The 217,500-nt window shown below is 42.7% G+C and overlaps 12 protein-coding genes across 17 annotated transcripts in view; 10 read left to right on the forward strand and 2 right to left on the reverse strand.

Moving 5' to 3' along the window:
- The window catches only part of nup133 (nucleoporin 133), a gene marked incomplete at its 3' end in the record, with an annotated part of 11,974 nt that extends 2,514 nt beyond the window's left edge, over positions 1 to 9,460 (reverse strand). The window contains exons 1-20 of one of the 2 annotated variants that reach the window (XM_083906341.1): positions 9,238 to 9,460; positions 7,925 to 8,040; positions 7,731 to 7,834; positions 7,177 to 7,413; positions 6,919 to 7,089; positions 6,165 to 6,320; positions 5,960 to 6,030; positions 5,196 to 5,343; positions 4,930 to 5,080; positions 4,682 to 4,836; positions 4,492 to 4,583; positions 3,567 to 3,730; positions 3,379 to 3,473; positions 2,925 to 3,149; positions 2,703 to 2,825; positions 2,507 to 2,606; positions 1,425 to 1,700; positions 1,200 to 1,333; positions 183 to 341; positions 1 to 95 (exon numbers count right to left, since the gene is read on the reverse strand). The exon at positions 1 to 95 is cut by the window's left edge and continues 41 nt beyond it. In XM_083906341.1, the coding sequence (XP_083762467.1) occupies positions 1 to 95; positions 183 to 341; positions 1,200 to 1,333; positions 1,425 to 1,700; positions 2,507 to 2,606; positions 2,703 to 2,825; positions 2,925 to 3,149; positions 3,379 to 3,473; positions 3,567 to 3,730; positions 4,492 to 4,583; positions 4,682 to 4,836; positions 4,930 to 5,080; positions 5,196 to 5,343; positions 5,960 to 6,030; positions 6,165 to 6,320; positions 6,919 to 7,089; positions 7,177 to 7,413; positions 7,731 to 7,834; positions 7,925 to 8,040; positions 9,238 to 9,383 (2,918 nt within the window). In that variant the 5' untranslated portion in view covers positions 9,384 to 9,460. Of the gene's footprint in view, positions 342 to 1,199; positions 1,334 to 1,424; positions 1,701 to 2,506; positions 2,607 to 2,702; positions 2,826 to 2,924; positions 3,150 to 3,378; positions 3,474 to 3,566; positions 3,731 to 4,491; positions 4,584 to 4,681; positions 4,837 to 4,929; positions 5,081 to 5,195; positions 5,344 to 5,959; positions 6,031 to 6,164; positions 6,321 to 6,918; positions 7,090 to 7,176; positions 7,414 to 7,730; positions 7,835 to 7,924; positions 8,041 to 9,237 lie in introns of both variants that reach the window. The other variant, XM_083906340.1, reaches the window with a different exon arrangement.
- Positions 9,461 to 10,073: 613 nt separating this feature from the next.
- On the forward strand, positions 10,074 to 15,249 carry taf5l (TAF5-like RNA polymerase II, p300/CBP-associated factor (PCAF)-associated factor). Of its 2 annotated transcripts, none has more exons than XM_083906406.1 (5): positions 10,074 to 10,184; positions 11,392 to 11,533; positions 11,636 to 11,740; positions 12,403 to 13,172; positions 14,161 to 15,249. In XM_083906406.1, exons 2-5 carry the CDS (start codon positions 11,395 to 11,397, stop codon positions 14,956 to 14,958), a joined length of 1,812 nt encoding a protein of 603 aa, XP_083762532.1. In that variant the 5' UTR covers positions 10,074 to 10,184; positions 11,392 to 11,394; the 3' UTR covers positions 14,959 to 15,249. The 2 variants fall into 2 exon arrangements, with proteins under 2 accessions (XP_083762532.1, XP_083762531.1); XM_083906405.1 differs by having other exon boundaries at positions 10,087 to 10,184; positions 11,379 to 11,533.
- A 2,015-nt stretch (positions 15,250 to 17,264) lies between these two features.
- Positions 17,265 to 27,938, forward strand: capn9 (calpain 9; the record flags this gene model as incomplete). The annotated part of the gene is made up of 20 exons (XM_083905729.1): positions 17,265 to 17,471; positions 19,392 to 19,461; positions 20,162 to 20,280; positions 20,912 to 21,045; positions 21,948 to 22,116; positions 22,214 to 22,297; positions 22,698 to 22,783; positions 22,894 to 22,971; positions 23,790 to 23,950; positions 24,051 to 24,208; positions 25,078 to 25,286; positions 25,924 to 25,960; positions 26,181 to 26,261; positions 26,357 to 26,414; positions 26,525 to 26,589; positions 26,671 to 26,739; positions 26,834 to 26,912; positions 27,057 to 27,173; positions 27,262 to 27,320; positions 27,565 to 27,938. The coding sequence occupies 20 exons, from the start codon at positions 17,265 to 17,267 to the stop codon at positions 27,589 to 27,591; spliced, it is 2,067 nt and encodes a 688-aa protein (XP_083761855.1). The 3' UTR covers positions 27,592 to 27,938.
- Positions 27,939 to 28,758: 820 nt separating this feature from the next.
- On the forward strand, positions 28,759 to 35,175 carry ltv1 (LTV1 ribosome biogenesis factor). 2 transcript variants are annotated; one of them, XM_083905820.1, is made up of 10 exons: positions 28,759 to 28,939; positions 29,871 to 30,002; positions 30,083 to 30,365; positions 30,474 to 30,606; positions 31,341 to 31,557; positions 32,046 to 32,173; positions 32,260 to 32,396; positions 32,626 to 32,678; positions 33,750 to 33,944; positions 34,637 to 35,175. In XM_083905820.1, the coding sequence occupies exons 1-10, from the start codon at positions 28,937 to 28,939 to the stop codon at positions 34,745 to 34,747; spliced, it is 1,392 nt and encodes a 463-aa protein (XP_083761946.1). In that variant the 5' UTR covers positions 28,759 to 28,936; the 3' UTR covers positions 34,748 to 35,175. The 2 variants fall into 2 exon arrangements, with proteins under 2 accessions (XP_083761946.1, XP_083761945.1); XM_083905819.1 differs by having other exon boundaries at positions 33,747 to 33,944; positions 34,637 to 35,173.
- Positions 35,176 to 56,609: 21,434 nt separating this feature from the next.
- akt3b (v-akt murine thymoma viral oncogene homolog 3b) lies at positions 56,610 to 67,902 on the forward strand. The gene is made up of 14 exons (XM_083906333.1): positions 56,610 to 56,652; positions 59,298 to 59,640; positions 60,559 to 60,684; positions 60,772 to 60,883; positions 61,876 to 62,020; positions 62,145 to 62,276; positions 63,111 to 63,176; positions 63,265 to 63,333; positions 64,218 to 64,340; positions 64,459 to 64,587; positions 65,379 to 65,593; positions 66,479 to 66,566; positions 66,846 to 66,948; positions 67,798 to 67,902. Exons 2-14 carry the CDS (start codon positions 59,595 to 59,597, stop codon positions 67,881 to 67,883), a joined length of 1,440 nt encoding a protein of 479 aa, XP_083762459.1. The 5' UTR covers positions 56,610 to 56,652; positions 59,298 to 59,594; the 3' UTR covers positions 67,884 to 67,902.
- Positions 67,903 to 71,406: 3,504 nt separating this feature from the next.
- On the reverse strand, positions 71,407 to 78,016 carry pus10 (pseudouridine synthase 10). The gene is made up of 17 exons (XM_083905509.1): positions 77,923 to 78,016; positions 77,191 to 77,321; positions 76,874 to 77,098; positions 76,696 to 76,782; positions 76,482 to 76,516; positions 76,289 to 76,403; positions 76,148 to 76,209; positions 75,983 to 76,028; positions 75,835 to 75,899; positions 74,639 to 74,850; positions 74,492 to 74,548; positions 74,333 to 74,409; positions 73,678 to 73,733; positions 73,421 to 73,538; positions 73,191 to 73,333; positions 72,250 to 72,349; positions 71,407 to 71,907 (listed from the first exon to the last, which is right to left on the reverse strand). The coding sequence occupies exons 2-17, from the start codon at positions 77,314 to 77,316 to the stop codon at positions 71,869 to 71,871; spliced, it is 1,563 nt and encodes a 520-aa protein (XP_083761635.1). The 5' UTR covers positions 77,317 to 77,321; positions 77,923 to 78,016; the 3' UTR covers positions 71,407 to 71,868.
- A 258-nt stretch (positions 78,017 to 78,274) lies between these two features.
- cct4 (chaperonin containing TCP1, subunit 4 (delta)) lies at positions 78,275 to 86,493 on the forward strand. The gene is made up of 13 exons (XM_083905601.1): positions 78,275 to 78,571; positions 80,188 to 80,240; positions 80,324 to 80,413; positions 80,899 to 81,007; positions 81,216 to 81,480; positions 82,319 to 82,448; positions 82,540 to 82,679; positions 82,766 to 82,862; positions 83,812 to 83,922; positions 84,028 to 84,158; positions 85,237 to 85,471; positions 86,163 to 86,276; positions 86,361 to 86,493. The coding sequence occupies exons 1-13, from the start codon at positions 78,460 to 78,462 to the stop codon at positions 86,373 to 86,375; spliced, it is 1,602 nt and encodes a 533-aa protein (XP_083761727.1). The 5' UTR covers positions 78,275 to 78,459; the 3' UTR covers positions 86,376 to 86,493.
- A 958-nt stretch (positions 86,494 to 87,451) lies between these two features.
- fam161a (FAM161 centrosomal protein A) lies at positions 87,452 to 95,831 on the forward strand (the record flags this gene model as incomplete). Its single annotated transcript, XM_083905557.1, has 8 exons — positions 87,452 to 87,607; positions 89,893 to 90,179; positions 90,425 to 91,561; positions 91,666 to 91,833; positions 92,661 to 92,760; positions 92,879 to 92,994; positions 94,300 to 94,542; positions 95,660 to 95,831. The coding sequence occupies 8 exons, from the start codon at positions 87,452 to 87,454 to the stop codon at positions 95,829 to 95,831; spliced, it is 2,379 nt and encodes a 792-aa protein (XP_083761683.1).
- Positions 95,832 to 97,526: 1,695 nt separating this feature from the next.
- On the forward strand, positions 97,527 to 107,349 carry xpo1a (exportin 1 a; the record flags this gene model as incomplete). 2 transcript variants are annotated; one of them, XM_083906402.1, is made up of 24 exons in its annotated part: positions 97,527 to 97,646; positions 97,781 to 97,882; positions 97,971 to 98,043; positions 98,463 to 98,524; positions 98,602 to 98,646; positions 98,728 to 98,909; positions 99,654 to 99,702; positions 99,798 to 99,917; positions 100,053 to 100,181; positions 101,313 to 101,471; positions 101,576 to 101,752; positions 102,473 to 102,611; positions 102,725 to 102,906; positions 103,564 to 103,720; positions 103,821 to 103,984; positions 104,077 to 104,211; positions 104,290 to 104,473; positions 104,558 to 104,664; positions 104,981 to 105,175; positions 105,268 to 105,436; positions 105,537 to 105,671; positions 105,944 to 106,106; positions 106,204 to 106,300; positions 107,151 to 107,349. In XM_083906402.1, 24 exons carry the CDS (start codon positions 97,527 to 97,529, stop codon positions 107,295 to 107,297), a joined length of 3,192 nt encoding a protein of 1,063 aa, XP_083762528.1. In that variant the 3' UTR covers positions 107,298 to 107,349. The 2 variants fall into 2 exon arrangements, with proteins under 2 accessions (XP_083762528.1, XP_083762529.1); XM_083906403.1 differs by lacking the exon at positions 104,077 to 104,211.
- A 2,089-nt stretch (positions 107,350 to 109,438) lies between these two features.
- Positions 109,439 to 162,902, forward strand: usp34 (ubiquitin specific peptidase 34; the record flags this gene model as incomplete). Its single annotated transcript, XM_083905558.1, has 78 exons — positions 109,439 to 109,481; positions 112,680 to 112,770; positions 113,600 to 114,143; positions 114,236 to 114,286; positions 115,807 to 115,956; positions 116,048 to 116,115; positions 117,753 to 117,945; positions 118,057 to 118,118; positions 118,683 to 118,764; positions 118,932 to 119,024; positions 119,119 to 119,244; positions 119,382 to 119,511; positions 119,660 to 119,790; positions 120,670 to 121,430; positions 122,580 to 122,794; positions 122,892 to 123,010; positions 124,082 to 124,209; positions 124,298 to 124,387; positions 125,854 to 125,949; positions 126,037 to 126,119; positions 126,211 to 126,365; positions 127,553 to 127,666; positions 127,776 to 127,875; positions 128,847 to 129,009; positions 129,770 to 129,896; positions 130,024 to 130,174; positions 130,807 to 130,907; positions 131,048 to 131,263; positions 131,353 to 131,478; positions 131,565 to 131,687; positions 132,356 to 132,439; positions 132,546 to 132,632; positions 132,736 to 132,936; positions 133,034 to 133,116; positions 133,527 to 133,567; positions 133,657 to 133,781; positions 133,879 to 134,031; positions 134,812 to 134,916; positions 135,021 to 135,115; positions 135,836 to 136,140; positions 136,230 to 136,393; positions 136,477 to 136,542; positions 137,295 to 137,441; positions 138,328 to 138,384; positions 138,528 to 138,605; positions 138,716 to 138,810; positions 138,919 to 139,091; positions 140,288 to 140,438; positions 140,519 to 140,597; positions 141,807 to 141,860; positions 141,956 to 142,051; positions 142,164 to 142,228; positions 143,055 to 143,130; positions 143,271 to 143,318; positions 143,406 to 143,471; positions 143,708 to 143,788; positions 144,538 to 144,623; positions 144,956 to 145,124; positions 145,247 to 145,321; positions 146,442 to 146,593; positions 148,485 to 148,638; positions 148,756 to 148,800; positions 149,511 to 149,615; positions 149,710 to 149,857; positions 150,671 to 150,975; positions 151,589 to 151,918; positions 152,699 to 152,856; positions 152,952 to 153,030; positions 153,939 to 154,065; positions 155,670 to 155,777; positions 155,875 to 155,979; positions 156,106 to 156,230; positions 157,391 to 157,514; positions 157,984 to 158,063; positions 158,144 to 158,284; positions 159,613 to 159,753; positions 160,662 to 160,821; positions 161,275 to 162,902. 78 exons carry the CDS (start codon positions 109,439 to 109,441, stop codon positions 162,018 to 162,020), a joined length of 11,070 nt encoding a protein of 3,689 aa, XP_083761684.1. The 3' UTR covers positions 162,021 to 162,902.
- A 10,844-nt stretch (positions 162,903 to 173,746) lies between these two features.
- Positions 173,747 to 189,541, forward strand: commd1 (copper metabolism (Murr1) domain containing 1). Of its 2 annotated transcripts, XR_014593074.1 has the most exons (4): positions 173,747 to 173,926; positions 174,940 to 175,230; positions 176,791 to 176,965; positions 189,439 to 189,541. XR_014593074.1 is itself a non-coding variant. In XM_083905689.1 (3 exons), exons 1-3 carry the CDS (start codon positions 173,753 to 173,755, stop codon positions 176,896 to 176,898), a joined length of 573 nt encoding a protein of 190 aa, XP_083761815.1. In that variant the 5' UTR covers positions 173,747 to 173,752; the 3' UTR covers positions 176,899 to 177,037. The 2 variants fall into 2 exon arrangements, 1 of the variants encoding a protein (XP_083761815.1); XM_083905689.1 differs by lacking the exon at positions 189,439 to 189,541 and having other exon boundaries at positions 176,791 to 177,037.
- Positions 189,542 to 213,203: 23,662 nt separating this feature from the next.
- LOC310941114 (homeobox protein OTX1 B-like) lies at positions 213,204 to 215,960 on the forward strand (the record flags this gene model as incomplete). The annotated part of the gene is made up of 3 exons (XM_083906207.1): positions 213,204 to 213,300; positions 213,979 to 214,130; positions 215,169 to 215,960. 3 exons carry the CDS (start codon positions 213,204 to 213,206, stop codon positions 215,958 to 215,960), a joined length of 1,041 nt encoding a protein of 346 aa, XP_083762333.1.
- Between the last annotated feature and the right edge of the window lie 1,540 nt (positions 215,961 to 217,500).

Below are 217,500 nucleotides of genomic sequence, written 5' to 3' on the forward strand. Positions count from 1 at the left end.
GCCAGTGCCGTCAGTTTACTCAGAGCCAGCAGCGTCTTCTTCTTCACAAAGTAACGCGTCTCTGCGTTGGCCTGAGTGTAGAGCGTCCTGTGAGCCTGCACACACACACACAATGGGAGGGTTAACAGAGTGTGTGTGTGTGAGCGTGTGTGTACGTGTGTGTGTGTGTGCGCGTGTCGTACGCTGTGGAAGTCGTGCACGTGGATGTGGTGCAGCCAGCTCAGGTGCTGGTGAGCCTGTAGAAAACTGGCCAGCTGCTGATGCTGAGCAGCAGGCTGAGACAGAAGCTTCCCTCTCTTTCCTTTCTCCATGTACCAACGAAACAGGAAGTCAGCAAAGTTCTGTAGACCACAAGGGAGGGGGGGGGGGTTTGTTACAGGTATGACATGGACCAGACTGGACTGGACTGGACTAAACTGGACTGAACTGCACTAAACTGGACTGGAATGGACAGTACTGGACCTAAGTCCAGGACTCCCTTGAAAAAGAGGTTCTTAATCTCAATGGTACCTTCCTGGTTAAATAAAAAAAATTGAACCGGACTGGATGGGACTAAATTGGACTAGACTGGACTAAAAAGGACTGGACTAAGCTAAACTGGACTGGACTAAATTGGACTGGACTGAACTGCACTAAACTGGATTGGAATGGACGGGACTGAATTGAACCGGACTGGTCTGGACTGAACTGGCCAGGAATGGACTAAATTCGCCTGGACTGGACTAAGAAGGACTGGACAGGACTAAACGGGACAGGACTAAACTGGAATGAACTGGACTAAGCTAAACTGGACTGGAATGGACAGTACTGGACTAAATTGAACCGGACTGGACTGGACTGGATTAAATTTGACTGGACAGGACTAAACGGAACTAAACTGGAATGGAATGGACTGGACTAAAAAGGACTGGACAATACTAAACTGGACTAGACGTGACTAGACTGGACTAAATAACCTAACCTGAACTGGACTGGACGGGACTAAACTTCACTAAACTGGACTGGACTGGACTAAACTTCCCTAAACTGGACTGGACTAAAAAGAACTAAACTGGACTGAACTAAACTAAACTAAACTGGACTAAATTGGACTGGACGGGACTAAACTTGACTAAACTGGACTGGACTAAATTGGACTCAACTTGACTAAACTGAACTGGACTGAATGTGTCTAAATCTGAACCTCAGATCTTTGGTACCTGGTCTGCGAACTTGGCCATGTAGTGCTGCAGACGGCTCTGGTTGTCGGTCTGCTCACACATCTGCACCAGGATGTCAAAGTCGCAGTATTTCTCGGCCAGTGCTGCCACCCACTGGTACTGACCCAGCTCCACTGCAACACACACGCACACACACAGCAGATTGAAAACGTGGAGTAAAACTCTTCAAAATGTCTTTAGATCACGCCTCAGTCGTCCACTCACGCAGCGGCTGCAGCAGCTCCGAGCGCCGCTGTCCGTACTCCAGCTCCAGGCTGTTGTAGCGCTCTTGTTGTGCCACCGGGGGGCGCTGCTGCTGCTGCTGCTGCTGCAGGGAGGTCAGCTGGGCCACGTAGCCGCCCAGGAAGATGTCCAACAGCGCCACCAGCTGCTCGCACAGGGCGCTGCGCAGCGACGAGTCGGCGTGCGGGTACACGGAGCGCAGGATGATGTCGTGCTGGCGGGAAATCACGGCGCGGACTCCGCCCACTCCGCCCGACGCTGGAGGAGGGAAGACAAACGCACACGTGAAGGTTCGAAAACTTCAGATTTACGATTCTTTTTCCTCAATGAAGCAAGTTTGTTACACATGGACACACTGGACTGGACTGGACTGGACTGGACTAAACTGGACTAAACTGGAGTGGATTGGACTATCCTGGACTGGATTGGACTACACTGGACTGGATTGAACTAAACTGGATTGGACTGTACTAAACTGGACTGGATTGGACTAAAATGGACCGGACTGGATGAGACTAAACTAGACTAGACGGGACTAAATTGGACTAAACTAAACTAGACTAAATGGGACTAAACTGCACTGGACTGGACTAAACTGGTCTGGATGAGTAAACTGAACTGGACGAGACTAAACCGGACTGAACTGGTCTGGACTGGACGAGACTAAACCAGACTGGACTAAACTAGACCGGAATGGATAGGACTAAAACCAGACTGGACTAAACTGGACCGGTTTGGATGAGACGAAACCAGACTGCACTAAACTAGACCGGACTGGATGAGACTAAACTGGACCGGACTGGATGAGATTAAAACTGGACTGGACTAAATGGGACTACACTGGACTGGACGGGACATAACTGGTCTGGACGGGACTAAATTGGACTGGATTAAACTGGACTGGACTAAAATGGGCTGGACTACACCGGACTGGACTGCACGGGGCTAAACTGGATTGGACTGTGACATTTGAAATGGATTTAAAGTGAACTATTATATATACATATATATATATATTTTTTTTCATATTTGAAGTAAATGAAGTGAGTCAAATCGACGTTTACCTGTCCATGGGACGTACTCAGGCTCAGCTGCAGCATTTTCAGGAGCTCTGTACATGCAGGCCTTCGTCTCCCTGTACTGACCTGCAGCCTGAAGCATGTCCTGCACACACGCACGCACACACACACACACACACACGTTAAATAAGGACATAATCCAAACACTTAGTCGAGACGAGTTAAATCGCCGTAGATTTACTTTGACGATGTTGTTGACGGCGAGGACGACCTCGGCCCACTGCACCGAGTCCACCGGGTTCTCCTTCAGGCTCCGCTCCTCCTCTTCCAGCAGACAGTCGAACACCGAGGAGATCTGGGACACCTGAGAGAGACAGAGGGTCAGAGTGAAGACTCCATCAGTCGTACTAACTCCTCCTCCTCCTCCTCCTCCTCCTCTTCCTCGACAGGACTCGTCTCAAACCTCTCTGAAGAAGACGTCGGCGGCGGTGAGACTGGGCGGCACGGCGGCGTTGCTCCTCTGCAGCGCGGCCACCACGGCCCGGTTGACCAGCTCGCCGTGCTTGGCGTGGTGGCTTTTCAGCACCATGGCCGCCTGCAGCTTCTCGGCGTGCTCGCACAGCAGCAGACGCGTCGCCATGGGAGACGAGCGCACCGCGACGCGACCGAGACGCTCCAGCAGACCCACCTGAGGACGGAAAAGTGACGTTAGCCACTTAGCTAACAGACTCTGCGATGTCTACGTCACATGTTCACGTCTTTATCTCACTGTTAGACAGACTTTAACAACTGAAACTGAAGTTTCTCTCCCACACCAAACCCCATAGAGAAAATCTATGCTAAAATCAGTGGTTTTCTCTATGGGCTTTGGTGTGGGAGAGTGAGTGGTTTACAAACTTCTTTTGTGACTTACTTACCTGGAGCAGGAAGTCCATGAAGCAGCCGTGCGCCTTCATCTTGTCCTCCAGTTGGTGGAGGATGATGAGCGACGTGAGAGGAAAGCCAACGCTCTCTGGACGAACAGAGACACGAGACCGCGTCAGTCTGACTCTAATGACACTTGTTTATTTATGTGTTGTTGTTGTTGTTGTTTGGCTGGACTCACCGTCAGGGACAGACTCCGCCCAGCGGGGGTCAGACGCCGGGTAATCGTCCACCAGGTCCAGGTTGATCTGAACGACCACGGCGTCCAGCTCCGCCCCCTCCTCTGCGTCGTCGTCGGCGGGGAAGAGGTCGTCTGTGAGCGTCTGAGCTCCGACCAGGTCGTTACTGACAGACGAGAGACTGACTTTGGTTTGTGTTCACAACACAACAATAACACAACAGTAACACAACAGTAACACAACAGTGTGTTTTCAAAGGAGTCAGCTGTTACAGGTACGACATGGACTAGACTGGACTGGACTGGACTAAACGGGAATAAACAGGACTGGACTGGACTAAATAAACTAACCTGGACTGGACGACACTGGACTGGACTAAACTGGAGTGGACTAAGCTAAACTGGGCAGGACTAAACTGGACTGGACAGGATTAAACTGGACTGGACTGGACTAAATAAACTAACCTGGACTGGACTATACTTGACTGGACTGGACTGAAATAAGATAAACTGGACTGGACGGGACTAATCTAAACTGGACTGGATGGGACTAAACTGGACTGGACTAAACTTGACTGGACTGGACTAAGCTAAACTGGACTGGACGGGACTAAACTGGAATGGACTAGACTGGACTGGACGGGACTAAACTTGACTGGAGTGGACTAAACTAAACTGGACTGGACGGGATTAAACTGGACTGGATTAGACTGGACTGGACTAAGCTAAACTGGACTGGACGAGACTAAACTGGACTAAGCTAAACTGGACTGGACTGGACAAGACTAAACTGGACTGGACTAAGCTAAACTGGAAGGGACTAAACTGGACTGGACTTTGATGTGTTTTTGTTCACACACAACAATAAAGAACAGTGTGTTTTTAAAGGAGTCAGCTGTTGCTGTTGTTGTTGTTGTTGTTGTTTTACCGACAGAACTGGAGAAAAGCTGCTTTCAACAGTTTGGCCTTGTCCTCCTGAGCCACAGGCTCGGCTCTGCTCGGAGTCTCCATCACTGAAACCTTCAGAAAACACCAGATAGATAGATTAAAAAAGGCGTCATAAAACATTTAAATATAGATATAATATAGTGATGTGTTTCTATGTGAAAAGAATGAACCTCTGGAGCTGCTGCCAGAGACGAGCACAGAGAGTCCTCCATGGTCTCTGGGAGGATGGACGCTCTCTCACGAGCAACGACGGCCACCAGACCACTGTTCTGAGAGAAGAAGACGGGGAGGTCAGCGCAGAGGCCTCCTCCACACACACCGTCACCTGAGAGAGACACACACACACACACAGACAGACTGTATAAAAATGGTGTTACAGACAAACAAACCCCCGAGGATCCACGCTCGACTTCCTCACCGGGATAATTGAAGAGGATCTTCTCGTCGGGTGGCGCCGCCCTGCTGGTCCCCGTGGAGCAGGCGAACACCAGCTCGTCGGTGTAGATGTAGGCGGTGGAGCCGGGCGACGGCGGCAGCAGCAGCCGCGTGGCCTGCAGGGCGTCCTCGCTCTGAGGGAACACAGGGGGGCGCTAACGTTAGCTCGGAGTCACCACTGAATCGTCATGACGGTTACATGGTTACAGAGTTACAGAGTTACACAGTTAGAGAGTTACACGTCTTCACCTGGAACGGAGGGTTGTATTTGGTGACCTCCACAGTGAAGTGGTCAGCGATGGAGGCTCCGTTGTCCTGAAGAGTCACCAGACAGAAGTAAGACAGACAGGGAGAGTCTGAGGGATGCCAGGCTGCAGCCAGGACCACCACACCTGATCTATAGATACACAGATATATAGATATATTTATATAAAATCCACATTTAGTGCTTAAATTGTGTAGATTTTTACGATTCTTTTGTTTTACTTTAAGTGTAAAACACACACACACACACACACACAGAGAGAGAGACACACACACACACACACACAGAGAGCGAGACACACACACACACACACACACACACACATAGAGAGAGAGACACAGAGACACACACACACACACACACACACAGAGAGCTAGACACACACACACACAGAGAGAGAGAGAGACACAGAGACACACACACACACACACAGAGAGAGAGAGAGAGAGAGACATACACACAGAGACACACAAAGAGAGAGAGACACACACACACACACACAGAGAAACACACACAGACACACACACAGAGAGAGAGAGACACACACACACACACACACAAAGAGAGAGAAACACACACAGAGACACACAAACACACACAGACACACACACACACACACACACACAGAGAGACAGACAGAGACAACACACACACAGAGAGAAACACACACACACAGAGAGAGAGACACACACACTCACACACAGAGACAGACACACTCACACACTCACAAACACACACACACACTCACTGGCTGAGCTTCATATCCAGATACACCACGTTTGCTCCCTCCTTCATCTCCTCGTAGTTGCTCTCTGACCCCTGGTGGTGGAGGTGGGGAAAGACATCCTGTTTCATGATCTCAATCTAACACACGTCAAGACGTGACGTAGATATTTGAAACATGAAACACTTAGCTGTGTGTGTGTGTGTGTGTGTGTGTGTCTGGTACTGACCCAGATGGCGTCGGCGATGCTCTCGGTCAGAGCTCTGCGGACGTCCCAGCTGAGCAGCTGGTGCTCCCAGCCGTCGTCCACCTCCCATTTGCTCAGACTGGAGCTGGTCAGCGTGTACAGGCAGCTGGCTCCGCCCTCCCACAGCACGCCGTGGAGCTGCAGAGACGAGAGAACAGAAGCGGGACGGCCAGACGACGGGTCACAGTTACTTCATGACAATATCCAGAGTCTAAGAGCATGTTATCCAATATTTGACAAAAAAGTCATAAGCATGTCAACCAAAATGTGGCAGAAAAATTAGCATTCGCATTAACATGTTTTGGCTGTGCACATTTTTTTCAAAAACGTTTTTTTTCCAGAAAAATTATTTTTGTTAAAAAAAAATGTTTTCCCAAGAAATTATTTTTTTTCAAAAAAATTATTTTTTCAAAAAAACTTTTTCGAAAATACTTTTTTTCGAAAAAGAAATTTGATTTAAAAAAAACTGAAAAAATTGAAAATAATTTTTTTGAAAAAAATAAAATGGCGCCCTCTGTGGCTGACTTTGCCAGGTTTTTCCCCCAAAATTTTATTTTTTCAAAAAAAGTTTTTCGAAAATACTTTTGTTCTTGAAAAAACCTTTTTTATTAAAAAAAAACAGAAAAAAACTGTCATCCTAAATTTGATAAAAAAGTTGAATGTTGTCCTATATTTGACAAAACTGACAGATTAAATAATCCTTCATCGTGCAGCAGAATGTTAGATTGAGACTCACCGTGTCGTTGGCCGGCGGCGACAGCATCCCGAACAGGCTGGAGACGCGACGTCCGATGCCCGACAGCACGCCCTGACCCTGCTGCAGCGCTCGGCACTGAAGCTTCCCCGAAGAGTCGCCGCTCGCCCTCAGCAGGCGATTCCTCACCGAGGTCAAGACGAAGCTGCCGCCCTGAGAAGAAGAAGAAGAAGAAGAGTCAGGGATGTAGACAACGCACAGACACTGGAATAAAACATTCAGGACAGCAGAGTGACTCACTCTGACGGCCACGACAAAGTTACAGAGGTCTCCCAGGTCCACGTCCGCCTCCGTGTATTTGCCCTCCTGAGCCAGACTGGGCCAGAAGCGAGCGGTTCCCTCTGTGGACACGGCCAGGACGGAGATGGACTGAACGCTGGCCGTCTCAAGAGAGGCAGAGGCGGCGTTGACGGCCACGAGGTCGGCGGTGTGGCTGTACTCGCTTACGGGCAGCTGGAGCTCTTTACACACCGACAGCTGCGGGAGAGAAGGCAAGTTTATGTCATTTTCAGCTTCTTAAATGTGAATGTGATGTTTTTCCACAAAAAAAATATTATTTTCACCTTTTTTTTTTCAAAATGATTTTTTATTTTTCAAAAAAAAAAATTCAAAAACTTTTTTTTTTTTCAAAAAGTATTTTTTTCCCCACAAAAAAATTGTTGCCAAAAGGTCTTTTTTTGAGAAAAAGTTTTTCGAAAAAAATAAAATAAACAGAAAAACCTTGGAAAAAATACTTTTTTTTTTTTTATCTACGTCAGGTTAAGTCTGCGATGAGAAGTTTTGCTGAACTGTACCTTGGCCACCGCAGTCTGGCAGATCTTCCAGATGATCAGCTTCTCTCCACAGACCATCCAGGCCCAGCCGCTGTCGTGCACCTTCACAGAGATCTGGTCATCTGCTATACACACACACACACACACACAGTAGTTTTAACAGTTTTAACACAGCAGGACAATGATGAAGATGATGACTTCTTCCTCCTCTTTACCATCAGCCATGGTCAGAGCCTCCATCACTTTGACGGGCAGCGAGGATCCAAAGGTCTGGACATCGTAGTGCACGGACTCTGTAGCGGCGAGGTTCTGGGCTCGGGTCGGCGTTGACCTGGCAACCAGAGAGTTAGCGTAGTCAAAGCGCTGTTGTACTGCTGTGTACTGGACCACCACAGGACCTGGTCTACTGTGGTCTAAAATGTAAACATCTATCTTTCAGTATTATTTCAAATATAATCAATGTTAAACAAAAATTTGACGGTGCGTTTAAAACGTTCTTAGTCTCACTGGTTATGATCCAGTCCGAGTCTAAATGAGGTTTTAACCTGGACCTTGTCTAATGTGGTCTACGTGTGAAAAAAAAAAACGAATGTAACATAATATACTTCTAATACAATTGAATTAAGACAAATCATAACATCTGTGTTTAATTGCATTTCGCTTTGCTCTGATAATCTAGATTTGTCAAGTCTAGAAGTACTGGTTTTAATCTGGACCTGGTCTACATGTGAAAAAACTGTGGTCTACAACAGTTATTGTGAAAACAAACCAGAAAGTGTGTTAGAAATTCACTTTAGCTTTAAGCTAACCCACATTGGACTATGTCTAATGTGGTCTTCATGTGGAAAAAAACTAATGTGGTCTAATAGAATTTTTGTGAAAACAAACCAGAAAGCGTGTTAAAAATTACATTTAGCTTTAAGCTAACCCACATTGGAGTATGTCTAATGTGGTCTAACGTGTGGTCTACATGTGGTCTATTGTGGTCTAAATGTGAAAAAAACTAATGTAATAAATAAAACTAATGTGGCCTAATAGAATTTTTGTGAAAACAAACCAGAAAGCGTGTTAGAAATTCAACTTATCTTTAAACTAACCCACATTGGACTAGGTCTAATGTGGTCTACATGTGGAAAAAAATAATGCAATAAAAAAAAAACTAGTGTGGTCTAAGAGAATTATTATGAAAACAAACCAGGAAGCGTGTTATAAATTGAATTTAGCTTTAAGCTAACCCACATTGGAGTAGGTCTAATGTGGTCTACGTGTGGTCTACATGTGAAAAAAACTAATGTAATAAATACAACTAATGTGGTCAAATACTATTATTTTGAAAACAAACCAGAAAGTATATTAGAACTTGCATTTAGCTTTAAGCTAACCCACATTGGACCTGGTCTAATGTGTGGTCTAATGTGGTCTAAGGTGGTCTAATGTGGAATATGTGTTTTTAAACAGTCTAGTAAGTAAACTAATCCAGATGTGAGTGTCACGGTGGTGTAAATACAGCGGTGTTCGTCTCGCTCACCTCGCCGACAGAGTCGACCTCCTCGGGGAGAAGAGCAGACTGTTCGCGGCTCCGGAGACACTTTTCCGGGCGGCGGAGCGGCTCAGTTGCTGTTGCTGCTGCTGCTGCCGGCGGCCCGAGCCCGCGGCGGAGCGGGGGCTGAACATGCTGAGACACCGGGTACCGACTCACAACGGCCCGGTGAAGTTTGAACCGACGACGGGAGCGAGATTGACGCGACACAACAAACACAAACACACTCCGGTCTCCGAATAACGCGCGGTGTCGTCGCGAGACAGTGACGTCATCGCCAGTCGCCCGCCCGTTCAAAAAAAAATCTTTATTAACAAAGAGAACAATTACAAAAACACATTATATCCAAGTGGACCTGTCACCCACAACTTAACCACTTAAAACATTAAGTTAACATCAGATAAATATTAATATTATATATTATTTGGTTGTCATTGTACAGTTTAAAACATGCCGAATTTAGATGGTTATTGATTGATCAATAATTTTTCATATATATTTTTTTATTAATCCCCCCCCCCAAAAAAAAAAAATGTTCCCCCCCCCAAAAAAAAAAAAAATGTTTCCCGAAATTTTTTTTTTTTTTTCGAACATACTTTTTGTTCTTGAAACAAACACAAATACTTTTTTGGGGAACATTTTTTTTTTTTCACAATTTTTCCCAATTTTTTTTCAAAATGCTGTAAAATTGTATGGTTTTTGAATGCAGTGTGGTGTATAAGACATAATGAGTAGATGGACGCGAAGCCAGGCATGGGTAGAAGATCGCGGAGATGGTGGATGACGAGCGGGAGGGGGGCGGGGCGAGCCACCGAGCGATTCACGAGCGGAGGCAGCGGCCTAGCTTCAGCTGGACCCCGGGGGACCGTGAAAAGCCAGTCGCCGCGTCACTCGCACCGCAACCGGGGACGGGGAGAAGCTCGGCACGATATGCAGTGAGTAAAAGGGCGTCCGCTGGGACCCGGTTGCGGCCGCGGAACCCGAACCGGAGCCGCTGACAGTGCGGAAAGTGCGCCAGGCCGCTGCTAATGCTAAGTTAGCCGGTTAGCTCCGGCGGAGGCTAGTAACGCTCAGCTAACGTGGGAACCTGGCAACTCTGAGTCCGGGTTAAGGTTTGACTCGGGTTAGGCTTTAACAGACTACCGTACACCCACATGCTCAGCGTCATATATGTCCACAGTGGTTTTATTTATTAATTTATTGTTTTTAACCCAGTTATAAATGCGAAAACTTGTTGCTTGGCTAACTAGTTAGCAGCCGGGGAGATGCTCTGTGTGAAAGTTTGACGTGGAGAGGATGGAGGCTCATTTACACTTGACCGACTGCACATTTATAAACGTTTTAAACACATTATTCAGTGCAGTAACTAACTTTTCCACCTCTTGAACATGTGTAAGTTAAATATTAAAAACAATAATGTTAGGTTTTATAGTAGAAATGGCAGTGAAAGTGACAGAAACACTGTTATTGTGATTTTCCTCAGTTGTTGATAATAAACGTTCCCGTTGTTATTATGAAAAGATTTTTGAATGTAGTTTTCTTTTTTTACTTTGGACTCTGAATTTTTTTTTACTAATTGAATTAAAAGAGTTTAAATTTTTTTTAAATATTGGCAAGTGTCAAAACGCAATTCAAAGGAAGAAAGACGACGCTTAAATTGTTTATTACGTGACGTATTAATAATTTTCCTTGTTCATGGATAATGACGATGATAAAATCATGTAGTAGCTCTTTATTGCAATAGTTAATTAATAAATAAATAATTATTTTTTAAATTATTAATTAATTATTAATTAATAAATACGTATTTCTTAAATAATTAATTAATAATAAATAAATAATTAGAATATTTTTTTAATTATTTATTATTTAATAATTAATTAATAAATAATTATTTGTTAAAATATTAATTAATAATTAATTAATAAATAATTGTTTTTTATTAATTTATGACAGAAACTTAAATAATAATGAAAAAACTTTTTCTGCTCTCCCTAAAACTTTTATTTGACTAGTTAAAAAATGTTTTGCTGACATTTTCCATGTATGTATTTGAAAACTACTTTATCTTGTTATATTTGTTATGTTATGTTATATTTGACCAGTCGGCGTGAACAATAAATGAAAAGTGGTCTTCTCCAGGTCATGAAGCGGGGTCGCACTGAGCAGATCCAGTACGCCGTGGCTCAGTACCTGAAGAGGAGGCAGTATGTGGACACTGACGGCTCCCTGAAGGGAGCCAAACTCTTCCAGTCAGCGGAGGAAATGGCTGCCAGCCTCACGGGTAACATCTCGCTCTCCCTAACCCTGAGGGCAACGTTTCACCACGAAGAACATTGCACTCGAATTAACACGACGCTTTGTCTCCCTGTGGTTGTGTGAGCAGTGCAGACGGAGTCGGGTTGTGTCGACGTGGTCTCTGCTGCCCCCTGTCAGTCAGATCCACAGCAGTACGAGACTCAGTTCTCCAGACTGCGCTCCTTCCTCTCAGGTACGACTTCCACATTCCTGCAGCAGAGCATTCGCTGGATTCCTCACATAGCTGCTGTGTGTGTCTTGTGTGTGTCTGTGTGTGTGTGTGTGTGTGTGTGTGTGTGTGTTGAACAATGACAACAATTGTCGTAAAATGTCTGCTGTTGTTTCAGCAGGAATTAACCACCAAATTATTTACACAGGTCTTTTCATTCAAGTTTTCCTGCACCGATAAAAAAGTCATGTACCAGTTAGCTCTGTTAGCTCGTTTAGCGCCGTTAGCGTACAGTGGAACTGGAGGAAAGAGCAGCGTTACAAATAACTTCGTATGTTTGCCTCTGTTTTTAAAGTTTAGCGTTAACTTTGGAGACTCATTTTAACAAATGGGTAGTCACGTAAACATGACGTCACACATATTTTTTTTCGGTCAGTTGTCATTAATTAATTAATTAATTAATTAGTTTATTAAAAAGACAACTTTAATTAATATACGTATTTATTTATTAATTTATTTATTAATTCATTCATTCATTTATTAATTAATTTGTTAATTTATTCAAAAGAAAACATTAAGTAGTTCATTAAAAAGACAACTTTAATTAATTAATTTATTTATTTATTAATGAATTAATAAGTTAGTTAATTAATTTTTGTCGCTGTCCTTTATTTCCTCTAAATCAGAGACGGAGATCCCGTGGGCGAAGGAGGTGAGCAGCGTCCTCTACCCGCTCTTCGTCTACCTTCACCTGGACATGGTGCGCTGCGGCCTGAAGGGGGCGGTAGACGGTTTCTACAGCCGCTTCCACGGCGCCTTCCTCCAGGACGGCGAGCAGCGGGCCACCGTGGAGCAGCTCCGCCACGTCCTCACCGCTCAGGACGCCGCCGCCAACCCCAAGCTGAGCGCCTTCCTGGAGCACAAGTACGTGGTTCACCTGACGGAGCCGGCCTACGCCTACCTGCTGCGCTACCTGCAGAGCGAGGACAACGCCGCCCTCTGCAGGGCCCTCAGCGCGCACCTGCAGCTGGAGGTCACCGCGTCCAGGCGGACCGACTACCAGCTGTACGGAGCCGCCGGCGGCGGCGGCAGCGCCACCGTCACGCCAAACTCCGCCTCCTCCTGGGCGGGCGTTGACGGTGCAGAGGGCGGCGACGGCGTGGAGGTCCCCGCCGGGATCCCGCAGAGCGAGACGGCGCTGGAGGCGCTGCAGGACTGCATCAAGAAGGTGCGCGACGGCCCGCCCTCGCTCACCACCGTGTGTTTCTACGCCTTCCACCACACGGAGCACATGCTGAACACCGCCGAGGTGTCGGCCGACAGCCGGCTGCTCGCCGCGGGCTTCGACAGCTCCACTGTCAAGCTGTGGAGTCTGCTCGCCAGGAAACTGAAGGCCACGCCTCATCAGGCCGACGTGTCGCGCATCCACCTGGCCTGCGACGTCCTGGAGGACGAGGTGAGGCGGCGAGAAGTGTTGCTATTACGGTTAAAATAAGATTCCTGAGCAATTCTTATAAATACATAATAAAATGAATAAGCAAATAAAACACAGAAATATAGATAAATGATTAAATAAAACACAGAAATAAAGTTAAATAATAAAACACAGACGTATAGTTAAATAATTCAATAAAACACAGAAATACAGTTAAATAAATCAATAAAACAAAAATACAGTTAAATAATAAAACACAGACAGTTAAATAATTCAATAAAAAACTGAAATATAGTTAAATAATAAAACAGGAATATAGTTAAATAATTAATAAAACACAGAAATACAGTTAAATAATTCAATAAAACACAGAAATATAGTTGATTAATAAAATAAAAATATAGTTAAATAATAAAACGCAGACATATAGTTAAATAATTCAATAAAACAGACATATAGTTAAATAATTAATACAATATAGAAATATAGTTAAATAATAAAACACAGATATATCATTAAATAATTCAATAAAATGCAGAAATATAGTTAAATAATTAATAAAACAGAAATATAGTTAAATAATAAAACACAAACATAGTTAAATAATAAAACACAAACATAGTTAAATAATTAATTAAACAGAAATATTGTCAAATAATTAATAAAACAGAAATATAGTTAAATAATAAAACACAGACAAAGTTAAATAATTCAATAAAACAGAAATATAGTGAAATAATAAAACACAGATATATAATTAAATAATTCAATAAAACACAGAAATATTGTCAAATAATTAATAAAACAGAAATATAGTTAAATAATTGAATAAAACACAGAAATATAGTTCAATAATTCAATAAAATACAAAAATATAGTTAAATAATTAAATAAAACATGGATGTATATTTAAATGAGTAAATAAAAAACATGAATATAATAAATTAATTAATTAATTAATTAATTAATTATTTATTATGTCCTCCTTCTGTCCCCCGTGTGTCCTCAGGTGGGCGAGGAGGACGTGTGCGGCAGTGAGACAAAGACCCTGCGAGGACACAGCGGCCCCGTCTTCCGTACCTGTTTCCTGACGGACAGCTCGGGGCTGCTGTCGTGCTCCGAGGACGCCACGGTGCGTTACTGGGACCTGAGCAGCTACACCAACACGGCGCTGTACCGAGGCCACGCCTACCCGGTGTGGGACGTGGACGTCAGCCCGTGCAGCCTCTACTTCGCCAGCGGCTCGCACGACCGCACCGCGCGCCTCTGGACCTTCTCGCGCACCTACGCGCTGCGCACGTACGCCGGACACCTCGCCGACGTCGACTGCGTCAAGTTCCACCCCAACTCCAGCTACCTGGCCACGGGCTCCGCCGACAAAACCGTGCGTCTGTGGAGCACCCAGCAGGGGGCGTCGGTGCGCCTCTTCACCGGACACCGCGGCCCCGTGCTCGCGCTGGCCTTCTCGCCCAACGGTAAGTACTTGGCGTCGGCCGGCGAGGACCAGCGCGTGAAGCTGTGGGACCTGGCGTCCGGGACGCTGTTCAAAGACCTGCGAGGACACACGGACAGCGTCTCCGGTCTGTCCTTCAGCCCCGACAGCAGCCTGGTGGCGTCGTCCTCCATGGACAACTCGGTGCGAGTGTGGGACGTCCGCAACTCGCACTGCGGGACGCCGGCCGACGGCTCGTCCGGCGAGCTGGTGGGGCTGTACACGGGCAACGTTAGCAGCGTCCTCAAAGTCCAGTTCATGGCCTGTAACCTGCTGCTGGTGACGGGGACGGCTCAGGAAAAGGCGGAGCCATAACTTGTTGACGGGGACAGCTCAGGAGGAGGCGGAGCCTTAACCTGCTGCTGGTGACGGCTCAGGATAAGACGGAGCCATAACCTGTTGACGGGGACGGCTCAGGGGAAGGCGGAGCCATAGATTTAACCACCGAACTTTGGTTTCCTCAGGAGTTTATGGCAGTGTTTCCCAACTCAGGGAACACTGCCCCTGCCATGTTTTACATGTTGCCCTGCTCCCAAAAAAACACCGGATTCAGATGAAACATTACATTTAAAAAAAAAAAAATCTCAATTATTTTTTTTGGGAAAAAATGACAAACGTTGAAACATTACATATTTTTAAAAAGAATTTTTTTTTAACAAAAGTTGAAACATTACATTTAAAAAATATATATTTTATATATTATATTTCAACTTTTGTCAATGTAAAAAAAAAAAAATTATTGTTTCAACTTTTGTAATTTTTTTATTTTTTATTTTTTTTATCTGAATCAGTTTTTTGGAGCAGGGCAACATGTAAAACATGGTAGGGCAGTGTTTCCCAACTCACGGAACATTGCTCTGCCATGTTTTACATGTTGCCCTGCTCCAAAAAAACACCGGATTCAGATGAAACATTACGTTTTTGGATTTTTTTTTTGAAAAAAAGCTCAAATGTTGAAGCATTAATTTTTTGGAAAAAATGACAAACATAATATATTTTTAAAAAAAATTTTTTTTAACAAAAGTTGAAAAATAAATTTTATATATTATATTTCAAAATCTAATATTTCAATATTAAAACTTTATTTTTTTTCTTTTGTGAGTTTTAAATTTTTTTTTCAAATATGTAACGTTTCATCTGAATGCGGTGTTTTTTGGAGCAGGGTAACATGTAAAACACGGCAGGGCAGCGTTTCCCTGAGGACCAGGGTTTTGGAAACACTGGTTTATGTTGAAAAGAAGAGACGTTTGTTTTTTATATATATCTATCTTTTTCAGTTCGTCAGAAGCAGCTTCAGATTCTCAGTTTAATGATCTCCTGTTCTTTCACCTCCATGTCAGTATTAAAGAGGAACTACGACCATTAACACGTCTTCACTGCTCCTGAGAAACACAACAAAAACACAGACACACAAACAAATATAGTTAAATAATTCAATAATACACATAAATATAGTTAAATAGATATGTAAATATAGTTAGATAAGTAAATAACACAAGTAAATATAGTTAATTAAATAAATCAAAAACTTGTTAAATCATTAAATAAAACATAGTTAAATAATTAAATAAATATAGTTGAATAATTAAATAAATAAATATAGTTAAATAATTAAATAACATAAATATATTTAAATAATTAAATAACAAATATATTTAAATAAATAAAAAATATTGTAAATATTTAAACAAAATGTATATATGGCTCAATAAGTAAATCACACAAATATTGTAAATAATTAAAACATAAATATGGTTAAATAAGTAAATAAAACGCAAATATAGTTAAATTGTTAAATAAATCACAAATATGGTTAAATAATTAAATAAATCACAAATATGGTTAAATAAGTAAATAAAATATACATTTTGTAAAATAAGTAAATAAAACGCAAATACAGTTAAATAAATAAATCACAAATATGGTTAAATAAGTAAATAAAACACAAATGTGGTTAAATAATTAAATAAAATATAAATATAGTTAAATAAGTTAATAAAACACAAATACAGTTAAATAAGTAAATAAAACGCAAATACAATTAAATTATTAAATAAAACACATATAGTTCAATTTCAAGGTTTTTTTTTTTTTTTTTTTTTTAGTTAAATAAGTAAATAAAACTTATTGATCCAGTGACTAAAACTCAAACATGTGCTCTTATTATATCCCGTTAAATCTAATGTTACTACTTACAGTAATATATATTTGTATATATATATATATATATATATATATATATATATATATATATATATATATACATACATATGTATGTATAATGACATGAACTCCTTATCTGAACTGTGTGAAACTTCAGGAATGAATTCTTCTCATTTCTGTCAAAGGCCAAGCCCATAGAGAGAGAGAGAGAGAGAGAGAGAGAGAGAGAGAGAGAGAGAGAGAGAGAGAGAGATAAGAAACAAGTGAGAGAGAGAGAGCAGGGGCGAGGTTCACCAGGACTAACCTGTTTGTGTAGAGAGAGAGAGAGAGAGAGAGAGTGGGCGTGGACCTGGAGCAGCAGGTGAGTCCATGCTCCATCATCACACCTCCTCACACCTCCTCACTGCTCCTCACTGCTGCGTCTCCTCCACAGTCTTCAGAAGAAGAAGAAGACGAAGATGCCTCTCCAGTCCACTCTGTCCGGTCGCGGCTCCTCCGGCTCCAAGGCGGTCGACACTCAGAACGACGGCAAGTCCTTTGAGCAGCTGAGGCAGGAGTGTCTGCAGAGAGGAGTTCTCTTTGACGACCCAGACTTTCCTGCCCAGGGCTCCTCGCTCTTCTTCAGCCAGAGCGTCCCCGTCAACATCGAGTGGAAGAGGCCAAAGGTAAAGAGAAAACCTCCTCTTCCTCCTCTTCTTCCTCCTCTTCCTCCTCTTTACTGCTTTACTCTGTGTTTGTCTAAACTTAAACTAAGTCCAGAAATACGTCACTTAAGTTGCATCGACTCTAAACTATCAGCTAACGTTGACAAGTCATGAATAATGATGATTAATAAGTATTAAGTCACCTAAACCTTCAGCTCACTCTCCCACACCAAAGTCCATAGAGAAAACCAGTGATTTTAACATCAACAACAACACAGGAGTTGACAGGAGTTGTTGATCCACTGCTGCCTCCATCACTAACTTACAATGGGTCATTCTGTAAAATTCGGCTTTAAAAATATTAAATTTAGACTTAATTTAGTGACACAAAGTGACCACACGAGGCAGCAGAGGACCAGTGTCCCCGTGAGCTAAAATCACTGGTTTTCTCTATGGGCTTTGGTGTGGGAGAGTGAGTGGTTTACAGATATTAATTTTGATAAATAATTCACATGCAGGAATGGAAATATATATATATATTTAAAACAAACAAACAAAAAAAACACTTAAATCGCTGCTTTAAATGAACATATTTAACCCTTTGTTTTCAAACCTCTCAGTGTTTATGGAGCTGTTTTCTCTGCTTTCTCTGAAGCCTTCGGTGCTTTTAAATAATGTGTGTGTGTGTGTGTGTGTGTGTGTGTGTGTGTGTGTGTGTGTGTGTTTTATAGCACTTTAATGCACAGACAGGAACAGTCAGTGTTTATTCGTCTGTAGCTGCAGAACCAGTTTGTGTGAGAGTGGAGAGTAAACAGAGCAGAAGCTGTGAAACCAGACTTTATCCCCTCACACGCCTACGCCGTAAAACACGTCTTATCTCAGCTTTAACTCACACTTTAGTCCCATTATTATAATTACTATTTTATTATTCTTATTACTATTTTATTATAATTATATTATTATTATTATTACTATTTTATTATTATATTATTATTATTATTACTATTTTATTATTATATTATTATAACTAATATTACTAGTTTTTTTTATTAGTATAACTAGTTGTATTATTATATTATTATAATTATTATATTATGTATTATTATTATTATATAATTATTATTATTATTCTCTATTTATTATTATATAATTATTATTAAGTTTAATCTTATATTATAATTATTATATTATGTTATTATTATATTATTATAATTATTATATTATTTATTTTATTATTATTATATTATAATCGTATTATTATAATTATTATTTTATTATTATTTATTTATTTATTATTATATTATTTTTATATTATTATTATTATATTATGTTATTATTATATTATTATAAGTATTATATTATTTATTTTATTATTATTATATTATAATCTTATTATTATAATAATTATTATATTATTATTATTTATTTATTCATTTATTTATTATTAAATTACTATTATATTTTTATTATTATATTATAATATTATTATTATTACTTCGTTTATTTATTATTATATTATAATATTATTATTATTATTATTATTATTATTATATTATAGTATTATTATTATATTTTATTATTATTATTATATTATAGTGTATTATTATTATATTATAATATTATTATAATTGTTATTATTACTATTATATTATTATTATTATAATATTATTTCATGATATGGGTGTCTGCAGCGCCCCCTGCTGTCAAACCTGTCCAGGTGACAAAGTTGCCGGTCACGTTTGTCTGACAGTTACTACGACATTTCAGTGCAGGGCGTTTCCCACATGCTTCAGCTGCCTGTGTGTGGCGTGTTGTGTTGTTTATGGGATGTCTATGGGCTGATTAATATGCGTGGAATGTGAACGCACCTCTCTGACCTGTTGTCGTAGGGTTTTAAAAAATGCCGTTTTTTCTCTCTTTCTTTCCGTCCTCGTTCTACAGGAAATCTGTCAAAACCCAAAGTTCATCGTGGGCGATGCTAACAGGACGGACATTTGTCAAGGACAGCTGGGTTTGTACAGGAGTTATAAACTACATCTGATATGTTTATGTGCTTTTAAAGTCTTTAAGAACGTCTTTATCTCAGTGTTAAACTGAACTAAAGTTTGTAAACCACTCACTCTCCCACACCAAAGCCCATAGAGAAAACCAGTGATTGAGCTGCTGCTCCTCTGCTGCCTCATGTGGTCACTTTGTGTCACTGAGTTACGTCTAAAGTCAATATTTTTAAAGCTGAATTCACTAAAATCAGTCATTGTAAGTTAGTGATGGAGGCAGCAGTGGATCAACAACTCCTGTGAACTGTGATGTTAAAATCACTGGTTTACTCTATGGACTTTGGTGTGGGAGAGTGAGTGACTTTGGTGTGAGAGAGTGAGTGACTTTGGTGTGAGAGAGTGAGTGACTTTGGTGTGGGAGAGTGAGTGAATTTGGTGTGAGAGAGTGAGTGACTTTGGTGTGGGAGAGTGAGTGACTTTGGTGTGTGAGAGTGAGGGACTTTGGTGTGGGAGAGTGAGTGACTTTGGTGTGTGGGAGAGTGAGTGACTTTGGTGTGAGAGAGTGAGTGACTTTGGTGTGAGAGAGTGAGTGACTTTGGTGTGAGAGTGTGAGTGACTTTGGTGTGGAAGGGAAACGTCTTTTGTGAGTGATAAATGACGTCAGTTTAAGTCTACGTTGTCTCTAAGAAGGTGTTTTCATGGTCTCTATCTCAGGTGATTGTTGGCTCTTGGCCGCCATCGCGTCTCTGACCATGAAGAAAGACGCTCTGGTCCGAGTCGTCCCTCACGACCAGGACTTTGACCGCAGATACGCCGGCATCTTCCACTTTCAGGTACAAGTCTATACGTCTGTCTGTTTTCTCGATGTTTTCGTGTGTTTGCAGAAGTGCAGGAACAGGTCAGACACAGTCGTCCACCTGAGGCCTCACACTCCCTGAGGCCAAACACAGAGAACTCCCTTAAAGTCATAATTCAGGTTTTTGCTGTATTTGTCAGCAACTGAGACGAAGGAAAAACAGCTTTTACTCTCCTGATCTAATAAAAACTAACTCTATGTCACTAACTCTATGTCACTGTGAGACAGAACAGGAAACTGAAGTGTGTAAACCACTCACTCTCCCACACCAAAGCCCAGCCCACACGAAAACCAGTGATTTTAGCTCGCGGGGACACAGGAGCTGCTGGTCCTCTGCTGCCTCGTGTGGTCACTTTGTGTCACTGAGTTAAGTCTAAAGTCAATATTTTAAAAGCTGAATTCACTAAAATCAGTCATTGTAAGTTAGTGATGGAGGCAGCAGTGGATCAACAACTCCTGTGAACTCCTGTGTGCTGTGATGTTAAAATCACTGGTCTACTCTATGGACTTTGGTGTGGGAGAGTGAGTGGTTTACAAAAGTGATAGAAACATCATGTTTTATCAGCTTTACGTGACTCTCTCTCTCTCTCTCTTTGTCTCTCTCTCAGTTCTGGAAACATAACCAGTGGTTGGACGTGGTCGTGGACGACAAACTCCCCGCGGTGAGGAACAAGCTGATCATGCTTCACTCGGCCTCCAACGACGAGTTCTGGAGCGCTCTCCTGGAGAAAGCCTACGCCAAGTAAAACTGCGATGAACACACACACACACACACAAACAATTATTTTTAAATAAAAAAACAACTTTTTTTTTAGATAAAATAATTTTAATTTAAAAAAAAAAAAAAAAAAAGTTTAAAAACTTTTTTAAGTAAAAAAAATGTTTTTGTAAAAAAAAATGTTTTTGTAAAAAAGACAAAATTTGTAAAAAAAAATTAAAAACATTTTTTTGTAAAAAAAATATATTTTTTTAAAAACCACATCTTTTTTGTAACTTGAAAAAAAACAAAAATTTTTGTAAAAAATAATTTTTGTTAAGTCATATTTTGTAATGCTACAAGAATTTAGCAACATTTTTTATGATAACTGATTGTGTTAATGTTCGTAAAAAAAAGAAAAACATCTAATTAGCAGCATTTTTGAAAAAAAAATTCTTGAAAAATGTTAAAAAAAAGCCATGTTTTTGTAACATCTGTTTTTGCATTTTTTTGTAAAGTTACATTTCAGATGTTTCAGTAAAATCAGTTTTTTTGTTCAGTAACATTTTGTATAAAAAAATCTTCGTTGATCGTAATTCTTGAAAAAAACATTTTGTAAAAAAAAATTTTTAATCTGTAAAAAAAAAAGGTAAATAACATTTTATGATAACGTAGGTCGTGTTTTTTATCAGTGTAACAGTTTTTTTAACGTCACATTTGTAAGATTTATGGTGACTTTATTTTACCATATTTTTGTAAAAAAACAAAAAAAAAAAACAAAAAAAAATTCAAATAAATTTTTTAGTGACATCATTAGTAAAAATTGATCTTTGTTGATCACAGAGAATTTTTTCAGACCATAATATTTTGCAAAAAAAGGTTAAAAAATTCAGTTTTGTCACATTTGTTTTCTACATTAAGTTGTTTTTTTTCCCCGTTTCTCGCAGGATGCACGGCAGCTACGAGTCGCTGAAGGGCGGCAGCACCATGGAGGCCATGGAGGACTTCACCGGCGGCGTCGGCGAAGTCTACGAAACCAAGAAGTCTCCGGGAAACCTGTTTGCGACCATGAAGAAGGCTCTGGACAGAGGCTCCATGATGGGATGCTCCATCGATGTAAAGCTCCGATCCACGCAGCCGACCGATCCCCTCCGCCTTTTATATACGTCGATGTTGATTTTCTACCTTTTTGTTTCAAATCCGTTTCCCGCAGATCAGCAGTTCTGCCGAGTCTGAGGCCAAGACGACCACCGGCCTGGTGAAAGGACACGCCTACTCCATCACCGGCGTGGAGGAGGTAACGTTTATCGGTTTTAAAATGGTCGAAATTCGCCTAAATTCCGATATATGCCTGTGGCCACGCCCCTTTTGAATCTGCGAGACCTTTTGGTAACTTTTCATCTCTGATGCGTCGAATACAAATTGACACTTTTTTTTTTTCAACTTTGCTACGATTATTGCGCTCAGTTCATTTACGAAATGTGCGAATTAGCAAGATGGACGCCAAATTTGAAAATGGCTGACTTCCTGTTCCTGTGGAGTTGAGGTCATGGTCTCAATAGACTTTTTTGTTCGTCTTGGTCTGCGACATCTTTCCACCAAATTTCGTGGAATTTGGAGCAACTTGGTTTCAGGTTTCACCTTAGGGGGGCGCTAACCTTATTTTATAAAACATTATGTGTTTGTTTGTTGGTCAGGTGACCATCAGAGGTCAGAAGGTCAAGCTCATCCGGGTCAGAAACCCCTGGGGTCAAGTAGAGTGGAACGGTCCGTGGAGCGACAAGTAAGACTTTAGCTAACGAAGGAATTCTCTCTTCTCTCTTTACGTCTTCATCTACTTCCTGTCTGCAGTTTCGCAGTTTCACACTTCCTTTGTTCTTTCTTCTCCTTCAGCTCCAGAGAGTGGAATTACGTGGACGCGAATGAGAAAAAACGAATTCTGCAGAATTCAACGGAGGACGGTGAATTCTGGTGAGTCGAAAAAAATATATAAATATATAAATTTTATATAATTTTTTCTTATTTATTTAAGATATACATGTTCTAGCTTGGTGAAGCTTATTTGTCGTATTTTATCCAAATCGGATAACGTCCCTTTTATCCGAGTGAGGACAGAGAAATTTGGATAGCTAGCTAGTACAGTACAAAATCATATTACGATATTTTTTTTCGAGGTCTGTTTTTACGAGATTTTTTTTTTCCGACGTTTGTTTATACGAGATTTTTTCGGGGTTTGTTTTGACAAGAAGGTTTTTTCAAGGTCTGTTTTTTACAAGGTTTTTTTTCGAGGTTTGTTTGTACGAGATTTTTTTTTCGAGGTTTGTTTGTACGACTTTTTTTTCGAGGTTTGTTTTTACGAGATTTTTTTTCCGGGGTTTGTTTTTACAATAATGTTTTTTTCGAGGTTTGTTTGTACGACTTTTTTTTGAATAACAGGGTTTGTTTTTACGAGATTTTTTTCGAGGTCTGTTTTTCGGAGAGATTTTTCAAGGTTTGTTTGTACGACATTTTTTCAAGGTTCCTTTTTTACGAGAGATTTTTCCGAGGTTTGCATGTACGACATTTTTTTTTTCGAGGTTTGTTTTTTACGAGATTTTTTTCCAAGATCTGTTTTAGGAAATTTTTTTGGGTGTGTTTTTACGAGATTTTTTTTCCAGGGGCTGTTTTTACAAGACCTTGTTCAATCATTACATATATGCGTTTTTAAAATATAACATATTTCATCTTTCGTGGAGTTAAATCGCAGATTCTCTAAAATCTGGTCACGTTTGTGCTTTGTGTGAGTCCAGGATGGAGTTTGAGGATTTTAAAGCCAACTACGACAAAGTGGAGATCTGCAACATGACCCCAGACTCCCTGACCGACGACACTAAACGCCACTGGGAGGTTAGCATGTTCGAGGGGAACTGGATCCGCGGCTCCACCGCTGGAGGCTGCAGGAACTTCATCGGTGAGGCGGCAGAAAAAACTCCACCTTTCTTTTTAATTCCTTTAAGTCTTTTGTTTTTTTCCCTTCCGTCTAAAAACTGTTGTCGTTCTCGGACCCGCAGACACGTTCTGGACGAACCCTCAGTTCAAGCTGCAGCTGCAGGACGCCGACGACGAGGACGACGTTTGCAGCGTGGTCATCGCTCTGATGCAGAAGAACCGGAGGCAGCTGAGGAAGGAGGGGCTGGACCTGGAGACCATCGGGTTCGCCGTTTACGAGGTCTCCAAAGATTTGGATTTCACTGTCAAATGTTCCTCGGAGTTCACTTTTGAAGCAATTTTACACATTTGAGCTTGAATGTTAAACATTCTCAGAGGAAACTAATGTCAATAATAACATTCAAGAGATGACACATAAACCATGGTGTCATCGGCAAATGTTCCATAGGTTCTGTTCTGATGATAGAATCTTTCTGGAAAAAAATCTCGTAAAAACAAACCTCGTTAAAAAAATCTTGTACAAACAGAACTCGAAATAAAAAATTATGTAAAAACAGATCTCGAAAAAAAAAATCTTGTACAAACAGACCTAGAAAAAAAAAACTGACCTCGGTTAAAAAAAATCTTGTAAAGAAAGACCCTGAAAACAAAAATCTTGTAAAGAAAGACCCTGAAAAAAAAAATCTTGTAAAGAAAGACCCTGAAAAAAAAAATCTTGTAAAAGCAAAACCCGAAAAAAAACCTACAAACAGGACCCCAAAATAAATCTCGTACAGACACCGGAAAAAAATTCGTAAAAACAGCCCCCGAAAAAAGAATCGTGTAAAAAAAAATACCCTGAAAAAAAAATCTCCGAAAAACAAAACTCGGAAAAAATATGCGTAAAAATGGACCTCGAAAAAATCTCGTAAAAACAGAACCCGAAAAAAAATCTTGTAAAAACAGATCCCGAAAAAATTATTTTGTACAAACAGACCTTGAAAGTATCAACGTTAAACTTTAAAGACTTTTCGTAAAGTCACGTTAGTTTTTTAGTTTACGTCGGCGTAAACGTGGACTTTATTCCAGATTTCACTCACACATGAATGACTCACTCACTCACACATGAATGAATGACTCACTCACTCACTGGTTAACCTGGTTCCTCAGGCTCCGAACGGCGAGGACCAACAGGATAAGGACTTCTTCCGTTACAATCCGTCCAAAGCTCGCAGCAAGACGTACGTCAACATGCGCGAAGTGTCCGAGAGATTCACGCTGCCGCCCGGGAACTACCTGCTCGTCCCCACCACCTTCCAGCCCCATCATGAGGCCGACTTCATCATCAGGATCTTCTCAGAGAAGGCGGCGCCCGCGCTGTGAGTGTTCACGCGTTCACACGTTCATTCGTCCACACATTCACACGTTCATTCGTTCACACGTTCGTTCATTCGCACGTTCATTCGTCACACGTTTATTCGTTCACACGTTCTTTCGTTCACACGTTCTTTCATTCACGCGTTCATTCGCTCACACGTTCATTCATATACAAGTTCATTCGTTCACACGTTCATTCATTCACACGTTCACACGTTCATTCATTCACACGTTCATTCGTTCACACGTTCATTCATTCACACGTTCATTCGTTCACACGTTCACTCGTTCACACGTTCATTTGTTCACACGTTCATTTGTTCACATTTTCATTCGTTCACATGTTCACACGTTCATTCGTTCACACGTTCATTCGTTCACACGTTCGTTCACGCGTTCGTTCATTCATATGTTCGTTCATTCACACGTTCATTCGTTCACACCATTCGTTCACACCTTCATTCATTCACACGTTCATTCGTTCACACGTTCATTTTTTCACACATTCATTCATTCACACGTTCATTCACACGTTCGTTCATTCACACGTTCGTTCATTCACATGTTCGTTCATTCACACGTTCTTTCACACGTTTATTCGTTCACACGTTCATTATTCTGACTGACTCTTCTGCACAGAGAGATGGGAACCAAGGTGGACGCTGACCTACCAGACGTAAGTTAGTGAGTGAATGTGAGTGAATGAATGTAAATAAGTGAGTGAGTGAATATAAATGAGTGAGTGTTAATGAGTGAGTGAATGTAAATGTAAATGAGTGAATGTAAATGTAAATGTAAATGTACATGTAAATGAGTGAGTGAGTGAATGTAAATGAGTGAGTGAATGTAAATGTAAATGAGTGAGTGCTCACACTAACCCAGTGTATCCTCCTCAGCCTCCCATGCCCAGTGCTCCAGAGGATGAGACAGACGAGGAGAAAGGTCTGAGGAGGTTGTTTGAACAGTTGGCCGGAGACGTAAGAATGAAATGACCTCAGTGCATACAAATACACACAAATACACACAAAAATACACACAAATACACATGTGTTTGGTGTGTGTGTGTGTGCAGGACGAGGCCATTTGTGTGAGGGAGCTCCAGCAGATGCTCAACGGTGTTCTGAGCAGACGTGAGTTCAACTTCTCTCTCTGATTATTATTATAATTATTATTATTATTATTATTTACACACACACATGTTTATTTCACTGATATCTGACTGTTTTCTCTCACTCCTCAGGTAAAGAGATCAAGTTTGACGGCCTGAGCCTCAGCACCTGCCACAGCATCATCAACCTGATGGACGTATCCTCCTCACACACACAGTGATAGAGGCTTTTATTTTGAAATGCTTCCTGTCTTGTTTGCTCCTTGACTGTGAATCAGGTGGACGACACGGGGAAGCTGGAGTTCCAAGAGTTCAAGGTCTTCTGGGAAAAGATGAAGAAGTGGATCGTACGTGTTTGATCTTTGACAGATTGACAGGTGTCGTTAGCTTGGTTAGCTTGGTTAGCATGTTGAGGTTTAACTGCTGTCGTCATGGTTACAGATGCTCTTCCTGTCCTTTGACACCGACCGCTCAGGAAAGATGTCGTCGTACGAGCTTCGCATCGCACTCAAAGCTGCAGGTGAGTCTGAGAAACAAAGACTATTAAAGTATAGTAGAGTATAATAAAGAATATTTAACTATATTAAAGAATATTAAAGTATAATAAAGAATATTTAACTGCAGTAGAGTCAAATAAAGAACATTAACCTTTCTCTAAACACAGGGATGCACCTGGACAACAAACTGCTGCAGATGGTCGGCCTCAGATTTGCTGATGAAAACTACGACATCGACTTTGACGATTATCTGACGTGCATCGTCCGTCTGGAGAACATGTTCAGTACGTATGAAAACATGGTCAGGATCCGGATCAGGATCAGGATCAGGAGTGTTCACTGACTCTTTATAAACTCTCTCTGTTAAACCAGGAGTTTTCCAGGCTGTGGACCAGTCCAAGAGGGGGCGTGTCAGGATGAACATGATGCAGGTAAAACCACGTTCATAATAATCTCTGCAGATTATCTGAGAGTGTGGGAGAGTGAGTGACTTTGGTGTGGGAGAGTGAGTGACTTTGGTGTGGGAGAGTGAGTGACTTTGGTGTGGGAGAGTGAGTGACTTTGGTGTGGGAGAGTGAGTGACTTTGGTGTGTGAGAGTGAGTGACTTTGGTGTGGGAGAGTGAGACATGAACATTTAGTGAGTTTTTTTAAACTCTCCACTTTGTCTTTCACAGTTCCTGAAGTTGTCGATGAACGTCTGAGGATCAAACAGAAACAAACAGAAGAACAAAACATATTCAGGCCGTAAAAACACAAACACGCAAACTCACGTCTTCTTTCTTTTCCTTCATCGATCACGTTGTTTCCACGTCACACACTTGAAATGCCATTAAAATGAAATACTTCCTGTGTGAGATCCCGTGTGACTTCTGAGATCCCGTGTGACTTCCTGTGTGAGATCCCGTGTGACTTCCTGTGTGAGATCCCGTGTGACTTCCTGTGTGAGATCCCGTGTGACTTCCTGTGTGAGATCCCGCGGGAGCTAACGTCGTGGGTTTGCAGGGAACTGACTTCGATTTCCATTTTATTTTTGTTTGTTTTTTTTCTCCCTGCATGAGTGGAAATACATTTTGAATAAAACTGATGTTGACAAAGATGTTTTTGTTTAATGATGACGTTATTTATTATTCTCATGAGATTACGCTTTATTCTCGTAAAAATTACAACTTTATTGTCATTAGATTACGACTTTATTCTCATAGGATAACGATTTTATTCTCACAATATTAGAACTTTATTCTCCTAAAATTACAACTTTGTCATTAGATTATGATTTTATTCTTGTAATATTACGACTCTATTCACCTGAAATTATGACTTTATTTTTAGGAGATTACGACTTTATTCTGGTAAGATTACGACTTTATTCTCATATTATTACTTATCAATAATCGGAATAACCTCTAGTTTGAGCAGCTACAACAGTAAAACACGTTATTTACGTTGATATTTTGATCACTTTATTGTTAAAAACATGTAACCTATATTTACTCCCAAAATAATGAGCATATAATATAATATAACAATATAATTTCGACATTTAAAAGAGAATATCTATCATTTATTATGTTGTAGATTTCCCTGCTCCTGGCGTTTAATGTCTATGTTCACCAAGGGCCTTGTTAATAAAGTTATTTGAAGAACAGAAATCCAGATTTGGACGATACCAACAGGTCCGCAGTATATAGTTGAATAAAGTTCTTATACGGAATAATATAATAAAAACAAAAAACACACAGTGAGATCATTCGTTAATCTATTAACATATTTAAGTGTCACAAACGTCCAGGATTATGATTGGTGGCATGTTGACGTGGTTCTTAACCCCCCTGTTGTTCGCAGTAATGGTTCCTTCCAGCGACGGTCACAGCACGAAGAGCAGCGCGTGGCGAAGAGGCAGAGAAACAAACACCGTGGATGAAGATTAACCGCACTTTCTGGGCTGGATTAACCGTCTCTGACCGTAACATCTGTCCGTAGATTAACGTCAGATTATCTTTGAACCGGAGCAGACGGCGGAAACCCGGCAAAAATCCACCAAACGAGATGGTATGTTGACGTTTCGACGGGAAGCTAACGTTTGCTAGCTAGCGAGCTCACGTCACTCCTGTGTTTCTATTTAAAAACAACGGAAAAATGTACAAAAGTGCATTTAATCCCAGTTAATGTGTGGTTTTTGTGACCAAAACAGTGACATTAAAACAGACGGAGTGGAAAAGTTATATATATATGAGTCACGGACACGTTTTACAAACTAATGTGTATTAAACCAACATTACTAACATTATTAGCACAACAAAGGTTTTAAAGCGGTAGAAGATGAGTGAGATAATGTTGTATTATAATATTAATAATAATAAAACTGAAATATTCTACTCAAGTTCTACTGTGTTGATAAGATTTTACTAAAGTACAAGTACTGGTCTTAAAATGTTCAAAAGTCAAACTAAAGTGCTGACAAAACGAATATGTAAATACTTAATGTATCATAATGTCAACATGGGTCAAAGGTCACAAATGTTCAGGGGCATTTTTTCAGCTTCTTAAATGTGAATATTTTCTAGTTTCCGGAATTTGTTTTCCCATATTTATGATATTATTCTCATAGTATGGTGACGTCATTCTTATAATATTAAGATTTTATTCTGTCGTTTTGTAATATTACAACTGTATTCTCAAAATATTACATTTCTTTCTCCTCAGTTTGTTTCTTGTATGTTCACAAAATCTACTTATCGTTCCAAAATCTACTTAAAGTCCCAAAATCTACTTAGTTCCAAAATCTACTTAAAAGTCCAAAATCTACGCAAAGTCCCAAAATCTACGCAAAGTCCCAAAATCTACTTATAATTCCAAAATCTACTTAAAGTTCCAAAATCTACCTATGGTTCCAAAATGTCTTCCTCCTCACTTTGTCTCTGATCCTCCTGGTAAAGCTTGTATTTGAAGGTCGTTTCCCGTCTCGTTTTCTCGTCCACAGCCTCATCGGAAGAAGAAGTCGTTCATCGAGAAGAAGAAGGCGGTGACCTTTCACCTGGTGCACAGGAGTCAGAGAGATCCTCTGGCTGCAGATGAGACGGCGCCGCAGCACGTCCTCCTGCCCGCCGCCAAGGTACACGGCGGCCATGTTGTCTTCTTCTTCTATTATTCCATGATGTGGGTGAGCAGTGTTTGTGTTGCTCTCCTCTCCAGGTGGAGGTGGAGAAGAGGCGCAAGGAGCAGAGGGACTTTGGCGTCTTCTTCGACGACGACTACGACTACCTGCAGCACCTGAAGGAGGCGGAGCCCGCCACTGAGCTGGTGGCGTCCGGCGTTCCAAACGCAAGCAGACTTCCTGTTCACGTCGTCCACGAAGATGATGAGGAGGAGGAGAAGAAGGAGAAGGAGGTGCTGAACATCCAGCTGCCGTCGTCTGTGTTCGCCTCAGAGTTTGAGGAGGAGGTGGGGCTTCTGAACAAAGCCGCGCCCATCTCAGGTAAAAGATTCACCTTTGAGAAGCTGAGAAATGACAGGAAGTGGTTTGAATCCTTTAAAATGGTGACATCATCGTGTTGTTGTTGTTGTTGTTGTTGTTATTCTTCAGGTCCACGTCTGGACATGGATCCCGACATCGTAGCCGCTCTGGACGAAGACTTCGACTACGACGACCCCGACAACGTCCTGGACGACGACTTCATCGTCAAAGCTAACAGCGCTAGCTCGGCTGTGGTCGTCAGGTGAGAAACCATCAGTGTGGAAATGTCTTCATGTCATCGCTGGGTTACACTGCCCCCCTGTGGCTGCTGGTGGTCACGACGGTTTGATCTCTTTGGTCTGTTTCCGGGAGCTTTGAGATTATCGGTTACAGATTATTAACGTAATCTGCAACTGTTTTGATAATTAAATCAAGTTTCTGTCATTGTTCACTTTCTTAAATGTGAATATTTTCTGCTTTCTTTGCTTTTAATAACTGATTATCAGTTTAAGTCGACAATATCTCAACAATTATGTTCTACTACTAATTAAATCTACTTATAATCCCACAATCTACATAAAGTTCCATAATCTATTTATAATCTACTTATAATTCCAAAATCTATTTATAATTCCAAAATCGCCATATGATCCCAAAAACTACTTACAATTCCAAAATCTACTTAAAATCCCAAAATCTATTTATAATCCCAAAATTTACTTATATTCCCAAAAACTTCTTGTAGCCCCAAAATGTATGTATAATTCCAAAAACACCTTATAATTCCAAAATCTACATATATTCTCAAAATCTACTTATGATCCCATAAACTACTTACAATTCCAAAATCTACTAAAATTCCCAAAATCTATTTATAATCCCAAAATGTACTTATAATCCCAAAAACTACATATAATTCCAAAATCTATTTATAATCCCAAAATTTACTTATAATCCCAAAAACTACTCTAAATTCTCTTGTGTGTCTGTGGACAGAGAGAACCACGGTGAAGATGATGATGATGATGATGATGAGTGGGAGGAAACAGACGAAGAGGACGACACAGACTCTGAAGGAGGATTTTCAGACGGAGGACGAGAATTTCTCTTCACTGACGAGGAAACGAAGAGTCGATTCACAGATTATTCCATGACGTCGTCAGTGATGAGGAGGAACGAACAACTGACGCTGCTGGACGACCGCTTTGAGAAGGTAAACAAACAAACGTCTGACTTTAATCATGTAAACAAACAAACGTCTGACTTTAATCATGTAAACAAACAAACGTCTGACTTTATTCACGTAAACAAACAAACGTCTGACTTTAATCGTGTTCACTTTATAAAATACATGTTATTTTACTGTGGCACAATCATGTATTGACACCACTCACTCTCCCACACCAAAGCCCATAGAGAAAAGCAGTGATTTTAACACCGGGATTATAAATAGATTTTGGGATTTTAGGCAGATTTTGGGATTATAAGTAAATTTTGGGATTATAAATAAATAATAAGACTTAATTTAGTGACACAAAGTGACCACACGAGGCAGCAGAGGACCAGCAGCTCCTGTGTCCCTGTGAGCTAAAATCACTGGTTTTCTCTATGGGCTTTGGTGCAGGGAGAGTGAGTGAGTTTACACACTTCAGTTTAACACTGAGATAAAGACGAACATCTGAGTTTGTTTTGTATTTGTAGTTTTTCGAACAGTTTGACGACGATGAGATCGGCGCTCTGGACAACGCAGAGCTGGAGGGCTTCATCAACCCGGACAGCGCTCGCCTGGAGGAGGTCATTCAGGATTACTTCAGGCAGAAGGCCAAAGAGTGAGTGACCAAAGGCAGGTTATAAAGAGCACCGAGATTTGAACCAGGACAATCGAACCATCTGTGTGTCTCTGCTGCTGCTGCAGGCGTCTCAGACCTGAAGACCTGGGTCCTAAAGAACTTCCTGTTGTGATGGAGGAGGAGGACGAGGACGAGGAGGAGATGGAAACTGTGGTGATTATCCAGGCTCCAGAGGAGAAGTGGGACTGTGAGACCATCATCAGTGAGTTATCTTCTGAAGAACATGTTCACTCACTCTGCCACACCAAAGTCCTTAGAGAAAACCAGTGATTTTAGCTCACAGGGACACAGGAGCTGCTGGTCTACTGCTGCTGTGATGTTAAAATCACTGGTTTTCTCTATGGACTTTGGTGTGGGAGAGTGAGTGACTTTGGTGTGGCAGAGTGAGTGAGTGCTGTCGTCTCATTATAACTGTTCCTCTGTGTGTGCAGGCACATACTCCAACATCTATAACAGACCCAAAGTTATTGAAGAACCTTCGAAGGTAAAGTTGTGTGTGTATTTTTTTTATAGTTCCAAAATCTGTTAATTTATAATCCCAAAATCTATTTATAATCACAAAATCTATTTATAATCTCAAAATCTATTTATAATCTCAAAATCTATTTATAATCCCAAAATCTATGTATAATCCCAAAATCTACTTATAATCCCAAAATCTATTTATAATCTCAAAATCTATGTATAATCCCAAAATCTATTTATAATCTCAAAATCTATTTATAATCTCAAAATCTATGTATATTCCCAAAATCTATTTATAATCTCAAAATCTATGTATAATCCCAAAATCTACTTATAATCCCAAAATCTACTTATAATCCCAAAATCTATTTATAATCTCAAAATCATTGTATAATCTCAAAATCTATTTATAATCCCAAAATCTATGTACAATCCCATGGCCTGACTTGGTCCGCTCTCTTGTCCAATCCCAATCTTGTCCCTGACTCCTCCCTCCTGTTGTCCCTGACGCCTCCCCCCTGTTGTCCCTGACCCCTCCCCACTGTTGTCCCTGACTCCTCCCCCCTGTTGTCCCTGACTCCTCCCCACTGTTGTCCCTGACGCCTCCCCACTGTTGTCCCTGACTCCTCCCCCCTGTTGTCCCTGACTCCTCCCCACTGTTGTCCCTGACTCCTCCCCACTGTTGTCCCTGACGCCTCCCCACTGTTGTCCCTGACTCCTCCCCCCTGTTGTCCCTGACTCCTCCCCCCTGTTGTCCCTGACTCCTCCCCCCTGTTGTCCCTGACTCCTCCCCACTGTTGTCCCTGACGCCTCCCCACTGTTGTCCCTGACTCCTCCCCCCTGTTGTCCCTGACTCCTCCCCCCTGTTGTCCCTGACTCCTCCCCACTGTTGTCCCTGACGCCTCCCCACTGTTGTCCCTGACTCCTCCCCCCTGTTGTCCCTGACTCCTCCCCACTGTTGTCCCTGACCCCTCCCCCCTGTTGTCCCTGACCCCTCCCCCCTGTTGTCCCTGACTCCTCCCTCCTGTTGTCCCTGACTCCTCCCCCCTGTTGTCCCTGACCCCTCCCCCTCTGTGGCGTCCATCAGAAGCAGATCCGTGTGTCCTGTAGGACAGGTGTCCCTCTGGACGTCCTCCCCTCCAGAGGACTGACGTCCAAACAGACTGAGAGAATGACCAGGATTAACGACAGTGATCTGCAGAGAGTCTGTACACAACCACGCTGTAAAGATGAGAGTGGTGAGGAGAGGAGGAGCAGGAAGCAGGTGATCAGAGAGGAACGCAAGGTAAGTCTACTCTGAGTCAGGGCGTGACTCCGCCCCCTCTGAGTCAGGGCGTGACTCCGCCCCCTCTGAGTCAGGGCGTGACTCCGCCCCCTAGGAAACTACAGATTATGTTGTTTTAGAAGAATAGTGTGTCTTTAAAGGCTGTTATGGTGCTGGATAAGGGTGTGTGTGTGAGAGTGTGAGTGTGTGTTAATGTACTTGTGTGTGATTGCGTATGTGTTAATGTGTGTGTGTGTGTTAATGTATGTGTTGTGTGTCTGTGTGTGTTAATGTATGTGCGTCTGCGTGTGTGTTAATGTGTGTGTCTGTGTTAATGTATGTGTGTGTGTTAATGGGTTTATGTATGCGTGTGTGTTGTGTTAATGTGTGCGTATGTCTGTGTTGTGTGTGTGTATGTGTCTGTGTTGTGTGTGTGTGTTAATTTGTGTGTGTTAATGTGTGTGTGCGTGCGTCTGTGTTGTGTGTGTGTGTGTGTGTTAATGCATGTGTGTGTGTGTGTGTGCGTCTGTGTTGTGTGTGTGTTAATGCATGTTTGTGTGTGTGTGTGTGTGTGTCTCTGGGTTTTTTGTGTTAATGATTGTGTGTCTGTGTGCGTGTTTGTGTGTCTGTTGATGTGTTTGTGTGTGTGTGTGTGTCTGTTTGTTTGTGAAATATGTGTGTTTATGCGTGTGTGTGTGTGTGTGTGTGTGCAGGAGCGTAGACTGGAGAAGAAAGCCAACAAGGTTGCGTTCAAGGACGAGAAACTGCGTCAGGAGAAACAGATGCTGAGTCTGAGAACAAACGTCCAGGGCCTGAAGCTGTAGCCCCGCCCACTCTGCCCCACAGGTGGCACTCTCTGCCCACACACACACACTGACAGACTTCACCTGTGAGTAAAGACTCCGCCTCACAGGCCACGCCCCCCTCATATCAACTGTGAGTAAAGACTCTGCCTCACAGGCCACGCCCCCCTCATGTCAACTGTGAGTAAAGACTCCACCTCACAGGCCACGCCCCCCTCCTGTCACCATGGAGACGACGTACATTTTCCTTCTGGTTAAAGGAGCAAAGGTGAGCTTTTATCAGCAGTAAAGAGGCTCCGCCCCCCTGTCATGTGACTCTGAAACACAGCAGTAATAAAAAAAAAAAAAAAGGTTGTTATTGAACATGAACAGTTTGTTTTTGGTTTTACTTTCCTTTAACTTTACCGTCATTTGTTTCTTTTTTTTAGAAAAGGCAAAAACAACCACTCACTCTCCCTGCACCAAAGCCCATGGAGTAAACCAGTGATTTTAACATCACAGCAGCTCCTGTGTCCCTGTGAGCTAAAATCACTGGTTTTCTCTATGAGGTTTGGTGCAGGAAAAACTTTGGCTAAAATTTATTCAAACATTTTTTATTAAATATTACAAATATTACTGAGGAAAGTATTTTTGTGTCTATGAACATTTTTTTTTAATTGTATATGACTATATACTGTGGTCGGCTCCCCCTTGTGGCTGGTTTTAGTTAACGTGTTTGTGAGAAGAAACAACTAACGCTAAAATATAAAGTACCGATGGTAAAAAATTGCTTTATTTTGATTTTTACAACTGTATTAAAATGAGCAGCGTTCACATCGATAAAGACACGCCCCCTGTAGGTGATTGACAGGTTGTGAATCACCTGCCAGATTTAAATATAAAGTGCTTACATTTGCAGCTTTAAAAAAAAAGAAATCCGTTAATCTGAGAGATTAATCACCAGATTAAAGCAAGCAACAGTTAACCCCCGCCCGTTTAAAGTGGACTGTCCCTTTAAGAGAAAAAGGATTAAAACGACATGAAAACACTTCCTGATTTAAACTTTTCCCTGAGAGTCGGTGCGAGAAAACGCCGCCAAAAAAACGTACGATAAAAACGACAACAAAAACAAACAAACCCGTAAACGTGTTCCTTTAAAGGCACATTCTGTAGAAAAAGACGTAAAAACCTCAGGATAAATCCTCTGCTAACCCGCCCCCAATCTCCCGCCCCGCCCTTGTCCCCGCCCACTCGCTCGCTGTCGAGTCATAATCCCGAGAAAGTCTTGGGTTAAAAACTTTGGGAGTCCACGTCTCCGCTCCGCCTACGAAATGTGCGGTCGGTCGTAGTGATTTCGGCTCTCGTCGGGTAGGCGGTCGGTGTTTGGCTCCTCCCCCTGGTCATCTGGCTCCTCCCCCTCCTCCGGCTCCTCCCCCTCCTCCATAACAAAGCACTCTGTCCTCACAGAGTCGTCCGCAGAGTCCTCGTCCGTCCCGTGTCCCGTGGACATCAGTCCCAGCGTCTCCAGGTCCTGACCGCTGTCCTCTAAAAATTTACCGTCCGTGTAAAACGACCCAAATCCACGCGGCTGCAAATCCACGCCGCTGCCGCCGCTCACATTAGCACTTCCTCCTCCGGCAGCACCGCCGCCGCCGCCGCCGCCGTCCTCCACGTCCTCCCCGTCCGCGGCGCACACTGAAGGACTCCTGCTGACCGGGACGACCACAGTCACGGGGTGGATTTCTTCTCCGGTCGCCTGGAAAAAGAGTCGCCCTCTGGTGGAATTTGGCAGGACCTGCAGGACAAGAGGACAACAGGGGCGTCACAAGAGGACGTGGAGCGATGACATCACTCCACCTCCACCAACCACGTTTGTCCACGGACATCAACAAAAGGTTTGGATGAGATTTTTCCAGACATGATGACGCTAAGCTAGGCTAAGCTAGGCTAAGCTAGGCTAAGCGTATTACCAGATGAGGGACGGTGGGTTTGGGGACGGGCTTCAGCGTCCACGCCTTCACCGCACAGATGCTGATGGTCACCGCGGCGACTGCGGCGACCGCGAGGACGACGACGGTCACCAAAACTGCGATCATCGCTACGTGAGAATCTGCGGAAGGGGAAAAAAAAAAAAAACGCAGAAAAACATCGTGAGCTCAGATTTTAGAAAAATGGAAAATTTAATTTCTACAATATTCTGACGTGTTTATATATATGTGAGTGTGTGTATATATGTATGTATGTATATATATATGTGAGTGTGTGTATATATGTATGTATGTATATATATATATGCGAGTGTATATATATATATATACACACACACGTATATATATGCGAGTGTGTATATATGCGGGTATATATATGCAAGTGTGTATATGTATGTATAAATATATGCATGTATATATAAATGTGAGTGTGTATATATGTATATATAAATATATGCATGTATATATATATTCAAGTGTGTATATATGTGTGTATAAATATATGCATGTATATATATGCGAGTGTGTATATATATGGGAGTGTGTGTATATATGCATGTATATATATGTGAGTGTGTACATATGCATGTATATGTATGCAAGTGTGTATATGTATATATATGCGAGTGTGTATATATGCATGTATATGTATGCAAGTGTGTATATGTATATATATGCGAGTGTGTATATATGCATGTATATGTATGCAAGTGTGTATATGTATATATATGCGAGTGTGTATGTATGCATGTATATGTATTCGAGTGTGTATATATGCATGTATATATATGCAAGTGTGTATATATGCGAGTGTGTATAAATGCGTGTGTAATATATATGCATGTATATATATGCGAGTGTGTATATATGTGTGTGTATATATGCGAGTGTGTATATATGCATGTATATATATGCGAGTGTGTATGTATATATGTGTGAATGTGTATATATACACGTGTATATATATGAGTGTGTACGTGTGTGTGTATATATATACACAATTGTGAGTGTGTGTATATATGTATGTGTGTATATATATATATATATATATATATATATACGTGGGTATATATGTATGTACATGTGTATACATATGTGAGTGTGTGTATATGTATGTGTATGTATATGTACACACACACACGAATATATATATATATATATATATATACACATATGTGTGTATACATGTGTATATATATTTATAAACATATTCACACACATATGTATATATTTTATATATACAGAGTCAGAGCTGGCGTTGTTAGCGCCCCCCTCAGGCCTCAGCAGGTAACTACAGGTGACGCTAACCTGGCTCAGCACAGATTAGCTCGGTCTCTTTAAACGTCACGTGTTCCACGTTGTTGCCGTAATCCAAGCGTCCTCTGAGCGTCACGCACGTCTTCACCGCGTCCGCCGTCTCCAGGTCGTATCTGCAGATTCTCTGAGTGGACGGACACTCGGACTCGCCCTGAACCTCGCCCTGAAAGACAGACGGACAGCGTCACCGACCTCTGACCTCTGACCCGTGACCTTGTGTCAAAGCAGACGTCAAAAGGCTGAACCTGCTCAGAGAAGACGGTGAACTTGAAGAAGGCGTCTCTGCGTCGCTCAGAACTCTCCAGCTCTCTGTAGAAGTGGAAAGGGTTGAGGAAGGTGATGGAGGTGATGGACGTCTGCTCTGAGTCCTTCACATCCACAGGAGGGAAGTCTAAGGAACCTGAGGAGAACATGGAGAACATGAAGAACGTGAAGAACGTCTGCGTGGCAGAACCCAGTGTGACGCTCGTGTCACTCACAGGTGACGTGAGCCTTCTTCAGGGCGTTGAAGGTGAAAGAGGGCGTGGCCACCGGGTGGGAGTGGCTTCCTCCCTGCACCGCCGTGACCGTCACGTCCATGAAGTCCAGGTAATGATGATCACTCTGCCACACATAGTGAGTCAGGTCGTACTCGTGAGCTCTGGTTACACTGTCGTACATGCTGGAAGAAAAACATGGGAGTGAGTGAGTGTAAGAGTGAATGAGTGAGTGAGTGTGATAGAGAGAGTGAGTGTGAATGAGTGAGTGAGTGAATGTCAGTGAGTGTGATAGAGTGAGTGAGAGTGTGATAGAGTGAGTGTGAATGAGTGAGTGAGTGAGTGAGTGAATGTCAGTGAGTGTGAGTGAGTGATAGTGAGTGTGATAGTGAGTGAGTGAGTGAGTGTGATAGATTGAGTGAGTTTGAGTGAGTGTGTGTGAGTGACTGTGAATGTTAGAGTGAGAGAGTGTGAATAAGTGAGAGTGAGTGGGTGTGAGAGAGTGTGAATAAGTGAGTGAGAAAGTGAATAAGTGAGAGGGTGTGAGAGAGTGAGTGAGTGAGAGAGTGAATAAGTGAGTGAGAGTGAATAAGTGAGAGTGAATAAGTGAGTGAGAGAGTGTGAATAAGTGAGTGAGTGTGAATAAGTGAGTGAGAGAGTGAATAAGTGAGTGTAAGAGTGAATAAGTGAGTGAGTGTGAATAAGTAAGTGTGAATTAGTGAGTGTGAGTGAGAGAGTGAATAAGTGAGTGAGAGAGTGAATAAGTGAGTGTAAGAGTGAATAAATGAGTGAGTGTGAATAAGTGAGTGAGAGTGAGTAAGTGAGTGAGAGAGTGAATAAGTGAGTGAGAGTGAATAAGTGAGAGAGTGAATAAGTGAGTGAGAGAGTGAATAAGTAAGTGTGAATTAGTGAGTGAGAGAGTGAATGAGTGAGTGTAAGAGTGAATAAATTAGTGAGTGAGAGAGTGAATAAGTGAGTGTAAGAGTGAATAAGTGAGTGAGTGTGAATAAGTAAGTGTGAATTAGTGAGTGTGAATAAGTGAGTGAGAGAGTGAATAAGTGAGTGAGAGAGTGAATAAGTGAGAGTGAATAAGTGAGAGAGTGAATAAGTGAGTGAGAGAGTGAATAAGTGAGAGTGAATAAGTGAGAGAGTGAATAAGTGAGTGTCACCCCTCAGATCCTTGGATCGTAACATTAAAGTCAGTCTGTTTGTCGTCGTACGTCCAGTTGACTTTGATCTGAAGGTTTGAGCAGAAAACACTGACGTTTGCAGGAGCTGGAACTGAAGGAGAGAGAGAGAGAGTGAGAGAGAGACACTGAGACACAAGGACTGTGGAGTCGCCCCCTGGTGGCCAACTGAAAAGAACTCATCCAAACAGCTTCTCTCATTCAAATAAAATCAGTAAAAAGTAGAATAATTTTGCTAAAAGTTTTTCAACATTTCTGACGTTTATGAACAAACGAGAGACGTGTGTGTGTGTGTGTGTGTGTGTGTGTGTGTGTGTGTGTGTGTGTGTGTGTGTGTGTGTGTGTGTGTGTGTGTGTGTGTGTGTGTGTGTGTGTGTGTGTGTGTGTGTGTGTGTGTGTGTGTGTGAATGTGTGTGTAACAGGGCACGGCTCTGCAGTCACTCCACCAGTTGGACTTCATTGTTTTTTCACCTCGCACTAAAACAAGTCATTACAAAAGAATGTCGTAAACAACCAGAGATTAAAGTTCATCATCCACTGATTTATACTCTCGTAAAATCTACGTCAGGTTAAGTCGACGACGTCTTTAAGAACGTGTTCACGTCTTTATTTCACTGTTAGATAGACTTTAACAACAGGAAACTGAAGTTTGTGAAAAACACTCACTCTCCCACACCAAAGTCCATAGAGAAAACCAGTGATTTTAGCTCACAGGGACACAGGAGCTGCTGGTCCTCTGCTGCCTCGTGTGGTCACTTTGTGTCACTGATTTAAGTCTAAAGTCAATATTTTAAAAGCTGAATTCAGTAAAATCAGTCAAAGAGTGCCTTTGGTGTGGGAGAGTGAGTGACTTTGGTGTGGGAGAGTGAGTGACTTTGGTGTGAGAGAGTGAGTGACTTTGGTGTGGGAGAGTGAGTGACTTTGGTGTGGGAGAGTGAGTGACTTTGGTGTGAGAGAGTGAGTGACTTTGGTGTGAGAGAGTGAGTGGTTTATTCTGACTTTAATCTAAGAATTCGGCCTTTAATCACAAAATTTGATCTTAAATCACTGGTTTTCTCGATGGACTTTGGTGTGGGAGTGAGTGACCTTGGTGTGGGAGAGTGAGTGGTTACCAAACTTCAGTTTCCTGTTGTTAAAGTCTGTCTAACATAAAGACGTGAACGTGTTCTTAAAGACGTCGTAGACTTAAACTGACGTAGATTTTATGACCTAAGTCTTTTGTTTAGAGGCTGAAATCTTGTTTCTTCCTCGTCGTCTCTGCTGCTGGCAGCCATTTTGTTTTCACCGAGAGCGAGTTTTACGTGTCTCAGGCTGCAAAGTAGATGATTTACATGCTAACATGCTAATATGGCGTTAAAAACAATAACGCCGAATGATAGTATAAGTTGTAGGGCATGTATGCTAACGTTAGCAGCTAGCACAGCTAGAGGTGACACAGCAGCTCCTGTGTCCCTGTGATGCTAAAATCACTGGTTTTCTCTATGGACTTTGGTGCGGGGAGAGTGAGTGGTTTTACAGACTTCAGTTTAACGCTGAAATGAAGACGTTATCGTGTTCTTAAAGACATTTTTAAACATTAAATAAACATAGCTGACAGCTGACAGCACATGGAGCCTAAAAAAAACCTGGAACTATCCCTTTAAATGTGTCTCAAAAGAAAAGGTCACCTGTGTGTGTGTGTGTGTGTGTGTGTGTGTGTGTGTGTGTGTGTGTGTCCTCATGAAGTCTTTCTACCCGACAAACTCAGGTAAACGTTCAAATAATGTTAAATAACGTTAAAGTCACTCACTCTCCCACACCAAATCTTACAATGAATTATTCTGTAAAATTCGGCTTTTAAAATATTTAATTTCGACTTAATTTAGTGACACAAATTGACCACGTGAGGCAGCAGAGGACCAGCAGCTCCTGTGTAACAGCGAGCTAAAAATCAATGGTTTTCTCTATGAGGTTTGGTGCGTGAGAGTGAGTGGTTTAGCGACATTATTATTCCTAATATTACGTAGTTTTAAGCTAATGTTGATCTTTATCAAGTGCCTGATTTCATTACGCGTCTGTAAAAACTTGTGTTTCACTTTTGTTTCAACGATTTAAAACCTATTTAAAGGGTTAAAACGTCTAAATCTTCGGAACATTATCGAGTAAACGACAGTTAAAAGTGTTTAAAGTGTGAACGACTCACCAATCACAGCAGAGGCGGCGCTGAGGAGGAGGAGGAGCAGGTCCGTGAACGCACCACCCGGCCTCATCTTTCCCTCTCTAAACTCTTTCAAATCCGCGATTTAACGCACAAAAACCGGCTCTAACCGGCACCTGAACGCGTCATCACACGGGAGAAGAAAAAAAGGTTAGTTTAGCGACCAAACCGGAAGTAAAAATCAGTCCACTTCCTGCTTCATTATTTTCTGCTTCTCGCTCGCGGCCAGCGCGTGCACAGCCGTCTCCGCGTGAGTTATCTCACCTTTGGATTTCATCCGCGCCCACACCTGGATGACGTCACCGGAAACACTTCAAAATAAGAGCCCGGAAAGTGTCATATTCTCTTCAGAAGCGGGTAAAATAAAGTACTTTAAAGACCAGAAAAAGTCCCTTTTTTATGATATCACTTAAGTAAAAGTCTTAAAGTTGATGACATTTACTGTATTTGAGTATTTTCTGATATAGAAAGTACTAAAGCTTTTAAAGTATTTAAGTGGTCCGGCCAGTTGTGGGTTCAATTCCATGTGTGTCCTTGAGCAAAGACGCTTAAACCACTAAAACACAGAAACATAATGAAATTAAATTAAATGACCACCGTTAAAAACTTGACATTTTATTGTGAAGGGCCACATCATTTTAACTCCACAGGTAAAAACAAACTCCTTCTCCAGGAAAAACTGGTCACTGTCGCCACCTACTGTCCACACCGTGACACGACAGCGTTGACTGAATTGAATGTGTTTATTTAGAAATGATGCTTTTATTTTGTAAGTTTGTTTTAAAGCATTTTTATGACCTGAATTTATCTTTGTGACGTGGAAATGTATCCGTGAGAAGTGCAACTTAGTTTCGGGTGACACCGACTCTTACCCATGATCCTCCTCTCCACTGAACTCAGAGAAAAGTGAAATCAGACACAAAGTTCAACATGCTTGACTTTATTATGGCCGTGAACGGCAGAGAGCTCGCGTGAGACGGGATTATATGCTGCAGTGGCTCCTGGAGCAGATTGAGATTATGAGCAATTATAATCTTGTTCTGTCTTTCCTTGGCACTGAATTGGGAAGAGAGCTTTACCCCTGAAAGACAAACACAACCACAGTGACCACGTGTCGCTCTGACAAAGTCAGTTCAACGCAGACGAACATGCAGAGACTTACACTTCAAATAATTCGTGGAGGTGGTTTGTGTCATTCCAGTTGATTCCTTCTTCCCTGTGGGAATATTAGAGCAGCAGATTGAGTTACAGACCAGGTCAGAGTCGTCCTCTTCTTTTTGTGGCGTGACCTTCTCCTTCCTGTGCTTTTTGTTCGTCAGTGTAATCAAATCAGGGAGTGGACATTTTCCCTCCAGTCAACAGGAATAAAGAAGCATTTTTCTCCGTCATAAAAACTAAATATGAGCTCGAACCTCACAACTGTGACATGAAAAGTCAAAATGTGAGGTTAAACTTCATATTTATGACATAAAAAGTCTAAAATATGAGGTAAAATTTCATAATTATGACATAAAAAGTCTAAAATATGAGGTAAAACTTCAAAATTATGACATAAAAAGTCAAAATGTGAGGTAAAACTTCATAATTATGACATAAAAAGTCAAAATATGAGGTAAAACTTCATAATTGTGACATAAAAAGTCAAAATGTGAGGTTAAACTTCATAATTGTGACATAAAAAGTCAAAATGTGAGGTTAAACTTCATAATTATGACATAAAAAGTCTAAAATATGAGGTAAAACTTAAAAATTATGACATAAAAAGTCAAAATATGAGGTAAAACTTCAAAATTATGACATAAAAAGTCAAAATATGAGGTTAAACTTCATAATTATGACATAAAAAGTCTCAAATACCAGTTAAAATGTAATAATGATGATAACAATGATCTAATAGATTAAGTATGAAATATATAATAAAAATATAAAAAAATAGTCAAAGTCATTTTTAGTTTTTAAATCAATAATAATAATAATCCACACACACATATTTCTAAAGTCTACATCAGTTAAGTTAAAAACAAAGAACTTACAGAAGCTCGTACATGGTCTTCACAACACACTCCAACGCAGTGTTTAGGTCAAGCAATTCTGTGAAGACGAGCAGAAAACACGGGATGAACGTGATGAACGTGATGAATGTGATGAACACGATGAACGTGATGAACGCGATTGACGTGATGAAGTGGTGAACGCGATGAACACGATGAATGTGATGAATGTGATGAACGTTATAAACCGATGAATGTGATGAATGTGATGAATGTGATGAATGTGATGAACGTGATGAACGTGATGAACGCGATGAATGTGATGAATGTGATGAACTTGATGAACGTGATGAACGTGATGAACGTTATAAACCGATGAACGCGATGAATGCGATGAATGTGATGAACTTGATGAACGTGGTGAACATGATGAACGCGATGAATGTGATGAACTTGATGAACGTGATGAACGTGATGAACGTGATGAACGTGATGAACGTGATGAATGTGATGAACTTGATGAACGTGATGAACGTGATGAACGCGATGAATGTGATGAACGCGATGAACTTGATGAACATGGTGAACGTTATAAACCGATGAACGTGATGAACGTGATGAACGCGATGAATGTGATGAACTTGATGAACGTGATGAACGTGATGAACGCGATGAATGTGATGAACGCGATGAACTTGATGAACATGGTGAACGTTATAAACCGATGAACGTGATGAACGTGATGAACGTGGTGAACGTGATGAACACGATGAATGTGATGAACTTGATGAACGTGGTGAACGTTATAAACCGATGAACGTGATGAACGTGATGAACGTGATGAACGTGATTGACGCGATGAACGTTCATCACTTTGGTGCACTCTCCTGCACCAAAGTGATGAACGTTCATCACTCTCCTGCACCAAAGTGCCTGCTGAACTCACCGCTGCAAGGTTTGTTACAGTAGTTCAGCGTCTTCATGCCGTTGTCACAGAACAGTTTGTTACTGAGGTGGAACGGACCGAATAACCCGTTTTCGTTGGTTCCCATGTCAGGGTCCTGCACAAACTTACACAGCACTGAACAGGGTCAAATGTATTAATATATAATATAGCACAACAACAACAACAACAACAACAACAACAACAACAACAACAACAACAACAACAAAACAACAGTGGAAACGACTCCTAAAATAATAATATAATATAATAAGAATAATCATTTAAAAAATGTCCTGAGTGTCTTCACTGTCCTGAGTGTCTTCACTGTCCTGAGTGTCTTCACTGTCCTGAGTGTCCTCACTGTCCTGAGTGTCCTCACTGTCCTGAATGTCTTCACTGTCCTGAGTGTCCTCACTGTCCTGAGTGTCTTCACTGTCCTGAGTGTCCTCACTGTCCTGAGTGTCCTCACTGTCCTGAATGTCTTCACTGTCCTGAGTGTCCTCACTGTCCTGAGTGTCTTCACTGTCCTGAGTGTCCTCACTGTCCTGAGTGTCCTCACTGTCCTGAGTGTCCTCACTGTCCTGAGTGTCCTCACTGTCCTGAGTGTCTTCACTGTCCTGAGTGTCCTCACTGTCCTGAGTGTCCTCACTGTCCTGAGTGTCCTCACTGTCCTGAGTGTCCTCACTGTCCTGAATGTCTTCACTGTCCTGAATGTCTTCACTGTCCTGAATGTCTTCACTGTCCTGAGTGTCTTCACTGTCCTGAATGTCTTCACTGTCCTGAATGTCTTCACTGTCCTGAGTGTCTTCACTGTCCTGAATGTCTTCACTGTCCTGAGTGTCTTCACTGTCCTGAATGTCTTCACTGTCCTGAATGTCCTCACTGTCCTGAATGTCTTCACTGTCCTGAGTGTCTTCACTGTCCTGAATGTCTTCACTGTCCTGAGTGTCCTCACTGTCCTGAGTGTCCTCACTGTCCTGAGTGTCCTCACTGTCCTGAATGTCTTCACTGTCCTGAATGTCTTCACTGTCCTGAATGTCTTCACTGTCCTGAGTGTCTTCACTGTCCTGAATGTCTTCACTGTCCTGAATGTCTTCACTGTCCTGAGTGTCTTCACTGTCCTGAATGTCTTCACTGTCCTGAGTGTCCTCACTGTCCTGAATGTCTTCACTGTCCTGAGTGTCTTCACTGTCCTGAGTGTCCTCACTGTCCTGAGTGTCTTCACTGTCCTGAGTGTCTTCACTGTCCTGAGTGTCCTCACTGTCATGAGTGTCCTCACTGTCCTGAGTGTCCTCACTGTCATGAGTGTCCTCACTGTCCTGAGTGTCCTCACTGTCCTGAGTGTCCTCACTGTCATGAGTGTCCTCACTGTCATGAGTGTCCTCACTGTCCTGAGTGTCCTCACTGTCCTGAGTGTCCTCACTGTCTAAAGTAGACACACACATACTCACCTTTGGCTTTGAGGTTCTTGTGCTTGTATTCAGTGCAGATAGAACTGAATGGTTCTGAGTCTAATTTCTCACAGACTTCACCATAATCACAGTGAACCAGAGCAAAGATCAGAGCGGAGAGAACCAACACAACCACTGTCTTCATCTTCATCTTCAGTCTGTGTGTGTGTGTGTGTGTGTGTGTGTCTGTGTGTGTGTGCGTATATATGATGTGGCTGCCGCTGACCAATCACAGCTCAGCTTTTGTTCTGGCTCAGATAAAGAAGTGTTTGCTCGTTCACACAGGTGTAAGGAGGTCAGTGTGTGTGTGTGTGTGTGTGTGTGTGTGTGTGTGTGTGTGTGTGTGTGTGTGTGTGTGTGTCAGAAAGATGATCCATGTCGTCTCATTTCCAAGTCACACCTTCAAACTGATGAAAACAACGACACCAAAAGCCACATGAGGTCAGACACTTAGTCTTCTCACCTAAGACTATCTAAGCTAGCTAGTTAGCTAACTAACTAACTAACTAACTAACTAACTGTTATCTATCTATCTATCTATCTATCTATCTATCTATCTATCTATCTATCTATCTATCTATCTATCTATCTATCTATCTATCTATCTATCTATCTATCTATCTATCTATCTATCAAAGAAGAAATGTATCTTTCTAAGATAGCTAGCTAACTAACTTATCTTAAAGTCACAATCGAGCATTGCTAACAGCATCTTTATATAGGTTAGCTTAAAATGGTAGGTCAAATATGACATCTCTAAGATAGCTAGTTAGCTAACTAACTAGCTAAGAAGCTATTAATCATTCTAAGATAGCTAGCTAGCTAGCTAACTAACTAACCAACCAACTAACTGTTAGTTTGAAGTCAACTCAAACTTAGCCACAATCTAGCATTGCTAACAGCATCTTTATATAGGTTAGCTTAAAATGGTAGTTAAAATATGACATCTCTGACATCGCTAAGATAGCTAGTTAGCTAACTAATTAACTAAGAAGCGATTTATCTTTCTAGGATAGCTAACTAACTAAGCAACTGTTATCTATCTATCTATCTATCTATCTATCTATCTATCTATCTATCTATCTATCTATCTATCTATCTATCTATCTATCTATCTATCTATCTATCTATCTATCTATCTATCTCAGAAGCTATTTATCTTTCTAAGATAGCTAGCTAGCCAAGTTACTAACTAACTGTTAGCTTAAAGTCACAATCTAGCATTGCTAACATCATCTTTATGAAGGTTAGCTTAAACTAGTAGTTTAAATATCATCACCAGTTCATATGTTGCTGTGGAAACAAACAAACACTTGAGTTAAAACACGTTTATTGAAAGAGAAAAGAAAAATCATCATGTTTGTCTTTATCGTTAAGATTCTGTTCATTATTGTTGTCAGTGATGAAGTGATGAAGAAGGAGGAGGAGGAGGAGGAGGAGGACGGGTCACATGACGATCACATGACGATGATCCTCATGAACAGTTGAAGGCAGGAACACGACGACATGTTCTAGCTCTCCTGAACAAAAAGCTGAAAAACAAAGAAAAGCTGTTGTTTTTGTCACATAGAAACAATATTTATAACTGTTTACACTGTTTAAACCACACACAATCTGAGGAACTGAACATGTTTGGCCACCAGGTGGCGTAATGACGCAATTAAAATGGTGCATTTATGACCGAACTAGAGATTTAAAAAGATGTTGTTCTGGGTGAAAGTGAATTTGGAATTATAAGTAGATTTTGGAACTTCAAGTAGATTCTGGATCTCAGCCCTGTTCTTGCAAGGCTGGTTTTCCTCTATCAGACAGTAGGGGGCAGTGGAGACCACCCCCCCATCTCCCCACAACAGCACAGTTAACCATCACGAAGATGTAGAAATGGATCAGAACTTACTACCAGCCGTGGGTCTTCACGAAGCAGTCGATGTCATCGCTGATGTCATCGTCGGTGAAGGCTGTGGGCGGAGAACCAGAGTCGCTGTTATTTTGATTTATTTCACAGACAGAACACACAGTAAACCTGGACCGTGTCAGTCAGATACTCACCCTGACAGTCTGTGTGGCACCGGTTCCTGGTTCTACGGTGACCCGAGTCACAGAAGACGCTGTCGGGCAGCTGGAACAGGCCGTAGAACCCCAGGGACGTGGGGCGGGGCCTCCTCTTCCTGGGCCTCCAGCGGAGATACGAGCGCTTAGAACGGGTCCCTTTGCCCTGGTCTGAGTCCTCGCTGTCCTGGTCTGAGTCCTCGCTGTCCTGGTCCTCGTCTGAGAACTCGCTGTCCTGGTCCTGGTCTGAGTCCTCGCTGTCCTGGTCCTGGTCTGAGTCCTCGCTGTCCTGGTCCTCGTCCGAGAACTCGCTGTCCTGGTCCTGGTCTGAGTCCTCCACGCTGCTGGTCATCTCCCACGAGTCGGACTCGCTGCTGACGGAATGGGCGTGACGCTTTTGTCTGAGGCCACGAGTGGACTCCACGGTCGTGGGTTCTCTGGTGGACTCCAAGGTCGACGGTTCTGACTCCACGGTTGTTGGTTCTGTGGTTGACTCGAAGGTCAACGGTTCTGACTCCACGGTCGTCGGTTCCGTCGTCGACTCCGCGGCCGTCGGCTCCGTCGTCGACCGCTCGGTCGTCGGTTCCGTCGTCGACTCCTCGGTCGTCGGTTCCGTCGTCGACTCCGCAGTCATCTGTTCTGTTGTCGACTCCAAGGTCGTCGGTTCCGTGGTCGACTCGAAGGTCGACGGTTCTGACTCCACGGTCGTCGGTACCGTCGTCGACTCCGCGGTCGTCGGCTCCGTCGTCGGCTCCGCGGCCGTCGGTTCCGTCGTCGGCTCCGCGGTCGTCGGTTCCGTCGTCGGCTCCGTGGTCGTCGTCGGTTCTGTGGTCGTCGTCGGTTCCGTGGTCGTCGGCATGGCTGTTGTTGTTCTGCGTTTACCCAAGATTCGGACCAGGTCGGTGTTCAGTCGGGATCTTCTGTTCACTTCACAGATGACTTCATGGAGAACCGATCAAGAACCCGAGAAAGAACACAAGAACATGAAGGTTGAGAGGTGAGTTTTTCGCTCCTCGAACATCTGCCTCAGTCCTTTGAGCAGTGACACACGCTGTTGTTGTTATTACTATTTACGGTTCTCTCACCTATTTCCAGGATTCTGTCCTTGTATCTTTGAAGTCTTCTGGGCAGAACGATGGCCTCCCCCAGTTCTCTCTTCAGCTCACATTTAGAGACCACACGGGCCTCAGACGGGCCGGGAACCACGGTTACTGCCACGACCACCAGCAGCAGCAGCAGTGCTAGCTTCATGTTGCTCCTCCTGAGGCGGGAATGTTTCAGGTTAGAGTTTGGAATTCTAAGTACATTTTGGAACTTAAAGTAGAATTTTGGAACTTAAAGTAGAATTTTGGAACTTTAAGTAGATTTTGGAATTATAAGTAGAATTCAGAATTATAAGTACATTTTGTAATTATAAGTAGATTTTGGATCTTAAAGTAGAATTTTAGAATTATACGTAGTTTTTAGAATTATAAGTACATTTTGGAACTATAAATAGATTTTGGAACTTTAAGTAGATTTTGGAACTTTAAGTAGATTTTGGAATTATAAGTAGAATTTAAAATTATAAGTAGAATTTAAAATTATAAGTAGAATTTAAAATTATAAGTAAAATGTAGAATTATAAGTAAAATTTTGGAATTATAAGTAGAATTTAGAATTATAAGTACATTTTATAATTATAAGTAGATTTTGGATCTTAAAGTAGAATTTTAGAATTATACGTAGTTTTTAGAATTACAAGTAGATTTTGGAACTTTTGTAGATTTTGGATTATAAGTAAATGTTGGAAGTATAAATAGAATTTTGGAACAATAAGTAGAATTTAGAATTATAAGTAGAATTGTGAATTACAGTAGAAATAAGCAGAATTTTCAGAGAAGATTTAACTGATTCCACAAAACGACCAAAAACATGAACCAGTTTCAAGGTTTTTGTCGATGAATTGTTAATGATTTATTTAATTTAAATCGACAGCTTCAGATTATCTTTGGTTAATCTTAAATCTTAAAAATACAGAATTGTCTCACCTGGTGCGTGTCTGTCTGTGTGTGTCTGTGTGTGTCTGTGTGTGTGTGTGTGCGTCTGTCTGTGTGTGTCTGTGTGTGTGTGTCTGTGTGTGTCTGTGTGCGTCTGTGTGTGTGTCTGTGTGTAGTGTTGTCGTCCGATGGTGGTCAGGTGTTCTCACAGTGAGTTTATATAAGATGAGCTGCTCCAGTGGAACAACCTGTTCTACTGTACTTCCTCCATGGAACAGGAAACTGGACAAAACACAAAGGAACGTTGAATTTTGGTTTGTTTAGTTGGTTGATGGTTGTTTATTCAGTTGAATTTGGTTTGTTTAGTTGGTTGATGGTTGTTTATTCGGTTGAATTTGGTTTATTTAGTTGGTTGATGGTTGTTTAGTTGGTTGATGGTTGTTTTGTTGGTTGAATTTGGTTTATTTAGTTGGTTGATGGTTGTTTAGTTGGTTGATGGTTGTTTATTCGGTTGAATTTGGTTTGTTTAGTCGGTTGATGGTTGTTTCGTCAGTTGAATTTGGTTTATTTAGTTGGTTGATGGTTGTTTAGTTGATTGATGGTTGTTTTGTTGGTTGATGGTTGTTTAGTTGGTTGATGGTTGTTTTGTTGGTTGAATTTGGTTTGTTTAGTTGGTTGATGGTTGTTTTGTTTGTTGATGGTTGTTTAGTTGGTTGATGGTTGTTTAGTTGACTGATGGTTGTTTAGTTGGTTGAATTTGGTTTATTTAGTTGGTTGATGTTTGTTTTGTTTGTTGATGGTTGTTTAGTTGGTTGATGGTTGTTTAGTTGATTGATGGTTGTTTAGTTGGTTGATGGTTGTTTAGTTGGTTGAATTTGGTTTGTTTAGTTGGTTGAATTTGGTTTATTTAGTTGGTTGATGGTTATTTAGTTGGTTGATGGTTGTTTAGTTGGTTGAATTTGGTTTGTTTAGTTGGTTGAATTTGGTTTGTTTAGTTGGTTGATGGTTGTTTAGTTGATTGAATTTGGTTAAATTTCATATTTTCTTTTTCAAATCAAAACAAGCAAAGTTTAAGGCCTTTACTGTGACTTTACTGTTTACGTTAGCTGTTAGCTAGCGTAACACACGTGATCACATGTTATGTTAGCTAACAGCTGATCACGTGTGTTACATTAGCTCATTCACGTGAACTGTACGTCAGCTTTGACATTCTGGGATTACGTGTCCTCCGTGTCTGTCCATCACTGTCCCTGTCGAGAGCTTCGGGGGGTGAGGCTAACGAGGCTAACGAGGCTAACGAGGCTAACAGGTTATTTTTGTTGTTGCGTCACGTTCACACACACACACACACACACACACACACACACACACACACACACACACACACACAGGGAACAATGGTGACAGATAATCTGTTGTAAAGGTGACACAAACCTGTTTGATGATGTAACTCTGGGACAAAGTGAAGTTTGACGACTTTTTTTTACGTAAGACGTCGGAAACAAAAACATGGTAGAGATGAATTAATGTGTGTGTGTTTCATTGTTCAAAGACACTGAGTCACTGTTACAGAGAAGTGAGGGGATTTTTCATCATGACTCAACTTTAAAAAATAAATATTCCTAAAGATCATTGAAGAGAAGCTGGTTCTAACATTTATACAAACAGTATTTAAAGGATTCTGACTTTAATTTGACTCTAATCTCAGGATTCTGTTTTAAGAATTTTGACTGTAATCTCAGGATTCTGACTTAAATCTCAGGATTCTACTCGAAGAATTCTGACTTTAATCTCATTATTCTGACTTTAATCTCAGGATTCTGATTTCAAATTCAGAATTCTGACTTTAATCTCAGGATTCTGACTTAAATCTCAGGATTCTACTCGAAGAATTCTGACTTTAATCTCATTATTCTGACTTTAATCTCAGGATTCTGATTTCAAATTCAGAATTCTGACTTTAATCTCATTATTCTGACTTTAATCTCAGGATTCTGACTTCAAATTCAGAATTCAGCTTTAATCTCAGGATTTTGCTCAAAGAATTCTGACTTTAATCTCAGTATTCTGAATTTCTCAGTTTTCAGGTTGTTTTAATATAAAAATATAAAAACATTTTTTTTTTAATTTGGAAACAAAATAAACAAAAACGATTCAGATTTATATTCATGTTTATTTATTTATTTATGTAAATAGTTTAAGTCTAAAAAACCTTCACCCGTGGCTCTAACTATAATCCTCTTCTGTTGTGAGAGTAACTGACCATGAGCTCCCCCCTGTGGCCACACCAGGCTGCTGCAGCCTGTGAGTGTCTTCACTGACGACAGAAGTCCACCTGGTACGTGGTCTGCAGGGGGCGCTGGTGAGCGACCGCAGCGCTGCCACGCAGGACCTGGTCTCTCAGGGTCTGGACGTCAAAACTGGACCGGTCCTGGTCCTGGTTCTGGTTCAGAGACGGCTGACATGGTCCACTGAGACCACTGAACCTGGGGAGGAACAGGAAACTCACTCACTCTGCTGCACCAAAGAGAATCCACTCTACGTTTCACTGTTAGCTTCACTTGAGTCTCATTCGTCTCGCTGTAAATCAGTCGTACACATGCTCATTACCCACAATCCTTTGAGGGCACCGTGTGGACTCTTGCCAGCTGTCCTGGGTATAATCCCTGTGCGTCTCTGCCTGGACGAGATGTTCTGTCCAGAAGAAAAAAGGGGATTCTTGGATTTGGTCTTCTTGTTCTTCTTCTTGTTCTTGGTCTTCTTGGTCTTCTTGGTCCTGTTGTTCTTGGTCTTCTTCTTCTACTTCTTGTTCCTCCACAGTCGCTGCCTCCACGTTTACTCACCTTGCCGTGGACCTGGACCTGCTCGGTTCCTCCAGGTCTCTGGACTCTCTGAACTCATGCAGCCTCACAGCAACACCAGAACCAGCCATCACTGAGGGGCTCAGGTCCAAGTCACAACAAGACCAGGTCCAAACCAGCTCCAGACCAGGTCCAGTATCCAGTGCAAATAACTCTCTGCTGACAGACACAGAGACACTGGACTCTTGTGCGTCCACACACACACACACACACACACACACACACACTCAGAAAACTGACACCAGTGACGTCGAGGCCACGAAATGCAAAATTAATGTGATGATTTCTTGTGTGAGGTTAGATTTAAAGACTTCAAGTGTTTCCACATATTACAGCGTAGTATTACTGCAAAATTACTCTGATACATATATATATATATATATATGTGTCGTGTGAATATGCAAGTTTTCCCTCTGTGGACTTTTAAGAACAAGTTCACGTCTTTATTTCACTGTTAGACAGACTTTTACCACTCACTCTCTCACACCAAAGTCACTCACTCTCCCACACCAAAGCCACTCACTCTCCCACACACCAAAGTCACTCACTCTCTCACACCAAAGTCACTCACTCTCCCACACCAAAGCCACTCACTCTCCCACACACCAAAGTCACTCACTCTCCCACACCAAAGCCACTCACTCTCCCACACACCAAAGTCACTCACTCTCCCACACCAAAGTCACTCACTCTCCCTGCACCAAAGTCACTCACTCTCTCACACCAAAGTCACTCACTCTCCCACACCAAAGTCACTCACTCTCCCTGCACCAAAGTCACTCACTCTCTCACACCAAAGTCACTCACTCTCCCACACCAAAGCCACTCACTCTCCCACACACCAAAGTCACTCACTCTCCCACACACCAAAGTCACTCACTCTCCCTGCACCAAAGTCACTCACTCTCCCACACCAAAGTCACTCACTCTCTCACACCAAAGTCACTCACTCTCCCACACCAAAGTCACTCACTCTCTCACAACAAAGTCACTCACTCTCCCACACCAAAGTCACTCACTCTCTTACACCAAAGTCACTCACTCTCTCACGCCAAAGTCACTCACTCTCTCACACCAAAGTCACTCACTCTCCCACACCAAAGTCACTCACTCTCTCACACCAAAGTCACTCACTCTCCCACACCAAAGTCACTCACTCTCCCACACCAAAGTCACTCACTCTCCCACACCAAAGTCCATAGAGTAAACCAGTGATTTTAACATCACAGCACACAGGAGTTCACAGGAGTTGTTGATCCACTTCTGCCTCCATCACTAACTTACAATGACTGATTTTAGTGAATTCAGCTTTTAAAATATTTACTTTAGACTTAACTCAGTGACACAAAGTGACCACACGAGGCAGCAGAGGACCAGCAGCTCCTGTGTCCCCGTTTTCTCTATGGACTTTGGTGTGGGAGAGTTCTCACAGTGAAATAAAGACTTGAACATATTTTTTTTTTATCTTTAAAACATTTATGTTTTTACATCATTTGTCATTTTCTTAATTTAAAATTGTTTTATGCTCAATAACTAAATTGATATGAAACTGTTTATTGAACAGATTTTTTTTTTCCCCCAACTAATTAATGCAAAAGAGCATCAGTCGAGCTGTGTGTGTGTGTGTGTGTGTGTGTGTGTGTGTGTGTGTGTGTGTGTGTGTGTGTGTGTGTGTGTGTGTGTGTGTGTGTGTGTGTGCAGCCAGACTGGGACCAGGATCCTCAAACAAAGCATCCATTCACAGGAAGCCTGAGGAAGGAGGGGGAGGGAGGGGTATATATTATTTTGGAAAGCCAAAATAAATGAATAGCAAAAATATAAAGTGTGAAATAAAGGATTGTTTATTAGTGTGTGTGTGTAAATGTCCATGTTTTGCTGTTTGGAGACTGGTGTGTGTGTGTGTGTGTGTGTGTGTGTGTGTGTCTGTGTGTGTGTGTGTGTGTGTGTGTGTGTGTGTGTGTGTGTGTGTCAGGAGGAAAACATCAGCTGTGATGAGAGGAGGAAGAGGAGGAAGAGGAAGAGAGAGAATGATATTTAATAATATGAAGAGAGAGAGACAACAAAAGCCCTGGATGCCATGAGGAGAGAGATGATGCGTTCAGGTGCTTCCTGAAAACTCCTGCTTTTTTATTATCATTTTTATTATTCAGTTGAAACAGAATGTAAGTATTATAATTATGTATATGTACATATATATGCGTATTTATACACGTGTGTGTGTGTATATATATATATGCGTGTATATGTACTAGATTAAACTAATTCGATTTTTCTCCTCACAATTCTATAATTCTAAGACATTTTACTTCTGACTTCAAGCTTTCATAATTTCGACTTTTTTCTTATAGTTCTGACTTCAAATTCAAGAATGCTGCTGAAATCTCTCAGAATTCTGAGTCAAAAGTCGAAATTATAAGAAAAATGTCAGAATTTAATCTTAGAGACTGATTTCTTCTCAGAATTCTGACTTTAATCCCAGAGTTCTGATTTTAATCCCACACAATTCTGACTTTTTACTTATAATTCTTGAAATCAAAGTCAGAATTATAAGAAAAGGGTCAGGATTAAATCTTAGATACTGACTTTTTCCTCAGAATTCTTTTTCTTCTCAGTCCGACTTTATTTCCTCATAATTCTGGCTTTTTAATTTAATTTAATTTAATTTAATTTAATTTAATTTAATTTAATTTAATTTAATTTAATTTAATTTTATTTATCGATATTCTACTGCAGTGTTTCCTAACCCTGGTCCTCAGGGAACACTGCCCTGCCTTGTTTTAGATGTTGCCCTGTTTTTTTTTTTTTTACATTTGTCATAAAAAAAAAAATTATATTTCAATTTTGGTCAAAATTATCTTAAAAAAATTTATGTTTCAAATTTTTTTCAATTTTTTTTTTTTTCAAATTTCATCTGACCCATGTGTTTTTGGAGCAGGGAAACATCTAAAACATGGCAGGGCAGAGTTCCCTGAGGACCAGGGTTGGGAAACACTGTTCCACTGTAACATTATTGTCTTGTTAATAGTTCCTTTTGACACTTTTGCACTGTTTTGTTGAAACCTGAAAGCGTCTCCAGAGCGCTGAGATTTCCGGGCCGCCCCTGAACGCCTCCTCCCGGTCGGATCCGGCTGAACGTGACGCGTCGAGTCGAAGCCGCGCGAGCGACAGAGAGAGAGGGAGCGACGGAGCGAGGTTTCCTGGCGGAGCTGCGGAGGAAGCAGAGCGGGAGCTGCGTGACTGTCTGCCGCCGCAGTCCCTGTCCCCCTGTCCGCCCGTCTGAGGCCGGTGGGAGACGCGCTCTCGACGGTGTCTTTTTTTTTTCCAGCTGCCGCGGGCTCCGGGCTACAGCGATGGACGCGTCGCTGTCCTCCTCCCGTTTTCGCCGCTGACTGAGACCGACGGATGCTTCAGTGCCCGTAGAGGAGGAGGAGGAGGAAGAGGAGGAGGAGGAGGGCAGGAGGAGGAGGAGGAGAAGAGGGCATCCCTGTCATTCTCCCACTGCCAGGTAGAATAATAATAATGTGTTTGCTGTGTATGTGTGGGGGGGAGAAGGGAGTGCACCGCGGCCGAAGGGGGTCGTCTGTTTTTGGGGTGGGAGCGGAGGTTAGCACGCTAGGTAGTTTGCTAGTTAGCTAGCTAGCTAGCCGCGGTTAGCTGCCGCCGCCGCCGCCGCTGTTTCGTCATCCGCCTGTGAGGGGTGTGATGCCGGGGTGATGCTGCCGCCGAAGGGAGGGTGAGGAGAGAGGGGGGGAGAAGGGCACAAGGAAGGGACCGGTCACGGTGAACGGTAACCGTGTGCTTGGCCTCTCGGCCCCCGTCTCTTTGATGAACGACACCCCCATCCTCCCCCGTTTGTCCCCCACCACCACCACCACCATCTCCCTCCTCCTCCTCCTTCAAAAACACAGCAGTGTCGCGTTTACACGGGGAGTGTGGAATAAATAAAAAAACCACCGCGGGACGTAAACAACCTCCGCCGTACAGCCTGTGATGCTAACCCGCCTCCGGGCCGGACTTCCATCCATGTCTCCATCCGTCCATCTAGCCGGCTAACATTAGCCCTAGCATCATCAGCAGCAGCAGCACCACCCTCCTCCTCTGCTAGCATCCCCGGCCTGGCTGCAGCACACAGCGGTCTCCCTGACCCTCACGCACCCGCCGCCCGTGTCCCGGTTCTCGTCGGTATCGTTATTTATTACGTTTTACGCGAACGATAAGCAACGACGCGACGGAGCCGCCGCCGCTGAGCGGATATGTTGTTATGTAACACAAAATGACACCAACACGCCCTTGAAACAAAAGCTGTTGTCTCGGCGCGCGCGTGTGTGTTTGTTTGTGTGCGGGGCCGGAGCCACATCTCTGCCGGGCGGTCACTCGCGGTGTCCGGCTGCCGGTGTTAGCCTGTCGGGGACGGGACGATACACAGCGTGATCGCGATAAATAATAATAATAATAATAATAATAAAAAAACAATAACAAAACAAACAAACACAAACTGTTTCACTGTTGTCAACAACACACAGTCTGTGTGGTTTATCTCCCAATTAGCCACTAGGGGGAGCCTCTAATGTTATGCTAGGATGTCATCATTTATCCCGGTCTTTTATTTACGATTCTTATTTTTTTTCACTTTAAAGTTCTTCATTATTATTATTATTATTATTATGGAGCAAAGACACCAGAGAATATTCATATAACAGAATTGTTCGGTGAACGTTAGCGTGTTTCGGTTTGGAATGGTCCTGGTTCAGGTCACGTTGTACTGATGTGACAACAACAACAACAACAACAATAAATTACCATTCTTGTGTAAAAGTACCTTAAAGTGATACTTTCAGCGTAAATGTTACACGCGTATTTTTCGTAAAAAAATTACCAATATTTTCTTTTTTTTTACAAAATATTTACAAAAACACGCACAATCATTTAAAAATATTATGAGAACGTTACAGAAATCACATCAACAAATATTACAAAGTTACCAACATATTTTTTATAAAACGGTTCTTAAAAATTGTGTTTATTTTGTAGCAGAAGTTTGTTACCAGAATTTTTTTTCTTTTTTTTACAAAATATTTATGCAAAATCATTTAAAAATATTACGAGAACAAATTTTCTGATGCAACGTTGACAAAATGTTACTCGAAAAAATATTTTTGGTAACAAAACCCAAAAAAAAATGTTAGCAACATATTTTTCTCCGAACACATTTTGTCTTATAGCAACTGGTTTTTATAACATGAAAAAAACCAGACGTTTGTTACCAGAATTACCCATCAGCCTTTGCTGCATGCTCATCGTGTCTAAACTTGCGTTGGATTCCGAATGCGTACGTAGACGTTGAAGTCGCTTTATTTTATAATATTACTGAAATAAAAGTATATAATGGAAACAATTGTTTTTAAAGATAAATCTAAAGCTAATATTGAATATTGAATATGAATATTGTTAAATACATCTGAAACTGTGACGAATGACGTCATTTTAAAATCACACACTTTTTTTCCTGGCATCTGTGCGCGATGACATCACTACGGAGTCGGACCAATCAGGCGCCAGACACCTGACGGAGGTCGGCCAATCGTTTTTTTAGTCGAGCGTCAACGTGAAACTAATAAAACAATAAAGTTATCGGAGTTTTGTCAGAGAGAAGGAAAGAGGCACAGAGGTGAGGAAGGGAAGGAAGGAAGGAAGAAGTGAAAGGAGGGAGGAGAAAACAAGGTGAAGGAGGAAGAGAAAAAGGAGGTAAAGGAAAGATGGAGTGAGGAGGAGAAGAGTGTGAGGAGGCAAGGAAAGGCACCAAGGAATGGTACTCGGCCGCTTTTCTTTTTTATTTATACGGCAAACTGGAAAAAATCAATGACTTTGATCAGTGATCTGAGTTTGAGAGACTGCCCTCTGCTGGTGGCGATCGGTCATGACGCGGAGAGATAGAAGGAAGGTGAGGGAGGGAGGGAAGGATGGAAGGAGTTAAGGAGGCAGGAAGTGCTGCTGAGGCGGTGAAAACAATGAGTGTTTGTTTGAGTGTGTGTGTGTGTGTGTGTGTGTGAGAGGAGGGAAAGTATCCACTGACCTGTGTGTGTGTGTGTGTGTGTGTGTGTGTGTGTGTGTGTGTGTGTGTGTGTGTGTGTGTGTGTGGTTTCCTTCCAGGCTCACTCACTGACGACCGTAGCGCCCGATCACAGAAGAAGAAGAAGATTGAAAGGAACGAGGGAGTGAGGAGAAACCTGTGAAAGAGAGAGAGACGAGGAAGGAGGGAGAGAGAGAGAGAAGAGTCAAGTTTGGGATGAGAGGAGGGAAGAGAACGTGAAGAGAGAGAGAACAGATCTGAGGTCAGGACAGACGGAGAGAGAGAGGGAGGGAGGTCAAAGGTCAGAGGTCAGACGGACGCGCTGCTCCACGGCGCCGTCAGCGGCCGTCGCTTCGCCGTCACCACGAGACGTCACCATGAGCGACCAGAGCGTCGTCAAGGAAGGATGGGTCCAGAAAAGAGGTGAGGACGTCTGTGTCTGACCTGTCTGTGTCTGACCTGTCTGTGTCTGTGTCTGACCCGTCTGTCTGTGTCTGACCTGTCTGTGTCTGTGTCTGACCCGTCTGTGTCTGACCCGTCTGTATCTGACCCTTCTGTGTCCGACCCATCTGTGTCTGTGTCTGACCTGTCTGTATCAGACAGATACAGACGGGTCAGTTTTCTCTGTGTGTCTGTCTGACCCGTCTGTATCTATCTGACACGCCCGTGTCTGACCCGTCTGTGTCTGACCCGTCTGTCTGACCCGTCTGTGGCTGAACTGTCTGTATTTGACCCGTCTGTATTTGACCCGTCTGTGTCTGACCTGTCTGTGTCTGACCTGTCTGTATCTGTCTGACCCGTCTCAGTGTCTCAGTGTGGACGTGGTGTCCAACGTCTCCTTTAAATTCAAACAATGGTTGTTTACCTGCGAGTGTAGAAGGACGACTGTGCCACACACACACACACACACACACCCACACACACTTGGCTGCTGTGTTGTTTCCCACACTGCTTTACTGTGTGTGTGTGTGTGTGTGTGTGTGTGTGTGTGTGTGTGTGTCATTGGCTGGCACACGGGGAAGTTTTCTCTGTGGCACTATGAACACACACACACACACACACACACACACACACACACACACACACACACACACACACACACACACAGAGGATGACCTAACACTCTGGTTCCTTCCTCTTCAGCCTCCCTGAATTGTTTATGCACGTCCATGTGCTGTTAGAATAAAAACACCTCATTCACGTTCACTCTGTTTGATTTGGAGTTTTTAGTGTGTTTGATAATCTGTTAGACAGACTTTAACAACAGGAAACTGACGTTTGTAAAAACCACTCACTCTCCCGCACCAAAGTCACGGTGATGATCTTTGTCGCCCCCCGCAGGCGAGTACATCAAGAACTGGCGGCCGCGTTACTTCCTGCTGAAATCAGACGGCTCCTTCATCGGATACAAGGACAAGCCGCAGGACTCGGACCTGGCGTACCCGCTCAACAACTTCTCTGTAGCAAGTAAGACGCCGCCGCGCACGCGCTAAAACAAACAAACAAACAAACAAACAAACAAACAAACGTCATCCGCCGCTCTGTGACTTCCAGAATGTCAGCTGATGAAGACGGAGCGACCCAAACCCAACACCTTCATCATCCGCTGTCTGCAGTGGACGACCGTCATCGAGAGGACGTTTCACGTGGACACGCCCGATGAGAGGTGAGCTCCGCCTCCTGCTCCGCCTCCTTCTCCTCCTGCTCCTCCTCTTCCTGATCCTTTTGACATTCTGTGGCCCTAGCTAATCGATTAATGAAGAAAATAGCCAACAGATGGATCCATAATGAAAATAATAGTTCGTCACAGCCCGAGCATGGACGAGGGGTTGACCGATATACGTTTTTCAAAGCCGATATTGAAACCAATTATTACTAGGGATTATTAAAAGGGATGAACCCATACGATACTCTGTATGTGTAATCTGATAAAATGGCGATACAGACGATTGGCATCATGCCTAATATCGTCTCTCAATAATTAGAGATGGCTTGATACCGCTACCGATATCACAACCGTTAGCATCCACTGTCTCCGATATAAATTATTTGACGTTTTTCTCTTATCCAATCCAAGTTAAAAAAAAAAATCTGTATCAATATCGGCCTTGAGAAATTGACATCGGTCGAAGAGACGATACCACTTTTTTGTGTCCGATACGATATTTATATCATAAAATTGAGTATCTACCGATACTGATGTTAGTCCAGTGCAGAGTGAAGCATGCGTGTTATCGGATTTTAGGACGTACAATCCAGCGATTTTGACCAATACCGGGCCGATACTGACTGATACCGGTTCTGAAAGCACGACATGTTAAACCTTGAACAGATGGCAACAGGAACTTAAAGTAGATTTTGGAACTTTCAGTAGATTTTGGAATTATAAGTAGATTTTGGTATCGGTGTCGATATCTGCCTCGAGAAACTGACATCGGTCGCCTCCATCCTCCTATGGAACAGGGAAGTGATGATACCCGATTTTGTGTCCGATACGATATTTATATCATAAACTTCAGTATCTACCGATACTGATGTTAGTCCAGTGCAGAGTGAAGCATGATATCGGATATCGTGATATCGGAACCAAGGACGTACAGTCCTATGCACGACGCGTTAAACCGTGAACTTTGACCTATGTCGTCATGTGACCTGCAGGGACGAGTGGGCGGAGGCCATCCAGACGGTCGCAGAGTCTCTGGCCAAACAGGAAGAGGAGGGAATCCTGTGTAGCCCCACCTCCCAGATCGAGAACGTCAACGAGGAGGAGATGGACACGTCCATCGGCCACTACAAACGCAAGGTGATCCACCAACAAACAAACTGCTCTGAGAACTAGAACTAGCCATGGGACAATGTGCGATATTATGGCGATAAAAACGCACTTACGATAAGTTAACGGTTGTATTTGTTGTCTCTGTGTGCAGACTATGAATGACTTTGACTACCTGAAGCTTTTGGGCAAAGGCACTTTTGGGAAAGTGATTCTGGTGAGGGAGAAGGCGAGCGGCACCTACTACGCCATGAAGATCCTGAAGAAGGAAGTCATCATCGCTAAGGTCCTTTCATCGCGTTTTCATCGTTTGTTTGTTTCCTTCTTAGCAGAATACTTTTAGTTTTTATGGAAGCGTATTGCTGCCACACATGGGAAAAAAAATTGGGGTGCTCAGTATTACGTTATAACGAGAAACTGTCACGTTATTTCGAGATAATATCACGTTATTTCGAGACAAGATTGTTGTCTCGTTATAACGAGAAACTATTATGTAGGTTAGGGTTATTTTTTCCGTATCACAAGAAAACATCTCATCTTGAAATAACGTGATATTTCCTCGTTATAAAGAGAAAACGTCTCATCTCGAAATAACGCGATAGTTTCTCGATATAACGAGAAAATGTCTCATCTCGAAATAACGCGATAGTTTCTCGATATAACGAGAAAACGTCTCATCTCGAAAAATCGCGATAGTTTCTCGATATAACGAGAAAACGTCTCATCTCAAAATAACGCGATAGTTTCTCGATATAATGAGAGAGTATTTGCTCGGGTGATGGGTAATTCTGGAAACGATTGTATGTTTTTGATAACGTTACAAAAACCAGTAGCAGTTTTGTTACTAAAAATATTTTTATGATACATATGCGAGTAACATTTTGTCAACATTTGGTCAGAAAAGTATGATTTCCGATGAGTGTTTTTCGTAAAAAAATTCTGATAATAAAGTTCATGTTCATGTTTAAAGTCAGATTTTAGTGTCAGACGAAGACAATAATTCAGTATTTTGAATGTAAACGCGCTCAAATCGACTAACATACCTGGATAATGTGATTCGTCGTGCGATTGCTCCTGCCTGTATACGCTAAAGTTGCTGCGGGTTGTGTTGTCTCCGCAGGATGAAGTCGCTCACACGCTCACAGAAAGTCGGGTATTAAAAAACACACGGCATCCGTTTTTGACGGTGAGTATGGCCGTGACCGCTCAGACTCAACCAGTCGATCACTGACTCAGACTCAGCCAGTCGATGTGACCGTTTGTTGTCTTTTCAGTCTCTGAAGTACTCGTTCCAGACGAAGGATCGGCTGTGTTTTGTCATGGAGTACGTGAACGGAGGAGAGGTGAGAGGTCACTGTGTTTCTCTTTTAAAGGGAGAGTTCGTCTTGTTACGTATTTAAACGACTAATGCCTCAAATCAAACAATCTCGCCATTCTGGTGACGTTTATTTATCGGCATTGGGATTATAAAAATATTTTGGAATTTGGGATTATAAATAGAATATGGGATTATACATAGAATATGAGATTATAATAGATTTTGGAGTTATAAATAGAATATGTGATTAAACATAGAATTTGGGATTATAATAGATTTTGGGATTATACATAGAATTTGGATTATAAATAGATTTTGGAAGTATAACTGGAATTTGGGATTATAAATAGAATATGTGATTACGCGTAGAATTTGGGATTATGAATAGATTTTGGAATTTTAAATGGAATTTGGGATTATAAATAGAATATGGGATTATACATAGAATTTGGAATTGTAAGTAGATTTTGGGATTATAAATGGAATTTGGGGTTATAAATAGAATATGAGATTATACTAGATTTTGGGATTATACATAGAATGTGGGATTATAAATAGATTTTGGAATTATTAGTAGATATTGGGATTATAAGTCAAATTTGAGTTTATAAATAGATTTTGGGATTAAAAGAAGATTTTGGAATTATAAGTAGATATTGGGATTATATGTAGATTTTGGGATTATAAATATAATTTGGTATTATAAATACTAGTTTCAGGTATCTCACCATTCTGTTGTTTATTTATGAATGAAGTGGATTTAAATAAAGAAAAAGGCACCAAATCAACAACAACTATCCCTTTAAGGCCAGTTTAAACCAGGTTTAAACCTGGTTTAAACCATGTTTAAACCAGGTTTGTCTTTACTGGTGACTTGATGTGTGTTACATGTGTGTGTTTTTGTGGCAGCTGTTTTTCCACTTGTCAAGAGAAAGAGTTTTCTCTGAGGACCGAACACGTTTCTACGGCGCTGAGATCGTCTCTGCTCTCGACTACCTACATTCAGCCAAGATCGTCTACCGTGATCTGAAGGTAGAAAAAACAACAACAACAACAACAACGACAACGACGTGTGAGAATGTAGGAAAAGTGTGTTGACGTTTGTTTGTTTGTTTGTTTGTTTGTTTGTGTGTTTGCGTCCTGTGGTCAGCTGGAGAACCTCATGTTGGACAAAGACGGTCACATCAAGATCACAGACTTTGGTCTGTGCAAAGAAGGCATCACTGACACTGCCACCATGAAGACCTTCTGTGGAACACCTGAGTACCTGGCTCCTGAGGTCAGAGGTCACACACACACAACAACACAGACTCAACAACAACACAGACACAACAACACAAACACAACAACAACACACACACAACAACACAAACACAACAACAACACACACACAACAACAACACAGACTCAACAACAACACAGACACAACAACACAAACACAACAACAACACACACACAACAACACAAACACAACAACAACACACACACAACAACACAGACACAACAACACACACACAACAACAACAGATGCAATAACGACACAGACACACAACAATACAGACACAATAACAACACAGACACAACAACACAGACACGACAACAACACAGACACAACAACACACACACAACAACAACAGACACAATAACAACACAGACACAATAACAACACAGACACAATAACAACACACACAACAACAACAGACACACAACAATACAGACACAATAACAACACAGACACAGAGACACAACAACAACAACACAGACACAACAACAACACAGAGGAAAAAGCAAGGTTTGTCCATCGTTCGAGATTTAAGAAACTTTAAGTAGATTTCTTAAACGTACAGTCCATATTTCCTTGTTGACACACACACACACACAAACACACACACACACACACACACACACACACACACACACACACACACACACACACACACACACACACACACACACACACACACATAAATAACAGCAGTAAATGACAGTATTATAAGGACCTTAAACATATTTCCTGTAAATCCTGAACAAAGGGATGTTTTTAACAGTCTTTTTTCCGCACGTCCTCAGGTGTTGGAGGACAACGATTACGGTCGCGCGGTGGACTGGTGGGGTTTGGGCGTGGTCACGTACGAGATGATGTGCGGTCGTCTGCCGTTCTACAACCAGGACCACGAGAAGCTGTTTGAGCTCATCCTCATGGAGGAGATCAAGTTCCCCAGAACGCTGTCGTCAGACGCCAAGTCGCTGCTGTCAGGACTGCTCATCAAAGACCCTAACAAACGGTGTGTATACACACACACACACACACACACCCACGCATGCACACGCATGCACACACACACACACACACACACTCCTCTGTTAAATACGGACATTTGACACATTTGCTTTGCTAAATGTTGCAGATTAACACATTTTAACTTTAACCACATTTGGACATCGTTGACTTTGATTCTTGTGTCGGAGGAGACTCTCTGATCAATCAGTGGGATTATAAATAGATTTTGGGATTATAAATAGAATTTGGGATTATAAATGCATTTTGAGATTATAAATAAATTTTGGAAGTATAAGTACATTTTGGGATTATAAACACATTTTGGGATTATAAATAGATTTTGGAATTGTAAGTAGATTTTGGAATTATAAATAGATTTTGGGATTATAAATAGATTTTGGGATTATAAATGGATTTTGGATTATAAATAGATTTTGGGATTATAAATGGATTTTGGATTATAAATAGATTTTGGAAGTATAAGTACATTTTGGAAGTATAAGTACATTTTGGAAGAATAAGTACATTTTGGGATTATAAATCGAATTTGGGATTATAAATAGATTTTGAGATTATAAATACATTTTGGAATTATAAAGAGATTTTGGGATTATGATGATGGTGGTGCTGATGATGGTGATGATGATGAAGATGATGATGAAGATGATGATGGTGGTTCATGTGTGAGGCGTTCAGTGTCTCGTTAAAACAGACGCTGAACCCTCTGAACCTGCAGAGTTATTTCAGGATCAGTGATTTCAGACGGATATTCTGGTCTCATTGATGGAGACTTTGTTTGATGTCTGGATTCTTCTTCTTCTTCATGTCTCTGTGTGTGTGTGTGTGTCTGTGTGTGTGTGTGTGTGTGTGTGTGTGTGTGCGTCGGCAGACTCGGCGGCGGACCAGATGACGCCAAGGAGATCATGCGACACAGTTACTTCAACGCGGTGGACTGGCAGGACGTCTACGATAAGAAGGTGAGCGCAGACGCCGCTGAGGTATTCTGGTACCGGGGTTACGTCGTTCTCCTGAAGACGTCGTCTCACTGAAGCGTCCGAAAATACCCTCCAGTCAAAGACGCCTGAACACAACGCTTCACACGACGCCGAATCCTGTTATTGTTTGTCTGTCGAAATGTCTTCAACGTCTTTGTCCGCTGATAAAATAAGTCTTTACACGAGACGTCTTACAGTGTGACGTAGACATCGTAGCCTTTTGTCGTAGATTATCACTCACGCACTTCCTGTCCGTTGCAGCTGGTCCCGCCCTTCCAGCCTCAGGTGAGCTCAGAGACGGACACGCGCTACTTTGACGAAGAGTTCACAGCACAGACCATCACCATCACGCCGCCAGAGAAATGTACGTACGCTCCGGAAGCCACGCCAAGTTTAGCGTGCGTTAGCAACGCAGCAAAGGCTGATGGGTAATTCTGGTAACAAACGTGTGTTTTTTTTTTTATAACGTCACAAAACCTGTTGCTATATGACAAAATGTGTTTGTTTGTGACCAAAAATATTTTTACGAGTAACATTTTGTCAACGTTGGGTTAGAAAAGAGTGATTTCTGTATCGTTCTCGTAATATTAGAAAAATTATGTTGCATATTTTTCGTAAATATTTTGTAAAAAAAAAGTCTAATAACAAAATTCTGTTTTTATAACGTTACAAAATAAACACTTTTTTTTTTTTTTTTACAAAATTTGTTACATAAAATTTGTGCTAACATTAAAAATACGTTGCTAACATTAAAATATGTTCCAACCATTAAAAATACTTTGCTAACATTAAAAATACCTGCTAACATTAAAAATACTTTGCTAACTTTAAAAATATGTTCCAACCAATAAAAATATGTTCCAACCAATAAAAATACGTTGCTAACATTAAAAATACATGTTAGCATGTATTTCTGCTAACAAAAAAATACATGTTAGCATGTATTTCTGACATTAAAAATACGTGCTAACATAAAAAATATGTGCTAACATTAAAAATATGTGCTAACATTAAAAATACGTTGCTAACATTAAAAATACGCTGCTAACATTTAAAATACATGTTAGCATGTATTTCTGACATTAAAAATACGTGCTAACATTAAAAATACATTGCTAACATTAAAAATACGTTGCTAACTTTAAAAATACATGCGGGGGCGGGGGTGGGATGTTTGGACGTCTTAACGTCTTCTGTGTCTCTGTCTCCGCAGACGACGAGGACGGCATGGACGCGGCGGACAACGAGCGACGGCCTCATTTCCCGCAGTTCTCGTACTCGGCCAGCGGGCGGGAGTGAGCCAGCGATCGAGCGAGCTAGCCGGCTAGCCAGCTAGCCAGCTAGCTAGCTAGCGCTCGGGCTCGTCCCCCGTTCGGGGGGGGGCCACTTTGAGGAAAACACGTAGCCATTTTAGGAAGAAAAAAAGAAAAGAAACGCAGTCTCCCCTCTTCGTCCCTGAGTCTCTGGACGTTAAAGAGGTTTTTGCACAGTGGGAGCGACTCAGCGTCGACCCACGCTAAAAAAAAACAGATAAAAAAAAAAAACAAGTCTCCGACATTTTCAGCGCAATTTCCTGCAGAAGGCAATGTTTTTGTTATTTATTCTTTTCTCTGTCAGTATTACGTTGTCGACCCAGGTTTCTTCACCTCTCTTTTCTTTCTCCCCCTCGTTCTTTCTTTCTTTCTTCTTCTTCTTCTTCATTTGACTTTTTTGCACTTGGTTTGTAACGAGCCGTTTTAGGGAACAAAAGAACCAAAAATGTTGCCTTACGTGTGCAGACGCTTCGTATCATAGTGACAGGGTGATTATTCTGGGATGTCTGTGACGGTGTCTTCTTCTTCTTCTTCTTCTTCTTCTTCTTCTTCTTCTCTGTGGACGATAAAGTTCGCGGCTCATGGTTCACGCAAAAGAAAAAACGACAACAAAACAAAAACTGAAAAAAAACAACAACAAAAAACTCATACATTCGCCATGGCAACGCAAACCCTAAACCCCGCCCCCCTTCCTCCTCCCGTCACCACGGCGATGAAAATCAAAAAATCACTTTGTATCACTTTCATTTCATTTTCTTTTATTTTGAAACAGGAAACACTAAACTGCCACAAACTGCACAGGTCACTCAGGCGACACACACACACACACACACACACACACACACACACACACGCACACGCACACACAAACACACAGAAAAGTCGGCCATTAATTTTTGTCCGTAAGAAACAAAGAGGCGTGTCCAGACGAGACCGCTGTTTCTGTGCATTTAAAGGTACAGTACGTAAAATATGCTTTTTTACGCATTAGACCTTTAATCTGCGTCCACGCGAGAACGGCCCGAAAACGCGTGTGTGTACATGTACGCGCGTATGTGTACACGTGCGTACATCGCATCGTAAAACACTCGGGCGTTTGCGTCGTCCGATTAGTTTCGTAAAAAAAGTTGTGACGAGGAAACGATTGAACCGTGAAATTAAAAAAAGAAAACCACGTCATTTTTCCGCCTCTCAAACTTCGCGACAAAAACGCTAGCATTATATATTTTTCGTTCTAAATGTTGGATTTTGACAAAAAAAAAAAAAAATCTTTCCCGTGTCTGGAAATTTCGCAATCTCACTCACGCAAAGATGGCGCGTTTCATCGCAAAGACGTAAAATCTGCGGCAGATTAACGCTAAGTGTTAGCCGCAAACCGCGTCGTCGCTAGCGCGTCGGTGAAGTCCGAGCGGTACGTTCGTTAGCCGTCGGTCGTGTTTGCTCGCACGCACGCCTAAGTACAAATTATCGCATTTTATCCAGCAGTACGACAAATTGCGTAGGTCGTAAAACTTCGTAGATCAGAAACGAAATTAAAAAAACTTGACTTCGTAAAAAATGGCCGACTTTTTCCCAATCTCTGATTACGATTGATTTGACGCCTCGGGTTTCCGATTTTTTTTTTTTTAGCGTTGAATTCACAAGGTTTATTTTTTATTGTTGTTGTTGTTGATTGCCGATTAAAAAAATTTTTTTTACGTTGTGAGTGTGGAAAACATCGCAATGTGAGAACGTGTCGGAACCCTGAGGCGTCACACACACACACACACACACACACACACACGAGTACGGAGTCACGGGAGTGTCAAAATAAAAGGCCAAACAAAAAGAGAAGAAAAAATGTGTAAACGAGATTTAAATAAAAAATAATGGAAGATAAATTTAAGATCAAATCATTTCTGTATTAATTTAAGAATCAACAGGAAAAAAAGAATATTGTATAAAATCACAGATATATTTATACATTTACACTTCTATAGAAACATTTATTATCCTTTTTATTTCATTTATCGACCACTTTTTTATTTATTTCTCTTCACGGACACATTTTAAAAATAAAAAGAAAATTCTCTTTATTTTTCCACGTATATTTTACCGATCTTTGTACACTTTTGTTTTTGGCCCTCGCGTGACTCCGTAGATTCTTATTTTACCGGAAACTAAGCTTCGGACGTTAATTCTGTCATTATATATATAAATATATATAAATATATATATAAGTATATATAGATTTAAAACATGTAAACCCTCATACACGTACGTCATATTTTTATTTATTTTGAAATAAATGGTGTATCATGTTACGAAAACAGTTGACGACAAAGTGGCCCCGCGCAAACTTCTCACATTGTAAATACGCAAAAAAAAAAATTGTCCGATCGTTCCTTTTTTTTTATCGTGGGTGAACTTTGAACTCGCGACGAAAAAAAAAAAAAAAAAGACAACGGAGAAAAGACGTCGTCAAAGAGCGCAGCTTCCAGCTACTACGCATTCATGTTTCCATGAAGACAGGCCACGCCCCCCCCCTCGGTTGCCCCGCCCCTTTGCATTGTTGTTTGTTTTCCTTCACTTTATTTAAAACAAAACAAAAAAGTTTCAACTTTGAACTCACGACGAGAAACGACGTCGTCGTTTTTTTGGGAAAAGTTTTTTTTTTTTTTACGACACCGGCTACTACTCATTCACGTTTTCGTGTCGACAGACCACGCCCCCCCTCTCGGTTGCCCCGCCCCCTTCCTTCCTCCCTCTCAAAGACGTGAACCTGCGCCGTCGTTTGTTTTCCTTCACTTTCTTTGGGGGGAAAAAATCGGGATTATTTTAGTTTTTTCTTTTCATCGGGTTGTTGAACTCCCATCATGCCTTGCTCCCCCTCCCCCCTCCCCCCTCCTCGCTGTTTTTGTACCACAGTATTTTGTGTTTTCCTTGTACGTCGTTTAAAAAAAGGCACCTGTTGAAAGTCTGATGATGATGATGATGATGATGCATTAACTGAAGTCTTTTTCTTTTTTTATCGTTATTCTTGTTTTTCTTTTCTTTATTTTCGGGTCGTTTGCTTGTTTGTTTTCTTACCAAAACATTAGGGCAAAGAACTCAGTAGTGGACTTCGCGTTTTTGCCGCCGTGGTAGTTATTTATTTTGAATTAAATTAAAAGAAATACATTTCAGGGTTTCTGCTGTCCAGACTCTTTATTTATTTAATTAATTAATTAATTAATTATTTCATGTATTTATTTAATTAATTAATTAATTGATTAATTATTTATTTAATTAAGTTATATTTAAGTAATTAATTATTAAATGTTTTTATTTAATTAATTATTTAATGTTTTTATGTAATTAATTATTTATTTATTTATTTATTAATTAAGAAACATTTCAATTTAAATCGTGAACCTCTGATGATTCCGTCTCAAATGACAGTGAAATTGTCGCATTTTAATATTTTCAGTTTAAAAAAAAATAGACCAAACAGAATTTTTACAATTTTATTTTATTAAATGTTCTCTCGATATCGCGATGATACAAAAACAAACAAAAAAACTCCTTCAGTCGTAACAGCCCCCGACTATCACTGCGAACTTCCGATTGACTTCCTGTTTCACTTCCTGTCGGACAAAATCACTGATGGCAGCTTTTAAATTTTTTAAACTTAACTTAAGGGAAAAACTCTGTGGTCCGTTATCGATCGATCGGCTCGTTTCACCCAAAAAAAAAAGTCTGTTTTCTTACGTTAGCAAAAAAACGCAAACATTCACAATTTCACAGTGTCAACATTTGAAACTGAAACTTCCATTCAGACCAGTGCAGTCGCCCCCTGGTGGCTCACTGCAGAACTGCGACACTTTCCCTCTTCACGTTTCCAAAACTGCGCGTTTCCGTTTCGCGCTGGACGTCATGACGGAAGCGTCTCCGTCGGCTCTGAACCCGCGACCTTTGGGGTCCAGGACGAGGTCAGGATCGGGGGGCGGAGCTTACTCTGGAATCGCAGGAGGCCAATCCACGTCCACGGACTGAGACAGAGACAGAGAGGACATCATCAACTAATGCTGCTGCTGCCTCGTGTGGTAAGTTTGTGTCACTGCTCACAAAACAAACACTGTTTCTATTGTTGAACATCGAGACAAAAAACTGGCTAACTTTCCGAAACCCGTGCTAGCATGTGTGTACCCTGACAAAAGAAAACATCGCACAATTTTGCATCATATGCTCAAATTTGTAAAAATCCATGTGCGATTATTATTATTATTGCGATTAACTGCCGTTCTGTTTGCGATCAATTTCACACAGCGAGTCATGCGCGTCAAAATATCGCAAGTCAGCGCTAACGTTCTTCTTCTGCGGCGGCGTCTCACCTCCACGTCCAGCTCCAGGATGTCGGTGTCCGTCTTCAGAAGCTCGCACAGGTTTGGTTTAGTCCGGCCGAAGTCTCCGTGTACGAACTCTTTGATGTAGCTGAGGACTCGGGTTAAGACGCCACAACTTTTACAGTGTATTATATACAAACTGTGACATTTTTACAGTGTATTATATACGAACTGTGATGTTTTTACAGTGTATAATATACGAACTGTGATGTTTTTACAGTGTATAATATACGAACTGTGACGTTTTTACAGTGTATTATATACGAACTGACGTTTACAGCTGAACTGTGACATTTTTACAGTGTATCATACACTAGCTGTGACAGTGTTATATATACACTGACGTTTTTTACAGTGTAATACAGCTGAACAGAAGTTCTTGCAGTGTATTATATACAAAATGTGACATTTTTTACAGTGTATTATATACAAACTGACGTTTTTACAGTGTATTATATACGAAATGTGACGTTTTTTACAGTGTATTATAAACGAACTGTGACGTTTTTACAGTGTATTATATACGAACTGTGAGGTTTTTACAGTGTATTATATACAAACTGTGACTATTTACAGTGCATTATATACAAACTGAAGTTTTTACAGTGTATTACAGCTGAAGTTAGTGCATTATATATGAACTGAAGTTTTTACAGTGTATTACAGCTGAACTGTAGTTTTTACAGTGCATATTATATGAACTAAAGTTTTTACAGTGTAGTATTATATATGAACTGAAGTTTTTACAGTGTAGTATTATATATGAACTGACGTTTTTACAGTGTATTATATATGAACTGACGTTTTTACAGTGTATTATATATGAACTGACGTTTTTACAGTGTATTATATAGAACTATAGTTTTTACAGTGTATTCCAGCTGACCTGACTGTTTTAACCCTGTTGTTTTTTACAGTGTAGAGGATACGTCCCCGCCTGAGTCTTCAGCTCCAGGTGAAAGTGATGATCGTCCATGAAGCGAACGCTCATGTTGTGGACGACGCGCTGTCGCACGGCCAGCGCTCGACGGTGCAAAACCCTCAGAGGAGTTTTCTGATCCAGGGTCAGCTCCTGACGACGACAACAACAACAACAAGTTTAGTCACGACCCTAAACATGTGACGTGTGTGTGTGTGTGTGTGTGTGTGTGATAGTGACCTTGATGTCACTGATGAATGCGATGTCTTCACTCTTGATCGGTTTCCTGGTCCAGATCAGAGCCGTGTACGACTTTGTTTTCTCCTCCTCGCCCTCCTTCATCCGACCCATGGCCTCTCTACACACACACACACACACACACACACACACACACACACACACACACACACACACACACACACACACACACACTGTAGTTTCCCTCTCAGATGCAGCAGAACACACACACACACACAGTGTTGTGTTGTGTTTCTTACCTGGAGACGATCTGCAGGTCTCTCACTCTGATTTTGTCTGACGACGCGTTAATGCTCTAAAAACATCAAAGATAAGATTAGAATAAAGTGTGTGTGTGTGTGTGTGTTGTCTGCAGCTGAAACTTAATGATTAAAACGCCAGGAAAAACCTATTTTAGCCACTGAAATAAAGACTTAGCTGATAAAATCTACGTCAGTTTAACCACTCACTCTCCCACACCAAAGTCCATAGAGAAAACCAGTGATTTTAGCTCACAGGGACACAGGAGCTGCTGGTCCTCTGCTGCCTCGTGTGGTCACTTTGTGTCACTGAGGTTAATCTGAGTGAAGGTTTTTAAAAGCCGAATTAACAAAATCAGTCATTGTAAGTTAGTGATGGAGGCAGCAGTGGATCAACAACTCCTGTGAACTCCTGTGTGCTGTGATGTTAAAATCACTGGTTTACTCTATGGACTTTGGTGTGGGAGAGTGAGTGGTTTACTAACTTCAGTTTCCTGTTGTTAAAGTCTGTCTAACAGTGAAAGAAAGACGTGAACGCGTTCTTAAGACGTCGTAGACTTGAACTGACGTAGATTTTACGAGACTTTTAATGAGTTCATCTTCTTTTTCCGCTTTATTACAGACTCTGAGTCAGTGAGTGACGGAGCTGCAGCACCTGTTGCAGCTGCTTCATCTCCTCCCGACTCAGTCTGGATCTGTGAGGATTCAGCAGCTCCATCGCAAACGGACGACCTGGAAAACAACAACAACAACAGTGAGTCACAAAGAGGCGACAACGTCCAACGAGGACAAAAAACAGAAACACGAGTCTCACCGTTCCCAAGAGTTCTGACGTCCACGTCCTCTCTGCCAGAGGACGAGAAATTAAAGCCTGAGACGGAGGAAGAAGAAGAAGAAATCAGGACCAAATCAGTGATTTTAATCAGACGTAGATCATGTCGTCGTCGTCTCGTCCGCTCACCGTCGGCTCTGAAGGCGGAGAGGACGGGGGCGGCGATCAGCTCCTCCACCGACGACTCCATCCTCCGCTCGCCGTCGATCACCCACGGCGTCTGAGGCAGAGTGCGGCAGAACTTGTTGTAACGGCCGGCGATGAAGACGGACATGTGGAGACAGTGGACGCCCTGAGGGACGCAGCAGCTGGACGTCTGCGGTGGAGGACAGGTGTAGAGTCTGCAGAGACGGTGATCAGAATAATGACAAAAAAAATTTGGGTCCAAAATTTCTGTTTTTTTTTGTTTTCTTTTTAATTTGTCCAAACTGAAAAATTTTTGTGAAAAACATTTTTGGTCCAAAATTTGGTTAAAAAAAATGTTTTTATTAATTTTGGTCCAAAACTGGGGGGAAAAATTAAGTCTAAAATTTGACAATTTTTTCCGAAAAATATTTTTGGTCTAAACTTTTGACTTTTTTTTTTTTTTTTCTTGGTCCAAAATTGGCGGGGGAAATTTGGTGCAACATTTGACTATTTTCTGTGAAAAAAATATTTTGGTCCAAAATTTGACTTTTTTGTGAAAATAATTTTGCTCCAAAATTTGAACTTTTTTTTTTTTTGGTCCGAAATTGGGGGGGAAAAAATTTGGTCCAAAATTTGACAATTTTTTGTGAAAAAAAAATTTGGTCCAAAATGTTAAAAAAAAAAAAAAAATTTGGTCCAAAATTGGGGAAAAAAATTTGGTCCAAACTTAGACAATTTTTTGTGAAAATATTTTTGGTCTAAACTTTTGACTTTTTTTTTTTTTTTCTTGGTCCAAAATTGGCGGGGGAAATTTGGTGCAACATTTGACTATTTTCTGTGAAAAAAAATATTTTGGTCCAAAATTTGACTTTTTTGTGAAAATAATTTTGCTCCAAAATTTGAACTTTTTTTTTTTTTGGTCCGAAATTGGGGGAAAAAAGATTTGGTCCAAAATTTGACTATTTTTTGTGAAAAAAAAATTTGGTCCAAAATGTGCCTTTTAAAAAAAAAAAAAAAAAAAATATGGTCCAAAATTGGGGAAAAAAATTTGGTCCAAACTTAGACAATTTTTTGTGAAAATATTTTTTGGTCCAAAATTGGGGGAAAAAATTGGTCCAAAATTTGACAAATATGTCATCTTATAGTTTCATTAAAAATAAATCAAATCACGTGAGAAGAAACGTGAAGACGACGCTGACCTCAGGAACTTGACGTCAGAGATCTTCTCCAGAGCTTTGACCACAGCCATCCTGGTGAACACCGACTACAGGGGGAGGAGACAAAACGTCAGAGGCGGAGTCAGAGGCGGAGTCACTGAGGTTTGACGGACAGCTCGCTGTGTTTCACCTGTTTGTTCTTGGTGGGTTTGAAGCAGTCGGGACACGCTGATGCACTGAGGGGGGGAGGGGGGAGACTTTGATTTAAACAACTGTTTTATTTTGTTAAGATGATTCGCTCAAGGATACGAAGGAAGGAAGGAAGGAAGGAAGGAAAGGTTATACTGATACTGACAGGAAGTGACAGTCGGCGTCTGTTGGTTGGTGAGTGAACTCCACAGCGACCTCTAGTGCACTCTGGAGGAAACACACACACACACACACATTAATCAAATCTCACGTATCATCAAAGATTGACCGTGGTGACCACACCCACCTTGGTAACCACGGAAACGCCGCCCAGCTCCCTGGCGATTGGTCCCTGCACGATCCACTTGAAGGCCTCCTTCAGCGGGATGATGTCGTCTTTATCCAGCAGCAGGCCTTTCTCTCTGAGGGTCAAAGGTCACCAGGGTGAGAGCGAACACACACACACACACAAATAATAACAATAATAATAATAATGTTACCTGAATTCCTTCTTGACGTGCAGCCAGCAGGAGTGCTGTGAGACACACACCATCATCAAGATTAAGACAGGTGGACGGATAGAGGGACAGACAGACAGACAGGTGGACAGACAGATGGACAGATAGAGGGACAGACAGAGAGACAGGTGGACAGATAGAGGGACAGACAGAGAGACAGGTGGACAGACAGACAGACAGGTGGACAGACGCTGACCTCGCGGACACACAGCTGAGCAGGCAGAGACACAGACAGCACCAGCGAGTCAAACTCGTACTTCTCCGTCTTCACCGCCTCGGCGATCTGCAAACAACACAAAGACCACGACGGTGACGACAACAGCGCCCCCTAGTTTCCATCAACCTCCATTATTATCACACACACACACACACACCTTGAGCGCCTCAGTGGTGTCACAGAGTTCCTGCAGGATCCCCAAACACAGCACACACACACTGCTGCTGCTCTCCGCCTCAGCAGCGCCCCCCTCTGGCTCCACTTTGACTCGTTTGCCCGGCGGCTCCGCGGACTCCTCCGGCACAGGTGCATCATGGGACTCGACGTCCTCTGCCGTGGACTCTTGGGGTTTGACGAAGGCCTGGAGCTCCCTGAGTGTCTCCTGAGACAGAGACGGAGACACTGAGACTGACTGGAGGACACACACACACACAGACAGAGAGACAGAGGACATTTGGACAAAAGCTGTCTCACCTGTGGAGGCTGACGATAAAGAGCCTGAAGACGGACGCCACAGAATCTGAGGACGCAGCGAGCGCAGCAGCCGCACGACAGCAGCTTCTGGACGATGGGTTTGTCCTTGTCCTTCAGAGGCAGCATCGTCCCTGCAGGACAGGAGGACATCACTTATTCATTCATAAAATCTTTACCTAGTCTGGTTAAATAAGTCAGTCAAAGTAATATATAGTAATATATACACATTTAAGAAGCTGAAAAATGGCAGAAACTAGACATTATTCACATTTAAGAAGCTGAAAAAATCACAAAAACTGGTTTAAAATATTATTATTATTTAAAAACACTAAAACTGATGAATTGATTATGAAAATAATTGACAGTAACATCACAATAACAATAACATTCATGTCAGGGCTAGTGCTAATACTGATTATTTGGTCCATTTAATGTCAGAAAAGTATGAAAAATGTTGAATAAACCTGAAAATTATGTCTTGTTTTTGTCCACAAACACAACATGATTAAATTCTAATGATTTCTTTGTTCATATGAAGCACACGATCACATTTAAAGAGCTCTAATGAGTCATTTTTGAACATCATAATACTCTGAAGCTACAGCATGATGAGACTGTGGGTGGTTGCTAAGCTAACTGAGCTAACAGCTAGTTGCTTCCGCTTCTCACGGCGAAAGTTGTGCGAGAAGAAAAGAGTGAGAGTGACGAACGCGTGCGTGTTTATAAACTCACCTGCTGTAAATAAAGATTAAATCACACAAACACGGAGCGAAAGGAGAAAATCACTGTTGACGCTCGTCAGTTCCCTGTTAGCATGTTCGCCAGAGAGAGCACACAGACAGAACTAATCGAGCCTCATCGGTTTACGCCACATTCGCGCTTCATTTGAAAGTAGAGCAAATCAATTCACTCACTTTTATTTACATTTCACCCTTTCATTATAGTCTTTTTTTGTCACGTTTCCTCCTCTTTGAGCACCATTTTAACTGTGTGACGTGACTTTATAACACATTATTAGGACAATTTCCTTTCATCGGCTATCGACACATACTGTCTGCAGACGTCATCGACAATCGCCGGAAACGCCGACATCCGGGTCCTTCTCGTTTCCGCCGCAGCCCGTGGCTCTGGAACATTCTGACCGGCACCGGCAGCATCCACCGCAATCTGTGTCCATCCGCAGCCGAACCGCGGTCTTTGAGCGCCGTGGTCCATCAGTACCGGACCTGAACACCCTGCCCGACATTTGTGACCGTTCATAGCGCCGCGATGCCCGAAGCGATGGCGGTACCGAGAAGCGGAGGCAGACACAAAGGAGGGGCGTATGTGGACCGCGACAAGCCGGCCCAGATTCGGTTCAGTAACATCTCCGCCGCTAAAGGTGGGTAAAAAAAAAAAAATGCTAACCAGTGATTTCTGTGTTAAATCTAAGTTATTAACGTCACTCTCCAGTCCAGAATTCATATTCCCGGGCTGCACAGAGCACACTCCGCGGAACCTCATCCTCAAAAGTGCCAATTTAGCATCTTTACCCCTGGTTTAATATACTCGACGTGGTTTATGTGAAAAATTATCTTCTTACAATAATTCACACCCAGTCGAGATCTATTCGGCGACACAAAAACGTCACTTTCTTTTAAAGAAATTGATGTAAAAGGTAGTTTTGCTGCCTCTTTAAGCCGCTGTACCTAGCTTAAAATAGCAAGGCAGCATGAGACGACAGTTTTCCGTTTTTTTGTAATTTTTTAAATCATACATCTCCCTGGAAGTAAAACACTGATAAAACATATTTTCTATGTTAAATCAAAGTTATTAACGGCTCGTTAATGTCACTCTCCAGTCCATAATTCATATTCCCGGGCTGCACAGGGCACACTCTGCACGCCCTGCGCGAAACCTCATCCTCAAAAGTGCCAATTTAGCATCCTCACCCCTGGTTTAATATACTCGACGTGGTTTTTTAAAGAAAATAACCTTCTTACAGTATTTCACACACAGTCGAGATCTATTCGGCGAAACAAAAACGTAACTTTCTTTTAAAGAATTTGATGTGAAAGGTAGTTTTGCTTCCTCTTAAGCCGCTGTACCTAGCTTAAATTAGCAAGGCAGCATGAGACGACAGTTTTGCAGATTTTGGACTGGGTTTTTGGTCATTTATAAAATCATACCTCTCCCTGGAAGTAAAACACTGTAAAATATAAATTATCTAAGTTATTAACGGCTCGCTAATGTCACTCTACAGTCCAGAATTCATATTCCCGGGCTGCACAGGGCACACACTGCACGCCCTGCGCGGGACCTCACCCAGAAAAATGCTAATTTAGCATCCTCACCCCTGGTTAAATATCGTCAACATAGTTTATGTCAAAAAATATCTTCTTACAAGAATGAACCAGAAGTCTACATCAGTTCGGCAAAACAAAAAATCCACTCGCTTTCCAGAAAATCCAGTCAATAATGGATTATCTTCACCTTAATCCTCTGAACCTAGTTTACATTCACAGGCAGCACGAGACGACGATTGAGCAGATTATCTCTTTTATCCATTTTTATGTGCAGTTTAAATGATGTTGATTCATTAATGAGTCGTTTGGTCCATAAAATGTTGACAAAGTAAGAGTTTGAAATATGAATTTTCTGTTTTTTTTGCTCCGTGTAACAAAAATCATTAAAACTGAATCCTTTTGCTAATGGTCAGTGACAGTGATTGATGTGTTGTTGACAGTGATTGACAGGTTCCCCTCTGACAAAGGCGCTCTCTTTGTGTTTGGTCATGTGACAGCGTAACAAGCAGAGGAACACTAACGTGGAACGCTCCCCTTCATACGTTCACTCCTGCTGCTGCGTTCAGGGTCGTGATCGGGGAGCGTTCGCACAAACACACGATAATCAATAATAAACATTAATAATCAATAATAATGAAGTTCTTGAGCTGTTTATACCAGTTTTCTTTTGTCCCGTCTGTCACTAATCCCTGTGTTGTTTTGGTTCCGACAGCTGTTGCAGACGCCATCAGAACCAGTCTGGGACCCAAAGGAATGGACAAGATGGTGAGTGAACGACCTTTGACCCTCTTACCTCCGCTCCTCGCTCCGGTGTCTGATCAGAAGCCGCCGTGTCGTTTGTTTTTTAGATCCAGGACGAGAAAGGCGACGTGACCATCACCAACGACGGCGCCACCATCCTGAAGCAGATGCAGGTTCTCCACCCTGCTGCCAAAATGGTACGTTCCGCAGTCGTGTCATACTCGCAGATTATTTGAGGGAATTGGTCCAGGAAAGTCCGAAAAGTTCTAGCATTTGAGGGAATTGGTCCTAGAAAGTTCTCAAATTTGAGGAAATTGGTCCTGGAAAGTCCCCAAAGTCCTTGAATTTGAGGGAATTGGGCCTGGAAACTCCCCAGGGTCCTTGAATTTGAGGAAAGTGGGCCTGGAATGTCCTCAGGGTCCTTGAATTTGAGGAAATTGGTCCTAGAAAGTTCTCAAATTTGAGGGTATTGGGCCTGAAAAGTCCTCAAAGTCCTTGAATTTGAGGGAATTGGTCCTGGAAAGTCCTCAAAGTCCTTGAATTTGAGGGAATTGGTCCTGGAAAGTCCTTGAATTTGAGGGAATTGGTCCTAGAAAGTTCTAAAATTTGAGGGAGTTGGTCCTGGAAAGTGATAACAGATTAAACCTCAATGATGTTATTAATCTAAATGTGTGTGTTTCAGCTGGTGGAACTTTCCAAAGCCCAGGACATCGAGGCGGGTGACGGCACCACGTCTGTGGTGGTGATCGCTGGAGCTCTGCTGGACGGCTGCTACAAACTGCTGCTCAAAGGTCAGAGGTCAATTCTTCTGAAACCGAAATAATATCAAATAAAATAATAATACAATATTGTAATTTATTCTTGAAATATTTCACTGATAATTGAAGTGAATATGGTGGAGGCACGCTGGATAATTTAATGTTGTGTAGCGTTTACAAACGTCAGTTTTAACACAGAGATAAAGACGTGAACGTGTTCTTTTGTCGTGTCGTGTCTCAGGAATCCACCCCACCACCATCTCCGAGTCCTTCCAGAAGGCGGTGGACAAAGGCGTGGAGGTGCTGACGGCCATGAGTCGCCCGGTGCAGCTCAGCGACCGCGAGACGCTGCTCAACAGCGCCACCACGTCGCTGTGCTCCAAGGTGGTATCGCAGTACTCCAGCCTGCTGGCGCCCATGAGCGTGGACGCCGTCATGAGGGTCATCGACCCGGCCACCGCCACCCGCGTCGACCTGCAGGACATCAAGATCATCAAGAAGCTTGGGTGAGTGTCTGTGCTTTCAGGGAATTGGTCCTGGAAAGTCCTTGAATTTGAAGGAATTGGTCCTGGAAAGTCCTTGAATTGAGTGAATTGGTCCTGGAAAGTCCTTGAATTTGAGGGAACTGGTCCTGGAAAGTCCTCAAAGTTATTGTATTTTAGCGAATGGGTCCTTGAAAGTCCTCAAAATCATTGAATTTGAGGGAATTGGTCCTGAAAAGTCCTTAGGATCCTTGAATTTGAGAGAATTAGTCCTAAAAAGTCCTTAGGGTCCTTGAATTTGAGGGAGTTGGTCCTGGAAAAACCTTGAATTTGAGGGAATTGGTCCTGGAAAGTCCTCAGGGTCCTTGAATTGATCCTGGAAAGTCCTCAGTCATTGAATTTGAGGGAATTGATCCAGGAAATTTCTCAAGGTCGTTAAATTGATCCTGGAAAGTCCTCAAAGTCATTGAATTTGAGGGAATTGGTCCTGGATAGTCCTTAGGGTCCTTGAATTGATCCTGGAAAGTCCTCAAAGTCTTTGAATTTGAGGGAACTGTTCTAAAAAGCCCTTGAAAAGTCAACCATGGTGTTTCTTAGCTTAAATTCCCCTCTGACCAAGGCGCTCTCTCTGTTCTCCGTCATGTGAGAGCGTAACAATCAAGAGGAACAGGAACGTGGAACGTTTTCCTCAGACGTTCACTCCTGATGCTGCGTTCAGGCTCGTGATCGAGGAGCGTTCGCACAAACTCAACTTTAACGTGAATTGACCCGATTGCTTTAAACGTGAATATTTCCTGTTGTCTCATTTTTCCAGTTAAATTAGTTAAGAACGCCCTAAATGTCTAAAATGTCTTCTCTGCAGTGGAACCATCGATGACTGTGAGATGGTGGACGGTCTGGTTCTGACCCAGAGAGTCTCCACCAGTGTGACCCGCGTGGAGAAGGCCAAGATCGGCCTGATCCAGTTCTGCCTTTCCCCGCCCAAAACTGACGTGAGTCACATGACCTGTGTTTCCTGAGAGTCGTCCTCAGATCACTGAGTCATTAACACTGAGTCATTAACGCTGAGTCATTGACCCACAGATGGACAACCAGATCGTGGTGTCAGACTACGCTCAGATGGACCGCGTCCTCCGTGAAGAACGAGCCTACATCCTCAACCTGGTGAAGCAGATTAAGAAGTCCGGCTGTAATCTGCTGCTAATCCAGAAGTCCATCCTCAGGTACGTCTTTGTCTTCGTCCTCGTCTTCGTCCTCAGTGGACGTGAGTTTGACTCTAACGATGGTCAAACCCTCTCCTGTGACACAGAGACGCTCTGAGTGACCTCGCCCTGCACTTCCTCAACAAGATGAAGATCATGGTGGTGAAGGAGATCGAGAGAGAGGACATCGAGTTCATCTGCAAGGTGAGTCGGCGTCTGACACGTGACTCTGCACTTTCTCACTGTCACCGCGTCTTCAAGGAAGAGGACAAGCTCTTACAGGTCGTCCTCCTGTCTTAAACTGTGTCAGCACATTCTGGTCCTTGAATTTCAGGGAATTGGTCCTGGAAAATCCTCAGGGTCCTTGACTGTGAGGGAATTAGTCCTGAAAAGTCGTCAGGGTCCTTGAATTGGTCCTGGAAAGTCCTCAGGGTCCTTGACTTTGAGAGAATTAGTCCTGGAAAGTCTTCAGGGTCCTTGACTTTCAGAGAATTAGTCCTGGAAAGTCCTCAGGGTCCTTGAATTGGTCCTGGAAAGTCCACAGGATCCTTGAATTTGAGAGAATTGTTCCTGGAAAGTCCTCAAAATCATTGAATTGGTCCTGGAAAGTCCTCAAGATCATTGAATTTGAGGGAATTGGTCCTGGAAAGTCCTCAGGGTCCTTGAATTAATCCTTGAAAGTCCTTAAAGTATTTGACTTTGAGGGAATAGGTCCTGGAAAGTTCTCAAGGTCATTGAATTTGAGGAAATCGGTCTGGAAAAGTCCTAATGGTCCTTGAATTCAAGTGAATTGATCCTGTAAAGTCTTCAAAGTCATTGAATTTGAGGGAATTGGTCCTTGAAAGTCCTTGAATATGAGGGAACTGGTTCTAAAAAGCCCTTGAAAAGTCAACCATGGTGTTTCTTAGCTCAAATTCCCCTCTGACCAAGGCGCTCTCTCTGTTCTCCGTCATGTGAGAGCGTAACAATCAAGAGGAACAGGAACGTGGAACGTTCTCCTCAGACGTTCACTCCTGATGCTGCGTTCAGGCTCGTGATCGAGGAGCGTTCGCACAAACTCTACTTTAACATGAATTGAGGGTTCTTAAATTGGTCCTGGAAAACTAAAATGGCGTCTCTTCTGCGTCTCTTCTTCTTCTTCTTCTTCTTTCAGACCATCGGCACCAAACCCATCGCCCACATCGACCACTTCACCCCGGAGATGCTCGGATCAGCAGAGCTGGCGGAGGAGGTCAACCTGGACGGATCTGGGAAACTGATCAAGGTAAACGTTCACTCCTCTCTCTCTCTCTCTCTGTGCGTGGAGATTATAATCCACGCTGGTGTCAGTGAACGCATCGTTGAAAAGTGTCGCTGTGCTCGTCCACAGATCACCGGCTGCTCCAGTCCTGGGAAGACGGTGAGCATCGTGGTCCGAGGCTCCAACAAGCTGGTGATCGAGGAGGCGGAGCGTTCCATTCACGACGCCCTGTGCGTCATCCGCTGTCTCGTCAAGAAGAGGTGAGGACGGTTCTGCGAGGGACGGGTTCCCCCTCTGGCCAAGGCGCTCTCTCTGTTCTCCGTCATGTGAGAGCGTAACAATCAAGAGGAACAGAGACGTGGAACGTTCTCCTCAGACGTTCACGCCTGATGCTGCGTTCAGGGTCGTGATCGAGGAGCGTTCGCACAAACACTTTAATACATGTGATCAGTGCTTTGTCAGATCCTCAAAGTACTTGAATTTGAGGGAATTGGTCCTGGAAAGTAATCAGGGTCCTTGAATAGGAGAGAATTTGTCCTTAAATGGTCCTGGAAAGTCCTCAGGGTCATTGAATTGGTCCTGGAAAGGCCGCAAGGTCCTTGAATTTGAGGGAATTGGTCCTAAAAAAAAGTCCTTGAATTCAAGAGAATTGGTCCTAAAAAAAGTCCTTGAATTCAAGGGAATTGGTCCTGGAGAGTCCTTGAATTCAAGGGAATTGGTCCTGGAAAGTCCTTGGGGTCCTTGAATTCTAAGGAATTTGTCCTGGAAAGTCCTCAGGGTCCTTCAATTGGTCCTACAAAGTCCCCAGGTACCTTGAATTGGTCCTGGAAATTCCTGAGTCCTTGAATTTGAGGGAATTGGCCCTGGAAAGTCATCAAGGTTCTTGGAAGTCGTTGAATTGGTCCTTAAAATTTACCCAGAGTCCTTGAATGTCCTCAAGGTCCTTGAATTGGTCCTAAAATGTCCTCAGGGTCCTAGAACTGGTCCTAAAAAGTCCACAGAGTCCTTGAATTGGTCAGGAAAAGGTCCCTTGAGTCCTTGAATGTCCTCAAGGTCCTTGAATTGGTCCTTGAATGTCCTCAAGGTCCTTGAATGTCCTCAAGGTCCTTGAATTGGTCCTGAAATGTCCCCAGGGTCCTTGAATTGGTCTTAAATAAATCCTCAGGCTCCTTGAATTGGTCCTGGAAAGTCCTGAAGGTCCTTGAATTTGAGGGAATTGAGTTTCAGTTTAATAGTTGCCAACTATTTTGATAATAGCTTTGTCAGATCAGAATGAATTGACTTCTTTTTCTTGTGTGTTTTTGTGTCTTTAACATTATCATCATGTCTCTCCATCAGAGCTCTGATCGCCGGCGGCGGCGCCGCAGAGATCGAGCTGGCCGTGCGTCTGGCCGAGTACTCTCGCACGCTGGGCGGCATGGAGGCGTACTGCGTCAGGGCGTACGCCGACGCCCTGGAGGTGATTCCCTCCACGCTGGCCGAGAACGCCGGCCTGAGCCCCATCTCCACGGTGACGGAGCTACGCAACAGGCACGCGCAGGGAGACAAGATGGCCGGCATCAACGTCCGCAAGGTGAGTCTGCGACGACTCTGACGCACAAGAACTGAGAAGAAATGACTGAGGAGAGAAGATTTAGACGATTTAATTTGAGTTAAAGTCATCTATTATTAAGCAGTTGTTTAAAGGGGCCACCTCTCACTCTCCCACACCAAAGTCACTCACTCTCCCACACCAAAGTCACTCACTCTCCCACACCAAAGTCCATAGAGTAAACCGGTGATTTTAACATCACAGCACACAGGAGTTCACAGGAGTTGTTGATCCACTGCTGCCTCCATCACTAACTTACAGTGACTGATTTTGTAAAATTCGGCTTTTAAAATATTTCATTTCGACTTAACTCAGTGACACAAAGTGACCACACGAGGCAGCAGAGGACCAGCAGCTCTTGTGTCCCTGTGAGCTAAAATCACTGGTTTTCTCTATGAGGTTTGGTGTGGGAGAGATTTTCCAAAGTCCCTGAATTTTCTGGAAAGTCATCAGGGTCCTTGAATATGAAGGAATTGGTCCTGGAAAGTTTCCAAGGTCCTGGAAAGTCCTTGAATTCAAGGGAATTGGTCCTGGAAAGTCCCCAGGGTCCTTGAATTGGTCCTGGAACGTCCTCAGAGTCCTTGAAGTTTCTTCTCCAGAGTAATGTGGGGGTTATTGAGTGACAGGGTGGTGACTTGTGGTGTTGTGTGTGTGTGTGTGTGTGTGTTGTCAGGGTGGGATCTCTAACATCCTGGAGGAGCTGGTGGTTCAGCCTCTGCTGGTGTCCATCAGCGCTCTGACTCTGGCCACAGAGACGGTCCGCAGCATCCTGAAGATCGACGACTTGGTAAGAAATCCACGTCGACTCGGAGGTTTAGTTTTTTATTATTTGATTTAATAAAAAAAACATTAACCGTTTGTTTTGTTGCAGGTTAACACCCGATAAAGTGACGTGATGAAGCCTGTCCTCACTGATGCAGAGGATTCTGTCCACTGTAGTTTGTTACGTTGCTTAATTTAATAATAAAACAAAAGGCTTGTTCTCTTTTTTCTGTTCACACTCAGCTGCTGCCTGTGTTTATTTTTTTAACACAATCACACACACAACTTTATCCTAAGATTTTCTCATCCAAACGCTCAAAAATAATCATCATTAATACCATCATTTTACGGAGCCCTGAAGTGACATGAGGAAAAAAAAAAAATAACGGGAAAATTTTTTTTTTAAATCTGGAGTTTCAAAGTCGAGATCTCGGTTTTCCCAAAAACATTTGGAAAGAAAACATTTTTTTTTCATTTTTTTTGGGAAGCTCAAGATCTCGACTGTCCAAAAAAAATGAATTAATTAATTTTAAAATTAAAAAAAAAAAATTTCGCCGTCATTTTTTTTTCTCATGTCGGGGCCTCCATATAATTTACCCTGAAAAATTTTAATCTTATTTTTAAAAAATCCTTCATTATGTTTAGTATTATTTTCTTGTTTTTATTCAATTCAGTGAGTGAAAACCCTTACTTTTTTTTCAATATTGTGTATCCCAAATATTAATATTTGTGTTAATTCTTCATAAAAATGTCATTTATGTCCTAATCTCTCACTAAATTTGATTAGTTTGTCATTTTATTTCAAAATAAAACCCATGCCCTTTCTCTCTCGTCACCTACAGTGTATTTTAAAACTTTATTATGACAGCACCTTTATTTAAATTAATAAAAATAAATTTAAAGTTAGGTAAATTAAGTGAACTTAAAATATGAGCTGAAAATCGCTCATGTCGGTGATTTGCGTGCTTTTACTTTGAAAAGAGCCCACGCTCCCGGTATCCTCTCGCCCCGCCCCCTGCACCTGTTGCCTGGTTACGGACAGACTGACTCCAGCGCGAGGACGGAACCAACTCGTTTCTACTTTTTTTGTTTGTTTGTCTCGCGCTCACTTCAACTTTTTTTTCAAACAAAGAAGAAGAAACAAACCCGGAAGTGTGTTCATATTATTATTATTATTATTATTGTGGTGACGGAGCCAAAATGGAGGATCGTCACCGGACGAACGTGCTGGTGACGTCGTGTCTGAAGACGCCGGTGAACCCGCGCACAAGGGCGCCGTCAGCTTCCTACGAGCGCGAGACACTCGTGGCCCTCGCGGCACCGGGTCACGTGGACAACCGGGAGCACGAGGACGAGGTGAGAATAAAAGCGACCTTTAACGGCGCGAGGAGAACTTTTACGTCACTGACTGTTCTTTATTTCACCTGCGCACGGATTAACACGCAGATTATTCATCCAACAATTACACAACATACGTAAATGTATATATACACGTTACTTTAAATGCTAATATATTAAATACGTCATGTTTATGTTGTTTTCACGATAAATCGGTCAGTTGTTTGTCCGTAAAGTGTCGTTAAATGTTGGGAAATTACGTTTTTCAACTATTTTTCCGAGTTTAACTTAATTCTTTTGTTTTTTTGTTGACCAAAAAACAACACAAACGCATAAATTGACCAAAAAAAGTGAACATAAGTAGTTTTAAATGGAAATTAATGATTTACTCTCAAAACCAATAGAATGAGCAGGATGTTTTTGTACAGTATAAAATATAAATATATACTTTCACGTGTTATAAAATGTTCTAATGTGTCAAAAACAGGACTTGTATTAGTTAATGTTTAAAATATATATATATATAAAAAAATGTACTAATGGAAAAGAAAATACTTCAAATTTAAAATCAACAACAAGTTACAAAATAATCATAAAATAATATTATAAAATATTATGATGTTAAAAAAAAGAAATAAACAGGATGATTTTTGTAATGTTAAATATAATCACTTTAAGTTTTCATAAAACTGTGTTAATGTTCCAAAAAATACCACAATACCAAATATATTTATTTATGTATTAATTAATTAATTAATTCATTCATTCATTCATTAAGTTATCTATTTGTTTATTTATTTAATTAATTAATTAATTAATTAATTAATTGGTCTGGTGTTGGTGTAAAAACTTTTTTTTTCCAAAATGTTGTTTTTAATTAATTAATTAATTAATTAATTAATTAATTAAATAAACGAATAATTAATGATTTAATTCATTCATGTATTTATTTATTATTTTATTAACTAATTATTTAATTAATTAATTAGACCTGTTTTGGTGTAAAAATAGTTTTTTGACAAAAACCTGAAATGACAGTGAAACCATTTGACAGATGACTGATTGATCGATGATGTCACTGATCGATGATGTCACTGATCATGTGATCAGTCCTGACTCAGTTGTCTATGATCTGTCTTCGAGGACACAGGACCTGTCCTTCAGTTCTGACCAGATTAACTTAACGTCTCAGACACTGAATTAATCTGTGAACACCTGAGCTGTGTGTGTGTGTGTGTGTGTGTGTGTGTGTATGTGTGTGTGTGTGTGTGTGTGTGTGTGTGTGTGTGTGTGTGTGTGTGTGTGTGTGTGTGTGTGTGTGTGTGTGTGTGTGTGTGTGTGTGTGTGTGTGTGTGTGTGTGTATGTGTGTGTGTGTGTGTGTGTGTGTGTGTGTGTGTGTGTGTGTGTGTGTGTGTGTGATGCTAAGCTGCTCTTTGTGCTCCACCATCTGCTCCTCTTCCTCCTCTTCCTCCTCTTCCTCACGATAAAACGGATTACTGCAGAAGGATCTGCGCAAAACTGTTACCTTCAAAGTAAAAGTCTTTAAAGAAACAGTTCAGAATGTTTTAAAGCAGAATGTTCTAAATGCTTTATCTCAGTGTTAAACTGAGAGTTTATAAACTCACTCACTCTCACACACCAAAGTCACTCACTCTCACACACCAAAGTCACTCACTCACTCTCACACACCAAAGTAACTCACTCTCTCACACCAAAGTCACTCACTGTCTCACACCGAAGTCACTCACTCTCCCACACCAAAGTCACTCACTCTCCCAAACCAAAGTCACTCACTCTCCCACACCAAAGTCACTCACTCTCCCACACCAAAGTCACTCACTCTCCCACACCAAAGTCACTCACCCTCTCACACCAAAGTCACTCACTCTCCCACACCAAAGTCACTCACTCTCACACACCAAAGTCCATAGCGAAAACCCTGAAGTCCCTGAATTTGAAGGAATTAGTTCTCAAGTCCCCAGGGTCCTTGAATTGGTCCTGGAACGTCCTCAAAGTCCTTGAATACAAGGGAATTGGTCCTGAAAAGTCCCCAGGGTCATTGACTTTGGTGTGGGAGAGTGAGTGGTTTACAAACTTCAGTTTCCCGTCGTTAAAGTCTGTCTCTCAGTGAAGATAAAGACGTGAACGTGTTCTTAAAGACGTCGTAGACTTTATTTTGTTCGGTCCGTCTTTAGTGGTTAGCAAACACAGTGTGTATGTGTGTGTGTGTGTGTGTGTGTGTGTTGTTGTTAGGGTTCTGTGTTCTTCAGTCCTCATAGAACCACACCACGTTCTCTTTCAGCTGGAGGACGAGGACTCGGGCTCTGATTTCTGCGACGACGCCCGTTATGTCGGAGACCACGCCCATCACGCCAGAGGCCACGCCCATCAGGTCGGAGGCCACGCCCCCGCCCTGGACGTGAGCGGCGTCTTCTTCTCTAACGAGGAGTACTACAGTAAACTGGAGGAGCTGAAGAAGGCTCACGTCCTCACTATGGCAGAGCTGGAGAACATGTATCGCCAAAAACTGCACCTCAAGCTGCTGGAGCCTGTGGAGGCGGGGCTTAGGTGGGCGGAGCCTGCTCAAAGGTGAGTGTGATGAAAAAAAAAAAAAAAAAAAATTGTAATGTTAAAAAAATCACATTTTTTAAAGCTAAGAAAAAATAAAACTTTAAATAAAAAAATTTAAATTTAAAAATAAAAATAAAAAGATGACTTGTGTTTTATAGAATGTTTTTAATGCGACAAAAACATAAGGGAAAGAAAAACCAGGTCGGCTGATTTGAAAAAGCTTTTATTGTGAAAATCACAGTGTGTTTCCTGTCTGTGATCAGGTCAAACACGGCGTCCTCACGGCGTCTCAGGAAGTCTTTGTCAGCTCTGGAGCTCAGGAGGAGGTCATCATCAGACTCTGAGGGCGTGGCCTGTGAGGGCGTGGCCAAAGCTCAGTTCTTCTCTCCCAAAGAACACATCAGGAACATGTGGAGGAACTTCAGCTCGTCCCCAAACGCCCGTCCCTCGTCCGCGTCCTCGCTCCACGGTCTGACAGACGGCGACAGGAAGAGGCGGAGCCTGAAAGACGGCGAGCAGCAGACGCGGAAACACCGCGTCACCGTCCCGACGCCGTTCCGCATGACGCTGCGCGAGGCCGAGCGGCGGCGGCGCGGCGTCAAGACGCGCTCGGAGGTGGAGCTGGAGAACGCGGCGCTGCGGCGGCAGCTGGACGAGCTCGCCGAGGGTCGCGGGACGTTCCGCGCCAGTCCCGTCCCCGCCCACGCTCAAGAGGAGCGTCGGCGGCGGCGTAGCCGGAGCGTCGGAACCGTCAGCAAACCCTTCAGCTTCCTGGAGAGGGAGCGCCTGAAGAAGGAGCAGAGGCAGCGGCGCCCCCCAGAGGACGAGGACGAGGACGCGCTCAAACCCTTCAAGGCCAAACCCGTGCCGCGGTCCGTGTACGCCGCGGCGTCCGGTGAGGAGCAACAGAAGGAGGCGGAGCTCTACCGCTCCATCAAGATCCAGATGAGAGCCCGGGAGCTGCTCCACAGCGCCGCCCTGCCGCGCAGCATGCTCACGCCGCCGCGGCCGCGACGACAACGACAACGCCGCGAGGGCGAGGGCGACGAGAGCGGCGTCTTCAGCCACCGACCGCGCATCAACGCGCGCGTCCCCGACTTTGACGCCACCTACAGGCGCTTCCGGGAACGCCTGCAGAAGACGAAGGCGGTGAAGGCGAGCACGGCGTGCGAACCCTTCCACCTCAGGACGGCTCACGTCGCCTCGCACCGCCAACGCGTCCTGGACGACATCGAGAAGGAGCGCGGCGGTCCGAGGACGCCGCCGCCACGCTGGCCGCGCGTCCGCGCCGCCGCCGCCGCCACGCCAACCTCCAGCCTGTGCTCGTCTCTGTCCGGCAGCCTGGAGCTCCTCCCCCTCAGAGTCACCGACGCTACCAAAAAACGCCACGACGCCGTGAGGTACCCGGCAGGAGCTAGCTCCCAACCTGTAGCCACACCCACTTCCTCCTCCTCTCCCTTCCAAGCCCCGCCTCCGTTTGTGACCCCATTGTCTCCCTGAGCAGAAAAGTGCTGCAGCGGAGGAAGGAGGCGGAGCAGGAGGCGGAGCTATGGAGGGAGCGTCAACAACAGAAGGAGAAGACGCTGCAGAGGGAGGTGCTAAAGCGAGCGCAAGCTAACGACCCTCACATCGCTCTGTCACAGACACAACAACACAAACTCAGAGAGTTCAGGTTCTGAACTGTGATATAATACATATATATATATATTAAGCAGTACTTTTACTAGTAGTTTAGTACTTGTGATTTTAGTAGTAGTTTAGTAGTACTTAAGGAGTCAGTTTAGTAGTAGTTTAGTATTAGTAGTAGTTTAGCAGTACTTAAGGAATCATTTTAGTAGTAGTTTAGCAGTACTTAAGGAGTAATTTTAGTAGTAGTTTAGTAGTACTTAAGGAGTAATTTTAGTAGTAGTTTAGTAGTACTTAAGGAGTAATTTTAGTAGTACTTAATGAGTCATTTTAGTAGTAGTTTAGTAATACTTTTAGTAGTACTAAAGCGGTACTTTTACTAGTAGTTTAGAAGTTCTTAAGAGGTTCTTTTAGTAGTACTTAAGGAGTAGTTTTAGTAGTAGTTTAGTAGTTGTTTAGTAGTACTTAAGGAGTCATTTTAGTAGTAGTTTAGTATTAGTAGTAGTTTAGTAGTACTTAAGGAATCATTTTAGTAGTAGTTTAGTAGTACTTAAGGAGTAATTTTAGTAGTAGTTTAGTAGTACTTTTAGTAGTACTTAAGCAGTACTTTTAGTAGTTCTTAAGGAGTACTTTTAGTAGTACTTAAGGAGTCATTTTAGTAGTAGTTTAGTAGTAGTTTAGTAGTACTTAAGGAGTAATTTTAATAGTAGTTTAGTAGTAATTTAACTAGTGAGTGGTTTACAAAAGTCCAGTTTTTTTTGCCACACTGCATGTATGTGTGTATGTTTGTGTGTGTGTGTGTGTGTGCGTGTGTGTGTGTGTGCGTGTGTGTGTGTGTACCATGTGACGTGTGTGATGTCACTTCCTGCACAGGAAACAGGATGTGCAGCGTCACAGAGAACACCAGCAGGAGATGAAGGAGATGGAGCAGAGGGTGAAGCAGAGGCCTCTGCTGCTGGAGCAGGTCACACAGGTGATCATCAACACTCTGTGCCTTCATTTATGTCTTTATTTATATTTTTATATATGTATTATGGAGGATCGCTGCAGCCACAGACTGCTGTTGCACAGACGTTGTGCTGTGATTCCAGATTAACGCCAAACAAGCGGCAGAAAGACGATACGCTGGCGCTCTGCGTGGATGTGACGTGACCGAAGAGTTCGTCAGTGGCAAAGCAGCCGAGGCGAGAAGCTCCTCCCACTCCAGGTACATGTCAATCACACACTTTACTGAAGTTAAACAAGACTTTGGTGTGGGAGAGTGAGTGACTTTGGTGTGGGAGAGTGAGTGACTTTAGTGCAGGGAGAGTGAGTGACTTTGGTGTGGGAGAGTGAGTGACTTTGGTGTGAGAGAGTGAGTGACTTTGGTGTGGGAGAGTGAGTGACTTTGGTGCAGGGAGAGTGAGTGACTTTGGTGCGGGAGAGTGAGTGACTTTGGTGCGGGAGAGTGAGTGACTTTGGTGCGGGAGAGTGAGTGACTTTGGTGCAGGGAGAGTGAGTGACTTTGGTGCGGGAGAGTGAGTGACTTTGGTGTGGGAAAGTGAGTGACTTTGGTGCAGGGAAAGTGAGTGACTTTGGTGCAGGGAGAGTGAGTGACTTTGGTGTGGGAGAGTGAGTGACTTTGGTGTGGGAGAGTGAGGGACTTTGGTGCAGGGAGAGTGAGTGACTTTGGTGCGGGAGAGTGAGTGACTTTGGTGTGGGAGAGTGAGTGACTTTGGTGTGGGAGAGTGAGTGACTTTGGTGCAGGGAGAGTGAGTGACTTTGGTGTGGGAGAGTGAGTGACTTTGGTGTGGGAGAGTGAGTGACTTTGGTGCAGGGAGAGTGAGTGACTTTGGTGCGGGAGAGTGAGTGACTTTGGTGTGGGAGAGTGAGTGACTTTGGTGTGGGAGAGTGAGAGACTTTGGTGCGGGAGAGCGAGGGACTTTGGTGTGGGAGAGTGAGTGACTTTGGTATCTCAGTGTTTTTTAAACAGGAAACTGAAGTTTACTACTATTTACTAAAAGTACTCCTTAAGTACTACTAAACTACTACTAAAAGTACTACTAAAAGTACTACTAAAAGTACTCCTTAAGTACTCCTTAAGTACTACTAAACTACTACTAAAAGTACTACTTAACTACTACTAAAAGTACTCCTTAAGTACTCCTTAAGTACTACTAAACTACTACTAAAAGTACTACTAAACTACTACTAAAAGTACTCCTTAAGTACTCCTTAAGTACTACTAAACTACTACTAAAAGTACTACTAAACTACTACTAAAAGTACTACTAAAACTACTACTAAACTACTACTAAAATTACTCCTTAAGTACTACTAAAAGTACTGCTAAACTACTACGAAAATTACTACATAAGTACTACTAAAACTACTACTAGTTTTTTAAACAGAAAACTGAAGTTTGTAAACCACTCACTCTCCCACACCAAAGCCCATAGAGTAAACCAGATAAAGACGTGATCATACAAATCTTCCACACAAAGATGATTATCGGTCGACTCTGTTCTCACAGTGACCGCGACGATGACAACGACGCAGAAGTGACAGGATATCAGAGCGTCCACTTCAGGAAAGTCTTCCTCGATGACGAAGACGTGGACGTTGATGGCGGCGGCGACAACGAGGAACGCGGAGGCCGTCGTTTACAGGCGGACGAGCGCAGCGACGACGGCAGCTACCGCTACTCTGACGATCACGAGAGTTACTCGGACGAGAGCGAGCGCGACGCCGACACCGGACAGCAGGAGGCGGCAGAGTGATTTCACGTTGTTATTATTTTGAAGAAGATGTCAAACGTTTATATCACAGTATTTTTAAAAATGTAACTGGTTATTAGTTACTGAGCTGTACTCACCTGTGTGTGTGTGTGTGTGTGTGTTAAATATTCAGTACTTTAATAGAATAAAACTTTATTTCTTTATAAATATTTGTGTGTGTTTTTTTGTGACAATAACTTTGTCAAACTGAAGCATCGACAGTCATTTTTAAAATGTATTTATTATTGATTTATTCTAAATGTACTTTATTTAACATTGTACTGATGTGCATTTATCTTATTTATTGTTGTTTTATTCTAAATGTACTTTATTTATTGTTGTTTTATTCTAAATTAATGGATATTTATTAGTATTTTGATGTGAATGTATCTTATTTATTGTTGTTTTATTCTTAATGTACTTTTATTTACTGTTGTTTTGATATCAATTTATCTTATTTATTATTGTTTTATTCTAGATTAATATTATTTATTTTGATGTGAATTTATCTTATTTATGATCGTTTTATTCTAAATGTACTTGTATTTATTGTTGTTTTATTGTGAATTTATCTTATTTATTGTTGTTTTGATGTGAATGTATCTTATTTCTTATTGTTTTATTCTAAATGTACTTTATTTATTGTTATTTTGATGTGAATTTATTGTTATTTTGATGTGTATTTATCTTATTTATTGTTATTTTGATGTGAATTTACTTTATTTATTGTTATTTTGATGTGTATTTATCTTATTTATTGTTGTTGTATTTCTAAATGTACTTTTATTTATTGTTGTTTTATTCTAAAAGTACTTTTATATATTATTGTTTTATTCTAAATATACTTTATTTACTGTTATTCTTATGTGTATTTATCTTATTTATTGTTATTTTGATGTGAATTCACTTTATTTATTGTTATTTTGATGTGTATTTATCATAGTTATTGTTAATTGGATGTGTATTTATCTTATTTATTGTTTTCTTGATGTGTAGTTATGTTATTTTTTGTTATTTTGATGTGTATTTATCTTATTTATTGTTATTCTTATGTGTATTTATCTTATTTATTGTTATTTTGATGTGTATTTATCTTATTTATTGTTTGCGGCTCAGAGGTCAAACTGGAGCCAAGTCAGGGGGCGGGACCTGGCGTGTGATTGACAGCGTCGCCGAGCCAATGACGACGCCTGACGACAGCGCCGGCGTCGTCCAATCAGACGCCGTGTGGGCTGGTACACAGTCCAAATTTTACGCGGCGCGCTACGGGCCGAAACACCGAGAATGAATATCCCGGTCTCAACCGGTTCCAACCGGTCCGTGGTTGTAAGCATGAGCCGAGAGGAAGAGCAGACACGCTTTAAAACACCTCCGCTGCTCCACGGTGTTCGCGAACAGAGGCAGAAATAAACGGCAGACGTTTCCACGGCGTGATTGTTAAACCGGGACAAGAGTCCAAGAGTGACTGCTGTGAATATGTGCCGTTAGCTTTAGCCAGAGCCGAAACAACACTGACTTTTCCATTAGCACGCTAGGTTGCTAATTAGCCTTGTGGGAGTTGGCTGTGGTCACTGGGAACGGTGTGGAGTCAAAAGTGTCCGGAGGCGGAAAAACAAACAACGCCGTGCTTTAAACCACAACAACGTTTTGTTTTATTGTTTTGTTTTGGGCTCGACACAGACTCGACAAATAGGAACATTTTAATATCAACTGGTGTCACCTCGGGAAAGCTAGCATTAGCTTTCGGCTAGCGTCGGAGTGAACGCGTGCCATGAGATAAAAGTGTTCCGTGTTGAAGAAGGAGAAGAAGAGGATCTTTTGTTTTTAAACGTCCCCGTTTCTGCGACACCTTCAACCGCTAAGAGACTGCTGTTTCCCACGAGCGCCCCGAACATAGCAGGTAAGCTAAGCTAACGCGTTAGCCTAGCACACGGACGAGTAAGCGTCGGTTCCGTCCCAGATTGGCGCGGTGTATTCTGGGATGGCAGCGGGGCAGTGAGGGTGCTGACAGATCCACGATCCGCGAAACTTAACTTAACTTTGATTTGAGCTAAACTGCTGCGATGAGTCGGGCTTTTTCGTTCCTTTTCTTGCGGTGATTGTAGCTCCACGCTTACACGGGCCGCCAGGTGGGGGCGCACTTTCACCTTGAGTTGAGCCACTTTTGTCATTTATTTCAATGTGTCATGATTGGACCACGAGGGTTGACACATTAGGACTAAACGGAAAGAATCTCACCAGAATGTGACTGTAGTAGAACTTTTTATAGTCTTATTATGTTATTTTAACATTAAATACAATACCGAAGTGTATATCAGTCATTTTATTTTGATTATAAAGGGTTTTTGTGTTATAAATCACACACTGACTGTTTCAGCCGGCCTTTCTTTTGTGCCGAAAGATAATATTTAATTTATAACAAAGCCAAAATTATATTAATGATTTCTTTGTTGTGCAGCATGGAAAAGTATGGAATTTAATTTGAGTAATTTCCAGGTCTGGATAAGTATGGAAAAATATCCAGACTATTATCTCACTTTCTAAAATGAAATATATTAACATATAAAAATCAAAACAAGTTACTTACGCAACATAGCCGACCTGCAGATGATATGAAACCATTCAAGAATGGTGTGGCGTTACCATGGTTACTGCTTACTAACTGCTATTAGTGAAGGGTTTTAAAACCATTTATTTACATAATAATCATCTAACAAACTGGTATTCAGATGTTTGATATCGACTAAAAAGTCCTCATAGAAGTCTGGAAATGTGTAGGTACCAGACGGATTCATTGAACACGGAAATAATCTTCAGTTGCAACCCCTAAACCTCAACCAAAAGTTCTTTGTGGAGGAAAAAAAAGTTGCAGCCAGAGATGTGTGTACTTTACTGTGTACTTACCTGTGTGAATGTGTATAACATACGCAGTATATGTGTGTATTTTAGTCACTTCCTGTCCCCGTCTCCTCTCAGAAACTCTATGCCAGCAGAGATGTTGTCCGACCATCCAGCCAGACAACTGCTGGACTTCAGCCAGAAACTGGACATCAACCTGTTGGACAATGTCGTCAACTCCATGCACCACGACATTGGCTCCCAGGTGAAACTACTACTCTATCTATCTATCTATCTATCTGTAGATCTATCTAACTATCTATCTATCTATATGATCAGTGTAGACTTCTGAGGGAAAAGGTCTTGTAAAGTGCTCTCCTGTGACGATGTCTCTTTTAGCAGCGGATGGCCCAGGAAGTGCTGACCACCTTGAAGGACCACCCGGACGCATGGACCAGGGTGGACACCATCCTGGAGTTCTCTCAGAACATGAAAACCAAGGTATGAACCCAACCCGCGAACGGACGTTTTCGACGTAGACGCTGCTCTCTGTGTTTTTAACAAACCTCTGTTCTGTTCTCTCTCTCAGTATTATGCCCTGCAGATTCTGGAGACGGTCATTAAAACACGCTGGAAGATTCTCCCGAGGAATCAGTGCGAAGGTAAACTCGCTGACCTGAAACACAGGCAAATTTGCAAATTTTGTATGACATACTATACTATGACTTTTTTTTGTCAAATTTTTGTAAGTTTCACGTTTTGAATGACATACTATACTATGACTTTTTTGTCACATTTTGGACAAAAATTGGCAAATTTGAGATGACATACTAAAGCTTTTTTTGGTCAAATTTGACAATTTTTTTGTAAAATTCGACAATTTTTTTGTAAAATTTGACAGTTTTTTCGTGAAATTTGGGATGACATACAAAAACTTTTTTGTAAAATTTGACAATTTTTTGTAAAACTTGATTTTTTTTTGTGAAATTTGACAATTTTTTGTAAAATTTGACAAAAATTGGCAAATTTGGGATGACATACAAAAAAATGATCTCATGGAACCACATTCATGTGTTTTCAGGAATCAAGAAATACGTGGTTGGCTTGATAATCAAGACTTCCTCGGATCCTTCAAACATGGAGGTGAGTTGACGTGAACGAAGCTGCTGCTTTAACTGTGAGGAGTTTGATGCTAAGGTTGTTTTTCCGTTTGTCCGCAGAAGGAAGGAGTTTACATTTCAAAACTCAACATGATCCTCGTACAGGTAATTCTTCAAACCAACAGTCTGTTCTGTTTTGACGATAATGATATGGGTTCTAACCAAACGACCTCCTCGCCGACTCAGATCCTGAAGCAGGAGTGGCCCAAACACTGGCCCACGTTCATCAGCGACATCGTGGGCGCCAGTCGCACCAGCGAGAGCCTCTGTCAGAACAACATGATCATCCTCAAGCTGCTCAGCGAGGAGGTCTTTGACTTCTCCAGTGGTCAGATGACGCAGGTGAAAGCCAAGCATCTCAAAGACAGGTGAGTCAACAACACCAACAAACAGCAGCAGCAGCCATGTTTGTGTGGAGCTGCGACTAACCATTGTTTTGTAATCGACTAATCTGATATTTCCATGTCCTGATGAGAGAGGACTCGGCATTATTATTATTTATAACTATCTCTTGTGATGGCAGAAAAACTTTATGAAAAAAGCATTTTTCTTGTGATGACTCGGCAGAAAAACTTTTGGTAAAAAGCATTTTTCTTGTGATGACCCGGCAGAAAAAACATAATAAAGACACATTTTATGATGACTCGGCAGAAAAACACCAAGAAGCATTTTTCTTGTGATGACGAGGCAGAAATGCATCAAGAAGCATTTTTCATGCGATGACTCAGCAGAAAAACATCAAGAAGCATTTTCTTGCAATGGCTCAGCAGAAAAGACATAATTTAGAAGTCATTTTATGATGACTCAGCAGAAAACATAATTTAAAAAGCATTACTTATGATGACTCGGCAGAAAAGCATAAAGAAGCATCTCTTTGTGATGACTCGGCAGAAAAACATAATTAAAGAAGCATCTCAAACATGTCTTGTTTTGTCCACAAACCAAAATGATTCAGTTTTAATGATTTCCTTGTTTTTCTGCTGAGTCAGTTGCAAAGAAACACAACGATATGAAATAATCAGATCAAAATAGTTGACGATTGATTGATAAATCGATGAATTGTTTCAGCTCTAACGTTTTCTAACTCCCGATCATGTTTCTGTCTTTTCCAGCATGTGCAACGAGTTCTCTCAGATATTCCAGCTGTGTCAGTTCGTCATGGTGAGACTTCACTTCTTCTTCTTCGTCTGCCTCTAAAGCTTTAATCGTCATACAAAACAAACCTCTCCACGTTATCGTATCTTCTTCTTCTGTAGGAGAACTCCCAGAATGCACCACTGGTCCACGCCACACTGGAGACTCTGCTCCGCTTCCTGAATTGGATTCCTCTCGGTTACATCTTTGAGACCAAACTCATCAGCACGTTGGTCTACAAGGTAAAAAACACAAAAAAAATTGGGCTGCTGTTCGTTCCAAGATGGCCGACTTCCTGTTGGGTTTAGAGCACAGGGTTGGCCCCTCCCTCTTTCCCCGATAACTCACGACTCTTGTCTGTCGCGTTTGTTTCGCAGTTCTTGAACGTGCCCATGTTTCGCAACGTGACGCTCAAGTGTTTGACGGAGATCGCCGGCGTGACCGTCAACCAGTACGAGGAGCAGTTTATCAACCTGTTCACGCTCACCATGGGCCAGCTCAAACAGGTGAGCACACACACGTAATCATAAGGTTTGGCTTGAGATCCAGCCTCAAACACAAAGTTTGTGTCACTTTGTAATCCACTCACTCTCCCACACCAAACCCTATAGAGAAAAACAACGATTTTTAACATCACAGCACACAGGAGTTCACAGGAGTTGTTGATCCACTGCTGCCTCCATCACTAACTTACAATGACTGATTTTGTCAATTCGGCTTTTAAAATAATTAATTTAGACTTAAATCGGTGACACAAAGTGACCACACGAGGCAGCAGAGGAGCAGCAGCTCCTGTGTCCCTGTGAGCTAAAATCACTGGTTTTCTCTATGGGCTTTGGTGTGGGAGAGTGAGTGGTTTACGAACTTTAAACTTTTCCTGTTTAAAAAACTAGTAGTACTTTTAGTAGTAGTTTAGCAGTACTTTTAGTAGTAGTTAAGTAGTTCTTAAGGAGTACTTTTAGTAATAGTTTAGTAGTACTTAAGGAGTACTTTTATCAGTACTTAAGCAGTCATTTTAGTAGTAGTATAGTAGTACTTTTAGTAGTACTTAAGGAGTAATTTTAGTAGTACTTTTAGTAGTAGTTTAGCAGTACTTTTAGTAGTGATTTAGTAGTTCTTAAGGAGTACTTTTAGTAATAGTTTAGTAGTACTTAAGTAGTACTTTTAGTAGTACTTACGAAGACATTGTAGTAGTACTTTTAGTAGTAGTTTAGCAGTACTTTTAGAAGTTAAGGAGTACTTTTAGTAATAGTTTAGTAGTAGTTTAGCAGTACTTTTAGTAGTAGCTCTTAAGGAGTACTTTTAGTAATAGTTTAGTGGTACTTAAGGAGTACTTTTAGTAGTACTTAAAGAGTAATTCTAGTAGTACTTAAGGAGTAATTTTAGTAGTAGTTAAGTAGTACTTAAGGAGTAATTTTAGTAGTAGTTAAGTAGTACTTAAGGAGTAATGTTAGTAATAGTTTAGTAGTACTTAAGGAGTAATTCTAGTAGTCCTTAAGGAGTAATTTAAGTATTAGTTTAGTACTACTAAAGGAGTAATGTTAGTAGTAGTTTAGTAGTACTTGAGGAGTAATGTTAGTAGTCGTACTGTTGTTAAAGTCTGAGATGAAGCGCTGTTTGTTGTTTTCTTTGCTCAGATGCTGCCTCTGAACACAAACATCCGCGTGGCCTACGCCAACGGGAAGGACGACGAGCAGAACTTCATCCAGAACCTCAGCCTGTTCCTCTGCACCTTCCTCAAAGAACACGGGCAGCTCATCGAGAAGAGGGCCAACATGCGTGAGGCGCTCATGGAGGTGAGAAACCACTTTACCCGACTTTCTTCTTCTGTCCTCTGATACCAGTGAAAACCTTTGTCATGTGACCCGCGCTCTACTGCTGCTTCCTCCTCTCCGTCCAGGCGCTGCACTTCATGCTGCTGGTGTCCGAGGTGGAGGAGACGGAGATCTTCAAGATCTGCCTGGAGTACTGGAACCACCTGGCGGCCGAGCTCTACAGGGAGAGTCCCTTCTCCAGCACGCCCATCCTGTCCGACGTGCCACCACGAAGACACTTCTTCCTGCCTGTGCTGTCACAGGTATGTCTGTCACATGACACACGGTCACATCACACACGGTCACATGACCAGTAAAGGGTTAGGGCTGTGACAATACACAAACTCACCATTCCATTTGTATCATGATTTTTGACCCACGGTTCGATACGTTCCACGATTTTTTTAAAATTTAAATACTTTACTTACTTAAGTACTACTTAAAGTACTCCTTAAGTACTACTAAACTATTACTAAAAGTACTTCTTAAGAAGTACGGCTAAACTACTACTAAACTATTACTAAAAATACTGATTAACGCGATAATTTGACATCCCTAATAAAAATAATAGTATTTTGAAAAGTTTGGTAGCACTAACGGCTCATATCATGTGGCTGACTGGAAAAATAACTGGGAGTTATAAAGAAATATTCACGTTTAAGAAGCTGAAAAATGACAGAAACGCGAAAATATTCACATTTAAGAAGCTAAAAAATGACAGAAACGTGAAAATATTCATATTTAAGAAGCTGAAAAATGACAAATATTAAAATATTCACATTTAAGAAGCTGAAAAAAGACAGAAACGTGAGAATATTCACATTTAAGAAGCTGAAAAATTACAGAAACGTGAAAATATTCACATTTAAGAAGCTGAAAAATGACAGAAACGTGAAAATATTCACATTTAAGAAGCTGAAAAATGACAGAAATGGATCAGAGCCACAGATACAAACCTGGAAGAAACCTCCTCCTTCTCGTAGGTCCGTTTGCTGATGGTGAGCCGCATGGCCAAACCAGAGGAGGTGCTGGTGGTGGAGAACGACCAGGGCGAGGTGGTCAGGGAGTTCATGAAGGACACGGACGCCATCAACCTCTACAAGAACATGAGGGAGACTCTGGGTTAGTTACTCCGACGATGGCCTCATTTGTGGCAGAGGAAGTCATTGACATTTGCAATGTTCCTTGAATGCATCTTGAAGTTGCTTCTATCATCTCTCTCTCTGCCTCTGTAGTGTACCTGACTCACCTAGACTACGCCGACACTGACCGCATCATGACGGAGAAGCTCCACAGTCAGGTGAACGGCACCGAGTGGTCGTGGAGGAACCTGAACATGCTGTGCTGGGCCATCGGCTCCATCAGCGGGGCCATGCATGAGGAGGACGAGAAGAGGTTCCTGGTCACGGTCATCAAGGTGTGACGCGCTTCATTTTTTTTATCGTCTTTATCTCACTTTAAGACAAAGACTCTGGTGTGGGAGAGTGAGTGACTTTGGTGTGGGAGAGTGAGGGACTTTGGTGTGGGAGAGTGAGTGACTTTGGTGTGGGAGAGTGAGTGACTTTGGTGTGGTGGGAGAAACTTCAGTTGTAAGTGACAAAACTAGAAAAACCGACGTCAGAATAAGTCAACGATGTCTACGTCGCATGTTCACGTCTTTATCTCACTCTAAGACAGACTTTTCCTTGTGTTAAACTGAAGTTTGTAAACCACTCACTCTCCCACACCAAAGTCCATAGAGTAAACCAGTGATTTTAACATCACAGCACACAGGAGTTCACAGGAGTTGTTGATCCACTGCTGCCTCCATCACTAACTTACAATGTCTGATTTTGTGAAATTCGGCTTTCAAAATAATTAATTTAGACTTAGCTCAGTGACACAAAGTGACCACACGAGGCAGCAGAGGACCAGCAGCTCCTGTGTCCCTGTGAGCTAAAATCACTGGTTTTCTCTATGGACTTTGGTGTGGGAGAGTGAGTGGTTTACAAAAGTGACACCAACGTTGTTTGAGACTGGATCTCAATCCAAACCTGATTTTGTGTGTGTGTGTGTGTGTGTGTCACACCCTCAGGACCTGCTCGGCCTGTGTGAACAGAAGCGAGGTAAAGACAACAAAGCCATCATCGCCTCCAACATCATGTACATCGTGGGACAGTATCCTCGCTTCCTGCGCGCTCACTGGAAGTTCCTGAAGACCGTCGTCAACAAGCTGTTTGAGTTCATGCACGGTGAGTAAAAAGTCGCCCCGGCGTCCTCGGCGTCTGCCCGTCGATGGTGACGCGCGGGTTGTCGCTAAACTCTGGATACTCTCTCGTTGTCTCCGATCAGAAACCCACGACGGCGTCCAGGACATGGCGTGCGACACCTTCATCAAAATCGCTCAGAAGTGCCGGCGTCATTTCGTCCAGGTGCAGGTGGGCGAGGTGATGCCCTTCATCGACGAGATCCTCAACAACATCAACACCATCATCTGCGACCTGCAGCCGCAGCAGGTACAGTTGCTTTGAGACGTTCGCGGTCGGGAGAGGGGGCTGCGCTTTTATTCTGAAGGATCGTCGGTGACTTCCTTCCTTCCTTCCTTCAGGTCCACACGTTCTACGAGGCGGTGGGCTACATGATCGGCGCTCAGACGGACCAGGCCGTCCAGGAGCTCCTCATAGAGAAGTACATGATGCTGCCGAACCAGGTGTGGGACAGCATCATCCAGCAGGCCACCAAGGTGAGTGGACGTATATAACGTCTTCCCTCTCCACGTCCTCGCCCCGCCGCCAAACTGACCGTGTGGTCTCTGTTGCAGAACGTGGACATTCTGAAGGACGCGGAGACGGTGCGTCAGCTGGGCAGCATCCTGAAGACCAACGTCAGAGCCTGTAAAGCCGTGGGACATCCCTTTGTCGTCCAGCTGGGACGGATCTACCTGGACATGCTCAACGTCTACAAGTGCCTGAGTGAAAACATTTCCTCAGCCGTGCAGACCAACGGTCAGAACTCGTCTCCTCTGTTTCTGTGCGTCTGTAAGTTCTGAGGTTTCTCATCGTTTCCTTCTTCTTCATCGTCTTCTTCAGGCGAGATGGTGACCAAGCAGCCTCTTATCCGGAGCATGAGGACGGTGAAGAGAGAGACGCTGAAGCTGATCTCAGGCTGGGTCAGTCGCTCCAACGACCCTCAGATGGTGAGAGATCAGTTTTCATTCATGCTTCATACTGAGAAGTGCTGAAAAATGACAGAAACGTGAAAATATTCACATTTAAGAAGCTGAAAAATGACAGAAACATGAAAATATTCACATTTACGAAGCTGAAAAATGACAAAAACTTGAAAATATTCACATTTAAGAAGCTGAAAAATGACAAAAACTTGAAAATGTTCACATTTAAGAAGCTGAAAAATGACAAAAACGTGAAAATATTCACATTTAAGAAGCTGAAAAATGACAGAAACGTGAAAATATTCCCCTGTAAGAAGCTGAACACTTGCTTGTTCCTCAGGTTGCAGAGAACTTTGTGCCCCCCCTGCTGGAGGCCGTGCTCATCGACTACCAGAGGAACGTCCCGGCCGCTCGGGACCCCGAGGTTCTCAGCACCATGGCGACCATCGTCAACAAGCTGGGCGTCCACATCACGGCAGAGATCCCCAAGATCTTCGACGCCGTCTTTGAGTGCACGCTGAACATGATTAACAAGGTCAGTCGTAGTCGCCCCGGTCCTCCGCGGCCACCAGAGGGAGCCGAGCGTTGAACGACGCTAACGGCGTCTTTTCTCTCTCTGCTCGTCAGGACTTTGAAGAGTTCCCCGAGCACAGGACGCATTTCTTCTACCTGCTTCAAGCCGCCACCTCCCAGTGCTTCCCGGCGTTCCTGTCCATCGCTCCGGCCCAGTTCAAACTCATCCTGGACTCCATCATCTGGGCCTTCAAGCACACCATGAGGAACGTGGCCGACACAGGTGTGTGTGTGTGTGTGAGCGCACTTTCTGCTCGTACCGCGGTCAAACGTGGAGTCGTCGTTTTTAAATCATTGTGTGTGTGTGTGTGTGTGTGTGTCAGGTCTCCAGATCCTCTACACTCTGCTGCAGAACGTGTCTGCAGAGGAGTCTGCAGCACAGAGCTTCTACCAGACGTACTTCTGCGACATCCTGCAGCACATCTTCTCTGTGGTCACCGACACCTCGCACACTGCAGGTCAACTCATTATTTACATAAAACTAAAACCCTGTTCGTGTGTTTTGAATATGAAAATATTCACATTTAAGAAGCTGAAAAATGACAGAAACGTGAAAATATTCACATTTAAGCTGAAAAATCCTCCTGTGAACTCCTGTGTCTGTGATGTTAAAATCACTGGTCCTTCTATGGACTTTGGTGCAGATTTCTTGTTTTGTTTTCATGTCTTTGGAGACGCAAATCGATTAGATTTAAACCACAAGCTCCGCCCCCCTGTGCTGCGCCTGCAGGTCTGACCATGCACGCCACCATCCTGGCCTACATGTTCAACCTGGTGGAGGAAGGGAAGGTGAGCGTGGCGCTGAACGCCGCCGTGGGCTCCACCAACAACCAGGTGCACGTGCAGGAGTACATCGCTAACCTGCTGAAGACGGCCTTCCCTCACCTGCAGGAGTGAGTAGACCTGTGTCACGGTGTGAATGCTCTGGAGAAGCTTCTCTGGAGAAGAAGCTCTGAAGTCGTCTGACTGTGGTTTCTCTGTTGTGTTCAGTGCTCAGGTGAAGGTGTTCGTCACAGGTCTCTTCAGCCTCAACCAGGACATCCCAGCCTTCAAGGAGCACCTGAGGGACTTCCTGGTGCAGATCAAGGTGAGTGAATGTGTGGAGGAGGTTTGCTGAGGAACAGTGCTCTGCTTGTTCTCCTGCTGATCTTCTGCTTGTTTCTCTGCTTGTATTTTTGTTCTTCTGCTGGATCTTCTTCTTGTTCCTCTGCTTGTTCTTCTGATCTTCTGCTTGTTCCTCTGCTGATCTTCTGTTTGTTTTTCTGTTCTTCTGCTTGTTCTTCTGCTGGATCTTTTGCTTGTTCCTCTGCTTGTTCTTCTGATCTTCTGCTTGTTCTTCTGCTTGTTCCTCTGCTTGTTCTTCTGATCTTCTGCTTGTTCCTCTGCTGATCTTCTGTTTGTTTTTCTGTTCTTCTGCTTGTTCTTCTGCTGGATCTTTTGCTTGTTCCTCTGCTTGTTCTTCTGATCTTTTGCTTGTTCTTCTGCTTGTTCCTCTGCTTGTTCTTCTGATCTTCTGCTGGTTCCACTGATGATCTTATGCTTGTTCCTCTGCTTGTTGTTCTACTGATGTTCCTCTGCTTGTTCTACTGATGTTCCTCTGCTTGTTCCTCTACTTGTTCCTCTGCTGATCTTCTGCTTGTTCCTCTACTTGTTCTACTGATGATCTTCTACTTGTTCCTCTGCTTGTTCTTCTGCTGATCTTCTGCTGATCTGCTTGTTCCTCTACTTGTTCCTCTGCTGATCTTCTGCTTGTTCCTCTACTTGTTCTTCTGCTGATCTTCTGCTTGTTCTTCTGCTGATCTGCTTGTTCCTCTACTTGTTCCTCTGCTGATCCTATGGTTGTTTCTCTGCTTGTTCCTCTACTTGTTCTACTGATGATCTTCTATTTGTTCCTCTGCTTGTTCCTCTGCTGATCCTCTGCTGGTTCTTCCTTGCAGGAGTTTGCCGGCGAGGACACGACAGACCTGTTCCTGGAGGAGAGGGAGTCGTCTCTGCGTCAGGCCCAGGAGGAGAAACACAAGATCCAGTTGTCGGTGCCTGGAATCCTCAACCCTCACGAGCTGCCTGAGGAGATGGCCGACTGAAGCTGAAGCTGAAGCAGCGTTGAGCGTCAAGTGTCCACAGAACAAATGTGAAGGAAGGAAAAGTCATGAGTTGGACACTTCCTGTCCGTGTGTTTCTGTTTTTTTTGTTTGTGTGCGTTTTGAAAAAGAAGGAGGGGCCAGATCAAAGGAGCCCAGCACTCGGTTGTCGGTCGACCAAATCAATGTCAATATGTAAATGAGAACAGCGCCCCCCTCCCTCACTTCCTGTCACACACACTCTTCTTTTATAAATGCAGGTTTTTGTTTGCCGTGTCGTCTTTTGGTTTGTTCTTTGATACTTTGTTTGCTCCTGTGCTTCTGTTACTCCCGTGTGAAGTTGAAAGAATTAAAGGTTATTTTTTAAAATCACAGTTAGCTCCAACCCACCCCCCCCCCCCCCTCCCTCCTGGCCCCGCCAACCCCCTTGTTAATATGTAAGATATGTTGAAAGTGTTGCAGTGGTTAGTTGATGATTGCTGTGGTTTGTGAAGAACCGCGAACGCAGTGAAGATGAATGTGACGTAATGAACATGTTACTTTGTTTCTGGTGTTTTTTCTTCTTCTTTTCTTTTTTCCCTGATTGTTTTTGCAAAGTTTTTTTTCTTTTTATGACTTTTTTTTTCCCTTGTGCTCGGAGCTTCAGTGAGAGGGCTCTGTGTTTGGATGTTGAGGAAGCCTGTGTGCGTATTCACCCTGTTTGTAAAGCCGTCGTAGTACGACTTTACTCTGAGAATATAAAGTTGGCTATTTTTACAAACGTCACGGTGTCACTTTGCTCTTTCTTAATCAAAGGAAAGACACGAACTGCTGATCTCCTGCGAATACAAACGTATACGTATAACGCGCGTTAGCCGTTATTCCCAGTGCCGATGAAAATGAATACCGTCGTAACTATGTACGTTGTTAAAAATAATACTCATATACATAGTCACAATTGAATGTAAATGTGTAATTTTACACCTTTATATTGCTAGTTACATATTCATATGAAATAGATTTTATTATGTTTTGTGTCGTATTATGGCAACTGCGTCACACATCATTTAATGTAAATGGTTAATTATATACTGTAATATTGTACAGCGTCATCATGGGTTAATATATATATATATATAAATGAAGCGAATGGACATGATCACATTATATGAACATAAACATGGATGTACATAATATTGTAGCCTATAATGTACATAATATATATACGTGTCATACGTATACATACATAAATATACATAGATATACATACATATATCTATATGTGTATTTGTGTATATATGTATGTACATGTGTATATATTTATGTATGTATACATGTGTATATATATATACACACGTATATGTATATATAAATATATATAGTGAATGTTGTGCATAAATATTATTATCATAAATATATTATATTATATATAGATTATTTACATTATAGGCCACAATATGATTTGAATTCATGTTTATTTTCATATAATGTTGATTATTAAGTACATGTTATGTCAATTCACTTTATTTATATATATGTATATATATGTATATGTATATGTATATATATAGAAAAATTGGAAATTAAAATATTTTAACACATTTAAAGTTCAACTTTACATTCGTTTACGACCTTTAATCGCGTGTTTTTCTTTTTTTTCCAATTTATCGCCCTTGAAAGTTCATAGGAAGACCGTAAGATACCGCTTCGCCGGCGAGATCTCGCGGGATCGGCGGAGAAAGCCGAACGGACCTGGAGGAGACGACGGAAATTGCCGAGCGCCGCGCACGCTGCTGTGTGTGTGTGTGTGTGTGTGTGGTGTCGCCCTCCCCTCCTTTTTCAACATGGCCGCCGTGTCTACTCTCTCCAGTGACGCTCAGATCCGAGGCTGACTCGGTTCCCTCTCGACTCTGCCTCGTAACTCCAGCGGGCGTCCACTCCACTCCAGGCGGATGCGAATCGCGTTGTCCACGCGGCTCGTTTGGCGCGCTTTGTTTCAGTGGAATAACCTTCAGCAGCCTCCTCCTCCTCCTCCTCCACCTCCTCCTCCACCGGGCCCTGTGTGTGTTTTTTAACCCCCAAAACAAGCAGCAGTCACGGCTAACAACAGCTCCGGCGGCTGCCATGGTCTGAGGAGCCGCACTCCCGCTTCCGCTTCATGAACAATGTGTGAAAACTGCGCCGAGCTGGTGGAGGTGCTCAACGAAAGTAAGCGACATTTTTGTTTTAGCTCCTCATTCAAAGCCTCGCTCGTTGTTAGCATCCGTTAGCGCCGCTAGCTTCGGCGGCTAGCTCGGTGCAACTTTGGTGCTGATGATTGTTGTCGTTGTCCGCTTGACGCGCGCGTCCGCCGGGCGCTGCCGCGGCACAGCGGCGGCGGGCGGCCTCCGGCTTCGTGCTCGCGCGTTTGCCGCTGCGTGACAGTGACGTGTCCGGTGTCGCGGCGCGTGGGTTATTCGTACGAATGTGAGCTAGCTAGTTTTCATCCCTTGCCCAGACTGGCAGCCACAGCTTTGGGGCCTGTCTGTCTGTCAAAGGCCCCGGGACACACCGCTAACCCAGCGGTCGGTCGGTCAGTCGGTGACCGGATCGTAACCCCGGTCGACAGTCGGCCGTTGTCGGTACACGCAACGGCCGATTTAGTTGATTGAATTAGCCGTCAAGTTTGTCTGTGAGACGCTGTGATTGGTTGATTGGTTGATTAGCTCCAGCCAATCAGAACGCGAGCATTGACAAAGCTAACAAACTGAGGCCCCGTCCACACAAAAACTAGCTTTTACGTAAACACAGCATCCCTTCGGTTAACGTTGTAGTACATATGCTAGGCCTGCATGAGGCGCTGCTACGAAACCACAGAAGAAGTAGAGAATGCATTTTCTCAAAGTAACGTAAAGTGGTTGTTTACGTTTTCAAAAATTAGCATTTTCGTGGTCAAACTGAGGCCCCGTCCACACGAAAACTAGCTTTTACGTAAACGCAGCATCGTTTCGGTTAACGTTGTAGTACATATGCTAGGCCTGCATGAGGCGCTGCTACGAAACCACAGAAGAAGTAGAGAATGCATTTTCTCAAAGTAACGTAAAGTGGTTGTTTACGTTTTCAAAAATTAGCATTTTCGTGGTCAAACTGAGGCCCCGTCCGCACGAAAACTAGCTTTTACGTAAACGCAGCATCGTTTCGGTAAACGTGTAGTACATGTGCCAGGCCTGTATGTGGTGCTGCTACGAATCCGCAGAAGACGCTGAGAATGTGTTTTCCCAAAGTAACGTAAAGTGATTGTTTACGTTTTCAAAAATGAGCATTTTCGTGAACAAACTGAGGCCCCGTCCGCACGAAAACTAGCTTTTACGTAAACGCAGCATCGCTTTGGTTAACGTTGTAGTACATGTGCTAGGCCTGCGTGAGGCGCTGCTACAAAACCGCATAATACGCTAAGAATGTGTTTTCCCAAAGTAACGTAAAGTGATTGTTTACGTTTTCAAAAATTAGCATTTTCACTAACAAACGAGGCCCCGCCTGCACGAAAACTAGCTTTTACGTAAACGCAGCATCGCTTCGGTTAACGTTGTAGTACATGTGCTAGGCCTGCATGAGGCGCTGGCCTAGCATATGTACTAGTTACGTAAAGTGATTGATTACGTTTTTCAAAAATTAACATTTTCGCGAACAAACCGAGTCCCTGTCCGCACGAAAATGATCTTTTTCTCCGTCAAAGTTTTTCGTAAACACAGGCTCGTCTTAGGACAAGTCTTCGTCCACACGAAAACGAAGAAGACGTCGAGAATGTGTTTTCCAGAAGTAACGTATAGTGATTGTTTACGCTAAAAAACACACCGGTAGCGTTTTGACCCGCTCTCAAAAAGTAGCATTTCCTGATTTTTCAATAACGAATAAAAACTACTTTAACGTCTTTTTTTCTTCATCAAAGTTTTAAACGTTGTAGTTTAGATTACCGCCACCTGCTGGTGAAATGTGGGACACGGCTCCTCAATAAACAACCGACTGTGACGGCTCTGTGTGAGCGACTGGCAGCTCTGTGTGTGACCTCTGACCTTTGACCTCTGACCTCAGGTTTGCTGAGGCAGCAGGTGTTTGTGTGTGAATCCTCTTTTATGCCACAGAGCAGTTTTTCTGCTGCTGTTTCCTGAGCCTTTTCTGTTTTTAACAAAAATAAGAGGAATTAAAACCAGTTTGTGTGATTTTTCAGCTTCTTAAATGTTGAATATTTTCTGGAATCGTTGTGTGGTTTGGACGAAAAACCGAGACGTTTGAGAACGTCGTCATTTCCACGTTTGACAAAAAACTGATTCTGACTTTTTACGAACGAAACATCAAATCAATTATTCGAGGAAAATAATCAACATATTACTAGTTAATTAAATGTTTAAATCCAGGGTCACATGACTGATGAATAAGGTCACATGACTGATGAATAAGGTCACATGACTGATGCTACAAACACGTCGTAAGCGCTAGTTTAGACGACGCTTTAGAGACAGTTTGGATTTTAAGGGACGCCTTTGCTCCAGATAAAGACGAGAAGAGTTGTCGTCGTGGTTACGTCTGCCTACGTCTATGTAGTTTACCCACCGTAGTTTACACCCCGTAGTTTACGCACTGTACTTTACACCCAATGGTTTACACACCATACTTGACTCACCGTAGTTTACTCTCCGTAGTTTACGCCTCGTAGTTTATACCCTGTAGTTTACACACCGTAATTTACAACCCGTAGTTTACACACAGTGCTTTACACCTTGAGATTACACACCGTACTTTACGCCTCGCAGTTTATACCCTGTAGTTTACACACCATATTTTACACCCCATACTTTACACCCCATACTTTACACATCGTACTTTACACCCCATGATTTACACACTGTAGTTTACACCCCGTAGTTTACGCACCGTATTTACACACCGTACTTTACACCCGGTAGTTTACACACCTTAGTTTACGCTCTGTACTTTACACACCTTAGTTTACGCACCGTAGTTTACATGCTGTAGTTTACACCCTGTGGTGTTCTTGTGTTGACAAAACTCACGGCGAATGAAAAAAAAATCTCCTCACCGGCAGAAGTGCCGTCCAAATCAGCAGTTGCTGTGGTTACCGATGGTTGTCGTGCTCATCCGCGCACGACAACATGATTCAGTTTGAATGATTTTTTGTTGTTGTTGTTGTTGTTGTTGTTTTTTTATGGAGCAAAGAAAGCATAAAATATTCGACGTTTAAGAAGCTGCAAAAATCGCACAAACTGGTTTTGAATGTCTGACGTTTTATAGACTAAACAGTGACTCAGTTGATCAAGTTTTTTTTGACCAGCACTCGTCTTTGTCTTTGTATCCATGACAACTGGCAATGAAAGAGTGAAAATACTGAGTGTGTTTTCTTCTCCTCAGTATCAGATGCAGACGGCAGTGAAGGCGGTTTCCAGCTGAAGAAGGAACATGCTCTGAGAGTGCTGGGCTACATCAGCTCATGGACCCAGAGGTGAGCGCCACCAAGAAGAGTTACAAACCACTCACTCTCCCACACCAAAGCCCATAGAGAAAACCAGTGATTTTAGCTCACGCTGGTCCTCTGCTGCCTCAGGTGGTCACTTTGTGTCACTGAGGTTAATCTGAGTGAAGGATTTTTAAAGCCGATTTTTACAAAATAAGACGTTGTAAGTTAGTGATGGAGGCAGCAGTGGATCAACAACTCCTGTGAACTCCTGTGTGCTGTGATGTTAAAAATTGTTGTTTTTCTCTATGGGCTTTGGTTTGGGAGAGTGACTTCAGCTGTAAGTGACAAAAAAAAAGTCTACGATGTCTCCGTCACATGTTCACGTCTTTATCTCACTCTTCGACGGACATTTTCAACAGGAAACTGAAGTTTCTCTCCCACACCAAAGTCACTCACTCTCTCACACCAAAGTCACTCACTCTCCCACACCAAAGTCCATAGAGAAAACCAGTGATTTTAACATCACAGCAACACAGGAGTTCACAGGAGTTGTTGATCCACTGCTGCCTCCATCACTAACTTACAATGACTGATTTTTTTGAATTCGGCATTTAAAATATTTCATTTAGACTTAACTCAGTGACAAAAAGTGACCACACGAGGCAGCAGTAGACCAGCAGCTCCTGTGTCCCTGTGAGCTAAAATCACTGGTTTTCTCTATGAGGTTTGGTGTGAGAGAGTCTTCAGATGCCGTAGACTTAAGTGGATGTAGATTTTATTCAGCAAAATTAAAACTCTTTTTATTTTTATTTATTTTTTTTAAATGTGTTCCACAATTTGTGTTTAAAAATTATTTTCTCTTTTTTGTCTCCAGACAATGTCTCTGCTGCTTCAAGGAGTACAAGCACCTGGAGGTTTTCAACCAGCTGGTTTACGCTCTCATCAACCTGGTCATCACCCAGATCAGCAGCCTGAGAGACCGCCTCTGCTGCGTCCAGGACCACGCCCACAACAAAGGAGGGGCGTCGGGGCCGGAGGGGCGGGGCTCCGAATGGAGCGGCGGCGAATCGGGGCCCGAGCCCCTCGCGCAGGCGTCCTCGTCCGGCGAGGACGAGCCCGTGAACGTGGAGCGAGACTCGGCGGAAGAGGACGCCGACGCTCCAGACCTCAACCAGGTCAAGACCCAGGGTCCGGGTCCGGGTCAGGGGGTCAACCCACAGGGTGAAGCCCACGTGGGAGCACACGGGGCCGGGGAGGGCAGCAGCGGGTGCGGGGTGGGCGCGGACGGCGACGTGGACGCGTTGAGCTCGTGGAGCACAGAGGACAGGGAGAAGCTGCTGCTGTGCGCCGCCAAGATCTTCCAGATCCACTTCCCCCTGTACACCGCCTACAAACACAACACACACCCCACCATCGAGGTGAGCGCCAATCACGGCCGACGAGAGGCGGAGTCACGCGAGAGGCGGAGTCACGCGCGTGCTAACGTTTTTCCGTCTTTGTTTGTTTTCAGGACATCTCCGCACACGAGAGCAACATCCTCGGCTCCTTCTGCGACATGAACGTAAGAAATCTGCCTCGTCTTGTGTTTTGATGTCGTATCGTGATTTAATCGGGGTTTAAATATCGTGATAATATTGTATCGTGACTTGAATATTGTATTGTGACATAAATATCGTGATAATATTGTATCATGACTTAAATATCGTGATAATGTGATTTAATTATCGTGATGATATCATGTCGTGACTTGAATATCTTATTGTGACGTAAAATATCGTGATAATATTGTATCATGACTTAAATATCGTGATAATATTGTGACTTAATTATCGTGATAATATCATTTCGTGACTTGAATATCGTATTGTGGCGTAAATATCGTGTTAACATCGTATCGTGACGTAAATATTGTGATATCGTATCATGACTTAAATGTTGTGATAATATTGTGACTTAATTATCGTGATAATATCATGTCGGGACTTGAATATCGTATTGTGACGTAAATATCGTGATATCATATCGCGACATAGATACCGTGATAATATCGTATTGTGACTTAAATATCGTGATTATATTGTGACTTAATTATCGTGATAATATCATGTCGTGACTTGAATATCGTATTGTGACGTAAATATCGTGATATCGTATCATGACTTAAATATCGCGATAATATATCTTGACCTAAATATTGTGATAATGTATTGTGACTTGAATATTGTATTGTGACGTAAAAATTATGATAATATCGTATCATGACGTAAATATCAGGATAATATTGTATCATGACTTAAATATCATGATAATATTGTGACTTAATTATCGTGATATCATGTCGTGACTTGAATATCGTATTGTGACGTAAATATCGTGATAATATCGTATCGTGACGTAAATATCGTGATATTGTATCGTGACTTAAATATCATGATAATATTGTATCATGACTTAAATATCGTGATAATATTGGGACTTAATTATCGTGATATTATGTCGTGACTTGAATATCGTGTTGTGACGTAAATATCGTGTTAACATCGTATTGTGACGTAAATATCGTGATAATATCGTATCGTGACGTAAATATCGTGATATTGTATCGTGACTTAAATATCGTGATTATATTGTATCATGACTTAAATATCGTGATAATATTGTGACTTAATTATCGTGATATTATGTCGTGACTTGAATATCGTGTTGTGACGTAAATATCGTGATAATGTATTGTGACATAGATATCGTGATAATATTGTATCATGACTTTAATATCGTGATAGTATCGTGACATAGATATCGTAATAATACCGTATCATGACTCAAATATCGTGATAATATTCTGACTTAAATATCGTGATATCATGTCTGACTTGAATTTTGTATTGTGACGTAAATACCCTGATAATATCGTATCGTGATGTAAATATCGTGGTCATGTCGTAATAGTATCATGTCTGACTTGAATATCGGATTGTGACGTAAATATCGTGATATCGGATTGTGACTTAAATTGTAAAATCGTTGAGTATTTTAACGCGACGTATATTCCTTTGCCCCGCCCCCTTTTCCGCTGACCAGGATGTGGAAGTGCCGCTGCACCTGCTGCGTTACGTGTGTCTGTTCTGCGGGAAGCACGGACTCTCGCTGATGAAGGAATGCTTCGAGTCGGGAACGCCGGAGAGCCTGCCCTTCCCCATCGCCCACGCCTTCATCACCATCGTCTCTAACGTGAGTCCAACAAACAAGAAACTGTCACCGTGACGACGGTCAACAGAAGCCTTTAACCCCTCCCTCTGATGACCTTTGTCTCCGCCCACAGATCCGAATATGGCTGCACATCCCCGCGGTCATGCAGCACATCATACCGTTCCGCACCTACGTGATCCGGTGAGTTTACCCTCCACGTTTTCACTCAGACTCAGGATTTAAATGCTACAATTCAACGTGAATCAAGCCCCAAACCCAAGAAACATAGTGATTATTTATTACCATGGGGGTTTTTCAAAGTAAAAGTCTTAATTTATGTTGTCCAGATAAAAACACGACTGTAGTATTTTCACAATAAAAGTCTGTTCTTGTCCACACTAAAACACGACCCCAGGGTTTTCACAATAAAAGTCTTAATTTATGTTCTCCACAATAAAACACAACTGTAGAATTTTCACAATAAAAGTCTCTTCTTGTCCACACTAAAACACAACCCTGGAATTTTCAAAATAAAAGTCTTAATTTGTTTGTCCACACTAAAACACAACCCCGGGGTTTTCACAATAAAAGTCTTAATTTATGTTCTCCACAATAAAACACAACTGTAGAATTTTCAAAATAAAAGTCTCTTCTTGTCGACACTAAAACTCCACCCCGGAGATTTCAAAATAAAAGTGTTAGTTTATGTTTATCCACGCTAAAACACAAACACCACTGTTTTTTTGTTGCTTTTTTTTCAAAATAAAAGTCTGAACTGATGTCCGTCCACATAAAAATACACAACCCTGCAGTTTTCACAATAAAGTTAAAATAAACTTTACTGTTTTCAAAATAAAAGAGCATGGTTTTATCATGAACATCTCTCTGTACCTCACTAGTTCACTCTCTCTCTCTCACTCCATGTGAGTTGCTAGGTAGAGGTTCTGTTGCCGTGGCAACAGTTGCCAGGCCTCATGATCAGCCTCTCCTCACATGACCCTCGGAGGAGGCGTGATGGTCATGTGACACAGTGAAGTCAGAAAGATTATTCAAGGAACATTTCCTGAAAACTCAACCCCAGGGATTTCAAAATAAAATCTCTGGGGTTGTTCATCCAAAATGAAAGAAGACCCTGGCGTTTTTCAAAATAAAAGTGCCACATTATGTTTGTCCACATTAAAACGCAATCCTGTAGTTTTTCAAAATAAGTGCCAAATTGCGTTTGTCCACATGAAAACGCAATTCTGTAGTTTTTAAAAATAAAAGCCCATTTTTGTCCACACAATGCAATCGTGTACTTTTTCAAAATAGAAGTGCCAAATTGTTTGTCCACAGGAAAACACAATCCTGTAGTTTTTCAAAATAAGTGTCAAATGTTGGTTTGTCCACACTGAAACGCAATCCTGTAGTTTTTCAAAATAAAAGTGACAAATTACGTTTGTCCACAGGAAAATGCAATGCTGTGGTTTTTCAAAATAAGTGTCAGATTATGCTACACTGCAACACAATCCTGTAGTTTTTCAAAATAAAAGCCTGTGTTTGTCCACACTGAAATGCAATCCTGTAGTTTTCAAAATAAGAGTGCCAAATTAGGTTTGTCCACACTAAAACGCACTCCTGTACTTTTTCAAAATAAAAGCCTGTTTATGTTTGTCCACACTAAAACCGAACCCCACTGTTTTTTCAAAATAAAAGTTTCAACTTATGTTTGTCCACACTAAAACCCAACCCCACTGTTTTTCAAAATAAAAGTCTCAACTTGCAACTGCACCAGCAGCACTTCCAAAGGTGTTTTGCAGCCTGATCAGACTGTGGACGCCGCCTCTCTCTCTCCTCAGATATCTGTGTAAGCTGTCGGACCAGGAGCTGCGTCAGAGCGCGGCGAGGAACATGGCCGACCTGATGTGGAGCACCGTGAAGGAGCCGCTGGACAGCGCGCTGTGCTTCGACAAGGAGAGCCTGGACCTCGCCTTCAAATACTTCATGTCGCCCACGCTCACCATGAGGCTGGCCGGTCTCAGCCAGATCACGGTGAGGCCGAGGGGGCGGAGCTTCGGGCTCCTCACAGATAACGTTCGGTCGTTTATCGATTATCGCGAGTATTTTCTCACCGTGTGTGTGTGTGTGTGTGTGTTTTTTCAGAATCAGCTCCACACGTTCAATGACGTCTGTAACAACGAGTCCCTGGTGTCTGACACAGAAACGTAAGTGGGATCACATCAGTGCAAAGATAAACATCTGTAAAAAAACATCAGTTTACTGTCCCTGAACGCCTCGCTGTCCCTGAACCTCCCTGAACGCCTCGCTGTCCCTGAACCTCCCTGAACGCCTCACTGTCCCTGAACTCCTCGCTGTCCCTGAACCTCCCTGAACGCCTCGCTGTCCCTGAACGCCTCGCTGTCCCTGAACGCCTCGCTGTCCCTGAACCTCCCTGAACGCCTCACTGTCCCTGAACGTCTCACTGTCCCTGAACGTTTCGCTGTCCCTGAACGCCTCGCTGTTCCTGAACCTCCCTGAACGCCTCACTGTCCCTGAACGTCTCACTGTCCCTGAACGCCTCACTGACCCTGAACGCCTCGCTGTCCCTGAACACCTCGCTGTCCCTGAACGCCTCGCTGTCCCTGAACGCCTCGCTGTCCCTGAATGCCTCACTGTCCCTCAACGTCCCTGAACACCTCGCTGTCCCTGAACGCCTCGCTGTCCCTGAACGTCCCTGAACGTCTCACTGTCCCTGAACGTCCCTGAACGCCTCGCTCTCCTGTTTCCAGGTCCATAGCAAAGGAACTCGCTGATTGGCTGATCCACAACAACGTGGTCGAGCACATTTTTGGACCTAATTTGCACATCGAGGTGAGACCAAGACGACTCTAACGGGCATTTGATTTGACTTTATCTGATCTGAGTGTAGCTAACCTGACGTCTGTGTCTGTGTCTGTGTGTGTGTGTGTGTGTGTGTGTGTGTGTGTGTGTGTGTGTGTGTGTGTGTGTGTGTGTGTGTGTGTTTGTGTGTGTCTCAGATCATTAAACAGTGTCAGGTGATCCTGAACTTCCTGGCTGCAGAAGGCCGACTCAGCACGCAGCATGTGGACTGTATCTGGGCGGCAGCTCAGGTAACACAACACACACACTTTTATGTCGCGTTTTTCCCACAACACACACACTTCCAGCACGTTTAAATACGTTTGTTTCCTCTCTTTGTTTTAGCTGAAACACTGTAGCCGCTACATCCACGACCTTTTCCCTTCGCTCATCAAAAACCTGGACCCGGTGCCTCTGAGACACGTCCTGAACCTGGTGTCAGGTCTGCACCCCAGTGCCCACACAGAGCAGGTAACACACACACAGAGCAGGTAACACAACACACCACACTGTGTGTGAGGTGTTCTCCTCTCATGTCCTCATGTCCTCAGACTCTGTACCTGTCCTCATGTCCTCTGTCCTCATGTCCTCTCTCTGTCTGTCCTCAGACTCTGTACCTGGCGTCCCTGCTCATCAAAGCTCTGTGGAACAACGCTCTCGCAGCCAAAGCTCAACACTCCAAACAAAGCTCCTTTGCTTCACTGCTCAACACCAACATCCCCATGGGCAACAAGAAAGGTCAGTGTGTGTGTCCAACACGAGGCTCACGGCCCACATCCTGCCCGCTATACAACCGTATTTACCCCCGTTGTTGCTGTTGTTTGAAGCCTTTTTAGATTTATTATAACATACTGTGAAGATATGACGGATGTCCGTGTGTCCTCAGGTTCTCCAGCAGCCAGTCCAGACAGCAGCGACAACAGCGACACGCAGCACAGCGGAGGCAGCGACATGGAGATGGACGAGCAGATGATGAGCGGCAACAAGAGGAGCCAGCAGAGGCTGTCAGACACAGAGGTACGGACACACAAACACACAAACACACAAACACACAGCTGCAGCTACAGATAAGGGAAGAATGAGTCAAATATATCACAAAATGTTAAAATGACAACATTTTGTGATGTTTTTGGTTTATTCTACAATTATTTTTAGTAAAATTGCAACCAAAAATATTATAGAATTGCCCAAAAAATATCACAAAATTATGTAATTTTACTAAATATAATTATAGATGTTGTAATTTTTCTAAAATAATATTATAGAATTGCCAAAAAATATCAAAAAATGTTGTAATTCTACAAAAAATATTTGTAGAATAAACCAAATATATCACAAAATGTTGTAATTTTCCAAATAAATATTATAGAATCGCTCAAAAAATCACAAAATGTGGTTTTAGTAAATAGTAATTGTAGAATAAACAAAAATATCACAATGTTGTAATTTCACTAAAAAAATAATTGTAGAATAAACAAACATATCACAAAATGTAATTTTACTTAAATATATTATAAAATTGCCAAAAAAATAACAACATTTTGTAATTTTGTAAATAATAAATGTAGAATAAACAAAAATATCACAATGTTGTAATTTGACAAAAAAAATAGTTGTAGAATAAACAGAAAATATCACAAAATGTTGTAATTTTTACTAAAAAGTATAATAGAATTGCCAACAAAATATCACAAAATGTTGTAATTTCACTCTAAATAATTGTAGTATAAACAAAACATCACAAAATGTTGTATAATTACTTAAAATGGTAGAATAAACAAAAATTTTGTAATTTTAGCAAAAATTGTGGCATAAACAAAAAAAATCCCAAAAATGTTGTGATGTTACTAAAGTGTGTTTTCGTGTGTGTGTGTGTGTGTGTGTGTGTGTGTGCAGGAGTCGATGCAGGGCAGCTCTGATGAGACGGCGAACAGCGTGGAGGAAGGCAGCAGCGGTCCAGGCAGCAGCAGCGGCCGCAGCGAAGCCTCCAGCAACGAGGCGGCGTCCAGCCGGGCCAGCCAGTCGGCCGGGAGCCCCGGCAGCGAGATGCACTCGGACGACATGGCCGACAGCGAGGCCCTGAAGGAGGAGGAGGAGGACGACGACGACGAGGAAGACGACGACGAGGACGACGAAGACGACGACGACGAGGACGACAGGAACCGCTCGGCCGTCGAGGGCGGGCACCAGAAAGAGCCCCGCGAGCACACGGAGTCCAGGAAACGGAAGGCCGGAGAGGCGCTCGGCGAGGGGTCCGGTCAGGGGGCGGGGCCCAGTGGCACAGGGGGCGGGACTAAACCCCAAAAGGCTCTACCCTTCAACCCGGACACTTCCGCCGCCATGGTGACGGCCGCGTCAACGTCTTTAGAGGGTCGCATGAGGATGTTGGACGCGTGTTCGGCGTCGGCGTCCGCTCGGCCCGAGGGGGCGGAGCCACAGCAGGCACAGCAGCAGCAGCAGCAGCAGGTGACCACGGACGTGGGCCCCCAGCAGATGGTGCAGGGGCCTCAGGAGCCGCCCTGTCTGCCGCGGCCCGCGGACTTCCTGGGAGACGCCATGGGCGGCGAGCTCTTCAACTGCAGACGCTTCATTGGTCCTCAGCACCACCATCATCATCATCATCACCACCACCATCATCATCATCATCATCACGACGGGTGAGGCCACTTGCTCCGCCCACTTTCTCAAAGTATACATTTTTTTGTGTTACAAGAAAAGCCTAAACTTAAAATCAGTTGACGTTTCAGTCCACTAGATGGCGCCAAGAGCTCACACTGATCAATGGTTCATGGACCAAACCAGAGCTCGGGTTCATTTAATCACTACAAATTAATAATGACAATAATCCTTAGTTACAACACAAACATGTTGTTATGATACACAGAAATGGTAACATTTACAAAATAACAAAAATTGTGATTTTATGAAAACATTTCTACTGCTGTAACAAAACTGAGCAAGAAAACATCACAAAATGTTGTATTTTTTATCAAAAAAAATTCTAGAATAAACCGAAAATATCACAATTTTGTAATTTTGCCAATTTTTTTATAAAATTGGCAAAAAAAATATCCAAAATATTGTAATTTTACCAAAAATCAGTGTAGAATAGCCAACAATATCACAGAATGTTGTAACATTACCAAATAATTATAGAATGACCAGAAAATATCACACAATGCTGTAATTTTACAAAAAATTATTATAGAATTGCCAAAAAATATACAAAATGTAATTTTACCAAAAGATTATTTGTAGAATAAACAGAAAATATCACATTTCTTTTAATTTTACCAAAATTATTATAGAATCAACAAAAATATCACAAAATGTTGTAATTGTACCAAAAATAATTTGTAGAATAAACAGAAAATATCGCAAACTATTGTAATTTTACCAAACATCAGTGTAGAATAACCAAAAATATCACAGAATGTTGTAATATTACCTACAATTATTATAGAATTGCCAAAAATGATCACACAATGCTGTAATTTTTCCAAACATTATCATAGAATTGCCAAAAAATATCAAAAATGTTGTGATTTTACCAAAAATAATTTGTAGAATGAACAGAAAATATCAAAAAAATGTTTTTCGTAATTTTACCAAAATCTATGTAGAATAAATAATATCACAGAATGTTGTCATATTACCTAAAATTATTATAGAATTGCCAAAAAAAATATATAAAAAAGTTGGAATTTTTACAAAAATAATTTTGTTGAATTACCAGAAATCACAAAAGTTGCTCATGTTACCTGTAGACACTGTAAACATTAAATTCCCCTCTGTCTGTCTGTCAGTGCGATGGTGGAGGACATGCTGAGCGCAGACGACGTTAGCTGCAGCAGCTCGCAGGTCAGCGCTAAGTCGGAGAAGAACATGGCCGACTTTGACGGGGAGGAGTCGGGCTGCGAGGAGGAGCTGGTCCAGATCAACTCCCACGCCGAGCTCAGCTCCCACCTGCAGCAGCACCTCCCCAACCTGGCCTCCATCTACCACGAGCACCTAGTGCAAGGTAAGCCGCCCACATTTGTGTCGAATATCACCGTATACGGGCCTTAAGTTAGCTTCATGCTAACGTCGTGCTGTGTGTGTGTGTTCACGTGTTGCAGGTCCAGCTGTGCATAAGCACCAGTACTCCAGCGGCCACGCAGTGACCGACATCAACCTGGACAACGTTTGTAAGAAGGGCAACACTCTGCTGTGGGACCTGGTGCAGGACGAGGACGCGGTACGTGTCTCCGTCTCCTCTGTGAAGGTTCTCAGTCCTGGTCCTGGTCAAGGTCCTGGTCCTGGTCCTGGTCCAGGTCCAGGTACTGGTCCTGGTCCTGGTCCTCTTCTGTTGTTCTGTATCATAACACTTTATCCTCCACACGAGGGTCGCGAAAGTGCTATTTAGTCCATAAAATGTTAGGAAATGTTGATCTGGAACTGACGATCTTCTCAAACCAAAACAAAAGCTAAGACTTTTATTTTGAAAACACTAGGATTGCGTTTTAGTGTGACGGAATAGCCAAGACTTTTATTTTGAAAACTCAAGGGTTGTGTTTTAGTGTGGACGAATAGCTAAGACTTTTATTTTGAAAACACTAGGGTTGTGTTTTAGTGTGAAGGAATAGCCAAGACTTTTATTTTGAAAACTCTAGGGTTATGTTTTAGTGTGGAGGAATAGCTAAGACTTTTATTTTGAAAACTCTAGGGTTGCGTTTTGGTGTGGAGGAATAGCCAAGACTTTTATTTTGAAAACCTTAGGGTTGTGTTTTGCTGTGGAGGAATAGCTGAGACTTTTATTTTGAAAACTCCAGGGTTATCTTTCAGCGTGGAGGTATAGCTAAGACTTTTATTTTGAAGACTCTAGTGTTACGTTTTAGTGTGGGGGAATAGCCAAGACTTTTATTTTGAAAACTCCCAGGGTCTCATTTAGTGTGGAGGAATAGCTAAGACTTTTATTTTGAAAACTCCCAGGGTCTCATTTAGTGTGGAGGAATAGCCAAAACTTTTATTTTGAAAACTCCCAGGGTCTCATTTAGTGTGGAGGAATAGCCAAGACTTTTATTTTGAAAACTCCCAGGTTCTTATTTAGTGTGGAGGAATAGCCAAGACTTTTATTTTGAAAACTCCCAGGGTCTCATTTAGTGTGGAGGAATAGCCAAGACTTTTATTTTGAAAACTCCCAGGGTCTCATTTAGTGTGGAGGAATAGCTAAGACTAATTTTGAAGACTCTAGTGTTCCTTTTTTTATTCTGAAGGAATAGAAACAGAGACTTTTATTTTGAAAAACATGCTCATCTGGTGTCTTCAGATCCATCTGTCTGAGGGTTTGATAAACGAGGCGGAGAAGCTCCTGTGTTCACTCGTCTGCTGGTTCACTGACAGACAGATACGAATGCGCTTCATCGAGGGTTGCCTCGACAACCTGGCTCACCACAGGTAACACTCGTCTTTTATCATCATTCTTCTTCTTCTTCTTTCTTTCTTTTTCTTTCTTTAAACCACGTTTTTTCTCGTCCGCCCTCAGGTCCGTCGTGGTCTCTCTACGACTGCTCCCAAAACTTTTCGGCACTTTTCAGCAGTTTGGATCCAGTTACGACACTCACTGGATCACCATGTGAGTCACGTCTCTGATTTGGCGTTTAACGCAGTTTTGTCCACTTTCTCTTGCGTCAAAAACACCATATTTCGCCCCGATGGAACCTGACTTCTGGGGGCGCTATAGAGCCCATTCCAATATCGCTATATTTTTCACCGACCCGACCTCTGTGCCAAATGTCACGTGTTTTTATTCACGTTAGCCTCCTCAAAAAAGAGCGCAATGTCGGAGAAAAATAATAATATCAACAGAATTACCTTTTAGTGTGTAGGAATAGAAACCAAGACTTTTATTTTGAAAACTCTAGGGTTGCGTTTTAGTGTGAAGGAATAAGTTGAGACTTTATTTTGAAAACTAGAAGGTTATCTTTTAGTGTGGAGGAATAGCTAAGACTTTTATTTTGAAAACTCTAGGGTTGCGTTTGAGTGTGAAGGAATAGCCAAGACTTTTATTTTGAAAACTCTGGTGTTATGTTTTAGTGTGGAGGAATAGCTAAGACTTTTATTTTGAAAACGCTGGCGTTATGTTTTAGTGTGGAGGAATATCTAAGATTTATTTTAAAAATTCTAGTGTTACATTTTATTCTGGACGGATAGAAACTAGGACTTTTATTTTGAAAACTCTTGGGGTTATCTTTTAGTGTGGAGAAATAGAGACTTAGACTTTTATTCTGAAAACCTAGGGTTATCTTTTAGTGTGGATAAAAGCAAAGGCTTTTATTATGAAAAATGTGGGGTTACGTTTTAGTGTGGACTAATAGTTACTAGGACTTTTATTTTGAAAACTCCAGGGTTATCTTTTAGTGTGGAGAAAAGCAAAGGCTTATTTTATGAAAAATGTAGGGTTACGTTTTAGTGTGGACGAATAGAAACTGGGACTTTTATTTTGAAAACTCTAGTTTTACATTTTAGTGTGGACGAATAGAAACTGGGACTTTTATTTTGAAAACTCTAGTTTTACATTTTAGTGTGGATGAATAGAAACTGGGACTTTTATTTTGAAAACTCTAGGGTTATATTTTAGTGTGGAGGAATAGAAACTGGGACTTTTATTTTGAAAACTCTAGGGTTATATTTTAGTGTGGAGGAATACAAACCAAGACTTTTATTTTGAAAACCCTAGGGTTATGTTTTAGTGTGGGGGAATAGAAACTGGGACTTTTATTTTGAAAACTCTAGTTTTACATTTTAGTGTGGAGGATTAGCTTAGAGAGTTTTATTTTGAAAACTCTAGGGTTATATTTTAGTGTGGAGGAATACAAACCAAGACTTTTATTTTGAAAACTCTAGGGTTATGTTCTAGTGTGGGGGAATAGAAACCAAGACTTTTATTTTGAAAACTCTAATGTTACGTTTTAGTGTGGAGGATTAGCTTAGAGAGTTTTATTCACCTTAGCCTCCTCAAAAATTAGCGCAAGGTTCGTCACACATTTGATCAAATTTGGTCAAAATTCCCTGAACTTGACTCGTGTGTGTGTGTGTCAGGTGGGCGGAGAAAGAGCTGCACATGATGAAACTGTTCTTCGACAACCTGCAGCACTACATCCACCAGGTCCGCGAGCAGCAGCACAAGTTTGCACTGTGAGTGTTTCTGCTTCCACATGCAGCTTCCTCTGTTTGTCTGTTAGCTTAATGCTAACAGTGTAAATGTTGTTGTTGTTGCTGCAGGTACAGTCACAGCGCCGAGGTCCAGGTGCGGCTGCAGTTCCTCACCTGCGTCTTCTCCACGCTGGGATCTCCAGATCATTTCAGTGAGATCCAAATTCAACCTGGACGATTTATTTTGTAGTTTTAAGGGAACCCTGATTTTTTTTTTTAACTTCCTGTGTCCCCGTCTGTCAGGACTGAGTCTGGAGCAGGTGGACATCCTGTGGCACTGTCTGGTGGAGGACGCCGAGTGCTACGACGACGCGCTGCACTGGTTCCTCAACCAGGTCCGCAGTAAGGACCAGCACGCCATGGGCATGGAGACCTACAAACACCTGTTCCTGGAGAAGGTGAGGACCAGGACATACGTTTGAGACTTTTATTGTGAAAACACTATTGTTACGTTTCAGTGTGGAGGAAAAGCAAAGGCTTTTATTTTGAAAACGCTAGGGTTATCTTTTAGTGTGGAGGTGTAGAAACTAAGACCTTTATTTTGAAAACTGTAGGGTTATCTTTAAGTGTGGAGGAACATAGAGTAGGACTTTTATTTTGAAAACTCTTGGGTTATGATTTAGCGTGGAGGAATAGCTAAGACTTTTATTTTGAAAATAGGTTAAATAAATGAGTGTGGCGGAATAGCTTAGACTTTTATTTTGAAAATAGGGTTGTGTTTTTGTGTGAAGGAATAGCTAAGACTTTTATTTTGAAAATAGGTTAAAAAAAATGTGTGTGGCGGAATAGCTAAGTCTTTTATTTTGAAAACTCTGGGGTTATGTTTTAGTGTGGAGGAATAGCAAAGACTTATTTTGAAAACTCTAGGGTTGCGTTTTAGTGTGAAGGAATAGCTATGACTTTTATTTTGAAAATAGGTAATTTTTTAGTTTGAAGGAATAGCTAAGACTTTTATTTTGAAAACTCTTGGTTGTGTTTTAGTGTGAAGGAAAAGCTATGACTTATTTTGAAAATAGGTAAAAAATAATTAGTGTGGAGGAATAGCTAAGACTTTTATTTTATAAACTCTTGGGTTGTGTTTTAGTGTGAAGGAATAGCTAAGACTTTTATTTTGAAAACTAGTGTTATCTTTGAGGAATAGTGAAGACTTTTATTTTGAGAACTCTAGGGTTATGTTTTAGTCTGGAGAATGGCTAAGACTTTTATTTTGAAAACTAGGGTTATGTTTTATTGTGGAGGAATGGCCAAGACTTTTATTTTGAAAACCCTTGGGCTGTGTTTTAGCGTGGAGGAATAGCTAAGACTTTTATTTTGAAAACTAGTGTTATCTTTGAGGAAAAGTGAAGACTTTTATTTTGAAAACTCATAGGCTGTGTTTTTAAGTACATAAAACTGAAACTTATTTTGAAACCCCCAGGGTTATCTTTTGGTGTGGAGGAACATAAAGTCAGACTTTTATTTTGAAAACTCCAGGTTTATCTTTTGGTGTGGAGAAACATAAAGTCAGACTTTTATTGTGAAACCTCCAGGGTTATCTTTCAGTGTGGAGGAAGATAAAGTCTTTTATTGTGAAACCTCTGTGCAGATGCCTCAGCTGAAGCCTGAGACCATCAGCATGACGGGTCTGAACCTGTTCCAACATCTGTGTAATCTGGCCCGTCTCGCCACCAGCGCCCTGGACAACGCCTCCAGCTGTGAGGTGCGCAAACCCTGCATTTATTTTTAACAAAATAAAGCGCACAGACGCGTCGTGTCGTCGTCAGGTTAATCCTCTGGTGTTTCTTCTTCTTCTTCTTCTTCTTCTCTAGCTCTGTGGGATGGACCAGCTGTGGGGAATCGCTCTGAGAGCACAGTCTGCTGACATCAGCCGCGCCGCCATCCAGTACATCAACTCCTACTACATCAACGGTCAGTGGAATAGAAGACTTTTATTCTGAAAACTCCTGCATTGTGTTTTAGTGGGGAGGAATAGCTAGGACTTTTATTTTGAAAACTCCAGGGTTTAGTGTAGCCGAATAGTGAATACTTTTGTTTTGGAAACTCTAGGGTTACCTTTTAGTGTGGCATAATAGTTAAGACTTTTATTTTGAAAACTCTAGGGCTACCTTTTAGTGTGGCGGAATAGCTAAGACTTTTATTTTGAAGACTCTAGAGTTATGTTTTCGTGTGGAGGAATAGAAACTAAGACTTTTATTTTGGAAACTCTAGGGTTACCTTTTAGTGTGGAGGTATAACTAAGACTTTTATTTTGAAAACTCTAGGGTTACCTTTTAGTGTGGAGGTATAACTAAGACTTTTATTTTGAAAACTCAAGGGTTACCTTTTAGTGTGGAGTAATAGCTAAGACTTTTATTTTGTAAACTCTAGGGTTACCTTTTAGTGTGGAGGAATAGCTAAGACTTTTATTTTGTAAACTCAAGGGTTACCTTTTAGTGTGGAGTAATAGCTAAGACTTTTATTTTGTAAACTCAAGGGTTACCTTTTAGTGTGGAGTACAAGCCAAGACTTTTATTTTGGAAACTCTAGGGTTACCTTTTAGTGTGGAGGAAAAGCTAAGACTTTTATTTTGAAAACTCAAGGGCTACCTTTTAGTGTGGAGGATAAGCCAAGACTTTTATTTTGGAAACTCGAGGGTAATGTTTAAGTGTGGAGAAAAAACCTAAGGCTTTTATTTTGCAAACTCTAGGGTTACCTTTTAGCATGGCGCAATAGTTAAGACTTTTATTTTGGAGACTCTTGGGTTACGTTTTAGTGTGGAGGAATAGAAGCTAGGACTTTTATTCATCTGTCTTCTTCTTCCTGTTTGGACTCTTCATTTGTCTTCTTCTTCCTGTTTGGACTCTTCATTTGTCTTCTTCTTCCTGTTTGGACGTCCTCAGCGGGGAAGACAGGTCTGGAGAAGGAGCAGGAGTTTATCCGTAAGTGTATGGAGAGTCTTCTGATGGCGTCGGCTAACCTGGACAAAGACGCTCACTCCAGTCTGACCAGCATCGAGAGAGGGCTGCTGATGCTCAAGACCCACCTGGAGGCCTTCAGGCGCAGGTACACGCACAAGACTTTTATTTTGAAAACTCTGGGCTTATGTTGTAGTGTGGATGTAGAGAAACTGAAACTTTTATTTTGAAAACTGCAGGGTTATGTGTTAGCGTGGATGTAGAGAAACTGAAACTTTTATTTTGAAAACTCTGGGGTTGTGTTTTAGTGTGGATGAACAGAAATTGAGACTTATTTTGAAAACTTCAAGGTTGCGTTTTAGTGTAGATGTACACTAGATGTAGAGAAACTGAAACTTTTATTGTGAAAACTGGGGTTGTGTTTTAGCGTGGATGAACTATAAAATACTTTTATTCTGAAAACTGCAGGGTTATGTTTTTGCATGGACGTAGAGACACAACATTTTATTTAGAAATTTAGAAATTATTTTGATGTAGAGAAACTGAAACTTTTATTGTGAAAATTTGAAGGTTGTAGTGTAGATGAACAAAAAAAATTGACTTTTATTTTGAAAACTGCAGGGTTGTGTTTTAGCGTGGATGAACAAAAAAAGACTTATTTTGAAAACTGCTGGGTTGCGTTTTAGCGTGTATGGAGAGAAACTGAATCTTTTATTTTGAAAACTGCAGGGTTATGTTTTAGTGTGGATCTAGAGAAACTGAAACTTTCATTTTGAAAACTTGAAGGTTGCGTTTTAGTGTAGATGAACAAAAAATGGACTTTTATTTTGAAAACTGCAGGATTGTGTTTTAGCCTGGATGTAGAGAAACTTTTATTTTGAAAACTTGTCTTTCCCGTTGTGCGTCAGGTTCGCCTATCACCTGCGTCAGTGGCAGATCGAGGGCACGGGGATCAGCAGCCACCTGAAGGCGCTGAGCGACAAACAGTCGCTGCCGCTCAGGATCGTGTGTCAACCCGCCGGACTCCCCGACAAGGTGAGGGTTACGCGTTTAACGCCGAATTATCTGTGAAAAACTGCAGGGGGCAGCGTGCTTCAGCACGGACGAAGAGAAAATTAGACTCTTATTTTGAAAACTCGGATTTGTTTGTTTGTCGTCGTAGATGACGATCGAGATGTATCCCAGCGACCAGGTGGCCGACCTGAGAGCCGAGGTCACTCACTGGTACGAGAACCTTCAGAAGGAGCAGATGAACCAACAGGCTCAGCTGCAGGAGTTTGGCCAGAGCAGCCGGCAGCCTGGAGACTTCCCTGGTAATGAGACACCACTATGTTATGACACTGTTATGTTTTAGTGTGAAAGAATAGTGAAGACTTTTATTTTGAAAACTCTAGGGTTATCTTTTAGTGTGAAGACTTTTATTTTGAAAACTCAAGGGTTATCTTTTAGTGTGAAGACTTTTATTTTGAAAACTCTAGGGTTATCTTTTAGTGTGAAGACTTTTATTTTGAAAACTCAAGGGTTATCTTTAAGTGTGAAGGGATACTGAAGACTTTTATTTTGAAAACTCAAGGGTTATCTTTTAGTGTGAAGGAATACTGAAGACTTTTATTTTGAAAACTCTAGGGTTATCTTTTCGTGTGAAGGAATAGTGAAGACTTTTATTTTGAAAACTGTAGGATTACGTTTTAGTGTGGAGGAATAGTAAAGACTTTTTTTTTTGAAAACGTCACAGTTATTTTTTCGTGTGAAGGAATACTGAAGACTTTTATTTTGAAAACTCCGGGGTTATATTTTCGTGTGAAGGAATACTGAAGACTTTTATTTTGAAAACTCCGGGGTTATATTTTCGTGTGAAGGAATACTGAAGACTGTTATTTTGAAAACTCCAGTGTTATATTTTCTTGTGAAGGAATAATGAAGACTTTTATTTTGAAAACTGCAGGAGGTTTGATGGGACCGGTCAGGATGATCTCCTCGGGCCATGAACTCACCACGGACTACGACGAGAAGACGCTGCACGAGCTGGGCTTCAAAGACATGCAGGTAACCAGCTGGTCTTCGTTCTGCTGTAAACTCACTCACTCGCTCTGCCACACCAAAGTCCTCAGGGAAAACCAGTGGTTTTAACATCGCAGCACACAGGAAGTGCTCAGGAGCTTTACCATCATATCATCGTTCCTCAGATGGTGTTCGTGTCCCTCGGAGCTCCGCGCAGGGAGAGGAAGGGGGAGGGCATCCAGCTGCCGGCCTCCTGTCTGCCCCCCCCTCAGAAGGAGCACATCCCCATGCTGCTGCTCCTGCAGGAGCCTCACCTCACCACGCTCTTCGACCTCCTGGAGATGCTGGCCTGCTTCAAACCGCCCAGCCCCGCCACCGAGAAGGTCCAAGAGAGTCCCGAGGTGAGCCGCCATGACGACGACGACGACGCTGCTGCAGATTAACTGTGATCATGAGTGCTTTATGTGACATAATCTCATGTTTAATCCAGAGTGCACGGTGTGAGGAGCTGCACCTCCACGCTGAGAATCTGTCCCGTCGGGTTTGGGAGCTGCTCATGCTCCTGCCCACGTGTCCCAAGATGCTCCAGGCCTTCCAGAACATCTCCGACGACACGGTCGGTCACCTGGATTATTTATATTCTCGTTTACAAGTGAAGCTTGGAATATTTACAATTTTGTGTGTCTGTGTGTGTGTGTGTAGACCGGCGAGGGTCTCTGCTGGAAGGAGCTTCTGAGGATCAAAAGTCCACACAAGCTTCTTTACGCTCTGGAGATCATCGAAGCTCTGGGTAAACCCAACAGACGCATCCACAGAGAGTCCACGGTAAGAGACGCTCTTTAAAGCTCCGCTCAGTAAGTTCACAAAGCATCTCCACTCCTTCCTGTTTCCCTTTGGCTCTAAACTCCGCCCCCAAATTTTTTGTCGCACTTTTTTTTTTTATTGTGACATTTTTTTGGTCATATTTGTCATATTTTTGTAACTTGCGACATTTAGTCGTTGTTTTTAAATGAACTCTGTCGTCCCTTTTTGTTATTTTTGTAACTTTGGTAATGTAAATAACTTGACTTCAGTTTACACATAAGTACTCGTTTTATTTACGTGACGCTATTTTGTATCATTCAGTAATTTCTTTTGTTGAAAATGTCCTATTTATTTTTAAAAAAGGTAGCTTGTTGTGTTTTTTCTTTGCAATTTTACAATGTGTTTGTTTTTTTCATATATTTTGCTAAAACACAAAAAATTTAGAAGGGAAATTTTGTAATTTTTTGTCGATATTACATTTCGTTAAAAACTTTGGTAATGTAAATTTGTTTTAGAAACATAAGTAATCATGTGTTTTGGTCTTGTAAATAATGTTTTTGGCTAACTTTTGTAATTGTTTTTTGTTATTTTGCACATTTTACAGTATATTTTGTAACATCAGTTGGAGACGACGTTGACAGATGTGTGTGTCTTTTCCTGTGTGTGTGTGACACTGCTGGTGTTTGCAGGGCAGCTACAGTGACCTGTATCCAGACTCTGACGACTCCAGTGAGGACCAGATAGAAAACAGCAAGAACACCTGGAGCTGCAAGGTAGAAAGAAAAGCAGCAGCGGCGGCAGCGTCAGATATCACTGACACAAGAATAATGTTTTTGTTTAGTTGACACGGACGTTTTGTTTGTGTGTGTTTGTGGTCAGTTTGTGTCGTCTGGAGGTCTGCAGCTGCTCCTGGAGATCTTCAACTCGGGGATCCTGGAGCCCAAAGACCAGGAGTCCTGGACTGTGGTGAGACTCCTTCACCTGCTTGGTGCTTCTTTGTCTGTGAAGTCTGTCGTTGTCTGTTGTCGTTGTTGTTGTTGATGTTGACGAGCCTTCCTCGTGTCTGCAGTGGCTGCTGGACTGCCTGGCCTGCCTGCTGAAGCTCATCTGCCAGTTTGCCGTGGACCCCGCAGACCTGGACCTGGCCTACCACGACGTCTTCTCGTGGTCTGGCCTCGCCGACAGCCAGAGGAAGCGGGCGTGGCCGGGCAAATCCCGCAAGTCCACAGTGGATCACGGGAAGGGCCTGCACATCCCTCGGCTGACCGAGGTAAACGCAGAGGACGACGCCGAAGCTCTCGTCTTTGTCTTTGTGATCTGATCGTCTCTGATCTGATCTGATCGTCTGATGGTTTCTCTGTCCGCAGGTTTTCCTCGGCCTCGTCCAGAGCACCAGCCTCATCCAGCGCTTGATCAACGTGGCCTATACCTACGACAACCTCGCACACAGGTCGGTAAAAGACACCAATTGTAGGACCTTCTGAATGCAATGTTCTGTGGGAACACCTTAAGAGAACTTGGACTTGAAGAAGAACCAAGTCCAGGACTTGAGAACGTAACCGTTCCCCTGAAAGCCATTTGTTGGGGAACACCTTAAGGGAGTTTAGATTTGGTGCAAACGTTCACTTGGACTCAAAAGACAATCTAGTCCAGAGTAGGAACTGGGATTGAAATGGTCCAAGGTCACTGTGACCTTCCAGAGCCTTTGTTTGACCTCCTCAACACGAGGTTTGGCACAAGGTTTGAGGAAACCCCTGGAAGGAAGAATTTGTGGTCGGTAAAAGATGCAAATTCTACATAAAAATGGTACGACCTTGTTTTTTAAACACCCGCAATCTGTGTTTTGTGTTTGCTTCGCAGAGTTCTGAAGGCTCAGTCTGACCACAGGTCTCGACACGAAGGTGAGGAACTCTCCTTTCAAACATGCAAACATCGACATATTTCAAAGTATTCCAAACTCACGATTGAACCTTTGACCTTTGACCTGCAGTGACTCACTACTCCATGTGGCTGCTGGTGAGCTGGGCTCACTGCTCGTCCACGGTCAAGTCCAGTCTGGCCGACAGCGATCACCTCCACGACTGGCTGAAGAAACTCACGCTGCTGGTGCCCGAGGTGATGATGACGTTTCCCTCTGAGGAACTTGACGCTCTGCTTTGTCATCGCAATGTCACGAGTGTGAACTTGTTGTTGTTGTTGTTGTCGTCGACAGCCGGCCGTGAGACACGAGGCGTGTAACGGCCTCTACAAGCTATCGCTGTCGGGTTTGGAGGGCGGAGAATCCATCAACAGGTCCTTCCTGCTGCTCGCCGCCTCCACGCTGCTCAAGTTCCTGCCGGACGCACAGGCTCTCAAACCGTTGAGGGTGGGTCTCACACACGCACACACACACACCTTACCCTAACCTTAACCTAAATCTTATTGTAACTAGCGGTGTCACGATCTAGATTGCAAATAGACGCGTCAGAGGAGTTTGTAGCCATTGTAGCATGACTACATGTTAGCTCCTCCCACTAACCTGGAGAAAATGTCCCCACTTCTTGAAAATGTCTTCACTTTCAGAAAATGTCCCCACTTTTTGAAAATGTCCTCACCTCCTAAAAGTATCCTCGCTTTCTGAAAATTTACAAATTTTTTGAAAATTTACCAATTTTTTGAAAATTTACCAATTTTTTGAAAATTTACCAATTTTTTGAAAATTTACCAATTATCTGAAAATGTACAAATTTTCTGAAAATGTGACATTTTTTTGGAAAATTTACCAATTTTCTGAAAATGTCTTCACTTTCTGAAATGTCCCCACTTTTTTGAAAATTTCCCTCTTCCTGAAAATGTCCCCATTTTCTGAAAATGTCCTCACCTCCTTAAAGTATCCTCGCTTTCTGAAAATGTCCCCATTTTCTTAAAATATCTTCGCTTTCTGAAAATGTCTTCACTTCCTGAAAATGTCCCAATTTTTGTGAAAATGTCCCAATTTTGTGAAAATGTCCCAATTTCCTGAAAATGTCTTCACTTTTTGAAAATTTCCCGCTTCCTGAAAATGTCCCCATTTTCTGAAAATATCTTTGCTTTCTGAAAATGTCCCTTTTCCCTTTTTAAAGTTGACGTTGTCGTCGTTGTTGTTGTTGTTGTGGTCTTTTGTCAGGTGGAGGACTTTGAAGAGGAGCCTCTGCTGAGGACGGGCTGTAAGGAATATTTCTGGCTGTTGTGTAAACTCATCGACAACATCCACGTCAAAGACGCCAGCCAGGTGAGAACCTCTGACGGATGTGTTATTGGCTGCTTGTTGTTGTCGTGTTGTTGTTGTTGTCTTTCTTTGAGCTGTTGCTAGCGTTGGTCTGTTTGAACTCACAGAAGGTCTCTCCCTCTCTGTCGCTGGCCGGCTCGATGCAGACCACGCTGCTGGACCTGGACGCTCTGGCTCGACATCTCGCCGACTGCATCAGGAGGTCAGACGTGTTCCTCGTTGGGTCGTTGGGTCGTTGGGTTGTTGGGTTGTTGGGTTGTTGGGTCGTTGGGTGGTTGGGTCGTTGGATTGTTGGGTCGTTGGGTGGTTGGGTCGTTGGGTTGTTGGGTCGTTGGGTGGTTGGGTCGTTGGATTGTTGGGTTGGGTCGTTGGATTGTTGGGTTGGGTCGTTGGGTCGTTGGGTTGTTGGTCCGTTTCTGTCCGTTGTGAACACGGTATCTCCAGAACGTGGTCAAAGGAAGGTCTTCAAATTTGGTAGTTTGGTCTTGTCCAGTCCAGGACCTTCTGAAACACTTCTGAATGCAATCTCTGTGGGAACACCTTCAGAGAACTTCAGTTGAAATATGGTGTAAATGTTCACTTGGACTCAAAGAGAAACTAGTCAATTGTAAAATGGTCCAAGGCCTTTGTTTGACCTCCTCAACACGAGCTATGGCACAAACATTGACTTGAACTTGACCTCCTGAACGTCATTTGTGGAAATTTGGTTCAAACGTTTACTTGGCTTTGAAGAAGAACCAAGTCCAGGAGTTAAGAACGTAACCGTTCCCCTGAAAGCCATTTGTTGGGGAACACCTTGAGGGAATTTAAATTTGGTATAAACATTCAATTGGGCTCAAGGACGAACTAGACGAGTCCAGGAACTGAGATGTAAATGGTCCAAGTGACCTTCTCAAACATCTTCTTCTTCATCGTCCTCCAGCCGCGAGATCCTGGACCAGCAGGACGGCGCCATCGAGGACGACGGGCTGACCGGCCTCCTTCGCCTCGCCACCAGCGTCCTCAAGCACAAGCCGCCCTTCAAGTTCTCCCGCGAGGGCCAGGAGTTCCTGCGCGACGTCCACAACCTCCTCTTCCTCTTGCCCAGCCTCGCCGACCGCGCGCAGCCCAAGTGCAAGTCCCACGCGGCACGGGCGGCCGCCTACGACCTGCTGGTGGAGACGGTGAAGGGCTCGGTGGAGAACTACCGCCTCCTCCACAACTGCGTCATGTCGCAGCACATGCAGAGTAAGAGCGACGCGGGAACCAAAACCCGTCCATGACGAGGTCGTGCGTAGGTTTTACCCGGTTATTTATTCGTATTTGTGTCGCCGCAGCCTCTCACGCCCCGTACAAGTGGGACTACTGGCCCCACGACGACGTCCGCGCCGAGTGTCGCTTCGTGGGCCTGACCAACCTGGGCGCCACGTGTTACCTGGCGTCCACCATCCAGCAGCTCTACATGATCCCCGAGGCTCGCCAGGCCGTCTTCACGGCGAAGGTCAGTGTCGGTGATCCTGAGGAGACAGAAACATGAGTTAAATGTTTGTTTGTAGAGTCTCATCATGTGTGTGTGTGTTTTAGTACGCTGAGGACATCAAACATAAGACCACGCTGCTGGAGCTGCAGAAGATGTTCACGTACCTCATGGTGAGTTCATGTTTTAACTTTATGAACCAAAACAGCGTCTTAAATTTGAATATTTTCATGTTTCTGTCATTTTTCAGCTTCTTAAATGTGAATATTTTCACGTTTTCGTCATTTTTCAGCTTCTTAAATGTGAATATTTTCACGTTTCTGTCATTTTTCAGCTTCTTAAACGTGAATATTTTCACGTTTCTGTCATTTTTCAGCTTCTTAAACGTGAATATTTTCACAATTTCGTCATTTTTCAGCTTCTTAAATGTGAATATTTTCACGTTTCTGTCATTTTTCAGTTTCTTAAATGTGAATATTTTCATGTTTCTGTCATTTTTCAACTTCTTAAATGTGAATATTTTCACGTTTCCGTCATTTTTCAGCTTCTTAAATGTGAATATTTTCACGTTTTTGTCATTTTTCAGCTTCTTAAATGTGAATATTTTCACGTTTCTGTCATTTTTCAGCTTCTTAAACGTGAATATTTTCACGTTTCTGTCATTTTTCAGCTTCTTAAACGTGAATATTTTCACAATTTCGTCATTTTTCAGCTTCTTAAATGTGAATATTTTCACGTTTCTGTCATTTTTCAGTTTCTTAAATGTGAATATTTTCATGTTTCTGTCATTTTTCAACTTCTTAAATGTGAATATATTCACGTTTCCGTCATTTTTCAGCCTCTTAAATGTGAATATTTTCATGTTTCTTTCTAAAAACAAAGATTATTCTTATCATAATAATTATTGTATTATTGTTGTCTACAGGAGAGTGAGAGGAAAGCCTATAACCCTCGTCCCTTCTGTAAAACCTACACTATGGACAAACAGCCTCTGAACACGGGCGAGCAGAAGGACATGACCGAGTTCTTCACCGACCTCATCACCAAGATCGAGGAGATGTCGCAGGAGCTGGTATAAACACAGACACACACACATTCTTGTACTTGCTGCATACTGGGGACCAGCATTTCCACTTTATAAATCAACACAATTACAAATATCTACTTCATGAATGACATCTATAAAGAACTACTGGTTGCAGTACCATAAAATGTTTGCAGCTGGAGCCCCAGAGCAAAAAGAGCTGGAAAACTTGTCAAAATTTGAAGAAACTTCATACTATACTATGTCGTCCAAAATTTTTACCCAAAATTTTTGTTCCAAAAAACAAAAAAACAACGTCTTACTATACTATGTCGACCAAATAATTAAAAAAAAAATTTAACAAAAAATTTCTGGTCCAAAATTTTAACAAAAAATTTTGGTCCACAATTTGAACAAAAAAATGTTGGTCCAAAATTTTAACCAAAAATTTTTGGTCCAAAATTTGACAAAAACGTCCTACTATACTAGGTTGTCCAAATTTTTTTAAAAGAAATTTACCCATAATTTTTGTTCCAAAAAAAAACTACTGTAGTCCAAAATTAAAAAAAAAAAAATTTGACCAAAAATTTTTGGTCCAAAATTTGACAAAAACGTCATACTATACTATGTTGTCCAAAATTATGAAAAAAAAATGTACCAACAATTTTTGCTCCAAAATTTGAAAAATTCAAAAACGTCGAAGTGAGGACCGGCCAAAATGTCCCCACTCCGTAAAAATGACCTCACTTTGATGGTTAAAAACCCTCACTGGTCCTCAGTATGCCACAAGTACAAGAACACACACACACACACACACACACACACACACACACACACACACACACACACACACACACACACACACACACACACACACTTTCTGTTTGATGTTTCTGAGGCGAGTCACTCAGATGCTTTTTTCTTGTCCTTTCAGAAAAACACCGTGAAGACTCTGTTTGGAGGCGTCATCACCAACAATGTGGTCTCTCTGGTGAGTTTGAGGAGATCCTCTCGTGTTTCTCAAACATCACAAACCTTCTCAGGCTGGAGGTGTTAACCGTCTTAACCGTCTTAACCGTGTTAACCATGTTAACCATGTTAACCATGTTAACCATGTTAACCGTCTTCGTGCAGGACTGTGACCACGTCAGTCAGACGGCAGAGGAGTTTTACACCGTCCGGTGTCAAGTCGCAGACATGAAGAACATCTACGTGAGTAGAAGACGGGGAAAAAAATGATATATATTTATACATATATATAATATATATATATAAATATATATAATATATATATATAAATATATAATATTGTGGTCCTGCAGGAGTCTCTGGACGAGGTGACCATCAAGGACACGCTGGAGGGCGACAACATGTACACGTGCTCGCAGTGCGGCAAGAAGGTCCGCGCAGAGAAGAGGTCAGAGGTCATGTTTCTGCTCTTCTTCTTCTTGAGCTCATTTACAGCCATGTTCTGACCTCCTCCTCCTCCTCCTCCTCCTCCTCCTCCTCCTCCTCCTCCTCTCAGGGCCTGCTTCAAGAAGCTGCCTCGCATCCTGAGCTTCAACACCATGCGCTACACCTTCAACATGGTGACCATGATGAAGGAGAAGGTCAACACGCACTTCTCGTTCCCGCTGCGGCTCGACATGACGCCGTACACCGAGGACTTCCTCATGGGGAAAGGGGAACGCAAGGAGGGTGAGTATTATTATTAAAACTAAGTTTGTAAACCTCTCACTCTCCCACACCAAAGCCCATAGAGAAAATCAGTGATTTTATCTCACGGGGGACACAGGAGCTGCTGGTCCTCTGCTGCCTCGTGTGGTCACTTTGTGTCACTGATTTAACCCAAAATTAAATATTTTTAAAGCCGAATTCATTCAAATCAGTCATTGTAAGTTAGTGATGGAGGCAGCACGTAGAACGTTCTCTAAAGGTTCCCAGAACATTCCCAAAATGTTACTTTTCTACAACCTTCATACAACAGTGTATAGAACGTTCTCTTTTGGTTCCCAGAACATTCCCACAACGTTACTTCATATAGCCTTTTCATAGAATGTTCTTTAAAGGTTCCCAGAACGTTACTTTTCTACAACCTTTTGATTGAACGTTCTCTTTTGGTTTCCAAAACGTTACTTTTCTACAACCTTCATACAGCCTTTTTATAGAACGTTCTCTAAAGGCCTAGAACGTTACTTTTCTACAAGCTTTTTATAGAACGTTCTGTAAAGGTTCCCAGAATGTTACTTTTCTACAAGCTTTTTATAAAACATTCTCTTTTTTGGTTCGCAGAACATTCCTCTAACGTTACTTTTCTACAACCTTCATACAACCTTGTATAGAACGTTCTCTTTTGGCTCCTAGAACATTCCCACAACGTTAATTTGTCACAACTTTTTTATAGAACGTTCTCCAAAGGTTCCCAGAACGTTACTTTTCTACAAGCTTTTTATAGAACGTTCTCTAAAGGTTCCCAGAACGTTACTTTGCTACAACCTTCACACAGCCTTTTATAGAACGTTCTCTAAAGGTTCCCAGAACGTTACTTTGCTACAACCTTCACACAGCCTTTTATAGAACGTTCTCTAAAGGTTCCCAGAACGTTACTTTGCTACAACCTTCACACAGCCTTTTATAGAACGTTCTCTAAAGGTTCCCAGAACGTTATTTTTCTACAACCTTTTAATAGAACGTTCTCTTTTGGTTTCCACAACGTTCCCCCAGCGTTACTTTTCTACAACCTTCATACGACCTTTTATAGGACGTTCTCTTTTGGTTCCCAGAACGTTACTTTGTCACCTTTAGAGAACATTCCCCTAACGTTACTTTTATACAGACCGCAATGACCGCAATTTCTTGTCTTTTTCACGAGTCCCTCTCACTTTGTGCGTCAGGTTTCCGGGACGAGGGCGACGCCAAGGTGACGGAGAGCTACGAGTACGACCTGATCGGCGTGACGGTGCACACGGGCACGGCGGACGGCGGCCATTACTACAGCTTCATCAGGGACATCGTCAACCCGCACGCGTACAAGAACAACAAGTGGTGAGCGAGTGGGAAAAAGAAGAAGTTTTTTAATCGGTGTTAAGTAAGTTTTTCACACCCGCTGTGCTCGCGTCCCGCAGGTACCTGTTCAACGACGCCGAGGTGAAGCCGTTTGACTCCGCCCAGCTGGCGTCGGAGTGCTTCGGTGGAGAGATGACGGTATGACGGTCACCCTGCGTCTTTTTCACTCTGCAGTTTGGGTCGTTTTCCGTCACCATAGCGCCGCCTCAACGTGGGCGGAGTTAAATTATCTTTAATAAATAAACAATGACATGGCTCCTCCCCCTTTTGGCACATTTCCCCCAGAATAACGTCCAGTAATATCTGGCAGTTGTTTACAATTCACCGCATCTCAAAATACACTTTTAACAATTTAAAATGAAGAAAACTTGAGAGAAAACACTACCTGCAGTACTTGTCCTGGAGAGTTTGGTGTGGGAGAGTGAGTGGCTTTGGTGTGAGAGAGTGAGTGACTTTGGTGTGGGAGCGTGAGTGACTTTGGTGTGGGAGAGTGAGTGACTTTGGTGTTGGAGAGTGAGTGACTTTGGTGCGGGAGAGTGAGTGACTTTGGTGTGGGAGAGTGAGTGGCTTTGGTGCGGGAGAGTGAGTGACTTTGGTGCGGGAGAGTGAGTGACTTTGGTGCGGGAGAGTGAGTGACTTTGGTGCGGGAGAGTGAGTGACTTTGGTGCGGGAGAGTGAGTGACTTTGGTGCAGGAGAGTGAGTGACTTTGGTGTGTGAGAGTGAGTGACTCTGGTGTGGGAGAGTGAGTGGTTTTGGTGTGGGAGAGTGAGTGGTTTTGGTGAGGGAGAGTGAGTGACTTTGGTGCGGGAGAGTGAGTGACTTTGGTGCGGGAGAGTGAGTGACTTTGGTGTGGGAAAGTGAGTGACTTTGGTGAGGGAGAGTGAGTGACTTTGGTGAGGGAGAGTGAGTGACTTTGGTGTGGGAGAGTGAGTGACTTTGGTGCGGGAGAGTGAGTGACTTTGGTGCGGGAGAGTGAGTGACTTTGGTGCGGGAGAGTGAGTGACTTTAGTGTGGGAGAGTGAGTGACTTTGGTGAGGGAGAGTGAGTGACTTTGGTGCGGGAGAGTTTTCCGTCACGATAGCACCGCCTCAACGTGGGCGGAGTTAAATTATCCTAAATAAATGAACAATGACATGGCTCCTCCCCCTTTTGGCACATTTCCCCCAGAATAACGTCCAGTAATATCTAGCAGTTGTTTACAGTTTACCGTATCTCAAAATACACTTTTAACAATTTAAAATAAAGAAAAATTGAGAGAAAACACTACCTGCAGTACCGCCAGGGACCACTAGGTGGAGGGTCGGGCCCACACTGACGGAGATTAAATTTCTTTTTTTTCGTTCCAGACTAAAACCTACGACTCCGTCACCGACAAGTTCATGGATTTCTCTTTTGAGAAGGTGAGCGTGTTTTTCTTCTTCTTCGTTGTTAAATGTGTGTTACGTTATTTGCGCGGCGACGCTAACGTGTGATTGACGCGTGGGTGTCTCCACAGACGCACAGCGCCTACATGCTCTTCTACAAGAGGGTGGAGCTGGAGGAGGAGAACGGGAAGGACTTCAACTTTGACGTCTCTCCTGATCTGCTCGAGGTTTGTGTTTTGACATTTCTGTGACTTTAAATGACTCCTGTTGTTGTTGTTGTTGTTGTTGTTTTGTTTGTTTGTTTATTCCTCTCTGTGTGTGTGTGTGTGTGTGTTGCAGTGGATTTGGCACGACAACATGCAGTTTCTCCAGGACAAGAACATCTTTGAACACACCTACTTTGGGTAAGAGTAAAACAAATATATATGTATGTGTGTGTATATATATATGTGTGTGTGTGTGTGTGTATGTATGTATGTATGTATATGTGTGTATATATGCATATATTTAAGTATATATGTATGTTTATATGTCTTTATGTGGGTGTATGTATGCATATATGTGTATATATGCATGTATATATGTGTATATGTCTACATACTTGTATATATGTATGTACGTATATGTATGTATGTACATATATATACATATATGTATGTGTAATACACATACATGTATACATATATACACATTGTGTATTTATGTATATATTTGTATATATATGTATGTGTATATTTGTGTGTATATATATGTACGTATATATGTATGTAAGTACATATGTACGTATATATGTATGTAAGTACATATGTACGTATATATGTATGTAAGTACATATGTACGTATATATGTATGTAAGTACATATGTACGTATATATGTATGTAAGTACATATGTACGTATATATGTATGTAAGTACATATGTGTGTATATATGTATGTAAGTACATATGTGTGTATATATGTATGTAAGTACATATGTGTGTATATATGTATGTAAGTACATATGTGTGTATATATGTATGTAAGTACATATGTGTGTATATATACATATGTACCTGTATGTGTGTATATATGTATGTATATGTGTGTATATATCTACTTGTGTGTATATGTATACGTACATATAGGTATATGTTGTTTTTCTGAAACCTCAGTTTCTTCCCAGTGTGATGAATGCATCTTCTAATCTAATTTAATCTGATGTTGTGTGTTTTTGTTTGTTTTCCTCTCAGCTTCATGTGGCAGCTGTGCAGCAGTATACCCAGCACCTTACCTGACCCCAAGGCCGTCTCCCTCATGACTGCAAAGGTGAGAGGGAAATATCCTCACTCACTCTCCCACACCAAAAAGGTGTGGGAGAGTGAGTGACTTTGGTGTGGGAGAAATGTGTGGAAAATGTTTTGAATTTTCTCGATAATTGAACGTTTGTTTGTTTGTGTTATTTTCAGCTCAGTACGTCGTTTGTTCTGGAAACTTTTATTCACTCTAAGGAAAAGGTACATTCCCCTGATTTTACCGCAGACTCTGATTTAATCCAGATTATCAGTATGTCCTCTAATCTGTGTGTGTGTGTGTGTGTGCAGCCCACCATGCTACAGTGGATTGAGCTCCTGACTAAACAGTTCAACAACAGTCAGGCGGCCTGCGAGGTTTGACCTCTGCTTTTCTTTATTCTTCCTCATTTCTTTCTTATTCTATCATATTTTCCTCCTTTCCTTCCTTCCTTCCTCCCTTTTTATTCCATCTGTTTCCTTCCTCTTTTATTCTTCCCCTCGTCCGTCTTCTTTCCTCCTTCCTCCCCTCTCATCTGTCTTCTTCTTCTCTTCTTTTAATAATAACTGTATTCTTTCTTTCTCTCACTAACGACGTTGCTGTTGTTTCTCAGTGGTTTTTAGATCGAATGGCTGATGATAACTGGTGGCCGATGCAGATCCTGATCAAATGTCCCAATCAGATCGTCAGACAGGTGAGACCTCAATCTCAGCAATTCTGACTTAAATTCTAATCTCAGAATTTTGACTTTTTTCTCAAAATTCTGATTTAAAGATACAAAATACTGATTTAAATCAAAAAGTTCAACTAATGTCAAAAATTCTGACTTAAATCTCAGAATTTTGACTTTTTCCTGATAATTCTGATTTAAATCTCAAAAATTCTGACTTCAATTTAAAAGATTCTGACTTAAATTGCAAAAAAATTACTGAAATCTTAAAAAATTGACTCTAATCGAAAGTTTTCTGTATGAAATTGCAAAAAATTCAGACTTAAATCTCAAAAATTCTGACTTTTAATCTCAGAATTCTGACTTTATACTTCAGTCTCAGAATTCAGAATTTAATTCCGACTTCATTCTAATCTCACAATTTTGACTGTCTTTTTTTTTCTTCTGATAATTCTGATTCAAATCGCAAAAAATCTGACTTCAATTTCAAAAATTATGACTTAAATCACAAAGATTTTGACATAAATCGCAAAGATTGACTGAAATCTTGATAATTCTGACTTTAACCTAAAAAATTCTCCATTAAATCTCAGAATTTTGACATAAATCTAAACAATTCTGACTTTAATCTCAGAATTTTGACTTTTTCCTCAGAATTCCGACTTTAATCTCAAAAATCCATGCCGTTTCGTTTTGATTTCCCTGTCTTTGAAAACCCTCTGGCCCTCACTCTCCTCTCCGATAATGACGATAATCCCACGTTTGTCTTGCAGATGTTTCAGAGGTTGTGCATCCACGTCATCCAGAGGCTGCGGCCGGTCCACGCTCACCTCTACCTGCAGCCCGGCATGGAGGACGGGTACGTGGCTCCTGATTGGTCCAGAGTGATTTACGTGGCTCCTGATTGGTCCAGAGTGATTTAGAATGTGCCGTTGAAGGTGTGCAGCACGATCGCTCTCATGCTCGTGTCTGTGGAATGAAATGGCGACAGAGATCCAGAGCAGGTCCCCGAGTGTCACTCACAGTGTGTTCGTCTCTTCACACTCTGGGAAACGTCTTTGCGGGTCCACAGTCGGCAGATCCAGGATCGGCAGATCCAGGATCGGCAGATCCAGGATCGGCAGATCCAGGATCAGCAGATCCAGGATCATCAGAACCTGACCCTGGTCCTCTTTGTGTCCTCCCCCACAGCTCTGACGACATGGACGGTCCGGTGGAGGACATCGGCAGCCGCTCCTGCGTCACGCGCTTCGTGAAGACGCTGCTGTCCATCATGGAGCACGGCGTCAAACCCCACAGCAAACACCTGACCGAGTACTTCGCCTTCCTCTACGAGTTCGCCAAGATGGGGGAGGAGGAGGTCGGTGTGAGCGTCCACACACACGCACACACACACACACACACACAATCTGAAAAAGATGTAATATTTTTTACTTTTTAAAGAGTCATCCTGTTAAGTCTTGTTTCCTTCTGTGTCTCCAGAGTCAGTTCTTGTTGTCACTCCAGGCCATATCCATCATGGTGCACTTCTACATGGGAACTAAAGGCCCTGAAAACGTGAGTTGTCCGATATATCGCAAACTTGAGTGTCTGCCAATACCGATATCGCAAACTTGAGTATCGCTAACTTGAGTGTCTGCCGGCACCGATATCGGTAACTTGACTGTCTGCTGATACCAGTATCACAAACCTAAGCATCGATTGAAGTCGATATTGCCAACTTGAAAGTCTGCAAACTTCAATATCACTAACGTGAGTGTCTGCCAGTACCGATATCGCAAACTTGAGTATCGCTAACTTGAGTGTCTGTCATTACCGATATCGCAAACTTGAGTATCGCTAACTTGAGTGTCTGCCAGTACCGATATCGCAAACTTGAGTGTCTGCCAGTACCGATATCGCAAACTTGAGTATCGCTAACTTGAGTGTCTGTCATTACCGATATCGCAAACTTGAGTATCGCTAACGTGAGTGTCTGCCAGTACCGATATCGCAAACTTGAGTGTCTGCCAGTACCGATATCGCAAACTTGAGTATCGCTAACGTTAGTGTCTGCCAGTACCGATATCGCAAACTTGAGTATCGCTAACTTGAGTGTCTGTCATTACCGATATCGCAAACTTGAGTATCGCTAACTTGAGTGTCTGCCAGTACCGATATCGCAAACTTGAGTGTCTGCCAGTACCGATATCGCAAACTTGAGTATCGCTAACTTGAGTGTCTGTCATTACCGATATCGCAAACTTGAGTATCGCTAACGTGAGTGTCTGCCAGTACCGATATCGCAAACTTGAGTGTCTGCCAGTACCGATATCGCAAACTTGAGTATCGCTAACGTTAGTGTCTGCCAGTACCGATATCGCAAACTTGAGTATCGCTAACGTTAGTGTCTGTCATTACCGATATCGCAAACTTGAGTATCGCTAACGTGAGTGTCTGCCAGTACCGATATCGCAAACTTGAATTACTGCCGATACAGATATCACAACAAACTTGAGCATTTATTGACGTCGATATCGCAAACTTGAGGTTGATTATCTCCCGATATCGCAAACCTGAGTATCTTCTTCTATCGGATATAACGTTTGAATCCGTCCGATTCCCAATCCAGTGATTTGTAACCAGTATCGTACTGATACAGATACTGAGTATCGGCTCCTCCCTGTTAAATCCTCAGCCTCAGGTGGAGGTGCTGTCGGAGGAGGAAGGAGAAGAGGAGGACGAGGAGGAGGACATCTTGTCTCTGGCGGAGGAGAAGTATCGACCTGCTGCTCTGGAGAAGATGATCGCCCTCATCGCTCTGCTGGTGGAACAGTCTCGCTCTGAGAGGTGACGACAGATTACTGACAGATTACTGACAGATTACTGACAGATTACTGACAGATTAGGATTATCCAGCATTTAAAAGAACACTGACGGAAAATTATGGAATTATAAATGGAATTTAGGTGTCCTCTCTCTCATGTGTCCTCTCTCTCTCATGTGTCCTCTCTCTCCCTCATGTGTCCTCATGTGTGCTCTCTTATGTGTCCTCTCCCTCATGTGTCCTCTCCCTCATGTGTTCTCTCTCTCTCATGTGTCCTCTCTCCCTCATGTGTCCTCATGTGTGCTCTCTCATGTGTCCTCTCTCTCTCTCATGTGTCCTCTCTTATGTGTCCTCTCTCTCTCATGTGTCCTCTCTCTATCTCATGTGTCCTCTCCCTCATGTGTTCTCTCTCTCTCATGTGTCCTCTCATGTGTCCTCTCTCCCTCATGTGTCCTCTATCTCATGTGTCCTCTCCCTCATGTGTTCTCTCTCTCTCATGTGTCCTCTCTCCCTCATGTGTCCTCTGTCTCATGTGTCCTCTCTCCCTCATGTGTCCTCTCATGTGTGCTCTCTTATGTGTCCTCTCACTCCCTCATGTGTCCTCTCTTATGTGTCCTCTCTCTCTTATGTGTCCTCTCTCTCTCATGTGTCCTCTCCCTCATGTGTTCTCTCTCTCTCATGTGTCCTCTCTCCCTCATGTGTCCTCATGTGTGCTCTCTTATGTGTCCTCTCTCTCTCATGTGTCCTCTCTCTCTCTCATGTGTCCTCTCTTATGTGTCCTCTCTCTCTCATGTGTCCTCTCTCTATCTCATGTGTCCTCTCCCTCATGTGTTCTCTCTCTCTCATGTGTCCTCTCATGTGTCCTCTCTCCCTCATGTGTCCTCTATCTCATGTGTCCTCTCCCTCATGTGTTCTCTCTCTCTCATGTGTCCTCTCTCCCTCATGTGTCCTCTATCTCATGTGTCCTCTCCCTCATGTGTCCTCTCTCTCTCATGTGTCCTCTCCCTCATGTGTTCTCTCTCTCTCATGTGTCCTCTCTCCCTCATGTGTCCTCATGTGTGCTCTCTTATGTGTCCTCTCTCTCTCATGTGTCCTCTCTCTCTCTCATGTGTCCTCTCTTATGTGTCCTCTCTCTCTCATGTGTCCTCTCTCTATCTCATGTGTCCTCTCCCTCATGTGTTCTCTCTCTCTCATGTGTCCTCTCATGTGTCCTCTCTCCCTCATGTGTCCTCTATCTCATGTGTCCTCTCCCTCATGTGTTCTCTCTCTCTCATGTGTCCTCTCTCCCTCATGTGTCCTCTATCTCATGTGTCCTCTCCCTCATGTGTTCTCTCTCTCTCATGTGTCCTCTCTCCCTCATGTGTCCTCTGTCTCATGTGTCCTCTCTCCCTCATGTGTGCTCTCTTGTGTCCTCTCTCCCTCATGTGTCCTCTGTCTCATGTGTCCTCTCATGTGTCCTCTCTCCCTCATGTGTCCTCTATCTCATGTGTCCTCTCCCTCATGTGTTCTCTCTCTCTCATGTGTCCTCTCTCCCTCATGTGTCCTCTGTCTCATGTGTCCTCTCTCCCTCATGTGTCCTCTGTCTCATGTGTCCTCTCTCCCTCATGTGTCCTCTCATGTGTGCTCTCTTATGTGTCCTCTCACTCCCTCATGTGTCCTCTCTTATGTGTCCTCTCACTCTCTCATGTGTCCTCTCTGTCTCATGTGTCCTCTCTCATGTCCTCTCTCTCATGTGTCCTCTGTCTCATGTGTCCTCTCTCTCTCATGTGTCCTCTCTGTCTCATGTGTCCTCTCTCATGTCCTCTCTCTCTCGTGTCCTCTGTCTCATGTGTCCTCTCTCATGTCCTCTCTCTCACGTGTCCTCTGTCTCATGTGTCCTCTCTGTCTCACGTGTCCTCTGTCTGTCCTCCCCAGACACCTGACCCTGTCTCAGAGTGACATGGCAGCTCTGACCGGAGGCAAAGGTTTTCCTTTCCTCTTCCAACACATCAGAGACGGAATCAACATCCGACAAACCTGTAACCTCATCTTCAGCCTCTGTCGCTATAACAACCGCCTGGCCGAGCACGTCAGTGACACACACACACACACACACACACACACACACACACACACACACACACATAGAGACACACACACTCAAAAGTGTAACAGATTTTCTAATCTTGTTGTTTTGTCTCCACAGATCGTGTCGATGCTCTTCACGTCCATCGCAAAGTTGACTCCAGAGGTGAGGGGCGGGGCTATAGGCAGGGGGCGGGGACTATGTGCAAGAGGCGGGACTATATGCAGGGGGCGGGGACTGTGTGCAAGAGGCGGGACTATAGGCAGGGGGCGGGACTGTGTGCAAGAGGCGGGACTATAGGCAGGGGGCGGGACTATGAGGAGATTTTGGAACTTTTAAGTAGGTTTTGGGTCTTTAATATAAGTAGATTTTGGGATTATAAATAGATATGGAATTTTAAGTACATTTTGGAATTTCAAGTAAATTTTGGAATTTTAAGTACATTTTGGAATTTCAAGTAAATTTTGGAATTTTAAGTACATTTTGGAATTTTAAGTACATTTTGAGATTATAAGTACATTTTGAGATTATAAGTAGATTTGGAAACTTAAATAAATTTCGGAACTTCAAGTTAATTTTGGAATTATATGTAAATTTAGGAATTTTAAGTATATTTTGGAACTTTAAGTAGATTTAGGAACTTTAGGAATATTTAGGAATTTTAAGTAGATTTTGGAACTTTAACAATATTTTGGAACTATAAGTAGATTTTGGGAGTGCTGCCCCCTACAGTTCAAAGCTCTTTAGAGAAATTCCCCTCAGTTTTCTCTCTCGTGGTTCAATCTCTTCTTCCTTCCTTCCTTCCTTCCTTCCTTCCTTCCTTCCTTCCTTCCTTCCTTCCTTCCTTCCTTCCTTCCTTCCTTCCTTCCTTCCAGGCGGCCAATCCCTTCTTCAAGCTGTTGACGATGTTGATGGAGTTTGCGGGCGGACCTCCAGGAATGCCGTCCTTCGCCTCCTACATCCTGCAGAGGATCTGGGAGGTAAACGAGGAGACGAGTTGTTGTTGTTGTTGTTGTCGTTGTCGTCGTCGTCGTCGTCGTCGTCTTTAAAAACACTCTCCATCTTGTCTTCCAGGTCATCGAGTATAACCCGTCCCAGTGTCTGGACTGGCTGGCGGTCCAGACGCCCAGGAACAAACTGGCCCACAGCTGGGTTCTGCAGAACATGGAGAACTGGGTGGAACGTTTCCTGCTGGCGCACAACTACCCCCGAGTCCGAACATGTAAGACCGCGGGTCTTCAGTTGACTTGTATAAGTTGATGCCGTTAACGCGTTAGCGTTTCCATGAAAAAGGAAAAAGACGCGCGTGACGGCATGTTTTTCACGCGCCGTGGCACCAGAGTCTCGGCACCGTTTACCAGCTAGCGCCGTAAGCGCCGTTAGCGCGATGACAGTGGAACTGGAGCGGTCTGTTTATTAAAGGAAAAGAGCAGCGCTACAAGTAACCAGAGTACATGTGTGCCTGTGTTTTTAGTAGATTTTGGAATTACAAGAATATTTTGAAATTATCAGTAGATTTTGAGATTCTAAGTAGATTTTGGAATTACAAGAAGATTTTGAAATTATCAGTGGATTTTGGAATTACAAGAATATTTTGGAACTATAAGATTTTGAAATCAGTAGATTTTGGAATTATCAGTAGATTTTGGAATTATAAATAGATTTTGGAATTAGAAGATGATTTTGAAATTATAAAAAGATTTTGAAATCATCAGTAGATTTTGGAATTATAGGAATATTTTGGAATTTTAAGAAGAATGTGCCCAGCACTAGTATAAATGAATGTTGATGTTGTGTTGCTGCCCTCCTGTGGTCGTCAGGGAGACTGTTCCATAAACGTCAGCTACAGAAACAAAAGAGTCTTCAGATGATTTAAAGAACCAGAAGAACCTTCTAGAAGGTCCATGAATAAAAGCAGCTTAGGAAACCAATAAAAGGACCTTCAATCTTAACCTGGGACATCTCCTAACATCTCCTAACATCTCCTAACATCTCCTAACATCTCCTCCTCCTCCTCCTCCTCCTCCTCCTCCAGCGGCGGCGTACCTCCTCGTCTCCCTCATCCCCAGTAACTCCTTCAGGCAGATGTTCCGCTCCACGCGCTCCCTGCACCTGCCGACCCGGGAGCTGCCGCTGTCGCCCGACACCACCGTGGTCCTGCACCAGGTCTACAACCTTCTGCTGGGGCTGCTGGGACGAGCCAAGCTCTACGTGGACGCCAGCGTCCACGGCACCACCAAGCTGGTGCAGTACTTCAGCTTCATGACCTACTGCCTCATCTCCAAGACGGAGAAGCTCATGTTCTCCGGATACTTCATGGACCTGTGGAACCTCTTCCAGGTTAGAACTTTGACTCGTTCGTGTTCTTCAAGACGCCACATTTGTTTCTTTAGACGTTTAACAAAGAATCCTTGTTTACACTTCATGGGTAAATTCTTTAGTTTTACAGAGATTACAGTGAGATTTAGGAACTAAGTATTATTTGGAACTTTAAGAATATTTTTGGAACTTTAAGTAGATTTTGGAATTTAAGAAGATTTTGGAACTTTAAGTAGATTTTGGAACTTTAAGAATATTTTGAAATTTAAGTAGATTTTCGAACTTAAATAATATTTTGGAACTTTAAGTAGATTTTGGAGCTTAAAGAATATTTTGGAAATTAAAGAATATTTTGGAACTTTAAGTAGATTTCGGAACTTTAAGTAGATGTTGGAACTTTAAGTTTATTTTGGACCTATAATGTAGATTTTGGAACTTTAAGTAGATTTCGGAATTATAAGTAGATTTTGGAACTTTAAGTAGATTTTGGAACTTTAAGTAGGTTTTGGAACTTTAAGTAGATTTTGGAACTTTATGTAGATTTTAGAACTTTAAGTAGAATTTGGAACTATAAGTAGAATTCGCAATTATAAGTAGATCTCGTTTTCACTGGTGTTCCTGCCTCCATTTTCAGCCCAAACTCTCAGAACCGGCCATCGCCACCAACCACAACAAGCAGGCGCTGTTGTCCTTCTGGTACAACGTGTGCGTGGACTGCGCCGAGAACGTTCGCCTGGTGGTGCAGAACCCCGTGGTGACCAAGAACATCGCCTTCAACTACATCTTGGCCGACCACGACGACCAGGAGGTGGTGCTCTTCAACCGCGGCATGCTGCCCGCCTACTACGGCATCCTGCGCATGTGCTGCGAGCAGTCGCCCGCCTTCACTCGCCAGCTCGCCTCGCACCAGAACATCCAGTGGGCCTTCAAGAACCTGACGCCGCACGCTAGCCAGTATCCTGGAGTGAGTGCACTTCAAGTCTGATGCTTTTTTACTGCAGTTTTAACAGTTAGCAGTTAGCCCAGGAGCTAGCTGTTATGTTAGCATTAGCAAGTGAACTTAACTGTTTCAGATTTTTTTTGTCAGGCTGACTGTTAGCTGTGTCGTTAGCTCTGTCTTTAGCTTTATTTTTTACAGATTTTTTTCTTCAATTCTGATGCTTTTTATTGCAGTTTTAACAGCTAGCAGTTAGCGCAGGAGCTAGCTGTTATGTTAGCATTAGCAAGGGAACTTAACTGTGTCAGATTTTTTTTGTCAGGCTGACTGTTAACGGTTTAACCTTGTGCTAACAGCTAGCTGTCATTAGCTGTGTTTTTACAGATTTTTTTTCTTCTGTTGGGATGCTTTTTATCGCAGTCTTAGCAGTTAGCACTGGAGGTAGCTGCTATTTTAGCATTAGCAAGTGAACTTAACTGTGGCAGATTTAAAAAAAAAAAAAAAAAAAGTCAGGCTGACGTTAACAGTTTAGCCTTGTGCTAACAGCTAACTATCATTAGCTGTATATTTCAGCGTTTTTTATTTTATCAATTCTGATGCTTTTGTATCGCAGTTTTAACAGCTAGCAGTTAGCACAGGAGCTAGCTGCTATGTTAGCATTAGCAAGTGACCTTAACTGTGGCGGATTTATTTTTTTGTCAGACTGGCTGTAAAGGGTTTAGCCTTGTGCTAACAGCGAACTGCCATTAACTGTGTTTTTCAGCTTTTTAAAAAAAAACAATTCTTTTTTATCACCGCCCCCTGCAGGCGGTGGAGGAACTCTTCAACCTGATGCAGCTGTTTGTGGCTCAGCGAGCCGACATGAGAGAGGAGGAGCTGGAGGACGTGAAGCAGTTTAAGAAAACCACCATCAGCTGTTACCTGCGCTGTCTGGACGGACGCTCGTGCTGGACCACGCTGATCAGGTGACGACTGGAAACATCAGAACACACCTTTGACCTGTGTGACCTGTTTCCTCCTAACACCTGGTTCTGATTCTGGTTCTGGTTCTCCTCCTCAGTGCCTTCAGGGTTCTGCTGGAGAACGACGAGGACCGGCTGCTGGTGGTTTTCAACAGAGGACTCATCCTCATGACTGAAGTAGGTCCACGCCGCGTCCACGCCGCGTCCACGCCGCGTCCACGCCGCGTCCATGCCGCGTCCACGCCGCGTCCACGTGTTTTCATTTTCAAATATAACATCTGTGTCGTGGACGTAGACTCTCTCTTCTCTCCTGTAGGCGTTTGTTTAGTTTCACAGCTTACGCTAAAATGGAAGTCGTTATGTTATTACAAGAATAAGGTGACATTACAAGAATAAAGTTGCGGTATTATAAGAATAAAGTTGCGTTGTTGCGTCGTTTTGAGAATAAAGTTGCGTAGTTGCAATATTACAAGAATAAAGTTGCGATATTATAAGTTGTTATGTTATAACGAGAATAAGGTAAATTACAAGAATAAAGTTGTGATATTACAAGAATAAAGTTGCGTAGTTGCGATGCTACAAGAATAAAGTTACGTTATTTCGAGAATAAAGTTGGGTAGTTGCAATATTATGAGAAGAAAGTTGCGATATTATGAGAGTAAAGTTGCGTAGTTGCAATATTAAAAGAATAAAGTTGCGATATAAGTTGTTATGTTATAACAAGAATAAGGTAAATTACAAGAATAAAGTTGCATAGGTGCGATATTAGAAGAATAAAGTTGCTATATTATGAGAATAAAAGTGTGATATAACAAGAATAAATTTGCAAAAGTACGAGGATAAATTTGCGATATTACGAAAATAACGTGAAATTACAAGAGCTCTAGAAAGTTACGCAAATACTGCACTTAAACACGGGGGTCATTGTGGAGACCAAACTTGGATGGAATGCTGTTATGCTTTTTCTCGCCTCTTTGAAGTTCTCTTATTCTTATGTTTTTTCCCTCTAATTTCCCTCTGGTGTTTGCTTCGTGATGAAGACCAGCTGTAAAACGGTTCCCTGTTGTCTTTCTGTTTCCCTGCAGTCTTTCAACACTTTGCACATGATGTACCACGAGGCCACGGCGTGTCACGTCACTGGAGACCTGGTGGAGCTGCTCTCAATCTTCCTGTCTGTGCTGAAAGCCACGCGACCGTATCTGCAACGCAAAGGTCAGACCGACGTCCAAAGGACCCCGATCCGGTCTTTCTCCTGAGTTTAGCCTTCACACACATGCATATTATGAGAATAAAGTTGAGTTGTTGCAATATTACAAGGATAAAGTTGCAATTTTATAAGGATAAAGTTGCGGTATTCTGAGAATAAAGTTGCATTGTTGCAATATTACAAGAATAAAGTTGCGATATTACAAGTATAAAGTTGCGGTATTATGAGAATAAAGTTACGATATTAGAAGAATAAAGTTGCGACATTACAAGAATAAAGTTGGGATATTACAAGTATAAAGTTTCGGTATTATGAGAATAAGGTTGCGACATTACAAGAAAGAAGTTGCAATATTACAAGAATAACGATGCTATGTTATGAGAATAAAGTTGCGATATCACAAGAATAAAGTGTACTTGCAATATTACAAGAATAAGGTTGCATAGTTACAATATTACAAGAATAAAGTTGCGATATTATGAGAGTAGAGTTGCATAGTTGGGATGTTAGAAGTTATGTCATTACGGGAATAAGGTGATATTACAAGAATAAAGTTGCGTAGTTGCGATGCTACAAGAATAAAGTTACGCAGTTGCAATATTACAAGAATAAAGCTGCTATATTATGACAATAAAGTTGGGTAGTTGCAATATTACAAGAATAAAGCTGCTATATTATGACAATAAAGTTGGGTAGTTGCAATATTACAAGAATAAAGTTGCGATATTATGAGAGTAGAGTTGCATAGTTTGGATGTTAGAAGTTATGTCATTACGGGAATAAGGTGATATTACAAGAATAAAGTTGCGTAGTTGCAATATTACAAGAATAAAGCTGCTATATTATGAGAATAAAGTTGCGCAGTCGCAATATTACAAAAATAAAGCTGCTATATTATGAGAATAAAGTTGGGTAGTCGCAATATTACAAGAATAAAGCTGCTATATTATGAGAATAAAGTTGGGTAGTTGCAATATTACAAGAATAAAGTTGCGATGTTATGAGAGTAGAGTTGCATAGTTTGGATGTTAGAAGTTATGTCATTACGGGAATAAGGTGATATTACAAGAATAAAGTTGCGTAGTTGCAATTTTACAAGAATAAAGTTGCGCAGTTGCAATATTACAAGAATAAAGCTGCTGTATTATGAGAATAAAGTTGGGTAGTCGCAATATTACAAGAATAAAGCTGCTATATTATGAGAATAAAGTTGGGTAGTCGCAATATTACAAGAATAAAGCTGCTATATTATGAGAATAAAGTTGCGCAGTCGCAATATTACAAAAATAAAGCTGCTATATTATGAGAATAAAGTTGGGTAGTCGCAATATTACAAGAATAAAGCTGCTATATTATGAGAATAAAGTTGGGTAGTCGCAATATTACAAGAATAAAGCTGCTATATTATGAGAATAAAGTCGGGTAGTTGCAATATTTCAAGAATAAAGTTGCGTAGTTGCGATTTCACAAGGATAAAACTGCGTTGATCGTCCACACACGCACACGTTTGTAGAATGTGTGGCGTTGAGTGACGCTAACGTGTGCTAACGACGTAGAAACTAAAACAAATGACGACACTGACGTGGTTGTGATGTTTCCCTCGATCCAGATGTGAAGCAGGCTCTGATCCAGTGGCAGGAGAGAATCGACTTCGCCCACAAGCTGCTCACCCTCCTCAACTCGTACAGTCCGCCTGAGCTACGCAACGCCTGCCTGGGTACACACACACACACACACACACACACACACGCACACACACGCAGGATAAAAACAAAGTCCTTTGTCTGAACCGTGTGTTGTTCTGTTTCCTGTAGACGTTCTGAAGGAGCTGGTTCTGCTCAGTCCTCACGACTTCCTGCACACTCTGGTTCCATTTCTGCAGCACAACCACTGCACATATCACCACAGCAACATCCCCAGTGAGACTCCTCCTCCTCCTCCTCCTCCTCTTCATCACCTTCATCACCTTCATCATCATCATCTACTTTAAATGAAAATGCTGCAAATAATTGTGTGTGTGTGTGTGTGTGTGTGTGTGTCCACAGTGTCCTTTGGTCCCTACCTGCCGTGCAGAGAGAACATCAAGCTAATGGGAGCTAAGAACAACATCCGCCCTCCGAGGCCGGAGCTCAACATGTGTCTGCTGCCCTCTATGGTGGAGAGCAGCAAGGTGCGTCCACTGCCCACCTTTACAGGAAATACAGTGTTGGTTAGTTAGTTAGAGATTTACAGGAAATACACAGAGACTGTTAGCTTGCTAGCTAGTCAGCCAAGTACAATTTCTACTTGGTTAGTGAGTGAACTCAGTAGAATTAAACGGATTTGTTTAGCTAACTTGCTAACTAATTGAAATTAAATAGATTTATTAAGCGAACTACCAAATTAATTGAAATGGTATTTAGTTAGCTAGCTAACTAACTCAAACTAAACAGATCTATTTGGCTAACTAATTGAAATGAACTAGATTTATTGCGCTAACTTGCTAAGTAATTGAAATTGAATTGATTTATTAAGCTAACTCCCAAATTAACTGAAAAGCTTTTTAGCTAGTTAACTAATTCAAATAAAACAGATGTATTTGCCTAACTTATTGAAATTGAATAGATTTATTAAGCTAACTCCCAAATGAACTGGAATGGTTTTTAGTTAGCTAGCTAACAAATTCAAATTAAACCGATTGATTTGGCTAACTAATTGAAATTGAATATATTTATTAAGCTAACTACCTTAATGAACTCAAATGGTATTTTGCGAGCTAACTAACTCAAACAGATGTATTTGGATAACTAATTGAAATCGAATAGATTTATTAAGCGAACTACCAAATTAATTGAAATGGTATTTATTTAGCTAGCTAACTAGCTCAAATTAAACAGATTTATTTGTCTAACTAACTAGACTGAAATGGTGTTTAGTTAGCTAGCTAACTAATTAGAATTAGACCTATTTAGCTAACTATCTTAATTGTATTAAAATAGTAATACTTAGCTAGCTATTTAAACTAAATTGAAGATATTTATTTAGCTAGCTACCAAAATAGACTGAAATAGTATTTAGTTTGTTAGCTAGCTAATTAGAATTTGATCTATTTAGCTAGCTAACTATTAGTATTGAATAGTATTAACTATGCTAGCTAACCAAGTTGAATGAAATGGTATTACTGAGGTCGCTAAATAGAATAGAAAAGCTGTATAGAAGTTTTTTCAGCTTAAAAGCACATTTTTACTTACGTCTGCGTCGCTTTAACGTTTGTTATCGTGAACGTTTGTTATCGTTAACGTCTGTTATCGTGAACATTAGCAGTGAACTGTGTCGTCATTTGTTCTCCAGGGTAAAGACGAGGTGTACGACCGGATGCTGCTGGATTATTTCCTGTCTTATCACCAGTTCATCCACCTGCTGTGTCGCGTCGCCATCAACTGCGAGAAATTCACCGACACGCTCGTCAAACTCAGTACGTAACGAAAACTAACGATGGAACAACGTTTTTTTTAACATAGAAAATTGCTCTTGAATTTCTTTTTAAAAAAGGTCTTAAATTTGACTCGTCTGAAACTTTGGGATCTTTGAGTGTTTTGCTTCAAATATTGTGGCTAATGTGATCCAGGTTCTTACGTTTCAAAACATCGGATAAGTAGATTTTGGAATTATAAGTTGATTTTGACACTTTAGTTGATTTTGGATTTATAAGTTTATTTTGAAATTTAAGTAGATTTTGGATTTATAAGTGAATTTTGGAACTTAAGTATATTTTGGAACTTTAAGTAGATTTTGGAATCTCCACGTGTCAGCAGAGTGATTTCACTTTGGCGTGAAAAAGGTTAAGAGCAGGATATTAGAAATAACAACAGTAATCATGAGATTACACAAACGTGTGTGTGTGTAATGCTGATAATCATGAGATTGTGTGTGTGGTTCCTCAGGTGTGTTGATAGCGTATGAAGGACTTCCTCTTCACCTCGCTCTCTTCCCTAAACTGTGGACAGAGCTGTGTCAGTCTCAGGTGAGAACACTGTTATTTATTTACTTATTTAACTTCATGTTTGCAGCAGCACTGACCCTCCCCCCCCCCCCCCCCCTCAGTCTGTGCTAGCTAAAACATGCGTGAAGCTGCTGTGCGACGACCCGGCGTTCAGCGAGTACATCAAGTGCATCCTGATGGACGAGAGGACGTTTCTCAACAACAACGTGGTTTATTCCTTTCTCACCTACTTCCTGCACAAGGTGCTGTTTCCTTCACTCGTCTTCAATTTAACCTTTTTACTTTAAATGTTCATGTTTACAAACTGCACAGTTGTTATATTCAAGTAGTCACTCACTCTCCCACACCAAAGTCGCTCACTCTCCCACACCAAAGTCACTCACTCTCCTCACACCAAAGTCGCTCACTCTCCTCACACCAAAGTCACTCACTCTCCCACACCAAAGTCACTCACTCTCCCACACCAAAGTCACTCACTCTCCTCACACCAAAGTCGCTCACTCTCCCACACCAAAGTCGCTCACTCTCCCACACCAAAGTCACTCACTCTCCCACACCAAAGTCACTCACTCTCCCACACCAAAGTCGCTCACTCTCCCACACCAAAGTCACTCACTCTCCTCACACCAAAGTCGCTCACTCTCCTCACACCAAAGTCACTCACTCTCCCACACCAAAGTCACTCACTCTCCCACACCAAAGTCACTCACTCTCCTCACACCAAAGTCGCTCACTCTCCCACACCAAAGTCGCTCACTCTCCCACACCAAAGTCACTCACTCTCCCACACCAAAGTCACTCACTCTCCCACACCAAAGTCACTCACTCTCCTCACACCAAAGTCGCTCACACCAAAGTCACTCACTCTCCTCACACCAAAGTCGCTCACTCTCCCACGCCAAAGTCACTCACTCTCCCACACCAAAGTCACTCACTCTCCCACACCAAAGTCACTCACTCTCCCACACCAAAGTCACTCACTCTCCTCACACCAAAGTCACTCACTCTCCTCACACCAAAGTCACTCACTCTCCCACGCCAAAGTCACTCACTCTCCCACACCAAAGTCACTCACTCTCCCACACCAAAGTCACTCACTCTCCCCCACCAGTCACTCACTCTCTCACACCAAAGTCACTCAGTCTCCCACACCAAAGTCACTCACTCTCCCACACCAAAGTCACTCACTCTCTCACACCAATGTCACTCACTCTCCCACACCAAAGTCCATAGAGTAAACCAGTGATTTTAACATCACAGCACACAGGAGTTCACAGGAGTTGTTGATCCACTGCTGCCTCCATCACTAACTTACAATGACTGATTTTAGTGAATTCAGCTTTTAAAATATTTACTTTAGACTTAACTCAGTGACACAAAGTGACCACACGAGGCAGCAGAGGACCAGCAGCTCTATGGACTTTGGTGTGAGAGAGTGAGTGGTTTACAAACTTGAGTTTAACACTGAGATAAAGACGACAAACTAGCTTATCTGTTTGAAAATGACTGTGTGTGTGTGTGTGTGTGTGTGTGTGTGTGTGTGTGTGTGTGTGTGTGTGTGTGTGTGTAGGTCCAGGTCCTGTCTGGTCCCAGCTGCTCAAACCTGATCGGTGTTTTGGTGACTAACCTCCTGAGTGAGCAGAGCAGTTTGCAGCCGGAGCTCGTCGCTCATCATCTGGAGCTGAGCAAGACGAGCGGCCTCCTCAACGCCGTACGCACAACACACAACAACACACAACAACACACACACGTTCACCGCCCGCATTTACACACAATACACAGAGACTGTTAGCTTGCTAGCTAGTCAGCCAAGTACATTTTCGACTTGGTTAGCGAGTGAAACTAAGTTGAATTAAACAGATTTATTTAGCTAACGTCATTCACTGAAATAGTATAGTATTTAGTTAACTCGCTAACTAATTGAATTAGTTAAATAGATTTATTTAGCTAACTACCTAAACGAACTGCAATGGTATTTAGCGAGCTAACCAGTTCAAACTAAACAGATTTATTTGGCTAACTAATTGAAATGAACTAGATTTATTGCGCTAACTTGCTAAATAATTGAATTGATTTATTAAGCTAACTCTCAAATTAACTGAAAAGCTTTTTAGCTAGCTTTCAAATTAAACCGATTGTTTTGGCTAACTAATTGAAATTGAATAGATTTATTAAGCTAACAATCTTAATGACCTGAAATGGTATTTAGCGAGCTAACTAACTCAAACAGATGTATTTGGCTAGCTAATTGAAATCGAATAGATTTATTATCTCCCAAATGAACTGAAATGGTTTTTAGTTAGCTAGCTAACTAATTCAAATTAAACAGATTTATTTGTCTAACTTACTAGACTAAAATAGTTTTTAGTCTAGTTAGCTAACAAATTAGAATTAGACCTATTTAGCTAACTACCTTAATTGTATTAAAGAGTAATACTTAGCTAGCTATTTAAATTAAATCGAAGATATTTATTTAGCAAACTACCAAAATGGACTGAAATTGTATTAACTATGCTAGCTAACCAGGTTGAACGAAATGGTATTACTGAGCTCGCTAAATAGAACGCCACGCTGGCTAGCTTCAGCCTCATGCAGCGTTTCACCTGCTCTCTCTCTCAGGACCTGAGGGCGTTGGTGCTGCTTCTGTCCGTCCAGCCGTCCGTCCAGGCCGTTGACCCCGCCCTCTGCCCCGCCCTCCAGGAGCTGCTGGGCCGCTGTCGCGTTTGTGTGCAGCAGCGTAACGTTCTGGAGCTGGAGGCTAACGACCACAAAGCTAAAGGTACAACGTGACCGACACTTCACAGGCTCCTCCTCCTCCTCAACGTGGGCGGAGTCATCACAGCACAGCAGACGTGGTTTTCTAGATTAGATGTTGGAATTTTAAGTGGATTTTGGAACTTTAAGTAGATTTTGGAATTTTAAGTAGATTTTGGAACTTTAAGTAGATTTTGGAACTTAAAGTAGATTTTGGATCTTTAAGTAGATTTTGGAATTTTAAGTGGATTTTGGAACTTTAAGTAGATTTTGGATAAGTGAATTTTAGGAATTATAAGTAGATTTTGGAATTTTAAATAGATTTTGGGACTTAAAGTAGATTTTGGATCTTTAAGTGAATTTTAGCAACCACAGACGTGACACAAACACTGCCCCCTGGTGTCTGAGTTAAGAAACAGCATCTTTAACATGTTTTTGTGTGTGTCTGTGTGTGTGTGTGTGTGTGTGTGTGTGTCAGCCGACGATGAAGGTGCGACTCCGGTGAAACGTCGCAGAGTGAGCAGCGACGACGACCGGCCCGCCGACTCGGCCCCGCCCCCGCTCTGCGTCGGCTCCGCCTCCTCCTCCTCCTCCTCTGCTCTCCCGCCGTGCAGCGAGCTGAAACCCGACCACCAGGAGGCGCTGACGCCCGCCAGCACCTCCGACACGGAGACGCGAGACTCCTCCTCCCTGATCGACCCGGGCACCGAGCAGGACCCGCCCTCCCCCGACCCCGCCCCCGCCTCCTCCTCCGCCAACCTAGACTCCTCCCCCAAAGAGGAGAAGATGGACGCCTCCTCCTCGTCCTCCTCGTTCTCCTCCTCCTCCTCGCTCCTGCAGGAGGCGGGGGAGGGGTTTGTTCAGACGGACGACGCCGAGCCGCCGCGACACGTGGAGGCGGAGGAGGAGGCGGAGCGTCGGGAGGGGAGGCGGGGCGAGGCGGCCACTGCCGGCTCCTCCCAGGACACAAAGGAGGAGGAGGCGGTCACTAAGGCCAGCAGCAGCTGTGTGGCTCCGCCCCTCCCAGAGGACACACATTTCCCAGCTGCCCTTGGGCTGGTGGGGGAGGGGCCAGAAGGATGCACGCCAGGCCACGCCCCCACCTCCCAGGCGTTTGCTAGCGCCGGCCCGCCGCCCGACATGCTGGACATGCTGCACCGGACGGTGGAGGCCACCATCGCCATAGTTACCAAACTGTGCGCTAAAGCCCCGCCCCCTTCATGACATCACCACCTCACACGGCCTCCATGAGATCTTTTTTTTGTTTGTTTTTGACGACAGAAAAAAACTTTTTTCTTTTTCGCTGAAAACGATGAATTGTGTTCAGGAAAGAAAGAAAGAAAGAAAGAAAAGTGGGCGTTTCTCTTCTTCTTCTTCTTCTTCTTCTTCTTCTGCTGCTGTTTGTGCCGATGCTAATGTCGTCGCCGCCGTTAGCCGCTCGTACGCCTGTTCTTCTTTTTTTTTTTCCCGCTCAAAACTTTCCCGCCGACTTCTCGTTCTTTTGACGGAAAAAGAAGAAAAAGTCCGTAAAAAGCTATAGCACATTTTTTTGTTTGTTTGTTTTTTCAAAGGAGCAAAAAAAAAACTAAAATCGTTGTTTATTTTTTTTTTTGTTTTGTTTCCGTGTGCGTGCGTGCGTGTGTGTGTGCGTGTGTGTGCGTGAGCGCGGCGCGTGTGTTTTATACTGATTTGACTTAGTTTTTATTTGCGTGTTTTTTTTTTTTTCGCTGTAACGGGGAAAAGGTTTACACGACTCCGGTCTCTTGTGTCTGTGCGTCGTTTAATTTTATTGCGTTGTTTTTACCGTTGTCGCGTCCTCTCGTGCCAGTTTTTGTACTTTAAACCGTCGAGGCAGAAAAAAACAACAACAAGAAAAACAACGAAAAACAAAAAGCGTTGCCTTGATTTTTTTTCTCTCTGTGGTTGAACTGATCCAGAAAATGACGTTTACCTGTAAATTAAGACAAAAAACAAAAACCCCCACAAAGTTTGTGGATTCTGTGAAGAATCCTCTGGACTCTTTGCCTGAAGGTGTATATGAAAAGTATATAAATATATATATAAATATCTTTATATATATATGAGTATATCAAAGCGGTGCTTTATTGGACTGTGGTTGAAATAAAGCCGCCATGTTGGACCAGCTGGAGCTTTTATTTTCCTTTTTACTCCAGGTACATTCCGTGAGTTTGGTTTGTTTTTGGGTGTGTTTTTGGTTTGTTTTTCGGCGTTCCTCTGCTGTTTCTCTGATTCTCTCCTGATTTTTATTTTAATAGAGAATAAATTAATAAAAAGACTTTTAATACGAAGAAGAGTGAAGTCGTGTGGCGCTCTCACCGTTTTGTCTCGGCAGGGTCGACAAGACGGAGACACAGGAAGTGCCGCCCGTCAACTTCCTGTCATTTCAGCAGCAGAAATGTACGTATTATCACTTTATTAATGTTTATATTCTCACTTTATTAATGTTTATATATTCATTTTTATTAGTGTTTATATTTTATATTGTCACTTAATTAATGTTAATATATTTGTCACTTAATGTTTATATTCTCACTTTATTAATGTATAAATTCTCACTTTATTAATGTTAATATATTAACTTAATGTTTATATTTTCACTTTATTAATGTTTATATTTTCACTTTATTAATGTTTATATTTTATATTCTCACTTAATTAATGTTAATATATTCACTTAATGTTAATATTTTCACTTTATTAATGTTTAAATTCTCACTCTCAAACCGTTGTTTTGTCTAAAATGATCAGCTTTGATGTTTTATCTCTTTGCGTTTTAACTTTTTTAATGTTTTTATTTTTAAAATATATATTTATTTATTTATTTATTTAGAACTTCCTCTTCATTATCTCTGTCTTTAATCAGAGAGTCACAGTGAAACTCAGCTGATCCTGAGTCTGTTCAAGAGACAGGAAGTGGCTCAGTGAATCAGCAGGTACTACAAAACTACTGCTAAAACTACTACTAAATTACTGCTAAAACTACTACTAAACTACTGCTAAAACTACTACTGAAACTACTACAAAACCAACTACTAAACTACTGCTAAAACTACTGCTGAAACTACTATAAATCACTATAAATCTACTACTGAAACTACTACTGAAACTACTACAAAACCAACTACTAAACTACTGCTGAAACTACTACAAAACCAACTACTACTAAAACTACTACTGAAACTACTGCTAAAACTACTACTGAAACTACTATAGAACTACTACTGAAACTACTACAAAACTATTACTGAAACTACTATAAAACCAACTACTAAACTACTACTAAAACTACTACTGAAACTACTACTAAACTACTGCTAAAACTACTACTGAAACTACTGCTAAAACTACTACTGAAACTACTATAGAACTACTACTGAAACTACTACAAAACTATTACTGAAACTACTATAAAACCAACTACTAAAACTACTACTGAAACTACTACTAAACTACTGCTAAAACTACTACTGAAACTACTACAAAACCAACTACTAAACTACTACTGAAACTACTACAAAACCAACTACAAAACTACTACTAAACTACCAACTACTGAAACTACTACAACACTACTACTGAAACTACTACAAAACTACTACTGAAACTACTACAAAACCAACTACTGAACTGCTACTTAAACTACTACTGAAACTACTACAAAACTACTACTGATATTACTACTGAACCTACTACTACAGCAAAACTACTAAACCTACTACTGAAACTACTACGAAATCTGAGACTGAAACTACTACCACCAAAACTACAGAACTACTACCACCACTACTACTAAACTAACCCATACTAAACTACTAAACCTACTACTGAAACTATGACTAAACCAACTTCTACTACAAAACTACTGCTAAAACGTGTATTAAAACTGTTACTAATGTAAAAAAAAACGTTCAGTCACGTATTTCTGTGTTTTTCTTGAAGGCGAAGAAAAGTGTGAAGATCTTTCTTTTGATTGTTTCTTCTTCTTCCTCTAATGTTTACTTCTTCTTCTTCTTCTCCTTTTTCTTCTTCTACTTCTTCTTCATCTTCATCTTCTTCTTCATCTTCATCTTCTTCTTCTTCCTCCTTTTCTTTGATAAACACTTCACTTTCTGCTCGTCAGACACAAAGAGGAGAAACTGTCGCCAGCAACAGACGTGAGTTATACTTCACACCTGTGTGTATATATATATATATATATATGTATATGTGTGTATTTATACTGTATATATGTATATACTGTATATATCATTTCACTGTAATTGTGTCGTTAATGACCATGATTTCACTGCACAGTATTTTACTACATTATACTAACAATTCTGACATATTCAAGTGATTTAGCAGTATTTTACTGTACAAATATTATATTTTACTGAAACTGTACAATTATTACACTAAAGTGCAGTATTTTACTTTATAAATACTATATTTTACTGAAATTCTACAGGTTTCTTTCTCCACAAATGCTATATTTGACTGTAACGTTACGGTTATTACACATAAAGTGCAGTATTTTACTGTACAAATACTGCGTTTTCAGATGTCGGCTGTGTTGCGTTGGACGACTGTGACGCTCGTCTTCTTCCTGTTCACTGAAGACTCTGACGCTGTTGATCCACGACGACTTTCATACGTCGTAAACGGCATCAAGACGCGGTGAGAGAATGTCATCGTAGGGTTATTCTCCCCACACCAAAGTCACTCACTCACTCTCCCACACCAAAGTCACTCACTCTCCCACACCAAATCTCATAGAGAAAAACCACAAGTGACACAAAGTGACCACACGAGGCAGCAGAGGACCAGCAGCTCCTGTGTCCCTGTGAGCTAAAATCACTGGTTTTCTCTATGGACTTTGGTGTGGGAGAGCGAGTGACTTTGGTGTGAGAGAGTGAGTGACTTTGGTGTGGGAGAGCGAGTGACTTTGGTGTGGGGAGAGCGAGTGACTTTGGTGTGGGAGAGTGAGTGACTTTGGTGTGGGAGAGTGAGTGACTTTGGTGTGGGAGAGTGAGTGACTTCGGTGTGGGAGAGCGAGTGACTTTGGTGTGGGAGAGCGAGTGACTTTGGTGTGGGGAGAGTGAGTGACTTTGGTGTGGGAGAGTGAGTGACTTTGGTGTGTGAGAGTGAGTGACTTTGGTGTGGGGAGAGTGAGGGACTTTGGTGTGAGAGAGTGAGTGACTTTGGTGTGGGGAGAGTGAGTGACTTTGGTGTGTGAGAGTGAGTGACTTTGGTGTGGGGAGAGTGAGTGACTTTGGTGTGGGAGAGTGAGTGACTTTGGTGTGGGGAGAGTGAGTGACTTTGGTGTGTGAGAGTGAGTGACTTTGGTGTGAGAGAGTGAGTGACTTTGGTGTGGGGAGAGTGAGGGACTTTGGTGTGTGAGAGTGAGTGACTTTGGTGTGAGAGAGTGAGTGACTTTGGTGTGGGGAGAGCGAGTGACTTTGGTGTGGGAGAGTGAGTGACTTTGGTGTGTGAGAGTGAGTGACTTTGGTGTGGGGAGAGTGAGTGACTTTGGTGTGGGAGAGCGAGTGACTTTAGTGTGGGGAGAGTGAGTGACTTTGGTGTGTGAGAGTGAGTGACTTTGGTGTGGGGAGAGTGAGTGACTTTGGTGTGGGAGAGCGAGTGACTTTGGTGTGGGGAGAGCGAGTGACTTTGGTGTGGGAGAGTGAGTGACTTTGGTGTGAGAGAGTGAGTGACTTTGGTGTGGGAGAGTGAGTGACTTTGGTGTGGGAGAGTGAGTGACTTTGGTGTGGGAGAGTGAGTGACTTTGGTGTGGGAGAGTGAGTGACTTTGGTGTGGGAGAGTGAGTGACTTCGGTGTGGGAGAGCGAGTGACTTTGGTGTGGGAGAGCGAGTGACTTTGGTGTGGGAGAGCGAGTGACTTTGGTGTGGGAGAGCGAGTGACTTTGGTGTGGGGAGAGCGAGTGACTTTGGTGTGGGAGAGTGAGTGACTTTGGTGTGGGAGAGCGAGTGACTTTGGTGTGGGGAGAGCGAGTGACTTTGGTGTGGGAGAGTGAGTGACTTTGGTGTGGGAGAGTGAGTGACTTTGGTGTGGGAGAGTGAGTGACTTTGGTGTGGGAGAGTGAGTGGTGCTGCGTTCTTTTATAAAAACTGTGTTTCTGTGCTGCAGATACGGTGTGCAGGGCATGTTCAGTTTGGCCGTGATCGTCCCGGAGAACCAGAACCAGAACATCAACGCAATCCTTCAGCGAGTCTACGCCGACGATCCTCCCGACGACGTGAAGAACACGATCAACAACGGCGACGTGTACGTCGGCAGCAGGGTGGTCGCGGCCAAGGTTCGGAAACGCCAACCGTGGGGCGCCGATCACGCCGAGGCTCGCGTGGCGTCCCGCCTCCACGATCTGACCCAGAAGGCCAACGCCGACGACCTGATGCTCTTCTACGTCTTCTCGTCGCCGTGCGTCGAAAAATGTACGTCGAGCAGTCACCAGGAGAACATCCTGGACCATCTCCGGCTCCTCCGGCACTGGACGCGGCGCGCCGTCGTGTTTTCCACGATATTCACGCCGCGCGGCGGCGGCGGCGGCAACATGCCCGACGAACGCCGCGCGGCCCTGACGGCGCTCGCCGCGGCCGTCGGGCCGGACAGCGTGTTCCGCTGCGACGGGCGATGCTGCGTCGGCTGCGTTAGCGACAACGGCCACGTCGACGATTTTTGTGTTTCGGACCAAACGCCAACGACCAGAGGTCGCAGAGTCGGAAGGAGCATCGGTGGAAACTCGGATTCCGACGTTTGTTCCCTTTCGCCACAAAGTGGCGCCCCCGGTGGCGAAACGCCAGTAGGCGAAGTCGATCGAGCGAACGATGTCGGAGAAATGGATCGAGCGAAAGACGTCGGAGAATTAGGACCAAGGGGACGAGGAAAAGGAGTGAGGAAAGGAGGTAGAGAAGGAAAAGGAGTGAGGAAAGGAGGAAGAGGAGGAAAAGGAGTGAGGAAAGGAGGTAGCGGAGGAAAAGGAGTGAGGAAAGGAGGTAGAGGAGGAAAAGGAGGTAGAGGAGGAAAAGGAGTGAGGAAAGGAGGTAGCGGAGGAAAAGGAGTGAGGAAAGGAGGTAGAGGAGGAAAAGGAGGTAGAGGAGGAAGAGGAGGAAAAGGAGGTAGAGGAGGAAGAGGAGGTAGAGGAGGTGGACGGGGTTAGAGTCGCAGACATTAGCTCAGACGTTAGCGTTAGCTCCTGTGTCCCTGTGAATCACTGTGTTTCTCTGTGGGCTTTGGTGTGGGAGAGTGAGTGGTTTTTCAGTTCCCTGTTGTTAAAGTCCGTGTCACAGTCGAAGATAAAGACGTGAACGTGTTTCTTCAAATCCATCTTTTTTTCTTCTTCTCTCTGATTAAAGCTCGTCTCAGTTTCTCTGCAGAGTCTTTTTATTTCATCACCATCTTTTATTTATTCTGCAAATACATTTTTTAACCAAGTGAATATCGGACCAAGACGTGTTGTGATGGTTGAACGTCTCTGCTGCCCCCTGCTGGCTGTTAGCAGAAAACCAGCCTTGCCAGATCAGGGCCCTGCTGTCCACCAACGGTACTGCAGTATGTACTCCAGTCTGAATAAGTGTTTACATGCTGCAGTAAATTAATCAGACTATGAATCACACGGTCCAGGTACGTTAGTCCGACTAAGGTGTTTATGTGACATTATTGTCTTAGTCGGACGCTCATTTCATTTCAAAGTAGTTATTATTTTCTACACTTTTCATAAACAATGATGAAATGTCAGTATTTCTACTGTACAAATACTATCTTTTACTGGAACTTTACAATTATTACATTAGAGTGCAGTATTTTACAGTACAAATACTATATTTTACTGTATCTTCACAATTATTGTATTAGAGTGAAGTATTTTACCGTACAAATACTATATTTCACTGAAATTCTACAGTTTTTTTTCTCCACAAATACTATATTTTACTGTAACTTTACAATTATTACATTAAAGTGCAGTATTTTACGGTACAAATACTATATTTTAGTGTAACTGTACAATTATTACAATAAAGTGCAATATTTTACTTTATAAATACTATATTTTACTGAAACAGGGTTTTTTTTTCTCTACAAATGTTATCTTTTACTGGAACTTAACAAATATTACAATAAAGTACATTATTTTTCTGTACAAATACTATATTTTACTGAAATTCTACAGGTTTTTTTTCTCCACAAATGCTATATTTTACTGTAATTTTACAATTATTACATTAAAGGGGAGTATTTTACTGTATATTCACAATTATTGCACTAAAGTGCAGTATTTTACTTTAGAAATACTATATTTTACTGAAATTCTAAAGGTTTCTTTGCCCACATGGTAGTTTTATTCTCCCCACACCAAAGTCACTCACTCTCCCACACCAAAGTCCATAGAGTAAACCAGTGATTTTAACATCACAGGAGTTGATCCACTTCTGCCTCCATCACTTACTTAAAACGTCTTATTCTGTCAAATTCGGCTTTTAAAATATTTAATTTAGACTTAACTCGGTGACACAAAGTGACCACACGAGGCAGCAGAGGAAAAAACTCTTTCGACATGATTGTAAATATTTAGTGTGTGTGTGTGTGTTTGTTTTTGTGTTCATGTGACTTCTGACTGGAAATGTCTCTGCTCAAATATTGGTTTGTGTGAGTGACCTCAGAGACAGAGGACATTTGGACGTGAGGACATTTGGACGTGAGGACGACGACAGTCAGGTATTCATGTGTTCACTCTGTGCTCTATGTTTATATTAATGTCTTCCATTATATCATATAATCTAATATATTCTTACTTTTTATATTTTTATTCTATATTCAGACTATATTTCTGTGTGTAAAGCTGTTTTCACTATATTCTACTTTACAGTATATATACACAGATATATATATACATGTATGTGTCTGTGTACAAGATATATTCATACATGGGTTGATGGGTGGATAGATGGATGGATGAATGATTGGATGATGAATGGATGATGGATTTTGGTGGATGATGAATGGGTGGGTAGATGAATGGATGGTGGGTGGATGGAATCATGTTGGGTGGATAGATGGATGAATGAGTGGATGATGAATTGATGATGGATTTGTGGATGGATGATGGATTTGGGTGGATGGATGATGGATGGATGAATGGGTGGTGGGTGGATGGATGATGGATTGGTGGATGGATGAATGGGTGGATAGATGGGTGAATGGATGATGGATTTGGTGGATGGATGGATGAACGGGTGGATGGATGGATGAATGGGTGGATGGATGAATGGGTGGATAGATGTGTGAATGGATGATGGATTTGGTGGATGGATGGATGAACGGGTGGATGGATGGATGAATGGGTGGTAGGTGAATGGATGGATGGATTGATGGATGAATGGGTGGTAGGTGAATGGATGGATGGATTGATGGATGAATGGATGAATGGGTGGTAGGTGAATGGATGGATGGATTGATGGATGAATGGGTGGTAGGTGAATGGATGGATGGATGGATGGATGAATGATGGATGGATGAATGGATGAATGTGTGTAATAAGAGACACTGGCTGAAAGGATTGACCTCCTGTAAATATGAGCTAATGTGTGACGTTAAAGATCTTCTTCTACCTTCTCCTACAGCACCGAGCTAAAATGGCCGCTCGCAGCAGAGCCGCGTCGCCGACGCTAACGTTCGTCGCCTGCTTCCTGGCGCTGCCGCTCACGACCGCTCGCGCTGCGGGTGGGTGGTTTCCCTCCTTAATTGAGGACGATTGCCCCGCCGAATGTCCGGCAAAGTATTTCACCTCCACGTACAAAGTGCCGTGTTCTGACGGCTGCGATCGCCGCGGTTACTCGTTCTACTGGTGCAACTCCCAGAAAGGATGGGACTACTGTTCCCCGGGAGAGAACGTGGACTACAAGGGCAACAGTTGTGCTAACACCTGCGGCGGCTACGGGGAGAAGTACGACGAGTGCAAGTTGTTCGCGGGAGTTTGGAGCACATGTGCGCGAGTGGAGCCCAGAGCGTTGGTCCATTACACCATGTACATGAAAGTGTGCGTTGACCAGTGCCAGTATCACGCATCACAAGATTACTTCTGGTGTCACACTAAAGAAGGCTGGGATTACTGCTCGCCTCTGCCGGGCTACACCTACAGAGGCGAGTCCTGTCGCTACGACGACAGCTGCGGAACCGGCGGCTACGAATATAGCTGGTGCTACACGTCGATCCTCGGCCACTGGGATTACTGCGGTAAGATCGGTCCCGGGGAGTGCACGTACACCGCGTCGCATCGCAGGAAGCGGCAAACCGGTTTTCCGAGAGTGATCTGCACCAGGAAGGACGAACTCGACAACAACCTGGTGACCAGCTTCCTCGACAGAGGCGGTCGGAACGCCTTCAAAGACGTCACCAAAAGGGAACGCAACGAAGTGCTCGACCTGATCAACAGGTGGGACAACCAGGGACTGTCCGACCAGTCCAAGTCCAACCTGATCCGTTCGGCCAATTTCCGCATCGATAACCAGGGACCGTGCGACGTGAACAATCGCCGTTGCTACAACCTGCAGATTCAGAAGAACGTGCGGCGCGCCGCGGGTCAGAGCACGACCGTGTCGCTCATCGTGGTCCCCGTGGACACGTCGGCCGAGTACATGCGACTGGCCTTCAAACACAGTCTGGACGACCAGGTGGGCGTTCACGTCGAGGTGAGCGAGGAACCGACTCCGCCCCCAAAGTGCTGTAGACGACGTAGAAAATGACATCGATGTCGAGGTCATCGGCGTCATTTCCAAGCTTTTAATCATCTCGGCTGATTCTTCAGAGGCTTCGTGCACAACGGAACTTCTGCCTAGCGATGGATGGATGAATGGGTGATGGATTTTGGTGGGTAGATGAATGATAGACGGATGAATGGATGGATGAATGGGTGGGTGGATAGATGGATGGATGGGTGGATGGATGGATGGATGGATGGATGGATGGATGGATGGATGGATGGATGGATGGATGGGTGAATGATGGATTGGTGGATGGATGAATGGGTGGGTAGATGAATGGATGGATGGGTGGGTGGATGAGTAGATGGATTGATGTTGAGTGGGTGGATGGATAAATGGATGATTGATGGATAGATGGATGGATGAATGGATGATGGATTTGGTGATAAATGGATAGTGGGTGGATGGATGAATGGGTAGATGGGTGGATGATGAATGGATGGATGGATCAATGGGTTGATGGATGATAGATGGATGAATGGATGGTGGATGGATGGATGGGTGAATGATGGATTGGTGGATGGATGAATGGGTGGGTAGATGAATGGATGGATGGATGGGTGAATGGATGATGGATTTGGTGATAAATGGATAGTGGGTGGATGGATGAATGGGTAGATGGGTGGATGATGAATGGATGGATGGATCAATGGGTTGATGGATGATAGATGGATGAATGGATGATGGATTTTGGTGGATGGATGAATGGGTGGTGGGAGGATGGATGAATGGGTGGATGATGAATGGGAGGATGGATGAATGGGTAGATGGATGGATGGGTGAATGGATGATGGATTTGGTGGATGGATAAATGGATGGTGGTTGGATGGATGAATGGGTGGATGATGAATTGGTGGATGATGAATGGGTGGATGAATAGATGGATTAGCGACCGTGGCTTCCAGCAGGTGGTGTTGTCGTTGTGATTTCCCGGAGACGCTAGTGAAGTGCTAATGCTAATGTGCGGAGTTCGGATACAAGAGAGACTGTTATCGTATTAAAAAGTCAACCCCACATTGTCGTTTACCCATTTGTGCAAATTCGTCTCGGTGCAATAGTACGATAAACGTTATGGTTGATGTGTGCGCTGAATGGATTGTACCAAGACGAATTTGTACAATGGGGGAACGCGACAATGTCGGGCTCGCGTTCTGACTTTTTGAAACGATAACCGTCTCTCTTGTATCCGAAATCCGCTAATTACTACGAATAACATTGACGCTACGACGTGGCATTTGGCACTTCACTAGCGTCTCCGGGAAATCGCAACACGACAACGCGACCCAGCGTAACGGAAAACCCACGATCGCTAGGCGGAAGTTCCATCGCGCGCGTGGCCTCTTGTTGTTAAACTACGGTTGTAGAACGAATGTCTTATTTCTCTGAAAATTAAAACCTATTAAAAAAAGTTTCAGCATCATTTAAAGAAGGAAGAGTGTTTGTCTCGTCTCTCAGTCTCTCAGCAACACTTGTGACAGTGCCATCTAGTGGAAGTGGCATGTTTTGTTTCCTCTCCATGTGCTGAACAGGGCCAAAAACAACGCCACCTGGTGGAGAGAGTCGTAAAAAATTCAATCTGGGCTTTTACCTTGGAATTGATATATGTATATATATAAGTATATATATATACATATATACTTATATGTATATATATATATGTATATATATATATAGATGTGTTTATATATATGTGTATATATATATATCAATTCCAAGGTAAAAGCCCAGATTGAACAACAACAACAATAAAAGGGGTGGTGACCTTTTTCTGAGGGTGATAACTTTGTTATTACATTTAACATAAGACTCTGACTTTTGCTAAAATTTGTATATTTATTGTTATATTTATTTTTATATTTATTGTTATTTATCGTTATGTTATATTGTAAAAATGACAAAATGCAAAAAAACTTCTGGTAATGTCGACCTTTAACCCTGAGAACACCATAATTATGATGGCTAAGATAATGTTTGGTACTTAATTACAGTAAATATCATAAACTTTATACTTTAACTAAGTAATTTTTAATTAAAAAAAGTGACTTTAACCTCTACCAAAGCCATTTTACTTCTTTTACTCGAGCTCCCAGGGTGCCGTGCGCAGCCGGAAGTCATGTGACGCGCTCCTTCCGGCCTCGCCGACCCCCCGCCTCACGTGACCGCTCTGACGGGGCGAACATGGCGGACGCGGAGGCAGCGAAGCGTCTGAGCGCGTTGTTGAACGGAATCGCTCAAAGCGTCTTTTACCGCAGGAGCGACGTGACGCAGCAGCTGCTGAAGGCCGAGCTGTTCCCCGAGCTGCCGCCGGGCGAGTTCGCGGCGCTGCACGACAAGATGAAGGGCCTCCTCAGGGTGAGCGACGGACGCCGCCGCCGCCGCCGCCATATTGGTCCGGGCAAGAGCAGAACGTAAACATTCAGAAGCTAGCGACGGAGACGCGGGTTTTTCCTGGATAAAAACCACAAAAAAGGGTCCAAATGTTTACATTTTTGCATGAATAGAAAACTATTCCGTCTAAGTACGTGTTTTTGATGTGCTTCTGCTCTGTGATAGTTTCGATCGATCGTCTTTAAGGCACATAGAGTGATGTTAGCATCAGATTGTTCTAGAATCAGTGAAAGAAATCAAGCAGATGTGTGTACTAACACAGCGTCATGTAATACGGTGGCCTGGAAACCTTTCAAGTTCAAACTGTTATGACAAAACGTGAAACCAGTTTACAAATGACGGAAATGGAGCGTACCAAATGCTCCATGGTCCATTTTTGTCTTTTTTGACATAAGATACATATATTATTTTATAGTATATAATTAACTGATGCAGTGAACGTTAAAAAGACGAAGTCACTGGCTCTTATTTTGAAGGCCTGTTTGAAAGGAAGTGGTGCTACACAAGATTCACTGATGTGTATGAAAAAAAACATCCGTTCACTACGCTATGTACGTTATTTTTATAACATGGTTAAATGTTAATTCGCAAAGACGAAAACTAAGCACATTTTCACGACAATTTTAGTTTGTTTTATAAACACGCAATTCAGTTTCAGCTAGTTCTTTAAACTCTACTTTTTATATTTCAGCTAACGAAAATGTTTTTCCAATTTCAGTTTTCGTTAGCTATAATAACTTTGGTGTTGACATGGCGAGTAAAACAACGCCACCTTGAGGGGAGTAGTAAAAATGATCAATTCCAATGTAAAAGCCCAGACTGACACTCAGACGTAATATAAATGACGTAAAGTGCATTTATGCATGAGTTTAACACTTGTTTGTACAATGGTGTATTTTAATACACAGCCTTGACAAAAGCCAATCGTGAATATGAATGAACACAAACAATGACATCACTTCCTCTTCCTCTTCCAGTCCATGGCCTCTGCAGACATGGACCACGCCCAGCTGGAGGCCTTCCTGACCGCTCAGACCAGGAAGCAGGGCAGCGGCGGGGTGAGCGGCGAACAGGCCGCCGCCCTCTCTCGCTTCTGGAAGAGCCAGCGTGTGCGCGTGCGGGAGAGCGTGCTCGTCCAGAGCCGCTGGGAGCCTGCGCTCAGGGGCGTTTCCTGGAGGGTGGACCTGCAGGCCGCAGACAGCCAGGGTGTCGCCGCCCACAGCGGCCCGGTCGCCCTGGTGGAGCTGGAAGTGGGCCGGACTGGACAGGTAAGACCTCGCTCAGGCCAACGAAAATCCGTTTGGTTTTTTGTTCTTCTTAAATGATCAGTTTTTTTCCCTCCATGGAGCTCCCCCTACAGTTTGGGAGTACATATGACCATCCTGTCCCTTCTCCTGGTCGTGTGTATTTCTGTGCTTTTCCCGTCATGCTGTTCTAGCGCGGCTCGGCTCGGCTCGGATTGTTTTTGTTTGCTTTTCCTTTAGCGTTAGTACTTGGTCTCTGTTTTGTTCAGTTCCTGCTCTGACGAGGTTCTAAGCGAGCTGAGCCGATGTGACGTCAACAGACTGTGACGTCACTGAAGAGTCACGAGCAATAATCGAAGCCAACAATGACCAACTGTAGATTAAAGTTAAAAAGACTGAAAAATACTACTTAAAGTTCTAAAATCTACTTAAAGTTCTAAAATCTACTTAAAGCTCTAAAATCTACTTAAAGTTCTAAAATCTACTTAGATCTAAAATCTACTTAAAGCTCTAAAATCTACTTAAAGATTTAAAATCTACTTAAAGTTCTAAAATCTACTTAGATCTAAAATCTACTTAAAGCTCTAAAATCTACTTAAAGATTTAAAATCTACTTAAAGCTCTAAAATCTACTTAAAGCTCTAAAATCTACTTAAAGTTCTAAAATCTACTTAGATCTAAAATCTACTTAAAGTTCTAAAATCTACTTAAAGTTCTAAAATCTACTTAGATCTAAAATCTACTTAAAGCTCTAAAATCTACTTAAAGATTTAAAATCTACTTAAAGCTCTAAAATCTACTTAAAGCTCTAAAATCTACTTAAAGTTCTAAAATCTACTTAAAGATTTAAAATCTACTTTAAGTTACAAAATCTACTTAAATTACAAAAACTACTCAAATCTACTTAAGTTACAAAATCTACTCAAAACTACTTAAGTTACAAAAACTACTTCAGTTACAAAATCTACTTCAGTTACAAAATCTACTTAAGTTACAAAATCTACTTAAGTTACAAAAACTACTTAAGTTACAAAATCTACTCAAATCTACTTAAGTTACAAAAAATACTTAAGTTACAAAATCTACTCAAATCTACTTAAGTTACAAAATCTACTTAAGTTACAAAAACTACTCAAATCTACTTAAGTTACAAAAACTACTTAAGTTACAAAATCTACTCAAAACTACTTAAGTTACAAAAACTACTTAAGTTACAAAAAATACTTAAGTTACAAAATCTACTTAATTTACAAAATCTACTTAAGTTACAAAATCTACTCAAATCTACTTATAATTCCAAGATCTACGTAAAGTTCTAAATCCCTCTGATTGGTCAGAGCGTGTCGTCACTGAAGAGTCAAAAGCTCGACGTCCGACACAAGAGTCAAAGCCAACGATGACCGACTGTAGACTTAAGGTAAAAAAAGACTAAATCTTTGTTTTAGCTCCAACGGCTGATGAATCTCAGGATGCGGCTGGAATGAAGTTTTGTGAATCTGGACGAACGCTAACGCGTGGTCTCTCTCTCTCTCTCTCTCTCTCTCTCTCTCTCTCTCTCTCTCTCTGCGCCGCTTCCTCCCTCAGGACTCGGAGTTTGTGTGTCTGGAGTTTGACGAAGCCCGAGTCAACCAGGTGCTGAAGAAGATGGCCGACATCCAGGAGAGCATGGAGCGGGTCATCCAGCAGAGCTGAGGGGGGGGATCGCCGACTCGGAAAAACACGTACATTTCACGACTCGGCGTCTGATCCGGACCAAAAGGTTTTGTTTGGTGTGAACTGTTAAAGGGACAGTTCGCGATATGCGGGTGTGTCGGGGATCTCATTAGAAAGTGGTTTGATGCAATTAAAGCAGAACGATGCAGGATTTTTAACCCCAATGAGTTCTGAGATTGTCTCCACTGCCCCCTACTGTCTGTTAGTGGAAAACCAGCCTCGCAACACACACACACACACACACACACACTCCCAGCTAAGGTCGGGGCAGTGATGACGTTATTTTAGACGTTCATCGTTATCAGAGTTGGCCAAAAAGAAGCAGAGAAAACCGTTGTCGGAGTTTTTATTGATGTCGTTACAGTAAGTAAAGTCAAAAGAGTGGGCGGAGTCTATCAGAAATGGAGGGATTACCGTGCGTGGGTAGTCTGACCGAGGCGTTTGAAGTCGAGATAGGCGTCCACCAAGGCTCCTGCCTTTGCCGCCTTCATCTTCGTAGCGGTGCTCGGAGTCCTGCGGGCGATGTTGTTCGTGGACGACCTAGCCGCCTCCGACACCTCGAAGAGTGGCGAACGGCTTTGGAGGCTACAGCTCTGTGCGTCAGAGACATGGAAGCTGCTACGAGCTAACGCCACCGGACAAGGCTAGAAGCGAAGATGTCGGGGGGGGGGGTGGAGCGCAAGGAAGGGCTCAGATGTTGGGGCGAAGTTGCCCAGATCATGTAGCGCATGTTTCGCAAAACAAGACCGAAGGTGGACACGAATGTGCCAGACTGAAGGAGACTTGAGGAACTTTGAGAAGTGACTGAATCCGAGGCCTGAGGACACCAAAGACCGGTTGACATGGAGAGGACTGACTCGCGTGGCTCGACCCGATCAAAGCGGACCATGAACTTGGGGTGCGTTCACACAACCAGCTCCTTAGTTTGTTTGAACCCTAGTTTTTTTTGCTGTTCTTGACGCAGCGCCGCCTCAGGCAAGGAGGGGAATGTGCTATTCGAAAGGTTCGGTTCGTTTTACTAAAGTTTGGGTGAAAAATTGAACCCAATGAGTCCCCAATAGTACGGAATCTAGCGGAGACTATTAGGTGTGCAAACCCCCTTAGTGAAAGCCGGCCACCTTCGCCCTGGCCGTCAGCCGGCCGGGCCCCCCGCCGGGCCCCCCGCCGGGCGCATTTCCTCCGCTGGTGGTACGCCGCGACCGGCTCTCATCGGCTTGGAAAGGCTCGGGGCGAAGGTGGCAGTCGGCTCCGGCCGTTTGCTTAACAGCGAACCCCCGCCTTACCTCGCGCCGCTATCCGGGGCCGCGGACATCTTTGCTCGCTGCGCCTTCTCTCGGGAACTGAACGGTTTTGTTGCCGGGGCCAGCTGACTGCCGGGGGGGCGAGGTCCCACGAGGGGATCCTTCCGGACCGACCTTGACCTGCCGAGTTGAATCCCCCTCCTCCCCCATCCTCCGAATCATCAGAGGGCTCAAACATATATACGGCTGGATTGTGTTTACAGTCGCCATTACTGTGTTGTTGTTGCTCTACGTTGCTCAAAACCAAGGAGCTGTCAATCAGAGTGATATCTGCCACGCCCACACTGTCCTGACCAGTGGTCTGAACCAGTCTAAACGGCAAAATTAGCCGTTTTCAAACCAGGTTTTTTAATAGTTATGAATAGTTATTTTCACTCAGACTTTTGTGGATGCTTAATGAGACACTCGACTTTGATATAATATAAGCATTTTTAATATAACAAGTCACGTTTCCAGAGGCTTTAAGGCTAAGTGAACGTAAGAAGTCTCATTACGACGTCATCGTGAAGTCAACGTATATTTATTTACTCAATTATGTCAATGAGTAACAGATCACAGTACAGTAAGAGTACAGTTACACTGAGTCAAAGTACAGTTACACAGAGTCAAAGTACAGTTACACAGAGTCAAAGTACATGACGTGACGTATACGATGTTGGTACAGTGATTGTACTTAAATCAAGCGCTGACCGAGAATCATCGGCCACATTAGCTCGAGAGCCGCTGTTAGTGTTTGCGTCGATTGCAGCCCTTCTTTCTGCCGCCGAAGCCGGAGGTGGACGGACCCGATTCGTCCCTCACCTCCAGTACGACTTTGATCCCGCGCACCAGACTCTCGCTTAAGCCTAAGCGCATGTAGTCGGCGGGCGCGTCCGCGGGGGCCAGGATGTTTGATACGGTGGTGGCTCGTCCCCCACGCGGGCCGTTTATCTGAACTTGCAGGTTGTAATAGCGCTGATTATCCAGGTTGACCATTCCCTGGTTGTCGATGCGAAAGTTGGGCGAGGTAACCAACTCGGATCGGCTCTGCTCGCTCAGGCCCTGGCCGTCAAATCGATTAATCAGGTCTTGGGCTTCAGCTTGGAGCCTCCTGTTGATGTTTGCCATGGCAACCGATCCCGGTGATTCGATGAATTCGGTCACGACATGGGTGTTCTGGTCTTCCCGGGTGCAGATCACGTTTGATTTTGACGCGCCAGGCTGCCGCTTTCTGCGCGACGACCCGGTGTAGCTGCACTCTCCCGGAGTGCTGGGCCCGCAGTAATCCCAGTTGTTGTTGTACGTCGTGTAGCACCAGCCGTAGTCGTAGCCGTAGGTTCCACACTGGTGATCTGAGCGACAGGGAACGTTCATGTAGGTGATGTCTGGACGGGGCGAGCAGTAGTACCAGCTGTCGGCTGTGTAGCACCAGAAGTAATCCCCAGACTCGTAGTACTGACACTGACTGATGCATTCTTTCAGATAAATGGTTTTGTGATGCATTGCCATTGGTTCCACTCGTCCACACATTTGCGGGATACCGACCCGTGTAACACACATGTGGGTGTATTGGAATTTCGTACAGGGGGAACCGCCGAGACACTCATTGCCCTGGTAATCGATATCCACTCCCGGTGAGCAGTAGTCCCACCCTTCCTTGGTGTGGCAGTAGTAGTAGCTGTAGCCGTGCGTCTCACAGCTGTCAATGCAAGGCAAATCGTAGGTGGCGCTGTAATACACCGCCGGACAGATTTGAGACTCTCCGGGCTCAATGCTCAGATAGAGGAGGAAGGTGAGGAGGAACAGAGTCGACCGTCTGTGATCTGCCATTTCTGCTGTGAGGAAGAAAGAGAAGCCTTTAAACATCACACGTTCATGTTTAAACATCACACGTTCATTCAGGCCAACTTTATCATTTCTGCCTTTAAAGGAGCTAAAGGTTAGCAAAATGACTTTGGTGGAAGTTCAGGGTTATGGTTGAGTGAGTGAGTGAGTGAGTGTGAGTTAATGAGTGAGTGAATGGGTGAGAGAGTGAATGTCTGAGTGAGCGTGTGAATTAGTGAGTGAATGAGAGAGTGAGTTGTCTTTCTACCTGAAGGTTGGGGGTTAAATGATTTTTTTTTTTCGATTTTTTTTGGAGAAACTCGAGATTAAAAAAAAAAAAATTTCCAAAAAATTCTTGTTTTTTTTCAAAAAAATCATTTTTTTTCTTCAAAAAAATCATTTTTTTTCTTCAAAAAAATCATTTTTTTTCTTCAAAAAAATCTTTTTTTTTCTTCAAAAAATTCATTTTTTTTCTTCAAAAAATTCAATTTTTTCAATTTCTTTTTGTTTTCATAAGTTTTTGAAACTCGAGATTTCAACTTATTTATTTTTTCGGGTTTTTTTTCTCTCGTCACTTCGGGGGCTCCGTAACATGTGCCCTTGAGCAAAGACACTTAAGCCCATGTTGCAACGTGTGAGTGAATGTGAATCAGATTAAAAAGTCTGTTTTCTCACTCACTCGTTCACATTCACTCACTCACGCTGCAACATAAGTGTCTTTGCTCAAGGGCACATGTTCACTTAAACTTCAGTAGATTTATATCAGAAATACTTCAGTGCAGTAAATGTCATAAACTCTTTACTTCAGTAGTATTATATCAAAAAAAGTCACTTTGTGGTACTTTTACTCTAAAAGTATGACTTTAAAGTACTTTAAACGCAGACTGACGACCAAACTGAGGTCGACTCTAGACTCAAACATAAATATGCTCAACAGAAACATAAGGGATTAGGTTTTTTGATGATTCCAAATATTCCAGATGAACTTACAGTGAGCTGCTGCTGGTCCTGACGTCTGTGATTCTCTGATGTCTGCACAGACTCAGTGTTTGACTCTGTCGACCAGAGACCTTGAGCTTTGACGGTCAACACAGACGAGGATATTTGTATAGCATAGTTCAACGACAGGGTCATTCAAAGTGCTTTACGTAATAACATTAAAAAGCGTAGAAAAGAGACATTTATAAAATCAGATATAAAATCAAAACTAAAAACAAGCAGGTAAAATTCATATGGAAAACATTAAGTAGTTTCGATGGTGCCTGCAGCTTCCTGCATGTGTCGTCGCGTGCCGGATCTTTGCTGGTAAAGTTGTACAGCAAATATGTGGGCACTTCCTGTTTAAAATGGCCGACTTCCTGTTGGGTCAAGGGCGTGTCCTTAACATGTCCATGGAAGTTCCCTTGTCTAACATATCATGTTTCGTGCAGACCGGTCAATGTAAGGCAAAGTTACAATTTAACTTCCTGTTTCGGGGCGTTCCAGTTCCTGTTGTGAGATCACCTTTTGCAGACATGTTCACGACGGGTCTCTGGTCTCGCATATAACGTTTCATGCAGATCGGTCAATGTACGGCAAAGTTAGTGGGCACTTCCTGGTTTAGATGGCCTTCGATATGTGAGACAAGGGACCTTCCCAGGACAGAAAGTCGGCCATTTTAAACAGGAAGTGCCCGCTAACTTTGCCGTACATTGACCGATGTGCACGAAACGCATTATGTGAGACCAGGGACCCGTCCTGAACATGTCTGCAAAAAAAAAGATGACCTCCTCAACAGGAAGTGCAAGGCCCCAAAACAGGAAGCAGCCGGCACCATCGAAATTACGCCGGCGGAATTTTCTGGTTATGAATAGTTATTTTCACTCAGACATTTGTGGATGCTTAATGAGACACTCAACTGTGATATAATATTAGCATTTTTAATATTATAAGTAACGTTTCCAGACGGATGGGCCCACGGTTGGTGTAGTGGTTAGCACTCTTGCCTTTGCAGCAAGAAGACCCGGGTTCCTGGGTTTGGAACAACTTTGGAACAAAGTTTGGAACAACTATGGAACCCGTTTGGAACAAGGGCCTTTCTGCAAGGAGTTTGCATGTTCTCCCCATGTGCTGTGTGGGTTTTCTCCGGGTTCTCCGGCTTCCTCCCACAGTCCAAAAACATGCAGAATTGGGGATTATGTGAAGTGGTCGCTCTAAATTGACCGTAGGTGTGAGAGTGTGAGTGAATGGTCGTTTGTCTCTATATGTGGCCCTGAGATGGACTGGCGAACTGTCCAGGGTGTGACCCACCTATCGCCCAATGTCAGCGGAGATAGGCCCAGCACCCTCTGGTGGAGGATAAAGCGGTAGATGATGGATGGATGAACGTTTCCAGAGGCTTTAAGGCAAAGTGAACGTAAGAAGTCTCATAACAACGTCATCATGAAGTCAAAGTGTATTTATTTACTCAATTATGTCAATGAGTAGCAGATCACAGTACAGTGAGAGTACAATAACACAGAGGCAAAGTACAGTTACACAGAGTCAAAGTACATGACTTTACGTATATGATGGTGGTACAGTGATTGTACTTGTGTGAAATCACGTCCTAAATCAAGCGCTGACTGAGAATCATCGGCCACATTAGCTCGAGAGCCGTTGTTAGCGATTGCGTCGCTTGCAGCACTTCTTGCTGCCGCCGGAGGTGGACGGACCCGGTTCGTTTTTTTTCTCCTCCAGTACGATTTTGACCTGGCGAGCCAGACTCTCTCTTAAGCCCAAGCGCATGTAGTCGGGGGACGCGTCCACGGGGGCCAGGATGTTTGCCACGGTGGTGCTTTGCCCCGGGGTGCGCGGGATATTCCGCTGAACCTGCAGGTTGTAATAACGCTGATTATCCACGTTGACCATTCCCTGGTTGTCGATACGAAAGTTGGCCGAGCGAACCAAGTTGGATCGGGCCTGCTCGCTCAGACCCTGGCCGTCAAATGTATTAATCAGATCTTCGGCTTCAGTGCGGAGCTTCTTGTTGATATCTGCCATGGGAACCGTCCCTGGCGATACGATGAATAAAGTCACGATCCCGGTGTTCTGGTCGGTCCTGGAGTTGCAGGTCACCTTTGATATGTTAGGCTGCCGTTTTCTGCGCGACGACCCGGTGTAGCTGCACTCTCCGGGGGTGATGAGCCCACAGTAATCCCAGTCTTTGCTGTACGTCGTGTAGCACCAGCTGTAAGTTGTTTGGCCGTAGGTTCCACACGGGTGATTTGAGCGACAGGCCACGTTCTTGTAGGTGATGTCTGGACTGGGTGAGCAGTAGTCCCAGCTGTCAGCTGTGAAGCACCAGAAGTAACCCCCAGACTCGTAGTACTGACACTGACTGATGCATTCTTTCAGATAAATGGTTTTATAATGCATTGCCATTGGTTCCACTCGTCCACACTCTACCAGATATCTTGACGTCGGTGACAGACACTTGTAGACGTTCAAGTTCAGGTACTTCCCACAGGGATGACTGCTATCACACTTATTGCCGTTGTAATCGATATCCACTCCCGGTGAGCAGTAGTCCCACCCTTTCTTGGTTTGGCAGTAGTAGTAGCTGTAGCCGTGCGTCTCACAGGCGTCAATGCAAGGCAAATCATAGGTGGAGGTGTAATACACCGCCGGACAGATGTCATCGCATTGATCCCAGAAGATTTGAGACTCTCCGCGTTCGATCCACAGATAGAGGAGGAAGGTGAGGAGGAACAGAGTCGACCGTCTGTGATCTGCCATTTCTGCTGTGAGGAAGAAAGAGAAGCCTTTAAACATCACACGTTCATGTTTAAACATCACACGTTCATTCAGGCCAACTTTATCATTTCTGCCTTTAAAGGAGCTAAAGGTTAGCAAAATGACTTTGGTGGAAGTTCAGGGTTATGGTTGAGTGAGTGAGTGAGTGTGAGTTAATGAGTGAGTGAATGGGTGAGTGAGTTGTCTTTCTACCTGAAGGTTGGGGGTTAAATTATTTTTTTTTTTCTATTTTTTTTTGGAGAAACTCGAGATTAAAAAAACATTTTTTTTCCAAAAAATTCTAATGTTTTTTTTCAAAAAAATCATTTTTTTCTTCAAAAAATTCAATTTTTTCAATTTTTGTTTTGTTTTCATAAGTTTTTGAAACTCGAGATTTCAACTTATTTATTTTTTCGGGTTTTTTTTCTCTCGTCACTTCGGGGGCTCCGTAACGTGCCCTTGAGCAAAGACACTTAAGCCCATGTTGCAACGTGTGAGTGAATGTGAATCAGATTAAAAAGTCTGTTTTCTCACTCACTCGTTCACATTCACTCACTCACGCTGCAACATAAGTGTCTTTGCTCAAGGGCACATGTTCACTTAAACTTCAGTAGATTTATATCAGAAATACTTCAGTGCAGTAAATGTCATAAACTCTTTACTTCAGTAGTATTATATCAAAAAAAGTCACTTTGTGGTACTTTTACTCTAAAAGTATGACTTTAAAGTACTTTAAACGCAGACTGACGACCAAACTGAGGTCGACTCTAGACTCAAACATAAATATGCTCAACAGAAACATAAGGGATTAGGTTTTTTGATGATTCCAAATATTCCAGATGAACTTACAGTGAGCTGCTGCTGGTCCTGACGTCTGTGATTCTCTGATGTCTGCACAGACTCAGTGTTTGACTCTGTCGACCAGAGACCTTGAGCTTTGACGGTCAACACAGACGAGGTTATTTGTATAGCATAGTTCAACGACAGGGTCATTCAAAGTGCTTTACGTAATAACATTAAAAAGCGTAGAAAAGAGACATTTATAAAATCAGATATAAAATCAAAACTAAAAACAAGCAGGTAAAATTCATATGGAAAACATTAAGTAGTTTCGATGGTGCCTGCAGCTTCCTGCATGTGTCGTCGCGTGCCGGATCTTTGCTGGTAAAGTTGTACAGCAAATATGTGGGCACTTCCTGTTTAAAATGGCCGACTTCCTGTTGGGTCAAGGGCGTGTCCCTAAACATGTCCATGGAAGTTCCCTTGTCTAACATATCATGTTTCGTGCAGACCGGTCAATGTAAGGCAAAGTTACAATTTAACTTCCTGTTTCGGGGCGTTCCAGTTCCTGTTGTGAGATCACCTTTTGCAGACATGTTCACGACGGGTCTCTGGTCTCGCATATAACGTTTCATGCAGATCGGTCAATGTACGGCAAAGTTAGTGGGCACTTCCTGGTTTAGATGGCCTTCGATATGTGAGACAAGGGACCTTCCCAGGACAGAAAGTCGGCCATTTTAAACAGGAAGTGCCCGCTAACTTTGCCGTACATTGACCGATGTGCACGAAACGCATTATGTGAGACCAGGGACCCGTCCTGAACATGTCTGCAAAAAAAAGGATTACCTCCTTAACAGGAAGTGCAAGGCCCGAAACAGGAAGTAAAGTCTAACATTGTCCCATCTGCACAAAACTTTGAACTTCCCTGAACGCGGACTTTGTCCGAAAAATCGGCATGCCGGAAGCAGCCGGCACCATCGAAATTACGCCGGCGGAATTTTCTGGTTATGAATAGTTATTTTCACTCAGACATTTGTGGATGCTTAATGAGACACTCAACTGTGATATAATATTAGCATTTTTAATATTATAAGTAACGTTTCCAGACGGATGGGCCCACGGTTGGTGTAGTGGTTAGCACTCTTGCCTTTGCAGCAAGAAGACCCGGGTTCCTGGGTTTGGAACAACTTTGGAACAAAGTTTGGAACAACTATGGAACCCGTTTGGAACAAGGGCCTTTCTGCAAGGAGTTTGCATGTTCTCCCCATGTGCTGTGTGGGTTTTCTCCGGGTTCTCCGGCTTCCTCCCACAGTCCAAAAACATGCAGAATTGGGGATTATGTGAAGTGGTCGCTCTAAATTGACCGTAGGTGTGAGAGTGTGAGTGAATGGTTGTTTGTCTCTATATGTGGCCCTGAGATGGACTGGCGAACTGTCCAGGGTGTGACCCACCTATCGCCCAATGTCAGCGGAGATAGGCCCAGCACCCTCTGGTGGAGGATAAAGCGGTAGATGATGGATGGATGAACGTTTCCAGAGGCTTTAAGGCAAAGTGAACGTAAGAAGTCTCATAACAACGTCATCATGAAGTCAAAGTGTATTTATTTACTCAATTATGTCAATGAGTAGCAGATCACAGTACAGTGAGAGTACAATAACACAGAGGCAAAGTACAGTTACACAGAGTCAAAGTACATGACTTGACGTATATGATGGTGGTACAGTGATTGTACTTGTGTGAAATCACGTCCTAAATCAAGCGCTGACTGAGAATCATCGGCCACATTAGCTCGAGAGCCGTTGTTAGCGATTGCGTCGCTTGCAGCACTTCTTGCTGCCGCCGGAGGTGGACGGACCCGGTTCGTTTTTTTTCTCCTCCAGTACGATTTTGACCTGGCGAGCCAGACTCTCTCTTAAGCCCAAGCGCATGTAGTCGGGGGACGCGTCCACGGGGGCCAGGATGTTTGCCACGGTGGTGCTTTGCCCCGAGGTGCGCGGGATGTTCCGCTGAACCTGCAGGTTGTAATAACGCTGATTATCCACGTTGACCATTCCCTGGTTGTCGATACGAAAGTTGGCCGAGCGAACCAAGTTGGATCGGGCCTGCTCGCTCAGACCCTGGCCTTTAAATTTATTTTTTATTAATTCTTCGGCTTCAGTGCGGAGCTTCTTGCTGATATCTGCCATGGGAACCGTCCCTGGCGATACGATGAATAAAGTCACGATCCCGGTGTTCTGGTCGGTCCTGGAGTTGCAGGTCACCTTTGATATGTTAGGCTGCCGTTTTCTGCGCGACGACCCGGTGTAGCTGCACTCTCCGGGGGTGATGAGCCCACAGTAATCCCAGTCTTTGCTGTACGTCGTGTAGCACCAGCTGTAAGTTGTTTGGCCGTAGGTTCCACACGGGTGATTTGAGCGACAGGCCACGTTCTTGTAGGTGATGTCTGGACTGGGTGAGCAGTAGTCCCAGCTGTCAGCTGTGAAGCACCAGAAGTAACCCCCAGACTCGTAGTACTGACACTGACTGATGCATTCTTTCAGATAAATGGTTTTATAATGCATTGCCATTGGTTCCACTCGTCCACACTCTACCAGATTTCTTGACGTCGGTGACAGACACTTGTAGACGTTCAAGTTCAGGTACTTCCCACAGGGATGACTGCTATCACACTTATTGCCATTGTAATCGATATCCACTCCCGGTGAGCAGTAGTCCCACCCTTTCTTGGTTTGGCAGTAGTAGTAGCTGTAGCCGTGCGTCTCACAGGCGTCAATGCAAGGCAAATCATAGGTGGAGGTGTAATACACCGCCGGACAGATGTCATCGCATTGATCCCAGAAGATTTGAGACTCTCCGGGCTCGATCCACAGATAGAGGAGGAAGGTGAGGAGGAACAGAGTCGACCGTCTGTGATCTGCCATTTCTGCTGTGAGGAAGAAAGAGAAGCCTTTAAACATCACACGTTCATGTTTAAACATCACACGTTCATTCAGGCCAACTTTATCATTTCTGCCTTTAAAGGAGCTAAAGGTTAGCAAAATGACTTTGGTGGAAGTTCAGGGTTATGGTTGAGTGAGTGAGTTCGATTTAAATCTTTTTTTTTTTTTCATAATTAAAAGAAAAAAAAAAGTAACTTTTTTTTTCCAATTTTTTTTTAATTATAAAAAAAAGTGAATTTTTTTTTCAATTTTTTTTTTTAATTATGAAAGTTTTTTGGGAGGAAACTCGAGATCTCGATTTTATTTTTTTCATAAGTAAAAAAAAAAAAAAAAATTCTCATAATTTCATATTTTCTTAAGATCTCGAGTTTCACCTTTTTTTTCAAAATTAAAAAAAAAAATTGAAAAAAAAAAAGATCATAATTTTTTGAAACTCAAGATCTCGACTTTGAAACTCGAGACTTACATTTTTTTTTTTTTTTAAGTATGACTTTAAAGTACTTTAAACGCAGACTAACGACCAAACTGAGGTCGACTCTAGACTCAAACATAAATATGCTCAACAGAAACATAAGGGATTAGGTTTTTTGATGATTCCAAATATTCCAGATGAACTTACAGTGAGCTGCTGCTGGTCCTGACGTCTGTGATTCTCTGATTTCTGCACAGACTCAGTGTTTGACTCTGTCGACCAGAGACCTTGAGCTTTGACGGTCAACACAGGACACGCAGCCTCCTCCTGTTAGAGGTCAGAGGTCATCTGAGGACACCTACGTTAGCTTGTTTGCTAACGTTGTCCATGTTTGTGTCAACTTCACCCTGATCACACAAAATCAACAGGGTTTTGTTTTTTTCAAGTGTAAGAAAGTTTTGTTCTAAAATGCTTTTAGCAAAAACATCACACGTTCATTCAGACCAACTTTATCATTTCTGCCCTTAAAGGAGCTAAAGGTTAGCAACATGACTTTGGTGGTTCAGGGTTATGAGTGAGTGAGTGAGTGAATGAGTGAGTGAGTGAATGAGTTAGTGAGTGTGTGAGTGAGTGAATGAGTGAGTGAGTGAGTGAATGTGTGTAAATGAGTGAGTGAATGTGTGTGAGTGAGTGAATGTGAGTGAGTGAGTGAGTGAATTTGTGAGTGAGTGTCTGAATGAGTGAATGAGTTAGTGAGTGTGTGAGTGAGTGAATGAGTTAGTGAGTGTGTGAGTGAGTGAATGAGTGAGTGAGTGAGTGAATGTGTGTAAATATGTGAGTGAGTGAGTGAATGTGTGTGACTGAGTGAGTGAGTAAGTGAATGTGAGTGAGTGAGTGTCTGAATGAGTGAGTGAGTGAATTTGTGAGTGAGTGTCTGAATGAGTGAATGAGTGAGTGTGTGAATGTGTGAGTGAGTGTCTGAATGAGTGAGTGAATGTGTGTGAATGAGTGAGTGAGTGAGTGAATGTGAGTGAATGAGTGTGAGTGATTTTGTGTGAATGAGTGAATGTGAGTGTGTGAATGAGTGAGTGAGTGAGTGAGTGAGTGAGTGAGTGAATGTGAGTGAGTGAGTGAGTGAATGTGAGTGAATGAGTGAGTGAGTGAATTTGTGAGTGAGTGTCTGAATGAGTGAGTGAATGTGTGTGATTGAATGTGAGTGAATGTGAGTGAGTGAGTGAGTGTCTGAATGAGTGAGTGAATTCGGCTTTTGAAATATTTACTTTAGACTTAACTCAGTGACACAAAGTGACCACACGAGGCAGCAGAGGACCAGCAGCTCCTGTGTGAGCTGAAATCACTGGTTTTCTCTGTGGACTTTGGTGTGGGAGAGTGAGTGGTTTACTAACGTCAGTCTGATAGATCAGTCACACACACGTACAAATACACACTTTTATATGTGTGAGTGTGTGTGTGTGTATGTACTTATATTTCAATGATTAATAAACATCACATTCTCTTCTCCATGAGAAAGAAATGTGGGCAGGCAACAGTGACCTCTGCTGGACAGGAGTGGCACTGCAGCCAATCAGCAGCCTGATGACAGACAGCTGTGTGTGAGCAGTTTACCAGCTGCTCTTCACCTCCTCATCACCTCCTCTTTGTTCTACTGAGAAAATGCGACGCGGGAACAAGTTTGTGTTTGTGTTGAAGACTGTGATGCTGCTGAAGCTCCTCCTACTGTGGTCGTCATGGAAACACTGTGCTGCACAGGTGTGTGTGCGTGTGTGTCTGTGTGCGTGTGTGTGTGTATCTGTCTGTGTATCTGTGTATCTGTCTGTGTGTCTGTGTCTGTGTCTGTGTGTATCTGTCTGTCTCGGTCTGTGTGTGTGTGTGTGTGTGTGTGTGTGTGTCTTTGTCTCTGTGTGCGCGTGTGTGTGAGTGTGTCTCTGTCTGTCTCTCTGTGTGTGTGTGTGTGTGTGTGTGTGTGTGTGTGTGTGTGTGTGTGTCTGTGTGTCTCTGTGTGTGTCACACTGTAACCTTCTCTCTCTGTAGGTTGACGCTGAAGAAGCTGATGAGCCTCCAGGTGAGAGCACAGGTAAGTGTGTGTGTGTGTGTGTGTGTGTGTGTGTGTAAAGTACCTTTAAAGGGATAAAAGTACAAGTATCTTAACGACCAAGTATCTGGAGTCAATTTAAAAAATAAATAACTAAATAATATTACTTGTCAAAGTCTATTATATTCAACCGATAACTCCGCCCACATTGAGGAGGCGGTGCTATCGTAAAGGAAAACCATACTAGACTGTGTAGAGCTGGAGTCCTGACACAGGGGGGCGCTACAGCGCAGTCAGAGGTGAATACGTTAGAAGCTCATGCAACGCAAAAAATGAAACCGCTCAACTCTCACTTTAAGATATCACAGTTTAGCTCAGTGCGTCACGAGTCGAGTGTTTGGTCGTATTTAAATGAGCAGGAACACGTTAAAACTGCTGGTTTTGTCATATTTAAATGAGCAGGAACACGTTAAAACTGCTGTTTTGTCGTATTTAAATGAGCAGGAACACGTTAAAACTGCAAGTTTGTTGTATTTAAATGAGCAGGAACACGTTAAAACCGCTGTTTTGTCGTATTTAAATGAGCAGGAACACGTTAAAACTGCTGTTTTGTGGTATTTAAATGAGCAGGAACACGTTAAAACCGCTGTTTTGTCATATTTAAATGAGCAGGAACACGTTAAAACTGCTGTTTTGTGGTATTTAAATGAGCAGGAACACGTTAAAACCGCTGTTTTGTCATATTTAAATGAGCAGGAACACGTTAAAACTGCTGTTTTGTCATATTTAAATGAGCAGGAACACGTTAAAACTGCTGTTTTGTCGTATTTAAATGAGCAGGAACACGTTAAAACCGCTGTTTTGTTGTATTTAAATGAGCAGGAACACGTTAAAACTGCTGTTTTGTCGTATTTAAATGAGCAGGAACACGTTAAAACTGCTGTTTTGTCGTATTTAAATGAGCAGGAACACGTTAAAACCGCTGTTTTGTCGTATTTAAATGAGCAGGAACACGTTAAAACCGCTGTTTTGTTGTATTTAAATGAGCAGGAACACGTTAAAACCGCTGTTTTGTCGTATTTAAATGAGCAGGAACACGTTAAAACTGCTGTTTTGTCGTATTTAAATGAGCAGGAACACGTTAAAACCGCTGTTTTGTCGTATTTAAATGAGCAGGAACACGTTAAAACTGCTGTTTTGTCGTATTTAAATGAGCAGGAACACGTTAAAACCGCTGTTTTGTTGTATTTAAATGAGCAGGAACACGTTAAAACTGCTGTTTTGTCGTATTTAAATGAGCAGGAACACGTTAAAACTGCTGTTTTGTCGTATTTAAATGAGCAGGAACACGTTAAAACCGCTGTTTTGTCGTATTTAAATGAGCAGGAACACGTTAAAACTGCTGTTTTGTCGTATTTAAATGAGCAGGAACACGTTAAAACCGCTGTTTTGTCGTATTTAAATGAGCAGGAACACGTTAAAACTGCTGTTTTGTCGTATTTAAATGAGCAGGAACACGTTAAAACCGCTGTTTTGTCGTATTTAAATGAGCAGGAACACGTTAAAACCGCTGTTTTGTCGTATTTAAATGAGCAGGAACACGTTAAAACTGCTGTTTTGTCGTATTTAAATGAGCAGGAACACGTTAAAACCGCTGTTTTGTCGTATTTAAATGAGCAGGAACACGTTAAAACCGCTGTTTTGTTGTATTTAAATGAGCAGGAACACGTTAAAACCGCTGTTTTGTCGTATTTAAATGAGCAGGAACACGTTAAAACTGCTGTTTTGTCGTATTTAAATGAGCAGGAACACGTTAAAACCGCTGTTTTGTCGTATTTAAATGAGCAGGAACACGTTAAAACTGCTGTTTTGTCGTATTTAAATGAGCAGGAACACGTTAAAACCGCTGTTTTGTCGTATTTAAATGAGCAGGAACACGTTAAAACTGCTGTTTTGTCGTATTTAAATGAGCAGGAACACGTTAAAACCGCTGTTTTGTCGTATTTAAATGAGCAGGAACACGTTAAAACTGCAAGTTTGTTGTATTTAAATGAGCAGGAACACGTTAAAACCTCTGGTTTGTCGTATTTAAATGAGCAGGAACACGTAAAACCGTCGTATTTAAATGAGCAGGAAGACGTTAAACCCACTGGTTTCTTCCTCAGATGATCGCGGAGGTCACGGCGACGCCTTCTTCGCCCTGCGGAGCTGCCACCAGCTGCTGCGCGGCGACAGCGGCGAGTTTTTCTCGCCGGACTACCTGTGCTCCAACCCGTCCCTGTGGTGCAACTGGACCATCCGGGTGGATCCCGGGAAGAGGGTTCACCTCCAGCTGGAGGACCTGACCCCGGACGACGCCTGCCACCTCAAACAGGACCAGGTCCACGTGGACGAGCCCGGCAGCCGCTTCGGGGTTCACGAGATCCTGCAGAAGTGCTGGCGGGAGGCCAAGTACACCACGACCACCAACACCGTCAACGTGGTGCTGCTGATCGGCAGCCGGCCCAACTCGCCCTACAGGGGATTCTATAGCCGCTACCAGGCCTTTGGGCCGCCGGTCATGTACAGCCCGCAAGAAGTCTTCACAGAGCGAGACGAGCGGTCAGAACCAGGCCTGGACGTCGCTGACTTTGGACCCGTCACCGACTCAGACGCGGACTTTGATGCGACGTACGATTATTATGAGTCTGCCGAGACGGATGAGCAACCCTGGGAGTCTGAGGACGGCGCCGGCGCCGACGCTGAGGTGGGTTAACGCAGATTCTGAGCGGTACCTGAGGACGTGGTCTTCACCAGTTAGCTGGCGGCAACTGGACTTGATCGAGTCAAGTACTTCACACTTAAATCAAATAAGTCCGGTTGCCCACGGCAAAGGTTTCCACGGTTCAGTTTGGTACGGTATGTTATGTTTCCATTAAAAACAGTACAGGAGTAAAGCGGTATGGTCCAGGTGTAGCTAAACCAGTTCCACCCACGACAGCCGGCTGAACACACGCATTTTATTCTCGTACAAAGCTCTGAGAACGAGCTGCTGGATGTCCTCCATTGTTGTCGATAGCTGGCACGACGTCATGCTAGCCTGACCCAGGACTTTACCGTTCCGGGTCAGGATAACAAAGTTAGGGTCTCTCGTTTGAAAAGAACCCTCAGAAGTAGGATTGAAGCTTAGCCAACAGGGGGCAACCTTCCCAGTTCCGAAGAGAACTCCCTTCCAAGAAGCGTGACCCAGCAGACGTAGATATGCGACGGGACAGACCTACAACCAATCCGATCAATGATCCGCCGCTCAACTCCGTGCCATAATCCCGCTCGTACCCTGAGACCCTCCAACGGAGGGATTACAGATTACAGGTTCGTCCGAGCTTTTGAACAAAGACCCCTTACCTTAAAGGCACCGTCCTCGTATCGTTCTGCGTTCCCACATTTGACGTGATTCCTGTTTTTGTTTGTTTGGTCACACACTCAAGTCCACACCCAAGAATCTTTGCTTCTCCTCAGGTTGGCGAAGACCTCCATCCACCGCCGCGGTGGAACATCAGCCAGGTCTTCCCAATCACAGCCGTTCCCACACTTCCTGTGTCCACGCCCGGGACGTCCCGGTCAGAGAGAGCGCTCCCTCACACCGGTCAAACCGCCCAGTCGAACCGCTTGGACTCGGACCGTCCCAGTCATCAGCTCCAGGCCAGCACGCGCCCCCCAGTGGCAGTACGAAGGAATGTGATAGTAGAAGAAGAAGAAGAAGAAGAAGAAGAGGATGAGGATGAGGATGAGGAGGAGTTAACTGCTGCAGACGACAACAACAACAGCACTGAGGTCCACGAGACCTCGGACCAGCATCCGTCCACCTCAGAGGAACCAGAACCAGAACCAGATGGGACCGAAGACGCTCATCCTCACCCCAACGCGGTGGAGCCGCTGTTGGACGACAGGCGGAGCTGTGAGTACGATCACCTGTGATGCTACTTATGGTGCAGTTTGAGTTGTCGTCGGAAGTCGGATTTCCAGCTCAGAAAAGTCCCGTCTTACTTACAAGTTATCTATCTCTAGCTAAGCTAACAATCTATATATCTCTATCTAAGCTAACAAGCTATCTATCTAACCTAACAAGCTATCTATTTCTATCGAAGCTAACAAGCTATCTATCTAAGCTAACATATCTCTAACTTATCTAACAAGCTATCTATCTAAACTAACAAGCTATCTATCTCTATCTCTAGCTAAGCTAACAATCTATATATCTCTATCTAAGCTAACACGCTATCTAAGCTATATATCTCTATCTAAGCTTACAAGCTATCTATCTCTATCTAATCGCCTCTGGTCACCAGCACCTGTCCACGAGAGCAGGCGCTCACTGCTGCAGCTAAGCTAAGCTAAGTTAGATAAAGACGTCAAATCGTTCTTAAAATATCGTCGACTTGAGCTAACGTTGATTTTTATGAGACAAGTTGTTTTCCGAGGTGGCTAAAATCTGATATCACAGGAGACGCCGGGTTTTCTTCTCTGCCGACGTTTCCGCGACAAATCGTCGTAGAGATCGTACGTTTTTGTAGAACTAGCCTGAAGCTCCAAGGAGGGCTAGTGTTCTCTGTTTCCGATCTGTGGTGTTGGTGTTCTGGTTTTGTTTACTTTATGTAGACCTACACTTTTTGACTGTGTGCGTTTGTTTGTGTGTTTTTTCTCTTGCAGCCGATGAGCGAAATCATTCTGAGCTTCCGCACCTTCCTGCCGGTGAGTCCTGAACCGAACCGATTTTTATGAGACAAGTCATTTCCCGAGTGGCTAAAATCTGATAGACGACGAGTTTTCTTCTCTGCCGACGTTTCTGCGACAAAGTGTCGTAGAGATCGTACGTTTTTGTAGAACTAGCCCGAAGCTCCGAGGAGAGCGAGTTTTCCCTGTTTTCCGATCTGTGTTATTTTTTTTTTGTTCCCCCGCAGGTTGCAGCTCGGGTCTGTCGGCGGAGGCTAAAGGCGTCTACGTGCTCTTCTTCCTGCTCAGCTTCCTCATCCTGACGCTGCTGGCGGCCGCCGCCGTCCTCTACCACCGCCACCACCGGGGCAACTTCCTGGTCCGTTGCCATAGCAGCGGCAGGATGTCTCCTCCTGACCTCGACGGTCACCGCTGTGACGGCTACTCCCGCCGCGCCGACGTGGTCGCGCCTCCTCCGCCCCCCCGGGGTTCCTCCAGAGAGAGTTGGCCCCAGGTGAAGGAGCTGTGTCCGGCCGTGGACCTGCCGCTGCTGCGCTTCAGCCCCCTGCAGCCGCCGGACGGCTACATGGAGCCGCGGGACGGCGGGAATCTGTGAGGACGGCCTAGAGCGGCGTCCTACAAGACTTTTTATTTGTTTTTTTTTCATTTTTGTGTTTACGATTCTGCTGTCAGCTGACTCATTAAAGTCACAGCAAAAAAAACCAACAAACAGCGTTTTCTTCTTCTGCTCTGGACCTGCAGGCCCGGCAGAGGAGTTCAGGTTTTTAGTTTTTAGCTAAAAATAAGTTGGAGCTTTTATTGTGAAAAACTGGTTGAAAGAAGCCAAATAATTAACAAAGAATAAAATCTGACGTTTTAAGAGCATTTTATTCTCGGTCACAAGTTCAGTTCTAGCTTGCGTCGTTGTTCTAAACTAACAAGCTATCTATCTCTGGCCAAGCTAACAATCTATATATCTCTATCTAAGCTAACAAGCTATATATCTAATCTAAAATGCTATCAAAGCTATATATCTATCTAAGCTTACAAGCTATCTATCTAAACCAACAAGCTAGCTAGCTAAGTTAACAAGCTATCTATCTAAGCTAAGATGCTATCTAAGCTATATATCTATCTAAGCTTACAAGGTATCTATCTAAACCAACAAGCTAGCTAGCTAAGCTAACAAGCTATGTGTCTCTATCTAAGCTAACAAGCTATCTAAGCTTAAGTTATCCATGTAAATGAACATATTGCCTAAGTTATCCATCTAAACTAACAATCTAGTAAAACAAGCTATATATCTAAGCTAACAAGCTATCTATCTCTATCTATCTAAGCTAACAAGCTGTCTCAGCTAAAGTTATCTATCGCTATCTATGCTAACGAGCCATCTATCTCATTTTAAATTAAGCTAATGTTTTCTTAGCTGCATGATGTATTTGTCACACTGCGTAACGCGACATGAAGGAAAATAAGAGTTTTTAAAGAGTTGACGCTTCCATCAGCGCAGTTGTGATGGTGAAGATCTGCTGCTCCACGTCGTCGTCCAGTCGCCGCTGACCGCGCCGCTCATTGCGCCGCGCAATCACACTTCACTCGACTCCGCTGATAGAAAAATAAATTGCCGGGGAATCGATTCCGACGCGCGAGCGCGAAACGAAGCAGCGAGAGAGAGATTCTGAGCTGAGATCAGGTTATTAAACAGGGATGGGATTAACAGATTAACAGCTAATCCTGATTCCGGAATAGTGAGCGTAATTAGCCTTTATTTATCAGCCGTTAGCACCTGTGCTAAAGATGGATCACTGATTTAACAAATGTCCGCGTAATAATTGGTTTTATGGCGGGACAACGAGATAAATGAACTCGTTATCTCGAGGAAGTTGCGGCGAGATTGAACAGCGTCTCGCGTGGAGGGCGGAGTTAGCGAGGTGTTAGGGAGGAGTTCGCCGCGAGTCGCACACCATAATGTGAAGAAAATCACTTGTGTAACACTTGTTTTTGTTAGCGCTGGGCACGCTAACGGTGTCAACGTTGGTTCCATGACGACGTGACGTGACGTCATGTTTACGTGGCCGCGGCAGTGGATTCCAGGCACCGTTTACCAGTTAGCTGCGTTAGCTCCGTTAGCGCGTCTACAGTTGAACCAGAGCGGTCTGTTTATTGAATGTAAAGAGTAGCGCTAATAGCCAGCGTTTTTAAAGTTTAGTGTTATTTTAGAGACTAACTTTAACAATCGGAAACACGTAAACATGACATCATACCACTTTTTTTGGGTCAGTTGTCATGGAAACGCGTCATGCGTAAATATGCGTTAACGTCGACGCCGTTAGCGTGCCCAGCACTAGTTTTTATGCTTTTATTCACAGTCACATTCATTTTTAAAAGAGTTTTGGCTGCAGTGAGCAGGGTCGTCCACCAGGGGGCAGTGCGTCGCCTCCCTCTGACTCTGAATCATTCATCGGGGATAATAAGTGAAGCATTTTCACTCGTATCCCTGTAATAACGGCGGCGTCTCTTTGTCCTTTGTCATTCAACACATTGTCACGACCCAGAGCCTTAATCCCGCAGACTGACGGACACAGTTGCATCCTGGGAAAAGAGCCGCACGCCATTGTTTGAGCGACTCAAATCTGTTAAGCCCCTAATTCCTTTTCTGTGGGCATTAGCATAGTGGGAAGTATTCTCTGACTGAAGAGGCCAAAGCCTCCTCTCGTATGTGATGCCAGTATCAATTGTAAAGTAGCAACGTGCGGCGCTTATTAGCTTTTTAGCCGCGTAATCTCGCCGATAAGAAGAAGTATTTTCTTTAAGTGCGGCGTTACGCCGAGATTAAACGGGTTCGTGGCGACTTGTTGTGGCTACGGCGTCGCAGGATCACTTTGTTTGAGACGCGAAATGAAATATTGATTTAATCTTGCAAAAATATTGTATTTTACTGTTAGAAAATACACTTGTTCATTGTGCTGTGTTTTTTGTCTTTGTGGGCGGGGCTTAGGAAGCTGCCTGCTGATTGGCTACTGAGTTTTGCCGCGACAGCTCAATGGATCGGAAGACGTCGGGGGCTTGGAGTCAAACTCGTTCTGAAAGTTTCTCCCCGTCGACATCCGACAAAAGTAAGTATCTAACGTTTGTAATCTGACGAGGGAGCGTAAAAACAAGTGAGAGAGTAAAGAACAAGTGAGAACGTAAATAATAAGCGAGAACGTAAATAACAAGCGAGAGTGTAAAGAAAAAACGATGGAGAGTAAAGAATAAGCGAGAGAGCGTAAAGAATGAGGGAGAGTGTAAAGAACAAGGGAGCGTAAAGAACAAACAAGGGCGTAAAAAACAAACGAGAGCGTAAAGAATAAGAAAGGGAGTGTAAAGAACAAAAGATGGAGCGTAAAAAACAAGTGAGAGCGTAAAGAACAAACGATGGAGAGTAAAGAATAAGCGAGAGAGCGTTTTAAGAACGAGGGAGTGTAAAGAACAAACGAAAGATCGTAAAGAACAAACGAGGGAGCGTAAAGAACAAGTGAGAGAGAGTAAAGAACAAACGATGGGCACGAGGCAGCAGAGGACCAGCAGCTCCTGTGTCCCTGTGAGTTAAAATCACTGGTTTACTCTATGGACTTTGGTGTGGGAGAGTGAGTGACTTTGGTGTGGGAGAGTGAGTGACTGGTGTGAGGAGAGTGAGTGACTTTGGTGCGGGAGAGTGAGTGGCTTTGGTGCAGGAGAGTGAGTGACTTTGGTGCGGGAGAGTGAGTGACTTTGGTGCGGGAGAGTGAGTGGCTTTGGTGCGGGAGAGTGAGTGACTTTGGTGCGGGAGAGTGAGTGACTTTGGTGCGGGAGAGTGAGTGGCTTTGGTGCGGGAGAGTGAGTGACTTTGGTGCGGGAGAGTGAGTGGCTTTGGTGCGGGAGAGTGAGTGGCTTTGGTGCGGGAGAGTGAGTGGCTTTGGTGCGGGAGAGTGAGTGGCTTTGGTGCGGGAGAGTGAGTGACTTTGGTGCGGGAGAGTGAGTGACTTTAGTGCGGGAGAGTGAGTGGCTTTGGTGCGGGAGAGTGAGTGACTTTGGTGCGGGAGAGTGAGTGGCTTTGGTGCGGGAGAGTGAGTGGCTTTGGTGCGGGAGAGTGAGTGGCTTTGGTGCGGGAGAGTGAGTGACTTTGTTGCGGGTGAGTGAGCGGTCGGCTCTTCTGTTCGGAACGAGGGGGGGAACATTTTTCAAAGATCACTTTCCAGAAAAAACAAAGAGGAGAATAATCCCGTGGAGCCGAAGCCCTGAGGATTATTCTGAGGATTATTCTCCTCGTGTTACATGGATTAGCTGAAGCTCAACCTTTGACTCCTGTTAGGGACGACTTGACTCGTGGCTCTGTTTGAGGAGCCCCCCCCCCCCCGCTCATTATAATGGTATGTTCTCATGACCGTGATCCGCCTGAAGCCTCAGTGAACCTCATGTTTCATCTGGAAGTTTGTCCTTCTGTAAACGCACTGATGATGTCATCAAAACTCACTCACTCATTCATTCATTCATTCAGAGCTTTATCCTCCACAAGGTGGCGCTGACGCCAATCCCAGCTGACGTTGGGCCAAAGTCGGGGGTCATGACCCGTACGAGCGTCCAGTTCACCTCTCAGGGTTCCCACAGGTCCTTGAAATCCTTGAAAGTTTGTGAAAATTGCCCTAAATAGACGTAGGGTCATTGAAAGTCATGGGGTAAATGTGTCCTTGAAATCCTTGAAGGTTTTTGAATTTGGAAAAACATTCAAGGCCCTTGAATTGTTGTTACAAATTAAAAAAACTTTCCCATGGGTCCTTAAAATCCTTGAAGGTTTTTGGATTTATCGAAATTCAAGCACTTTCAATGACCCATGTCTTTTTCAGCGTGATTTTCTAAAAAGTTCAAGGGACTTGATTTTTTTTTACAAATTCAAAAAATCCCATAGAAAAAGTCAGAAAATCCCATAATCCTCCATGTTTGACGTCTCAAAGCTAATGGCGTTTATTAGCGCAGCCCAAAAGGCGCTTTGTGTGCGACGCGGCTGCCGTCGAGGTTTTGAATGACATTGTTAGCGAGCTGGTAACTCGAGCTTAATCTGGGCTAATCTGGCCCCGGTGCGAGCACAGGTGTGTGGCCCTTCAGCTCAGAGGGGGCGGGGCCCAACTGCGTGTTATCACATTTTAATTAAAGGGCCACGCCCCTTCCCCTCCTTACGCTTGGTCTGATACGGAGCAGCCGTTTTCCTGCAGAAGCCGTTTACGCTACACGAGTCGACGACTTTCAGTTTCCCGATTTTTTTTTTTTTGCGTGATTTTCAAAAACTTTCAAGGGCCTTGATTTTTTTTCCCCCAAATTCAAAATCTTTCATCAGGGACAATGCTGGTCCTCTGCTGCCTCGTGTGGTCACTTTGTGTCACTGAGGTCAATATTTGCGGGTTTTTTATCTCATAATTACTCTATGGACTTTGGTGTGTGAGAGTGAGTGACTTTGGTGTGGGAGAGTGAGTGACTTTGGTGTGGGAGAGTGAGTGACTTTGGTGTGGGAGAGTGAGTGACTTTGGTGTGTGAGAGTGAGTGACTTTGGTGTGGGAGAGTGAGTGACTTTGGTGTGTGAGAGTGAGTGACTTTGGTGTGGGAGAGTGAGTGACTTTGGTGTGTGAGAGTGAGTGACTTTGGTGTGTGAGAGTGAGTGACTTTGGTGTGGGAGACTGAGTGACTTTGGTGTGTGAGAGTGAGTGACTTTGGTGTGTGAGAGTGAGTGACTTTGGTGTGGGCGAGTGAGTGACTTTGGTGTGTGAGAGTGAGTGACTTTGGTGTGGGAGAGTGAGTGACTTTGGTGCGGGAGAGTGTGTGACTGGTGCGGGAGAGTGAGTGACTTTGGTGCGGGAGAGTGAGTGTTTCAGGCTGGAGCTCAAGTCTACGATATCTACGTCACACGTTCACGTCTTTATCTCGCTTTTTTTCCAACAGGAAACTGACGTTTGTGAAGCACTCACTCTCCCACACCAAAGTCACAGCTCACGTCTTTTATTCTCCTGAACAAAAAGCAGCAGAGGAAACTAATGAGGTACGTTTCACTCATTTCCATGTTAATGTGTTGTTTGTTGTCATTGTTGGAGGAGACAATGGTGCAGAGATGCTAATGCAGGAGAGCTAATGACAGAGAGCTAATGACAGAGAGCTAATGGGAGGCCATTCACAGCCATTAACCCCCCCCACACACACACACACACACACCCTCTGGGTTTATCACTGATAAAACTCACTGTCGTCCACGTCCACACCAAACCTCATAGAGAAAACCAGTGATTTTAGCTCACAGAGACACAGGAGCTGCTGGTCCTCTGCTGCCTCGTGTGGTCACTTTGTGTCACTGAGGTTAATATTTGGGAAGATTTTTTTACAACTTTTTATCTCATAATTACTCTATGGACTGGTGTGGGAGAGTGAGTGACTTTGGTGTGGGAGAGTGAGTGACTTTGGTGTGGGAGAGTGAGTGACTTTGGTGTGAGAGAGTGAGTGACTCTGGTGTGGGAGACTGAGTGACTTTGGTGTGGGTGAGTGACTGGAGAGTGAGTGACTTTGGTGTGTGAGAGTGTGGGAGAGTGAGTGACTTTGGTGTGGGAGAGTGAGTGACTTTAGTGTGGGAGAGTGAGTGACTTTGGTGTGGGAGAGTAGTGACTTTGGTGTGTGAGAGTGAGTGACTTTAGTGTGGGAGAGTGAGTGACTTTGGTGTGGGAGAGTAGTGACTTTGGTGTGTGAGAGTGAGTGACTTTAGTGTGGGAGAGTGAGTGACTTTGGTGTGAGAGAGTGAGTGACTTTGGTGTGGGAGAGTGAGTGACTTTGGTGTGGGAGACTGAGTGACTTTGGTGTGGGAGAGTGAGTGACTTTGGTGTGGGAGAGTGAGTGACTTTGGTGTGGGAGAGTGAGTGACTTTGGTGTGAGAGAGTGAGTGACTTTGGTGTGGGCGAGTGAGTGACTTTGGTGTGGGAGAGTGAGTGACTTTGGTGTGAGAGAGTGAGTGACTTCGGTGTGGGAGAGTGAGTGACTTTGGTGTGGGAGAGTGAGTGACTTTGGTGTGGGAGAGTGAGTGACTTTGGTGTGGGAGAGTGAGTGACTTTGGTGTGGGTGAGTGACTGGAGAGTGAGTGACTTTGGTGTGTGAGAGTGTGGGAGAGTGAGTGACTTTGGTGTGGGAGAGTGAGTGACTTTGGTGTGGGAGAGTGAGTGACTTTGGTGTGGGAGAGAGAGCGACTTTGGTGTGAGAGAGTGAGTGACTGGTGTGGGAGAGTGAGTGACTTTGGTGTGGGAGAGTGAGTGACTTTGGTGTGGGAGAGTGAGTGACTTTGGTGTGAGAGAGTGAGTGACTTTGGTGTGGGAGAGTGAGTGACTTTGGTGTGGGAGAGTGAGTGACTTTGGTGTGGGAGAGTGAGTGACTTCGGTGTGGGAGAGTGAGTGACTTTGGTGTGTGAGAGTGAGTGACTTTAGTGTGGGAGAGTGAGTGACTTTGGTGTGAGAGAGTGAGTGACTTTGGTGTGGGAGAGTGAGTGACTTTGGTGTGGGAGACTGAGTGACTTTGGTGTGGGAGAGTGAGTGACTTTGGTGTGGGAGACTGAGTGACTTTGGTGTGGGAGACTGAGTGACTTTGGTGTGGGTGAGTGACTGGAGAGTGAGTGACTTTGGTGTGTGAGAGTGAGTGACTTTGGTGTGTGTGAATGAATGAATGAATGAATGAGTGTGTAAACCCCCCCGACGTAGGGCTGGGGCTGAATTTCCCAGCATGCCTCTGTGCTGCTGGCCCCGGGGGGTTAATAAGTGGCCGAGCCTCCTTTTATCCAGCAGCGTTTGTGAATTAGCGCAGCACTGATGTTTACCACTGATATCATATATATGCTAATGTGGAGGCTTAATTGGAGGGGAGGGGCCAGAGGGGAGGGGCCAGAGGGGAGGGACTAGAGGGGAGGGGCCAGAGGGGGGGAGGACACAGAGCTGCGATCATGTGTTAAATTGATTTGTGAGAGCTGATATTTGATGGACAGCAGGGGGGGTGGCGGCAAGGGGCGGAGCCACAAGCCTCTCTTCCTTAAAAAAAAGTCTGATCTGAATCGTATGGAAGTTCAGAAAGAGGTGGAAAAAGTCGTAATTATGAGATAAAAAGTCGTAATCATGAGATAAAAAAAATGTCGTAATTATGAGATAAAAAGTCGTAATCATGAGATAAAAAGTCGTAATTTTGAGATTACAAAAAAATCATAATTATCAGATACAAAAAGTCGTAATTATGCTATGAAAAAGTCATAATTGTGAGACCGAAAGTCATAATTGTGAGATTTTAAAAAGTCGTAGTTGGCTAGGTAGGCGTGGCTTAATTGAGCAGCAGCTGTTGTTGTTGTTGTCGATCTAGTTTATTTATGCGGTGTTGCCATGGCGACGGTGCAAAGTCGGATTTTAGACGAAAAACAGCACCCCCTGGTGGAGGCAGATAACACTGCCGCCTCCTCCTGAAGACCACATTCTTCTTCACGGCTCTGTCTCAGCGCTAACCGCTGCCACTGCCACGGCAACAGGCTTTGTTGCTCCATGCTAATCCGCTAACACTGGGGGTTGGGGGGGGGGGGGGTTGAGGGGGTGAGGGGGTGAGGGGGACCCCGGGAATGAGAAACGGAGTTCCAATAAACCAAAGTTTTCCTTAAATCCTCGGGGATAATAGAGGCAGAGGCCGGGGATTAGCGGCTCGCTGGCCTCTGGGTGGCCCCTGAACCACCGCGGAGGCAAAGACCGGAGAGAAAAACGTCGAGCGTCGAGCGTTCACACGGAAGAAGTTAGCTTAATTCCATCAAAGAGCCGCGAATTAGCCATGAATTTATTCCGACCTCTCCGCCCTCTGCTCCTGCCATTGTTGGACGACTTCTGCGACATCTGCTCGTCGGACACAGATTAGCTCGGTTTCGATGTGTGGAAGCTAATCGTTTAAAAAAAAAAAAAATGCTCTTTTTGCAGGCCGCGCATAACCGCCGCCGCCGCCGCCGCCGCCGCGCGGCTTTATTAGCAATTGTAATTTACAGAATAATTAAAGAAAGTTAAACGACTGTAAACGTAGAACACGTCTTTGTGCTCGAGGACGCGTGAACCTGCGGCGTACGGCTGGCTGCTCTGATAAACCACGCTAATGCTAATGAAAGAACGCCGCCGCCGCCGCCACCATGCTAATGACACATTTCTCTAAGCGTGTTGGATTTGCTCGCCCTCCTGTCCTTTAATCTGAGGTCGGGTGGTGTTTACTGACATGTTAAAGAAAAGGATTAAATAATTCAGCGATCAACGCTCTTAGTTTAGGTTAAGAATCAAAGGGCTCTACGATATCTACGATATCTGAGTCACGTGTTCACGTCTTTATCTTCACTGTTAATCTGAGGTTTGTAAACCGCTCACTCTCTCACACCAAAGTCCACCGAGAAAATCCTGACGAATACTTTGTGTCACTGAAGTCGATCTGAACGCAGAATTTCAAAAGTCGAATTTTACAAAATAAGACGTTTGAACTTTTACTGTTTCCTCGTAATACTGTGACTTTTTCTTGTAATATTAGATCTTTTTCTTCTAATTTTACAACTTTAAAATTAAAAAAAAAATCTAATTTTCTAAAAATCTAATTTGACTAATTTCACTTTTTTCTTCTAATTCTACTAATTTAAAATTTTTCTCAGAATATTGCGACTTTTTTCTTTTAATTTTACAACTTACCTATAATTTTTACGAATTTTAAATTTTTTCTCGTAATGTTGCGACTTTTTCTTGTAATATTAGAACTTTTTCTTCTAATTTTACAATTTTCTCGAAATTTTTAGAAATGTATATCTAATTTATATCTAATTTCACTAATTTCACTTTTTTTCTTCTGATTTTACAACTTATCAATATATTTTACTTTTTTCTCGTAAAATTGCGAAATTTTTCTCGAGATATTTCAACTTTTTTCTTCTAATTTTACAACTATTTTTCCTGGAATTTTGCCACTTGATCGTGATTTTACTCAATTAACTTTTTCCTCGTAATATTGCGAGTTTTTAATTTTACAACTTATCTATAATTTTTACGAATTTTACATCTTTTCCACGTTTACAACTTTTTTCCTTGTAATATTGCGACTTTTTTCTTCTAATTTTACAACTAATTTTACTACTTTACGTGTGTGTGTGTGTGTGTGTGTGTGTGTGTGTGTGTGTGTGGGGCTAATCCCGGAAAGTGATGACGCCGTCTTTTACCCATGATCCTCTTGGCACCGTCCCATCTCGAAAAGCAGCCTGACCAAGACAAAGGCACAAAGAGGCAGAGGTCACGGCAGAGGTCACGGCCGCGGTGGTAATGGCGGCGATAGCGATGATGATGATGATGATGGCGGCGTAGTGTGATTGTGAGCTAATGCTAATGAGGCTGCTCTGATCTTGTTTTCAACACCTTCAAGGACCTCATGGCGCTCGCGGCATAAAGACGACTAAATGAGAAATGTGAAGCTGCCCTGGGGCCTCGGGGCTTTTCAACCCCCCCCCCCCCCACAAACCCCCCCCGGAAAAAAGAAAGGATCAGAAAGAGGAAAACAGCAGGAGACGAAGACGAGTAAACTTTAGAGGAAAAACTGGAGTAACGACGAGTTTACGAGTCAGATCGCTAACGTCCTCACGTCTCTGCTCACGCTCACACGCTCAGATTAGCGGCGGGGCGTTCGATGGCGTCTTTGGTCTTTGTCCTGCGATGAGTCCTTCACTGGACACGTCCTTCACTGGACACGTCCTTCACTGGACACGTCCTTCACTGGACGCGTCCTTCACAATGTCTCGACTGGACACGTCCTTCACTGGACACGTCCTTCACTGGTCACGTCCTTCACTGGACACGTCCTTCACTGGACACGTCCTTCACTGGACACGTCCTTCACTGGACGCGTCCTTCACAATGTCTCGACTGGACACGTCCTTCACTGGACACGTCCTTCACTGGTCACGTCCTTCACTGGACACGTCCTTCACTGGACACGTCCTTCACTGGACACGTCCTTCACTGGTCACGTCCTTCACTGGACACGTCCTTCACTGGTCGCGTCCTTCACAACGTCTCACCTGGACACGTCCTTCACTGGTCGCGTCCTTCACAACGTCTCACCTGGACACGTCCTTCACTGGACACGTCCTATACTGGTCACGTCCTTCACTGGACACGTCCTTCACTGGACACGTCCTTCACTGGACGCGTCCTTCACAATGTCTCGACTGGACACGTCCTTCACTGGACGCGTCCTTCACTGGACGCGTCCTTCACTGGACGCGTCCTTCACAACGTCTCACCTGGACACGTCCTTCACTGGACACGTCCTTCACTGGTCACGTCCTTCACTGGACACGTCCTTCACTGGACACGTCCTTCACTGGACACGTCCTTCACTGGACACATCCTTAACTGGACACATCCTTCACTGGACACATCCTTCACAGGACACGTCCTTCACTGGTCGCGTCCTTCACAACGTCTCACCTGGACACGTCCTTCACTGGTCGCGTCCTTCACAACGTCTCACCTGGACACGTCCTTCACTGGACACGTCCTTCACTGGACACGTCCTTCACAATGTCTCGACTGGACACGTCCTTCACTGGACGCGTCCTTCACTGGACACGTCCTTCACTGGACACGTCCTTCACAACGTCTCGACTGGACACGTCCTTCACTGGACACGTCCTTCACTGGACACGTCCTTCACTGGACACGTCCTTCACTGGACACGTCCTTCACAATGTCTCGACTGGACACGTCCTTCACTGGACGCGTCCTTCACTGGTCGCGTCCTTCACTGGTCGCGTCCTTCACAATGTCTCACCTGGACACGTCCTTCACTGGACACATTCTAAGTAGATTTTGGAATTAGAATTAAAAAAATAATAATTATGGGTAGAATTTTGGAATTATAAGTGAATTTTGGAATTCTATGTAGATTTTTGAATTCTAAGTAGATTTAGGAACTTTAATTACATTTTTTAATTCTACGTAGACTTTTGAGCGATAAGAAAGTTCACTGTAGATGTTCCATGTTGTGATCACATGAACGTTCACCACACTGAGAATGTCCTTTTTTTTTTTTTTTTTTTTTTTCTTTCAGCAATCAATCAATGCAGGTCCTTTCAATCACGAGAGCTTTAGACCAGGGGGGGGGTTAGCTTTGGTGACTTAAGAAGCTCAACTACCTCTGTACCCCCACCATCTGCACACACACACACACACACACACACACACACACACACACACACACACACAGCCCTTTCACTCTCTCCACTCCAACTAATTAAATCAATCTCCCCCCCCCCACACACACAATATTCACTGACCCACTGATTGTGTGTCTTCATGCATATTCACCTCACAGCGACGACAACATTACACATTTAAACACAACCTCTGAGTTTGTACATGAGCGGCTGACACTGATGCACCATTTAGAAACTATATACATATATATATATATATATATATATATATATATATATATATATATATATATATATATATATATATATATATATATATATATATATATATATATATATATATATATATATATATATATATATATATATATATCCCAGAATGCACTCTGTCGACTCTTTCTCAGATGAAGTTGTGGGTCGCAGCCCAAAGACAAACTGGATTAGCGAGTATTGGATTAAAGGTAAAACGGAGGAAAACAAAGCAGAAAAGCTGCCTGTGATCACAGGAGGGAATTTATTTCTCTTTTATTCTTTCTTTCAGAGTAAAGATCCCAGGATTAAGACGGGATTATTAAATCTGGGATTAATGTGTAATGCTGCGGCTAACCCTCAGGCTCAGGGATTTGTGATCTAAAGCAAACGGGGAATAAAATCTACTCTGACGACTCGACCAGAGCTTTTTAAATCTCCTGCCAGATTTGAAGTGTTGGGATTACACAGTGTTGGGATTACACAGTGTTGGGATTACACAGCTGTTTGGTGTGTTTTAATCCTGTGATAACTGTGTTTACACTGAGAGGAAGTTGAACTTCAGTGATTAAACCTCGCTCACACTGATTTAGACAAATCTACATCTGCCTCAAACCGTAGAAATAATCTGTCGACGTTTGTTCAGATTAATCTCGATCTCTAATTTACGATAGATTTACAAAAAAAAGGTCGACTCTGGAATCAGTCTCGTGTTTTCCCTTTGGAACATCAAGTGGATTATGGAATTATAACTTAATCTACGTTAAGTAGATTTTGGAACTTTAGGTAGATTTTGGGATTATAAATAGATTCTGGATCTATCAATAGATTTTTGGATTATAATTACTCTCCCACACCAAAGTCACTCACTCTCTCACACCAGTCACTCACTCTCTCACACCAAAGTCGCTCTCTCTCCCACACCAAAGTCACTCACTCTCCCACACCAAAGTCACTCACTCTCCCACACCAAAGTCACTCACTCTCCCACACCAAAGTCACTCACTCTCTCACACCAAAGTCACTCACTCTCTCACACCAAAGTCGCTCTCTCTCCCACACCAAAGTCACTCTCTCCCACACCAAAGTCACTCACTCTCCCACACCAAAGTCACTCACTCTCCCACACCAAAGTCACTCACTCTCTCACACCAAAGTCGCTCTCTCTCCCACACCAAAGTCACTCACTCTCCCACACCAAAGTCACTCACTCTCCCACACCAAAGTCACTCACTCTCCCACACCAAAGTCACTCACTCTCCCACACCAAAGTCACTCACTCTCTCACACCAAAGTCACTCACTCTCTCACACCAAAGTCACTCACTCTCCCACACCAAAGTCACTCACTCTCCCACACCAAAGTCACTCACTCTCCCACACCAAAGTCACTCACTCTCCCACACCAAAGTCACTCACTCTCTCACACCAAAGTCGCTCTCTCTCCCACACCAAAGTCACTCACTCTCCCACACCAAAGTCACTCACTCTCCCACACCAAAGTCACTCACTCTCCCACACCAAAGTCACTCACTCTCCCACACCAAAGTCACTCACTCTCTCACACCAAAGTCACTCACTCTCCCACACCAAAGTCCATAGAGTAAACCAGTGATTTTAACATCACAGGAGTTGTTGATCCACTGCTGCCTCCATCACTAACTTACAATGACTGATTTTGCAAAATTCGGCTTTTAAAGTAATTAATTTAAACTTAACTCAGTGACACAAAGTGACCACACAAGGCAGCAGAGGACCAGCAGCTCCTGTGTCCCTGTGAGCTAAAATCACTGGTTTTCTCTATGGACTTTGGTGTGGGAGAGTGAGTGGTTTACAAATGTGTTGTTAAAGTCAGTCTCACAGTGAAAAGTATTTAAATAAGTATAACATGAGCAGATCTGTGTTTGATTGATTGGTTCCTCAGAGACTGAGCTGCAGCTCGTCTGATAACGTCCTGATACATAATCAATACGTTCTCATTAGTTTTTACCTCCACACTTTTCCTCTCGTCTCTCAGGCTTCTGCTATCACGTAATCTCCAGATTATTAAGTGCAGATTATTGACGGAGGTGGAAGCACAGCCTCTGGTATGGAGGACGTCCAGACTCTGTGTCTTTGTCTCCGTCAAAAATGTCCTTACTCATTAACTGTGAGTCTGAGAAGAGACACACATCCTGTCCTGTACTCGTCCACTTCCTCCTCAATATGTCAAGAAAACGTCTTTGTTAAAAGAAAAAATTATTGTGGATGCCCTTTAATGGAGACTTTTATTTTGAAAATTGCGGGGTATTAGTTTTAGTGTGGACAAACAAATTATGACTTTTATTTTGAAAATTGCAGGATTGTGTTTCAGTGTGGATATACAGAAACTCAGACCTTTATTTTGAAAACTGCCGGGTTGTGTTTCAGTGTGGACGAATGAAAACTGTGACTTTTATTTTGAAAACTGCCGGGTTGTGTTTCAGTGTGGACGAACGAGAACTGTGACTTTTATTTTGAAAACTGCAGGATTGTGTTTCAGTGTGGACACACGCGCACACACACACACACACACACACACACACACACACACACACACACACACACACACACACACACACACACACACACACACACACACACACACCTTGATACATGTGATCGACCTTTATTTAATCATTTTTATTTATTCTACAGATCAATGTTTCCTCTTCTTCTTCCTCTTCCTCCTCTGACCTCCTCGTGTGTCACGTGGTCTGCTCACCTCTGGAGAAAGTGGGCGGGGTCTATTTGCGGTGCTGGAGCTCGCCTGCAGATTGGCCCCGCCTCCTCTGGAGCCTCTGAGCGCTGTGATTGGCTGACAGGAGGCGGAGCTCGTCCTGCTGTTTTTTTCTTTTTTTTTATGTCACTCATAACACACACACACACACACACACACACTAGCTCGAGGCCTCACACACACACACACACACACACACACGGAGAGAGAGAGTGTGAGAGAAAACGTCTTATTTTGAAAAACTTTCATCAATGTGGATTTTTATAATCTGTGGATTTAATTTCGCTGGATTTCTTTTTTTAAATTCTTCACAAGGTGAGAACTTTTATTTTAGTTTTCTTTATTTAATTTCCTGTCTTTATTTTGTAATTTTATTTTAATTTTATTTTATTTTCCCTTATGTTTCCTGGAGCTTTTGTTTATATTTTAATCTTAAACTCTTTTTTTTTTTTTTTTTGCACAATGTTTCGTGTTCATTGTTATTATTTAAAATATGACTTTAAAATAAGTTTTTCTTATTTATTTTCGTTCTTCTATATTATTTAAATGTTTTAATGTTCCTTTATTATTATTTTTTAAAGTTATAACAACATTTAAAAAAGTTTTTTTTTTAATTTCCTGCAGCTGCTGCGAAGAAAAGTCGTCTCGCGCTGATTTAATCTCAATTCTAATGAAGTTAATTTACTTTTTTTTTTTTCTTTTTCTTCACGCGTTCACTTCCGCGGTAATGGAAATGCGCGTGAATGAGGTCCGTGAACGCGTCACGGGAGGCCGCGGCTCGCGCTGAACGTGAACAAATAAAAACACGAAGATAAAAACAACAACAACAACAACGTCATCGCGTTAATTCACTTACAATATAATATGTTTTTATTATTTATTATTTATTATTCTTTTAGTTTCGTTGTTGAAAATCATTTATTTCTTTGGCGTCAAGTTAAAAAAAAACTTTTTTTAAAAAATTTATTTCAGGGATTATTTAAATTCTTTAAAGTCTCACGTTTTCACATTTTTTATTCAATAAAAATGTACATTTGTGAGGAATTAAAGATTAAAAATAAAAGACAAAAAACGAGTAAAATAATAAATGATCGTGTGTGTGTGTGTATCTCACACACACATTCCAGCAGAGAGAAAAGTCCCCATTGATTTAAATGGATCAATTTAAACAGTGAATTCAAATTTTGAATTTCCTTAACAATAAATTAACAATTGAATAAATAAATAAATAAATAAATAAACAAAACACATTGTTTACTCAGATTAATTCAAACCATAATTTCTAAGAAAGACAAATCTTCTAAAATCTTCCTCTATCACTGTTTACTTTACTTTCACATAAAAACAACAACTTTGTTTTTATATCGTTGTAAAAAAAATATTCTAAGATGTTTAATCTTATTTTTTTCAGTTAAATGTTGTGACTTTAAAGTCTAAAAAAAAGCTTTAAAGCTTTAAACTTTAAAAACTAAAACATTTTAAATATAGAATATACATTTTCAGGAGTAAACAGGATGTTTACAGCAATTTAAACAAAAAAACGACAAAAATATTGACCTTTAAATCTGACAAAATGTTTATAAAATTCCCCCAAAGAAATTTGTTGTAATTTTATAAACATTTTGTCAGATTTAAAAGTCAATGTTAACAAAAGCAAGAATATTTGTATTATTATTATTGTTATTATTATTATTACCATAAAACATGAAAAACAAAACAACCGTAAAAAAAAGTTTCCTCTTTTAAAAGAATAAAGAGAAAAATACAAACTTTAACATAAGGAGAAAAAAAAACCTTTAATATTAGAATAAAAACTTCAACAAAAAAATCCAAAAATGTATTTAAAAATAATGTAAATGAGAAAAACTTAAAAGTTAAAGTGAGAGTTGGTCATTAACTGGTTCAGGTTAAGGTTAAGTTAACTCAAAGCTAAGTTAAAGTTAGCGTTAGCGTTAGCGAGGACATTTTGTCCCGTGCTCGCGTCCACATCACAACCTAAAATGGCCGCTCGTGGGTTAACGGCCGCGTTCCGTTTACGTCGGAAAGTCGGACGTGTCGGAAAAAACGGAACTAACTCGCCCCGGGCTAACCGCTGTTAGCGCTAGCGGTCGGTAACATCGACGTACGAGGTACATTTTTGGCAAAAAAAACGCTAAAAATAACGATAATCTGCGACGAATCTGGGATTTAAACTCCGACTAAAAATGGGATTAATCCTAAAATGTAGAATTTAATTTGTGTGTGTGTGTGTGTGTGTGTTTCAGGGGCTAGATTTTTTATTTATAAAAACGTATTTATTTATTTATTAATTAATTAAGCAGAGGCTAATCTCGTTCTTAAGTATATTTATTGAATTATTTAATGAAGTTGACACTTGTTAATTTCAAATTAAAACATATGTAAAGGATTAAAGTGTTAAAATAGAGTTGTTTTTCAATGAAAACAGGTTTTTTTAAAGGAATTAATACAAATAAAGTAATAAATCAATGGGTTTTTTTTCAAAGTAAAACATTAAATGAAATAAACAAAACAGAAATAAAGTGATTAAAATAATAATAATAGAGAATATATAAATATATACTTAGATTATTTATTCATTTCTATTTTTAAGTTAAAAGAAGTGTTCATGTCACTGTAATCTGACTTAATCTCAGATTAAAGTGTGAAGATGAGTCTGTTTGTGTTTGAAAGTTCATTTGTTTCCTTTGTTTTTTAATCTCAGGTCTAAATTAACATTTATTTCTGTTGAAAACAAATTAAACAAATTAAATAAATCATTTTAATTCTTAATTCTCGTCACTTTATGTCATTATTTTACTGAAGTGCGTCATTCCGCATAAATACCGTGTTTTTCCGCGTGTGTAAATCACACTTTGTCATAATAATCTCACAGTAAATGACATAATCTTACTTTATATCATAATAAACATATCAGTCAATTCAAGATTGTAAAATTATAATCTAGGAAAAGTTTTAGATAAATTTTCAGGACAGAAAAAAAAGTTTTTTTCTATTTGTTTTTATTTTATTTCTCTGTTATTTTGGCGTAAAAAAAGAAGAACATTTGAAATTAAAAATACTTTAAATAATTGTGTATTTTTATGCTGTAAATAATCCTGTAATAATCCGTGTGTGTGTTTGCGCGCGTGTGTGTGTGTGTAGACGGTGACCGGGACATCAGCTGCAGCTGCGGCCGCTCGTGTCGCTCCTCACTGCGGACTCTACTTCTTCTTCCTCCTCTTCCTCCTCTTCCTCCTCTTCCTCTTCCTCTTCCTCCTCTTCGTCGTTTTCCCGCGCTGTGAGCATGATGTCATACCTCAAACAGGCCCCGTACGGGATTAACGGACTGGGCCTGAGCGGAGCCGCCATGGATCTGCTGCACCCGTCAGTGGGTTACCCCGGTACCGACACACACACACACACACACACACACACACACTTTCATATATGCTGTACATATATATATATTTATATATATATATATTTATTTATATTTATATATTGATATATATATAAATATATACATATATATATTGTTATATATGTTTATATTTATATATATATATATATATATATATACATGTATTTTGATAATAATAATAATTATATATAATTAAAGTAAAATGGAAAACTTGGAAAAGTAAAATTAGAAAAACAATTTTTAACGAAAGATATAACTTTTATTGTTTTTATTTAACACAATAAAACTTTGATGAACATAAAAAGCAAGATTTTTTTTTTTCCATAAAACTCTTTCAAATTAAAACAAGCTTTAAAAACGTTATTCTTTAATATATATATATATTTTTTGTTTACATTAAAAAGTTTTTTTTTATATAAATATAAAACTCACAATTAACAGATAAAAAAATTGTTAACATTAGGGGAAAAACTTGCATATTAGAATAATAATAATAATAATAAAACAAATTATAGTAAAAACAATACAATAAAAAACAAAAATTGAATAAAACCATAAACAACTTAAGAAAACAACAACTTTTTATGAAATGATGTCATTTATTTTGTTTCTCTGATAAAGTAAAGTTTGTTTGTTTGTTTGTTTGTTTGTTTGTCAGTGAACCCTCGTAAACAGCGTCGTGAGCGGACGACCTTCACTCGCTCTCAGCTCGACATCCTGGAGTCTTTGTTCTCTAAGACCAGATATCCTGATATATTCATGAGAGAAGAAGTCGCTCTGAAGATTAACCTGCCTGAGTCCAGAGTACAGGTGTGTGTGTGTGTGTGTGTGTGTGTGTGTGTGTGAGTGTGTGTGTGAGTGAGTGTGTGTGTGTGTGTGTGTGTGTGTGTGTGTGTGTGTGTGTGTGTGTGTGTGTGTGTGTGTGTGTGTGTGTGTGTGTGTGTGTGTGTGTGTGTGTGTGTGAGTGTGTGAGAGAGAGACTGTGTCTGAAAGATTCCTTTAGCTGCTGTTTATGCTAACTAGCAATGTCAGCTAACAAATGTAGCATCTCACTGAGTGGAGTGAGTGAGTGAATGAATGAATGAATGAGTGAGTGAGTGAATGAATGAGTGAGTGAATGAGTGAGTGAATGAATGAGTGAGTGAATAAATGAGTGAATGATTGAATAAATGAATGAATGAGTGAGTGAAGGAGTGAGTGAGTGAGTGATTGAATGAATGAGTGAGTGAATGAATGATTGAATGAATGAGTGAGTGAATGAATGAGTGAATGAATGAGTGAATGAATGAATGAGTGAGTGAGTGAGTGAATGAATGAGTGAATGAATGAGTGAGTGAATGAGTGAGTGAATGAGTGAATGAATGAGTGAATGAATGAATGAGTGAGTGAGTGAATGAGTGAGTGAATGAATGAATGAATGAGTGACTGAATGAATGAATGAGTGAATGAATGAGTGAGTGAATGAATGAGTGAATGATTGAATAAATGAATGAATGAGTGAGTGAAGGAGTGAGTGAATGAATGAGTGAGTGAGTGAGTGAATGAGTGAGTGAGTGAATGAATGAATGAATGAGTGACTGAATGAATGAATGAGTGAATGAATGAGTGAATGAGTGAGTGAATGAATGAGTGAGTGAATGAGTGAGTGAATGAGTGAATGAGTGAGTAAATGAATGAGTGAATGATTGAATGAATCAGTGAATGAGTGAATGAATGAATGAGTTCATTCTTCTTCATGAAGGTTTTTCCAGTTTTGTGTTGTTTTTCTAACCTGATCCTTTAAAGGTTCAGTAATAAATAATAATAAATAAATCCCTGTGACCTCTGACCTCTGACCTCTGACCTCAGGTGTGGTTTAAGAACAGACGAGCTAAATGTCGTCAGCAGCAGAGCATCAGCATCAGCAGCAGCAAAGTCAAAGCCATGAAGAAGAAGTCGTCTCCGCCCACAGAGAGCAGCAGCTCAGAGAGCAGCACTCACTTCACGCCACCGCCCACCGCCTCCACTTGCTCCGCCTCCTCAGCCCCGCCCTCCTCCTCTTCCTCCTCCTCCTCCTCCTCCTCCTCCTCCGTCTCCGCCCCCGCGTCGTCCATCTGGAGCCCGGCGCCCATCTCCCCGGCCGCGGCGCCCGCCGCCCCGACCAGCGCCTCCTGCATGCAGCGCCCCGCGTCGTCCTCGGGCGCCGGGGGGGCGCCGTCCTACCCCGTGTCCTACGGGCAAACGGCGGCGGGGGCGGCGGCGGCGTACGCTCAGAGCTACCCGGCCACCGCCGCCGCCGCCGCCGCCTCGGGCTCCTACTTCGGCGGCGTGGAGTGCGGCTCGTATCTGGCGCCCGTGCACTCGCATCATCACCAGCTGAGCGCCGTGACCTCACACCCGCATCATCACATCGGCCCGGCGTCGGGACACGCCCACCATCACCCTCATCACCACCACCATCATCATCATCACCCGCCGCACCATCATCACCAGGCGTACGGCGCCCAGGGCCTCGCCTTCAACTCCACGGACTGTCTGGATTACAAAGAGCAGACGGCGGCGGCGTCCGCGGCGGCGTCCGCCTGGAAACTCAACTTCAACGCCGCCGCCGACTGTTTGGACTACAAAGACCAGGCGTCGTGGCGCTTCCAGGTGCTGTGACTTCCTGTTTGTCTTCTTCTACGCGTCAGCGTTGGCGAACTCGAACGCGGGAGCTGTCGCACCCGGGATTATCTTCCTAATCCAGAAAGGGAAGCGGCGACGGTGGAAAGTCGTGCGACCGACTCTGAGATCGCCGCGCACACGCCCCCTGGTGGCCTCCTGCTGCCAGCAGAGCCGCTAATCCACGACAAACTCCTGGATTAAGAACTTTGTCAGGTTAAAAGTCTACGATGTCGTTAAGAAGTTTGTAAAACCACTCACTCTCCCACACCAAAGCCCATAGAGAAAACCAGTGATTTTATCATCACAGCAATCACAGAATTTTGAGATTGAAGACAGAATTCTTAAAGTCCGAATTTTGAGATTGAATTCAGAGATTAACCTTGTTTGTTTGTTTTGTTTTTTTTACCGTGAAACAAAATAAACATGTGAATATGATGTCAGTATTCTGCTAAGAAGATGTAAACGTTTGTGTCTTTATAATAAAGACTTGTTTAAAACACGAGGCAGAGTCTACGATGTCTTTAAGAACCACTCACTCTCCCACACCAAAGCCCATACAGAAAACCAGTGATTTTAGCTCACAGGGACACAGGAGCTGCTGGTCCTCTGCTGCCTCGTGTGGTCACTTTGTGTCACTGAGTTAAGTCGAGATTAAATATTTTAAAAGCCGAATTTTACAGAATAAGACGTTTAAAGTTAGTGATGGAGGCAGAAGTGGATCAACAACTCCTGTGTGCTGTGATGTTAAAATCACTGGTATACTCTATGGACTTTGGTGTGGGAGAGTGAGTGACTTTGGTGTGAGAGAGTGAGTGACTTTGGTGTGGGAGAGTGAGTGACTTTGGTGTGGGAGAGAGAGTGACTTTGGTGTGGGAGAGTGAGTGACTTTGGTGTGGGAGAGTGAGTGACTTTGGTGTGGGAGAGTGAGTGACTTTGGTGTGAGAGAGTGAGTGACTTTGGTGTGAGAGAGTGAGTGACTTTGGTGAGGGAGTGTGAGTGACTTTGGTGTGGGAGAGTGAGTGACTTTGGTGTGGGAGAGTGAGTGACTTTGGTGTGGGAGAGTGAGTGACTTTGGTGTGGGAGAGTGAGTGACTTTGGTGTGGGAGAGTGAGTGACTTTGGTGTGAGAGAGTGAGTGACTTTGGTGTGGGAGAGTGAGTGACTTTGGTGTGGGAGAGAGAGTGACTTTGGTGTGGGAGAGTGAGTGACTTTGGTGTGGGAGAGTGAGTGACTTTGGTGTGGGAGAGTGAGTGACTTTGGTGTGGGAGAGTGAGTGACTTTGGTGTGAGAGAGTGAGTGACTTTGGTGTGGGAGAGTGAGTGACTTTGGTGTGGGAGAGAGAGTGACTTTGGTGTGGGAGAGTGAGTGACTTTGGTGTGGGAGAGTGAGTGACTTTGGTGTGAGAGAGTGAGTGACTTTGGTGAGGGAGTGTGAGTGACTTTGGTGTGGGAGAGTGAGTGACTTTGGTGTGGGAGAGAGAGTGACTTTGGTGTGGCAGAGTGAGTGACTTTGGTGTGGGAGAGTGAGTGACTTTGTTG

This window comes from Microchirus variegatus (assembly GCF_963457635.1).
Source record: "Microchirus variegatus genome assembly, chromosome: 19".
NCBI classification, from domain to species: domain Eukaryota; kingdom Metazoa; phylum Chordata; class Actinopteri; order Pleuronectiformes; family Soleidae; genus Microchirus; species Microchirus variegatus.

Coding starts and splice junctions, on each gene's coding strand:
- taf5l (XM_083906405.1), top strand. Junction 11,534..11,635: donor AATGGCTGCCAGCCTCACGG/GTAACATCTCGC, acceptor TTGTGTGAGCAG/TGCAGACGGAGTCGGGTTGT. Junction 11,741..12,402: donor ACTGCGCTCCTTCCTCTCAG/GTACGACTTCCA, acceptor CCTCTAAATCAG/AGACGGAGATCCCGTGGGCG.
- commd1 (XM_083905689.1), top strand. CDS start 173,753: ATGGCGGACGCGGAGGCAGCGAAGCGTCTGAGCGCGTTGTTGAACGGA. Junction 173,927..174,939: donor AGATGAAGGGCCTCCTCAGG/GTGAGCGACGGA, acceptor TTCCTCTTCCAG/TCCATGGCCTCTGCAGACAT. Junction 175,231..176,790: donor AAGTGGGCCGGACTGGACAG/GTAAGACCTCGC, acceptor TTCCTCCCTCAG/GACTCGGAGTTTGTGTGTCT.
- pus10 (XM_083905509.1), bottom strand. CDS start 77,316: ATGCTGCCTCTGAAGGACAAGGACAAACCCATCGTCCAGAAGCTGCTG. Junction 76,029..76,147: donor GACGCCGACTGTCACTTCCT/GTCAGTATCAGT, acceptor TCCCCCCCTCAG/TGCATCAGCGTGTCCCGACT. Junction 74,549..74,638: donor CTCCGCCTTCAGAGCCGACG/GTGAGCGGACGA, acceptor CCTCCGTCTCAG/GCTTTAATTTCTCGTCCTCT.
- akt3b (XM_083906333.1), top strand. CDS start 59,595: ATGAGCGACCAGAGCGTCGTCAAGGAAGGATGGGTCCAGAAAAGAG. Junction 63,334..64,217: donor AGTACGTGAACGGAGGAGAG/GTGAGAGGTCAC, acceptor TTTTTGTGGCAG/CTGTTTTTCCACTTGTCAAG. Junction 66,949..67,797: donor CATCACGCCGCCAGAGAAAT/GTACGTACGCTC, acceptor CTGTCTCCGCAG/ACGACGAGGACGGCATGGAC.
- ltv1 (XM_083905819.1), top strand. Junction 32,397..32,625: donor GGACTGTGAGACCATCATCA/GTGAGTTATCTT, acceptor CTGTGTGTGCAG/GCACATACTCCAACATCTAT. Junction 33,945..34,636: donor TGATCAGAGAGGAACGCAAG/GTAAGTCTACTC, acceptor GTGTGTGTGCAG/GAGCGTAGACTGGAGAAGAA.
- cct4 (XM_083905601.1), top strand. CDS start 78,460: ATGCCCGAAGCGATGGCGGTACCGAGAAGCGGAGGCAGACACAAAGGA. Junction 80,414..80,898: donor TCCACCCTGCTGCCAAAATG/GTACGTTCCGCA, acceptor TGTGTGTTTCAG/CTGGTGGAACTTTCCAAAGC. Junction 82,680..82,765: donor ATCCAGAAGTCCATCCTCAG/GTACGTCTTTGT, acceptor CCTGTGACACAG/AGACGCTCTGAGTGACCTCG.